General features: G+C 41.0%; 3 protein-coding genes and 1 long non-coding RNA gene across 13 annotated transcripts in view; 3 read left to right on the top strand and 1 right to left on the bottom strand.

The window, feature by feature from the left end:
• PROX1 (prospero homeobox 1) overlaps positions 1-9,004 on the top strand; it is a 49,908-nt gene extending 40,904 nt beyond the window's left edge. For 6 of the 7 annotated variants that reach the window (XM_030035172.2, XM_030035171.2, XM_030035175.1 and 3 more), the window contains one exon: positions 3,321-9,004. In XM_030035172.2, coding sequence (XP_029891032.1) covers positions 3,321-3,509 — 189 coding nt within the window. In that variant the 3' untranslated portion in view covers positions 3,510-9,004. The remainder of the gene's footprint in view (positions 1-3,320) is intronic. The other variant, XM_030035178.2, reaches the window with a different exon arrangement.
• Positions 9,005-78,941: 69,937 nt separating this feature from the next.
• On the top strand, positions 78,942-81,931 carry LOC115350375. Its single transcript, XR_003926411.2, has 3 exons — positions 78,942-79,294; positions 81,190-81,358; positions 81,456-81,931. It is a non-coding gene; the product is annotated as an uncharacterized LOC115350375 (long non-coding RNA).
• Positions 81,932-97,534: 15,603 nt separating this feature from the next.
• On the top strand, positions 97,535-128,129 carry SMYD2 (SET and MYND domain containing 2). 3 transcript variants are annotated; one of them, XM_030034930.2, is made up of 12 exons: positions 97,535-97,913; positions 101,157-101,220; positions 108,710-108,820; positions 110,454-110,514; positions 112,970-113,094; positions 116,670-116,737; positions 118,640-118,742; positions 121,094-121,204; positions 122,964-123,084; positions 123,908-124,082; positions 125,509-125,617; positions 127,700-128,129. In XM_030034930.2, exons 1-12 carry the CDS (start codon positions 97,732-97,734, stop codon positions 127,778-127,780), a joined length of 1,311 nt encoding a protein of 436 aa, XP_029890790.1. In that variant the 5' UTR covers positions 97,535-97,731; the 3' UTR covers positions 127,781-128,129. The 3 variants fall into 3 exon arrangements, with proteins under 3 accessions (XP_029890790.1, XP_029890792.1, XP_029890791.1); XM_030034931.1 differs by lacking the exon at positions 97,535-97,913 and adding an exon at positions 99,374-99,392; XM_030034932.1 differs by lacking the exon at positions 101,157-101,220 and having other exon boundaries at positions 97,808-97,913.
• Positions 128,130-129,380: 1,251 nt separating this feature from the next.
• PTPN14 (protein tyrosine phosphatase non-receptor type 14) lies at positions 129,381-253,495 on the bottom strand. Of its 2 annotated transcripts, none has more exons than XM_030034928.2 (19): positions 253,192-253,495; positions 208,339-208,664; positions 200,346-200,515; positions 173,772-173,869; positions 171,463-171,530; positions 168,534-168,604; positions 166,682-166,769; positions 164,143-164,231; positions 162,414-162,501; positions 161,587-161,669; positions 159,230-159,287; positions 155,761-155,839; positions 152,616-154,105; positions 149,883-150,026; positions 148,633-148,851; positions 144,774-144,902; positions 143,589-143,823; positions 141,227-141,390; positions 129,381-136,350 (listed from the first exon to the last, which is right to left on the bottom strand). In XM_030034928.2, the coding sequence occupies exons 2-19, from the start codon at positions 208,510-208,512 to the stop codon at positions 136,222-136,224; spliced, it is 3,576 nt and encodes a 1,191-aa protein (XP_029890788.1). In that variant the 5' UTR covers positions 208,513-208,664; positions 253,192-253,495; the 3' UTR covers positions 129,381-136,221. The 2 variants fall into 2 exon arrangements, with proteins under 2 accessions (XP_029890788.1, XP_029890789.1); XM_030034929.2 differs by lacking the exon at positions 253,192-253,495 and adding an exon at positions 217,365-217,387.
• Between the last annotated feature and the right edge of the window lie 10,824 nt (positions 253,496-264,319).

Raw genomic sequence — 264,319 nt, 5'->3', positions numbered from 1 at the left:
TGTTGGACTGTGTTACGAGGTACAGGACCAATGCATACCAGGTGTAAATCAGCCTAACTGCACTGAGGCTGGTAGAGCCCTGCTGATTTACACTAGCCCAAAGTTTGGCCTGTGACTTTTTCCTTGGCAGTGAAGCTAAGTTACATTGACAAAGCATGAGGCAAAGTGTGATTTCTTTCTAAATCAGTCTGATGTGGAGGCTTCAGCCTGAAACCCACCTAGCCTCCCCCTGAGCAGACCTCATTGTCTTTCCTCCTGGTGAATGTACAGTGTGATTCTTTGATTGACTGCTGCCACCTGATGCTAAGAAAATGCCCTGGGTTCATACTAGGGATTGTTGGTTCTATTAAAAGCAACGTAGATGGAGTTTATTTGTCACTGAAGCATTTTCTGCAGATGTTCCTACTTCAGAGATGTTCAGTCAGTTAGGTGTAAAGATGTGCGGAATAGGTCGCCATCACTTAGGGTCAGGGAAATGCCACCCCCAGACACATAATTAACATGGCTGACTGATTAATTGCCCACTGAAAAATATAACTACCCATCCATTTAAATATTTATTTTCAGCTCTGGACTTCACTAGTATTTTCTTTATTAAAAAAAAAACCCAAAACCAACCAAACAAAAAACACTGCAGTTACTCCTTCTAGAAAGGAAAGATGTTGGCCAATGTACTATCCTGTGGGGATTAATCACAGTGCTATTCACATTACAACATGCAAAGTAATGTGTGTAATCCAGTCTGACATGAAAAATTGCTAATAACATCCCAAAAGGAAAGAGCTATGAACGGCTCTAATGCCTGAGGAGTAGAGGAGATCTTTGGGAACTCAGCATTACAAGGTGGAGCATCCAAAAGAAGCTGAAATTTTGGGGCTTTTCAAAGCCCTTGCAGGGTTTCGTTCACTATTATGTTTGTGGGCTGCTCTCTGCAGCGTGTTGTACTGGGTTCAAAGGGGCCCAGCCCTGCAGATGTGAGTCAGGTACAATGAAGTCGGACCTTAAAAGCTAACTTCTAGTCTAAAAGAAGAGCCTGTGTGTCTTTATGGGGGTGGGAGGCCTGGAAGCTAGTGGCTTAGGGGTTTCACACTGCCTACTCCATGGAAAAGCAGCATCCCCTACCTGGAAAACTTTCATATGCACAGGTAGAAATTGAATGGCAAAGGCTCAACTTAAACCCCAGGTTGTCACTTCCATGCTTAAAGTTGTCATGGGTGTAACCATGTAGGGAGAGGTAGGACTTTTTGCATTTGGACTTTGTGCTTCTCATGTAAGTGTGCTTGTAATTGCCTCTCTCCCATCTCCAGCAACTTGGAAGGGAAGAAAGGCTTCTATCTAATGTTGGTCCTCTGGAGTGGACACCAAAATTGAAAGGTGTGAACTCTTTTTCCCAAGCACAAAGGCAAAATCCAACAGTTTTGCCCTCATGAGCTAACATCAGTGTGTACACCAAAAGGTTGGTTATCTACTACATTGCTTGCTTTCTAGTATCATGTAGTCAACAACTCTCTCCCCTTCGTTAGTGCCCAGCAATACCAGGGGTGATGAACAGCACATGAGCAGTTGTTTGAACTGCATGAACAGAAAAGTATCATTTTTTACAGCAATGCAAGAATGAGGCAAGTATGGTATCTTTTGTACACATATTACCAAGTGGCCAAACAGCAGAGTGGTTACGTGAAGTTTTAAGTTACTTCTTTGAGCTGGAATAAGTGAAACATAATAGTTATTTTCTTCCCTCACAATTATTGCTGGAATAGAACATCTGTAAAAATGTTTCTTTCTGTGCGGCCCTTTGAATGAAAAATTTCCATAGAAGGCAGCCTGTCTTTGGGAGCAGAGAAAAACGTGGGGGGGCCGGATTTCACTGTCAGAGGTAGACAGAGGACTTCTGCGGGCTGCGGAGCTTCTGGAAGCAGAGTTTGTCAGCTGGTGTCAGGGGGAGCTGATCTCATGTTTATCTGATGGCAAAACGTGCCTAGCAAACTGCTAGTGTTTCCCCAGCGGTGATAGGTGAGTGAGGCTCCAGAGCTCTAGCATATCAGGTTAAAAATGCACATTTCCAGACAAGTTTTCTGAAAGTGGTTTCTAAATGGAGAAGAACAAAAGCCTGAAGTAGAGGATAAGGTGCTGGCCCTGATCTGGCAATGTGACATGCATTCAGTAAATGAGTGAGATCTGCCCGGGTGTCTGTTGGCCACAGGAATAGTTGAAGTGGCCCCTACTGCAGGTCGGAGAACTCCTCATGCCGGAGTGGGCAAAGAATAGCAGTGAGGGAATACTTGCTATTATAAGCATGCTGGCTACTGGCCGGCCGTGTATTAGCAGTTCTAGAGCTGTGAAGCCATATTTCCGTAATAAAAATGGAAAATAATACCTTTATGGAGATGACCTCAACCTTGCAACTGACCTATGGTTCATTATAGTGATTGCTTTTGAATCATTTAAGGCAGAGGGTAAGAAGGTGGTGCTGGTGCCTGTTACAACTATTTAGGATTAATTACCAAAGTTTGGAAGTAACTGTGTTTCTTAACATTCACCCATTATTCAGGGGCATCTGAGAGTGGCATGCTCCTGCTATCTGGCTGTTTGGCTCACCTGTGAAGTGACAGTGACATTTAGAAAACTTGGATGAGTTTAACACATCCCAGCTCAGTAGTCACTTGGAGGACAATGCACTCAGTGAAGAGGTTGGGTTTTTATTTGTAAGCTTCTGAAAAAGGAGGGAAGACCATAATGTCTCCCGAGAAGGCCATCTTATGGGGGTCTTGTGCACAGCAGCCACAGAAGCAAGCCATCACTTGCTTGCTTGCTTTTAAGCTACAAACAACATTCAGAGATACGCTATTTCTTTGATAGCTTTCCGCACTGGTTGTGACCAAAGTTAAGCGCAGCGGTACAGAGGGCTTTCTTTGTGTTCATAACTTTCGTATTAGTCCCACACGGAGAGGAGAACGTAGCTGTAAATGCACGGGTAAAATACCAAGCAGAGATTTGTCTCCTTAAAGACAATTGTGTTTGTTTCCCCTCCTGCTAATTATATCCTATAAATCCCCCACTTTCCAAACTCAGACAGTAACATTTTGTTACCTACATTCTGTCAGTAGACTTTACAAAGATCTCTAACACATGTTATAAAAGTTATTGCTATAGTACTATATATAACAGCTTTGCATAAGAGAATAGAAGGCTGCCACATTTAGAAAATGCAGGTGCTATGTAAGCCCCTTTCTGAAAGAAAGAACTTAGCTCAGTTTCCTTTGAAGAACCAGAGACTTGAAATTGAAAACTGTATTAATGCCATTGTCTCCTTGTATCAGCAGGTTCCAGAGAGATTCCTGGAAGTGGCTCAGATCACGTTACGGGAGTTTTTCAATGCCATTATCGCAGGCAAAGATGTTGATCCTTCCTGGAAGAAGGCCATATACAAGGTCATCTGTAAGCTGGACAGTGAGGTCCCTGAGATTTTCAAATCCCCAAACTGCCTACAAGAGCTTCTTCATGAGTAGAGAGTTCAGCAGCTATTTATGAATGTATGAAAGTAGCAGTCCCCTTCTGATGCCCAAGTCATGTGTGTCTCTATTTTAATTTCATATATATGTGTATTGCATACATATATATGTATATGAAATTAGACTGTGATCCCTCCTGGATTTAAGTTTTCGTTCAGTTCCAAGGGGATGGTTATTTTACTTCAGCCTTCAGTTTACTTTTGCCCGAGACCCTTAACATTTGGAGAATCAACGGGGTTAATTTTCAGGGAGAAGAGTTTGGAAGTGTGTAAAAGCCTGTCTTAGCAAGTTAGGGCATTATGTTTAAAAATGCTTTGTCAGATTTATTGCTTGCTGCAAAGTGGCATTTTGTCTTAGTGAGACTAATGTCATGGCACAATACTACAGACAATGAAGTTTATATTATGTTTATACTGCTAAAGGTCTGAACTCTGTGGAGTCACTTCATAAGCTTCGAGCTTTTTTTTTTATTTTATATACTTTTTAACCAGTAACTAGATTTTGTTTCATACTTCAGAAACCTACAACACTGATTTTAGGTACTCACTCCAAGAAGTGATACCCAAAAAAGCAAACCCTATTCTTCATGCTTTCCTTACAGAAATGATAAATACCCTGCACCAGTAATCAACATGCCAGGTTGTTTCTCTAAATTGCAGCAAGGGACATTTGCACAAATCAACTACCGTTCTTGCAGGGTGAGGCCAGTAATTCATGCACAATATTGTATCAACCACACTAATTTTGGAATATGGTCAGCTTTATTAAAGCGGAAGCATTTCACTCTCCATAGAGTAAAAATGAAACCTTCAGCATCCTATATTGCCGTGTCTCGATCTTACTTTAAGTGGCACTAGTCCCTAAATTTATTCTTTTCTTAGTCCATTCTGCCCCCAAAATCACCTTTCCAGTATACAAAGTTTTCTGTCTGTATTCAACATCTGTCCTGAAAAGCACTTTTTGAATTATCTTAGATATAGTAGAAGAAAATGTCTTCACCTCACAGTGCTGAGGCAAAGGAAAAAAAAAAGACTTGTTTGTAGCTGTAAAATATAATTAGTGTTTTCCTAATCAGAAGAATAAAAATTACATTTTCATAAAAATCTAATTAAGCATATACAAAAATCGCAGTGTCCTCCTGGCTATGCAGGGTTCAGATAGCCAAATTGGATTTTTAAAATTACAGTAAGTGCAGCTTTAAAAAAAAAATCTATTTGAGTAATGCACTGCACTTGTCTTCTGAAGCTGGAGCTAGTCTTGACCAAAATCTGAGCTACAGTTTAAAGTCCATGATGGATCTGGGTTCACTTGAATGCTATACCATGATATGTCAGCAGACAGAAAGAAAGCTAGCTGCTAGTTCTCGTGCTTTCTTCAGTGGCTCTCCTTTTCTCATGTTTTCAGAAAGGTATTGTCTCCACAAGTTTGGGGGAAGGTTGAATATGCTATGGCACTCTGTATTTGTCATTTTCTCTGTCGTCTTTTGTACGGATGCAGTAAGAATTTATTGTTATCATCAATAGTATTTTCCCCTTCATAATTCAGTCTGAATCTAGAGGAAGTTCCTAATTAGCTGTGAATTATATTTAGACCATCAAGGATATTGGTATCTTATTTCTTTATTTTAAAATTACATTTTGACTTTGGAGAGTGAAAGTTTACCCATGTGACTAAAGAGCTGACCTGATCATTGCAATTTCACTTCATTTACAAATACTGCTGATAGACAGAAATGTATGAAAGCAATTATTGTTAGCAGAAAGCCTTAAAAACCTGCTGACTTCAAATTAAACAGCACAATCCTACGATTCCCTGTCATTCTTTTCAAGCAGTGGCAGTATCTTTGGAGTATAGGCAATGCAGACAATAGCATGGGATGAAGTGCCAACATTTTCACTATGCATTAAAAGCAAAACAAATCTTCTTGATCTTAGGCTCCCTGAGAGTACCTAATACTGTACGTATCCTTACAGTAGACAGGATGTGTCCTTTCCTTTCCTTTCTTTTCTTTTTTTCTTTTTTCTTTTTTCTGTGCATGATTTGGTAAACATTACACTTCATAAAGATGTAACTCCAATGAATTCCGAGTAAGAAAGGATGAAAATTGTGTTCATGCACTTTTTTGATTTATGGGAAGAAGTGGCATAAAATGCTCAAGTTTTAATACACTAAGTTCATAATTGGCATACCATCAGATACAAAATATAACACTGCATTGTCACCTTGGACATAAGAAAGCAAAGCCATACTTTAGTCATACTATGTGGACATACTACTAGCTACCATCTCAATCTGTGATTTTACCGTTGCTTTTATTATGTTTATTATTATTATTATTAATATTATTATTATTATTATTATTATTTGGCTGCAATGTGATTCACATAATCTAAATAAGTGAAATTGTGTACTCAACACTTGATGTTGTTGCATTTATTTATTTATTTATAAGTAGCATAATCTCAATAGTAAATGAGGCATAGGAATTAAGAGTAGAAATTTCATCTTAAAAGCAAAATAAAAAACTCCTTGGTCTGAAAAAGGAATAAAGGATAATTTGATCATTTCAGTTATGTGATTTTTTTCTGCATTTTATAGCCATATTGCCTTTGTGCCTCCCAATACACCTAAAATTATAAATACACAGCATAGCTCCTACTAAATTATAAGTGGAAAGCAGTTTCTTTCAAATGCTCTCAATATTATTTCACTAAAAATGGCTAAAAGGCAGGAGGCTACTTTTATTGTAATGAAAAGTTTACATAGGGAAAGAGTTTCAAAATCCATGTAGAAACCCCATGTTGCCACTCATTTACTGCTAATTCAGATTTATTTCTGCATATAAACTTGAGGTTATAGTCTGTGCCTAGACCTTAAATGCACCAGCGGAAGGATAAAAAAAATCCTTCAAAATACCAGTTTTTCCCCCACAAGTACAATTGTTCTTGTGCCTTCTGTGGCTTACAATTTTCATCTTTTAAACTTTATTTTTCAATTACTACAGCTGCAATAAACACTGATTTTTTTTTTTTTCCGGCTGTTTGACATAATGTTGATAGCTATGCATATTTTGTGTCTTTTTAAAAATTAAAAAAAAAAACAAAGCAGGAGAATACGTTTTTGAAGAAGAGAATTTTTAGAACAGTTTGATAACGCAAATTATTTTTTCTCAATTGTTTGAGCAGCATTCAAGTTTTGAAAATTCTTGTAGAAGCCAATTTTTTGTAACTGTGGTGCAAATCTTGTGTTTTCTTAGCCTGATGAAAAGTAGTATAGAAGCAATATTTCATACGTGACATGTGCATATACATATACATATGTAGTCACACACACAGAGACAAAATGTGTGGGTGTATGTATGTTTATATACACAGAAACACACACACATACAAAATATGCGTATGAAGTGAAAAGCTTACCTTTTTCCTATCTAGATTAAGAACCTATTTTAGACATTTGTTATGTTTTGTGAAAAGAATGTTCTATTTGAAACTACAAAACATTTAATTCTTACTGTATCTCTGGTTGTTTAATGGGAACGTTTCACATTTAATGGTAAACACGTGGAAGATGTTAGAATGTAGTAATTATTTAATGAAGTGTTCACCCATGTATTCCTGAGGTTTGCTTTGTGCCTCTGAGTATTATTTAATTAAAGTGTTTTAAGTTTGCAGAATCTTTGTTACTGTACCAGGTATGTGGGTGAACATTGAAAATCGAGGGGAACTTTTATAAAGCAATGTAAATATTCAACCTTACGGCTGTTCTTGCATAAAGACATAAGATTTTAATAACTACATTCTGAAAACATCTGTTGAATTTATAAGAAACACCACAGTAACTGTATAGATAGTTGAAAGCATTCTTGAAAATCCAGCTCTCTACTTTTAAAAGTTAAGTCTCTTTCATCAGATATCAAGGGAATGGGTAATACAGTTTCTGTAAAATTGCAGAATTTTTTTCTATGTATATGAAGTCAGTTAATAGAATAATGTTTTTTTCCACAGGTTAATATTAATTAAGAAATAAAGGTGAAGATTTTGTGGCTTTAAAGATAGGATTTTCACCAGCAGCATTGAAAGATTATACATATATATATATACAGAAATATATATATATATTAAAAATGGAAAGTGGTTTACAAAACCCCCAAAATGAGCACTGTACATGAGAAGTGAAAGCAAAAACTATATTTGCCATGTGTATTATATAGCAATCATTGGTGTTAATAGTGCAAATGTTTCCTTCTGGTACCAACTATGTGTTTGAAAATTCCAATACGCATTGTTTTCAAAAAGCTCCCCTTAAGGAATGTAACTGGTTTATATGAGTAAGCAGTTACTGTATTGCACTTAAATGTTCTGTTGAAGGAAATGCAATTTTGTTTTCTGTAGAACTGTTGGTTGTAAACCATCTATAAACTGAAGCTAAAAATGCTCATATTTAGAGCTGGGATGAAAACTGGTATTTAACCTTTGTATCTTCTTAGGAATATCCTTTTTAGTGTATGAAAGGTGGTGGCACTATGACTTTATTTAGACTTTTCATCTGAGCCACAGTCACCTCTCTCCCAAAGCAGCCACCTTCCGAATGCACAAATATACTGGGATATGTAGAAACAAATCTAGAAGAAACAGTGAGCTTACATTTTTCTCTAAAATTCATCCTTTCTGCATTAATTGTACCACTCAAGTGAGATATTAGACAAACACAATAACCATCTCATTACCATATAACGTGAAAGAGTCAGAAACTAAAAAAGAAGGAAAAAAAAAAGCCTCTTTAGGTTGGTTTTAATGCTGCCCAGAAGAGTCAAAGGTTAAGGTTTAAACTGATATTGTCCCAGCCATTACTCATATGTATATAGTTACAAAAGTGACAAAACACTGCCTTTATATTATTTAGCAATATGTTGTAAATAGCATTATTAAGCTCTTTTTTTGTAATAAAGACCCTTTAATTTGAAGATAGTACAATAACTGAACTGATAAAGTCAATTTTTGATTTTTTTTTTATTTTATTTTTTAGCTAGAGGCAATTTCAACTGTGGATTTTTTTTTGTTGTTGTCTATTGTTCTGAAGACTTTGCATAATTTATTGGTTTAATTTATCCTAATTTATTTGATGAAGGTGTACAATTTTGTATTACCAAGGATGTACTGTAATATTAATTGATGACAAGATAAAACAATAAGACTCCCCTGTCCGTTTGGAAAAAAAGGTGCAGTAGACAATTGATTGAAAAAAGTTACAATTCTAGCTTGGCAGCTACTAAATTTAAGATAAACACAGGAAAAATGTTTGGGGGGGGTGGATTTTATTTTGTGTGTTTAAAGCTTTTGTATACTCTCCAGACTTTTACCTTTTTGCTTTGTACCACTTAAAGGATACAGTAGTTCAATTGCCTTGTGTGCCTTCCATCTTCTCTAAACTGAATGTATGTGCAGTATATATGCAAGCTTGTGCAAAATAAAATATAAATTACAAGCTCATTGCCATTGTTTATATTTATTTCCAAAAGTTTATGTTGCCCCATGTCAAGAGGTGAACCACTAAACCTCTCTGCTGCATCCAGGCTGTGCCTAACAGTGTAGTCCTCTGAAGGTTTTCTTTTCCCCTTAGTTCGAATTATTTATTAATGAAACTGCCAGCCCTCTTGCAAAATGGATATAATGATTTATCTAATCCGGTGTCCTACCTCCAGTGCCGGTTAAGATAATGAATGTTATTTTGCAATAGTCTATCAGACAAGGAATAACTCCCTGCAATAGACATGTTATGTCTGAGGCATAGACAGCCCTTTAATTTAAATGTAGCCAACATGAGCTAGAAAGTACTTTTTTTTATGATGTTTGATCATTTCCTGGATATACCTGCCATGCTGGTGTCCTGCAACAGGGAGTTCCACAAGTCAGGTGAATGTAGAAAAATGCTTGTTTTGATGTGGTTCACATTTGTTCCTGTTATCAATTTGCCCTTGTCAATGGTAGTGTCCAGATACCATTCTGTATTTTTTTTATTACAATCTATCACTCTTTCTTGGATCACTTCCTTTTCAAGCTGTATAATCATTAGCATTATATATAACTAATCTGTTCTTACACATTTCCTCAAAATGCAAGTCTCATTTGTTCATAGTTTTTCTCTAGTTCTTTGCTATTTCTGCTGTTTCATGTGTATCTTAGAATTTTGAGGTTGAGTGAACCTTTGATTTACATTATTGTCTGAATTTCAGATATGAATGGTCTCTTTTTTGGCTTGGAATTGGTGCACATGGCTGTAAGATGCTAGCTTGCTTGGATCACAAAATCATGCAAGAATTTTCTGGTTTTGAAGAAGGAGCATGTTAAAAATAGGTTTTCATCTGAGGTCATTTATTTTCAGAATCTTCCCTAATTCACCCTCAAGACACTGTAGAGCTGAGCTGCAGCCTGAATCCAGCTTTAGCTACACAGTAACAACCAAATAAATACTTCGTATCTGCAACAGCAATTAAAACTCCATGTCTTTTTATACAACTGGAGTTGCATTTGCTGGGCCACACCAATGCCAGGTGTAAAGGCAGTCTGTGGAAGGTCATGAAGTTGCATCTACGTAACTAATAGTCATTTAGGTGTAAGATAGTCTCTGTTTTTACTGCAAACAAATTGCCTCTCCTAGTTCATGCTATCGACATTACCAAACCAACATACTAGAAGCATTTTCAGGTCAAAATACCTGACATTCAGGTCCTTTCTTAAGAAACTGGCTGCCCCACAGCACTTACTAATTGTCCATGTATTCAGGAGGTTGCTAAGACCATGGCATGGTGAGCAGGGCAGACTGCAGTGTCTGAAATGAGGAGCACGTCAAGGTCCCTGGCTCATCCGCTCCAGAAAGCCTCCAGCCTTGAGGAGGTCCTCTGCCAACCTTGGTTCAGAGCAAGCACAGGCATCCCAGGAGGGAGCTGCTGGGAAACCATGAAAACACTTTCCTTGTCAGAGGGAAGCCAAAGAAAGGGCGAGCAGGCTAAAACCAGGCAGCTGGTTAAGCACATCCTAGCAAAGGCTTACAGAGGCAGCTACAGATTATATTGGAGGGCTCATTTTTGTGTTAGCTATCAAGACTTAACCAGATGAAGGAAAGGGAGATCACACTTAGGTGCCCAGTTAATGGACCAAAGGATACGAGCTGCATGGGTAATTGCTAGCTCACTCTGTCCCCTGATCAGTTTTTCTCTCAAATATACTAGTTCTATGAAATACAAGGCACTATTTGCCATTTTACCCTGCAGTGGAAAGCACACAGATATCTAAATAAGAAGTCTGAGCTATTGGCATCTCAGAATACTGCAGGAGTTCAGAGCTAGACTGGAACTTGGCAAAGTAGTCCCTGTCATTGCAAAGGGCCAAATCAACTTTCCCAGGCTTCAAGCACCCTGAAATGATCCAAATTCTGCATATCTGGCCATCTGTGCTTAGAAATCCTCAGTTCCCCTAATACCTGGAAATTTTACAATAAGGAAGATATTACGTTCTAGCTTAGAAATGATAAGGAAGACAGGAATCATCCCTGACTAAGGCAAATAAAGCCATTTTATGTCACTGAGACCACCACTAGGAACTGGGGTCTGTTACACGTCGCATTACTGAGAAGCCGAATGTGGAAGACTGCATTTTGTGCTTTGAGAGCCTTAAAGAGTTAATCGCTCTCATTTTCTTGGTCTGTACCCTTATTTATGCCCAGTCGAGGTTGTGCCAACACAATTTCTATGGAGATGATCCCTTCTGATCCAGTCTTCCCTCTTTGTTAGGAGGGAAAGGGAACTGATGGGTGAGTTGCAGTATACGACTGACTGCATTTAGGAAATAAGGGCAAACAAGTCCGTCACTCTTTGCAATGGGTTACAGTGTTTCTCCAAACAGACTAATCTGATTCAGTTTTAAAATATGGCATGACATTTATTTTAAGAACACAATACAGAAAATAAATTAAAACTTTGCTAAAGCTTATTGTTGAATGGGGGGGATGGAGGGTTCCCGTGGTGGTGGCAGAACTGCTAGATAAAAAGGGGTGGGGGGTGGGAGGCTTGTTTCCCTGCATGGTCCAAGTCTCTGACCCTCCGGGTGCATTGCAAGGCCTGCCTGTTTTCCCAGCTTTTCAGCAGGCAGGGGCATTTGGACAGGCTGCCTATTAAAACCTGATCAATTGGTGGGTGCAGAAAATCCATCATGTGCTACAATGCTCATTTTTGTGTACAGCTTATTAGTATCACTAACATACTTGTACCTCAAAGAGGGGAAAGTGGTATTTTATTTACATATTAAATTTTTTTTAGACACTCAAATGAATTTATGTTGGCTTAGGTTAGCCTGGGTCTTTCCAAAGCTGCAGAGCAGAGTGAGACACCGACTCTCATGCAGAGAAAGGACCCCCCCACCTCACTCTGCCCAGAGTCTGGGAGGATGTGCTTGCATTTGCATGAATAAATCCTAGGCGAGTGAATAGTTGTACTTTCCCGTTTATTTGGGAATCAGTGTGAAAAAACAAACAAACAAACAAGCTATTTGCTTCACAACAAAACACATGAAAATGAACTGCTGTTAGCGCTCAAAGGCAGTTAATTGCATGCACAGTTTAATTTTATTCTTTAAAATTAGACTTAAGGTTGAGTCTCTAGCTAGGCAAAGGAAAGAAAAACAAAAAGAGAAAGATGGCATAGATAGCTAAAGAAATACTACCAGCTCCAATGTAAATATGTTTGCAGTTTGCAAGAGACCTGCCAGTCAAGCAGCTGTGGGAGGTAACAGGGGAGAACGCATGAGAGGAAAAAGTCTTGTGGCAACAGTGGCCAGTTTCATTATGGCCACTGCCAGACTGTGAAACAACTCTGGGGGCTTGAAATCCTATTGCCTATTAAAACTGGGCATGACAGCTCTTTTTTATGCTTCACCAACCAGAGATGGAACTGTGTCCTAGGGGAAATAAGGAAAAATATTTATTACAAGTGTTTAACACCTTTTAGTACAAAACAACCCTAATATGCAGCACTCAAGGATAATTCATGCCAGCACATGTAAAACCAAGGGGAATCGCTTATCAGCTCAATAATTTGGTCAGAGCTTTTAAAGGAAGAGATGATGCTCCAGTCAAAACCGTGAGCCCAGATTTCTCTGAAGTGGAGGCACTTTAGATTTTTTTTTTATATTATTTTTACAATTTCTCAGTAATCGACATGAGGCTCAGACAACACACCCATCCCGGGGACTGCATGGCTGCCTGACTTGGGCTGAAGATCAGCCGTTCAGACTGGAGACCTACCTCCCCTCACGCACAGCAATAGTTGTTGGCGTATTTAAGAAAGCTGCAGAACAGTTAGGGGTGGATCTTGAATAGCCGATAAGGCTGAGGTTTAAACTACTTTAAAGGCTTATTTGAAAAGCATGTCCCCTGAGGTCACCTTAGATTGCAAAAAGCCTGAAAGTATAAGGATGCTTGGGTCAAGACATGTATTTCAAATCTTTCCTAATAAAATGTGTGTGTTTAGAAGCAGCAAAATATAAAATGAAATTCACCGCTTTCTTACATGAACCTACGCATTACAACTTCCCAGCTTTTGGTGAAACCTAGAGCTCAGGCAGAGAGCTCCACCGCACATTGGATGCCAGAGGGAAAAACCTTGAGCACTTTCAAAAGGCTGAGCTTAAAGCTTTTCACACCACCGGCTGCATGTCCCCATTTTATATACAGTGAAACAGAGACGCGGATGGCGGCACCTCCTCCCCAGGACCCCCCACCTGCCCACTGCAGAGCCAGGAACAGTGCCTGGTCCTCCAGCCCCCGCCTGGGCGCCAGGCTGCTGCTAGCCCTCTGCGTTACTCATTAACACTCACCGTTACTCGTTAACAGCCCGAGCAAGGGCTTCCTGCGCAGCTCTCGCAAAGCCCCCCCGTTTATATTGCACAACTGACACACTGCTGCCGTTCCCGTTTTATTTTCCAGCCGAAACCTTGCTTTCTGGCATCCTTTCGCATCCTTGTGAGCGACCGGAGCCGATATTTTAAAATATTGTTTACCCAGCCATTTACTTTCGCAGAACCTGGGGGGAGCCACAGAGAAATTGGAAAAGCCCAACCGTGGTGAGGATTTCCCCTGCCCGCGAGCCAGCTTGCTCTCTCCTCAGTGCTGGTGCACACCATTGGGAAGGGCCTGCTGCTTAAAGGGTGTTTCTGCCCTTCCAGAAATTTCCAGAGTACTCAGCAGACCTTCACTGGGGCCATGGCTGGCTGCAGCACAGGGAGGTGCAGGGCAGCCATCCCAGCTGCTGGCAGGGGCCGCGCTGGGAAAAGAGCAGGTCGAGGGGTGCCGCGGTGGGGCAAGGGGGGAAACCTTGCGCAAACCCCGTGCAAAGGGCTGGGAGGATGGGCACTGCCCGAGGCCACGTAAGCTGCTCCTTACTCTGGGCAAAGGTACTGGGGTCCGCAGCCCGTGGGCCAAGCCGGGCCTTGGGGGGTGCTGGAGGACGGCAGTGGCGGCAAGGGTTTGGACCCCTCACCGCAGCCAGAAACTTTGTCAGCAGTGGGGTGAAGCCAGTGCCCAGCAGCAGGCACCCCTGTCCTTCACGCAGCTCCCTCCCGGTATTTCCAAATTTCAGCACCATTCTCATGTCTCCTCGGAGGAGGGAAGTGGAAGGGGGGTGACTGTGGTTTTTGACGTAAACATGGCAGCAGCCCCAGCAAATAGGCACGTATGTCATCCTCAGCGAAAGACCTGTACAACTGCCCTGTGATTCTGGATATAGTCTTATATCACTTGCAAAATCCAGGGTTTGTTCAAAATGTGGTACTCTTCTTTTTTTTTTAGAGGTAGTATCAGTAATATATAATAATTATTATTGTTATTATTCACCTTAAGGAACTTTGTTCTTCTGTAAATATAAATGAAGTGTATTTATCCTTAATCTGATTTCAAATGACCTGAAAATAGAATCAAAAAAGTGCAAGATAGCTATACAACAGGGGAGAAAAGGGCAGGAGGGTGGGGGGCAGTGAGGGTGTTGACTGCAAAAGAAAGAAAATTATCCCAATTCTAGCACTGCTGGAAAAACGTGAAAGTTATTGCCGCACAAAGAACCTCTTGAACTGCTCTGCCTTCCAAAATTTCTACTGCACTCTCTGCAGTTACTTGTGTATGGCAGAAGCAGCATCTTTGTATTATATGAACAGTCTGCTTCATAATCAAATACCATCTGTCGCTACATCTGAACTTGTTTTCAACATCTGTGCGTTCTGGTCTTAACAAAGCTTTAAAAACTAATTCAAAAACTTTCACAGATCACTGACTAAATATGTACATTTACCATCTTTCATATTGGTTTAAAATATTTCTTCTATAGCTGCATCCCCTTGGCTGGGAATAGTTAAGATGTATACACTGAGTTGCTTTATTAAGCTTATTTTCTAATGGCCTTGGGTAGCCAAGTGCAAAAGAGGGACACTTGCTCAGGCACCGAGAGGACCCATCATATTCTTTCTTGGTGCCAATACAGTCCCTTTCTGCCAATGAGAAACCTGAAAGTTGATCAGCTACCATACCCCAATTACTCAAAATGACACTACAGATAAAACTGCAACCAAGGGGAGAATCAACTGTATGGCTTATATGCTGCTAAAGTGTGTCTGAACAAATGGTGAAGTAAAATCATGAGAGCCCTCAGGAGGATAAGTACGTTGTTACTTTGCACATGCTTCAGAAATGTGAAGTACATCTTTACAGAACTTTTGGCCAACCCCCTGGCAGATGTTGACCAGTTTTGCTTATGTATACATCAGTTGCAGAACACTAAAACAGAGATTGGAAATTTTAATTTAGTCAAGGCAGTTGGGCTAAAATGATGGCTTTTGTTGAAACCATTAAATAGAGCTGCCTAATGAAGTACAGTACAGCACTGGCAAACCGAGCCCTGATGAGATGCAGCAGCTTCCAAACTGCAGCCCTGCAAAGGGGAAGAAGGAAGCTTGCAAGTCTTTAACTAAAGTGGAATGGCGACAGCCCTTGTAAAGCTGCATTTGATTTTGTGTTTGAGGGCAGACGCACTTGTACATTATCGCCCTGACATTTTAACCATTAGTTGGAAATGTGCCGTTGCAGTTCCTGCCATATATTTCTCAATCCTATTTGTTAGAAAGTGAGCTAATAGACATTGTGATGAAGTGATCATAAATTCACTTTCAAAGGGCATTTGGGTTCAGAGCCTAAAGATTGAATATGGCAAATTCTTAGGCACAGGGAAGAAGGTGGGGGCCAGGAGGGTCATTCTCACTGATGGGTTCAGTGATTGATTCCACTACAGAACTATATTTGCCCTTTACTTGGCTGTTTAACACAGAATAGCTATAATAGGTTCCCGATCCATTATTCCTCTTCCTCCTAGGGTCACTATGAAGTTGAAAGAAAATATAACCTTGGCTGTGATAAAATAAACTTTAACATTATCAGGTGTTTGGAAATTGGAAGGTGTCTGATTGCTTTATATAGGATACACACAAACACACACACACACACACACACACACACACACACACAGGGTTATAATATAATCCTCCGTGCCGCCTCTGACAAATGGTTATTACTATTCAGTATTGGTTTTTTGCTCATGCAATAATATGGTGTCATGCAAGTCCACACAGCCTTGAAATTCTTCTTATTACACATAACCTTCCAAAAATCACATGCAGTATGCTGCTTTTTTGATGGTGATTAGCAGCGTTTTTTTAAAGATAGGTGGCTTAGAACAGAATTTGCTTTGAAAGAGCAAAAAATTATCTGAAATGCAAGATGAAAATGAGTGGTTTAGCACAAGGCGGCCCCAAAATATTTTCAATAATTAGAAAAGACTTATGTTCCATTTCACTGTTTTATGTGTTATATAGTATAGAGCAAGTGCCACTGTAGTTAAGTGTTTGTCAGCATTTCCCTTGTAAATCCTGGTTTTCCAGAGGGTTGCTATAACTTGCCAATTTCAAATCACACTGGGCTAACACTCACTATACACATTGTCAGCCCAGATGCAAATTTCTGTTGTTGTTATTACCAAAAATGAAATGAAGTGAAGCTGCTGGTTTTTAGTTCACGGCAAAAGATAATGGTTTGGAGGTGGGAGGGGGTGTGCTTTTTTTTTTTCCTGTTGCTCCTAGTTGGGGTTTTGTTGTTGCAATGGTCTGATTCAAATGGGTTTGTTCTGAAAGGGATGTGAAAGGAAGTTAGGGTATGGATATTTTTATACACGCCAAAATATAAGCAACACATAGAGGGCTCAGGGAGAGAAGAGGGCAGCGTTCTGATCCGGTACAACTTACTCATGGTCAGGAACATGGTATTTGGGGGTACACCTACTGACCTCCATCCTAAGCTTTGGTTCTACATTGTAAAGACGCTAATAAAGGTCCATTCAGTAGTGGAACTCTGCAAGAAAACACAAAATTGGTTGACTCAGCTGGAGTAACCCCTGCAAGCACAGAAGGAAACCCGAGCCTCCTCCCTCCAGCCTTTGGAACCAACCTTTTGGGTTCCTGCAGAACCCCAGAGACTCCACTGGCTGAACCATGAAAAAGGAGCCAAACCTCCCCCTTCAACATCCCCAAAACCTGCACCATCCCACAACGGGCACAGGAGAGCACAGGACTTTGGGGCTGCAGTCCCAAACATCCTCTGCTTGACAACAGAAGGAGGGGTGTCTCCTCCTGCCAGTCCATGCTGGCCCCAGCAGGACTCAGGCCCAGGGCCGAAGCAGGACAAGGAGGAGGAGGAGAGGGAGGTTCAGCAAGCACCACAGACTGGGGCAGAGAGCTCAGCAGGCTGAGCACAAAGAGCTGCTCTCCTCCATGGATAGAGAGATGGGGCCACACAGGTGAGGAATGCTCACTAAATTGACAGGACTTTCTCTATTTGTTTTTCCCTTCACTTCTAATTAACTAAAATTCTTTTCAAACTTAAAAAAACAATGCTGAAGCATTGCTCTCCCCTTATTGATTGAGTCTTTTACTATTTAACAGCCACTTGGTTTTGTTAACTGCAGAAGGCTGTATTGAGATGCTCTCGGCTGCTTTGCTCTGAGGATGTAGCCCTCCATCCCTGCGAGGCACAGGCATGTAAAACCAGACTAAAAGCAGAGTCACACTGGTGTAGTGCAGCAGTATATTGTAAGAGTAAGTGGAGAAATAGGCCTAAGGTTGAAGGATTGCATCAAGGAGCAGTGCACTTCTAGATGTTTACAAATCTAGTGGGTTTTCTGCAAGTAAAAAAATGGGGAGTCCCTGGGTATACAGTTTTTACCAACTCTGTAGAGGATAAAAAGTGGTGATACCACACTCCGGCTGCCTGGAGAAAGACAAATTAGAGAATATGTCCATATCACTTAGCAGATATCCACAAGCCTTGTAGTACTTTTAAATTAGACCTTCAGTGGATGCGACTTGTAGTGCTGTCAGTTGTGGGGTTTATCTTGCTACTGTTGGAGGTGTTGGGGTATGGCTTGTGATATTTTTGGTGCTCTGGACTGAGAGACTAAGGTCAGCAGAAGAGACTATGACATTAGTAGTGTTACATCAATTTATATCAAGTGAGGTTTCAGTCTGCTTGTAGTAGTAGCAGGTTAATTTTATAAGCCATTGCTCATATACCTGCCTCCAAGATCTGCAGCAGAGCTACCCCATACACCACTTTAGCATCGAAAACAAGGTCCATATTAGTCACACACTGTTCTTCCCACCTGGAAAAATACTTAAGAAGATTCCACTTAAAGGGCAATTCCCTGCCTACTTAGAGTTAAGCTAGAATACCACTTTTTTTCTATATCTGAGCCCCAAATTTCTGTATATTGATGCATTCCAACACAAAATTCAAGCTTCGAGATCAGAGGACCCCAGCTAAATGTCAAGATTTTTCCACACAAAAGAGAAACTGGATTTGCCCTCTACGTAAGACATACAGCAGATAAAACCAATAATACCTTATCTCCTCCCATGACTTCCTGGCCATGGCCAGGAGCAGCAGCAATATATATTAAGATATCAATTGACTGTTTATAGAATTAAGTATGGAATAGCTGAAATCAGTCCCTGCTTTTATTTGAGTTTAATTCATCCAGTCATAGATCTGTGTGGTAACCACCCATAATAAAGTAATAATAACAATAATAATAGATCTTTGTACTTTTACAGCATCTTCCATCGAAAGCTATCTCAGTGTGCTTCATAAACATTACTCTTGCATCCATTCCTTCAATTCCTTCACTTTCTTCTCATCTTTATCTGTAGAATTTGCAGTAATATGATAGCATGGATAGCCTTACAAATAAACTAAGGCAAGATGTTATTTCAATGAACTACAGAAAGAGTGAGGTAAAGTTATTTGAAAAATATGAGAGAAATTCAGTAGGTTGGGGGTGGTATATGTTAATTTTGCTAACGTATTATGTGTTCAGGTAAGGATAAGAGAAAATCCATATATTCTGCTAGGTTGGCTGATATTTCTTGTATTAAAGGAGCATAAATCAATGTATACCACTCAGCATGTCTTGTTTCCGAGACAAAAAATGAAGAAGAAAAAAAATGTCAGTGAAGAAAGTTTGGAAAGATATGGGATTCATTTCTTTATAACAGACAATATTTTCTAAAATCTCAGTCTTATGATCACACATTTCTCACGTAAGTCAGTCACAGCATTGAAAGGTGACAGGAGACGTAGGTATGGGGTTCCAATTTGAGACTCCCTAGAAATGCAACGCGCTCTATCTATGGTTATATGGCAGCTAGCTCACTAAACACAGTTATGAGACAAGTAAGAAATGCTAACAAATACTGCCACAGGTATTGTCTTCAATGTCCTGAACCGACTTCAGAACAAGGAAAGAAGAGGCTGTTTGCTCCAGGAAATTCAACCCTGGAAGCTTAGCCTGTCTCCAGTAGAAAACTTCCTAGGGTGAAATTCCCTCCATGTGGATAGCCAGCACAGAGCCCATATACCACTATGCTTGTGGTAATGACTCCTTCCATCTCAGTGCTTTAACTTAAAGTGAAAGGGAAACAAAATTTAAAAGACAAGGAAAACACCTGAGAATGCACAAAATTCAGGCAAGCAGGCAGATTTGGCAGAAAAATGCACAGTAAAGAGGTATTTTCTAAACAGAAAGTGCTGCTAAGCAGGAAAATCTTCCACCAGCATCAGAGGCCTTACTCCTCTTGCATTGTGTTAGGTTTGAATATTTTCTCCACAAAGAAGCCAGTCCCTCTATGACTAAGTGGCCATTTCCTTTGCTGGGCACTGCAACACCAACAATAACTCGAATTCAGGCTTGAATCAAGCCCAAGTGAAATGCTGGGAGAGGCATGGATAGCGGAGGGAAAGGGGGACAGGCAGTGAGCTCCAGTGGAGGATCAGGAGCAATAAGAGACCTGTTGTCTGTGCCTCAACTTCTCCATCCATAAAATACAAGCAATAGTAAGTATCTTCCTGCACTAAGTATATTGAGACAGGCTGGCTATGTAAACATTAAGACTACTACCAGCTATTACCCCTTCAGTAATTTCATTCTGCCCTCCCCCTTTTCTCATTATGACGGTGACTGTAGCACTAGCCCAGTAATTGGATATTCTCATGCCTCAAATTCCCTGGTATTTAATTTTTCTATCATTCTCAGAACCTATCACATATTTGTTTTGATTTATTCAATATTGATCCTTTCTCTGACTTTCGAGCAGCTATCACCTTCCCCGCCTGTTCCCACCGAATCTGCCAAGCCAGCAGTTTGTGATTTTGTCATAATACATGTGTTTCATTCTCCGAGTGGCTGTCACAAGCTTCTGGATCTCACAAATGTTACATCCCCTCTTCTTATTCACACATTCTGTATATTAAATGTTCCCAGAGATGGGCTTTTCTTGTGTGGAGAAGCAAGGCTTTTTGTGTTAGTTTGCAGGGTACAAATCTAAACCTGTTTTAGTAAGAAAGAGGAGCTTGATTTTTGCTGGATTTGAATAAATACTCTTATACTGCTTTCTAAAATACACCATGCACACAAGAGGAGAAAAAAGAAAGCTGACTGAGGCGAACCTGGGGCAACATTTTCTGAACTGTCTAGGTGACTTGGGCACATTTCACTGTTAGCAAATACTCACATTTTGCTTGCTCACGGTGCAACTTACCCAAGCACCTCCCTCACTTCAGAAAATCAGGTTGCAATATTCTAAACTGCCTTCCCCAAATCTGTTCTTTGTTAGTTCTGTGTCTCACAGCTGGTGGTCTTCTCCAGTGTGGCCATGACAAGAAGGCCACATATAACCAGTCAAAGCATTGTCCAGTTAGGAGCTACCCCCTTCCAAAGGAGAGTAAAGCAAAGCCCGTACCACACTATGTTAAGAGCACAATGAGTAGACCAAGGGAAGTTTTCATCCCCCTCTATTCAGCTCCATCTGGAATATCACCTCTGGTTTTGAAACCCTGGAAGTCAAAGAGGATATGGAGAGGTCCCAGCAGAAGGCTACCAAGATCTTTAGGGCTAAAGCACGTGAATGTTGAGGAAAGATTGAAGCAACTGGGCTTATTTAAGAAGGCGAAGAGGCAGCTGGGAAGGGAGTCGGTATTTGAAGGGAAGTCACAAAGACAACCAAGCTGCTGTTCTTGGTAGTGGCAGACAGTAAAACAAGGAGCAATAACCATGAGCTGTGGCTCAGGAGGTTCAGAATAGGCATTAGGGAAAACGTACTAGAGGAGTAGTGCAGGAACGGGTTACCTGAGAGCTGATATCTCTGTCTGTGGAGGCTTTCAAGACTTATTGAGAAAAAAACCAGAGCTGACATTATCTGGCCAGTTAGTAATAGCTGTGCACTGAGCAGGAGGCTGAACTAGATGACCTCCAGAGGTCTCTTACAATTCATACTTCTATTGTCAAAAAGTGTTATGGAAGTTCAAAGGAACTTTTCCAAGGAGCCCTCTGAGAGCATACACATATACACACTAACAGAGTGAGAAATCAAACAGGGCTTCCAATACAAACAACTTCTCAGGATATTCTGCCATCAAAGTTAAGCTCCTGTGATCTCCACAGGCATTTGAGAGATGGAGTAGGGTAGAATATAGCAGTCTGAAAAAAAATAGTCCCCGTGTTGTTTACATTCAAATTTTTAGTCTTATCTCCCCATAAAATTCTTGTACCATTCAGGAAACGCCCAGCTTTCTGCAGAAGCAACTGCCACCTCCCTCCTAGTTCTCCCCCAAACTCTTTTTCTACCCAAACTGTTTTCCCTGCTTGTGAGAGTTTTCTTTCTTTCTAATTCCACATCCTGACATTATTTGGGTTTTGCCTCTTTTCTCTCAGGAACACGCCATCTTGTGTAAACCCAAGTTCTGGCTCTGGCTCCTTATCTCCTGCAATTTCCACTCACAGCAGCCTCAGAAATAATTGGTTAATTAGAGGCATATGCTTGGGTGCTGTGTCCATTTTGGCAGTTTATGCTGTAGCACTCAGGGGAAGCAATGGTGGAAGAATCTATCCTTTTCTATGGAGAGAGATCTTTCGTTTGTTTGTTGTACAACCCCAGGCAGCTTACAAAGTAAAAGATGGGTTTGCACAGGAAAATTCAGAGATGGAGCAGACTTTTGCATGGATTCTTTTCAATAAACATTTTGCTGCATTACCATTTCTGCTATTGCGTCCAGTGTCACCAGGGAACAGTACAGCATAAACACCTCCTGAGGAACTGTTCCAGAGCCTAATGCCAACCTGAGACAGCTGCTGATGCTGAACAACATCATCAAGGACCCACTGTCCCTTCCTGCCACTCCTCCTCCTTCACTACCAGTGAAAGAACTATGAAAAGACCAAGAGCTGGTGTACAGCCAACAAGAACTAAAGATCTTGCAGCTGGTTGTACCACCTGTGCCTTGTGAAATTCCAGCCAAAACAACGTCCCCTCCCTCCCCTCAGATAACCCCTTTATTAAAGAGAAGGGCATAACATTTGATAACTTTATAAGCGGGAATGACACGTGCACAGCAACAGATATGGAAGGCAATTGCTCCTGTTATCGCTAGTGGCTGTGGACAACTGACCGTCTTTTGTGTGTGTGCAGGGCCACTCTGGGTGAGCTGCCTAGTACGTTCAAATCCACACGCAGTGTGTAAGCCACATTGTGCCAGATATACATAGCTGTTCAATGCCACCCTGCTGAGCCAGTGCCAGGACAAATCACATGGTGCTTGCTTTATTTGGGCTGGTTTGAGGGAGATGTACAGAATCCATGAGTGAAAGCGCTGATACATGCTACTCTGACACAAAAGGAAGAATCCTTCACTTAGGGCCATAGAGCAAATCCAATGTTCTGGATTGCCCCGTTAATATCAAAGGGCATTATACGTACGTAGTCAGAGCACATTGTCTCAGGCCAAGTTCCACCACACAGCTCTGAGAGGGGAATTTTGCTTGAAGAATGCTAGAAATGGGTCTACAGCCATTAACTGAGAACATTCTTCAAGCGGCAAAATATTAGACCTATTAGTTTTGATCTTTTACTAGCAATTAATGTTTTGATTAATAATTTTTATTTTAACTGGACTAGAAATGGGAGGGGAGTACAGTTAAGATGCAAATTATGCATTTTCACTCCATCTCATTCATGTATGTGCTTCAATTTCTGTTTTCACATGTAGCATGAGCTTACACTTTTGTCCCGCTTGTGTCCATGTCATTATTTAGATTCAATATTGATGGGTGCTAGAGACAAAAGGACTCTAAACAGACCTGTCTGCGTACAACCAGGAAATTAGTTGTTGTGATTACAGTGCACACCCTGGCAACAGTAACGAGAGAGGTGAGACCTTACTTTTCATAGATACTTGGTCTAAAGAGAGTCTCCTGATGCTGGCGGCAGCAGCCCTGCCTTCAAACACATAACTGACCAGCTTTGCTCCTATTCAGTGAAGGGCAACTGCATTCATATACAGTGGCTTATTAGAAAATATCAGCATTACAGCTTTTTAATCCAATTAAAAACATCTGGCACTAGGGTGATCCAGCTGGCAGCCCATGGATCCATACCGAAGTTGTGGAATGGCTGCGCCCATCCCACCATGGTTACCTCAGCAGAGACCAAGAGCAGCTGCTAGAGTGGTGCTGAAAGCTGAGCACCTCTGCTGCACCTCTGCCCAGCCACGGGTTTCTAGACATCACCTGGAGGCAGGATTCCTGCCCAGGTGTCCTGGTTTCGGCTGGGATAGAGTTAATTGTCTTCCTAGCAGCTGGTATAGTGCTATGTTTTCAGTTCAGTATCAGAAGAATGTTGATAACACACTGATGTTTTCAGTTGTTGCTAAGTTGTGTTTAGACTAAGTCAAGGACTTTTCAGCTTCTCATGCCCAGCCAGCAAGAAGGCTGGAGGGGCACAAGAAGTTGGGAGGGGACACAGCCAGGGCAGCTGACCCAAACTGGCCAAAGGGGTATTCCATACCATGTGACGTCATACCCAGTGTATAAACTGGGGGGAAATCACTGCTTGGGAACTAACTGGGTGTCGGTCGGTGGGTGGTGAGCAAGTGTGTTGTGCATCACTTGTATATTCCAATCCTTTTATTATTATTATTGTCATTTTAATATTGTTATTATTATCATCATTAGTTTCTTGCTTTCTGTTCTATTAAACTGTTCTTATCTCAGCCCACGAGTTTTACTTTTTTTTTTTCCCGATTCTCTCCCCCATCCCACTGGGTGTGGGGGGAGTGAGTGAGCGGCTGCGTGGTGTTTAGTTGCTGGCTGGGGTTAAACCATGACACTGGGGCACAGCTGGAAGCTGGGAGGGTGGGCATCTCCTCCACCTGGCCCGCAGCAGGGAAAGGTGGGCTAGGGGCAGGAGCACCAGCTCCTCCACCCGAGAAGTTTTGTTTTGCCGTGTATGAAGTAGCTGGAAATCTGTTGTCTATTAGAAGCTGATCTCCTATTGAGGGTCACCCAACATTGTACTGAAAGCACTGGGAACATTGTTAAATGATCCTTCAGGACAGGAACTACTTGGCAGGAGGATTTCATCTTGCACACTTGGTTCTCTCCAGCAATTTCTGCCACAGAACACGTACTCTTCCTTACTGACTCCACAGGGTGGTACTGAGAGGAAATACACCATGACCTTCATCAAAATAAGAAGTACCATTAATACAAGTCCTATTCTTTCTCTGCTTTCCTCACAGAGTTAAGCGAGGTGCAGGAATCATCAAATTAAATGGCTGGGTCAGCTTAATGTAATAAATCTATTAGTTCATATCATCATATATTTGATTTATACTACCCCAGACAATTACTAGCATGTCATTTCTTTGTTTAGGGATTTTTAATTTGAAAGTGTTCTAATCCTTAGTGTCAGCTGTTCCTGGTGGGTGATGACATATCTACTGTGAGTGAAACATTCTGATGACATATAGAGTGTAGGAATCAAATGTCATAAGCATAAATATTTAAGCAATAAGACATGACAGGTAGAGCATTTCTTGGCGATTATCACACACCTCGGGTGGTGTTATGACGAGGCATTTGTCCAAAGGCCAACTGACTTTAACACACTAAAAGTAGCATGATTGCCTGGAAATGTGCTGCTTGAAGTGTCTTATTGACATTTTTCCTTCTCTTGATGATTTCTTCATTTTCCAATGGGAGCCCCAAGGAATTCTCATTCCCTTCCTCTGAGACAAGGAAAGCTTACACCTAGAAAGATCTGAGCACCCGGGGCTACCTGGAAAGGGGGTCTGAATGAAGATGGACCTAAGCCTTAATAAAAGACATGCACTGCCCACATTCACGGTCCGAATGTGGTATTGAAACAGCAGGTCTGGCATTTCCTACCGCAATAAGTGCTTTCTGAATCAAGCAGATATAGTCAGCATGGCAATGAGGAGCTGTGCAATTTCTTTAGCAACATTCAAGCTACAGACAGCGTTTGAGGAGAAAATACCATATCTTCTTCACTTAGAAGTTGCTTTCTACAGTTAATTGCTCTGGTTTAATAGCATTACCTTTTCTATGAACGATATGAGGGTATGCTGTGAAATATAGAGGGGTTGGTCTTGACTGAAAGTAGCATATAAAATATATACTTGATTTCAGAAGTTACGGCTTTAGTTCAATCCATCCATTACTGCCAAAAGCCAAACTGAGATAAACCAGCCTAGCTCCACTACAAGCAATTAGGCCAGTCATACCTCTGGAGCTCTAATCTCTTGGGCTGCAGGACTAGGTTCACTTCTGTCTGAACTGGATTATGTTAAGAAGAACATTATACACAAAAATAAATGTTGCAAACCTTCAATGCCTATAGTATTTTTTCCTATTTGCTTGCTGTGTAGGAGAGGAAACATACGGAGGAGTTTCCTAATTTGGCCAGGTCTATACTACCCATGGTGATTTCTGCTGTGATCACAATACCTCAGCTTTTTGCATAAGTACTCGGCTGGGCTTCATACAAGTAGGTGGAAGAATATATATACACATCTAGTGCACCTCACTGAGGAAAATTATGGGCCACATTCATGGTACAAGATTAGAGTTGCAAAGCCAATTTTAGGCATAACTGACTCCCTCAGCAACTCAGTTCCTTGGCAATGTGCAAGCAGAGCATGGTTTTAATTTAACAGATTTCAAAATCGTGCTTAAATTTTGGTTTTGAATTGAAAGGAAAATCCCACATCCTTTTCTTTTACCCCCACCAACCAGAGAGCTCACTGAAATAATACAGAGTAGTGGCAGTAGCCATGGTAGCATTTGCCTGCTCCAGCTGAGACACTGATGTTTCTATGGATGACTTTCAGGCTAGTGGTAAGGTAAGCCCCTTTTTTTGTGAAGAAAAATCCATTCTCTCTGGTCTGGCTGCAAATCTCCTACTCCCCTTTCCTCGGTTGTAGCTCCACAGCAGCTTCAGCACCAAAGCGCGAGTTTGTTCCCCAGCATGCTGAAAACATTAGTAGCACTCAGCCTTAGCAGCCTTTAACATTCAAATCACAGGAAGGCCAACAGGACCATCTCATGCAACAAAGTAATAGAAAAATGCAGAGATGGAAAAGACACCAGCAAAGTTTTCTTTCTGATCATTGTTTAACACTGTAAGTAATTAAATATTAATGAAAGTATGCTACTTTCATTTTGTGAGCAATTTAATTCAATTAAAAATAAATGGATCTCCTTGGCTCAGTGGATATACTGATATTCAGCACTGCCCTTAACTTAGTTTCAACAGCATTTAACACCAGCACAGCACAATGTACAGCGACTGAAACATAGCCCCCAGCTAACATCGTTAACTCTTTAAGTCCCAGCGGCACGATTCTGTCACCCTGCTGTACCAACACGGCCTCTCCCAGGGAGTATTGGCTATGCCGTTTAACTTGCAGGAGCAGTAATTTATACCCAGTGTGCTAGCGAAGATATCTTGCACTGGGGCACTGTTTTCTTGAAAGGAAGTAATTTCAGAATGACTTAGCAGGCCTGCATGGGTCTGAATCTACTAGCATGCCGTGATCTGGTTAAGTAATATATCTGGGAACTTCATGTCACATAATGTAGAACTATTCTTTTATTGCAGTGAAAGAGCTGTTTTAGATTCCCTCTGAGCCCATAGGCCATGTCTTTCTGATAATAAGAGTGTTATCAATGCTTTAATATTGAACTCAAATCTCTGCGTGAGAGAGCATCTAAGAGCTATTACTCAGTGCTAAAAGCAAAACCCAACTGTTCTGAATGGGGAGGAAAATACCAATCTGTTGACAAAAAGTTAAACAGAGGTGAAATCTAAACTCTGGCCAACATTTTACAGCCTTAATGCATTGTTAACTTTTCATCTTATCTGTCAGGAATAGGAAACTAATGTTTAAAAACAATGTACTGCTTTTACGGGCAAGGTCAGCATTTGTTAGATTTCAGGGTTATGCCGAGCATAGTCAGCCAGGGCTACACAGAAAGAATTGCTCCAGCACCCATGGGCTGAGGTCTTCCAAAAGTTAAAATGTACAAACCAACTTCATTCCCATTTTTTCCAGGCTCTGACAGGAGCTCTGCTCTGCCTTTTTTGTTTGGCCTCTGTTTTCACATGTGATAGCGCTAGCAGTGGCTGGAGGTTAACATCTTTCTAAAGGCGCTGTTGAACAAACCCTAGGTCAAAGAAGTGGTTGCTGCATTTTGCTTTTGGGGGAGCTCAGGTTCAGGGTCACTCTGCTCTCTTCCAGGGGCGAGGACCGATTGTGCGCCTGCCCCTTCGACAATGCTGGGCTTTGTTTGAGCAGCAAAGCATCCTTGCTCAGCCATGCAGTTCCCAAGGAGCTGTGTAGGTAAGATAATACATGGGAAGTGGAACAGAGAGTCATTCTCTGAGAGAGAGAGACAGAGATCTTGTTCAGAAAACATGGCTCAGGGATGTTTTCCCTATATGCTTTTATATTAAATAATCCCACCTCGTACACTCAGAAAGCATTTGATCCACAGGGCAACTGTATGGACTAGCAGATCATGATATCATTAGAAACAATCCGTGTGCAATGTCCACTGCACAGCAAACACGTCAATAAGAGAAAAAGAAATGAGTTTCATGCAAAACAAAAGAGCTTCCAAAACATGTGCTGTGTGTGCTGCCACATTAATGAATTTGCTTTCCTGACAGATGCAGCCCCTCTCTTTCCTTAGCAGCAAACATTCAGGTGGGCAAGACTTGTAAGCCTTTTCTCGCAAGTGGTAAAAAACACCATAAATGCCAGTGTAGGTGAATTTTTGTGGAAATCCTAGTAACAGAGAGGCATTTTTTATCATTCACACTGAAACAAAATGAATTTGTCATATCATTAAGAATTTTCGTGGGCTATATGCAGCTAAGCAAAAGACCTTTCAGTGAAAAAAAAGGCAACACAGTATGACTTAGGTGATCAATCACATAGAAGAGCTTATAAATTGCAAATACTCAAAAATGACCAACTTCGAACAACTTGTAGACCCAACTTTGTTTACAAAAAATAATACTTAAATACAATCATAAAAGCCAAACAACAACAAAAAAGCACAAAAGGTCTCATTACATCAGCTAAAGGTTTTGGGATGAATTATTTGACCAGCTCTAGGTGAGGCATGTTTTGTGCGTTCTGTCCCACGTGCTTGGAGACTTCCCAGCTTGTTTTAATCTCTCTAAGCAAATGAGAGCCCTCAAGGCTCATTAGGGCTATTTACACAGTTCTTAAGTGGAAAAAATTAGATCTACAAAAATGAATAAATAAACTGATGTGAGGTATGAATGGGAAGTCATGTTTAAAATCGATTTCCAAGTCTACTACCGTCATGGACCTCCCTGGGGCTACTTCAAAGAAATAGCCATGGGGAGAAAAAGAAAGGAAAAGTAAAAAAGAAAGAAGAAAAAATATGGTGAAAAAATGATAAGAGTTGAGATTAGGGGTCACAACAAATTAGAGATACCAGAGTCTGTAACAAAAAATAAATACAGCTCAGAGAAGAAGGGAATCTCATGACTAAAGGACGTGCAATTCAGTCTTGGCTCTCCAAGGGTGGCTATTTTTCTGATCTTCTGCTCATTATTTGTAAAACAAAGGTAATGGCACCTTCTTTTTCCTTCAAGTTATTGGGTTTGTTTCTCTAAGTGATATCTCTTATTGTGGATGTGCACTCCCGTGGTTATTAAGAGAGAGAGACAGGGACTCTTGTTAGATGGGACTAGAGGAGCATTTACAATCATATTGATCTCCCAGACATGCAGGTGCAACTACTCATGGCCAGCCAGTTCCTGCCATCCATATACACATGTTCCTTTGAATGGCAGCTTGTACCTACCCACCCACCCCAAAATAACATCTATCTGATTAGCATAGCACCTGGACCATCCACATTTTCCAGTGCTGAACCACTTCTTGGAAAGCAGGCCCTGGCCTCTAGAAAGGAGAGGGGGAAAATGGATATTGCGATAGAGGCTATAAATTACCAAGTGGCCAATTCAACTGATGCACGTGAAAGGAAGAGTATCTTCCCGTCACCCTTCTTCTCAGACACTGCAATTCCATCAGCAGAAAAATTGTTCATTCTTACCCCAAAACAGGTTTCAATCTGTTCTGTTGCACATCTCCTTCTAAAAACATTAGCTCTGTCTGTACCCCTGCTCTCTGCAGACCTTTAACACTGTCAAAGTTTGACTCTCTGCATTGCCTCAGTACTGACACTTTCCCAGATTCACCAGCATAGGCATCAGACATTAGGCATCACCCAGTACTCTAATAGAACAGTTTTATTTTTCCAGCACTCCTTTGCTTCAGCGATAGGATTGCCCATTTCTTCTGCTTACCTTAGCAAGGCTTACATGGCATATCCATTGGTCAACTACCTATTTCTAATCTTCTTTATTGCCACAATAGGAAGAACAGCCTTCAAGGCATTATCAGCCCAGCAAGAACAAGTTGCTCCAAAAGCAGAAGTTTAAACTGATCCCTTTACACCTCAGATGGCAGAACTGAAGACTGACCAAGAAGGAAGCATTTTGTGGTCAACAGCACCACAGCTAAGGTTCTCAGCTGTGGCGGTCTCAGATGCACAATCACCTTCAGCTGAATCAAGACGAATCATGCATGCAAACCTAAATGAAAAGTCAGTCTTGCATCCATAGTGTGCACTCCACATTGCATCCAAGATACATATTTCTGAGCAAGATAAAAGTTACAGCAGACTTTCAAATGATAATCCCATCAAGTAGAGTTGAATAACTGAAGAACATTTGCTTGGGGCATTCAATAATTCAGCTTTATACCCAAATATTCTCCAGAGCTGCAAAATGTAGGGTAAGCATCAGAAGCTCTTTCTTGAGACTTCATCCCATCTTCAACAGTGTATTAAAAAAAAAATCACAAATTTCCAATAGCATTTGAATAATAGGATACAAATAACATAACATTGTTCAGCATTAACTATTAAACATGGCCTGCAGCTGTACCACCAGGGGCTCTGATCTTGACAGCTCTCACAAGTTACAGAAGACTTGACTCCAGCCAGAACTTGGACAAAAAGCCTCTAAGGAAAATATAAATGCTACAGAAGAGATTTTTGCAATTCAGTGGGAGAAAATGACATAAGGAGTTTCTAGTGGTTGCAGAGTGTTGCAACTGATGGCTTTTGTAGGCTCTTTCACTTCTTGGGGCAAGGGTGTTACCTGCCACATTCCTCCTCAGTTATGAAATTACTTCCCGCTTCTCTAAATTCCCCTCTATGATTTCCACATAGCACTGAAATGTCCAATGCTAAATTATCAGGTACTGTGGCTGTATGATCGCAAGCAGTCGCTGCTTTTCACTCCAAAGGTAACTGTGTTTCCACAGGGAGTAAATCACTTCCTACAGATGTAAAGTCTATGGTAAATTGCTTGGGATCCTTTGAGATGACATATGCATGAAATACTACTGTTAATATACTGCTAGAGCTCAGATAATAATTATGTGAAGTAAAGACAGCAAAAAGAAAAATCTCTGCTTTTTTGTCATCTTTTTTTCTGTTCCACTCACCCCTTCCCAGAAAAACCATAACTTGAACACATCTGCAGAGTTAGATACAGGGCTTCACCCTGATATAATCTGACAACTGGAAGTGTTTTTCACTCCAAACAGCCCCTTCAAAAGCTTTTGAGCTTCAGGTCTGTTCCCTCAAAGAGTTTTCAGTGGGAGAAACGACGCTCAAACCCTTTCCCTCATTGACAGCAATTACATTCTTTCCCGTGCTTCTCTTCCCTTACCTGGGCTTGTGCTGAAAACTCACAGCGACTGCTCTAAGGAAATTCTGTTACGTGCTGACATTTACTAGGTGACAACAAGGTCAGGTCAGGTGTTTGATACCCAGGTCTTCGCATGTAATTATCAGGTAGTATTACAGGTAGCTGAGGCTCAGCACATTTCAAGGGGTTATGACAAAGCAGCTCTCTTACTTGTCTAAGCTTTTTCCCAGTAAGATTCTACAGGCAGGTGGAATTTTATTCCTAATCCTACGCTTCTCATGGTCAAACTCAGGGTTACTTTTTTTGCAGCTAAAAAAATGTGAATAAGCAATGAGTGGGTTTGTGAGCCCAGAAAGGTGATAGTCACTAATATCTCTGAGTGGTAAAATATTCTATGAGATTTTGGTATTTGCCACCAGATTTCTCCTCTGATGTTAGCAGATCAATCCCCGTTCTCCAAATCTTCTTAAAACCTCAAACGAGTGCTGCTTTCAACTCTTGAAAGAAAAAGCTATCCACTTTCTGTTTTTTCTTCTATGTCCAGAAAACAGTCCAACAGAAGCTTCTTAAATCAACGAGAAGCGTCACTTGGGATTAGAGTATCAGCCTGTGGATCTGACCAGGCCGGAGTTAAATTACATTTCAAACCAACATTTTAAATACTACAATCACCATTTCTGAGTCTGTTCGCATGGATTTCGGTCTGTTTGGTTTTCTTTTAAGCTTGCCGTCACTGCAAAGTTGCCGTCTTGAGTGTAAATCTAATCTAAATATTTTCCAATAGAGGGAAGAAGAAGAAAAAAAAAAAAACTTTCTAAATCACGCTGGAAGCTTTGAAAGCGATCCCGCGGGCAGGCTTTGCCGCCGTGCTTTGCGTTTCCCGGCCGGGTGCCGGGCACGGAAACCAGAGGCTCACTGACACCCAGCGGCTGCCGCGGAGAGCGCACCGCCCGCCACCGGCTCCGCGTCCGACCCGCACCCGCTCCGGCTCCGGCTCCGGCTCCGGCTCCGGCTCCGGCCCCGGCCCCGGCCCCGGCCCCGCTCCCGCCGCCCGGGGAAGGGGCACAGCGGCTCGCCAGCAGGCTGAGGTTTTACGCCGCCCGACTCACGGGCTTTCCCAAAGGCTGAAGCGTAACCCCCCGTCTGCGGGCAGGACGGCCGAAGGGCTGCCGGCCGGGCAGGAGCCCGGGAGGAGGCCGATCGCTGCGGGCAACGGCGGGGGAGAGAAGAGGGATGCCCTGCGATTTAAGAAGGGGGTTTTTGCTCGATCTCGGGGACCTCTGCTATTCGCTTATTGCCCTCTATGCTACTGCAATATGATCGGTTCTCGAAAGGCACTGAGCACCCATCACTCCCTCTCTAGGCAATGTACCAGGTACTTTTCAAAAACAGCTTCTCACACAGAGTCCAACAGCAAAAACCAGTCAGCCTTTCACACTCAGCAAGAAAAAATAAACACACACACAAAGCACATTCCAATATTTTCCTTCCTGGTCTTTACTTTGAAGGGGTTTGCTGCCCCAGAGAGAAGTAGCCGTTTTAATACAAACACATCACTTAACACCAGTTATCCACAAAGCAGAGGGATATACTCCGTAGAGACATTGTGCTTCTAATCACCTGGGTGTGCATGCTATGAGGGCTCAGGTATTTGGGGGAAGCAGCTACTGACCATCTGAGAAAAAAATAATCGTAGGAATTGAAAGAAGGGGTAAGAAAAACACAGGAGGCAGAGGCCAAGAGGAGAAAAAATATTTAAGAGTAAAACAAATATGCAACCTCCATCTCTTTGATTACTGTAAAAATGAGGCAAAATAGTTGCATGTAGAAGATATAGATGAAGTAGCCACAGAAGCTGAGTATCCAGTGCCTTAAAAGAAGCCCATAAAAACTGGCCTTAGCTTTTAGTGTCAAACACCTGAGCTGCCCTGCTGAACTTCTTTAACTTTGAGGATGTCCTGATTAAAAGATTGTGTAGGTCTCAGCACTAGTAAAACAAAAAAAGGCAACAGAGTCCTGGAGCTGCCAGACTGGATGCCCAACCAGGCACACATTGGTACATCTCCAGCAAAGACAAAAGGTGGCTCCAATGTGAAGATGGGTGTAACTGTGCTTGTGTCCAAGATTAAGAGCCCATCTTTACACAGTGCGTATAGCTCATAGCAGCAGTATGTGAGAGCTTTGCTTCTTTTGATACCAGCATTCTTGCTGTGCTCAGCACCACGGTTTCTGAATGCTTTATAGACATTACAGGAATAGTGAAAAATTAGTATCATCTCCACACAAACTCTTAGTTCTGTCCTCCAAATTTTGCAATCTGTATTTTTTTACTGGAGCAGTACAAAGAGGAATTTTCTATCTTATTTTCGACTTGGGAGTGTTGGGTAGTAAAGATGCAGTTTTCATTTTGTGTGCAGTTTGTAAGTACAAGACAAACACTAGCAGTTTGTTGAAAACCAGTCCTATGACCCTGACTTGCAACAGGTCCGTGGCCATTTACGTCTCTTCAGTTGTCCACATGCTGGGCACCCTGCAGCTGCTGGGCACTTCACAGAGCACACTGGAGTGTCCTTAGAGTACACAGAGATTCCCTGTTAGCAGCTGGAGGTGCAAGGTGTCTGAGACAAGGGCTGGGCTGGTCGAACACAGCTCCAAAGACAGCAGAAACATGCACTGCTCACAGTGTGCATTTGATTTCCTTGCATGGGTTTTTGGCTTACCTTCAGGTGTTACTGTCAACTTTTGCAATCGTAAAGGCAGGAGGTTTGTTCCTCCCACAAGATCTGGAGTGACAGCCCCATGTGTGACACTAACCTTTTGACAGAAAATTGCTTCAGTCTCTCTTCAAGTGAGTGTCCCAGGAGCACAAGAGGATCTGGAGACAGCACAACTCAGAACTTTTGACAGACAAATCATCTAAAAAATGTGGGATGTGGCCCTAAGTAAAAAAGAATGAATTATTTTGTCTATTTTTTGTGGGGAAAATAATTCCTTTGTTCTCTTCTTTAGCAGTTTGCATTCAAATAGGTGGATCTGTTCTTTACATTACTTTTGAGAGCCTGCATTTCCCAAATTCCTATTACACCACTGGGCTTTCAAGGACAGGAGGGAAGCCAAAACATTTCCATCTAATGCAAACATGGATTACTGGAAGGATGTTCTCATTTTTTAAAAATGCACTGGGAGCAAGAGCCAGGTTTGCTAGCACCTTCTCTGCAAGGCATTGCTACCTTGGCTTTCTGCATGTAGAGAAAGAAAACCTCACCAAAAGGAAAGGGCAGAAGTTCCTGGAATGCCACTGCCTGCAAAAAGAGCTGATGAAAGTGATATTGGGCAGGCAAGCACAGCCACAGCAGCTGCAAGGAGGGTTAGCACACTGTCTCGCAGTGAAATCAAGCACACTGATGGCTGGAGGCCCTTTCCCATCAGTCTCCAGTTAGTCAGCACCCTGTCTATATCTGTGGAAGACCATCTCCAAGATAAAAGATCCAGTGCAAGGAGGGAAGATTTTTAACACCTCATATGTTAGCAAAGCTGAGATTTCAGCTGTGACTACCCCCAGGCAAATCCAAGTTTCCAAATGTTCTATGTGTGGTTCCAGGAGGTATCTTCGGTTCCAGGAGGTATCTTCAGTTCCAGGAGGCATCTTCAGTTCCAGGAAGCAGATCTCTGTGTTAGCAAAACCAATGTCCAAAGGGCTTCTTCCTTAGAGTCTGGATGGAAACTTCATGTCAACCCGAACTGTTCTTCCAGCCAATGGACACAACAAAGTCCTGAGAAGTACTGATGAGCTGAACATCATCGTTGTGTGTCTGTGTATACATATATGTATGTATAATATATATATACATATATACAAATAAAAAGATATTGCCTGCACTTGTCCCTCCCTCTGCTCCCAAAAGTTTGGGGAATCTGGGGAGCTAGTCAAACACAAAGTGAGAAATCTCAGAGCATGCCGCTGATGCTCCATCCCTGCAGAACTCATTACGTGTCAGTTGCTGTACTTAGGGTAGATTGGGAGGAGGATCTATTAGAGAGAAAAAGTATAGAGTAGAGTTAAGAAGCGGTTTTTTTCCTTCTAACTGCTGTCCTTTTATCTGCTCTCCTTCTCATGTTTCTGGGCTTTTTTTTTTCTTCTTCCTTCTCCTTCATCCTATGGAAGTGGCACTGAATGCTGATGAGATAATAAACGGTCCAACCCCAGGCAATCATTTTGGGGTAATTAGTTCAGCTACTGAACTTCTAAGAGTCATTTTTTTTTCACCTGCCCAGCCAGAAAACTTGGGTGGTTAGTTACCCCATCACTGCTGAGCAGTCTTTGGGGAAGGGGCACTCAGAAGTACAAGTACTTGAGCTCCTGGATAGACTATGCAATCTCTAATTAAGCCTAGCCCTGGCCTAGATATTTAGTATTTTATTTACTTTTTACAAAATTCCTAACTTGTGCCAAAAGCAAAATGTCACATCCCAGTAGGACCAAATCTGGGATTTGTTGTAAGCTTCTGTGCACAATTGCACCCAAGATCACAGATCGGTTCAAAACAATTGGAATAGCACTACTTTAGGGAACTTGGGGGGGTGCCCTTTTTCTGTTTCAGAATAAACATTTCAAAATTTCCCTTGGAATGGAAGTTTGGAGAGGGAAATCATGGCATTAGGTTTAATGAACCTGACAGGAGAGCTTCCAGGTTTCTGCTTTCCCGGGATTCTCAGCCTCTTCAGGCCCCGTCAAAGCCCAGGGTGCCAGGGCGCGTGGGGTTCCCGGCCACAGAGCCTGGAGCTGGGCTTTTGTGAGCACTGGGCTTTCACAGCTCCCAGTCCCACGACGAGCAGCCTGTAAGCCCTAGGGTTGTTGATCCTGGAGCAGGCTGCCTTGGAGCTGTGGGCCCTGAGGGCTCCAACTCCAAAGCGGTCCAAGTGATGGAGAAGCCCTGGATCTGCGGACCCTGGAAGCCCACTGGGTGAAGCGAGCGAAAGCCTTCCTGGCAGGCAGGCAGGCTTCCAGGGGAACCTTTGCCTGCATTTTGCTGGCGGGTCCCCAAACCTGCCTAGTTCCAAGAAACGCTCTGGTTCCAACAATTTGGCATTTTCTGACAAAGATCTCTTCCATCTGAGAATTCCCACTCGGCTCTGGTGTACCCTCAGAGCTTCAGGGGTGACCTCTGATAAACTGAGGGGAGATTTGGGCTTTTGGATGTATAATTAGCTTCTCTGTGGCAGAGCATGAGATAACCAGGTCTGAGGACGGGGAGAGGAAGTTCTGCGTAGGCAAATTATGGGAGCTTTGTGCTCTCCCCTCTGGCACTGGTCAGCACCAATGTAGAACACTGGATTAAATAAACCAACCATTTGTCTGCTTTGATATTGGCAATTCATACTTGATACTCATTAGATTAAAAAATAAAGTCAAGCATCCTAGAAACACACAGAATTTATCAGGCACCTCTGTACTTCACAAAGCAGCGAAGGAAGGACGCAGCCACATTTCTTCCTCCACACAGATCATCTTCAGAAAATTTTGTTTAAAATCTTCATTTTATAGTCCCACTCTTTTTTTTTTTTTTTTTTTTCCTTTTTCTCCTCTTAAAGTCACCTTGGGTGACAGATGTCACCGGGCCTCAAAAGAGCCACTTCGATAAATCGGTAAATAATATTCATGAAATAGTACGTGCTAGCATATCCCGCTTTTCTTTTTATCCGTTCTAACAATACCAAATTCCTCATCCCTGAGACTCACATAAAGCCCACGACAGAGGGTTCACATTCAAACTCCAATCAGCAATTCACAAACTAACACAGAATGATCTAGCTGATTTCACTAGGGACCTCCATATGGTGATGAAATTTATTCTGAGACATGTTTAGGTTTTGTAGTTGTGGGCACCATACAGAAACCCTGAGAGAAACTGAGATTTTTAAGGCTGAGCTAGGAATTTACTAATAAGGCTCCTACTGAAATAAATGGATGCTGTTTGCCCTCTAAATCTCAGTCATCCTGGAAGCTGGACAGAGTCCTGTATCCTGCATGTTTATTTCTTAACCAAAATAAGGATAATCTCTTTCAGCCTTTCGAGTCTACAACGATTTCCCAAGGCGTAATTTTTAGACAGTACTTTTGCTTTTATATCCTGGAGGTGGACATGACTTCTCCATTTGTAATATTTTTAACCTATAAATTGTTCAGTTGGATTCAATTTTCAAAAAGCTATAATAGGGAATTCATATTCCCCAACTCTTTGAAGCATGTAGCAAATACACATTTTTATAGTATGGTATAGGTGTGAAGTTTGTGTGGCTTGTCTTCAAAAGAAAATAACACTCCAGATATATTCTATTTTTTCTCCCTACAGTTTAAAAAATGGATTGATTTTTTTCTTTCATTTTTGCCTGTTTAAGTAAAGGACTGGAGTTGTTGTTTTCTGTATTTTTCCCTTCAGACAGCATATTTTCCTGATGGAACTCCCCTCCCCCCAATACACAATGTGCTTTTCTGATTTACCAGCTCTAGCATTTTCTCAACAATCATGTGAGCAAGAGCAAGGACTGAATATTTTTAGACACTAGAACTAAGCAGATGGTGAAGGATGTAAAAGATCAATAACTCGAGTTTTTGTAAAGTTTACAGCTCTGCTTATTTCAGTGTATTTCAAAATGCAACAAGAAGAATATAAAACTTCATAGAATGGAAGAGGACAAAACCGCACTGACCTGGGTGCCTTGTACAAGAACATTTTTCAAGCCATTCTTTGAAAGCAAGCCATGCACTTGCTCCAGCTTTAATTGTGAACTCTCCCTTTGTTAATTTAATTGTACTCATGTTGCTGTTTGGTAAAAGGTCTTGGACAGATGTGTGCTCATCTGACATTCTTCCAAGCATGTCTGTGTGGTCAAACTTGAAAGGTTTTTGGGAGCTGAAAGTCATCCCATCAGGAACCAGAAACAACACCATCTGCTTTAGGTGACTAAGCACACATCAAGAATAGCCATCTCCCTCCTTCTGGGCTCAAGCCTCCACATTCCCTTGGCCTTTTCCTGTGGAGCAGCTGCCCTTCAGAGGTGCAGAGGACGGGGAAACCATAAAAAAACTTCTGGCCACAACACAGTTTTCACTACCACTTCAGGAGCCTGAGGGCTTAACTGAAAACAAGGTGGCATCAGGAAGTTGCTCAAAAGCTGGTGGCACAGTGCTGGAAATGCGTTGTCCTGGCCCAAAGTAGGGGCACTTAACAGGAGAAGCCAGTGTCTTGTTTTGTGACCTTGATTAAGTCCCTCCATCTTTCTGTGCCTTCACTTCGCTGCAGAACAGGGCAGCACAACCTCATTTCTGTATGTCCTTTCTGTTACAAACAGCAAGGCTCACAGTGTGGGCACTGGGTCTATGACCTTGCAACATGTGGGAAGGTGTGTTGTTACTAGGCCACAAGCATTAAGTAGAATCAGGAAAGCCAGTCACCAGACCAGCAGTTGACAGAGGTTGGAAGAGACAAACAAAATTCCCCCAAAGTCATTAAGACAGAGTTCACATTAGCAAGCGTGTTCCCGGACACTACCTGGCAGGGCTGTGGGGCTACAGATCAGGCACATCTCACCCTTCAGCAGTGCTGCTGTAAGCATGGTGTGAGCAGCTAAATGCCAGAGACAAAACGGCTGTTAGGCAAGCAGATCCTGCTGTAGCTTTTCATCCATGGCTGCTGATCCTTCCAGCCCCGTGGCTTCTGTTCATTAATGGGAATGCCCACACCATGCTGTCAAGGAGGAACCAACTGGGACCCCTTCACACATCTCCCTGAACCTGGAATGCAGCAGTCCCTAAAATGGAGGAATGAAGACATGGCCAAAGAAGACCAAAACACATTTTGATGCTTTGTTTTCAACAGACATAAGGCAGCTGTGGTTTACATGGTACTTTTAGGGCTTGTGACATCCTCAGGTCTTTGCACTTGGTACTGGCAAGGCGAGCATCACACAGCTGCCATCTTGTATTCAGCAAGGGGCAGGGGACTGGAGGGGCTGGGACCAGCGAGGCTCCTCACCTGCACGGGAAGTCAGGAGGAGACATGTGGGGCAGCTGGTGATGCTCTTCTCACACCCACTTTAAAGAGTTGCTGTGGGGCTTCCAACTTCCAGCCAGATCCTCACCACCCAAAAGAGGGCCCCGCTAAGTGTCTCGGTGCCGTCTCTAGCAGCTGTCCCTTCTACCCGAGCAGTGTCAGCCTTGGAGTTGGGCCAGCATCTACGTGTGGAAGCTGTTCCCTCCTCCAACCTTCTGGACCTTAGGCAAAAGAGCTACTAAATGAGCCATACTGACACCAATACTGCAATCAATTTGTTAATAAGCATCAGAGACAGACTCTGCTGCTGGGAGGAGGAGGAGAGGGGAAAGGAGATCATTATTTTTAATTTAAATAAATCAATATGTTAATAGGGGAAAGGATGCACCCTGTACAGGATGGTGGAAGGGGGAAGGCAAAGGAGTACAGCGCAGCTCCTTTTTTTTTTTTTTTTTTGGCAGGGGGGGCATGTAATTTGTCATTAGCCTGGGTTTAAAAAAGAGAAAATTATTTAATATAAAAAGAGCAGGAGTAGACAACTTCAAAAGTCTGGTAATAGCAAACAACTAATTATACCCGTCTGAGACTTAGAAGGATGCCTGGCTCTTTTCTTTCTTTAAAACAAATTAAAGAAAAAGGAAAGCTTGATTCCCAGGAGGGCTTATCTAAGGCCTCTCATCTCTAATACACATCTAAAGGGACAGGGAAAATATCTTTTATCACTTAAATCTCCCTGAAATTTAAGACCAGCTGGGAATTTTTTTATGTGGATATGATTCATTAAATTCACATCATTCCAAAGAAACCTTCCTGCCGGTTTATCTTTGCCACTGCAGTCATCTCTCCAGAAAAGCACAGTTTCCTGAATGTTGTCAACCTGGACAGCTCAGTTTTTGGCTGAAGGTTGGATTTAATTCGGAAACTATGGAACTGGCCCCACATTTTTCTTTTCAGGGAATTGCTATGTGCAAATCATTCTCGAAGTCAACTTTTTCCCCTCTGCTGAGACAATAGGAAAATCCTGCACCACCGTACCGCTTCCAGCCATTAGGCTTCTCAGTCTTGAGAGGTGGGGTGGTTTTATTTTCGCAATACGTTTCAATATTTATGCATTGTACTTGGGGGTTTAGCGTCTTTGATCAAATATAGGTACAAGAGCTCTGAAGGCTCGGCTCTGAGAGCTAGCTCGGATAGCAGCCTCATCCAGCTTCCGCTGGGATCAAATGCAGTAATTTTGTATTTCAGCAATCTTTAGAGCCGCTCTACGGTGGAGTGATGTACGAGCTGATAAATAGAGGGTTGCGGTGGAGTTAATATCCCGGTATAACGTGCACCCGCTGAAACGCTCTGAGCAACACTCCGCAGAGTTTTAGCAGGGAGGAAAATGTATGTTTTACATAATGAGCTCCTTCACATATAGTGCCACAAAAGTTACTAGGGAGACGGTCCGTCTTAAGCGCAAAGAAAAACAAAGGGAAGTTCACGTGGCAAGATTGCTCCTCGCTGGCTCTGTCTCGCAGCCTATGCGGAGGGTGGGGAGGCACTTCCAAGGGCGATAGTTTGAAAAGCAGAGCTGAGCCAGGGCACCCGGGCGCCGGGGAGTGAGAGGCTTTGGGAAGAGGTCAGGCAGAGGGCAGGGTGGATCGAGTTCAGGGGCGGCTGTGGAAGAAAGGACGTGCGGCCCCGACAGATGCTAGTCGCGTTGTTCGGCGCGCTGTTGGAGGGCACGTGAGTGCCATGGTGATGGGTGCGCTCTGACATCCCGCATAAAGGAGCCCTAAGAAAGGGGGGTCCGGCGAGGGGGAAAGGGGACATATCCCAGCCTACGGGAACACTTCAAATCAGACCGCACCTAGCGCTTGTGAAATTAAAAATAACTGCCAGCGATTGCGTAGAAGTAAGCAACCTGGAACTTCCTGAATTTATCCCAGGGTAGAAGAGCAAACAGTTTTCACCAGGGGATTTTTCTTTTCTCTCATCTGTTAAGCAGACCCAGCTCTGCCTTTTGAACAGCTCCGCAGGACATGGCTGAGAGTGGGAAACTGCCCCCGGACTCCCCGTTTTGAATGCTCTTCCCCAAGCAGGTACCTGGGCACGTCCAGCTTTCGTGTTTCCCTGGGTGAAAGTATCTTTTTTTCCTTTTTCCTGTTTTGCCCTGGAGGAGCTCACAACTTCCCTGCATTTTAGTTCTACTTATTACTCAAAGATTTACAGTTACATTTCTAATGTTCAGAAAATTCAACTCATGCAAACACTCTCTGTTAGTAAAGCCTATATTATCTGGTTTAGATATAGACGCAGTCCTTAGATTCAAATTAGGGCTTTTACCACATTTCCAAAATCCTCACAGACCTCTGCTACCTTGAACACAGTGAACGTGATTAAAAGTATCAGCTCCTCTTGCCAGATTCCTGTGGGAGTATCAGATCTAAACTAGATTATTAGACTAAACCCCTGCTTTTCAATTCAACCCAAGTTAGCAGTTGGGATCCTCTGGTTACGATTTGAAGCTATCATCAGCATTTAGGGGCCAGACTCATACAGGAATCACTAGCGAGATCTCATGCCACAGATTTACTTTGGCTTTGCAGCTCCTAAACGCGATACAGCTCTCTGCCGATCTCCAAATGCAGCCAGTAACATAAGCTAGCAACCTGCACTAAATATTCATAAATTATTAGTTTTTAAAAACCTAGCAAAACAAGAAAAATTCTCCTGGTAGAATAGTTCTCAAATTTAAAAATCTCTTTACTTATTCAATAATGGCTTTTGCTTTAGGACCTCATGCCATCATCACAAGAACAGTTTTACCAGTGGGCAATATTTTGCTGCTGCCTTCAGACCAGCAATTAGAACAACAGATAGTTCAGACAATAGCCAATTTATCTGCAGAAAGAGAATTTGCATTTCTCTTCATATACCTTATGTTAAAGATATACAGTATCATACAATAATTATCACTGTATAAACAAATTATAATTCAAAGGTCTTTAGAGCAGTGACCTTCCATTTTTATAGTGCACCTACACAAAAGCTTTTAAGCTCTTTAAAATGTTTTGAGCCTCTTGTTCATAGCTTTTTACTACTCCTATGATATAATTATCAAACGGTTACATATATATAATATACAATGTATAATTAATATATACACTAATAATATATACTGAAAATACATATGCACTAAAATATATTTACTAAACATTATATATTATTGCATATGACACTTCATACATTACATCATATATCTTAAATGATGTCATATATTGTATATCGCATAATGTTTTTTAAAAAAATAATATATATATATATAAAGCCAGCATTTCACATGTCTTCACACATGATCAGACATGTACATATACTCACCTGTGTGTATTGTGCATACATAGGTCAGCAGCATGCTATTAATGCATAACAATATTTGGGACTGCTGGTTTTTAAGCATACGGTTTAAAGAAATTTCCTTAAGACATATTCAGTAATTACATAAATAAAATAGATTATGAAAGTCTACATTGGTATCAGGTGCTTTCTGTTAAGAAAAGTACTATGAAAAAAGTATTAGTAGCTGAACCTAATTACTGGTGATGAAAGTCATTTCATTTCAAACATCCTATTAACTAAAATCCATATATAGAAATTATTGGCTGCTTGCACCAATCCCCATTATAAAAACCGGTGAAATCCCTTTGCAAAAAAAGGGAAGACTACAGCTTAAACCTTAAGTACTTCGATAAAAATATAAGATCAGTTTCATCCCAAAGTACAAATCCCAATCTCCATCTAAAACTGCCTGACCCTAAAATATATTCAGAGCTTGTTCTAATCACAGGAGATGTATTCTGAATAGGACAGCCCTCTATCATCTGCTAAGTCTCTTTAAGTCATCGTTTTCACTGTATCTGAAAAATTAATTCCTTTTCAGAAATATTCTCATCTTCTACTAAAAGAAAAAAAAAGCTTTTTTGATGTAGACTGACAGGATTATGAAGTGACCCTTCAGGTCAGAAGGAGACTTTTCCTTTTCTCATCAAGGAAATCAATTTCTAAGTCCAAGTCTCTTAAAATAATATATTCTTGTGGCACGCATACAGCTTTTTTTGATCTGCTATGAAAAGAATAAGAGGTAAAGAGGATCAGGGGTGGCGATGGAATATTATAATCTGCCACACTCACACATCAGCCTTCCACTAAGTAATTCCAGATAAATTGAGGATTTACATATTTAAGATTAAATGGGGAAAGAGTAGCGATGCATAAATAGAAGAATACAAAGATACAATTTAGGGAAGTTAACTCTTAAAAACTTAATGTTACTTGATGTTTGATACCCTTCCCCTGTCCCACCCCATCTTTTTTAAAGCACATAATGTTTATTAGGAAATAACCAGGATAATCTCTTTTAGATCAACTGAGCACAAACACAGATGCCTTAGGGTTTCTCTCCTCCACCCCTCCCACCTTCACTACTGAAAAAATACCAATTACCATGACAAGAAACAGTTAAATGCCTCCAAAGACACATACACACAGCAGATGGAAAACAGGAGGAAACCAGCTGGAAGTGTGTTTCCCTTAGAACTGTTTTTAACAGCCTGTGCACAAATAATGTCTCACTAATACGCAGATAAAAATAAAACATAAATATTTAAAAGGTGACTGGTCAAAGCAACAAGATGGCATTCGATATGGGAACTTTCCCTTTTCTATTCCCTTCTGTGTCCATACTCCAGGTAATGGTTCAGAGACATCCTAAACTAGGCCTCTGATTCAGGGAAGGTAACTTTAACATGAAAGCTCTGGTAATGGCCACAACCTTTTGGTACTGCTATTTGCAAGGCACATGAGCTTGCCTTGTTTTTTATTACTCACCTGTTCAGCCTTTGCTTTTATGTTGAGCTTCCTGTGTGGAGGGCTTCCCAACGCTGCCCCCGGTGCCACCTGCCCCAGCTGAGCTCCAGGAGCAGTCATTCACACCAGCACAAGACAAGGAGGCAAACCCTCTACAAAATTCCTTCTGTACTTGGGTGCTCAATCAGAAAGATGCATTTTAAAGGGAATCTTTTTCCAGAGAATACTACGCACATCCTGATAATCAGGATATATTTAAGATGTCTGACATAGTAATCTGAGATCCCCGTAATCCATGTTCACCACCAGACATCTTGGCCTGACCCCCACAGAGTCCACACAGCGTCCATGCTCCCCTGCACTCCTGTGGTTTTGCCATTAGGGAGAGCAAAATCAGTGGAGACGAGGAGAGCTGGAAATCCTCATGGTCCTTTCTAGCTGAAGTAATGCAAGAGAGGGCAGGAGAAAGCACAAGCATTGCTTGTAAGAAGTAAGAGGGACTTCCAGCACTATAACCAGGGCAAAGGCAGCTGCAAGGGACAGTGGAGATGGGAAGCCTACAGTTCTTCCCTAGGATTTCCCAAGTCAGAAGCATTTGTGATATATTCTGCTTGTCCTGTCTTTGATCTTAACAACTGTATTATCAGCTAGAACAATTTTAAGCAGACTAGATGGGTTGGCCGTCACTTATTTAGATCCCTTCCTTTACAGTCCCTTTCTCCACTGAGTCTCATTACGCAGCCCTCTCGCACTCACCAGGAATTCAGCAAAGCAGATCCTTAGCTGGTGTTAATTGGTCTAAGTCCATTTACTTCAAAGAAGCTGCTCTAACTTACAGTGCCCAGAAATTTGACCCAGTTTAACTTCTGCGCATAATGTGGTCTCTTGATGGAGGAACAGATGCATTCCTTCTGCTCTGGGTCTGAAGCTTTAAGTCACTGCACACATTTCTGAGAATCCAAGAAATCTGTATTTTTTGGAGCAAATAAATCCTGAACACGATGACTTACTCCAATGAAAGAAGTTGGAAGTTCCAGAACATAATGCAAAAAAGTAACAGTATATCATGCTGGTCTACCCAAAGCCAGAAAGAACTAGAAAATCCTCTCATGAGGCATCCAGATGACAGGGGAAGGCAGGTGAACACATAAGCACCTGGAAGAATCTTGGCCTGAATGACATGAAGCCATCAAACACGCTCTCTAGACAACTGGTTAAACAAGTAATCAAGAGTGATTTGGCCCAAATAAGGCTTTACTGATTTGGACCAATAAAAGATGGTTGCATGTAGTCTGATGATTCAAGGTAAAATATAAGGATGTTATTTTATTTAATTTTTTTTGTTAATTATTTTTTACAGCTTTTTTTCATATGCCTTCAGAACCAAGAGATGTGAGCGAGCCCTGGCCAACACCACTCTCTGTTTAGGTACAGCCCTAGCCTGGTTGCAGAGGACAGCTGTAGCACAGGCAGTAGCAGCGAAGGCAGTGGGAGGTAAGGAAGGAGGACAAGTAATTGCTGGTCTGTGAGGCAAAGATGGGGAGAGAATGGTCTTAATCAGGTGGCATCACAAGGGTCAGCAGCTAAGGATGAGCACTTCTCAGAAGCTTTTCCTGTTAAAATTCTGGCAGCACATCACTTGGCTTTGCCAGAATATTAAAAATAATTTTAAAGTTGCAGTTTTTTAGTGCTCAATTTCCTTGTTAAAAGTCTACAGAAAAAGAAAGATCTGTTTCCTCTGATGTTTCTTTCTCTCCATGAATGAACTATACTTTTGTCTGTTTTTATTTTTGCACTGCCACATTTCTACCTAACACCTTCAAACACATATTATTTTAGAGATCTGATACCATCTAGTGTTATTGCTGGCTTTTCACATCTTACACTTATCAAGTAACCACAGTCAGCAACATGTCAGAGTTCATCACTGCATCACGTCAGTAGTAAAATAAAACCTGCTTCCCACCCAATATCTGTATTTACACACCCCACAGGTGGGTGGTGAAATTTACAGTTCATCTAGGAAATTTACTCTCCTTTAATCTCTGGAAATTAGTTTATCTGTATGTATACATATCATTATCATCTAGTGCCTTGCCACTGATTTATTTCAGCCTCTGTAGCAAATAGGCTGGGATTATTAATAACAAACACATGTATTTATAAACAGCCTATATACAATCTCAGGCATGCTAATGTAAAGGGTACATTTACTTCAAAGCAGCCAATGTTTCACTCTGCTTTTCAGTGAATTAGATGAGATTTCAATTTACAAATAGTAGTGACTGGTGCAAAGTCTTCCTAAATATTCATAGTTACTAAAAGCTGATGCTGTCCAGGAGGGAGATGCTTATATGATTTCATACTAAAAGAGGACAAGATCAACAGGAAGAGCCAATCTCTGCTGGACAACATAGTGTGTTCATCTGTTTGGGCACAGTGAGCTTTAAAACACGAAGTGTTGCTGAACTGAAAATATGCAGAAATACAGTATATTCATAAAGGTAAAAAAGAAAGAAAAGAACAGTGTGGTTAGTATTATAAAAGATGGTGGATTAGTATCCATGGAGACTCCTTTCTTTTCTTTATTCACCCAATATGTACAGGACGATTGGTGATTTCTCTACAACATCCCAACACTGCCTTAATCTGGACAGACAGCAAACACCTCTGTAGCTAAAAGGGTAATTTGGACTCCATGTCCCTTAGCTCAAGGCCTCTCTTGTCTTCTTGTGTAATTGGGATGGATGTCAGTTATGATAGTAATTTCTGCAGCAGGGCCACTTGCCTACTTCAGAAGTAGACTGGTGGCCATCAATACTTTTAAGTCATTCAGCAACCTAGAAACAGTGATCTACAGGAGGTTCATATTTATTGCTACCCCTTGCAAACAATTTACTAGCCCCAAAGGAAATTATTCTTTAATGATTAAGTGCTTCATTGGAAACAGGGGGAGGGGAGTTTATTATTTTGTAGCTTTGTGAAACATAAAATTAGGATATTTTTCAGTGTTGTGTTTCACTTGCTTACTTATGACTGCTGGCAGTGGGTACTAAATGCTTTTACACGCTAAAGGTGTAGTTTTCTGTGATGTTTACACATGCTAAATGCCTGGGGCTAAGAAACAGATACCTGTCTTTTAGGAACACTCTTCCAGCCAGCCCTTTTTATTATAAAGATGAATGAGATCAACTTAGAGGGAAATGCCCTTTTGTGCCTCTAGTAAGAAGGTGAAGAACCAGGAAAAGAGGGAGAAAGCCTACCTAGACACAACTGCCTCCAAAAAATGACGTGTTGGCATATGAACGTTAATAAATTTTGATATTGGAGAAACAATTCAGCAGGTAGGAAGAGTTGCATTCAGCAGGTAGACAAGAGAAATTGTCTATTTCTTTCAAGTTGTATGATTAATTTATAAAACAACCCCTAAAAGTTAGCACATTTCATATGTGACTGTCCACACTTAGAACAAAACTGTGTTGAACACTGAGTTAGCTGAAGCATGCCAGCTACACTGCATCTCCCCGAAGTAGACCTGGCCATATCCTCCAGATATTGTTGCACAGTCAATCGACAGCTTAACCAAAACAGTAGAGTTGTCAGCACACACTACAACCCACTCAGATGTGGCCATGCCAGTTGTGAGAGCAGGCATGATGGAGAACTTCAACTAAAATAACATGCTACTAGCTTTAGGGACTTCAGCTCCCAGGAGCTCCAAAGAGGCTGGATCCAGCAGACAGCCTGTCCCAAGGCAGGGGGAAAGACACTTTTGGATACAACTGTGTCTATCATAAAGCCTGCAGCCCACCTTGGACATCCCATCCAGAGGCACACAAATATGCAGTGGTACTACTTACTTCAGGGATCTTTAAGGGTTTACTCAAGCCAATTATACTACAGTAACACAGAGGTTACAAAGACAAGAAAATGTCGATAACAGAGAGGGACAGTCACAGCCTCAGGGCCAACTGCTAATGAGAATTAGCAATGCATGTCCCCATGCCTATTATCTAGGAACTGAATAACACTAGTACATATGATATGACCCCAAATGTATTTAGTCTTCCACTCCTCAGCTTCATTTCCCTTCTAGTTTCCCCTCTGTTGCTCCAGTTACACCTTTTTAGTCTCTATGTCGTGCATATCTCTATGGCTATTCTCATTCTCTTTCTGCCAGTGCATGGTGCAACAGTTCTGTTGGAAAGTTTGCAAGAGGTGGGCTATGAAAATAATGTGTTTTTTTTTCTATAGTAACATTTTTCAAGGGCTAAGAACTGGCTTGGATATGAACTTTTTTCATTTCTCATGAAAAAAATGTTGACAACTCTTATTTTGAAACACTGTCTTATCAAAGCAGCTGTTTCACACTCTTTGAAGCAAAACTGAGTAAAATATCTCATATTTTTTGTTCTACTTAAATGTTCTATTTTCATTTATATGACAAGAGGACTTGGAGCAACCTCTCTCCTTTGACCTGACATTAGATATTTTTTTTTGAGTGATATCTGTTCTGGCTGAAGTCCTGAGGAATTCCAAACCATGAAGTTCTGTCATGTGAACACAGGACTTCAATGTCACCAGCACGTACAGCAACAAGCACATGTACAAGAGTTTTTTGACAACAGTGGTTCAGTCTACCTCAACAACAACATATGTACATTTCCTCACTCTTGGAGCACACGTGGGCTTTTCAGCCACAACTACTTTCTATGTTTAAATTAAACATATGATACACCTATATACTGAAATGCTTTCCTTGTGAAATGTTCCTTGATAGACTGCAATAATTATTTGCTTGTACATAGTTTCAGAAGGTATGTAAAAGCCCCTCTCCATTTGACACTGATACAACTTGGGTACCTTCTATTTTTAACAAAGAAAGCTCTTAAAGTATCCTTATTTTTACTGCTGTTACTATATTAGCAGCTGAAATGTGATTATCCCTTTGAGATCCATCATGTCACCTATAGTTATCTGAAATGCTGTTCTCAACTCATTATACACAGAAATAAAGATACAAATCCAGTCCTACAATCTCATTTTATATGACAGCTCTCAGCCATGTGGGAGATGTGTAACACCAAACTATATTTATTATAAATCTATATTAAAAGCCTGTCCCATATGAGCATGTGGATTAGAAAACGTGTTTCCTGAACATGTCTACAAACGCACAATCGAATCCACATTCCTTGCCCTAATACAGATCTAATAAAAATGTTCACAAAATTCTTAAGGGTTTGCTGCCTTTCAATTTCTCCCCCTCAGGTGCTTCCTTCTCAGGGGACTGGTTGTTTTAAAAACAAATCTAACTATGACTCTTGTTTTTCCTAGAAAATCTCCAGATAAGCACAAGTTGAAATAGCTTTTTTTTTTTCATCAAAGCTATTTCTTTATATCTTTGACATTGTTTTTGTTCTTTTAAATTAAAGGGGGAATCTGTAAATCTCTGAAACTGCAAAGGACTGAATTGCAGCTCTGTCTGGGAAAGGCCATGGTTTAAGGCAAAGCTTATAACTCTGGAGTTGAACACGGGGGCTCCCAGCTCACACCACATGTAAAGGGCTTTCCAACCTATTGCATTAACGGCTCATTTCTCTGTGCATAGGTGTGGCCACCCTAACTCTGGAACAGTCCAGTAATGTTAAGTCATATGTTGTGTGGACAGGATCAAGGGAGGAAAAGGGAAAATGTGCCATTTTCCGTCACTTCCCACCACTTCCAAATTTAGAAGTGAGGCAAGGCCTATGGAAAAAAGGCAATACCTCCCACAACATACCTGGACTCTCTTCTATCATTAGACCATCATGGCTACTAGTAATATGACTGTTACAGGCTTAGAAGCGACAAGAGTTTAATTACCCAGATATTCAGCAAGGGAATCTTCTGGGTTGTTGCAGTGCATTCAGAAAGACCTGCTTTAAATTAATTTGAGTGATACGCAGCATTCCCTGCGAGAGGCACACTGCTTTGTTGAACTAATGCAGACCCCTTCTCTCTAAGCTAAGAAGCACATTTGCACGTGCTGACAGAACCCACGTGAAAGCCCAGAGTTGCTCAGGGCTTTCTTGACATGTTTGCATAATTGTGGTTTTTCAGACCAAAAGCGGAAGGTAAACTTCATTCATGCCTGACCTGCTGGCCTTCACAGCTGGAACATGTTGGGAATCACTTCTGGCACCGAAAAGGTTAATTGTCTCCTGCTGTGAGGTAGAAGTCTAGAAAAGGATACCACATTTGGTGGGAATTATAGTAAATGAGGTTTTCTTTATAGCACTGCTCATTCTCAACATGTTGAAAGGGCATTAGTTCACAGTCACTTTCTCTGGAATTATCAAATCTGCTCAGGAAGCCTTCATTAGGATATTAAACAAGACTTAATAAGTGAAAGTGATTTGCATTGCTGATAATCGTGCGCATTAATCAAGCAAGCTTCTGTCTCTCCCTCTGCAATATGTTTCATGTTCCATTGTAAAGCCTCTTTAATTCTGTAGGGCTTCTTAAAAGGGAAATGTTACATTTAGAAAGCCATTTTTAAAATGATTTACTTAGCAAAGATCACTATAAATAATGTTCAACTCACTCCTCAGCTTTAACCATCAATATAATTAATACTGAGGGGTTTGTATCAGGGATATGGACCAGATGTGTTCCCATTTATCAGATATAGATTGCACTTACTCTAATAAATGTGTTTTCATTCTGAGTAACTTTTGAAACCAAATAACTGCATGTGGCACTTTAATCTGAAGTCACAATTTTAGGCTAAGGCATTTATTTCTCGTGCCATGGGGGACCATGCAAGCTTTCACTACATCATCCCACATGCCAGAGTCACACCCGCAGTTCTTAATGAAATTGTGTGGGAAATATCTCCTGCTGTTCGGTAATTCCAAGGTAACTTTGCATGATCTACCCTTAGGGGGTGATACCACTACTATAGAGCACAGCCAGCTAGCACAGTGTAATTAATACCTTACACTTCTCCAGCATCTTCCTTCCCAGGATCCCACAATGTGTGTAAATAGGTTTAATTTTCACAACACCCCACAAGACAAGCCTTTTGCACACAGGCAAACTGACACTTGGAATAAGTGTTTTTGCCTACACCAGCAAATCCTTGAGAAAACAGAATGAGACCCTTAAAAAGTCTTACTCTGCTGCTCTTGCCACTAGCCTGCACTATGCCAGTGTTGGCCGCCCCCTCTAACACGACCCCACAAGCACCAGGAGGGCTCTGCATGCTCCCAAGGGCCACCTGGGTACTCCACAGCCATGGGAATATTTTTAACAAGAAAAACAATATCAGTATTACTGTTCCTCACCAAATGTCTCACCAAGGATAGCCTTAAGGAAAATATTGTCACAAGAATCAGAAGCCATTGTGAAAAATGTGGCAAAATGAAAGCCTAATTATTGTTGACGGTGCATCAGGAAGGACTGTGGCTATGGTCTGTAAATATACAAAAGTGACCAACACTGTAGTCTAAGTAAGGAATAATATTGGTGTCAAGACGAAGAAAAGCAGCACAGCATCTAAACAAGCTCACCCATGGGGGTGACCTCTTATCCACCAAAATGAGCTAGAACAAGGATGTGCTCATGCTTTTATTTAGGTGTCCAAATTAGAGCCTGAGCAACTACAATCGTGTTAGGCTACTTGTGATGCATCTATGCTTCTGTTTCTGAAGAAGAGAGGTGGAAATTACTGGTGGGAGTGCAAGGTCCATTTTTTCTGCTGGTCTGCTTATTTAGTCCAGTCCCTGGGAGGAGCAGCCATTGTTTCTCATTACTTGCTACATGGACTTTTTGCAGTTGTCCTTACTGCATTTCATGCCATTTACATTCTTCCAAGACCTGAAAGCATCATTTAAGAAAGCATCACTAAAATTAAGACCGTGAGAGTATTTAATGCTTTTAAGAAAATGCTGTTTGCTGGAGATCTTTGCATTCACTCAGGCTGAGCACATAGCTTAAATGGAGCTAAAGAGATGATGTTTCTATAAAGTTGTGGAGACTCAATTCATTCTAATGGCCTGAAACATGAATTATGTGCCCTGCTTCACTACCTTCATGGTTCAGTAAGCTGCTATAGCTCAGATGGAATCATTTATCTGAAGAGAGAAAGGTGTTATTCCCTGCTTACTGCTGATTTCCTTTTATTTGTGTCTATATATGTGTTTATGTGTGGTGTTTTCCAGATATCAGGTGTCTTCATAGGTCTATCTGAACAATTTTTTTTTGTTTTCTAGAGTATATCTGGGAAGATCAACATCCAGTAATTATTTTCTGTTTTCAGTATCCAGTTTTATGGTTGGACCATTTACATGTGTGAGAAACTGCCTCTAAGCTTTGAAATCAGTTATGTGGATTCACTCCGACGATAACCAAATGGGAAAAATATTTCAGTGTCCACTAGTAAGAGCACAAATGCAACCATATTTTTTCCTAACTGCTGTACAAAAGTTTTAAATTTTCAAAACAGGAGCATAAAGTTTAAGCTCCCAAATCAATGCTTAGATATTTAAATGGATTTGGGCATTTATTTTTCAAGTATGTTGGGAGTTGCACTGGAGGTCAGCGCAGCAGGCTTGCCTGAACACAGTCCATCACCCTCTGCAGCAGCAGCAAACATGGAACAAAGGGACCCCTTCATTATCACACACAAGGAAAACTCTGGCAGAGGCTGAAAGAAGGTAATGAATATATCTACAGTGAACAAATACAGTGCCGTATGAAGATACCCAAACTAGCTCTAATTGACAAAACACAGCTTCTCTACATGGTATTGCACTGTGCCATGTAAACAGAGCCTAAACCTGTGTTTATGGTGGTCCATTCCCAGGAGTTCTGGGTAAAGTTAGCTTTAGGGCCAAGACCCCCTCCACCTAGCTCTGACAACTGGAAGATTGGACAGAACACTGATGATATCCCTCTATTCTGAATTATTGTTGCCAATTGTATCAGTCTTAAAGCCCCTACTCCTGGGATCATATGATTTGCTGAGAATCTCTACTCTCATTTAATAATAAAAAGGTAATTTCCATCAATGATGCAGAGGAAAGCTTGGAAGCCTGACCAGAATATGTCCTAAAACCTCTCCTCTCCTGCCAAAAAATCCCTCTGAGGTAATAAAAGGAGCCTAAAAGGTATTATTTTTAATCTTCCAATATTTAAGCCAATGACATAATTCTCTGTGCTGCAGCATCTTATGATTTTTGAGCACTCAGAAGTATTAATAATGCAGCCTAAACTAGATATTCGTGAAAAGACAGCACTAAGTAGCATAGGGGAGAGGCACATGAAGCCTTCAAAATAGCATAGCAGGGCTGGGAAGGGAGGGAGGGGGAACGGACACACACTTTGTGTCAGTACAACTAAATAAAACAGGCCCTGGATGTTTCTCTGTTCAGAGGGCAAGGGGAACAAAATGGCTGGTGCCCATCTACATCAATTTGCTTTTGCCCAAAATAGGGTGGCTGCGTTAAAACTGCCTACTAGGACTAGTCCCTGGCTAATGCTGGGGAATTATGGCACTGTCCGGGAGAGCGCTAGTGGCTGTCAGCTAAAACCACACCAAGAAGCCTGTTGACAGTTGAACAATACAGATAGTCACATACGAGTGCTCAAGCCTGTGCCCAGCCCTGTTTTATTTAATACTATAAGCTCCTGGTATAATAAGAAGGGAAAGTTGCAGAGCTGCAGACTCAGGTAGCTGGGGAATTGGGTACATGCAGAAGCTCTGAGCCAGTGGCAGGCATGAGGGGGCTGCAGGATGATGGAAAGGGGTAAGAGAAGCACAAAGTGAGTGAGTGTCTGGCAGGTGGGAAAAGGAAAGCATAACTGCCCTTTTTGCTATAAAACATTACTACACAGCTCCAGTTTCCCACCACCTCTCTATCTTAGCACTTGTAGAAGTTTCCTGATAAATATAAGCCTTACTAAGCCAGGCTGGTGTATAACCCTGAAAGAATTCTGTACCAAGTTTTAATTTAATCTTTATATGCCACACTGAAAAATCAGGCAAGATGATATCAACCAACCACTTTCAGGGGAAAAAAAAAAAAAAACCCAAACCAAAAAAAACCCCAAATACAAGAACTCATCTATAATCATAGAATCACAGAATCATAGACTCATTTAGGTTGGAAAAGACCTTCAAGATCATCGAGTCCAACCATCAACCATGCCCACTAAACCATGTCCTGAATAATGAAATTGTTGATTTAGGCTTAATTGGAGCAAATGCTGTTATAAAGGGCATGTGTATATGATTTCTCAGACTGCTAAAATTCATGAGTAATATTGGTGTCAAATACAGCTCTGTATGATTATAAAATGGAGGAATATGTCCAAATACCTCCATTGCCTCTGACTTAGGTTTTCACTCCCTGAGAAAAAGATTACACATTAGAGACAAATACTTACTACAATTTGGAGGAAAATTTGGATGTGAAATTTTTGGGCAGGCTCATCTCACAGCCTGAGGCCAAGTCTAGGAAATTTTTTTCTAACCATAGGGCACAAACACAGAGGGATCTAGTCACAAACGTTTTATTTAATGGAAAAAAGTAAAGCAGAAAGCTCTGGCCTTTGAGACACTGGAGAAAGCAAGGAAGTTGATTGAGCTAACATAATCAAAGCACCCAGACTCTGCCAGAAGCCTTGGACATCACCTGTTTTTAACTGTGAGCGCCAGAAGGTCAGATATAAACTGCAATAATTGCTTTCAGAAATTATGAAAAGCATTCAGCAGTACTTCTCATAGAACATGAGTCTCATTTTGGTGATCATGATATAGAAATAGTAAGAGAAAATCCTTTCAAGGTTTTGTGCTAGCATTGCCGTGGATTCTCCCAGCCACCAGCTTTCTCACTGTTACGCATTAATTGATTGCTAATCTCCATTTGGTGGCCCAGTTGCAGTGGGACAAACTGACAAACTGCAGTTGCACAAACTGACTCCTCTCAGCACAAACCCCACCCCTCTCCCCAGAGGCACCTTCTGAAACCTACAGTAGACAATAGCTCACTGGTAATTTCTATAATGATGTGCCAGTGGTAGTAAGATACTTGCCTTCTTGCTGGAAGCACTTGGATAACCTGTCAGTGTCTGTTATGTTACCATGTCATATCATATTTTATGTGACACTGCCTACAGGGCTGCATATATGGAGTTTCATGAGCCCCTTTCCAGTGGTCATGGGGGGTGTTTGGAGCAATAGTATTTTTTACAACTTCTGGAGTAATACAAAATATTTTTGGATTTAAAATAATAAAACTGACCTCAAACAGAGACTTTGCTGTTGGCCTGATGTATGGTGCATCATAAAAAGGACAAGAAATGTGCCTGCTGTCCCTCACGGTAAACTATCACAAGGATCCAGCGGCCACATAAAACTGGATTCTGGCAGAGTGATCAACTCATTTTTACTCATATTTCCTGTTATTTGCCTTGTGATCTGCTTAGCATGTCCTCTTGGTGAACCTGACATTACATCCTAAATCTACAGGTCTTTGTTTTTTGCAGCAGTATTACCACTCTCACATGCTGCAAACTGAGTGCTGGTGCTGAAAAGTACTCAAGTAAGAGAAAAACACAGATTAATCAATCAACATAAAATAGCACACAATCAAAGTAACTTAATTAATAGCAGTGAGACTTCATCATAAAGGCAGTAAATTGAAGAAGAATCATTGTAATCAATTCTTCAAAGTAGGATTTACAGTATCCTAGTACAATAGCAACTGCATCTTTCTTCCTGTTGGAGATGGACTATGTACAGAAAGGAAGAGAGAGGATAAGAGAGGAAGGAAGGAAGAACAACTGATGTTGCTGGCTTTCTATTTTGATATATCTGGGTGATACATCTTGTTCAAGGAAAACTGAAATACCAGTAAAGACTAGACAGGAATTACCAAGATTGTGGGAGGCCAGAGTTTGAACTGCTTTCACACCTAACAAAAAAAAAATCTTAAGACCTTTTATAGATTGGTATTATTTTAGCTACATTTATAAGAAAGTTAATGACTGTTATACCTTAAGAGGTGAGGATAACCTAGAGTACATTCAGGCTGCAAAATGCCTGTGAGGGTGACAGAGCCATGGATGAAACCAAGGGGCTATAAATCCCAAATCCTTGCTCTAACAAATAGTTAACACCTTCCCCTCAAATGTGAAGAAGGATGATTTTTCTGGCTTGTATTACCCTTTGGGCCTACATAACCTCTTATTGGCCAAGAAATTAGTAGTTCAAGCTCGAAGCGAATTAACAGGTTGCAGGATGGCACACTGCAGTGAAAAGTGGAGATCCCATATTCATTTGCCTGTGATAGCCTCCACCTCTGAAGAAAAATGCTCATTTCAAATATGATTATATTACAAAAGCAACAGAAAAGACTCTTTTCTTAAATGAAGTTATAAAATGATTTTTACCACATCCTTCCGCATCTCCTTTTTCTGCGGATCAGAATGACAGGAACCAGATGCTAAGCCAGAAAGGACATTGTTCCACCTGCAACATCTGGCTCTTTGGCAAGCCATACGGGAAGCTTCAAAGTTGCATCTCTGCCTCTCACATGGTAAGGCTGCTGGTCAATTGCTTTATCTTCCTGGATGTAATTTTCCTTTGATTCACCTATAATTCTGAGGAACTGATGCATTTGTATCCATTTTGAATAAGGTTCTGTACAAATACCACATTTGATCTCTAGGCAGATCCTTTTATTTCCTTTTATATGTTCTTTACTTTAATTCATGCACTAGCTTTACTGCTGCTCAGCTTCATCATGGCTGATACTTGCACACACGCCACAGCCTTTTTTCCCTACATGAAGTTAAATATCCAGGCTCTCAGCCATGCAAAACCAAGCAGAAATTAAAATACTTTTCTTAGTGGTTCTCCTTGCTGCAGTGAGGCGTTTTTAGAGGAGAGGCAGCCTCCTGTTACTTGCTAACATTCCTGAATCATTCCTTTCCTCAATTCCTCAGTCCTTTTCTACCAGATTTTTTCCAACTCTCATTTCTTGTGAGCATTAAATCAAGTAAGTTAAACATTAAAGTAACTTTCAGATGAACCAGAAAAAGCAAGATGACTGTAAGTTAAAACTGGGCACCACTCTCCTCAGAACCAGCTGGTCTAGTGAGGTAACAACTAATTTCAGCTGTTTCCGAGCACTTTGATGTCTGAGTATCAAAAAGCCCTTGTCCCTACAAAATAGTGAGATAATCGAGACAGCAGAGAACCACACAAACCATGTATAGCACAACAGTGTTCTGGGTGGGCTCTCTAGAGGGTGCTGTGAAACACTCTGTTAATTAATAGGAAAGGAGTAATAATTCATTAGCATTCATTCACTTAGGATTTAAATCCTGATTAGAAATGTATCCTGCCCTACAGCTATCAGTATCTTTTTTCTCTGTGCTGGAATCTGTAAAAGGGAACCTGGTTCCCACCTTCACTCTGCTATTCCCTTCCTCCACCTGCATCAGCTGTCAGACTGAAATCTATTTTCCTAATTACTGTATCCCTCCTCTGAGGTAGGTAACATGCAGCCCATCTTAATGTGGGATAAGGTGAAGCCTAAGAAAATTGGTTTTTTTCTTAGAGCCATTTTTTTTCAGGTTCTCTACCTGGGGCCCCCAAAACCCAGCAGCTACTTCAAAAAAACATAACCCGTGACAGCAGGGCAAGTCATTAATCCACAGAAAGCAATGAGTACTTTCCAGGATGTGGCCCAGAAATACTTGCCTCATCTGTTTGCTTTAAACACACTGGGTCAGGCTGTGTCTCATGGTGGATCGACACAGACCTACTTCTTAGCAAGTAAATCCCAAGGGAGAGGGAACTGCAGCTTTGCCTATGTCTAAGTACCAAGCTCAAGGATAAATGCCTTGCAACCTACAGACAAAGTCACAAAATTAGTGGAGGTGAAATGAATGAGGATTGCACCAGTGTAATTGGCAGAAACATGACCTACTGCATTCCAGCTTCATGAAAATCAGGAGTAGTAAAGGAAGCCTACATTTTTCTGAATTGGAGTTTATTTGAAAATATGGGCAGAAAAGTACCCAAAACTTGTTTTGCGTTTCTGAGTTTTAATGATAATTCCACCCTGAGTCAGAAAAGCTGTATTTTCTCCAACCTTTAGAAATTTGTTGGCATGAAAGTTTCTAGTCATGGCTATTTCATTCAGTAACGCAGGAAGCTGCAAGTGGGGTTAAGTCCCAGTTCTTCTACACACTGTACAAACTCAAGGTAAGAGATGGTCTCTCATGCAAAGGACTAGCAATAAAAATAAAAAAGACATGTGGAAAGTGGCAATTGAAAGAGAAGCATAGAGGTGAAGTGACTTAATAAGGTTACATAGCAGAGCTAAGAGTAGAATACAACCCGACTCGTGCCTTCTTAATTACCCACTAGAAGAGGCCATAGACATCCTTCAGTGTTTCTGGGCAGACCCCCAGTATTTGTTACCCTCAACTGGATACCTTCACTTGGTCTTTCTGAAGAAAAAAAAAAAAAAAAAGTCCTTGGACTGTACTTCACAGTGTTGCCACAGTAGTTTACAATTATAAACACCTACAAGTGAGTTTGAGCTCATTTATTATTTTTATTTTACCCATTTTGCACATTTATGTAGTTGGTTGTATAGGAATGTAAGTATATGTGGGGTTTGTCTCATTTCTCCTGCAATCTGAACAGACCACCTTTTGCAGTCTGACAATACGGCACCCATGGTTGATAATCTCCGTTTTGAGGCAGCCACAGTTTGCGGAGAAACCACTTTGTCAGTATTGTTTGCTTGACTTAGAAAGTAAGGACCAAATATGATTTGCGAGTGATAGCTTCCATGGAAGTCTACACATCCTTTTCTCTCTTAACAGTGGATAAGCCAATCAGAGGTGCAACACCTTGAGCCGCCTCAGACTGACAGTAAAGAAGAACTTAACTCCACCCACTTCATGCAACAGTGTACAGTGAAAGGGAAGGCATGGGTGTCTCTGGTTGTCAAAACCTCATGGAAGAGCTAAAGTCATGCTGATTGCAAGCCTAGGAGTGAACAAATAAATGCTATTGATATGTATGTATTAACATGTACTTTTGAGAAGTGGAGAGGAAGCACTCGTAGCTCCAGTGGATACCAACAATCACAGATTCACTGGGTAGGTATTGACTGGTGTCAGGTAATGCCCAGTCCTCACCAGCCCAGCTGCAGCAACTGCCTGTCTCCCAGCCCTCCCACTTTTCTTTCTGTCCAAGGAAACCAAACGACTGCTTTGTCCACTCCAGAGGTACCAGTCACTCTTTTCTCTCAAATTGCCCAACTGACCAGCGTAGTTAAGTCCAACTGAGAGAGACTGTTCCCAGCCTTTACTTAGCTTGCTGATACTTCTGCTCCAGACTGGAAAGAAGTTTTGTGTACCAAAAACCACACCTGATTTTCTAGCCTGACCTAGAAGCAGATACTCTTATTCCAAACCTTGCTTCTCTCCCACTGGGCTCTGCACACTTCTGTCTGCTGCAGAAACTCTGCCTTGCAGAAGGATATCACCAGGGAAATGGAGTGGCCATGGAGAAGAATCACTGTGTGCAGGAGATCCCCTTTGCTGCTATGATTGTTATCCGAGATATTCATTAACTGTCAATAATGCCACCTACCACACAGTGCTCTCCGATATCTTGAGGAAAGGTCACAAAGAACAACCTAGGAGCTGGGAACCTAACTGGCAGCAGTAAGATTAGATGAGATAGAAGACATGGTCAACAGAGATGAGAGAGACGTGGAAATCAGACATGTGAAAGAGGTGGGTGCAGACTTCCTCCAGAGTCAAAAGTCTGAAGTGCTACTGGAGCCTTTGCTTCTGAGTCCTTCCCTAATGCTGGCGGACTACACAGAAATACAGATTTTTGGTCAGACCTACACTGCATTACCAGCTTTACAGATGCACCTTTCCTCTTCTGCGTTTTTAAGCTTTGCAGCTACCAAGATAATTCTACAATGTTGAGCTTAATCTTCTGAATAAAAGACCTCGTCTTGTGTCCAAAAAGATTTAGTGTTTCTCTCCATATATATGATTTTATGATTTGTCCCTCCTCATGTACAGTAACATTGTAGTTCATTAATGGTCAGAAACCTAGGGCCTGATTTTCAAGTGTCAAGGACCATGAAAAAAATAATTCCCTGTGAAGTGAACAAGATCTGTGTGTGTGCTCAGCACCTTTGAAAATCAGGCTCTCTTGTGCTTAGCTATCAAAATGATTGGCACTGGGCATATCCCTAGACAGTGTGATCTATATAAAAGTATTCCTCCTTCAAAATCTTGTCACTAATTCCAAATCACATTCCTTCAAAACCCTGTCAAAAATATATTAAATTTCTACATAATCCAGTCCAGCTTCTCTGCAGAAGAACAGTTTAATTCACCCTGTTCAACCTGGTTAGGCTATTCATATTCTCCATTCAATTAGGCCAGCTCTATTTTTGATCCCATCAGCACCAGAACAAACATCATTTCCCAGATATGGTCTCAGGACATTCACCTTTTAATGTCTCCACTCAAATTCTGCCGTTTTGATGCTTTTTCTTCTGTTCCCAAGCCCTCTTCCTATATTTCCTATCATTTTCAAAGGATTTCTTTCTATGGTGCCCTGTGAGACTTTCCTCCACTGTCTCATGGAGTGCCTCAAAAGTGAATGGCGATTTGCCTTCTCTTCGGTCATTATCCTTTATGTGTACATTTGCGAAATCAACAGCATTCTCTTTATGAAGCAAGTGACACTGTTCTTTCATAAACCACTATTAATATTTCTTTTGTGTCTGTGGTCTTTCCCAGGAAAAATGGGATGACAGAAGGTGTCTCAACAATGGTTAGGGAATTCATCCTATTTTAGTTGAGTGTGCTTACACCAGGCAGGTTTGCATGTGCACACCCACCCACAAGCATATGTATTTTTATACCAAATTCAGTCCATCTAGTAGATGGAAATCAAAAAGGCTACACTGCCCTGTGACACATCTACCAAACACCCAGGAGAAAAACTTGGCATTAACCTTCAATAAATGAATGGATTATATCGCAAATAATAAGATGGCTAAATATAGGCACAGTCTATGAATTAAACATTGCCTAACTTTGCATGATGCTAATTTATTTCGGCATATCTTGATGATTGTGCTGTGGCTGTGTCCTTCTGAATGCTTTTTAACTGTCCAGTGGTTGTCCTTTATAATCCAGCTGCTTGGCTACTGTAATCCATGTCAACACTTAGATACACAACTGCACACACACATTGTATACTGGACATGGATTACGCTTTGTGTAGTACAGGCAGACAGACAGGCATACATGTACACAAGGCCTCATTAATTTCAACAAAAATAAAGCAAAATTCAGTCTATTGAACTGATTAGAAATACCGTCAGTAGAGTAACTGTTTCTGTATGATATGACTGTAGACTAAAGTTTTATGTGCATTTCCAAACAACAAAGCATTAGCATTCCCCGTACAGAGAAATGTGATCTTACTCTAGGAGTAAATCTCTGTATTTGGCCTTCTGTAAAAACTAGAGGCCTCTGCCAAGATAAAAGCAACCTTTATTGGGTGCTATACAACAACAGAAGAAGAATGAGCCACTGCTCCAAAGGCAGTCTAATGTACAAAAGAGATGACAACAGGTAGAAAGCAAACACGCAGAAAGGGGACTTCCCCAAAGTCCCAGGTGCATGGCAGGTATTCAGCTCCTGTAAGCTTCTGCTTGAAAGCAGGATGAGACTAACACCAGACAAGAGATGGGACAGCCGTTGGTGGGAAGGCAGCTATAGGAATAATTACCGATGAGAGAGGCTGGCTGAAGAGAGAGAATTCAAAGAGCAATAAAGAGCTGAAACGCCCCGTTGCAGGTTGCAGAAGGCCCCGTGCCAAGACAGGAGGATGTGCTGAACCTGTCCCTTACTAGGGTGCCATGAAAGGGCACTCATCCCATGGCAGATATCCCTATGTATACGCATAGGGCTCGCATTCACCTAAATTACACTTAGCTTTATGAGGACCTTGGTATGTACACAGCACAATCACTTATAGCACAGCCAGTACTATATGGCATATGACTTTGTCCTCACATGTTAATTTCAAATGCAGGTGCACTGTAAGCGCCATGCTCCTTTTAGCCAGAAAGGCTGTTTGATCCATAAACACGCTTTTTACTCTTTTGCTCCTCTTAGAAGCCCACCTGTGCCTCAGAACTAATTCTTGAGTGGGACTTTCAAATGCTCCAAGGGTGCTTATTCCCCTCTCCACTCCCAGAGCTCAGCCATATCTGTTCTTCTCCAAGTCAGAAAATGCACCTAAGGAAAATGTGCCAATGCTTTCACACAAGACATCGTGCATATTACTGATGTGAGGCTGCCTGTTCTGCTAAGACACATAAATTCAGCCTCTATCACCTTCCCTGTGTTCTAAATGGACAGTCACCTGTAAGGAAGCTGCAAAATCAAGGAAAGAAAATATATTTACTGTTGGTCACTGTTAGAGGACACGCAGCATGCAAGCCATTACAGCCTGTAATGGACCAAACCAGGCACAATGTACCCTTGTTTACTGTCCTTCTTCCTAAATTCATTTATGCAAATTCTGCTCAAGTTTCTCAGGTACCAATATCAATGGTTTGATTCATGTAAATGAGGGCTGGAGAGGGCTTTGGCCCTTTAAAATTTGTCTTTGGCACTATCATTTTTACCAGGTTTTTCCTGTTATTTTCTTTCCAATTCAAAATATGGAATATTGTGTCACTTTAAATCTGCAGGTAAGAAGATTAGCCAGCTTTGGAACATAGAAATGTGCTTCTAAGCAAGTGGAAAACACCACCTCAAACATGCAGCCCTGAAAGATGTGCTCAGTAAACTAGTACAATTTTATTTTTTTTTAATAAAGAGAAGATCTCCTCATTGCTCTCTCTCGTGTAAAGCTCATTATGGAAGTCAGTTTCACCAGTTCTCCCCCATGTTTACCAAAACTGTATACTGAGAGCTCAGAGAAATAAAAGAAAATGCAGAAGTATATAAAATAATAAATACTAAAAATTATATGTTTCCAGAGATTACTTGTACAAGTAGCCTGCAATGTCCTTAAAAATATTCTTTAACTGAGGAAAAGTTTTCTGACCTTTGGAGGAAATGCTTGCTTCTAGCTATGACTAAAAAGAGATTTCCTTCTTTCTCTGTTGTGTTAAGAATCTTTTCTTCTTATAAAGAAGGCACCACAGTGGTTTATAACTGTCATAAAAGCCTGCAATCCTTTTGAGGTTAAGCTACTCAGCTATTCAACTTTTACTACAGAAACTTTGAAATTCAAAAAGAAAAAATAATGTAAGTTTTTGAAGGACATGTGTTGCTGTAGGTGATCCTGTTAATTAAAAGTGATTGCCTGCTAGGAAATCATACTTTAAAAAGTTTCATGAATTTATTAGAACCCTGAAGGTATCTTTGTATGCACAGGGCTTTACATGCCATTTATGCAATTTTGTTTCAGATCTGTTTAAAGCTTCACTGACGCTCCCTGAGCAGGGAACAGCACTGCCAGCATTTGTATGTATTTTGGCTAATTGAATTATGTGAAAATACATACTAATGAAGCTTTACCAGTGATGTTTGCTGAGGATAGTTTAAGTCTCATTTTCTTCTATATTAGCAGTATCTTTCTGTTGCAGATTTACCTTTTTGAAAAGCACAGATTCCTATAGGTTTTTGTGCAGAAACTAAGTCCCATTTTTTTGCTGTGTTATTCAGAAAGTAGCTGTGTGAATGTATGTCAATGGACATACAGCTTTTAATAGAGATGAAAAGAAGACAAACAGTAAACTATGATTTGAGATTAAAACATACTAGTTCATTATTAGGAGTGAACAATTTTAAATGCAAAACTAATGAACATCTATTGTAACAACTTATTTTTCCTATTCAGGAAATTCCTATTTAAATAACAATATATTTAGATGTACAGACTGCATTTTAATTGGTCATTACTTAATTATCCATTTCTGCACAAATCCATCTGGCAATATTCTTATATAGACTTTTCCTCAGCAGTGCTTTGCTACCCCTTGACAATGGTGTTTGAAGAATAAATGATTGAGACAGAACAGTTATTTATTGTGTGTGGGTTTTTTAACCTGAACCATGGAAAATATCAAAACTGAGGTATATGAATCTATTGCACTTGAGATGGGTGGGGATCCAAATCCCTATGTTCACTAACTGACTGCAGGTATCTCAAATTTGTCACTACTTCACAAAAGCAATCAGCTAATTGCCTAATAAAAATTGCGATCGGGTATTTGCTGCTCACATTTTCTTTTTCAGGTCACAGACATTAGAAAACTCTTTTTTTCTTTTCTGTCATGTCATTTTTGTACTTTATAGTGTATTGCATAAACTAACCCAATATGTAGGCAGCACCCTGCCTTGGTGTAATATCAAATACTGAAATGTTAAAAGGAAAAAAAATCCTCTGTGACTCTTACCAGCCAAGAAAAAAAGAGCTGAGGAAAAGTAACAAGAGATTTATGAAAGTTCACCATACACTTTGATGAATGTGTGGGCAGGTAGTTTGCACATGCTTTGGAATATGTTGTCTGTTACAGAGAAATTTATGCATCCCAGGATTGAGTTGGAATGATCAGTGTTGGGGAGCTGTTGAGACCTGACTGGACACTTGGTAACGTTAGCGTTCATCTGGAGCCGCTGCATTCTCTTTTGCTGAGCTTTTCCAGATTGACACCATTTTAAATAATATCCCAGTGTAGCTATGGACAATGTGCATGATTTCAGAAAAAAGCATATTAGTACCAAGCAGGGGAAACTGTCATTTGGTGTAATTCAATCCTCTTTTTTAACTCTAGAGTTCTTTTAAATTATTGTTCTTTGTTTCATAAAGACTAGAATTTACTTTTTTCAAGCTTGGCTTCCCAGGCTATTTATGAAATTTACTGGCAGCACCTTTAGAAACTTAAATATTTAGGGTTTGCATGTGGGTGTGCATGTGCATGCACTTCAGAGTCAACATTACAGGCTTGAGAGTTCTGTCTATATTTTACCTTTTTAAAGTCAGAATCTGCATTTATCTGATATATCTACCAGGGGCAGCATGGACAGTTTGTTATGTAATGCATGAGTGAGAGAGGGATGCATTTGTGAATAACAAAGCCAAGAGTTAATACTTTAGAGGGGAATATAAAGTACACTAAGAAAAGCAAATATGCAATTTTTATCAGTCTCCCACTAATATTGGTAGTGTAGATCTAGACTATTATGTCTTTGAGGATTAAATAAATGTGTCAGTTCACCTGAATGACTGAGTGAATAATGTATTAATGTGCATTTGATGTGCACACTTACAAATATGTATCTGCCAAGCCCAGTAAAAAAATCTCTTCTACAGAGACTCTCCTTTTTTCAGAAATTATACCTCTTGAGGCATTAGAAACAAACAGGGCTTTTCCCTCAAGCTCTTATAGTCCCTCTTCACCCTCCAAAGTAATCAGATAAACATTATTGACATGTAGGCAAATTCATCATTAAATAATCTCTAACTTCCATCACTGTAATAGTAAGGTGTTTCAGAAAACTTAAATGAAAGAAGCCTGCAGGTTAAGAGGAAGACTTCGTTCAGTCATGCAAGACAAGTACATAATGTGGAAGAAAGCATCTGAAAAGACCCTGAGCCTTTTGAAAAATCTGTAACTTCTGACCAACAGAAAAGAAGCATATTTTGCATTTTGTCTTATTTATCTGTCATGCCTCTCTGCTCAGTGCTAGTATCTTGTAACTGCTTCTGCAGCAGGAGTCATGGCCAGTTCTACCGCAAGTTCTCTGCCACCGGTACACACTCAAATACTCACCAGCTGTTTTGCTCTGAAAAGAAAAAAAAAGACAACCTGGTGTTGTTACTAAATGCCAAGACCCTAGTTGAGATGCAGACAATGTCTCTAGGCTCCCATTATGTTGCTTCAGTCCTGAGCTCTGAAGAGTATCGATAAGGGGCACAAAATAAAACAGGGAAATCAAGAGACGCTGAGTAATAGACCTTTGAATCTTTGTTATTGTTAGATTTACAAATAACACAAACTGGTTTGGGTAGGGAAGGGAAATCAGTTTGCAGTTCAGCATTGGCCTTGATACAATATCCTTTCTCCTATGTGGAAAAAAGCATATTTGAACACTGAGAATCATCCTGGTACAATGAAAGCGAATAAATCATGGCTGCTGTATTAAAGGGTCAGCCTCTCCATACCCATGTAAAAGGGTTAGCAATGTTCATGCTAACATAAAGCTTATCCACCTGAATACAGTGTATTACATGTGCATTGAAAGAGAATAGTTTTGTGTCCTGAGTATTTTCCGTCTTGCAAGATCCTCTTTCCTTTGCATCAGGTGTTTTTCATCTCTCTTTATATTTTGCCTCCAGCCAGTAAAATCTTATGCTTTTGAACCCAAACGAAGATTTACATAGAAATTCTGGTTTTTGAACGAAAAGAAACTCCAGAAGCTGAAAGCCTGTTCTGTGTGGATGTCAGCTTGTGAGCGTTTGCATGCAGCATTTGTTCAGCCTTCTAGAAAGAATGTATAGTTACTTGCTCTTAAAAATGTCACCAAACCCAAAACATTTTAAGCAAAGCATATTATGCTTTACTAAAAACCAAAAAGATTTCACCCTAAATGCTCATAATTGAAACCCCTTCCTGGAAAAGATGCCTGGCACTCATCCAGCACAGGGCTTGCCAATCTTTCTCCCTCGGTTCTGTCTGAGGGATGTCTGGGACTGCTGCACCTTTTCCTAAGTCCTTGCTACATCACTGCCCTTTATCCATTCCAACAAAACTGTGGTGGCATGGTAGTCCCACCTCCCTGTCCCACTGGTGCTAGCTGCTGTCTTCCCCAGAGCAACAGGCTTCAAAATGCAAAATAACTGGAATAATCACAAAGTCAGTTTAGGGCAATTGTTTTAGATAGGTTGTAGACTCAGATGGACAGAATTGTGTTGCTTAGTTCAGATCAATTTTTCAGCATCTCTGTACAAAAATGAAAGCTAAAAATAATGTATTCACGGAAAAACTGTGGGTTTGCCATCTTTGCATGTCTCTGTAAATACATGGGCTTATTGTGCCACTACTGAACCTGGAACTCAGTCTTCCAAACACATCCTTGGCTTCAGGTAGGGTTGTTATCTGCTTGCTTTCCAATCACACTGCCCAGTTTGGCCCACACATAGACTGATCTGTGCCTGCACAGCAGCCCTTTGTCTGAAGTGACTTGGGTTTTGTATTTCCAAGGTAGCAACCCTAGACGGAACAATAAATACTCTTTTTTGGCAAGGTTTTTCTCCTTAAGATGGCAGCTTGCATCCCATTATTTTTAAGGTAGTCCACTGAAGCAGGCTATTGCTCTGAAGCAAAACCACAAGGAAACTAGCTCTGTATGTGGTTCCTGGGTAAAACACACCATGATTTCCCACCAGACTGGTATTACTGTAGAGATTTAATCCTTTCCCAAAAAATCCATCTTTCTTGAGCCTCAGTTCCAACGAGTAAAGTAAAGGATGGGTCATCCAGAATTTAAAAAAAAAAAAAAACAGACATTGCTCTTTGCAGCTTGCAGTCCTGATATAACAGCTTCCACAGCCTCTGGGGGATCAGGTAACAATGGGGTTTGATAATACTGCCGGAGTTTATTTGAGGGATGTTGACAAGCCTAATTGCTTGGCAGCTCGGAGCAGCTGTAGGGCCCCTGGCTGGTCTGAGGGGGGGCATTAACTCTTGGCTTGCCTGTGGGGTTCCTCATCACAGCTGAAACACTGCCTGAGAGAGGGTTACTGTGACACTGAGCTGTGAGAAACACTCCTCAAAAGCATTTGAGTCCAAAATATGGGAAGTGACTAAGAAAGATACTGAGAGGATGTAACAGTACAAAAAGAATGAATAATGGATTTTAAATAGATAGCAGGTCTAGAAGTGGGCTTTCTGCATGAGTTCTCTGCACATTTAAAGTAATGTGCAACAGTGTCAGTTCTTGCCATAGAAGCTTTTTCCTGTGTTATCCAGATAGCTAGTTGCCTGAAAAGAAAGACCAATCAAGGCAAAAAAGCCATGACAAATCATTTCTCTAACAGAGACAATGAGTCAACTTCCCTCAGCAGTCTCTCCACCATTTATTTTTACTTTTCACTGAACTTTGATTTTTAAAGCAAATGGGAAGAATATTATTTAATATTCTACTGAGAAACAGAAGTGAATGGGGAAACACAACCCAACACCACCATTGCTGACTGGGATATAAAACACTGCAGATGTTAGAATCTGCATCATTTCCACTTTGTGTTCTACCCTAGTGGAAAAGGGTCATTTGCAAGTCTAGCAGCAGGTATATAGCTGTAACATGGCAGGGTAAAGTTGCTGTGGGAGTTTCAACTGTGTATTTCCGGATTATTTTAGTGTAAGTGAAGTCTCCATTTTGCATTACAGTGGCAATTCTGCAAACAATGTAGTTATCTGATGTGTAAAATAAAACACACAATTGTACTATTGTTTTAGAACACAATAAAACTGCAATTCTCATTATGCAGTGACCGTTTAATGCAGAAATCCCTGAATTATGTCTTAAAATTTTGGATCAGTACTTGGCATTTCACCATTTTGTGTTATGTGCTAGCAGAAGTCTGAATAGCCAGAATTTTAGCAGAAACCAAGAAACCCGCAACTCTTCACCACCACTGCCAAAAGGTTTGCACGGTGCTAGCCACAATGTCTTGTTTTTCTCAATTCTGTGTCAGTTGGGAAACAATCCTTAAAATCTGGTATGCAAGGGCAGCTCTAAGTCAGCCCACTTGGCACAACTATCCCAGGCCCAAAGGATTTCCAGGATTACTATCTTTCAGAGAAACCCCAGCTGTGGCATACAGCGTTACGACTTCTCCCTGCCGCATACATGTGCTGTCCACTTTTCTACCTGGCCCAAAACATGCGTGTCATCTCCCAGTAAGTGTCAAAAGGAAACATATTCCTTTCCTTAACTATTAATCTCCTCTTCTTGATTTTATCCTTATTTAAGCATTTAGGATAGTGTTTTGAACACATTCCTGCAACATTTCTTCATGAAATCTGGAGTTCCAAGTCTGTATCATCTGTATGTTCTGTATATAAGAAAGATTTTGTTTTAATTCTTTTTACTGATACTGGGCCTTCAGTGCAAGGTTTTCTAATATATGAGCTATAAACCCTAGGGGATCTGTGAGCTATTTCTAAGGAATGCCTAAGGAAAGCAAGTATATTGCAAATAGTTTATTTTCTTTGCAAGCATCTAAATGTTCACTTAAAAAATTTTCAAGGGTTACAGATCAGAAAAGGTTGAGAGCTACTGCCTTAGTGTATTCTTTCTGGGAATGTAATTCAGATATGCTTGCCGAAAAGATGACTCCCTGAGCTCTGAGAACACTGAAAGCTTCCTTTGCACAACTCATGTGATTTCTTTGTGTTTGTCATTTGGCTTGGATCAGTGAATCCCACACAGTGCATCATTCCTGATAGGAATAGCCAGAAGTGCTTATATATCAATCCACACTGTCTGCTATTCAGGGAATATTTTGGCCACACCTCTCTTTGGTGCAGACCTTTGGATTTTTCCTTTTGTGATTTGCAATGCTGACTTCTATTTTCTTGGCAATGGATAAACTCTGAAGATGACAAGAGCTATTTTTAGCTGGATATCAACACATTAAAAACAGAGAAATCATTTCCAGTACCCATATACAAGCTAATGTATAGGAGGAGACAAGATTTTAGATAGCTAGTAAACTCAAGTTGCTTCTTCAGGCTCTCACGGCTTATAAGCTAATTTCTTGTTTTGCACTGAGTAAAGTAAAAAATACCTTCCTATCTGTTTTAAACAGTCTCTCCTTTCATCAATTCTATCAGAGAAGAATACTTTGTTTATTAGGTGTCTTGTCCTCTTAAAGTGCTGAGAGGATTGATAAAAGCTAATCAGTTCCAGCATTTAAGATACAGTAAATGACACAATTACCATCTGTGTATTAATGTACATCAAGGTGATTAATTTTATTTTCTTCCAGCTCAGTGGAAAAGAGCACAGTAAGGTAAAAGCAGCACCTGATTCCCAATAAGTAGTTTCTCCTGCATGAATGTTTTTCTTTTACCTGGGACAGTTTTGCTTCTGATTAATTTTTTTGAATGCAGCTCTTAATTCGTGGCAACCCTACAACATGAGCCACCCAAAATGGCATTTATGCCAAGATAGAGGGGGGCCACAAAACGCAATCTGCCAGCAGTGTCCATGTGATTTCTAGTGCATAGTAAAAGCATACAGTGCTACGTGGTGCTCTGAGGACTCAGACACACAGTGCACATTAAGTGCCTGCTTACTTTTATTGCCTTTGACCATAAACAGTTTTGTTCCTAAGTGGCATGTTAAGGACAAATAACTGCTTGAAACATTTCCAGGTAAATACTTTGAGGCAGCACTAATTTAAAACACCAGAGATCTGCTCAAAAATAACCTGAACACCTGTGTAGACATCCTACACCTGGCCCTTTCTCCTTATGTGGCTCAGACTTATTTGCAATTCTTTGTATCAGTCGACCCATCCAGAAGATGGGGACAGCTATAGCAACTCCTGCAACAGCCAGGTATTACTCTAGCCTTCATTTGTTGGTGCTTATGAAGTACATTAAAAGCACAAGGCTGAAAAAGAACTGGAATTTTATTCTGTCATTAACTCACCCTTTGGCCTTGAGCATATTATTTACATTCCTTATATCTTCAGTGAATCGGTCAGGCAAAGGGCTTCTGAGGGATGTACCGGCCACAGTCACCATGTGAGAGCATGGACTTCTTCCAAAGCAGGGCAGTCCATTACAGTTCCCCTCTGAAAACCTGGGGGAAGAGAGAGTGTAAGCGGACACAGCGTGGTCAGGCAAGCCCCACAATCTGCCGGCAATCCCCCCAGTTTCCTGGCTCTCCCAAGGCAGCGTGAAAAGCTGCTTACATGCTTCAGCAAAAGGAGCTTGCTCCAAACTATACAGCGCTGGCCCACGCTGGGCTGACGTTCCCTCGGCATCCCCACAAGCACCAGCACCTGCTCTGACTAAATACACTGGGGCCTGCATGTACCACTGAAAGAAGGGACCTTCCATTAAAAAAAAACCAAACAAACCCCCCAAAAAACCGGGGACTATCACAAAAGAAGGGCGCTGGGCCCCCTTCTTCGCTGGCACACCCGACCGTGCCGCCCCTGAGGAGAGGTCTGCAACAGCCCGTTCGTCGCCGGGCCTGGTTCCTCAGGGCGGCTGCCGCTGGCTCTGCCCGGGGAAGGCCTCCCCAGGCCAGGCCGGCTCCTTGTCCCTGCTTGGCGGCCCTCCGAAATAATTCGTGCCGTAGCCAGCAGATGTCAGCAAGCGATAATAAAACGCAGGCCGAGCCTCGCAGGAGAGTGTGAATTTGGGGTTGCCCGCACCTGGCGCGCTTACATTAGTACGCCCGGAGGAAGGCACCCCGCGCCCCAGCAGCCTCCCCGCCGTGCCCCGGCGCTGCTCGGAGGGCCCGGGCCGCCCCGGGCCTCAGGGCTGCCGGGCGGGACACGCCGCCTCTGAGGGGAGCGCGCAGCGGGCTGCGCGCCCACCGGTGGCACGGCAATCCAGAGGAGGAGCCGTGCCCACCTGCAGTCACCGCCCGGCTGCTTTCTGTTTGCTTGATCCCCTCCTAAAAACTGCCCGCCGTCCCTGAAATGAGGGGAGCTGCTGCTGGGAAGGGGGGTGCTGCCCAACAGGACACAAAAGCATCAGGTGAGCCTGGCCCGGTGAAGACAACGTGGCTGCTACGTCTCCACTAATAAGTGGAATGTGCCCAAAGCGCCAGTGCTTGGGAGCGTTCGCTGGCACCGCTTGTTTTGCAGTGTACGAACAGCCCATACGTCTCTGGACCTGCTGGCGAACCACTGTTAAGAAGAACAAACAAAAAACCCCCAAACCATAAGGCTCTATGCCAAAACTCTTACTGCACAGATTTAAGAATCACCTCAAGCGGCAAAATAGCATGGCAGTAATCCCCATATAACGGTGCTTATATCACTGTAGCGTACTTTTACATAGGTTTAGATTTTAATATAGTCACAGTCAGAAGTGGAAATGGGAATGCATTCAACTGAATAACATACCAGTCCTCTGCAAAACATCAAATGTATATGCCAACACTTTTCAGAAACACTACTTAACATAAACAGCAAGTTTCATATCAGGACTTTATATCAGCTGCTGGGTATAAGAGTAGTTTAGTTCTCACTGTGGTTTTAGTGCCCCAAGTAGTAAATGTGAGCAGGATCCCAGACCGACACCCTGCAAGTTATTTGCTGACTGCTAACTCTATTCTGGCCTCACCAGCAGAAATAAGGGGGAGGTGGCAAATTTTAATTCTTTTTGCACTTCTGGATGAACAACTCATCCCCTCATCAAGGAAACTGAAGCCATGTGAGCGTTGACAAGGCATGTGGAAAATTGCTGTACATTTGCTAGGATTTTGAAGTAAAGCCTCACAACTAAGCTTGGAGTAATCTGTGTTTGCACTGAGTTCTGCAGGCCTTCAGGAAAGCAGAATAAAATCCAATGTCCTGGAGCTTGCAGCTGAAGTTTCTAGTGAACCACTGAACCCTGGAGGCAGACAAGTCAGCACACACCAAGAGACAGTGGTGGGTTTAAGTCTTCTTTGTGCCTCTCTGGAAAAAATAGCTACTTTTCTCACTTGGGCCCACACATAATGTTGTTACTTGGATTTCCAACCTTTACAGAAGGACTGGAAAGCATCTGATTAAAGCAATCAGATTACAGAAGCATTTGATTAAAAAGCAACAAAGGAAATTTTTTATTAGAAATAAAAAGCATTCAAGTGGCATTATATGAGGGTCTGCCTTGCACCTTTAAAATTGCCTAACTTGTTTTCTTCATATTGGGCTTTCTTTTCAAGTCTCAACTACGCACAAAGAAATCTTTCTCACATAGCTCAACCCTCTGATTTCACTGAGCCTTTGTGTGTGTGTGAGCTGGATAACTTACATTTTTTGGCCCTGGTTTGAAAGGTCCTCATTTCAGGTGGTTTGGAATTATCTGAGCCTGAAAATGGATTGGAACTTATGCAGAAAAATGGTATTTTTCATATGAGTATGCCAAAGGCTTTGCCAGTTCTACCCCAGCTGTCCGAATTGTCACCAAGCACAGAAAATACCAGTGCCAAAGGAATTGCTCCTTGATATTTATGGGCTGCTAAAGTGAGGTAAGACCAAACCCTTCTGCCCTGGTCCTTTCAGGGAGTTGTCCAGGCAGGGAGCACTTCATCTATGCTTAAACCAATGAAAAAGGTGAACGTGGATGAGAATAAGAATGCTGAAATTCGTCAGTGCAAATTCTAGATGATGTCAGGAAGTTATAGGAAATTCCCTCCTGTAAACCTATGTATGGAAGGAATACAGGGAAAATGGGCGATGTGGCTGAAAGGGCTGGAGATCATCTAGCAATACCTGGTGCACTGGATTTAAGTCCATTCAGACAGACAAGAAAGTCTAAAACACAGGCCGGGTTAAAGAAGCTCCAGAAAGATCTATAATTTCAGGAGTAAAAGACATAAAAACATTGCTGAATAAAATTTATAAAATCAAAGTTGGAAATCAATAAAATTAGGTTTAAAGACCAACTCATGGTATTTTACATCTTATTATTAATTGGGGTAGCTAATTCTTCAGGCTCCCACGTGCCCATGGTGCACTAATAAAAAGTAACCCAAAGTCAGAAGATATCACTAACATTAATATTTACCTCAATAAAACAAGGCAGAGCAGTTTCCCACGGAGGCTGTTACATAACTTGGTATTTTCTTTTATGCTAAATTGCTATTGCTACAGTAACCCCAAGAAAACATGAAACCAAGGATGTTTGCACAGGTGCAGCTGTGTTTGTTATCGTAGGGTTTCTCCCCAGGGCTGCAGCACGGAGGAGTGGATACAGGTGCTGGGGGCCAGCAAGGCCCGACAGCCGCAACACAGCTCCCTGTCATCTGTCCCCCTCACCCCCTGCCCCTTATCTTCCTCTGAAAATACCTCTCTGATGTTGGACTATTTATCACAAAACGTAGCAAGGGGAGCTGTAATTTTAGGGGCTTACTGGTGCCGGTGTGTTTTTTCCACAGGGTTTCCATAGGGTTCAGACCCAGTTCTTAGGTCCTTATTTGCCCATCCAGCTTATTCGCTGTAAACTTAAATGTGTACTTGCAGGATTAAAGCAGGTGTTTCGATTGCATGGCTGAACAGAGAGGCATTTAAATGCATGCTTAAATGATTTGTGGAACTGAGGCCTGGAACCCTCCCAGTTTCTCCTCAGTGTGAAGGAAGAATCAACAACTGACTTGAGAAGTTAGTCATGGAGTTCAGAGAATTACCTTCCCCTCCCTGAAAGGAAATTCAGAGAAGAGGAAAGTAAAAAAGGAAAAAGAAAAACAAACTGAAAACTCTCCTCCAGCACTTCATTTTTACAGAGAATGTCCCCGGTTTCCAGAAGAGTTTAATCTCTTTTCCAGTATCCACCAGAATAACAACCTTTCTAAAAAACACCAGCACAGATGCAATGTCAGATGCGATGTTCTGACAGAGCAGGAAACAACCTTTGGAGTCCAGCAGGAAGAAGGTCAGATCCTCTTGCCCCTCTTTCTGCTCAGAAAACCCAACACTGCTATAAGAACTCTGCTTGGATGTTAAAATTTTCCTTGTCCCATGGCTGCTCTTCTCTCAGCATGTGGAGATGGACCTACCTCAACCAGCAAAGCTCTGAGCCCAATGAATGCCTGGCATGATACTGCAGAATGTCCATTATATTCTTTCCATACGTGTCATCCTTAGCAATCTCCCTGTCTTCTGGCTTAAATGTCATGTTCTTCCTCCTTTAATTACAGATATAACCCCAATCTATGAGTTATTTCTCTAGTCCAGAATGTATCAGAAATATTAATTTTTCTTAGTGGGATGTTTGACACCAGGAAGAAGAGCAGCATGGTTCTCCAAAGGCACCATTCAGCATTTTACAGTTCTTTCTAACTTACTGTTCTCTATTCACACTGTTTAGGTCTTTCACTGTTCCTTTCTTTGTGTTGTCAGATTTCTCTTTTGATGACTGAATTGACTCTAATGGAAAGTTCTTTCAGCTGTTTTGATCACTCCTGCTTTATTTTTTTTTTCCAGACAAAACAAGGGTACATCTCAGCTGCTGATGCACACTTCCCAACAGCCCGTTATGTCCAGGAACGCAGGCATTTTGGCAAGGCCCCTTCACCCATGGAAACGGAGTCACCCATGGGTTTCTTCAAATTTTTCCAAGGATTCCCAGAAGTCCATTATCACTTCTATCCTTCTCATCTCCCTCTGACCACACTGGAGTCATCCTGAGCCCAAACCCCAGTTCAGGAAGGGTGAGCACAGGAATCCCAATGCACTGTTTGAGTGCTGATGGCAAATACCTCAATGTGCCATAAGGCATGAAATATTTTGACTGAAAGCAAATTTTAGTGGGAATCCTCCCGAAACATGAACGGCAAGGGGCTACCTCAGATGCAGTCCTGTCTTCCATCAGGCGCTATATGTTGCTACCAAATGGATGGAGGTATTGGAGTTGCTGTTTTGATCTCAATACTGTGCACTCCTCAGATTTTGCTTGTGCTAAGCACCAGTCCAAATATCTTTTTGGTTATATTTTGGGAGGTAGTACAGGTTCAACATATGCTTTCGTGTCTAAAACAGTAAGAAAAATTATTCTTTGCAAGACCTGGGATCTCACTGCTTAGGAATGCTGGAGGAATCCTCATATTTAACAGGAGGGTGAGATTTCTAAAGAACTGGCAATGTGGCCAGACTGAAGCAGGATCAAAGAGGAAAGACATCAACACTCTTTGAAATTTATATCATAAGCCTGAGATAAACTGGAATTTACCTAAAGGTCTGAAGAAAAAACCAAAAAACTTAGACCAAAGCTGTCTGTACTCTCTCTTCATCCCATGTTAAGCCTAGTGAGTTCTGTGATTCCTGAACAGCTATTTTACCTGCATTTTTTAAAAAATTATTCTTTATAATGTTTATATAACAAATTAACATTTAAAATTTTGAAGAAAATACAACTTTTCTATGATTGTATTGTTTGTACAATCTCAGACAGCTTTAAAATTATCAAAGTTGTAGGGAAATATAAGTAGCTACATCAGGCCATTATCATGCAGCTGTGTAAAGATTACAAATGAAGGTAGAACATATCCATAAAAATAGAAAAATATGGATTACGGACTCGTAGAGGACACTCTCAGCTTCTACAAATTTCATTAAGGGCTAGATTGTGATACTCTTACCCTTGTCAAGTGATGTCTTAATACTTCATTCCAATGGGATAACTCAAAGAATTAGGTATTATTCAACTTGAGAAAGGTATCACAATCTAACCTTAAAAGCTGAGTGCTCTTAATGCACAATAGCACCAGGCTCATTGCAGAGAAAATTAATGTTAGACTTTTGAAGTGAATAATATTCATTGTTTTCCATAATTGGTATTTTCTACCAAAAATCATCCAAGAAATTGCTTTCCTTATATGCTAAATTCTCAGGGGGGAGGGGAAAGTAGCTCCAGTTTCACTGCCTAAGTGTCTGTTCCATTTAAAGGATATTAGCTAGCCAAATGAAAAATGCATGAATCAATCAGCAACAAGGACCTTGATCTCCGAATGAGACAATGCTGAGCTTTGAGATTTATGGTCTTGCTTCCAGAATTCCATTATTTGGAGGAACAACAACAATAACAATGGGAGATGACATCAGAATAGCGAGTGTTCTTCTTTTCCTTTCTTTTCCTGTTGATCACAAGATGCTGACTTCTGTGTCATTCACCCCTGTCAAATGAGTAAATGTTCAGTGCTTTAAAACATTACCACATGCATGCTCAGTTCGAAATAAGATGAGAATGTCTTGAATGGAAGGGTATTATTGCTGCTTGCATTTTGCACTGCTAATTAGTTTATCCACAGAGCAATTAGCTATTGCTTACTTTTCTCCTGTATTTCTTCTGCAGACAGAATTCCTTTTGATTTTTACACATAGAAAACCTGTTGTTGGGAGTCATCCTGCACTGACATAGAGCAGACAAGGATTTCATTCTAACCACTCGTGATTCTTGCTTTCCATTTCCCTGGACAACTGCAGAAAACACAATAGAGTTGCCCCTTAACTTTATGATATCTCTAGTTGGTGAAGTTCCTTCAGACATTGTCTGCCTGACAAGAACTGCCTAACAGGCTTAAACTCTTCTGCCATAGTGCCGAAAGTGAGAGAAGGTAACGAGGGGATAGATTCACTGGAGGAGGCAAGAGGGACACACATTAACACTGGCTAGACATGGGGACACTCTCATAATGTGATATGCTTGTGACTGTACAGCTGTGGGGTGTCCTTCCCCATTCAGGTTGGAGTTGTGCATCTTACTAGTGACAAGTAAATCCTGTTTCAACCTGATCGCACAAAGTATGTGGAGAACCAGCAAAGCATAGACGGGGCCTTTTCTAGAGTCCAGGTTCAGACCAACCTCTGGATTAAAAAAAAACCCAAAGCTCTTATGCCACCTTGAACATCACCAAACACTCTGCTTACATGTATATAGAGAGATGGGTAGAGATAGATAAAGACTGGATGGAAATACTAAGAGGATAATATGTTCAACATATAGATTGTTAGTAGCCATTTATAACACTAGTTCTGATATTCCTTTTAGCATGCAGCCATATATATATACTTTCTGGTAGGAGAAACAGGCAAAAGTAGTTTATTGTGAAAATATGCATACATTTGAAAATGGCAGCAAAGATCAGATGCAAATCCAGCCCTAAACTCTCTCCAGACTAGAGGATATTTGGATTTAGGCTTTGTTTGGTGCCTTATCTTGCATGAATGACTCCTCTCTGGTGCTGTATCCCTTCTGCAAACATCACGGCATAGCTCAGCCAGTGAGGCAGGAAGGAAGGGTAAAGAATGTATCAGAGGTAGGGATGCCCTTGCTCCCTTACTTCAGTAAGTACAGGTTATCCAAACCCTTGATAAAATCTTAAGACGCGTCAAGATAACCAACTAAACCTCTCTCCCTGATGACATGGTCCTCATTTGGGATGACAGTGAGTTTAATACAGAATATATCAAGTTAGGGAGGTAAAGCAAGAATTACGTCACTTGAAACCTCCTCACATTTCAGGAGTGACTCAGTAACTGGTTATCTGCAATGAAAATGGCATCCAGAGTGAAGCCACGGCTCTGTATACGAATGTGTGTATAGAAAAAATAAATTCCAGTGTTAAACTGCAAAAGCAACAAATTCATTGGCATAGAATCTCTTTTCAGCAGCTTTGTACAACCTTTTGCAAATAAATCTGCACAGAACATAACCTACTTAGTCTACTAGCATAGAGAAAACACCTCCAGAGAAGTTGGTATATATGCTTGCTAACAGATAACAATGCATTGGGTGCCATATCCAGTAACAGGAGCAAAAAAATACACATAAATGTCAGACCCAAGACAAATGCAGTAATAGACCTGTTGATAAATCCATTAACTTCTACACTACTAGTTGACATGTTGTTGTGAAAAAAGTGAAAGCGCTGATTACTAAACTGCAGCAGTGGTGGTGTTTGTAGCCATGAATGTACTGTGCTATCTACTCAGTATTCTTCACAGAACAATCCAGTGTGCCACAGACAGACCATCATTCAGTTCTCAGTAAGAAATTCACATCTCCTAGCAGGAACATAATTTAAACCAAGACTGATTTCTTCCACAGATTACTTAAACATGTATTTTAATGCCCTTTTGAGCCTGAATATTTATAACATATTACATTTGAATTTGCTTTCCTGGAAAAACTTTTGCTTACCGTGTCAGGATACATCTTACAGAACTTATGATGAAGACTATGAGGAGAAGGCAACTTCAATACTTCTGACCTGATGCAAAAGCCACTGGAGTCAATATAGGAATTCCTCACTGTTTTTGGTGAGTTTAGGATTAGACCATTTAAAATACAATATGTGTTTTAAATGGTCTAATGGAAAATGGACATGGGAAAATTCTGAAAATACGACAGCTAAGAAACCATCTTGCTTGGAAAAATATTAGATTTAATAATAATAAAAAAGTCAGATGTTATCTTTTTTGTATACTTTGAATAAGTTATTATTATTTATTAGCATTACTGGGGGTGCTTGCTTAACAAGAAATTCTTATGTTTTCAGAGTTCACTTGCTCCTGCTGTTTATAGGAGCAGTTTGCTGAGACTAGCAGTCCTCCAGCTTTTCAGGTCATTTATTTCAGACAAACCAACCTTTCCCCGTCTGGCTACCACTGCTGTCCTGAGTGATGTGGCCATATAGGAGACACTTCAATGTAGGACATCATGGCATTGTCTGGTGGTAGTTAGTTGATGACTCAGTGCCATTTCTAGGAAAAGCAAGTGACAGACATACCCACCTGTGTATCTCATACATACCCAGGTGAATCATGTTTTGGAGAGAGAGTTAGGGATAGGGGAATGGACGGCACGTGAGTTCAAAATGAATATGTAACCTTAAAGAAAAAGATCCCCATGCTTTATGGCCTTGAAGAACTATAAGGTTTGTACAGCTTCAGGAAGAAAAACACAACTCAGTGCGAGGGGAAACAGTAAAGGTAAGCAGGAACTACGGTTTCCATTTTGTGGGAAATTCTACCTTTTTGAAAGTGTTTACCCTATTCTGAAACAGAATAAAATTTCTTCCCAAATTTTTCTTGAAGTAAAATGCTAACAGAAAAAAAGTATTTAAGATTTACCCAAATGCTTTGCTTTGACTTTGAAATTTTTAAAACATTTGAATTAAAATACATTTTGGAATGAAAATACAAATGTAACATCTTTATTTTGATCAGGTATTTTTTTAGTTTTTTTTTTTTTAATCAGCTTCCAAGGAGTTATCATTTTCTGTGTACAGTTTTCTGTTTATTTCTGAAAATTTCCAGACAGGCAGGGAAAATAACTGGGAACTATTACCACAGAGCTTTTAAAATATACCCCACGGCAGCAGGTAGCTACACATACAATAAGCCTTTGCCAGTGCCGTTCTAACCTGGTCTCAGTACAAAGTTTCTTTACCTGTCTTCATTGCTCCAAATGTTCTTCCAGACACGTGATCTGAAGAAAGGGTCCATATGGTCCTGTTGATGACACTCTTTTATTTATCAATAGATTTCTACTGCAAAAAAAATTTATAATGTGACTTCAGTGGCCCCCTGTGGATGGAGAAATCTGGAGATATAAAGTTAGGTTTCCCATTTTAGCAACATATTGTACTATCTTATGATAGCTTTTCTTTTAGCTAAGAGCATCACCCAATTTCCAGCATGGTTACAGCTGCAGGAAAGACTGGCAGCTAACATAGTAATGAGTCAGTATCTATTGAGATTGACTCATTACTATTAATTTCCCTGTTGCTTCCAACTGATTCAGGAACTACTTATGGAAATTCTTCTTCTGTCTTACTGAAATCCAGCACTGTTGCCGTCAAACCTGCCAACAGGCGCAGCAATGCTACTGTGATAAAATAAGTCCAATTCTATCCCAATCTTGCTTTCCTAGGGAAGAACAGAACTCATTAAATAATTATCAACTGTGACAAGAAAGTAGCTGGCCAAACACTTGCTGCTAATCTAGGCATGACAGCAGGACTATACCTTTCAAAGCAGTAATTAGCTAGATGAACAACAACATAAGTACCAGACAATGACATGGAAAGGACTGTCCCTAAAGGACAGATTCATTATACGTAGGGTTTAGTGTTTGTGTGACTTATGAATGTTATTTTGCAGTATACAATTACAGTTCTCTTCTGCTGCCTTTCTCTTTGTTTTCTGCACAGTTTATGGAAGGGGACAGAGAGAAAATCTGGAGCTGAAGCCATGAAAGAACAGGTGATGGAAACTCTGCAAGACCTCCTTTACGTTCAGGAAACAAGGGTGGCTGCATAGATCTCATGGTAGGACACCACCATCAGTCTGCACCCCCATCTTGTGGGAATAAGAAATCTGGTACTTGCACCCTGCCCTCATTTTATGCTTGGACTGATACTCACCTAGTGTTTGTAGATTAGGTCTAGTAATCCTTATGGCTTTTCTTTCTCAACAGGGCAGATTCTCGGTTGGTGTAAATCGGTGTAATGCTGTTGAAGCCAGTGGAATAATACATATTTATCCACAGCATACACCAAACCAGAAGTCAGCACCAGTGCTAGAGGTGTTGTCCTATCAGCTAAAAGAAATCACAAGCCCAAACTGCATCCATTGAACGTAAAAGGAAGGACTACGATCGCACCTAGAGCCGATGCTGGAATTACATCCAGCCAAACTTATTTTCAACTGGACTGTTCAAGTGCTTAAAGTTAAGCATACACATAAGTGTTTGCAGGATTAAAGCCTCCGTTTGGAATGACAGAGTAAATCCAAATGGAGATGGATTAGCTGGCAGGGGGCAGGTGAGGTGGTCAAAGGCACATGCAGTTTATCATATGGCTCTGTAATTTACTACATGATTATCACAACTACATATTTGGTGTGGGGATATAGATATACATGCACACATGTATACACGGAGCCAAACTTTTTTGGCACGGGGGCCACACAGTCATTTCAAATTGAGACTCTGGGCTGCACTTGTTCCAGGACTGCTTGTCTGTTGCCAACACACTGAAGCGCCTCAGGCTTCAGTCTGATTCTTTGTTTGCTTGCCCATTAAAGTTCTTATCCCATACTCCCTTTTGGCAGAAAATTTTGTTATTTCTGCTTTATGCTGGCCTAGGCCCTTCTCTTGCCTCTGTTGCTATTAACCTATAGCAGTGACAGCCAGGAGCAAACTGAAGCAGCTGGTTGGAGACGCTACTATCAGACTGCGAAACAGCTGTTGTGCAGAGGGGCCACCCTGAAAAACTTCTATTACAGCACTGCTGGGCCGAATTTTGGCCACTGCAGACAGGGAATTGGGGAAAGAGAGCACTTTCATTTGCAGATATTTAATTGCTGAAAAATGTAGGGGTGTGTGCAGCATCTTTATTGGATGTCACACAGAAGTAATGCTTTCCAGGTATTTTTTTGGCACTTTGCATCATTATTCTCTTACTGCCAGCATGCAGTGGCCCCATGTTGCAACTCAGTGTGAAACTGATTTCCAATTTTTCTGTTTAAATTAATATTTACCAGTTGGTTATTTTTGGCAGACTTTTATTGATAGCATTGATTCAAGACGAATAGCCAAATTCAGTTCTTGGTTACAGCAGTATGACATCTGGAGTTAACTCCACTTTTACCAATGTCACCAAGAGCAGACCTGGTCCTTTTTCTGTCTTTTTATAGTGTGACATTTGCTCTGTCCTCACCTATAGATAAGAGTTGGGCTGCGGTTTTAACTTTGGAAAAGTTGGGATACAGCACTGAGTATAGCCCTGAAATTTATTGATTTGGCACTTCTCTAAGATACTTAATAGTACCTGCATCTTAACCTTCAGGAACCAGCCACTTCAGAATACCATTATGTATGTGCAGAAATAGCTCTTATGAAAGCAGTATAAATTAGACCTTCGCTATCAGCCAAAAAAAAAAATTATTTGAGTACTTTTGTATCCATCATCAATCAGGTAGATTAATCACTTCAGAGTTATTTTAGCTATTTCTAAACTAAAGATGTAGTAGAATCATTGACCAGGGCATAGGACCTACACTGTAATTTGAATGGACTCGTAGCAAGTGAGGTACTTGCTGCAGCTGCACAGAATTTTCTGCATGTCCTGTTCCGTGGTGGGGGCGTATTGCCTCCACATCTCTGTAATGTACGACAGTCCACGTTGCCTAGAATAGAATCCACTCCGTTGGATACTGATACAAGTAAATACCTCAGCTATGTCTATAGAAAAGCTGTAAAATTGCATGACAATGCCTATGTAATTGGCATGTGAGCCTAAGCACTGTTGGGTTCGACTCACGTTTAAGAGCTGTACTTCGAACCACATTCCTCTTTGTCATCTTAAGGGTGGGAAATCGTTAAAAGAACAAAGTCAGCCACCAAGGCTGCCAAGCTAAGTTTGCTGTGACATTGATAAATATTCAAGCCAATGTCTTTCAAATGTTATTGTGAATCACCTTTCCCTCCTTCCTTCCCCTGCTTCAGTCATCTTGCTGGCTCAGAATATTCACCTTTGTCTCAGACCTCAGCTGCCTTCACTTTATTGCATATGATTGCTATTGTCTTTGTCTCTTTTATCCGCTTCGCTGTGTCTCATTTTCCTAACATACCTGGCACCCACTTTTCCATAACACTGTTCCTTTGTTTCAGGAAAACATAATTTCAGGAGGCAGCAGAAATGCAGTTCCAAAGGCCACAAGGTGACATCCTCTCTCACCTGATCTTTATTCATATCGGGGTTTAATGGCAATTTTTTTTCCATTTCTCAAGCACCCTGCAACTCCCTTCCTCCCTGACAGGAAGGCACATTTTATTTCTCATAAAAATGCTTTCCTACCAATCTTCTGTTCTTCAGAAGTTTCAGAGGCCCTTCTGTTAAACATTGGTTTTCTCATGTGGATGGACCTGTTGACCTGGTTGTGGTTTATTACTGTTTTGACATTTTTTCTCCATCCTAAATTTGGAGGAACTTAGACCCTTTTGTCATTTGTAATCTCTGTTGTATTGGCTTCAGCAGCAATCCTCCCAAACTCTGTTTTTAATTTTGTGGTAGGAACAATTGAGAACTTTCAATATCTGAACTGGTTGGCTTTCTAAAAGTAGTATTTTTAATGTGCAGCTAATCTTGTGTTTGTGGTTCATTCATAATCTATCTGCCTCAGATATCACCAACAAAAAAAATAGTTTCTCTCATTTCTACCAAGTCAGGAAAGGATGCTGTTATGCAGTCCTTTATGTACACTTTCTTAGCTCCCTGATGCACTAAAAAAGGGCCCTCAGTCCATTGAACTAATACAAAACCTCGGTTGCTGATGGAAGTGGTATGTGATTTTCTGTGTACATTTTACACCAAAAGGTGCAGTGCCTATTGTACATCACCCATTTGAAACTCAAACACAATGGCTCATGCAGCTGGATGGTGACCTGCCAATGAAGTTTAAGACAGCATAGACTTCCACATGAATCTGCAGATTAATGAGACAGAGAACTATCTTCTTTTTTACCCACAAAAGGCTACTCACGCATTCAGAATGTGCTGCAGACTAAAACCAAAGTTCAGCTCACCACAGGAGTAGAGAAGAAACACGCACAGGATACTGCATGTATCACCCTCAGAAACAGCCCAGCCCTTATGGAAAACTCCTGTGGAATTTAGCACAAAATGATAAGCTTTCTGCAGCTTTTTTTTTTTTTTTTGTACTGTCCTATAGCTCAGATACCTCTGCCATTAAATTCTATACAATGGCTCAAAAAAGTTTATATAAAAGATGTAATGCTCCATAGGTTTTAGAGTAATTTCTGCAGTGTTCTGTTACATTTCTATAGGACCCCCTTGTTTCTATTCCAATTATGTTATCTAGAACTTTTCATAAAAGACCTATCTTGTAACAGGCCCTTTCCCTCTCTCTCCATTTTTCTTTAAGTATAACAAAATGTGTACAGAGATACATAACAACATGTACTTCTCACAACTCTATGATTTTAGGTGTACTACCACATGTGGCAAAGGCATTATTTGTCTTTTGGCTAGTAAGCTAAGTAAACTAGTAAGCAAAATGTCAAAGCCAGACAAATATATGAAGCAACTGCCTTCTCATCTTGATTAGGCCAATGAAATAACACTCGTGTGGAAGCGGGGGAAAAATGAGCTTTCAACCTTTTTTAATTATAATTTCGAAGCAAAGCCCAATGGTAAACACTTACAGAAACCTTTATTTGTGAATGTCCTCTCGGGACATTATGTTGCAAGATGAAGTAAGTTGTGCAAGGGTTAATTTAGCTCCTCAGATAAAAAAGTCTTCAGGAAGTGTTCAGCACATCATAGTCCTACAATTCTGATGTAATTCTTACATATCTCTCCTTCTGGAATACAGTGGCAGTTGTCTTAGGTGTTGATTCAAGCAGTTCCATGAAAATGGGCTGCTTAATATTTTTCAGCGGACACAAAGACAGCAGATACTTCAAGGCTGACTAATCAGCGTTTAAGGTGTTTTTGTTGTCTTTTTTTTCCTCTCGTATCAGTCAAAATTTTCACAATTTTCTCTTACCCACCTCTTACCCTCTTATGACTGCACCCAATGAGCTCCATTAGAGTCACTGTTTCTGTGTTCCCACCCCGTTATCTCCTGAACAGACTCTGGATCCACCTAGAGAGGAGCAGATTGTGGTGGGAATTTGGACACTGGAGACACAGACAAGCTGCTTACACTCTACCAAGACCCAGTGGCAGTGCCAGTGGGATGGTGATGCTGTCAGGCGGGTGGCTGTAACAGCCTGATCACAAGTGACCCAAACTCAGAGCAAGTTAGGTTAAAAAGGAACATCTAATTTATCTCAACAGAGGCTCAGAGAGCAGAACTCTGCACAACCCTTCATCTGCCTCTTCCTCGTCCTAGGGCTTGACGGGGGAGATGAAACAGCAGATTAATTTGATCCGATACCTTTATAACCAGAAGGTGGTAGTCCACCATGGAAAGAGAGTTCAGACTATTGTTTGAGCTGATAATTAGAGGCCAAATTAATTTAAAATGGACTGGAAAAATGGCAGTAATTTAAATAGAATTTTTCATTTTAAAGGTCACCTAGTTAACTATGTTATAACAACGTTGGATTCACTGGTCCCTGTTTATCATGGTCATGGCTTCAAACATGAAATTGTCTTCACATATGTCTCAGAGGGACGGGGGCTGCAAGAAATTCCATATGACCTTATGATGAGCAATACAAATTACAGTGACTAAAAAGAGGCCAAGAAATAGCTTTCATTACTCAGTTTTTGCATTTACAGAGGTAGTGATCAAAATAAGTAATTTGACATCTATGAAGCAAATGCTGGGTGTGATAAGAAATATATAGAAGACTAAAAATTAAAGTAATTGAACCAGTGAAGGTCCCATGGTCTATTATTTTTTTCTCTTCTATGAATTTCATAGAGTAACCATGTTTTAATCCTAAAGAGGCAGGAGATGGAAGCATAAAGCAAAGTGGCAGGCTTTAGCTTACCAATTTGAGACAAATATTTTTAGTCACTTTTAGTCTTTAGATTCTTGACACAAGGATTACCCATGCCAGCTTTTGTGGCTCGAAGAGAAGGGGTCCCAGAAAGGTTTGTTGAAGTCAAAATGTCTTTTAAAATGACTCACAGAAAAAACACAAGTTACAGCAGTCCTCCTTGAGATAACTAACTTGATTTGTTAAGCAACTATTTTGTGTCAGTTTTGACTCATCAAGAGCTTATTTAGCTCATGAGGACGCCTTTGAGGGTGTAAAAAGATCTCTGAATACATGAATCACAATTCAATACCATCTAAAGCATCATCAGATGTCATATAAAGGGATAAGTTCAAACTCCTGAAGTGTTTATGTGGATAATGTATCCACTTAGTTTTATTATCAAATCTTTATTTCATTCCTGAGACTACAATATCTTGTCTTACTGCTTTCATGATTTTTTCAATTCATCTAGTTTCTGCATATCTTTGAGTATTTACTTTTCATTTTTTATGTATCTCCCTTGAGAAGCAGCTTTGGATTGACTCATTTTCTTTCTTTCCTTTCTTTAAGAAAGTTTTGTCTCTGTGGATTTTCTCTGAAGATGTTTGGAATTGATGAGCTGTGATTTCAACACTGTTTCCCAGGCTGACTTCAGCATTAGAGTCTCATTCATGTCATGAGTGTGTTTGCTGAAGTTGGCACTATGGGTCCAGCTGAACACAGTTTTCAACTGTTAATACTGTAATCAATCCTAATGCATCTTCTGCTCTCTGTCTTTCCGTTGATCATTTAAAATATTTCTTGAAGTATAGACAAGCCCTACTCCTCTTCAAGCACTGCAGGAAAAGTACCATATTAATCTTTGGGGATGCTGATTTCTGTTTCTTGTTTTCTAGTGTTTGGAGAGATCCTGACTTTCTGTTAACACAGTCATTATCTGGGACAGAGCTTATGGTTGATATATTTGTCCATGCACTCCTGGTTTTAATTTTATTATTTTAATGAAACAGATCAAGAGAAATCAAAACAATATATTTTTACTTTCATTTCGTATTTTCACCAAACCCTTGGGTGGATCTAAACCCAGCTATAATACCCAGATCTGTTGCTGAATAGCCTCATTTTCTCTCTTATATATTGGGATTTTCCAAATTGTTGTCTTAAAGAACATTTGCTTTTCCATCTGGTCGATCATGTCTGCTGTACTGGTCCCTCTACAAGCCTGGGCCCTACAGTCCATTTACCCTCTGCAGTCCAGGTGCCCCAACCACATGTATGGAGTCTGACAATTCCCAGTCCCACGTAGCCTTCCTTTCTCACCACATTCACAGACTTCTCAGTGACATAAACCTGCAGAACATTCATACTTGAAGGTAAAAGCTCCCCTAGTTTTATCACTATTATTATTATTGCCATTGCCATTCTCTTAACTCTGAAGGCTAATAAGCACTGAAAACTGACAAGGAAGAGGCAAGTATTTATCCAAAATGTACTTGTTCTGAATCTAAAATACTTTCATAATATAAATCTCCATAGTGCTAAATACCTGAAATCCCTGCTCAGTTCACATGGATAGCTTATTCTCTGGCTCTGTTCTGGACCGCTCCAAGTACCTCCCCAAAACAGTGCCCTGGCAGTTTGGCAGATGGTTTCCTCCAGAAAGCATTCCCAAAGGCAGCACGGACAAGACTTCATCATGTTATCTCCCTTCCCCATCCCCATTATGTTCAAGCCCTCCAGGTATTCCCCTGTCCCGTATCCCTGGGCTCACAGGAGTCTGCTCAGTGGAACTAGCACCAAAGAGGCTGCAACCTAGAGGCCATGTTATTTCATATACATTGAACAAACACCACAAATTAAGAGTGCTCTCCTCAGGCCGAAGGCTCACCACCCCAGGCCCAAAGGTGAGTCCCCATGAAGCAATGGCCCAGGGGACACAGCCAGCCTGCTGGGAAAAGCGTTAAGTGCGGGCAGCATGGACAGGAGCCGGACAGAGCCCCTTAGCCCCGGGGCCAGGGCTGCACCCCAGGTCCTCTCCTAGTAGCAGTGTGGACTCAGCCAACAGCTAACAGCATAGCTCCCAAACACACGGGTGAGGTGCAACTCCTTTTTAAATAACTATTTTGCTAAGTGTAAATGTAACATGCTAGTACCTGGCCTGACAGCTATCTTCCTATTAACCTGAAAGAGGCACAAGCCTACTTTCATTCAAAGCAAAACTCCCAGGTTTTGACTACATTTTTTTTTCTCCCCCGCTAAGCAAAAAGGATCCCAAACAAGCAAAACCACCACCAAAAAAAATCTTGCAAGGGGTGAGAATTCCCCAAGTTACTGACTGTAATAAAAATACTCTACATTTGGCTTCATTTTCAAATGCACTCTGTACCCGCAGGTCTCGCTGGTACCAAATGCAAAGCTGGAAGAGCACTGCATTTCTGTATAAACACATCTGGAGGCCTTCTAGCTGCTGCTGGTGTGATGCCTCTCAGCATGGGGTCGCTTACAAATATTTAGTACGCTGCTGGACCAGATTTCATCTTTCAAGAAATAAAAGTGCCTGTCATCTGATGATGGATGGGGGCTCTTCTCTCAGTAAAAGTCTGTGTATTCTCAGCTTCCGTCCATGTAGAAAAGCAGTCAGAGAAGGAAAAGCGGAAGAGGTGGTTGACAGAGAAACCACCAACTACATGGACGTGAATTAGCTTGCTGAAAGATGGGCCCCTTGGTGAACAGGGAACACCAGAAAAGGGAATAAGAGGGAGCTGGTATCACTCCTACTCCTTCTACCTGGAGCATACTTAACAAAGGCTCTTTGATTTCCAGAATCCATCCGCTCAAGGCTTTTTAGAGCACCGGGTGAAGCCTAATCATTCATGAAGTTAAAATGGACAGTAAGGTAAGAAGGTAAGAATGATATTAGTTATAATTAGAGACCCTGAAGATAGCAGAAGAGTGAACTCTTTCCTTCCCCTTCTCAGTCCTTCGAGCTATCACTTCTTTTTGTAGGAGGCAGAGATTAGAAGGAGGAATAGTGGCCTGCAGCAAAAGGAAGAAAAAGGGGAATTATGATGGGCAGAAAACTGAAGCTTAAGATATCTGCATATCCAGCAAGGAAAAAAAAAAGGACAAAAAATAAAACATAATTTGAAGTACATTGTACACAGAAGAAATCCCAGCAATGGAATTAGCCAGTTACCAGATGAAGGCAGTAAAATCATTAATAATGAAGAAAGCCATATTCAATAAAAATGTCTTTCCTTGATTTGGAAAAAGTAGGATGACAGCAGTATCATATTGGGCAGCCAAAGCCTTTTTCAGTCCATTAGTAACCAAATAGGATGTTAAACATCTACTTGTGATAAAAACTTGTAATTTATCAGGCCCAGATAACTTGCACCTGAGGAGTCTCAAACAGTTGGTGGAGGAGATCCTTCCTTCCACACGTTAATTTTTAATGGGTCTTGAAATAATATAGAAATTCCAGAAGACTGGAAGAAGACTGATGTTTTGCCAGTATTCAGCAAGGACGAACATCATGACCTTGGTAAATATAAGCCAGCTAACCTAACATCGAACTAGAGAGGCAGTGAGGGGGGAGCAAAATAATAGAATATGGGATTCAACTGATAAAGAATGAAAGGACAGGAAGTAATTAATGCCAGTCAGCATGGTTTTATGGAAAATAGGTCTTGTCAGAAAAACCTGATTAGATTACAAATTTGGCTGAAAAGGTAACTGCTTCAGTGCTGAGACATTTGTAAGGCATTTGATTCAATTTTGCAAAACATTCTGATTAAAAATAATATTGTGCAGTCTCAGTGAAATACCCACTAGCAGAACAGTGGTCTTATTAAGTGGCAAATCTCAAAAATGAGTTATCACTGGGAAGTCATCACTGAATAAAGGTATTTTTAGCAAGGCTGGAAAGGGGTCAGTCTTAGGCCTGGCACTTGAGCATTTTTGTTGCCGAGTTAAATATAAATTACTGTTGATTGTACTGTTAATGCAATCTTTGCACATATAAATAGAAAAGCAACCAATATGTATACAGCTGTGATGTTACATCTTTATACAGCAGTGGTGTGGCTACTGAAATGCTGCACAGTTCCAGTGATCATATGTTTAATGAAGCTGAAAAAAATCAGAGGTTTAGAAAATAGCTGCAAAAATCATTGTTAGAACTGAAGATAATGCCTTACCATTAGAACTTTAGAGAATATGGAGAGATTGCTTGATTACAGTGTGTAAATACCTCCACCAGTAGAAAAGCAGCTCACCCACTTAGCTTTTCCAGCACCTGCAGTGAGCTGGGACAAAAGACGTACGCAGTCTTAGGGCCCAGGTCACCCTGGAGGGTTTCTGTTTCCAGATCAGTAGCAGGATAGGTTAAGCATGGCCCGGTGGCAATGGGATGTCCCTCATGTCGGGAGGGGTGCCTGACCTACTACACACAGCAGCACTCATGTAGGTCGTCTGCATCTGTGAAGGCTCCAAGACTTTTCTCTTGCCTGTAATCCCTCTCCAAGTAAAAGGGCAGATAAAATGACCCTGGATAACTCAGGAAATGTCCTGGCCAATTATCTTAGGGAGCCTCAAGGAGTTATCAGAGGATCAAAGACCCTTCACTAGTCTTCAACACAGAAAAGTTGCAGCTAGACGACAAAAGGAGAGGCAGGGGAAGAATGTGACAACTTAATGATGCTACAGTAGCACCGGGTAAGATCCTCAGCTTGAGTGAGCAGGTGCCGTTCCTTCAAAGTCAGTGGAGGAGAGATGCTGATTTACACCAGTGGAGAATCTGACATATTATATTTTTTTATTTGCTTGAGTCCTGCCGTGGCTCCATAAGCAAAGGTTAATGCAGGTCTGCCAGGGGCAGTCTGGAGTTAACACAGAATGGCAGTTGTGAGGTTGCTGATTCTGATAAAAGCAAATTGTGAACTGCAAGCATCTGAGTGTTGAGTGTCACATTCACACCTAACAGCTGCCCTTGCCTGTTCCCCACAGTCATCCAGTTCTGTCATCATGATATGTTCCTGAAACCACATTTGTGCTGCTGTCACTTTTTGTCTTTGGAAATTTGTGTACAGGCTTTCTGTAATGACATACTAAAAACGCTTGTAAACTTCAAATGAGTGGATTAAAATATATTTAACCCAGGCAAATCACTTCCATATATTAGGCAGAAACTTGGGTCTTTACTTCTAGGTCTGCACTCTCCCCTGTAAAGACTTGCAGTAGGGATGTTAGTATTTATAAAGTTATAAAGGACGTATCTGGTGGGTGAGGGTGGTGAAGAAGAGTTTGTGCCTTTCGTGAAAAAAAGGAGGAACCTCTTTCTAGATCTCTGGGTCTTTCACTATCACAAATGTCTCTAAGGAGAAGAGACAGACATCTCTATGGGGTTGCCCGGCTTCTCCATTTCCACCAGTCCTTTTTGGTTGGGGACAGCCTGACTATCAACAGAGCCAGGGCTTCTCTAGAGCATTTTTGTCTGTGTATCAGTACTGGGCAATGTCAATACTGTGAACGTGTCAACAATCTGTGGCACAGATGTGGAAGATAACATGAGGACAGATTTTGAATGTCAGGCTCAGGCCCCTCTGGGGCTGGGAGCTGGGAGCACACCAGCCTGAGAGACGCACCAGTGACACACCGTGCTTGCAGCCCCTGCTGAATTCTGAACTCATTGTCATCTCTGAACTCCCACCTCATAGGTTATTTCCTAAAAGTGATTAACTGCACTTTTCCTCTTTGAAAGGCACCATCTCCCAGCTCCTGCTGAGTTTTTACCTTCACACTTAATCTCTGGTTTGCAAAAAATAATATAGACTTGCACTCACCTGCTGAAAAGGTGCAAATCTCTGAACCCAAACTACCCATAAATTGCCAAGATACCAGAAGCAGCTGCCTAGCTACAGCAGGATAGAGTTTAGGGTGAGCTGCGAAATCTGCCCACAAAGCCTATTAAACCAGCTTACGCTGAGTTTTTTGTTACTTGGACAGCAGCGTGGGACGTGCTTCCAGCTGCCCCAGCTATCCTGTTGTCAGTACCTGCACTGGCCAGCTGAAAGCAGCTGATGGTACCAATAGTTTGGGGTAAAAAAAAAGAAAAAGAAAAAAAAGACAAGGTTAGTAAACCAGATCTCTCTGGAAATAATTGCATTAAATATAGGAAAGGTTATATACGGTTTCCTTTGTCCTTTCTCTCCCCATAGGCTGCTGGCCTATCATTGCTCCTTGTACCTACCCTGCAGCTGATTTTATTGTTTATTCCTAGCTCACCCTCCATTTTGCTCAGGGCCCTGTGTCTTAGCGAGTGACTCCCTGCTCCCTTTCCAAGTTCAGAACCTTTCTGGCTAAAGTCTGCGGTGACACGTAACACAAAAAGACAGCTTTGGGCACACGGCATGCAGCCGTTCCTGGAGAATACACTCTGCAGTTCGGCGGTACCGTTTCTGGAAGATTAAGTGATTAAGCCTAACTAAAAGTGACTAACAGGGATGGATCTTTTCCTGTCAAATGTGCATGGTTTTCCGTAGAGCGGCTCCAAGGTTGTGAGTGAAGGTGAACAGCTCTGCTTCTAAAGACTCCTTAATTTTAAGAAATTCAAAGAGCAGGCATGACACTTTGTTCTGTGACTTTCTTAAACGTATACCCTACTTCACATCCTTTCATGAGCCATCATCTTTCATATTTAAAACAGATGTAACGGAAGTTAAAAAAAAGACAGAGGAGATGAGAAGTACAAGTCTCTGCAGATATAAGGTATAATTTAGCAAAGTATCATTTTATCACCCAATCCTGCCAGGTCCTCAACACATCCTGCGGGGTACAGACTCCTCCGCTCGTCTCGTGAGCAGTGGGGAGTGAGAGCGCTCCAGTCTTTTTCTGGTTGCTTGAAACTCCCTGGTGTTGGCTATTTATTCAGCAGTTGCATGCATATTTATATGGCTTAAGCCCTGAGAATCTTCATAAATTGATTAACAAGTCTGTGTTTTGCAATAAACAATATTTATTTAGGCATTCAAACTGATCCATAAAAATCCATGTTCAGATTATCTGATGAACATAGTATGAAAACACAGATGAAATGGGGAGATCTGAGAGAGTATGTTCTATTTACTGGTTTTGTATAAATATAGAAAAAGGGGGACAGGATAAATATACTAACAAAGTAGTTACAAAACTGTTTTCATTAATAACTTATCAAACCAGTTTTATTTCTTGAAAACATCCAAAGTAAGCTAAACACTATGCAGGCAGCTGGTTGAATTTCTCCTGGAGGGTTTGAATGGGGCTGCAGGCCGGTGCTGAATTTCACTCTTGTGAATAAATTCATGCATTATCTCTTGGAAAGCAACGTTTTTCAGGGTGGAATAAAGCCTATTTAGTAAATTATTATTTTTGTTTTTAAAACTAAATGACTGTTTATTAAAAAAGAGAGCTACTGAAATTCAAATTTTTCCTCATTACCTGAGGCATAATCAAATTGTCAGCTGTTCAACAAGGGTGATAATGTGGAACAGGAGTGTGATAATGTTTGCCATCATCCCAGCTGGTTCCCCCAAAAAGAAACCTCCTCACAAGCTTCTCATCAGTGAACCTACACAATCTCAGAGAAGCCTGTGACCCAGCACAAGGTATCATTTAGAAGTGAGCTGATAACGTATATGAGTTGTGAGACCTCTTTTATTTGGACACAACGTTACTTGAAATAGAAATTAAATCCTGACTTCATTAAAGAATGTAGGAATTTGTCATTGACTGCAGTGTGACCAGGATTTCACTACTGGAGTACATAATGCTACGTTTTCAGATTTCAGAAGCAAATGCTGAATCATTTCATTTAACCAATGTGTACAAGCACTAATGTAGAGAGAAGAAAGCTGAGTTTATGTTATAACAAGATCCAGTAGCTGAAAAGACAACTGGGCATATTAAGGGTAGAAGTAAAGCATATGTGTTTAGCAGGTTTTTGGTAAAACCACTTATTAAGAACATTTTAAAATCAAGACTGGCTGTTTCCTAGAAGTTTTGCTCTACTTTGAGCAGGAATTAGCTCAAGGAATTCGATAGTTTGTGCAGTATAAGAAGTCAGAGTAGATGGTTTTAGGAGCTGTGACTCTATTTGTCTATCTATAATTGACCCATCAATTAATCAAACTGGATTGAACATAAGGGCAGTTTCCCAGTGAATGCTAAAGTGAATACATTATCAATTACTATTTTTAAATATACTTAGTTGTAGAAATGCCTATAATTAAGAGTCCAGACCTTTGAGCTAGACATCCACGATCTACACTGAACTGGGATACAGAGTAAATGGCAGTCCTTGTGCGCAAGATGCAGTACTTGGTTAGTCAATTAGATACAGCTTTTATTATTCTAACTGGATACACTAACTCCATCCCTGCTGCCCATAGATCTACAGTGGGTCATGATGAACATTTAGCTCAGTGGTAGAGGGTGATAGCATATTTTTCAATGACTGAATCTATTTTCATTGCTCACTTTTTCCTTGTAAAAAAGTGGTTTTAACTAATTCAAATAATGCCATCCAGAAAGATACATTATTTTTGCAGTGGCTCCAATAGTTTCATCATGTCACAATGGATGAGAACATCAAAGATGTTAAAGATATGCAACTGGATATAAAATACGTTAGTTATATGGAATAGTTTATTAGAGCCCTGAGGGCATGAATAGGCCTTAATTTCCCTGGCCAGCCTCCCTGGGGACCCCCACCCACAACCTCCTGCTGCCCCAGGCAGGGCCCCTGGACCTAGTTCACCCCCTGGCCATGCCTGGGGCTGTCCATGGACCTGCTTCTAGCACGTGGCTTTCTTTGTCCAGCTCAGCCCCTGCGGGAACATGCCTCGGTGGGTGAGGGATCCAGCTTGAAAACAAGGCACGGTTGGGGTTTAAGAGGTTGCACCATTTCCCTTACACTAAAGTACTTCCGATTTGTTTCTTGGGGTGGCCCCACAAATAGTTAAGCTTACGCAGCTGGGGAGGTGCTTCACAGCTGAAAATGTGATGGTGTTAGGGCAGATGCAGAGATGCTGCAGCTCAGGTGGCGTGCTGAGTTAGCTCTGATGTGGCTCCTTTGGGTGCCCACAGCAGAGAAGGACCAGTAGCACCCAGCTTAACGGGCATCGGTGATGCTGGGGAAAGTGCTTTGCACCTCAGTGTTGCTTTTCACCCCCATGGTGGCTGTCACCCCATGTCTGCAATGAGGCAGTATGGGATGCGTTACATTTTTTGCAAACTGAATTTTGCATGCTTATTTTCTCTACTGTTACTTCAGTGTTTCTATTTCTACTTAGTTGAAATTATCCAGAGAAACAGACTGGGTTGGAATATTAATATTGAATAGCTACAGACTGCTGCTGCTGTTTTAATTTAGGACTAGATTCTCGGCTCAGTGACACAAGAGTAGCTTTAGCAAAATGAATAGCTCTGTTGCATGCTGCACAGTTAATAAGATTAAAATCTAGTCCTTTCATCTTGATCCGACTGGATCAATTTTTATTTTATTTTTATGTAGCGACATTCTCAAAGCACTTTTGCAAGCTAATTTCTTATTTCAAGTTTGCTTCTTCAATGTACTTCTTTTCTTTCCAATTTACTCATTTACTTCTCACGGAAATTTTGAGCCTCCAGTTTCAACCCGTGTGTTTAGTCAAAAAGGAACTTCCAATCATTTACTGCACAAATAATTTAACACAAAACTAAATACACAGATACTAATAGCAGAGATTACAGCCTTTGGATGCTTACATCAGTCTACGCTGCTCATGAACTACAAGTGACAGCAAAAATATTTTCATTCCCTTCAATGCTTTACTCGTATTTCTGAAAGGAATGTTCTCTTAGTGCTGTATCAGGGTGTTGTACAACCGATAGTTCTACGCAAAATACTTGGGCACAAAGCTGTAGCACTTTTCTTAGTACAGACAGCTTTATTGGTTTCCCTTGGGTTGCATTTGGATTTCAGTGATAGATTTATTCTTAATAATTCTAAGATAGGAATTCTTACTTTGCATAAATTCAGTATTTTCTTGCTGTTGGAGGTTTTGTTGTATTTACAACATGGCTGTCGCTGTCATATTCAGACTTCTTGTTGTGTGTTTCGTTGCTGATTGACTGATTTATTATAAAGAGAAGCCCATCCCTTATGACAATTTTTCATTAATTCCATAGGATTTTTTGGGGTCAGACTACAGGATACTGTCCTAAAATACTAGGAGAGGATGGCCAGCTTTCCAGCCTCTGAGCCGTAACCTAAATCTGGCATCCACAAGCCGTGCACAACAGTGCTAGGCTGGGCAAGGCCCTGGCCCGACCCTTGAGCTGGCCGAGCTGCAGCAGGGATGGGCTGGCCACCTCCGGAGGCCCCTTCCCCTCAGGTTTTGTGATCTCCTGCCCACCCCACCACCTTCTGTGGCCTTGCTTCCTTGCACCGCTGGAGAAAGGGGTCACGCGGCGGTCCCTCTGCCGTCACAACCCGACAGCGGGTGGTGCAAACCAGGACGGGCGGTGGGGAAACCTGCATGGCACCTGACTTGCATGAGCTGAGTCCTGCCCTCCTTATCAAGCAGGCCGTGACACCTGAAGCCCCCTGTGACCCCAACAGCAGAACTGCTCGTGACTGACGTGCTTTGTCTTGGGAGGCCTTGCTGTGACTCTGGATAGGGGCTGCGAGGCTGGTGGGGCGAGCCCCTTCCCTGGGACACTCGCTGGAGACCTGGGTCGAGGCCAGGCCTCGGGGACGCTTCCACCGTGTCTGCGAGCGGAGGTATGTGTGGGCAGCCCTCTCCCTGATGCCAACCCACGGCGGGTGGGCTGAGGGGGCCGTGGGCCCGGCGGCTCTCCCAGCGCGCCCGCCGGTCAGGGTTTCGGGGTCCTGCGGGCCGACGCTGCCTCGGCCCCTTCCAGCCAGTCCCAGCGGGGCCGCGCCCGCAGCGGGAAAAACGCTTCCCGGGCGCGCAGCCGCCGGGCGCCCTCCCCGGTCACGGCCGGCTAATCCCCCGCCGCCCGGAGGAGGCGCTCCCCGCGCCGCCCGGCGAGCAGGGGCAGGCGGCAGCGGCCCTCCGGCGCCCCGCAGCGCGTTAGGACCCGGCGGGCCCCGGCCGCGGCCTCGCCGGGCGCCCGCTGCCGGCGTACGCGGGCCGGGAGGGGAGCCCGGCGGAGGCCTGCCCCGGCGCCCCCTTCTTCCCTTCCCCGCGCCGGGATGCGCTCGGAGGCGGCGCCGCAGCCGGGCGGCCTGGAGAGGTTCGTCAGCGCCGGCAAGGGCCGGGGGTTGCGGGCGCGGCGGCGCTACGCCGTGGGGGAGCTGCTCTTCAGCTGCCCGGCCTACACCGCCGTCCTGACCGTCAGCGAGCGCGGCAGCCACTGCGACGGCTGCTTCGCCAGGTAGGGCCGGGGGAGGCCCGGGGCGGGCCCGGCGGGGTGGTGGGGGGCGGCGGCGGCTCGACGGGCGGCGGCGGGGCCGGCTTCTCGCGGTTCGGCCGGCGGCGGCCCGCCCCAAGCCAGAGGCGGGTCGGCCCGCCCGCGTCCCCCGGCCGTGGCCGTGTCAGTCAGCGGCGTGCGGGCCGCTGCTCGGCGAGCGGGCCCTCTCCTCGGCCCCGCGAGTGCTGGTCGTGGCAGCGGTGCCCCGCAGAGGGTTTGCCGGGGGAGCCCGCGGGCCTTTCTCTGCAAAACGCGCCTGCTCCTCGGCTCGTGGTTCTCTGGTGGCAGCGCCGTGACGAAACTGAGAGCTCAAAACTGGTTTTCCTTGCTTAACAGTTGAGGAGAAAGAAGGAAAGAAGGGGGGGGAAAAAAAAAAAAAAGTTTTGCTCTTCACGTGCTCTGGCAGTTACGTAGGCACGTGCGTAACCTTGCTCTCATGGGAAGTTTCATCAGTCCATCTAGTTACGTGGTAACGTAGTAATACTCGCCGATTTTAATGAAGTTTTGACAAGGGAGGAAGGGTCTGCAATTGCCTCACTCATGCTTTGCATTTCCGTGGTGTGAATGGAATATATATGAATAGAACATATATGTATCTGTAATGAAATATACAGAGATACATCTGTATATTTCTGCTTCTCTATCCAAAACCTTAGCCTTCTGGCAAACTACTTTTACTAGGGCACAGCACAGGCAGCGCGAGAGGTTTGTTATTGTGTGGCTGTGAGCATTTAAACTCGAGTGCCGCCTGCGCTGATGGCAGGCCTGCTGCTGCTGCGCCTTGCGTGGCTCCCGGCTCTGGCAGGCTGCGAGGTGCACAAGTTTTCTGGGGGCTCAGCAGCTGCTCTTCTTGCCTGTGTGAAGGGGTGGTTTGACCTGCTGCGGGTATTCCAGTGGTTGCCGTAAACCTCTCAATGTCAGCTGCTGTAGCGCAAAAAAAAAAAAAAAAAAAAAAAAAAAAAAAAAAAAAAAGCTGTTTAGGGTTATCGTTAGAAAATTAGGCATGGATGTGACACCACGGCATGTCACACCACGTTTTTAAAAGGTATAGTACTTTCCTGATTTCTGGCAGCTTACTGAAGAATTGCAGTGCTTACCTGGTTAGGAGCAAATGTTAGCATTTGCCTCGGTAAAGGAAAACAACTGTTGTACTCTTGCTATTTTTATCAGTACATAAGTATTGCTTGCATATGTAGGCTGAGAGGCAGAGTGAAGAATATAATTATTACACTCTAGTAGGTCTTTTCATCTCTTGTCCTGTCATCTTAACTCACTTATGCTTTTCATTTTCTTTTCTTTTCTCTTGACCTTGTCCTTTTTCTTTCCTCATTACATTATCTTACTCACTTTATTCACCCCTCTCTTTGCATATGAGCACCTAATATAGTTCCTAATGAAGTCAGTGAAGCGAGTCTCATTAATTTGAAGAACTGTAGAACTGAGGTAATCTTCCTCTCCTCCTTCACACCAGTGGCTTTTCCTAGCCCCTGAGTTTTGGGGTTTTGTTTGGTTTTTTTTGTTTGTTTTCTCTTGTGCCTCGCCACAAATTCCCTTGTGCCAAAGAAACTGGCTGGTTTTGTTTATCACATCCAGAAGATTTCTCTCTGTAAAAGGACCAAGGAATACTTTCCATGCTCCATTGATATGAAGTAATATTGTAGAGATAATAATTATCTCGTGGAATAGCTTTTAAAGATCATCTCCAGGAGCAGCCTATGTAAATACTGCTTGTTCTCCTTGCAAGCTTCTCCCATGGAGCTCTGGAGGAGCACAGTGATCAAGGAGCACAGTGATCAAGGAATATACTGAATGCAGTACCATAGCAGTTACAGTGGGGTAGTCTGAAACCTATTTCACACCAGGGTGATGAGGTTCCACTAAGAGGAAAGATATCTCAGTGATGTAGCTTAATCTGCCAGTGCTCAGAAATGTGTTTTGTGTCTGTGGCCCGTTGCATTAGTGCTGAACTAGCACATACTAGATTCTGAACTGTGCTTGTTGAACTTCCAAAGAGTGTTAGGAGGAAGGTTGTGGGCTCAGCACTAGTCTTAGGAAGAGAAACTTTGCTAAGTGGTCATAAAACTGTTACAGTAAAATGGGCAAAATGAGACTAGAACATTGTATTTGCATCTGATAGTATTCGTTACTTTAAATACACAGCTGTGCTTGAGGTACATGATGTCAGCAAGCAGTCATGATGTTAGCCTGACTCATGTTGCACCTTCTACTTTGCAAGAACTGTCAGAGGATGTCAGGACTTGCTACACTTCATGGACTCCAAATGCCAGTGACCTCTGAAGCGTTGCACGCTATCATATTGTACCAGGACATTCAGCCTTGTTTTACTCCAATGAACTTACCTCAGTTTCGGGCAATTTTGTTGGTACTTATGCTGGGGAGGGTGTGTAGACATTTTAAAGAATTCAATACTGCTGAGAGGTCCCTATTGCTGTAACACCAAAATGTCACATGTGGGGTAACACATGCTCTGTTTTTGATGGGATCTGCTGCAACACATGCACCTTGAAGCAGAAAAGGACCTTCCTTTCGGCAGTTGCCTGTGCTGGGATATATACAAATATAAAAAACAGGAGAGCACGAGCCTTAGGTCACCTTAGAATACACAGATATTGGAGCAGAAGTTAGCGGGACAGTAAGAGGCTATGTGGTAACAGGAGGTCAAACAGTGTATTTTAGTAATGCAGCATGTTTTCTTGGTGTTGGGAGGCGGTTACTCGCAGAACAACGGTCGTGCTTTCTGTAACCAGACAGAGAAGCAATGGAACTGGCAGAGCAGAAGCATTAAGCATAGAAGGGCTAATATTGGTGAACCAGTATACAGAGCAACTGGGAAGTTTGGAAAACAAGGAAAAGTTAGCTATCAGTATGTGTCATACATATAGTGGCAAAAAATGATGCTGTATATCAAACAGCATAGGATAACATGTGTCCAAACTCAGCAATTTATCAGGACAGCAGAGTGCTTTTGCATAATAGCAGTTGTTAGGAAAAACTTGCTTTTGAAACTTTAAACAAATAAAAATAGTGTCTGCTATCAGAAGATGGGGTTCAAGTGGTAGTTGTAGTGTTCTGAAAAAAATACAGTTTTCATTGTGAAATGCAAAATACTGTGCAAACAGTGATACAGGATACATTCATATTTCATTTAGATTTATAGAATAGAATAACTTCTGTTTTCTTTTTAAGGAAAGAAGGATTGTCCAAGTGTGGAAGATGTAAACAGGCCTTTTACTGCAATGTGGAATGTCAGGTATGGTAATGCAGTTTCTGAGGATGAGGGGGGAAGGAGGGCAGGGGTTGCTGAACTCCGTTTTTTTGTTTGTGTGGCATTGGTAGTCTCTAATTGTAGCTATGGTTAATAGCAGTCCAGTCAGTTTCAGCATCCCACAGATGCTGACCATGGAGTTGTGCATTGGACAATTACAGGATTTGGACATGGTCTGCATGAGTCTTTCAAGATCAGTAGCTCCAGGGCTTGGTACCACTGAGGCTTTGATTAGAGCTGCCTGTCAGCCCACTAATTATGTCTGTATTACTTCTTTCTTTAAGCACAAACCAGATAATTTAACATTAGCTTGCTAAACTGGTAAGAGAGCCTGTGTCAATTGGAAAAATCAAATCCCTAAATAGCTATCTTAAGGGGTTTTTGTTGGTTTTTTTTTGTAGAATCTTTGCAAATATTTTGGGTCGGCACAGCTGACAGTAGTCATAACCATTTGAAACCTACCATGCTTTCTCCCTAACTCACTCATTCTGGCAACTCTTATTCTTTTTGTATACTTTGGTTTTTAAAAGCCCCTGAAAATAGAATATAAGTGTACACTAAAGTAGAGCAGTATAAAGACATCCGAAACATTTGCATGCAGTTTTAATTCCATTTTTACTTCAAACTAGAATAAGCGCCTTTCAAAAAAAAAAAACTTTTTTGCCAGAACTAGTATCTAGCCTTTGTGGGCTGTCAACTTGATATGGAAGAATAATCCAGTTTACATGTGAAAAACTCAACTGGATTACTAGCTAAACAATGTAAGCTAGGTAAGGTCTGTCGTGCTGGGCACAGAGTATGGAACAGTGCTCATGAAGGATTTGAGTCACCAAAGGTCTGGCCTGCGACTATGTGTTAGCTATAAATAATCCAGACCTTCTCCTACATGGTAGTGCACTGTTGAATGTGTGGGTTGCATGCAAAGTATTCTCCATTGCATTATCTGGATGGAGATGTTGTGGTTTGTGCTGTTCAGTTCCCAAGCACTTTGGATATGACTACTGCTTTTATTTCAAGGATGTATCTTATTCTCCTATTGTGCAAGTTGCAAAGCAAGCCTGGCCTCCCCTTAGTTTTCCTTCTATTGCCTCCTCTGATTCCTGCTTTCCCACAGTGTCTTAGTGAATTGTGGGTTAATCAAATGGCCTTTTGGTTTTGAAGCACCAGGAGGACTCAAAATGCTTAAAAGAAATAAGTTATTTACAAACTTTGCAATAGTTCACAGAATATTGAAAGACTGACAGCCAGCAGTTGCTGGGAAGAAAGAGAACGCTTACTGTATGAGCATCCTTAAGGCTCTTGAGAGAAATCTGAATGAGTTTTAAAGACAGTGTGGAGAAAACCCATGATTCATTCATGAGAAATGCTTATTTGTAAGAAACGTTTCCATATGACGTTATTTCTTAGGAAACTTTTAACTAGACGAGGGAAGGAAATACTTCAACAAAGCAATTTACTGGCTGTTTAATGCTTTTTGTCTGAGATTGTGAGTTTTTTTCTTCCCATACAAAATTCACAATGGTTTATGAAGCAGGTAAGCAAGATTTACTGAAGTAGGAGAGCTCAGTGATTTGTGCCAGCAAAAAATAGCAGTAGGTATCATGGTGGAAGTAGTAGAAATTTCTGCTGATCCACAGTCCTTTGCTTTTACCTCCAAGTCCCTTTTTCAGTCCATCCGTCAGTGTCCTGTCTTCTAGCCTTGACAAAGTTTATACTTTTATATTTAAGAACGAAGAGGGTTTTTTTTCTCTCTTTCCCCTCAGTAAAGTTTTGTAGATGTATTGCTTTCTTAATTTTATTTTTTTCCTTAAAATTTTTTTTTTTCGTGGTGGTGGTCAGAATACTCTTTCTCTAGTGGGCCATATTCCAAGAATAAAATACTGAACTGCTCTGAGTGTCTTTAAGACTGTGGAGATGATGCTTAGCAAATGCCTGTCTGTCTGATAAGTTAATGAATTAAAATGTTTTCCACCTGTTGGTGTGTAGGATGATGCTTTACATATAAAGGCATTTTTTAGATGTCGTGATGTCTAGACAATAGTATAAGCACTGGTACTAGCACTCGCTCTTACTGGTGATATGCGTATGGTTTTTGACTCCCTAGTTGATACAACATGACCTTCCATGTTTTGGGCCCTTCTGAGTCAGTCTGATGAAATTTATGGATGTTGCTGAGATTGAATTCTTTGACATTCTTTCAAAGTTACCTTCAAGCATAATATTCTCTAGAAACTAGTCTCCACTGACTGTACGTGCTGCACAGACAATCTGCACTGCATCTTCATCCCTGTCTTGTTCAAAGGCACTTTTCAGCAGCTCAGCAATTCTTTGTCAAAGCCAAAAAGGACATCTGTGCCTTGATACTGAACTTGTAACACTGGGATGTACAGTAAATGTGTCCCTTTTGCCTCCATGGATGTGAGACTTCTTCATGCAATGCTGATAAAAGGGCAGGGCTGTACTTGACAATTGTGATGGCATTGTTCATTTGATTTTTATTTTTTTAAGTTAATTTTCTTTGTAAATCCATGTTTTCTTTGCTCAGTTCAGCTAAAAATGACATGTACCCAACAAGGACGTGGTATGATTTCATATGTTGGTTAGTACCTTGTTACTTAATATAATTCAGTTTGACAGCTGTTTATCACATGAAGTATACTGTGAAAACCAAATTTTTTGAGCTTACTCTTTTCTTACTTAAAGACCTGCTATACCACAGTTCACAGGAATTCTTTCTAGGGGTAGAGAGAGATGGATCAGAAGGAGACAAGAGAAAGGTGCCAATGCGTGCAGCAGGAAACACATTTTTTTGATGTCTTTTTTAGAATATGGATTTTATAACTGCAGACATCTTCCTCTCTCTAGTGCATTTCTGTTGAGATTTTTTTTTTTTTTCTCTTTCAGAATAACGTCGTTACTGAATGTAAAGTTAGTGACACTGCATGTATTTCCTGCTCTGTTGAGCCATGTAGTATCCTTGTTTTGAGGTTCTTGAAATACTTTCCAAGCATTTAATGAATGAAGCCCGGCAGCAGCCTTTGTGGCATTTCTGTTTTTGCAAATGGGTTATAGGTACACAAAGCTACATTGACTTGCTGAAGATCCCCCAAGTGGTAAAAGAGTGTATCTCCTGCCATATGGCCAGTGTTTGATGCATTGACCAAGTCCTGCTTTGCAGTATAATTCCTTTGCCCTGGTTTCTGGGAAAGGATGTCACACTGTAGTGAGGGACTGAACCCAGGGGAAGACAAAGTCTTGCAGTGATATAGTGGTTGATTTGTTTAGGGCTCTCTATACACACACATATGCATGCACGCTGGCCCTGGCATAGTTCCCTTAGTGCTAATGTGTCTTTTGCCTGTTTCGGTCTATTATTTTGCTTTTACAATAGATAACCTTAAGTTTGACCTATATTAAGCTGGATGTTTGCACAGGCGTAGATTCAGTCTCAGATGCGGGGCATGTGAGAGCGGAAGTTGTCTTCACTGCCTGTCCTTGCTGCCTTGAATGTTTTGTGGGTTGGTAGGATCTAGCCTGGGTTTGCTGCATCTTTCTTTTTCCAGCCCCTAAGCTAGTTCTCCTTTTAAAAGGGTTTGTGATTTCCAGCTGATTCATACTGTTCTGCTCTCCACTATTGGCTCCTCTAAGCACAGGCCTGTTATTGTATAGTGGCTTTCAGACCCCATCTGCAGCTGTTCGGGTCTTGACTTCTTAAATTATAATAATTTTAGTCAAACAGCAGGAGACCTGTGCTCATTTTTTCTTCTCAGAAATTAGCTGCTGAAACACTCCAAAGAGAAATGTTTTAAGAGGGTTATGTGGTTGCAATTGTGGAACTGGTGAACTTGAACCAGCTACTGGAGCTCTTCTTTCTGTTACTACACATAGCTATTATTTATCCCAGACAGAGCGGAGATCAGCTAGCCAAAGTGCAGAAAGATGTTTTTGTCCTGACTTTCCATATTTGAAATACATTTTGAACAAAATATTTAAGGGTTTTTCTTAACATGTCATGTTAAAGAGTGCTGTAGTTGGTATTTCTGGAGTAAGGGAAACATGTATTTTTAACCAGCTAGTAAGCATCAAAATGTAGTTGTAGACCTGGAATTAGCATCAAGCAGATGTGTTTTAAATGGGACCTTGTAGAAATTGCCCACTCCTTCTTGGTGAGCTGTAGAAAAAATATGAAATTCTTGCTGTAATGATGCCGCACAAGAGGAATCTGACACTGCATGATCCTGCTTAAGATTGCCTTGGGGAAGTGTCTGTCCCCCTATCCAAAAACTTTCTCCATGTAGTTTTCTTTGATAAATGTCTCCTGTGAACCCTTCAACCATTAACCCACAGAAGTCAAATACCATTTGTGGCCCAGCATTCGGTAAACGATGGTAGGGAAGGATGACTGTGAAGACATGTGAAACTTACCTTCACTGCTTGGTGAGGGACTGTATCAGAGAACTTTACTGGATAACATCAGACATCGGAAGTTGCCTCACTGAAATTCAATTAAAGAGTTGGATGCCATTTGAGCATACTTGGGCCTTAAGCTTTTGAAGGAGTGGGCTTTATCCCTACACTGGCTTGCCCAGCATTTCTGTCTGGTCTTTGTGTGTGTTTGTTTTTGATCAAGTGAAAAACAGAAATTTTACATCCTATTGAAAAAGTCCTTGTGAGGAAGGAGGTACGAGGACATTTGTTTGGTCTTGAGTCTTATTTTTTTTGAGTATCAAGTTCTGTTGTTTGGTTTGGTTTTGTTTTGTTTTTCTGAGCTATATGACAGTGTTCTGGGAAGTGATCCAGTAGTCTTGGATGGTGGAATCATTTTGAAGAACTTGGTGGAGAAGATTGTTTCCATGCTTTGATGTGAAAAGCATAAACTTTAAAGAACTTCCCTTCCAAAAATGTTGTCACTTACTCCTAAATGAAGGGAAAAATACTGCGGATGTAATGAAAATAGGAAGAAAATATCATTAATGTAGCATTAGGGATTCAACTAGAACAATGCTACCTGTTATAATTCAAGCTACCTAGAGAAAAACGTGGAAAAGAATGCAAAATACAGTCCTGCTGTGATTGCAGGGAAATCTGCTGTCACAGTGTTTCCATCCCAGGCATTACTCAGTCATCAGTACTTTCTTTTCTTGTGGTGTTTCAGGCTTTTATCTCATTTCACACAATTCAGCCATATCTTGTCCCTTTAACCTCCCTACTAGTTCATATAACTCAGTATGATTCTGCCTGGGGAAAGATTTTAATTAACAATGTGTAAAGAATAAAGGGAACAAACGGATTTTTAAAAATTTTAAAAACAATGCTTTGAGACAGGCACGTGATTTTGCATTTTGATTTTTTTCTTTTATTGGGTAGTCTCCTGTTTATTTAAGTGGTGCGTATGGATGCAGGTCCTACAAAACTTCAGGTTCTGTGCCTTTGCATCTTGCACACCCATCAATCATGCTGAAGGTGGTGGGTGTGCAAGAAGGGGTGAGAGATGAGGTCTCCCTCTGTCTCTCTTCTTAGCCTTTAGCCCGTGGATTCCTAAGAGAAGGCTATCAGGGAATTTTCCAGAAAAAGGTCTTGGGGCATATATGAGAAACAGGCCTCTCTGGGGATGCATTTTGTAGTGTGACAGCTGTAGGAGAGTTGAGAGTGTAATTTCACATGACGTGATTAGAGTGTAATATACTATTTTGGTTCTCCTGGTCTGTGTTGCCACATCCTCCTAGAACGTTTACACTGGAGCTTATTTCAAGCAGCCTGTATGTAGGTTTTTTTGGAAGTACCATACTGAGATATCAAGGACAATGAAGTTGACATTGTGAGGGGTTGAATACCCTTGCAGTGTTGCACTGCTTCAAATCTTACATGAGGCTGGGGTGGGTGTTCACCTTTCTTTTCCTAATCAAAGAAATTCCTAAAGCTGTGCATGCTCAGGGCAATTAAAATGGCCATTTTCAATGGAAGAATTTTTGGTGTACTAACTGAAATTAGTGATCTCAGCTTTTGTTTTGATCTGCAAAACCTGTAAATAAGTGGACCAGCCAAGGCAGGAGACACTGGGGGTCCTGATTCAGCTGGCTGTTTGAGGTGCCTTGGGTTGTCCTATCTGGCCTCCAGCTATAGGTCCTACAAAGAATGCATCTCCCAGTAGACCTGTATCATATCTATTGGTCCTACGTGGATGTTTTAGATAGCCTCGGGTGTCTCAAATGGCTCTTGCCATCAGTGGTTAGGCAGCTGAGGGAAACTATTTATTCTGTTCCTGCCACTCAGTCACTCTGATGGGCTATATTTTTTTTTTTTTTTTTAATAATTTTAGATTGATTTTTTTTTTTTTTTTTTTTTTTTGAGTAGGCTAACACAAGGTCTGTGATACTGGGTGCATCACACTAAGGGGAATTAAGAACTTTCTGGAGGCTGCAAAAAGTTTTTCAAGTTTTCACTTTCAATCTATTTATAAATTAGTGGGATTTGTTGTGATTTCTTTCCTCTGCTACCATTTTCCACCAGTTTAAATCTGGTCTGAAAACAAAACTTGATGCTCCCTATATAGGCAGAACACTATAGGTCTGTTCTAACACAGTGCTATAAATGTGTGTCTGGGATGTGATATAGAAATAAATAACTGCGCATTGCTTGAATATAGAAATAAGAATATTTCCATGTTTGAATAAATAAATATAATGAAATTTGATGCAGTCTGAGGACAGCCCATGCCAGGTTCTGTGTGCCAGTGCAGAGTGTTAATCTGCAATTCTGTGCTCATCTTTGAAAGATTCTGTTGCTTTGGAGGAAATCTGTAGAGTGCCAAAAGCCAGTGGCTTGTGCCATCGCTCCAAGTGTTATTGTATGTTGAGCTAGGAATATGTTATACATTCTTAACTAAAATGTGTTTGTCTTTATTAGTGTGTTTTCATTACGTAGCTGTACTCTTATTCTACAAGGCTCAAGGAAAAAATCTGATTATTCTATTCAGTGGGTCTGGTTTTGACCTTACATATACTGATTCTTACAGTGATTGTGAATCCATTGACTTCAGACACATTACTCCTGATTACACCAGGGTCGTCTCATAATGAGGGGCCAAGATATTAAATGGAAATGAACCCAGTAAAGCCATCAAGCTCAGACCTACTCTGTCCTCACATGCTTGATCTGAACAATAAGAACTGGTGATTTATAAATCATGTTGTCTGTTTGCTTCTTCGTCATTTAATTCTTTTTTTCCGTTGAATAAATGAAGATGTTCTGACCTTAACTAATCCCTTGTGAATTTGTTTGAAAAAAGCAGGATAGCTGTACCCCTTAAATGTGACTCAAGCTTTTGTTCAGATTTAGTGAGTGTCATCTTACTTTTTTAAAGGAAACACGTTTCACTTGACCTCTAGGATCTGGCAGGACTTGCTGCATCCTCTTTTTCATCACTTTATCTTCGTGGCTTTTTTTTTTTTTAAATGTTTTTCTACATTTTCAGAAGGAAGACTGGCCAATGCACAAGCTAGAGTGTTCTGCCATGTGTGCTTTTGGGCAGAACTGGAATCCCTCGGAGACTGTGAGGCTAACGGCGAGGATCCTTGCCAAACAGGTGAGCAGGAGGCTAGACTTGGGAGGTATGTTGCTACTCTGGGTGCCAGGGAAGGCAGGAAAACGAAAATTGACCGACAGTAACTGTCCCTGCAAAGCACATACATACTAGCTTCCTGTGTACAGATGGGTGTAATACAGAGCATGAGCAGCTGAATGAACTGACCATCAGACCACTGCAGCAGCATCAGGGCCACCATAGTCCAGCTGGAGACTCTTGGGAGAAGATGGCAAAAGGCTAGTGAGGTTTTAAGCTGTATAGCTATAACTTATGGCCAAGGTGCTGTTGAACAGAGTCTGGAAAAGTTTAACTGATAGTTTTGAAATGTGTGTAGTGTTTCAGGCACCATTCTGCTAGATTTGAGCTCTTGGTTACCTGTGTGAGCTCGTACCAAGGCCACATTGGTGAATAGAAAGAAGAACGAGACTTGGTGTATGTGGTTAAATTCTGAGGAATGCTCCTAGTGTTTTCTGTCTGCAGGCACTGACGTCTTTATGAAGCAGTTGCCTGTTGTACTATTTTTCAGCTATATCTGTGTAGCATTGTGTAGTATATAACTCCCAGGACATTTGTGAGTCAAGAACACTTCTGAGGTATTCACGTGTAGATGTTTACAATTACTGGAGTTAACTGGTGAAAAACAGATTGAGAGAGAAATCTCAGGCCCTTGGTCTGTGGAGAAAAAGAATGTTATTAGTAAGGAAATAAGATCACAATGTTGACCTCCATTTTGGTGCTCCCTAACTATGTGGATACTGAGGATAACACAAGTGCTTACAGGGAGGGGACGGAATTCATGAATTTCAAGGTTATTATGCTGTGTATCTTTGTAGAGCTCTAAACTCTCTCCACAAAAACAAATCCTCTTTGAAGCATATTTGTGTGATTGAGGTCTGCTTATGTGACAAGGGCAACCTGGATACTGTATGTAGTGAGGATTTTGGTAGCCTGCTGGGAAGGTAGCTGCATACTAGCTGTGTGAGTAGATGTGTGTGTGTGAATGTATGTGTGTGTGACTTAATTAAAGTGTGGTTTAGTGGTCTACAAACAAAATCGAATGTTTAATGACAAAAAGTCATTGGAATAAATTTGTGCTTTTATCGCTTACAGGGAGGGGGGAGAACCCTACATGTCATATAAAAGCTAAATATGCAAACCATAGTCCCTGAACCTCAGCTGCTGGGCCACCTGCAAAGCCATATTTAATGGCCAAGATTACAAAGAAGTGGCCTTAGGCCAACAATGGAGCATTGCTTTTGAACTCTGTCAACAGTCAGTTTATTCACTTTCCTCAAAGCGAAGCCTGTCTCCTGCCTGCTTGCTATTGTTAGCAGCTTTCTGGATGTCTAGAACAAAGCAAACAACATGTTTAAAATACTGTTCAGTTTATGTATATAAATTTGATAGGAGTTAATCTTTGGCCGCCTAATTTGGTGTGGAGAGAATATTTCTATGGCTTTACTAATGGCAATTGATTTAACTCGTTGCTGTTCATCAACTTCCTTAAATTGCATACATTGTGGATTTGGGTTTGTTTTACAGGTAGGAGTTCCCAGCTTATGAATGAGTAGACAAAACTGCCAACTTAAAACATTAAAGTATTTTCTTGTTGTTTTTTTCCCCTTATTGCTAGAGAACTCACCCTGAAAGAACACAGTCGGAGAAGCTGCTTGCTGTAAAAGAGTTTGAATCACGTAAGTAAAAAAGGCTTGCAGGTAAACAGAGGCAGTTATCTATATTCATGATTTGCTTCCCCCTGGCCCCCCCTTCATCAAAACCTTTCAGAGCATCCCACTCCTGTTGGAGGAAGGGAGTAAACAAAGAGAATTTTTCCTCGTTTTTTGTAAGTGCAATGCTCTTATTTCTTTCTTTTTTTTTCTTGGTCACTTCTGGGGGCTGTGAAACAAGGGTAAAAACCTAGACAGAATTAATTATGTAGCATACATCCATCTCATGGCTTTTCTGGTACTCTAGTGTCTTTTGAGAATTGTAATGTTGTAAAATGAAAATAGCTGGTATTTGTTACCAGGAGGCATAAAATCAGAGACAGCACAGTTGCTTGATGGTGACAGTGACTAAGGGGCTAATTGCAGAACCCTCTGGACTGTGCTTCAGTATCTGTCACTGCCAGTCAAATCTGACATGTTATATATGATTGTGTTGAAATTCCATGTCCTAAATGCTCCAAAATGATCCAAGGAAGGAGATGAGGCAATGGCTTGCTTTTAACTGGAAGGCTACTGTTTATGTCCAGTGAGGCAGAGTTAGAAATTGAGCAACTAGGGGACTAGTAACCATCCTGGCATAGTTTTCACTCATCTGTTGTTTCTCTTTCTTGGTGCTGGGGGTAATGTACAAGGAGACAATAGGTTTGTATATTCACATTTCTCACTCTGATGGCTTCCGAAACCCTTTATAAGATGCTGAATAAATGCAATCATTGCTAGGACTTGAGGTAGCAGAGTAACCAAGTACAGCAAGATTACAGTCTTATTTGCTTCCTGAACAAAAGCTCATGTCACAGCTGTTGGGACAGCTGGGGGAATAAGGGGGAAAAATGCCAACATTTGCCTTTGGCTAAGGCAAGGATAATTTTTACAGGTAGGTTAGGATTGAGGCTGAGGAGGATGGGTAAGTGCTGAAGTAATTTGTGTATATTCTTCAGCATTGCAGCTTGTCTTCAATAATTTATTAATTTGGGAGCTAAGAGGCTGAAATGTTGGTTTTGGGATTTTTTTCTGTTGCAATGTCCCCCTTGTCCTCTAGGAGCCCTTGTTTTGTTTCTGGTTTTGTTAGTAAGAACCCCTGTTCCTTCTGCCTTGTTGACTGTCCTCATCTCTTAGCACACCTTTGCCATGTTCAGCACTTGCTTTGCAACACCCTGCACAGGAGAGGAAAAGGCACCTGGCTGTCAGTTGGAAGCTCAAAATTTCTTATTTGTCCTAATTCTCATCAAATTGTCCCATTTCATTTTCCTCAGTATTTTTTTGTGACTCTCCTGTCGTTCACATCTGCTCTTACAAATAATTTCCCTCTTCTTCCACTGTTGTGTAGCCTTTTCTTTTCCTGCAAGTCTTTCTCTCCACTACTATTTTGGGTTGGAGAGGGGAAACTGATGAGTTGCTGGCTCTCTTAGAGCAGGAGTAGGCTGGTGACCCTGCCACTGTGAGAGAGAGGATGAGCTAAAAACTCTCCAACACTCTGCTCTTGAGGAGAGAGAAGGGACCAGGAGTATATCGTCAATCATCTGGCTTGCTCTGTGTGGACCAGGCAGGAAAAGGTTCAGTGGCCACAGCTTTGGCTAGAACCTGTCATAGTCCTGAGGGTAAATCTGAACAAACCCATAAGGGAATACATGCAGCAGGTGTGCCAGGACTTTTCCACTAATGTTCCTGCTGTCTCCTATTATCCTCAGGTATCTGCAGGTTAAACACATCTCTGTTGATTGTCACCGCCCAGGTAGATCACACTCCTGGGCACCTTCTTGCTGCAAAGGGAACCCCTGGTGACTAGCCTCAGTGGTGTTGTCAAGCTTTGTTAGGTCCCTATCACACGTTGCCAGAAATAGTTAGGACCTCTGTGCTGGGAAAGACCATGTCTTTTAAAAGCAGGGATAAGCAGCATTCCTTAGCAGGAGTCTGGGCTGGCTTCTACTGATAAAGATTAGGTCTGTATGAGGAAGTTTCACTATGTAAAGCATGTTTTAAGAAGTGTGATGTTGAGTGTGACTTCATACCACAGTCAATGGGACCAGGTAGCTCATAAGGTCATGTTAAGACAGCTGAGGATAGCTACCCACAGTTGATAGGCTTCTAGAGGGCCAGGGCTGACTGGTCTGTTTGCTAGTGTTAACAAATGTGCTTTAAACACTAACCCTTCTCCCAGGAAAAGGAAATTTGTGTCCAGTTACCTGCTAACATAAAGATGTTAGAAAATGCTTTTTAATCCTGCATGTTCTTGTAGTGCACGTATGGCTTTGGCAGAAGCAGCATTATGTTTATGGAAGAACAGACACTTCTTGCAGTACTTCCAAGTAGCTGTTCCTTGAGGGGTTTCTGTTTAATTCTGGGCCTGTTCTAACCTAAGTCTAGCTGCAGTTCATGGGGTAGTGTTCCTGTTACTGAAATGGAATGTATTCTTTGTCCACAGACCTTGACAAACTAGACAATGAAAAGAGAGAGCTGATTCAGAACGACATTGCTGCTCTTCATCACTTTTACTCAAAGCACTTGGAGTACCCTGACAATGCTGCCCTTGTAGTTCTCTTTGCACAAGTAAGTTGGCTAGAACGCAGCCTGCTTAGGTGGATGGTGCTGTAGGATTTTAGCCTTTGTGAAAGAGGAAAAATGTTAATGACAATGGAAATAGTAGCTCTTTGCTTATCTTAGGGACAGCTGAGGGTGCTTGATGGAGAAGATTCACTTCAGCAGAAGTGGCTGGACATGCCCCATTTCAGTAGTGAGGGGAGAGACTCTTGTCTGCACACTTTCTATGAGGTGTTTCTCAAAGACTGAAGAAAAGGGGAAACAGCCTGTATTAGATCCTGTCAGAATTAGGCTTCTTGTGGACCAAGCATAGTGCAGCTGTTGTTGGACTTACACGGAAGGCTGCTGGTCTGAGACCCTGCAGAGGCAAAATCCTTCATTCAGGCTTCAAACTTGTGGAAATCCTTGCTGGTCAGGTCATCATTGTGTTTGACCTTCACAGGGAGTAAACTTCAGAGAAGTAGAAAGACCAGTCTGAAACTTTTATCTGGTGTGGCTTTTAAATGCAGTCAGGTAGTTTGGTGATCTGAAGAGATGAAGGAAAGGTGGGATGTCTTGTCAGATAACTTCTGAAATGTGTCCCCTCTTTTTTCTCACCTGCTTTTCATATGCATCTAAACTGAACGTATTGTAGTGGATGGAATAACACACCAGTGGAATACTGAAAGATCCATTTTCTTCTTTTTCCTCCTGTACTTCAAGATAAGCTAGTTTTAAACTTAAACATCTGAATAAAAGGTTGAATTTTTTTGAGAGGGAGGCAAATGTTGACTGCTGTGATGAAAGCTGAGATGGCAATACCCTGGTTGGTAGAGCTGGGCATCTACCAACAAGGAGGCATAGTTACTATTTCCTTAATACAGAGATACTGTTATTCTGTAGCGGAATGATTCTTTTGCATGTTTAACGTCTGCTCGTCATCCATTGTGTTGTTTCTAATTATACATTTCCCTTCAGTGAAAAGTTTTTTTCTGTTTTGAAGACTTTACAATTTATATTTGTCAGAGGGATACTTTGAAGACATCAGTATATCCAGTTTCTTCTGCCATTTCTGAATATTTTTGTTAGAATGTAGCCGGAATCCCCAAAGATTACATTATTTTGGCTATAATGACTTTTACTTCATGTCCTGTCCTGGACCAGCTCCATTGATCATGGTACTTTAACTGACTTCTGTGAACTGCTGACTCCCAGATCTGATACTCCATCTGATCTTCTCTGTAGCTGTCTGATGTCATCCTTAGGTGTCACCTTAAGCTCATCCAGATCATCAGGCAACTATCTGCCACTGTGGACATAGCAATTTTTTGAACTAAAATCTCCAAAGGTCATCTGGATGCTCCTCAGAAGTGTTTTACTGGACACAGCCTTTTGAGGTTTTAGCCCCAGCATAAATCTTTCTAGAAGAAGGGGAGGCGTGTCTTTACTTGATACATACAAACATGTTTCCTAATAATTAGTTAACTTCCCCTAAAACCGATAGTATGGATATGCTGCTGCTCCTTTGTTTTGCTTCAACACTTTCTCTGGCCTTATGTTGTCTACTTTGTTCCTCCATTTGGCATTCTTACTCCCTGTGGCTCAGGGCAGTCGTTTGGGACTTGGATACCTCTGATTCCTTGCTCACTGCTTTTTGTGGGCTTTGTCTGATGTAGTTTCTCATTCAACACGGCTAAGGTGTAGTTGGTCCTTTTGAGTAGAGCAAAGATTTTTGTTCAAACCATCCTTGCCTTTCACCACTCTCTTCCCCAGCTGTTACTATCATTCTACTCTCTTTTGTCCCTGTGGAACATAGCTCTCGAGACTGGTGCTCTTCCTCCTCAGTCTCACCTTGTCATACTCTTCAAACAGTTTCTCTCTTGTCTCAAGTTCCAGTGTCTCATCCTTTCCTTGAAGACCTTGCATAATTTTGTGCCTCCCTTTGCATGTTCTCTTTTCCACCATTGGGAACAACCTCAAGCTGTAGTTTTTTTGCTGTTTTCTCTTTACTCCCTCCACATTGCCTTTTTTAGTCATGAATTCATCTGGTGAAACCAGTGGTATCTCATCCCTTCTAATTCTTCCTCTTCTGTCACTTCTGGTATGATGCATTCAAGAAGTGGGTTGTCTCTGGCTTAGTGGAGGGGAGTTGATGATAACTTACTACATATTTTTAAATATTTCCCTGTGATTCAGAGCCATCGAGCTGTTCTTCATGTCAGCATTTCTAGCCTTATGTTTTTACTTGCTGTTGATATAATCTTTCCCTTCTACTGTTTTTGTATTCAGCAGTTACATTTTGGTTTTGGTTCAGGTATACTCATACATTGGCTAGTGCAGTAGCATGCTCGTCTTGAGAGACAGGGAGCATTTGGATGCCACCTTGCTAAAAATAGCAGGATAAAGATCAAGCAAATATACTGATGAGTGAATCAGAGAAATAGGACACTTTTCCTTAATCGTGAACTCATCCTCAACAGTTCATACCTGAGGAGTGGCTTTGGGAAGTATTTGTGTATTTCTAAAATCCAATCCAAGCTGCATTCCAGCTTGGGGGCATATCATTGTTGGTAGCATTTGTCATCAACCCTTACCCTTCCAGAACAAATACTTGCACTGTACTTGATTGACTGTTACTGTGCCCATTGTAGCTTCAGCTGGACTTGGCCATATGGTAGTAGTTGTTTTAGTGCTTTACTGGCACTTCTGTGAACATTTTGATGATTGCAGGGAGGTATTAGTGAATGTGGAGAGGGTTTTCTTCGTGTTGGCATGTATGTGACTCTTAGTGAAACTGGAATAAAGTATTTGGTTGAGGTGCATTTTGGTCACTTAAACCACACAAACCACAGGGAACAAAGCTGAACCTCCTGTAAAATTCCCTTGAGTTTAGTGAGAATAAAAGTGGGAGAAGGTTTTAAAACCTGCTTGAATCTCTATTCTATAAGAAAGATTTGTGAATAAGCTCTCTTGATCCTCTGTCTGTTTAAATTAGGAATACATTTCTTCTCATACTCTGTCCTTTTTCTGTCCCCTCCTATTCTGTGTATTTATTAGGTTCAGATCTTACTCACTGCCTTTGTTGTTCTTTATATGTGCTTTAGCTTAGCTGACATGCAGTCCTTGATGACAGATGTCATTGTGGCAGGTCTCAGTAACATATTCTCCATCAAAGCTCTGTACTGCCCCAGCCTGGCTGAGTTTGCTGCTGTTCATCCTCATGTTGCTCCTGTCTCTTTGCCCTGTCAGTGTCAGGCTTTGTTTCATGTTTGCAATGGTCTTGCTTTGACACTTTTTAGCACTCTTTTCAAGCCCCATTTCTCTTGGTTGGCCTTCCAAGGAGCAATCCGCTAGATATTGTGTCCTGAGCAGGTGCAAGTGTTGGACTGTCAGTTCTTTAGTGTCCTGCACATTCCTTTGGATAGGGACTTTGCCCTCACTTCACCGTTTGAGATGTCACGTAGCTCCCTGTGAGTACTGCTGAGGTGGAAAGAAAATTGTAAGCAAATTACTGCAATTGACTTTGAAGTATGAGAATGTGACATGTGAGTGTGGAGTACTTAGCTGACCAGAAGCTGATCTAGTCTCTTTCTCTTTTTCCTTAGGTTAACTGTAATGGCTTCACAATTGAAGATGAAGAACTCTCTCATTTGGGATCAGCCATATTTCCTGAGTAGGTTGATTTTAATACTTTTAAGAATAAAATTAACTTATTTAAAAACAAATAAAAGTTCTTGCACATGTATGGAAGTAGATCTCAACACCTAGTTTGTCTTGTTTTAAATATCTTTAGCTAATAAAATGTGGCCAATGATTTGCAGCAGTTTTTCTTAAAAATCTGGTAATTTTGGTAAAATTGCACTTGTAATTTGTTTTGAAGCTTGGATTGTGAGCTATATGCAGGTTGATAGGAAACAATTACTTACTTTGCTAGCAGGTTCTGGACAGGGACATCATGTAATGATCAAAGAAAAATAAAAAGGATTGCAGGTGACTTGCTCTATTCACAACTTTCTGTTCTGGCTGGGTGTAATCCTTCACCTGGTGTTCTCTGAACAACATCCCTTCTACCTTTGTTCCTTGGCAAACAGTAAATCCCTTTCATAACTTCTTTCAGCCTCCTCAGATGTTTTAAAAACTGCAATGCTTTGTGTTGCTATGATAGTGGAAAAAATATGTACAAGCTTCCTAGCTTTACAAATATATTGCAGATGTTAAGTGTTAACTGCAGTTTGTGGACAGGGGAGCACAGCTCTCTCTAAGACTGAGAACATTTCTTCCATTGAAGTCTGTCCTTCCCACTTAATGTTGTAGCAAAGGAGGATGTTTTCTGCCCCTGTTCTTTGCAAACCCCGTACTGAAAGTATTATCACTGTCTGCTTAGGTTGACTTCCCTGTGAAGCGTAGATTACTAGTAGCTTATCTATGTCAAAGTAATCTGAAACTTAAGATGCCCAATTAAAGCAGGACGTGATTTTGCTAAGTGCTGCATACACAGTGTAGTAGATGGTCCTTGCTTCACAGACTCTCCTTCTTCAGGCAGGTCTGTCTGAAGTCCATATCCCTGATCTACAGATTGGAGATTAAGGCCTTGAAATGCCCAGGATCAGAGTCATGGTGGAGAGATGAGAGTATTAAACCAGGATGTTCTGGAAACATGTCCAACACTATCCTTTCTTTGTGAATGCTCAGCATACAAGAGCCAGATCTTTCCTACTTAACAGTTATGCCTGTGAGCTAGAAAGACTGAAGAGACAATTACTATTTTGCTAGATTAGAAGAAAGAGAATTAAAATTACACATTTTATCTCAAATAAGCAGCAAATTGCACTTTCTCCAAGCTTGGTAGTAAGGGGGAGTACTTTTCTCTAGCAGTCCAAGTTTTTGTCTAAGTTGTGTGCATGTATAACAAGACAGAGGTCTCTTCCCTCCTGCTTCAAATGTGGAGGCTGTTCACGTTTGCACAGAAGCCAGATAAAATTTTAATGCCTATCTTAAGTTGTGATGCAGCAAATGACTTTTGTTTTCCTGTATTTGCTTGTTTCCTTTAGGTTAAATATGTTTCTATTTCTTTCTCCTCTGAGGAAAATAGTCTGTCTGTCATAGGTACCTAAATAGGATGTTGATAGTTAAGCTATATGAACACCCCTGTCAGCTGTCCTGTAGCACTATAAGAATGGGAAAATAATAACTTGCCTAGTCCTGCAATAACAGGATTTGTTGAGTCACCATCCCTGAAGGTATTTAAAAGACGTGTAGATGTGGTGCTTAGGGACGTGGTTTAGTGATGGACTTGGCAGTGCTCGGTTAGCGTTGGACTTGATGATCTTAAAGGTCTTCTCCAACCTAAATGATTCTATGATTAGCACAGCCATTCTCCATATCATTAGAATAAATAATAGTACAACACATTTTCCCAAGGTTACCTTCATGTTAAGCCTCAGAATAAAAACAGCTTACAAAGAGAGACTGACTCAGTCTTTCAGACTTACTTGTTTTGTGAAGTGGTGCTTAACTTTTTGCCTGTTGCTTTTGGTGGTGGGGGGGAAAGCCTTTTACTTTTCTACTTTTACAGTGTTGCATTGATGAACCATAGCTGTTGCCCAAATGTGATTGTAACTTACAAGGGGACCTTGGCTGAAGTCAGAGCTGTTAAAGAGATCGAGCCTGGAGAAGAGGTAAATGCACTGTGTTTGAATGTACTCTATGCATGCATCCTAAAAGTAGGATCCATTCTGCTTTTCAGGATTCACTTCAATTAGATGACAATTGAATAATAGGGAGGAAGGATCTCTTGTTTCTCAGAGAAGTGTAAGATGTTGCTTTGGAAAAGTTGGGGTGGCTCTGGAGGACTGAAGTGATTTTTGGAAGCAGTATCCTATTTCGTGCTAAAACAAGCGAAGGGCACCTGCAGCAGTTGCTGCATATCTGCCAGCCTCTGTCTCAGTTTACCCATCTGTAAAATGAGGCTGAGTTTACTGATGTTTGGCTGGTGCTTTGAAATTCCAAGATCAAAGCAAATTATTACTGCTATAATAGTAATGTATTGAAATTGAAGCCAGAATAAACAAGGTAAACGGGTACAGATAAGTCCTCTGACTTCTGTTTGGACAGAGCATCCACAAAACATGGGACTCAGTCATATCACCTCAGTGGCGCTTGCTGGGAAGTCACAGAAGAACAAGAGTGAGGTTTTTAGGTGAAGTGAAGCTGAACAGTGATGGATAAAATTCTGTGAAATTGAGGAAGGCTCTGGGTTTATCTTGAAACTTTCTCAATAAAATAATGAACTTGGCAGGGAGCCTTCAGCAGCAGAGCTGCTTTGTGCTTTAAAAAAATAAGAAAAAAGATGTTAAAGTTGAGGAAGATGTCCAAATATCTGCAGGGGATGAAGGTACGGACATTCTCTCTGGGCATGGAGTTTGCATAGAGTTCTAGTGGCTCATTTGTTAATGTTGGTTTAGCAGGGAAGGTTAATGCTGATCAAAATAAGTCCAGATTTGATTTTGATAACTCCTACCACTTTCTGAAGCATGTGATACCAGTTTTGAAGAAGGGGAGAGGTTATTTTTGTGGATTATAGCTGTTCACCATTGTGAACAAAGTAAGTTTAGTTGCTGGAGCCAAGGGTGAATGACTCAGGTGAGCAACTTCTTTTTATGCCATTTACAAACGATGATTTGTCTGTGATGTTAGCGGTCACTGCAAATGCATTGTGGTAATGGACAAGGACTCATCCTGGGTTTGGAATTTTACTGCGGGATCCTGGACGTTTTCAGCATTTTTGGGGAGGGCTTACTGTGAGAGGTAGAGATGTGGAGTATTTACCTTGCTTGGCATCTTCTCTTTTGATTGTGTTGTGTCTTAGAAGCTGCATCGGTTCTCCATGACCTTATGGCTTTTGTGCATTTGCCTTTCTGATGCTTAAGAATTTTATAAAGGTGAGCCCATGGTTTTGCTTGGGCTCTGTGTGGTTTTATGGCCTGTGTCTCCATCTTCAGGTTCAATGTAGCCATTGCATCGCAACATTTTTAAAGGTTTTGCTCTAAATGCGGTTGTGGCATTTTGCATGCTTTGAAAATATGGAAGGGAGGAGAGGAGTGTGAGGGAAAGTGTGAGATCACACAGAGTAAGAAGAACATGTACTGTATGAGGTTATATGTACCTTTTACTTTAAAGAAGAAAGAAACCTTAATTATAAAGACTGAGCAAAACATTTCAAATAACTATAAATGAGGAAATGGAACTAAAGCTGTTCCTTGTTCTCCAAAATTGTCAGCTGCGCTGTGTATATGACATGTTTCTTAGGCGAGATGTCAGTTTAAAAACAGAGCATTAAAGCTAGTTGCAGGGGTTCTTTTCTGAAGACCATTGAAGTAGAGGAAAACTTAAGAATAGTGTATGTGAAGGGCCTTTAAAATGTTCAAAAGCAGGTTTTCTTTGCTTTAAAATATTGCTGCTGAAGTAAATCTGATATTCATTCTCCTAGAACTGGAGCACTGGGCCTCTTTTCTTCTCAGAGATCTAAAGGTCTTGTTCTAAGTAAAGCTACTAGTGACTGCTGTTGCCCCAATTTTTGTAGGTTTTCAGAAAGAAAAATCTGAGATTCCAGCCTCCAAAAAACCAGGCCACTGTAATTTATCCTAGGCTGGATATGTGAAATCGTTATTTTACTTCTGAAAAGTAGGCATCTCTTTGTACTCTGACAGGAGCCTGAGATTTATGCTGTAATAGTTTCCTTATCCACACCTGAATCTTGCTGTCCTGGGTTTAAGCCAGTCTAATATTTGAGGGAAATTCCATAACGAATAGGAAAGGAAACACTCCTCTGTCAGATTGCTTTCACAAATGGCAACTCCTGATGCTGCCGAGAGGCTTGGAATGTGAAGGAACAGGCAGGTGATGTGGCTGCAGGGATCCACAAGCTGCATGAATATGTAGTCGTCATACTACATATACCAGAACTATTAGTGATAAATATGTATAGTTACACTGTTTTTCACGGACTGCTGTGTTTTTAACCATGTAGGTTTTTACCAGCTATATTGACCTGTTGTATCCCACGGAAGACAGAAATGACCGGTTAAGAGACTCATATTTCTTCAATTGTGATTGCAGGGAGTGCATTACAAAAGAAAAGGTAATAAAATTGGTGTGAAATATGCTCCTGACTGTCAAGGCACTTATGTCCTTAATTGTAATTAAACCAGATAGAATATTACATTTTGGAAAGTAAGATAATTTGTTTTTCTGCCTAAAAGACTTTCTGATACTCATTCTTTCCACTGTAATCATGACACATCAGGAAATTTCCTGGTAGAGGCCTATTTAAAGTTGAGCTACAAAACAAAGATGAAAACTTTGTTAAAAGTAGGTAATTATACTGTGTCTATGCTACCTGGCCAAAAGAATTCAGCTCAGAACTTTTTTTTGTAACTGCATGTTTTCTACGAACTCCCAGTGAGTGAATCTTGCTTGGGGCATTTCTGGGGTCCTATTCTGGGATAAGAATCCTGCTGCAGTTCCCAGTTGGGACATCTTGGTCAATTCTATGTAGTGTTGTATGATGTTGCTGGATGGTTTGGAGACCCAGCAGAATCTGCAAAATGGGCTTTCCTGCAATGGCATCGTATGAGTCTTCTCACGGACAGGGTGGTCCTGGGTCACAGCCTCTTGTGATGTGCAGGCCAGATTTGTGTTCATTAGACATCGCCTGGTGCCCTTCAAAGGACAGAGGCAGACATCCAGACAGTGTTCCTTAAAGCAAGGTGTTAGTCATTTTGAAGAAAAGCACTTAAGGATGGGGGGGCGGGAAAGAGGTACCCAAACCCAACAGATACTGAAACAACTGTGCCTGTGCAACCATTTGGACCTCCTTCACTGGAGGTCCTAGGAGGATTGAGCTTTGTGTGGCTCATCTGTCATTCCAGCCAAGATCAGTCTGGCTGGCATAATCTGATCCTTAAGTTCCAGATCATTTTCCCTCCATTTTTACAAAGGTGTCCTTTTAAGAGCTGCTTCCCAAACTGACCAGACAACCATCTTCTCCCTCTAAATGGTGTCATCTTTTGTAACTTTTTTTCCCAAATAGTACCCAGTATTCTTGATTGAGGCCATTCTGTTGATACCATAGTTGTGTTTTTCCCCACAGTTACCTTGATAAGTTTGCCACTGAGTTTAACGAAGCCAGGATTTCATGTGTGATTTCCAACAACATGCTACCTGTCACTCAGCCTCCTTCAGCTCTGGAAGCCCTCTCAGACCCCATATAGCCCTCTCAGCTGGCAGATGAAATAATAAAGGAAAAAGAAATCTAACAACAATGGGAGGCTTAAACAGCAAAAGATTGTCTCCAGATTGCAGCTGACTCTTCATGAAGTAGTAAGTTAGATAGAAAGATAAGAGTAAGTGGAGCTGTCCAGCAGAAATAACAAAATATGTGGAAATGTGGTTTTGTCTGTAGATATGAAGGATCCTTTTCTGTATTTAATATCATCTTGTTTTCCACTGAGCTATCACTTGGTGTTAGGCCCAAGGTATTTGGGCTTTTCTAGCCTTAAAACTAAATAGTTTAATCCCTAATCTCTCGGAAGCAGTGAAATTTCCTATGTAAAACTGCTTTCATCACAAAATTGAAAAGCTTTTGGATCTTTCAAAAGAAAGGGACTTCATGGAAGTAGAGAATGGCAGATGAACTGGAAGACGCAGAGGATTCTAGGATTCCCAGCCAAGGCTTTGAAGAAAAATTGCAGGTGCACATTCTACCTTTGTTTTTACATTCTTTGAAGAGCTTAAGTTCCCATCTGTGTCTTTTTATTAGAGTAATTTTGTGTAGCAGGTGCACCTTTATTTGCAGGCCTTGGAACCTGCATTTATAATGTCCATTGTGTTTCCTTCAGGATAAAGAGAAACTGGAAATTCGCAAGCTGAGTGATCCTCCATCAGCAGAGACGGTACGGGACATGATCAAATACGCCAGGAACGTGATTGAGGAATTCAGGCGAGCCAAACACTACAAATATATCCTTTGTCTCACCCTGACTCTACCGGCTTGGTGTGTGACCTAAAAATCTTACCTGCTGGATTGCTTCAGAAGTACCTGCAGGAGAAATACTATGACCATTAGAAGTTAAACTTATCTCTGTGCTCTTTTTGTCTGAAGAGTTGTCCCTGGAGACAAGGGGCAGTTTAACATTGCAGGTGGTGTGGGATTGTGAGATCCTGTGTTTGTTCCTTCCTGTGTGGTTCTCAGTTCCTAAGAGTGCAGCATATGGCTGTCTCCACACAAGCCAGAGACTACAGTGAGCATAGGTGTGTGCTTGAGTTAGTGTACTGTAATATTGCCCCGTTTTGAGAGACTGCATGTGAGGCTGCAGGCATTGCTGATGGTCAGAAGCCTACCTGTTGTAACAGTAGTGCGATGCAGACAAAAATACAAGATTCATTGGGCCAGAAGCAGACCAGGCTATCTCATGCCTGATTCAGTACCCCTTGTGTGGGGAATTTTACTCCCCCGTCTTCTGACACATTGCTGGTATGGTGGTGATTCAGGAAAGCTGCTTTTTTTTTTTGTTGGTTTTTTAGATCTGAAGATTTAGAGATTTAGTTTTGTAGGATATCTGAGTAGGAGGGGGAATAATCTCATAAGCAGAATACCTCTGAGTATAGAATACCTATCAGAGTAGCTGTGGGGTGGTAGCATAGATGCTTTGATGCCATTTGAGAGAAAGGAGGACTTCTGAGAACCATTCTGAACAAGCTAAAGTCAATTCTTCTTTAGCATTACCAGGTAGTTGTCTAATGAGGGGCCATCTATTTATTCGGTTCCTTGACTTCTTCATACCTCCTAGTGAATTACTGGAGATCTGTGAACTCAGCCTGGACAAGATGGGTGCAGTGTTTGAAGACAGTAATGTTTATATGTTACATATGATGTACCAGGCCATGGGTGTCTGTCTTTATGTGCAGGACTGGGAAGGTGCGCTACGTTATGGGCAAAAAATTATCAGACCATACAGGTAAATATGACACACTCTTTTTTCTTTCTTTTTTTTTTTTAAGTGCTCTAATTCAGTAATTGGAATAATTACAACAAGTTTGGGCAGAGATCACTTCTCTCAGTACATATTGTATAAACACACTACCCATGACATCATTACTCAAAAAGGAATGTTTAAAGGCTGGGACAGATTTTGTTACTGTCAAAATGTGGTTTGCAATATATAACAGAAGGTGACTCTGAAATCCTTGCTTTGACTTCTCAAAATAAGTTTGTACCATCTTGGGTACTGTGCTAGTTCTGCTTAGCTAGATAAATACTGGTCTTTTTAATAGCCTAATACTTTACTAAAGCAGAGCTTCAAATTGCATCTGCAGTCAATATTTTGTATAAGGTAATGGAGGCAAAGCCTGCTGTTGCTGTCAACCTCCTGCCCTCTCCCAGTCCTTTCTCTCTGCAGTAGCACAGTGGTCACGGGTGCAGGAGAGCAGGGCCTTGTCCCAGGGTTGGGGCTGAGCAGCAGAGGGAGCTGGAGCCGAGCTCAGCTCCTGCGCTTGGAGCCTGTGGGTGCCCTGATGTCCCTGATCTCCACTGCCCTAGAGCTGGAGGCGTGGGAGAATGGGCAGGCTGAAACCCCGTGTGGGGCAAGGCGGCACGCAGCCTCTGCAGGAAGAGATCAATACTCTCCCCGATAAATTTTTCTGTGTTTTTACAGTAGTGATCTTGTTTGTTAGAGCCAGCCAGTTACGTGCTGTATCTGATCCTGCCATGATCCCAAGCAGATTCTCATCTTGAGACATGACTTTCTTGCCAGCTGGGGGGAGCGCAAGTAAAGCTCTCCCTTTGGAGCAGATGCCAACGTAAAGTCACAGATCACTTGGCAGAGAGCAGCGATACAAAGAAGGAGCCAACATTCCCCCCCTGGAGGCTCAGTACTATTTATCTTCCCTGGGACTTGCCCAGCTCCTCTGGCTCCGAGCCTGGCATTCCAGGTCAGCTCTGCTGAACCAGACTCTGCTAGCTCAGTGTGAGCAAGTACAGAATGGCATGTGTGCTGTACGTGCTGCTGAGGGCCCCTCGCTTTCCATTAAAGACCAACTGTTGTGGAATAGGCAGAGTTACTTCTGCGGGTGTAGGGTGGCTCCAAAAACTCATAACAATGCAGTCTCTTTCTGTAGCTGGCTAGATTAAAACTAGTGGCAGAAAGTCATTGCCATCTGACAGCTGTTCAGAGGCATATGGTAGTTTCAGTTCAATTCCCAATTGACAGGCGTCCCCATCCCAGACACAATTGGCACTGACTCTTGGCAGTCATGGCAGAGGGGATGAGCGGTGAATGGGCAGGGGCAATGAGAGGCAGCTTCTTGCCCCCTGAGAGGGGGATAGGGGCTGGGAAAATGCTATGAAACTGCCAGGTGTGATAAAGCTGAATTTCTCTCTTGCAGTAAACATTATCCCTCCTACTCGCTGAATGTTGCCTCCATGTGGCTGAAATTAGGGAGACTGTATATGGCGCTGGAGAACAGAACGGCTGGAGTTAAAGCCCTGAAGAGGGTATTTATTTCCTGGTTTCTTCATTAATAATACCAGTTCAGACATGGGATCATTGAAACACTATGTGCTTCTCTGTCAGTAAGCCTGGCTTGGTAGGAAATGCACCATGTGTTAATATATTTTGTTACTGGATTTTTGGCTCAGGATTTTTCCAAAGACGCAGTATAGGTCTGTTGTCACATACAAAAGGTCTTACCTTTTCACGGTGGACTTCTGCAGCAGCTGGAATGAGCATTATGCTTAAACATTTGCTGTACATTCTTCACTGAGCTAGAGCTGTACTAGCCTAAATGAAGCAGAACTCTAGCTTCTCCTCACTTGCTAGGTAAGGACAGAAAAAACGCTTGGCTCTTATAAACGGCACATAGTGTTTCATTGAAGTCTGTGATTTCTATATCCAAGTTAAACTAGGCATGCTTTTGGTGGTTATTTGTTCTGGAGCCAGTTGATTTTTAAATAGCTGAAGGGAATTCAATGCATCTGGTAATGCTGAAATTGGCAAATACAGCATTTGGTTTTACATTTTTCTTCACCCCTTTTTATTAGTCTGTTCCTTTAGCTTTTTTATTCTTCTATTTTTTTTATTAGTCTGTACCATGTTTCTTGACTTTCTTCCCCTATTGTTGTTGGACAAAAGTTTATTTTAGTTTCTTAAGCATCGGTGACTACTGTAGCATATAATGACTTGGTGTGGAATGTGTTGTTTTTTTTTTTTTTTTTTTTTTTTTGGTCTTCCTTTTTAGATGCTGGCACGTTTTTAGCCAGCAATAATAAAAGAGCCATCTAGCCATGGTGAAAGATACTGCAAGAATATATGCTTTAAAATTTAACTGTTACCTGGTTTAAAATTAGCATAGGTTTTCCTTCGCTGTCATGTTAGAGCTTTGACTAAAACTGGGATCTGTGCCAGTAGGAACATGGGATGGGGGGTTGGAAACTGTAGGTAGATTTGTTGGCATAGTTAGCTTCCTAACACAAACATTTTCTAATGACTCACTTCCAAAAGCTGCCTACAGGAACTGCCCAAAGTTATCCCAGCCCCTGATGTTTAGGATTTAGTGGAAAAACAAAACCATTGTTCTCTGTCAGTTTGCAAGCAGGTTGTCCAGAAGGCCCTCCTTTCTTCTTTTGGGCAGAAGGGGGAACAGAGTCATTTCTCACTGCTGCTGAGGTGGAACCAGAGGCTCTTGTTGTACTAACTTAACAAATGTAAGAGCATAATTCCATAAAAGTTTCCTAAGGAGAAAATGGCTAAGTGCTCTGATGGCTAGGATGCTGCAATTCCTTGCTGTATCTTAGCACTGTGGTCTTTAAGTATTCTTGGACTTATTCCAAACTTGCTTCTTTCGGTCCTGTCTACTGCTGCCTTTTATTACATCTGTTTGGGGCCATTGCTGTCCTTTTCTCAAATGGAAATCTTGCCTCTACCCCCACTTTGCAATGCAGTGGGGATAGGGGCAGGAAAGTGCAAGTCGGTGGGTTTGGCTGCCTCAAATGTTCACTCTTGGGACCAGAGCAGGCTGCAGGTGAAACGGCAGGGAGTCAGGCACAGCAGTGTCTGTCTGAATCTGACAAGATCTCGCTTTTGCTTCAGTGGTTGCCTAAGCAATTGCTTCCTTTGTAAAGCATTGTTAGCCCCTGGAACTGGTGGAGGGTTTACAGAATCAAGCCTGAAATGCCTTAATGTAACTTCTGCAATAGGCCTGCTCATCAGTCTGACAGCTGAAGGATAAATTGGTAAGAACAGAGCTCTGCCTGATACTGGTTAAGAAGTCCTCTGCCAGAATATTACCCACCCCACTTGCAGTTTTCTGTCCTGGAGCTGGTTGCATTCAAAGTAGTTTTGTCAGGAATATCATTTTGAAAGGTGCTTTGGGATCCTTTAAGATGAAAGATGTATTCTCTGAATGTAAAACCTTTATTACTTAGTTTTGAATTTCATTTTATTTCCTACTGGGTTTATGACTACAAGGGGACAAAAAGTAGCTAGAGATGTCAGACTGTTTCAAACCTCTAAAGAGAGTATTTATAGCCTGGTGTTACATATGAATCAATTGTGTGAATATTTTTTTCTTTTCATAGGCAATTGCTATCATGGAAGTAGCACACGGGAAGGATCATCCATACATTTCAGAGATCAAAAAGGAATTAGAGGACCACTGAGCCTTTGAATCTATGCAATCCTTCAAACCTTTATTTAAAAAGCCTTGCTATGGAAACCTTCAGGAGTGCTTTGAAAAGTGGTAGAGTACGAACACAGTTCTGTCCTATAATTGGAATGACAAACACACTTAGGCCTTGCAAAGTGTTCCTAGCTTCCACACATCTACACTTGCCTTTTTTCTCTCTCTCTCTTTTTTTTTTTTTTTTTTTTTTTTTTTAAGGAAGCATCAGTAGTTTCTTAAAGGTTATGGCTTTTGACAGCTCATGTGCAAAAATCATCATTTTTTTCTTTATGGATTTTCCTGTGTATTTGTGTAAAGTAAATAAAGTGGTCTTGACCCCCTCTTGATTCCGCTTGTACACTTACATGGATGCAATAGTTCTGTGACATCTACTTTTGCCTAAGTTGTTTCATTTAATCTGACAAATTAATTAGCAAAAGATGTACTTTTTTGTTGTGATTTAATATCCAATTCCTCTTTTCACAAATCATTTTTGCTTGCAGTGGTTAGCTGAGAGAAAGGGGAAATAGGGGTGATGAATTTTGTGGATTGTGCAGGAAAGCCAGCACAGGTCCCTCAGCCAGTTAACCTGCTGGCCCATCACTGCTCCTGGCAGGTGGGGACTCATGATGGTAAGGGACCTAGACCTCAGCATGTCTTGTACAGAGAACACTGCCACCTACCTCAGAGCTTGAAGGCTTGCACAAGACATGAACAGTACAACTTCTGGCTTTTTAATCCCTTTTACAAGTTAAGGGGAATTTATTGCAGAGGGGAGCTCATACTTCCTTATAGCCATACCGTTGCCTCTAGTGGATTAAAACTATTCTATTAATATGTTAGCAATTACTTTTAATAGAGGAACAAGAACATTTTCTGAGAAAAAAATCAAGGACTTTTAGCTTTCTTGGAGGGTTTTTTTCCTCCATTTAGATCAATGGTAGGAGGTTACTTGAAGGATGGGGAAGGAAAAGGAGGGAGAGCGTGGCTGTGCGCTTCCAGCACCAAAGTTGAAATATATTGCACAGTAAAACTGCATGACCGTGCCTTACTGGTTTCACAGCTTATAAAGTATGATGAGAGAGAGAACACATCACCATTAAGAACTTCATCATATTTTCTTTCTTGTAAGCACTGCTCTGAAAACTGCTAGAGAACAAGGGTTTGTCAGCTCATTTTGCTGAAAGCTTTCATTGCTCTCTAGCCAGCAGTTGTTGCTGGAGTACATAAAACTGCACCAGACCTTATGATTCCAGAAAGCCCAAGCCTAGGAAGAGGGCACCAGCTGACTATTTTTATCCTAACTTTAGCTTGTCAAGTAAAGTAAACCAAACCCTTGGCCAGGGACATAGCACCTTTATTTCAGAAAGTATGTCCAGAGCCCAGACTATACTTCAGCACTAAAAATCAGATTAGCCTAGCATGAGCACCAGTAGGAGCCTTGCCCCTGTGAAACTTGGATAACTGTTTACAGAAGGTTCCTCAAAGCTCACTGTGGCTCTGGCTGTGCCTATCAGTTTAACATGGGAAACTAAAACAAGCGCAGTAGGTGCAAATACAAAAACCTTAAGTTGGTACAGGAAAGAACACAAGCATAGTTTTCCTTGAAAAAAAATGGTTTATTGTATAGTGCGAATATGAAGGACAGCCTTACCAAAAAACCTTAGTGACTGAAGACATTCTCATATTTGCAAAAGCATATAAGAAACTATTTACACAAAGGCAGTGAAAGGGGTAAAAAATTATTGCTGTCAATTAATGCTGAATAGAACTTTTTATAAAGAGAAAGAAAAGAAACAGTGCAAAAATACTGTCAAAAGTAATCAGTTCTATACACAAGATAAAACTGACAAGCATAAGCTTATGTACTGATATGAATAATACATTAGAATATAAAATAGCATGCATAGATTTTTTTTTAAAGGCTTTCAATAGCATAGAATAGTTCTGCCATTCAGCCCTAACAGGAGGGAGTGAGGGGCGGGAAGGGCATATAACTGATGTCTCATTTCTCTACAAAATGTGTACATACAATGAGGTTGTGAGATTCAGATCACTGTTCTGTGCTAAACTGTCATGTACAGAATTACAGAGCAAATAAAACAGGAAGCATCAAAATACTGAAGTAAAACAGGACAGTAAAATCCAGTGACATAAAACTTACTTAAACATGTTATTTCATTTAACACCTGTCCCACACAATTATATATGGGAATATTACAGTCATCTGCATGTGTAAACTTTTTTCCTTTGTAAAATAGCCAAAGAAAGGTACTTTACTAATGAGAAAAACATATTTTCCATATGGAGCAATCTCAACAGGATAAACATCTTATTAACAGTGTTTCTGGCACTGAAGAATTGTTTTCTTTTAAAGACCAACTAGCAGCAAGAAAATACTTTTATTTAACATACACAAAAAGGAAGTTCTTATAGATGTAATGTATAATTAAGTTGTGGAACTCAGCAACACTGGACATTGCAAAGGCCAGAGGAATAAATGGGTTCTAAAGAAAAGATAATGCGATTCATGGAAGATGGATCCATCAGTAGTTATTAAGCACAGTGAGCAGGATAGAACTTTTGCCTCAGGAAGGCTCTAAAGGACTGGGTGCCAGGTGCGCTAGAGGGGCTGAGCACCCTCTTCTAGATGCATTCATACTTCTTCCTTGAGTGTCAACTACCAGCCCCTGTCCAAGACAGGGTGTGACCTCCAACCTGCCATGGAACTAATTTGTGGGAAGTCTTCCTCTTCTGCTCCTGCCTGCCTCATCAGGGAAACACTGCCCCTGCAATATCTGGAGCTGCGTGTCCAAAACACTGAGTGATTTAGAAGAGTAAACATATTAAGCACTATATTCATTTCGGGGATCAGCTGAAGTATTAGTCTTTCCCTTGCTGTTAAATAGCACCGGGATTCTTCAGTGAAAGCTGCTATTTTACCGCTGACTTCCAGTTCACCCTCCAAAGGCAAAGTCCTGCTGTTGTAGTGTGTGGGAAGCTCTCGGTGAGGGTGCACATAAAGCACAGGCAACAAAACTTCAAAGAAACACCAACCAAAAAATGGCTGAGAGGAACCAACAGAAGTGTAGTCTAAGATACTCTAAAAACACTCACAAAATTTATTTACTTTAAATATTTATATGAACACCGCTATTTTTGACCTGTGCACTAAAGGTTTTGTTTCGCAATCTAACAATAGTTTATCTATGCTTAAGACCCCCATCTTCTGTTGTTTGTCCAACAACCCAAGCAGCCAGCTGCTCCCTGCCTCACATCACAGCCCCTACATGCCAAGGCTGCGTGCAGCTGCATGTATAACGTCATCCTCCTCTGTGAAGACTCAGATGGCATCTGTAGTTCCCATAGCACCAGATTCTACAAGAAAACCTCTCTAGAAGGCTAAGAACAAGCTGGAGAAAATTGCCTTTGGGATTTTGGACTTGCAGCCTTTCTCTTGTTGGCATTAAAACCCATCTCCCAACTCCATGTGACTTGGACTATACATCAGCAGATTTATATCCATTTTTGTAGAGAGGTGGCCAAATGATGTTTTCATGCAGTGCTTCCCTTTCAAGGTTAGTTCTGGTATTTGCTCCCTCAATATGATGCATCCTTTAGTTCATGCAGTGGGTGCCACCCTAGCTCTCTGGCTGTAAAGCATTCTTTTCCACAAAGACAAGCAACAAAATTTAACTCTGACCTCTGTCAGTGATGCACGAGAGCTGCTACAGGAGGAGGTATCAGCCATACCGATGCTTCCACTTTCTGAGCACACAGCTGACAAACTGTTAGCGAGACTGACAACAGCTAATTCAGTTGTCATCTCCTCCCAGGAGACCGGTGGGAAGTCAGCTGTTGAGAATGCAGCACAGTCAGTAGCTGCTGAATTTTCCCCATAGGTCTGTGTGCTATAGCCAAGTATGAGATTGCTCATCAGCATCTATTTTAGAGTTGCTTGTGGGCTACACAGACACAGCAGGTATTGGATCAAAAAATAAAGTATTTGCTTAAAATGACCATCTCTATTGAAGCACTGAGACTTACTGATTCTTTTCCAACCTATGTTTTGCCACTTGCATTTCTGCCTGTTTAAAAGAAAGTATTTTTAAAAAAAAAGCTCTTGAAATCATGTAAATATTTAATAATATTTGTAGCTGAGGCAACTGATTTAAATAACTGGAACAGAAATGTCCTTCAATATACTTTTTATAAAGGACTGCATTAGCAGTAGGTTGAATAAGCTCCCACAGATGTGTCTCCTGCCAGCTGAAACTAGTTAGGGAAAAGGTATTTCCAGTAAGGCTGAGCTTTAGGGTCCCTATATACCTATACAGGAGAAAGTTTGTGGGAACAAGCTTCATCTTTCCTCAGGTAATCAGAGACAAGAGGTGCCAAAGCAGGCCTGTGGAAGAGCTGAAACAAGTAGGACCTGAGCAGCTGATGTCCACCATCTTCCAAGTGCAGCCCGTGGAAGACAGAAAAGGATGCCCACAGCACTGAACAGTGTCAGAACTCAGCTGTCATCTCTCCCATCCCTGATTGGACAATGTTAGGCATGAAATGCTCAGACCGTAACTTTAATCAAAAATTTGATGCCAGCAACCTCAATACTATCATTGAGGTAAGAGTTTAAAGGGAAAAAAAAAAAAAAAAAAAAAAGGCGTTGAATACAGATGAAGAGTGCACAAAAAGGAAAACCTACACAATGGATTCCCAAGTCAGGCTTACTCATCCACTCCAAGCTCTGTCTTTGAAAGAGTCAGGGAGCATAGGCTAAATGTGCCAGACTGCAACGCGGGCGCCTTGGCAGAAGACTGCTTGTGTCAAACTTTTTAAGGTGCAGCTCCATTCATTGACCGTTGATGCATCTTTGTGAGATTTTCCATCCAGACTTCACTCCAAAAGGATGAAACTTGTCTCGTAGAACTTACCCACTGTCATGCTTTGATGTTAAAAAAACCCCATGCAACACAACATACAGCAACTCCAAACTGTTCTCCTTTTCTACTTATGGACTCTGCTGTAAAGTCTGCGGGACAGAAACTAAACAGTACTGTTGCTTTAAGTCTCATGCGTTCGTTTCTGCTATGACTAATAAAATTGGATGCAAAATGCATTTTCCTGTCACTCCCTAAAGGTTAGGAAATACTGCCCAAGCAATTTTGGTCTGATAAAACTACAACAGGTTCCAAGTCAGAAGGTTCAGTTTTTCCCCTACGAAACTGTATCACATTTCAATCATAAAACATCGGCATGCTGAGGTTTGGTTGCAAGCTGGGGTGGAAAGGAACCTCTGAAGACATGCACCAGCCCACTTCACTTATGATATTAGCAGATCTAGTCAAGATAAAATCTAGCAGGAAAAAATACATTGAAGTCAGATGAAAGGAAAAAGTTTAAAATTACCATTCTTTGACAATGAAAGGGGAAAAAGTGAGTCACATTGGCCTCTACCTACCGTACCAGCCACATTAGGAGTTAATTGGAAATGCCTGTTTACTACATGGCCACTTATTTGGCTCATTAATAGGCACTGACTTAATTTGGAAAGGATTTTTGGTGCCATTTTGTAATTAATATTTTTCTAAGACACCTATGATGCATCGTTGCATAAAGAACATTTGCTTAATTCTCTTCCTTCCAAACACAGCTCTTTATGTCCTCTTATGCAATAACTTTCCTGTGCTCACTGTAGAAACAGAAGTATACATTTCGGCCAAGAAAAGCTGAATAATAAGACATAGGAAGAGATTCTTTTCCCTCCTGAGCTTCTACTTCTCACATCCAAGTGGAGCAATGGGACTTGACAGCTCTGAGTTCAAACTTAATTCATCATTAGGAAATTATTCAAAAAGTTATAACAAGATAACTAATTTAATACAATTTGCTTCAAGGTTTATTCCTTGGCTTGTTTCCCAGATATAAAGCATCTCTGTGCAATTATCATGCAGATGCTGCTGAAAAGACTTTAAATGGTTGCTGCTAATTTAACAAGAGATATGTTGGCATTGGCAGAAGAAATTAGAGGAAAGCTGAAGTTGACTGAAAACTCAACTGATCCCTAAAAGGAACATAGTCAAGATATCACAGCTAAATAACTCACCATTTATTGGTAGCTAGAAGTCTCCACCAGAATCCTCGTCGCCTTGTTAGGCCTGTATTGCTAATTACCAAAGCAACACAGCGCAGTTTTAAATACATTTAAGAAACATTCCAGTACAGAGCCTTAGCTTAAGCTCCCACTGATTTTAGGGAAAGGTAGGTGTGTAGGTCCCTTTAATGCAGAAGTTGAGAGTGCTTGTAGGCTTCGGCCTTTGTACACTGACCAGGGGTTCGGAAGTGGAGATGCAACGGAAAAGGAATGGTGGGACTAAAAGATTAAATTTATCTGGGAAAGGGATACCAAGAAAGATAATTTCACCACGACAGAGTAACTGTGTTGCATCACGTGCCCCAAGAGGCTGCGAAATCTCCACCCTTGGAGATTTCTGAAACTGGATGTGACCGTGGAGTGAGCAGGGCTGGGACCAGAGACCTCCAAGGCTCCTCTCCAGCCTGATCCATTCTCTAGCGATCCGACAGGACTGCCGAGTGGAAGCAGCGTGGGACTGCCCGCAGGAGGGTGGCAGTGTGCAGAAACAGGAAAGAGGAGTCAGCGTGAGGACGGGAGCAACCTCAGTGCAGGAACTTTCCATCTCTTACACCAGAAATAACAGTGCAGGAGTCACACCACAACTTGCTAAAGCTTTTTTTTTTTTTTTTTAATTTTTTTAAAAGAGCAGTTACTATCACTTCTAAATAACTAAGTAAATGCTGCAGTGTGTGCACAGTAAGGTAATTCATAATGCGATTCACTCCAGTGAAATAAACAGTTTGGAGAACGGGATATGCACAAAGTTGTGCAAAACAGCTAGCCAATGCTGAGGGACAGAGGATGAGGAAGAGAGAGGAGGACAGGTCTAACTGCTGAGATACTTAGAGGACATGTGGATTTTTTTCTTAGCTCTGTCATAGATTTCATTGCTGGCCTAGGGTGAGCCAGCTAAGAATCTGTGCCCTAATTCCCTAGTTATGCAGTGGAGGAGGTTTGTTTCCCTTTTCTGTTTTGATTGTAAACTTCAAGCAAGGACTATTTCTCCTTTATGTATTTATACAACATCCTCCCGATCCTAACTGGAATCCCCGAACACTACCAGGATAAAATAGTAATAATAAATAGGAGGCAAAATCAGAAGTGACCAGACAGAGAAGAGGGATGATCTGTGCAATTTAATACAAAAAACACCCTAACAAAGTAAGGTTTGCCGATACCAAAAGGAAGACTGCTCCATATGTTCGTAAACCATAAGACAGTGATGGGGGAAGAATCAAGGCAGACTCTGAGCTACAGCTCTCAAGGGCCACTATTTGAAGATCTCAGAAATGGAGGAAAGACCATATTGATCATTCTGACAAAGTTCAAAGGAGTAGAAATAAAATGATTACGGTGCTGAAGACAATAGTTCACATGTGAAACTAAGGCAACCGGAGATGCCTAACTTAAATGAGATTCCTTTTCTACAGGAGGTGAGCCTCAAGGCAATAAAACTTTCAGTGTAATCCATGAGAAGGTGCTTGATTTAAGTTTTTTTCAGCTGCATTTAGTTGAAATTCCTCTGCTGTTCAACCCACCCCAGTTACCGGAAAGACCCATTCACTGACTTCGGCCTGCTCTGGGTCACTGCACTTCACCCTGCGCTCCTTCAACTCTTATGAATCCCTTCAAGGATGGCAGACAGTAGCAAAGGCCTCATTTAAAAGATCCAATATTGCCTTTTTCAAGGACTAATCTAAAGCTGTAATTCTTGTGGAATTTGAACCGTTTAGCACCCAAAACTCTCCGCCCTCACAACGTCCTGTGTTTGAGCCCTCTGTAACGTGCCCTGCTGCAGGTGCAGAGGCTCAGGTCTCCCTGCTCCAGGACTGTGTTCCCTCAGCTCCTGCTCGTACAGAGCTGTAGCTGACATCTAGCAGGTCTTGTTTTTACCATGGAAACCACATGTCTGGGTCCAAAATGTTCTTATGTGAGAAAAAGCCCACTGCCAACTTCAGAAGCTGTGTAGCAAAATAAAAGCCAGTAAACTACCTTTACAAAGGATTGCTTTCCTTATGGACACGTTACAATGCAGACCAGTCATGTCAAATGTGGTTCAATTTGAAGGTCACTATAAGTTTTACAAGTTATTAAAGTAATTCACAAGTTATTCCAAGAAAAAATAAATTATATCTTGTATAAAATAATCCATGGGAAACTCTAGTAAAGAACAATCATTCCTTACTTTCAAGACAACTGTAAAAAGTGCAATATATGCACACAGTGTTGTCAAGGCAGTTCCCCTTGTTCATCTGTAAGGTTCGGCCAGATCCACAAAGCTGAGTCTGGGATGTTTGAAAAGGTTAAATAAGTCTGGAGTTTTGCAGGAACTGGATGAGCACTTGGTAGACAAACTTGTACTGGGCTATGGTCTGGATCATGAACATTCTCTGCTCCCGCAGGTGTCTCAGCATCACAGGAACATCCACTTTCTGTAAAGTAAAGGAAAAAAAAAAGCATAAGGATGTAGGTTCATTAAATTGAACAATCATTGTCTCAAATATCAGTTATCTGACACAGGGAACTATTGTAGTTATATAATGTAATGAATTATAACCAACTGTAGTGAAACACAACAATTTTTTCTCCACCCACTTTCATTTCAAGGAGTACTACAGTAGTATATACAGGTTACTGTGCATCCAATGCTTTCCCCACTAAAGCTTACAGGAATTTCTGGATGGATGTAAATGGGCAGATGACCGAAACTTGTCTTTCAGTTGTGTACCACTGATTACCTCTCAGCAGATCATCAGCTGAACACGTAATAAAGGACTTCTTCTCTTTGGAGTTTTTTCTGCTTCAACATACATATTTTTTATCTTAGTAAAATAAACCCAATATATCATATTATTTCAGGTTAAAGGCTAGATTATAGCAGGAAGGTCTAGTACAAAACTTAAACAGCCAAGATTATATAGCTCAGTTCAGACTGTACCACTGAGTGCATCAACAGGCCCTGTGGCCACTTGCATACTGAGCTCTGATCCGTGGTCAAACTTATTCACAGAGGGAGGATCTGAGAGATTTTTCAAATGGCAAGCAGGCATCAGGATCATAAGAACAAAGGTTCCTTGGACAAAATTAAAAGTGCAGGCAAATATACTGATCCTTCCACTGAAAGAGAAGGCAACTCCTGTCACCAAAAGATCCAGAAACTCTGACACCTGACCTCCCACAGCCAAGTCTACACTAGTAAATAATGCTCCAGAAGAAATACATCTGTAAAGTGAAACGAGGACCCAGTATCCACAGTACATGTTTTGCAGACTTCAGGCCAGCATTGGTCTGTTGCCATCTAATGAGCATCCACTAGCAGCTGGGACACATTAGGTGTGCTCCAAGCAGGCATCTTCCAGCTTAGTTTCAAACAAAAGAAATTCACTCCCGTGCCCTGAAAATGCTCTGCAACAGGAACTAAAGCACAGTAAGTGGGGACGGATCAGGAGATTCACTGTGAAAGTACATCCCTCACCCCATCGAGCACACTGGGGCACAGGCACCCTATAATGGTCCGAATTAAAAACCAAATGAGTTGCGTGAAACACAGGCCCATGAGGTAAAGCGTTAGAAATCACTGCAAATTTCATTAGGTGTTACCATCATATCTCCAGCATTTAGGGAGCAAAAAACCTATGATGTTATTGTGTTTTATCTGTTACAACAGGTACATAAGGAGCTATTCAGAAGTCATTGAGCCATAAAGCTCAGCCTGCCAGGCTGAAATTCAAAGAGCGTGTAATATGACCCAAGATGAGGGATACAAATTTTCTATGGCAGCAGTAAATGCAAGCACTAAGATACATGCTTTTTTTGAGGAAGCCCTTATGCAGTTCAAGATATAAAACTGAAAACCAGTTACTCTATCAGGCAACACAAACTGCATTTTGCAATGCCAGTTTGCCACTCCAAGAACACAAAAAGGAACTTAGCAAGTCTTTTGGCTGAGATGAGAAATGTTACAAGCATTTGTCCATTCCTGGACAAACGGACAGAGAAACAAATTAAGATCGCTGCTAACCCTTGGAGGTGCAACTGAGCATGGAGTGTGCTTCCATGCACACTGGAAGTTTTCTGGAAAGTTTAAAATAAAAATCATGCTGCATATCCATTTCTGTCCATATATATCAAACTTTGAATCTCCATTGCATGTAAACAAGCCCTAACTCATAGGCTATCACTTTCTGAAGACAAGGCTAAATATTCTGCCACATACCCCAACAAGCTGTTATAAAAGGACATCTCTAGAGAGTCAACAAGCATAAAGATTTGTGATAAGTAACGTCATATTATTTTCAAACGGGTGCAAAGGAAAATGTAAGCTCTTTCCAGTGAACTCAGCTAACTCGGAGAAAGCCTCTCCATAGACTCAGATGCTTACAAAAGCCACGCGGTCCTTGCTGAGCGGAGTCATGCGCAACCTGATCTCACCTGAGTGACTGCAACAAAAATGCAGGCCAGCTTCGACCTGCACACTACGTTCCTCTCTCAGCAGTTCAGTGCTTGACAGTGCGTTGATTTTTACTGGGCATACAGTGAGCTGTGCACCTCCTCAAAATGGATTAGGCTTTCACTTATCTCAGAAATGAAAGAAAAACTCATTCTGCCTATTCAACCTTGTTATCTGCAGTCTACTTAGCATTTTACTCCAGGTAAGCAGAATCTTCAAACTCACCTTCATCACAACGTACGTGTCAAAAAGAGACACATAATCCTTTGCTAATGTGGCATTTTCAAAAACAACAAACAAAAACGTTACTCATTTCTGACTCCCAAACTAAAAGATCCCCCCTATGAAAATGCACTGCAGCTGCAATCGTGAGTTAACGTCCCAGTGCCAAGTCTGAACTAGAAGTTGGTAGAGCAGGATCTCAATTACTTTCTTGTTCTATGTGTCTACAGCAGTAAGGATGTAATGATGTGACATATTACTTACTATACAGCAAGGTACTGAAACTATATCCCTGCAATAAGAAGACAGCTTTAGACTCAACCAGCAATCGCCTAGAAGTCACAGTGACTGAAGCTGTACAGAATTTGATTAAACATGGCTTTTTACCTAAACCTGAAACCTCAGACTCAAGAGTTCTGGTTTTAGTTCCAGCACTGCTGCACACTTTCCAAGATGGTCTGTATGAGGATTTTCAACCTCCCTCCCTTTTTTTCCTTCACTGCTACAATGTTAACATTAATACATTTACTTACTAGGACACTTCTGAGGAAATAACCAATTCATAAGACTAAAGCATTTTAAGTAGCAAGTCATTTTATTTCAGAAAAAACCCCAATTAATCCTACTTCAAAATAAACCAGCAGAACTGCTGCATGAAAAGGAACCCTCTCTGTGCTGAATGCAGTATCTGTCACAAACTGAAAACATACTGTCAAGATTTTTAATCTTTTTTTTTTAATTAGGTTTTAACAAACCAAAAAATATTAACTTAGTACAATCTAGAGCAATGAAGCCCTTAAGGAAAATTGTCTTTAATATTAATGATGATTTTCACCATTAATCAAGACAAAAGAATGCTTTAATTAAGGGACATCAGAGAAATCACTTATTCTTGAGCACTACCATCAGCTCCTAGTGAAGCTGATGAGAATTCTTCTGAATGTCAAGGCTCACCCCCATGCTCAGATGTTAGGTACTGCCTTTATCGTCACTTGTTACTCAGCTACTCTTTGCCAAACAGGTGACTTCTTTAAACCGCAGACAAACTGAGGTGGCCAGAACATGTTGCACAACTGTTAGTGTTTGTTTCGGGCACACTATTAGCATACAGAGGTTACTATAAAGCAGACACAGCTACACTGATGCTCGCAAGCCATTCAGGTATGGCTCTTGTAACTACCCAGATTTCCTTCTGGCGTGCAGAAATTTCACGGCTGCTGTGTGAACACCAGCAGCAGTCACTTCCAGATGCCATTGCATAAGGAAAAAAGTCAAGCAGGCTCAAGAGTCAGAGCTGCTGCCCCACACAGGAGTGGTTCCTGAACAGCAGTCAGGACAGGAAGGCTGCGGGATTCCCAAAGCACATACTGTGGGTCCTTTCTGTCTGGGCCAGCTCCTTCTTGCCCTTCCTCCCCCACCTACCCCACCCCCAAATAAAAAGGAAAGGAAAAAAAAGCGTAAATTATGACACAGATCTACAGGACAGCTTCACCTCTAGTGAAGCCCAACCAGAGCTGAAGGAGGTTCATCTCAGATGAACTGAGCCCAGGATTTCTAGGTGATCTTGTAACCACAGAATGATGAGCTGCTGGAGGGGGATAACACAGTAGCGAACAAAAAAATTACTTCTTGCATCAACTTTTTTAAAAATAGTGATGAAGAGGAAAGTGCACTGGTACCTGCCCGCTTTAGAATTCACATTTTTTAATAAGCCAGAAAGCTGCACTTTGCATTGTGCCTTGCACAGAAAGGCTCCAATCTATAACTCCTCTATGGTAACATAGAAAGTAGGTGAGCATTTCAGGTGCGTACATCCAGTCTTCCCAGAATTTCAAGCAACTCATCCAGTGGATGATTAATGGGAGGGGCAGATGATATATGTCTACTTGTCACTCTTGCTGCATTCTTATCTCTACAAAAGGTTTTGGTCTTTGAGCAGTTTCTTTGGCAACAGAAATCCCCAGTTTCAATAGCTGTCCTATTGAAACTGTGTGGCCCATTGTTATTCAAGATGTGATGTTCTTCCCGGACAGTTCCCCAGTGACACAGGACACAGATGAAAAGCAAGTTGCTACACATGGTTACTCTGCTGGTGCTCTTATTCTTAACTCCGGACTGTATTACTAGTCTTGTAATATTGGCTGCAGTTCCTAAAGCCCTATTCCCCAACATACACACACCTTTTTCTTAAGACAAAATTTTGTTCCAGATGAGATTAGAGACAATACAAGAGAGAGGAGGGAGTCCAATGAGTGAATTTGAGAGCAGAAAACTTTAGTTCAAAGAGCAAGGAAGGTGACATTATTTTCTAGCCTCTCTCAGATAGTCCTTGTGAACATGCTGTCTCGAGACTGTTAATTAAATACAGGTATGAATTAGACTAAATTCTTAACAGAGAGAGAACCCTAATTTGGAACGTATTAAAATAATACCAATAAAAAATGCATAATATCAACTCAACAGAAAACTACAAGTAACCTGCCATGGAAAATCTCTGCCTGTTGCACTTAAGGCCCTTGTCTCACAAAGGTAATAGAAAGAAAGCACTTAAATGCCTTTTAATTTTAACCTCAGAAATGTAGCTAGTTAGTCAAGGAACGAGCTCAGGGTTTGTCTTGAGAAAGAAGGCAACTTACTTCATTATGCTCCAAGCACCCAATCATCAGTTCTGTTAGGATAACCACTCCAGTCCTTCCTACCCCTGCGCTGCAGTGAACCACGATAGGAGGGTTGCAGTTGTTGCTGCTGTCCAACACACTGTTGGTATGGCGACGCACTGACTGTATCTCCTCCAAGTAAGCTGCAAGATAAAATGCAGGCAAGGTTGCAAACATCTATATGTCTAAATGTAAAAACTGGGAAAAAAAGAATATGGAAAAGTCATTCTTTGTAAAAGTGTCAATAATTTACATTTTTTACATCATACTAATTATTTTGGCCAGGGTGCAGCGAACAGCACTGAATCCAGCAAGTACCAGCTGAGCGTCAATTACTACTTGGGAGTCTGCTCCTTTAAATTAAATAGGTATTTTAAAAAATTAAACTCTGGTTTCCCCTCTGCAAATCTCCAGGTACCCTAAGCAGATAATTCTAGACATTACTTAGAGCAACTCCTGCTATTAACAGGCTGGGATCAAAACAACAGCTAAGTCCATTGAAACTACTGCCTGTCAAAGCCAATATTGGATGGGAAGCAAGCATCCATCTGCCCTGTTTCACCCTCCCTCCCTTCTAGAGTGAGACAGATTCTCACCCACCTCTCCGCTCAGGGTTTGTTTCTTAATAGCTATGAGCCCTTCTGGGAGGTCACTGTCTTTGTTTTCCCTGAAGCCACTTCTAGAAAGTACACGACTCAAGAACAGTTGTCTTGAGTGGCTGTTCAATGGGTTCCTAGTTTTGTTCAATGCATTCCACTGTCAAACCGCACAGAGAACCTTACATACTGGAAGCTCACCTGGTTAGATAAACACACCATAAACTACAAGTCCGATTCTGACCTCTAAACATTGTTCCAGCATAGTCTAGGTGCGTGATGAAGATGATGGACCTCATCCAGAAAGATATATGCAGATGCATAACTCTTAGACACTTAGCTTCCGACCAGTCGGAGTGGGAAGTGAGATCTGAGCCAAACTCTCCTGCCCTGACTCTTGGTGTCATGGCACTGCAGCCTGAGAAGTCATTTCGAGACAGGCAGGCTGTGGCTGGAGGCCTACCAACATCAGAAAAGCTGCATTTTAATGCACACAGTGAAATGGGACTGTACGTGGTGGCAAACAATGGGAGGACAGAGGAAATGGGGACAATCAGGTTCCAATTACTGCCATGCCCAACCGCAGCTACAGGCGTTGGTAGGAGAAACAAAGCATGAGACAAACTAGGAATTGGGCAATAGCTTCGCCTGAAAGACAGATCCCATGGCACTCCTTCGCCAAAGCTGAAATGTCATTTTTATTTTCTGCCCTGATGACAGAACTGGGAAAAGGAGGACATGTTATTTACATCAAGCTTATACCATGCAAAGGAGAGCGGACCACTAAAGGACTGTAGCTGTGTCAAGACTGAAGTGGAACTAATGGACCTTGCTGAGAGAGGACAACTTAGCTGCAACAGAGCTATGCTGCTGCAGCCGCAAAGCTTTCAGGAGCTAAGAGGGCAGGCATCTCCAATGCATCAGTACACTACGTACAGACTCCTTCAGTGGTAACTTAAAGATCTCTGCACCACGCTCTACTGTAGTGCCAGAGATGTGGCTTTATTTAAATAATGGTTGAATTCCTATTACTTAATATGGTAGTGTTTATTACATGGTAAGAAGTAGGAAGTGTTATTAACTCATTAAAGGTGAATATAATGGTTGTATTTTCAGAAATGCAGGAACCAGGACCCTATTTAATTGGGAAGGCCCTTAGCATTGCCTGGGTACATGTGGTTAGAAGAGTGGCAGTGAGTTCAAACTTACTGCATATGTGACGGAACCTTCTGCTCTTTTGCAACAAGTCCAATGCCTCTGGACTACTAAATGCTGGGTGTCAGCAATAAGGGCCTCCTATGAAACTGGAGGAGTTGTGCCATATTTCACGAACATCTGAACCTCTCTCACCCAGACCTTTCTAATCACATCTGTGTGCAGCCTAGTATCTCCTACACTCATTAGGTAGCTGGGAATTGGCAATAACTTATACTGACAGATCAGTCAGCAGAGGTATCCTATTATTTGAAATTTCTTAAGCCTTTAGCACTGCTGCTGCCTCTCATATTTCCTCCTGTTATGTCAGGTCTTTCAGGACCAAAATCCTCAATCACCTTATCTCCTACCTCTTGAGTTCCACTTTTTTCTCCGAATTGCAGCAAAGTACAGCCTAGTTGAGGCCTTTGTATGCCACAACAACAACCATCTAACATCAATCCCAGCTGTAACTAGGTGCAGTGAACTGAAACCAGTGCGAGCAACCTTTGCCTTGATGTATTTTATCATGCAAGTTAAAGAAATCTTACATAAAAAGCCTTGGACTTCTTCTGGACACCCATGGTCTGGCCAGTCAGTATACTGCAAATGCCACACTGTCCTCTCGTGTCCAGAGAGAAGATGCTTGACCTTCAGACCAGTAGTCGCATAGCAGCCAGAGTCTGTGCGGAACTTAGTTGTCACCTTGAACTTCCCGTAAGTGGCTGAGCTGTGCTTAGAGCCCAGTTTAGGCCAATAACGATGACTTTTACTTCTTCCTCCCTCCTTAAAAGCAAACAAACAAACAAACAAAAGAATAGCCATTAGTTCCTGCAATTATAATTCTTTACAGAGGGCATAAAACTCTGCAGATAAGCCAAGTATTCTTATTTCAAATTACTGGAAGAGTAAGGAGCATCCCATAGAGTAATGAAGATTAAAACTTAAAACTCTTAGCCATATAATATTTCTAAGTGTAAAAATGCCTGAAGAACTAACTCTTGTCTTGTGGTGAAAGCCAGCTACTGCCTACAACACCTCAGTAAATATTCTCCTCCTGGGGAAGCCTTTCATTTAAATGGAAGGAGATTCTCTTCAGCAACTTCTAAATATCTCTTGTTGGTCAGCCTTGGGAACTGGACAGTGACTTCATGTGCTGTGGCACTCCCTGTGTTTGCTAAAAGCAACCAGCCATAAAGCTGAATGCAGCGTTAGTTAGCAACGTGTGCCAGTTTTTATAACATAGCACATAGTTCTTGGATTACAATAGAAATAACTGTTTCACTTGGCATAAGAATAAAAAGGTTGGTTTTGTTTGGGATTTTTTGTTACATGGACACTTCTGCGGAAACAACAGCTTCTGGTCTCTCTTCAGCTGATAAGAGTGACAGTATGCAGAACTGGCCCTGGACGGGGTGGAAGTCTGTGTCATTTTAACCAGGAGCAGTTCAGCGCTCTCACATTCCAATGGAAACATCTTTCTTTGGTTTGGCCAAACTGAAGTGAAGCAGGGGGAAGGGGGAGAGGGAAGGGGGGGTTCTGCTTGTTTCGCTTTAGTACTTGCCAGAGTATCAGAAAGTTACATCGTATAGTATTACAGCAGTACAGCCATATGTTCAAACAGAGTAAGAGGAAAAAGGGTTGTTGATAGAGAAAACAGGTTACTGGAGTGGAAAGTGATGATAAGAGGAGATGTGCTCGCATCAGAAAGAACTGTATTCTGTGTTTTGACGTACCTCTTCAGCTGTGACCATGGCTATAACATTCACCCCCTGTTCCCACACCATCTGCCAGAAGTCATGGCATGTGTGTGGCAGAGGCCCTTGGGTAGCAATGTAGTGCCACTCCTCTCCACCTACAGTAACCTGGGAGTAAGAAGGAAAAAAAAAAAAAATACAGTCATGCCCAAATTCTCAGCAGCGTCTGTGCCAGAACTGCCCTTTAAACAAAAGAGATCATAATGAAACCTTTACTTCTTTGTTCTTCCACTTTTGTTCAAAATTGTGCACAAGAATCATCCTTTTGATAAGAGCAAATCTGACAAAACACAATCTTTGGTGCTTCCAAGTCCTTTCTTGATGCCCATAAACATAAAGCTTTGACTGAAATGTCACCTATTTTTCTTGCCATTGCATCTGGATCATACAGATGAAAAAAATTTTTTTTTTTTTTTTTAGGCCCTGTTTCTGATATGGCTTAAGTACAAATAAGCAGCTGACTGACTTCCCTGGGTTTGGTGACAGACCCATGATGAAAGAAAAAACTGAGCACCAGAGGGGGTGTTTACATGCATTAAGAAGGCATTGCATTGCTGCAAATCAACACACAGTCGTGTAGAAAGCCTGAATGTAAGAATGCAAATGACATTTTGCACGACGAAAGCTAAAGGCCTCTGCTGTTTAGGACCTCTGTCAACTATTTTCCACTCAGGCAAAAACTAAGGTCTTAAACAGGCTCTTACTACACTGATCACTGTTGAAGATGTGGCCAAGCTGTCCCCAGAGGATGCAGCTATGCCCACACACTGTACATAACGCGGAGCTCAGATAGGCCTGTTGCCAGCTAGTGATGAGATCAAGACAGGCTTCATTTCAAGTTACTCTTCCTCACTTATGTTGTGTTTTTCAGTTCAGAAGCTGCAAACTAGTATAAAGTAAATCTAGCACATTAAATGGCTTTCAAATGCCATATGAAATTTAAAATTATCTAAAGCTGTAGTCATGTAAATCTATTTCCCAATATATAACTGGATTACCAACCTCATCTTAGAGAAATATTTGTATATTTGCATGACAACACATAATGAAATTATTTTTAAAGCACTAACACACAGATTTACACACTATAAATTATGTAGTGCCCTGAACAGACCCAGCATTACCTTGATGCTAACCAGTGTAAAACACTGCTTCATTTACCTGACTGAGGCAGATCTTCACACTTAGGCAGTTATTAAAAAAAACCAAAAACCAAACCCCACCCCAAACAATAACCCAACCAAAAACCAAACAACCAACCAAAAAAACCCCCACTTGTGTATAAAAAAAAAAATTATTTTATGGCAGATTATTTGCTATACATCAGGAAAGGTTTATAAAAAAAAATATTTTTTTTTCAACATTTTAGGTAAAAAGCCAAACCACTTTTAGAGCTACTAGATAACATTTGAAAATATGCTTACCAGAGAAAAGGAAAACCAGATGAACTATTTTGGAAAGTTAAAATATTTTTCCTTCTCAGGCTAAGACCTCCTAATTCTATGTATTAGCCCAGAGCCACTTCTCACAACAAAGTTACAAATCCCAGAGAAGATGATTTACAACAGGAATACTGACACATCCGTAAATATCAAGGTGCTGGCGGACAACACTACAAGGAGCAATCAGTAACTCTGACAGGTTTAACCACATACTACGTTTGAGGTACGGGTCTTTGAATACGTTTTCAGCAATAGAATCAATTTATTTGTTATTCAAACAGCTGTTCATTAAGCTGAGATGCTTGGGTTTTTACACCTGTAACTAGCATAGCATTTGTACGATAACAAATTTTTCAGTGCATTGAAAACTGTTTTCAACCCTGTACGTCAGCTCATTTTCTTGTTTCATACTATGCAGCGTTCTCCTCTTTGATGATTAAAATCTGCAAGACCAATGCAGGCAGAGTCCTCAAGTCCTTGTACGAGGTGGGGATGAATGTAAACTGCACAGCACTAACCGGCATCTTGCACTTGGACTGATCTTCTACTTGCATGCTTGTCTGCAGTCGTGAGTGCCGGTATAGTATTACGGAGCTTTTTAAGTTAATACTGACCTGACCCAAACAGTCAGATGAAGCAGTCTTAAGAACTTTTTTGCTTAATCTATAAATTTAATTACAATTTTTGTCTCTGGTGTAGAAGACAATCTTTGTACCTTAACAGTGAAGGTCAATGGTAAATAAGCAGAGAAATACTGTAAAACTGTGGGGCTCACAGACCGAGCAGTGGGAGCTGGAATCCTCCAGGCATGGATCTTATCAGGATGATATAGGAGTTTTCTTTGCCTACTGACTTCTCTTCCAAATATCCAGCCTCCTGGCACATGATATGAAAGGACCATAAATAGTCTGGAGGGAATGCAATGCCTGGAATGTTTATGGCATTCTAATGCCCTAACTGCAGGATATTAAAAATTGAATATTGGGCTGCAAACACACACACACACACTGTGCTACTGAGGTAAATTTCACAGATGCGATTTCACCTTCTAAGCAAAAGCACATCTGCTTGGCTTCCGTATGCGCCACTATGAGTGTGAGAGTCAAATACTGGCAAGGGCCACTGTCATGCGCTAAAACATTTGTGCGTGTTCCTGTGTGCTCTATGAAGGCAAGATGTGTGCGTTTCCAACGCTGACACACAAAATAAAATGTGGACTCAAAAACTAGCCAGGGAAAATTCTTTTCTGGCTAGTACTGTACTGCTTCGTGGGCATAATTTATGCTAGGAATGTCCTTTTTTTGGCCTCCTACAAAGTAGATGAAAAATTTTGGGCTCAGAAATCCATCATCATAGCAACGTCTGATTATGCAAAAGCTCAGTATCTGCTACCTACCAGGCTATGTAGAAAAGTGATAAACTGCCAGGATCCTGGTTCAGAAATTGTTTTGAATCAACAGGATTTAACACTGTAAATCACAACCAAAGAGGCCAGCAAGTCTTCTGAAACTTTTAAAAGGCTTTTACTCCAGGAATATCTTAATTTAATAGGATGTTTTATTTATTATTTTTGAATTATTTCTTTTTAATTTGGATTTTGACAATGAGAAAAAGCAGACAGCCCTTTCTGACAACAAGAGAATCTGTCATCTGAGGGAGAGGAGTGCTGTTACTTCTCTCAGGGTAGAGTAAAAGCCAACAAAGGACTTTGCAAATAGTACTGGAAGCTTAAAGAAAAACAAGCATCTGCAGCCACTGCAGGGTAGTTCACTGTTAAAACTGGCCACATTTCTAAGTAACAGTCAGATCATATCATATTTCTACATTGAATTAACAACAAATCTGAAGTTTCTTGATAAAAGTTATTTTGATACATGTAAGTTCAATGCAGTACCCAATCAGAGACACAGGGATCTCATTAGTAAGGTGTTCTTTTTATCAACGCATACTTGCTGTAGTCCCCCAGTGGCCTGCAAGGCTATTGGGACTCATAAATCAGAACACGTACTGACTGCTCATTCTTTCAGGTACAGGGTCATGACAACTGTATTACATTGCAGGTATTGGGGCTGATCTAACACATTTTCATGAGGTTTAAGAACCATGGCATCTCTTCCTACATTAACCAATACAGACATTCCACAACCAGCTGGCAGAGGTGGGCATAAAAAAGTAAGGATGCCTCTTTGAAATGACCTCCCAGTCTCTAGCAATTAAATCAACTCATGCATGTTAGTTGATAGAGATGCCCATGCTGACACAAAGGTACAATGATGCATTCCAAGTTACCTTTTCAGAAGCTTCAGAGGTACAGAAAATGCTGCTGTGCATCCAGAAACGCAAACAAAGCTTTAACATACCTTCATTTACAAAGCAAAGTCCAAGAAAGCTTTTACCTTTATGTGTGAAGCATTGATGTAGCCTGTATTATTTTCTTTGGTCGGCACCAGCTCTACTCGATTCTCCTCATACGGAACTACCTCCCTGATGCGGTTGCGCTCAGTGTTTTCAGGCAAGGCAGCAGTGGTGAAGATCCCATCTGCCTTTTTCTTTGGAATCTGCTCGTATTCTGTAAACACCATCCCCTCTTCCAACTTCCTCTTCAAGATTTTGCACTAAGATTTAACAGAAAGGAACACCAGTCCATTAATTCTTCCTGGAAGAATGTTTACCACTAGACCCATCCATCTGTTCTCTGAATTTCAATATATAGCCATAGCATTCTCTCACTCGCTTCTTTTTTCAATTGCAGTTATCTGAGGAAACACGACACACTCTTATTTCTACTGAATGAAACCACAAGCAAATTTTACATTTTTACATTCCACCTCCACATTTTTTAAGACTGATACCATAAAAAGCAAAACCATGCTAAATACACTCCTGGTTCAGTACGAATTTGTATGTGATTTCACCGCAACAGATACCTGTCAAAATATTTTAAATTTATCTTTTTAGGAAGAAGATCATACTGCGAGAAGTGTGATGTGGTCCACATTTCAAAATACTCCCTAACTTGCCAGTATGAAATTTCTGTGGTCGAACACAACCCCACATACGTACAGGCAGAGGTTAAGTTCTGTCGTCTGCGTACCAGACAACACAAGGCTGCAAATTTCCACCCAGAGAGCCAGAAAGATTCTTTGCAAATATGTGTCTCAAATCTTAATGGCAGCAACTGGTTTTAATTTCCGAAATTCCATATACATGCACACACCCGCATGCACAAATACCAGGAGGCAAAACTTTTTTTTTTAAATTTAATCCCATTAGAGATGTTAACTGAACTCCTTAGGTGTATCAGAACATGAAAGACTGTATCTATGGATGATCACTGTACACTGCCTGATCAAGTGAAAAATGTGCAAAATGTTAGATTTACAGCTTGATCGTGTACGACATCGTACGGTCACGTGAAACAGTGAACAGTCTCCATTTTCACTGACTTCAGTAAATGTTCAAGACACTTAACACTTTGCCAGTATCCAAAGACACACCAGTGTTAACCACAGACCTTTTCCATTAATGGCTCTGAAAATTTTTAAGAGAAATTTTTTCACATTGTAAATCAAATTTTAATATTTTAGAAACTTCATGCTGTTGGGAACAAAGGGAATGAGCAACATTTCATGAGCCTCCATCTTACCCTCTCATCCATTGGCACCTTGGCGACTTCATCCTGGCTGTCCTCTGGCACTGGAACCCTAGCAACTGAGAGTCCGTTCAGTGCTGCCAACATCAAGGGCCTCTTCTGGGCCTCCAGGCCTGCCATCTTCTGCTTTTCTAGATTCTTTTGGCAAGAAAAGGCACGTTTTCATCTCTGTGTGATTATTTATAATGCCAGTAAAATGCTGGAATGTTTTTTTAATCTCCAAAATCTGCAACTCTCTGGCCAAGGAATGCAGATGATCACCATTAGCATCATAAATTCAAATACAACCTCTATTCTTCCTGTTATTCCTCAAAGGCCTGCTCCTACATGAGCACAGAATTTTAATTTCAAAGAAGTAATCCCAGCTTATAATACAGTATACATGCCATCAAAAGATGTACAAATACAATCTCAAGCATTTTTCTGCAAACGTTATTCTGAATGTAGGACACTCAAAGCATCACCCTGTTACATGAAAGTAGCACTACTGTAGCCAAGATACCTGGGGCATCTTTTAAAAAGCAATAATTTCAATCTATTGCAACAAACAGTAAAACACATGCCCATTGTTTCTCTTCTGTGATGGTAGTACTTAAAATGAGAAGTCTTCTGATGCACTCGGCTATTATGGCGATTCAGTTAGCACCCATGATATATTTTGCACTAAAAACTGAGCTCACATATCCCAGAAACTGAATGTAACAGCAGCCAGGGAGGGATATCATTTATTGTATTCATGCATCATATTATGCTATGACATGGAGAATCAGAGTACGAATTTTAAAGGGAAGCCTGGTTCTCAGCATGCATTTGGAAGCTGTGGTCACCACACAGGCCAAGCTCAGCTCCTAGAAACACACCACTGAACCTGAATGCCCTCAGACATATGTAACAGCTTGATTTTTCAAAAGCCTGTGAGCTTTTTCCTCACCACTGTGTTTTTTTTACTTAGTGCTCTGGAGAAACAAACAAAAAAGCCAAACAAAAATCCAAACCCACTCTGCTTTCTTTTCATGCTTTCAGAAAGCAGGAAGATGCAAGTATTTTTTCTTTGTTGGGGATTTTATCATTGTCACTACTTGCAAGGTCAAATAGAAAAGTCTGTGTTTAAAAGATCAAGGTCATCAAATTACCATTAATATAACATGTGATTCTTATGACAAAAGGAAGGTCTGCATGTGTTAAGACTGCTGATCTAGGCTGAAACCACCTTAAAAGCTTAATGCTAAGACCACCCCTTTACTTTCAAAACAACAATAAAAAACCACCTTTTGACCAAAGGCTGATCTGAATGATTATGCAGAGGAAGTGTACTCAAATAACATCTCTAAGCTCTCTTCTCACCTTCCTTTCCATCCTAAAATCCTTTGGGTTCCTGCTTCTCAATATGTTTTCTTTCCTCAGAAGATCAAAAGAGCATATATATATGCTTGTTGTTACACCAATGTCTACAGTATTCATTCATGAAAGGTTATGTTTCATAGTCAAGTATTTATTTTATGTTTAAAGTTTAAGATTCTGCAAGGATTAAATTCAGTCTCCATGATACAACTTAGTGATTCCTAACCATTACATCAGTGTAAGGATCCCCAGTGAACAAGGAGCACTATACCTACGTTTAGAAAATTTCTTTTAATATACCGTAGTATTTAAATCTAAGTAGTTACTCATCTAGTAGAACATTACAAACTCTTTTCCTGCTCTGGACTGTTTAGATGTTTCATTAATTTGTTTCAGGAATTGCTTTTTGTTTCAGACCTCAATTCTGAGAAGAAAAAAAAACAAACAAAAAAACTACGGCACAGACGACTTTGCTTTCTGTGAGTACGGTTGCACTCCCAGGTGTTACATCAAGCACATACGTAAGTCACTAAATGGTAAGCACCCCTCCTATTTCTGCCATTGCTTGCAGTGGCACTGCAGCCTTCAAATACTTTTTACTCTGAATTCATTGCAAGTTTAAAAGGACCCTATTTCTCATACTCGAGTACATTTTTTAAAGAAATAAACAATCCAGGTCCTCAACCACATAGCCTCTACGTGTGCTGCTTCTGTAATTAGATATCTGATCGCTCATTTAGTTATTGGCAAAACTGGCAATCCCTATTCTACAGCTACCAGCGTTTTATTCAGATAAGTACGTTACATAAAGTGGCAGGAAAGACAGTCAGATCATTTGAAAAGCTCAGGAGCTTCCATTATGTTATGTATCGTGCGATACTTAACTCGACATCCCTACAAAGAGCCGAAACGCAATCTCCCGCCCATCTCGGCAAACGCGTTTCAGACTCGCCCTGCTCTCAGATCGGTGGGGGCCCGAGCACCGTGCGGGCAGAAGGGGAGCGGGCACGGAGGGGGGCTTTGCAGCCTGCCTCCTCCTCGCCCGGCTGCGTGCTCTGCCACCCGCCCCGGGCTGGCACTGCTGCCAGGGTGGTGGCACCGTCAGCCGGATCAGACGCAGGTCTGGCCAGCAGCCGAGCGACCGCCGCGGAGGAAGCAGGCAAGCCCAGTAGCAGTGCACGGGACCAGCCCCTTTGGTGGCCAGACCGACCCGCGAAACCAAACCGTATGTGGCACTTAATATCAGACTGCCTAACCTCAAGCAAATCAACATCTTCCGCTCATGCGTTCCCCGCAGTTTACCGATCCAACGGTTTTCTGGTATGGAAACTGGCCTGTACGATTACTAATTTCCAAGAAGCCACTGCAACAGAGGAAGGCACTTACCCTGATCATGATTTCTCTTTCTATAATGCTGTCCTCAATAGAAAACATTTCAGACACAGGCCTTTCCTTGACAGGTTCTTTCTTGACCCGCTCCTTCACACTCGTGAGGTCAGGCTCTGAGATAGAGGGCCCAAGCGAAGACCCGTTTATTGCCATTTGATCAGTTCGAGAGACACTAATGGCTTTGGAGGGCCCCGGCCTCGTGGCCTTGGCCCTGGCTACAGCCACAGAAATACTAACATGGTCCTGCCTCAGGGCTCCATTGCTGACACTTTTCCGAGGCCCAGGATACTCTGGAGGAGGTTTATTTGGTATTCTAGCCAAGGCAGCCTGCAGCTGAGCACTGTACTCCATGTTCTCGTGGAGAGCTGTTATCCGTGACACAGATTCTGGGGTTTCCTCTTCCTCTTCGCTTTCGCTGCTGTGTATCAGCATCGTGGCATCGGAGAACGTCTTTTTGTGATGATAATGAGGAACTTGCTGAACTTCATGCCCCATCTGAACTGACTCTTCTGGCTGCACTTGCTCCCGCAAAGTGTTCCTGCGCGGCAGAGGGGCGTTTAGAGTTTTTAATGCCATGGCTTCTATACCACGGACCATATTACTGATGACCTCCAAACTATGGCGCTTGTTCACGGCTGGGTGATGCTTCACTGCCATGAGGGGCTCACTGACCTCCTGCAGCGACTGACGGACGACCGGCGAGCTGTCCTCCTGGAAGGTCTTTACTGACAGCTGGACTTTGCGAGTGACCAGGTCAGGACTGCTCCCACTGACATACTTGTGCCGGTGGCTCGCCAGGTCCGGCGTGCTAGTGGCAGGACGTGGGCGCGGGTACGGAGGCGGGGGTCTGAAGAGATAGTTCTTTAACATGTGAGCCGTGTTGTAACTCTGGCTGCTCTGCAGCTGCATGTTAGCCAGTTCTGGTGTGCTGACAGTGTGGGATATGGCACTGGCTGCTGTCTTACTTTGCGCAGCATTATTAGGGTTCATTTGGTCAGATGGAGTGACAGGCTTGTTGTAGCCACTACCCTGGGGCCCGTATGCAATCGTATAAGGATGTCTCTCTCGAATCTCAGGCTGACTGTAAACTAGGTCTTCCGTCTGGTTATAAGCATGTGTGTTTCCAATATTGAGATTCCTCAAAGACTGACTTTGGCTATCCATCTGGATCACCCCTCTCTTCATTTGCCTCATGACAGTTTCATAGTCTGGAGTTGGCCGGTAAGATGGTACTATGATTGCGCTATGTCTGTGGCTGGGGATATAATCTGCTCGCATGATGTCACTTCCAGGGATGCTCAGATTTGAGGACATTGGAGATGCCTGGATGAAGTTCTGTGAGCGATTGAGGGAGTTCATGCTGTGGGCACTGCATACACTCCCATTGGGTCCATTACCATTCAAGTAGCTAAAGTCCACTGGACACCTATCCAAACTGGTCTGAGACCTACAGTAGAAAGTTTCTTCATTTCCATGGAAAATACTATCTGTGTAGAGCAGAGATAAAGACATTGATAATTTTAACATACAAGGACTTGTTCAACGTTAACAAAACTTCAACTGCAGTCTGCACCAACGAATACAGAGACAGCTTAGTGTACAACTGCAGGGAACATTTGGTCTTGAGAGCATCCTTGAGTCACTGAAAAAGAACTAAAACAAAGCTAGTCATGTAAACACTCCAACAGTTAGCAAAACACGGTCATTCAGATCCTTGTGGGAGACATGAAAGGGGAGAGAGAGGAAATGTTTTTGCCTGGGGTGGCAATGAAGAATAAAGGGGCATCTCCTCCCTCAGCATCCTGGAAGGATTCACCGCTGCTGCCACCTTAAAAATCCAGTGCTGCTAGCCTATGGTAATCCTAAAAGTTCTCTTGTCTTTTCTGTTGATGCACCGTTGTCTGTGATTTGAAGTAGCAGAGGACTGTGAAATTGGAAATCCTACTTCAGACCAATCAACAGTTTTGAGGATCTGAAGTATAACACAGCAGGGTGATCAGGACTTGGTAGGGGGGGGATCAGGGGGAGGAAAAAAAAAAACCAGAAAACCACTCTACAGATGCACTAAAGAGTATTAAATACTTCAGCAAAGGATATTTGAGAGGGAATCAAGATGGTAAAGATGATGTCCTGGATTACAACTTTACTGCAACTGTTTGTTGTTGAAAATCTCATAAGAAAAGAGTAGCAGCTCCCAAAACTCTGAAATCAGCTAGTTCTTCAACAATATAGAGAAGTCTGTGGTAAAACTAAGGGAACTTTACAATTCTCCTAAAATTGAGAACATCCCCCTTCAGATCCTCAGCTTCAAAGTAAAATAGTAGTAGCCACTAAGTCAAATCTTCTACTGTATGCAAGGAACTATACCGAATGGCTCCTTTCAAAACTTATCAAATTCTGCCTTAAAATTAGTCAGACCACCACAACATTATCAGGTATGACTAAGAGCTCCTCTGCCAGTGAGAGCACTTCAACTGTACCTCTCATGAACTGCAAAGAACGTAGCCTAACAGACCTGGCTATGTGTATTCCAAAAGGTGGTGTGGTTAAGGGTGTGAGACTCAAGGTGTTTAGGGGCCGGGCTCCATTCCCAGACTTGATCAAAGTAACCTGGTACAACCTCTTAGAGAATTTATTTGTCAAATGCAGGGGTAAAAACAGTTAACCCTCCTTACATCTGTAAGGCTAACAAAGCAGACAGATGTTGGTGAAAAAATCAGCAGAAAAGACTATCTAAATACACGGTTTTGTGACAAGGACGCTGTGATTTCTCCTACAGTAAAAGATATTTGCTGTCTCCTTTTCCCTCACTCCATTTCTCTCCCTGGCCCCAGCTGGCACTGCCTTTGAGTACAGCCATTACACTTCCTTTAGAAATTATTTTTTCAGCTCACTGAACTGGAATACCAAGTTTAACGTCCATATAATCATGCACAGATATTTTAGAGAAATCTGAAAACTGAAGTTGGACTTTAAACAGAAAACTTACTGCAACATTAACTATAAAACTGCTAGCTCTCCTCCAGCAGCAGCTCGCATTTGACTATGACGGCATTAGAAATCTAGGCATAAGGGTTACGAGCTTCTTTGCATACACATAAAATTGAAGTCCATTAAAGGAAAAAATATATGCTCTAAGTACCTTGTGAATTATGTGTTTCAGTGTAGTGTTCTCCACACTGGACATGCATAGGAGGCAGTATAAATGGATGTTGTCTTGGCTGAAATAAAAGCACAAGGAAAAAAAAGCATTAGGCACTTCATTTGCTACAATTTTTGCAGCTGAAACAGGAAAAACGGTTCTATGCCCTTTCCACTGAATACTGCTCTTTCTTACCCAGCCAAAGACACATGGCTTGGCATTTCTTTATAGAACAGAGAATAACACTTTGTAAATTGTTTGCTAAATTTTGTTACAGAGCCCAAAGCTGACCAGTTAAAGACTCTTTTAAGCTCAACCACTTCAGAAAACAATATCCAGACTCCCAGCTCACTTAGAACTTTTCAAAAGTTTATTAAAAGCCCTTGCCCTTGAAGAATTAAAGCAAAACAAAACAAACACTTAATCAGGAGAGAAGCAGAAGATGAAACAAATTCAAGGACCTAGAACACTGTTATACAAGCAACAGCAGCACATATGGACTTAAAATAACTCTGCAAATTATACGAATACCGGATTCCCTAGATAACGAATTGGAGCCTTCCTCCAACAATCTGCACTGCAACAAGCTTTTTAACACAAGTATCACAGGGACAATTCAGCATTAAACCAGCAGGATCCTTTGCAGTGAAATAAATCACAGTTGATGCCGTATTCACCAGCTTTGTCCATTGGTAAACCAATGTGTTTTGCAATCACATTTTACCACCTGCACTGTAATGTCCTGTCTGGTGTCACTGAGCAAAGCTTATAAAAACATACTTTGATATATGAAGTAAGCAGAAAGAGAAGGAAGACACTCTTGTCTCGTGAATATGTCTTCCTTTACAGCAGAATAAGGGCTTTTCATGTAGGCTGATTCAAGTAGTTCAAGCTATTAAGGAATACTGTGGAAGCCCAAGGCAAAAAACAAATACCAAATAATTTACCTTTGCATGCACATGCACAAACTGAGCACCACGCAAGTTAGCTACTGAAGAGGGGGTGGGGAAGGGGTTAAATTTACATTTTCTATGGAAATGGGGAGAAGGAATGAGAATCAAAGAAACTGAGCGCACATATGAATTCTTGCATACAAAATTGCTGTGTTAAGCCAGAGCTGGAAGATGACAGGAAATATTTCTGCTACAACAATTACTTCCAAGGATATAAAACCTGACTCTCACTGAACAATCTGGGTGAAGGAGCCTGCTGCTGACAACCCAAGTAGAGGAGCTTGGTCTGGAACAAACCAAAATTTTGGAAAGCCTAACAAATGGAGGCAGAGGAAAAGTGCAAGGCAAAAGAAGTGACTTCTACTGGGAATGTATAGAACTGGAGCACCCAGTTTTCTTTGTGATATATGTTGTGGAAAGTATCTGCAAGAAATAATTAGGAATTACTCTTTTTTTTTTTTTTTTTTTTTTTTTAAGGCCTATCTGCCTCTTCTGACAGAACAGGAGAAGCTTGAGGTCTGCAGAACATCAATATCTAAGTTAAGGATCACTTAGAATTTTTTTTTTTCTTTTAAATCAGCTAATTAAACATATCATCATATTAAGATCTCCCACACTGAGAAGGTTTTGCTGGAAAACCAGCATCATTGGGTGGCCTGACAGGAAAAAGAAACAGAATAAAATGGCTTTAAAAGTAATGGTTAATAATACAGGTTCACCATGATGCCAAAACCAATATAAAGGGTCTTAACCTGAAAGTAATGAACATGATCCTCAGCGAAGTGGTAGAGCCTCACCCCAAAGATTCCACTTCACTTCCCATTTATACCTACTGATTTATTACCGTACAAGACAAATGAATAGGTAGGTGTATAAAGGTATGTACAGTGCAGACAACAGTCAGGAGGGCTTTTTTTTTTTTCCCCTCCCCAAAGAGAACTGTTCCAACAAGTTAACAAAACAATTATGAAAAAAACAGTTAAAAGTTCAACATGAACGGTTAGCAGCCCAGTTCACTTTTTAATTGATGAGCACACATTCCTCCTCTTGTCTTCCCAAGACTTTGGTTTTTTTTGTTGGGTTTTTTTTTTTTAAACTTGCTGCATGCTTATGTTCAAAACATAAAGAGGCAGCAGGATTTGTTTTTCCTTTGAAAAAGTAGATTTCCATTTTTCATATCTAATATAGAAGGCAGCTCTCTTTTTCCCCTTGTGATATGTCTAAGGCCATAGCGTAAGAATGCAAAGCACATTTCATTTCTTCACCTTCAGTTTTTCATAGTCATCTCCAGGGACCAAACTAGCAGATACTAAAAATACTATAAATATGCCTCAGAGAACATGATACACAGCCTGCATATTGTATCATGACACCTTAGAAACATGCTAAGAATGAAAGGACAAAGAAATCCAGAGTCAGCTACAACAGCTTTTCTGCCAATGGCTGGGAAACACAGAGTGCAACTTTTAGATCTAATGGACCATATATATGAACACAGGAAAATAGCCTGTGCTGAAATCTGCAAAGATAAAGCTATCCTAATATCAGTACCTGCTTAACCTTAATTTTGGAACATTTTCACAAGCTGTAACCACACCACGGGGAAATGTCAAGAAAACACTGCTGCCCACATTAGCTTTCTGCCATGCAGCAATAGGCTAATGGAGTTATCACTCTAGGAAGGTCTACAAAGCAGGTATGACCTATATCACACATGAAAACTGGCAACCTGCATACAGATAATATTGCCCTCTGTCTAAGGAATCCGCAGTGTTGTTGCTACTCTTATTTAACAGATTCTGAATTACTGTAAGAAATATTGACATACTACATGTTAAAATTGGATCCAAAAAAGCATCCTTAGAACTGACTGGGAAAAAAAGACATCCACAGACTTTTTTTTTTTTTTTAAGATTTCAGGAAAAAGTTACCCAGTTTTGTCAGATTTATAGTATTTATGGAGGTTAGTTAAAGGGAAACAAATACAGCTTAAGAAAAACTCTGAGTCACAACCCTGTACTGATTATAATATTTTTACTTAAAATCACAGTACTTTCCCACAGAAAACAGGCTCTTAACCCAAAAAGCTGGTAAATTGTAAGTAGACTTCATACAAAACCATGGGGAATGAAGAAACGTGAAATGAGAAGCTGTAAAATTATGTAACAACTAGGTTTTGATGTATACAGCACAAGACACTTCAAATTCTTTCTAGGGGATTATTTTCTCTACATATTGAAATAACCTCAATCCAGTAGAAAGGATGCTCAGTTTCTGCAGGGCAAATAAAAATAAAATGCCTTGAAGACTGTAATTTTTAATACTCAGTGGTGATATTATCCAGTTAAATTAATCAACCTGGGCAGCCACACCCTTGAAACTCATTCCAATCATATTGCCTACAAGAAATGAGTTAATGTGCTTATTTAAAATTTAGAAAGTATTCCATCTTATACAATGCCCCATACTATTAGAAATGGTATAGACATTCTTAAAGACCCCACTGTGGCACATACCAAGGATGACCTACTCCAAGTGGGCCGTCGTCGGATAGGGGGAGGAGAACTTGATTGTCTGTGGAAGAAAAAGTAAAGAGAAATACTAGAAACTACAATATTTCAATTCTGATTCAAGAATGAATGGGAAAAACAAGAGATGAAGGATCTGTAAGTATTGTTCATTAATGAGATTTTAAAAATATGAACAAATGAAAATAATTCAGGTTCTTCTCCAAATACAGGAAGTATTCCAGTTCAAAAATATATATGCCTTCTGTTCATGATCCTATTTGGCTTACTTGGAAACACAAGAAAGAAAAACCCTGGTTTAAAAATGAATCAAACAAGTCTCTTAAGCAGTAAAAACTGAACATGGCGCACACAGGCACAGTCTCAGGTTATTTAAGGTAAACATTAAAACAATGACAATTTTATGAAATTTATAGCAATCACTCCAAAGCAATGCACACAGAACGGGAGGGGAAAAAAAAAAGCACGACTGATCAAATTATACTAGCAGAGCCACATACAATGTTAGAGTAGCCAGGCGCAGTGGAAGGAATAAGGAGTGTAGGAGGAAAAAAAATGAGGAAGGGAAAAACAAGTTGAAGGAGGCAGAAATATAGTGCTTACGTGAAGAGAGAAAGGTGGAATTTGTCCTCTTACAGTTTCTGATCTGGTGAATGATGTTATGTGCAATTAGAGGAAACGCACGCAGGAAAACAAACAATTATCATTTTAACACAGAGGACAGGAAAATTATTTGGCTAGAAAACACACATTGGCATATGCTGTCATCAATACCTGTGGCTCTAACACAGAAGCAGATACCACATGAGACTGTGGTTAAGGAGAGCAGTTCTAATGGCAAAAACATTTTTAAACTCCAGTTATTTCACTCAGTGACCTCATGACATACTCTATCTTTATTAGTCCAAATATCTGTAAGTTGTATATGAAGCTGTTACATACACCCAGTTCATGGTACCCACATACTTATGGCTCAGTGTTTAGAAATCAACACAATCAAAAGCTATTGCTTCTGCAGTCTGAATATGAATGGTAACAGAACAGTCCTCTCTGTTGACCCCAATATACAGCTTCAACTGGGAAATATTCCAAGATGGGAGACTATGGTATTTTGTTTTCTTTCTTGACTGTCACAGGGGAGACAACCAGGAGCTTCCTTTGAACTCAATTCCTCTGAAACCATTAAAATTAAATTTAGTATTGGACTACTGAAATGCATTATATGCTGCGAAGAAACGTCTTTTCTGGTCTTCCACTCACCTCCCAAGAACTGTAAGCGCCATCTGAAATCTAATCAACATCTCTTTTCTGTAAGTGAAAAAGATCATTCTAGGCAGTTCACCTCATTGGTCTCTCCAATAATCTAACTCACTGTATGTTAATATAATGTGTGCATATATAATATTAGAAAGCTACACCTTCCAATCTTCCCTTCATCGTTTTGGCTTTATTTTCCAACAGATGGCATTACCCAGCCGAACAGATGGGATGTCCAGCTCTAACTAGAGCTGTTGGTAGAGATGAGACTTCTTCATATCTTTCCAGCTAACCAACCTGGTAAGTTTTGCAAGGAATTCATGTTCTCATTGCTATACAAACCCAGCACGTCACGAAAATTTCTCAAAACTCTAAACTTCTGAAAGCTAAATTTACCTCAAACTAAAATTGTTGTATGCTGGTATAAAGGAAACATCCTCAGCTAACAGACTTTTGACTTATAACTAAAGCCTCATGAATTCCTCCTTCAGTTAGGATGAATCCACCTGTATGAGAGGACTAGCTCAAGGCCAGTAAGTGCTCAAAGCAGAGCCTAAAGGGGCCTTCAGGTTCAGATTTAGTGTCTCTGCTGCGTTGTGCTAGTAGGGCTATGCAACTTAACTTTCCCAGCTGTCCTTCCTCGTTTGGCGCACATAAGCAGCAGACAAATTATACCACCCAAATTAGAAGATGACAACCTGTGCTTTCCACCAACCTTAGCTGCTAGATGGGTAGTGCATCTTCAAAATGCTACTGCAGTTCACATTTTGACATGTTAACATATGTCACCCCTCACTCCAGTTTATACTAATACTCTGGGTTATGAATGGCAGAGACCAAGGGCTTCAATTGAAGACTGTCAGATTTGGCTGCTTGGGGAGCATCAAGCCTCACAAGACTCAGAATGAAATTTCATTCTCAATTGTCTGTTCTTGCTGGTGGTTAAAACAAAACAAGAAAAAAAGGAAAAGGGGAAAAGAATAACTGTCACAAGTAACTAGAAAAAACAAATAAAACCAGACATGCCAAAACTCAGATCAATTCCAAAGCAGGGTGTCAGAAAACAACTCTGAAGAAAGAGTACTCACTCTGTGCAGATTTTGTTCTGTTTGTAAAACTTGTGTCTTGCTGCAAACAGCCATGAAATATATTTGGCATTTTCAAGATCATCCTTTAAACACAAGGAAAAAAAATAGGAAAAAATAATATATATATAATCATTCATTTTGTTATTCTTACCAAGGAGTAACAAAGAAGAGTTTTAAAAATCCAATTGCAATAACGCTTGGTAAGGTCCATCATGTACAGAATCTGGCTGCCAAGAACATGTCTAGTGCCCTCAAGAGCATTCAAGGCATTGAATTACTGAAATACAGTGGCATGCCTTTACATGCTGCCACTTCACTGCTAAGTCACAGTAGGAGGGGAGGAGGGACAACAACAACAACAAAATGGCTAAAGCTTGCTGGTCCAATTTCTATACTGGTCTTGGTTCAGGGAGATGTGGAGTGATTTTAAATAGCACAGAACAGCACTGCAGCCCTCTGAGTTCCAGTATGTGCATGCATGGTAGCTTATGCCCAGTTTCTACAACTGCTTATGCTGCTATATTTATGCCAACGTGAAAGATAGTGTGGCACTGTGGATGTTTCATCCAACAAGCACTTCAGTTTTTTGCAGACTTCCCAGCATGGTATAATTTGGGATGCTTGGAAGAGAATACAAATATTGGTAGCTAAATGAAATTAATTTCACTCTCTGCATAAAGTCAAATGCAAACTTGGCGGGGGGCTGGAAGGGTGGGGTGGGGTGTGTGTCTTATGGTGAGTGACCCCCTTTGAGAAGGTGGAATTTTAAAGGTTTATTTTTTATATAAGCAGCTTTCTTGATGACACTGATTAGATCTTTTTCTTACTGTGTGAAAGAGCACGTTCTCTTCTTTGTTGATCAACTCTAGAACAATCGAAGACTTGTTATGTGCTATATTCCCAATGTCATTCCACCTGTAGAGTGAAAAAATGCAGTAGAGTTTGCCAACACATACATTCAAACATTTCACAAACACATTAAGAATCCCTTAGTCAACATTAGTCTCATTTTATGTGAAAGCTTTTCAGTAGCTGTTTGATGAAGAAACATCGTCAGGAAAATAAGGAAGTCATGCTCTGATTAAAGGAGAAACAGATATTCAGCTCTTATCCCAAAGTAGGAGACTTAAAAGCTCTCTTTCAAAACACCAATTTGAAGACTCAGAAGATACAGTGAAAATACATTAATGATAAACATTTTACTGAACTGTGGCATTTTGAACTGATTGATTTTAGCCACATGTAATGGAAATTTTTAATTTTTTTTTTTTTAATAGTGCCCTTCCTCTCCGAATGCCATTTCCAACTTTCCTCCAGTGCCAATTCTTCCTAAAGAAGGTTAAGTTGACAGCATGGTTATGTAGGCTATGCATACCATGTTAATACTCTGGTTTTATTATGCTTGCAATCTTTTTTTTCAAGTAATTGTCAGGTTACCCAAGATCAGAGTTATAATCTTCTTACAAATAGCTGACAGACATTTGCGTACATTGCATGCAATCCACGGGGATGGAAAGGACTTGTTTGTTCTGTTTGCAGCATGCATTCCTCTTCATGTCATGGCAGGATGCTTGAAGAACGTATTTCCAAAGAATAAGGATCCCAGAACCAACTATCATTTCTACATGTAAAGAAACTTCTTGCTTTTGTCACCTGGCACAGTTAAAGGATTATCTAATTTATTCTCAAAACTAAATATGCAAAACATCAGCTATGTGGAAAAGGGAGCCCTAACATTTTTCAAGATGACCACTGAAAGCCCTTTTAAGGCAAAAAACCCCAACATTCCAGCTCAAGTCTGATACAAGCCTTAGCTACCAACTAAAAATTAGTGCACCTCATAAAACACAATGTTTTGGCTGCACAAATGTTCATATTCTACTAACAGGGACTAGTAAAAATTTACTTCAAGTTAACACCAACAGTAATGGAAATACCCACCAGAACAGTAGCAAAGAAGAATGAGTGAAACCCTGGCCTCCCTGGAATCATGGAGATTTCTAGCAACATCTTCATACAGAACAAACTTTTATAAGAAGTAACAAAACTCACAAAAGAAAGTTAACGGAAAAGTTTAAGTGATTCTTAACAACCAGAATAAACAGCAGAAAAAACAAACATGTGACACAGCCAGGATTTTCAAAATTACAGAATGAGAAAGGTCAGCTTTTTTTTTTTTAGTGAGGCACCTAAATATGGCAACCAGATTTTCAGAAATGTTGGCTGACAACCGTGAGGTTTCACAGATTTGCATTCAGAAGCATCGAAGAAGCAGACACAAAGGCAAGAAAAGAAAAAGGATCAAAGCCTTGTAAGTAGAACAAGATACATGACAGACAACTATGTCTTTCTTGCCATCAAACCCATTCAGACATCAGAAATTATTCTTTATCGCATCTCTTATGGCCAAGAGACCAATCCTGGAAACAGCGAGGTGACTAGTCCTTAGCTAGAGGACTGGCACTACTGAAGTCACATATATAAGTAAGGAAAAAAACCCACACATGGAGCTCTGAATAGAAGCTCGCTTTAGATACAGAAGACCCTAGTTTTTACCTATAAATCACAGTTGTCCTTCCAATTCTGTTTTTTATGAAGATTCCCATAAAGAAAATACCGAGGTGTATGTCATTTCCATGATTATCCTGCAGAGAAAGGATAATATATTTAGTTTAATAAAGAAACTGGCCAATACATGCATATGAATGCATGCTGAACTACCAAACAGAAGCCCTTCTTCAGGATGAATGCAGGACTAACTCTTGACTAACCTACATTGTACTGCTCATCAGACTCTTGATTTTCATTATTTCAACGCAGTTAGCACTTAATTAGATTCATTCTGTTGATTAGTGAAAACAGATGAAGTCTAAAGGAGCCCAAGGTTCTCCTCTATCAAACAACACGCACACCACGTTCCCTGTCATTGTGATTTTATCTGTCTAGAGTCCGTATGACTACCAAAAGCAATAGGCCTCTTTCACATTCACAGTATTTCTCCAGTCACCTGTTAAAACGTGTAGAGATTTCAGAAAACCACACCTGGAGATGGAATCCCTCTCAAAAGCTATACCCTTCACACGTCGTCCTTCAAGTACTCCGTGTAGAAGTTCACAGCACGTCACCTTAAAAAGTACTTGTATCTCTGTACAGATACATCCTCCATTGTTTTTCAATTATTGGGTTAAATATTAATCTGCATGCAACACAGCATCCACTATTCTTGCATTGTTTTTCAGAAGTTCTGTCGCTTTTGTGCCTACCTATGTCTCCTTGCAGGCTCCTGTTTGAAAACCATGTGCTCCTGTTCCATTTTGCAATCAGCTGTTTTCTTAAAAATGCTTTTTCTTTTTTGCTACAAAAGCTTATGCTGTCGACAAAGAGGTTTTTCTACATTTATCAACAAAAACAACTCCTCCTCAGCTGCATATATAGCAATTGATTCACACTTTAAAGTGGTAAATAAAAATCATGCTAACACAAAGAGTGTGGTTAAAAAGAATTGCTAGAAGAAAGGATATGAGAGAAGTTAATGCACTATGCATGAGCAAATTCTAGAAACCATCAGGTGCTCCTGCATTTTAATAGATCAGATTAGAGCTGTTCTCCTGGCCTTGCTGTACTTGATCCCCTAAGGCAACAATGGAGTATCTGCACCTGTTTCTAACTAAGTGTTAGGCCTTTTGCAAACAAGTGATGGATGCCAATTTTCAAGCCCCAGCCTATGCACTGATTTTCAATGCCACATATGCCAGCATTCTTCCACGTATACTACAAGTCAGCAGAGGTCCTATGGCTGACAGTCTTCAGTTTAGTCTGATTAGAGGCCTACATGTTCCTCTGCCTTGTCCCAGAGGCAGCTTTAGAAGGCAAAGAGATTAGGAAAATGTTGGGGAAAACCTATGTATTTGTACACTTATACATGTGTGCATGTGTATACACACAAATATCTATATAGAAAGAAAGAGAAACGTATTTCTAACAGGGTTTTCTGACAGGAACAAAAGAGAAATCTTTGATTTTCCCCTTTGAATGCAGTTCTATTCGTCTACAAGGCCAGCACACTGCTCTTTGATACCAGGGTAACACCTTCCTGCAATTTTGCAGGGCACCCAGTCCACTCTTCATACTTATCTTAATGACATGCAATATCTAATGACAATTCCAACACAGAAATCCTTTGCAGCAGCATGCAGCATTAATCTGAATTAATTCAAAGAAAACATTGATTTCATTCATTGTCAATAAACGTTCCATAATTTTTGTTGTTAGGTAGTTTTTTTGCCATTCAGCTCCTCCCCTCCAGGCCAGTTTTGAGACTGGCCAAAGGATCAATTTTGACTTCAGCAGAAAGGGTTTTTTTGTTTGGTGTGTGGTTTTCTTTGTTTGGTTTGGTTTTAAACTCCAAGTCATCTTTAACTAGCAGAAAAATTGCTAGCAGTACACCACTTACGGTGGCTGGGTTGGTCAGCAAAGAGAAATGGGTCATGTCGGTAACAGTAGTTTTCAGTTTCTCAGCACAACTTTATCATGGTGGCATGTGCTCCGTAAGGCCAGGCAGACCATTCAGGGCAGAAAGGGGCTTCCAGCAAAGGGAAAGCGACTACAAATGCAAAATAAACCTTGAAACCTCTCCTCAGTTTTAAATGTGTGGAGGACCTGTGTGCACATGTGAGAAACTAAGGAAAAGTAAAGTTAATGCTTGGTAAATAGCAACTGAGAAAGAAATGAAAAGGTCTTATCTTCCTATCCTGTTAAAGACGACCAGAGCTGAGGTTCATTTGCCCCAGCAACTCTCCCTCGACAGCACTCAAAGAAAAGTAAGGAGCAACTCTGCTTCCCAAGCAAGCAGGCCCTAGCACACAGCAACCTCTTCTGTGAAAAGATTTTTGGTGGATGAGAAGTAACACTACAGGCCTAAGATACCCTCATGCTGCAATGTCCATTCAAACTACCAGCAGTCATTTCACCCTCCAGAACAGTGAAACAAGTCCTGTCTCTTTTGGACAAACACAGCTTGCATGCATTCCAAAGGTCGCTGTAGACTTCTGCATCATTTGATTCAGAGATTCCTTTATAATATACACTAACATACCTTCACAGGGAAAATTTCCTGTCCAAACCCATCAAGGCGTTCCACTTCATTGATGTACATTAGCTCAGCCTCTGCTGCTGTAATGCCACTGCAATTAGAGTAACAAAAGGCAGCTAATGGTTCAATATTCTATGCACACAAGAAAGACTAGTGAAAAGATAGGAGATTCACAAACCGCTGTAGAAGACACTCTGGAGACACTGCCTAGAAATGCACAACACAGAACTAACTTTCAACATTAGGATCATAATGAGCAAGGGGAGGAATTTTACTAAATGTTGCTAAGGTAAGGTACAAAGCACACTAAATTACAGGAGGAACAAACTGAACTGATTGTATTACTCAGTTTCTTCTGTACACATCAAATGTTTTCCAGGCTTTATTAAATCATCAGGCCATTGCATCAGGTTGTGCCTAGTTTGGGATGGCCAATTTGAACCATACGGGTCCTAATTTGGAAAAATAGTATACAAATCCACTGAAGTTTCTTAAAATTACTTAAAAGGGAAGACCTACATTTTCAAGTTGGCTGTTCAACAACACGGGCGCTAAATCCAAATGTTGAGCAGATTCTCTTTCATAATAGAGAACAAACCAGCTGAAAACTTTTACACACGTGTCTACACATGCTCCTGTCACAGCTCAGGAATTCAGACAGATTTCAGTTCTCAAAAGCAGGTCAGAATAGATTGCAGGTTGCTCCAAAAGAAGGCCACTATTAATGTTTCTCCTCTTTGCTCCTCCTTACCACAGCTTACAAACAGAAATACAGGAACCAGACAAATACTTGGGAGAAAGAGGGAGAGAAAGGACGTGGAATGCGATATACCTGCTGAAGTGAGGATAAGTATTTGTTCTTTGTGTTGCAGAAATAGCACTCGAGCACAGCAGGGGAGGGAAATCTTTCCTTTCAAGTCTGTGAGTTAACCAAGATCACACAAGCAGCCCATGGGGGAGAGAGAACAACAGAACCAGGCCTGTTCATGGCCAGCTTGGAAGCTAACCCTTTGGTTGCATCAAAGGCCCAAGCTTTCATTGAACCTCAGACTGAGAATGGCCTTAGACTCAGAGACTGGTATTTACCCCTTTACAACTATTTTCTGTCATATAATGGGGAGTGCTGCACCCTTCATATAATATTCCTATTGCATTTCATGTAATAAAGCTTTAGATGCAAATTCATAATATAACACAAAAGATATTTCCAATGACGTATAGGCACTGCCATTTTCCTAAGAACAGCACTCTACAGGTTTGAATACTTCCACCACCAAAACACCTAGATGACACGTAAGGAGGCTTCTTTCAAAGAAGGTATTTGTACTGAAGCACTCATACATACACTACTAGCTCATTACCTAGTAACACCGTATTGTATCTTTTCCACCACAAGACTTAAAACCCAACTCCTGGTATTTTCATTTCCATTACATTGAAAGCATGTGTTTCCCCCTCTCTCTTGAAAGGGGGAAAACCCTTGGACAGACCTTTGGACCACCCCCGATCAAGTCACAGGGTCTTTCACCATCAGGATTTAAATGAAACCAAGAAGAGAAAGAAGTCTACTACAGAGTGCAAGTAGTGTTACACATGTTCATTAAACCTTATGGTGCAAATGCTCATTTATTTGGGATTAAGTTCCTCGGCCATTTTGTGTTCACAAGAGGCAGGTAATCTTTTGTAATAGGCTAATTAAAAATCCCGCGAGACATAGCATAATAGTAACATGAAGATAGGCTAGTTTACCCCTGCCAGAAAAGCATGGGGAGGAAGGGAAGTAGTAGGAGGATGATGACAATAAAAAAAATTAAAAAAAAAAAAAAAAATCCCAACCTTAACATGTCAAGCTCACCTGTGAGTTCGGTGTTCCTGAGCAACCTTTTGAGTCAGCTCCTCCAAGACAGCTTCATCCTGGGTCCATTCCTGTAAGAATATGAAGTAGAATCGAAAACTAGTCATCCAAAGAGAGATACAACAAAATGCAAGACAGGAATTATGACGGCAGATGTTTCAGGATTGTTTCCTGTTTACGCTCTTCCAGGTAGTTACAGAGAGAGAACCTACCACCACCTGCACTGAAAATTCAGAGCACCGGATGCTGAAAACATGCGAGGAGAACATGAGTGTCTGATTTTTTTTATATCTTTTTGGGGGAGGGTAAAAAGATACTGTTAAAAATAGGGCTAAGGTGCTTATTATTCTAAAATAGAGAACAAAGTATAGAGCACGGATAAGGGATCTTTTCCTCAATAAGGACCAAACAAGTCTTTAAAAACACTTGGAAGTCTACAAATGAATATACACCTTTTAAAACAGCCCCAAATAATGCACAGACCATGGAAAATGAAGTCATGGGTATTTTCTGTCCTGCAACCTACAGGTACTCCCTTCCCTATGTTAAAAGGGATTCAAAGTTTTGCTACCTCTTCAAATATGTAATAAAATGTACTTTATGCTTGCAACACATTTCTGGGCAGACATTTTTGTCTTCTGCAAATTTAATAATGTGTGGTAGAAACAATTCTGAAATAATTGGGAGCAAGTTAATAAAGGAAGTCTGCTCATAAATTCAAGGCAAAAAAAGGAAGCTGAAAAACTTTCTTGCAAAACCTCAAAGTTCTTATTTTAAAAAGCCTTAAGGCTGCATGTAATGTACTTAAATACACTGCCTGTTTCTTGCTCAATGGGGCCCTCCCTCTGATACTTGCTTCTGCCACAAAAAAATGTGAAAGTGGTAACGTGCTAATGAAAAATGGCATGGTACATGCCTATGCACAGCTACACACCTGTGGGGTGTACTGTGTACACAACTTTGTTCTTTTCACTGCTGAAGAAATGCCATTTGACACACATTGTAGCCTCACAAGATCAAACAGTACAAACATAGCTGCCCCTCCCTCATCCACCAGCTCACTTCACTAATGAATTTATAGCAATGTTCTCGTTGGAGGCTCTTTCTATGCCCAAGATTCACCCAAATCCTCCCACTTGCTTCAGGACTAGTTTATATCTGCAGCACTTAGCAACTGTCACTGAACTTGCAGTGAAATATTTACTATTATGTTATCCACTCCTCCCCAGAAGAGCAAAGACAAGTAGTTAAAGAAATGTCTAGAGAAACAGTTGATTTAAGAGTAGGCTTCTGAAGACTGTAGGAAGCAGACACTTTGCTGATCTTGTTAAATTTAGCAATAGTAGCATGGACCAAAGGCAAGATACCACAAAGTGAGCACATGGAAAACAGAAGAGAGCTGACCACAACACGATGTAGGCAGCTGACTCAAAAATGGAGGTTCTAGGAGATGGGCCCAAAGAGTAAAATGCTGAACTACATAGAAATTAACCACCTTAAAGCTCATCTAGAGGCCTAAACCCTCCCCTATTTTTTTTCTGAATAGAAAAATAGTATCAATATATTGAAAGAAGTTTGCAGAAGTTCAGTAATATACAAAGTGCCAGCTTGACAACACATTTCTCTGTTCATATTTGCAGCCATCTTCTTTCCCACTTAGGCTATCTTACACAACTTCAAAAGCCATCAACTATGCACACAATCATCAATTACTTATTAATAGGTGAAAGCAGCCTACCAAAGAAATCCTGCTCCACTAGTCAGGCTAACAGAAGTTTCTTAGTGAAAGGTCAATACTGAAGCCACATTCTAGCTATACAAGGCATATTCAGATCTCTATACATTAATTCCCCTTCTTCCTGCTGACTCTCTTTTTCAGGCGGTATTGAACTCTGTCTACCAGCTCAAAATTGCACCTTCACCTCAAGACACTGTGCAGCTGTCACCTTTTTGGACTTGAGAATGGACTATCCACTGCAGTTTCTGTACAAAGAGCACCAGTAAATGGGATGAAATGCTTCTGGAAGTGCATTTCCCAAGCCTTCAGATTACAGCGAGATGAATCATTCTCCCTCTCTACCGCTCCACTAATTGCAGAGGGAAACCAGATGCTTTAACTTCTAGGCAGCTACACTCAGGGCATTGGAACCCCACCCCACTTCCAATTTTTTTTTCCAGTTAGAAAGAATTCCATGATCTTTCACATTTTATGAAGCTTACACTCAAGATTTGTGCTGATGGACTTGTTCATCCAAGATAAAGCCAGACTTAACCTCAGCAGGCTTTTTTTTTCCCCCTCCTCTAAGCCATCCTCTCAGAAAGCCTCAGTGTCATGGACTGCACGAGCTTGGCATTTGTCACCAGAGTTTCTAACATCGTTAGTGACCTAAAACACTTCCCTCAGCATTCAAGTTATTCGCTAGTTTCCAACATAAATTTAAAACAAATTTACAGCACAGTCCCTGGAGAACATTTTGAGATGACCTGATTCACGCTTCACTTCAGTCTAATAGTCAGTTGATGTAAATTCATGTTCTCTTGCGGAAAGGCTGCATGATTTGTCCTGTGACATCACATTTACTACATCAGCAGCCCTCATATCCCCTTGTTATGCCATGCTACTAATACTGCAGTACTGCTAATATACACCTTTTTAAAAGCTGCAGATTCTTTTTTGATTCGAAGTACATTTCTTTTGTTGACACCTATTCCTACTGGGGGCTTAATAGGAACTGAAAAAGGGTGGAATTTCCACAGCATATATTCATTCAGATACAATCAAGTATATTGCAAGTTTTGTGGAGCAAAGTTTATTTCCACTATTAGTAGTTCAGCATTAGTGCTTTTACTCTGTTATCAACAAGGCCATCACTGAGGCATGGAGAAATTATTCATAAGAGACCACAAAAGAGGGGGAGAAGGAACTCACCATAGGAAACAAGACATATTCTCGGAGGAAGTCATGAGATTCAAATTGATTATAGTCTCCAAAATCCGCTGGAAAAAACAACACAATTACTCATTTTAGCACTTTCCACACATGTTAAGACCACACTCGACCTTTGCACAGATGCTTAATTTCAAGTGGGTGAGTCCTCTCTGAAGCCACAACCCAGCACAAAGATTTCTGCTTGTACTTTAGCTTTTAACATGGAGGTCTGAAAATAAGCGTTATTACCACAGATCAAATAACAGCCAACAAGTAATTTCTCTCTTTTGATCCCTAATATTATGACCATTTGCAATGCTTAATCATCAGGAGTGCAAGAGTTTCTTTTTCTGTAGCCTTCATGAACTAATACCACCATCTAACAAGGCTGGGATTGCTCAGCCTCTTTAAAAATGGTGCACACTTTTGCTTCTCCAATGCTTCCAGACCAGGCAAAAAAAAAGAAAAATTTAACCTCTCTCTGCTACAATTCTACACAACTGTACAAGAGATGCTTAATTTTACAGCCTGGGAGGTTAAAATCCATGAGACAATTCTATTAAAGATTGTCAACAACCAGCATGGTTTGGGGTGGGGAGGGAAGGTCTTATCCTTCTGCAGCCAATATTAACAGTACAGGCACTGTGTCAGTTTAACTGACTGGCCCACACCTTTCTACTTGCTTTTCTACTTCTTCTACATCTCTTTAAGAGGTACTCATCTCCATGCTCATATTCACTCATATATTGGGCTGAGGATTCTTGTCTAAATGTCCTTGAAACTGTGGAGTTTTGAAAATGCTTCCTAAAGGCTAAACTACGTTAAAAAATACAAAACAAAGCCTATATTTATCTATCTGTTAAATACACAACAGCTTATATCAAAAGAATATCTTGCTAGGAGGATTTTATTTTATATTAATTGAACTGGATGAAACGCCATCTACAAGATTCTCATATTATAGAAGTTGGAAATCCCCACCATAAATCATATTATCTAAACATTCTTTCAAAGCTTCTAGACAATTTCACATATTGCAGGATGCCAAAAATGCAGTTTCATTTTGTTTTCACCTCAGAGTTATGTTTTAACATAAACAGAAAGAAATCAAAATGGACATGAAACAGAGTCTGTAAGTTTAAAAGAAATTAGTATTTCAAATATCTTTCGCTGCATCACATGCAAAGGACAAAGGGAGTAATACAAGGTCAGGAAAAAAGCAAACAAGATTAGGTGCAGCATTTTGATGCAATGGTCTTTGAAATGTAATAGAATACGTAGAAAAGTCAGAATAAAAGTGATTACTTCAAACTGATTACAAAGAGTGACTCACTCTCAAAACTAGGCGAAAGCTTGAAAACACTGGACCAGTGACATATTCAGCATCTATTTAGCCCTAACTTACACGCTAGAAAAACTTCATTTACTTAAATTGCAAGATTCAGTATGGAATTTTATACATATATTTTCCTTCATTAATAAAACATTTCAAGATTTGACAGGAAACATTTTTTCTTCAATCTTTAACAAGAAATATGATACCAAACCAGAATTTCTACTGCCCTAAGAAAGATCATAATAGCATTATTCTCCACTGAACCTTTAATTTTCGAGAATCGGATCTTCATGTTTGCTATTTATGTATATGCTTCCCCCTTCCATCTCATGAGGGGACATGCCCAGAGCATGACTGCTGAAACTCTACCTTAGGTTCTCAAAGTCAGTCATGGATAGACTGAAACATACTTTCTCCAAATACAGGGCTTCTTCCTCTGTCCATATACATTATATGATCCCACTTTTACTGATGTCCTTAGGAGGCTCAGAATAAAAATCACAGTGTAAGAAGTAGTTTATTATTAATTTATAACTCACATAACAATTATGGTCATGTGTTCTTTCATACTTCAGATAGCACTATACAGCAAAACGAGTTTTTAATTAAAGGCAAAATTAAAGCTGCTGCTACGCTCTTTGATGTAATTGCATTTCAAACCAGAGAACGTGAAGCAAATTCATTACTGCAAAGTACTCCGTGGTTGGGGTTGGAAGAACTGGAGTTTTGTTCAGACTCACTTACGTGGATTTTAGAAATAGGAAAGTTGAACACTGTGATGTGGTCCATCACTCCCACCCTGAGGGTGTGAGTGTTTCATCAACAGCAATCTACCTATGCGCTTTCAAATCAATAGAAAACCCAGCTGTTGTGAGTAGGAGTCATATGAGGCCTTAGTTAGTGCCCAGACAACATATAGAACAAACCAAAGAAGCCAAGGTTGGAAAAGGGCTATGAGGTCACATCATCTTACCTTGCACTGCCAAACCAGCTAGTCGAATTCCCTGCTCCAATGAAGAAAGTAATCGGCCATCAAGAACATCCTTTTTCACTTGTAGGTAATACTGATACCTAGAAACAGAAAAAGAGCACAAGTTAGAACATCCATACATTGTACCTTTTCTGCAGAACAAAAAGACTGCTGAAAGCAAGAAAAACTCACCACAAACAGGTCAGGCTGTTAAACAGCAATCTGTACCTGGCTTCAGAAGTTCCACATTACCAAAACAAATCAATATGATCCCTACATGTGCAATGCTTCCAGGTGTATGAAAAGGAAAATAAAAAGTTCTAATCTGTGTTCCCTAGACCACACAGAAGAAGGACATCTGCTGGGATTACTTCCTCCACAGATTTTGTAGAGGTTACTGAAGACCTTGCAATCACCAATACAAAAAGAGGCTGTTCCTTATTTCTTCTATTGTTTTTGCTCCAGTGTCACCATTTTGATAGAAGAAACAGAATTTTAGCAATATACTTTGGCCTACTGACATAACTTTAACTATGGCCCACATAAAAATTTTTTAAATTGGCATCTCTCATCTGTAAGGATGATTTAGACACACAAATCAAGCAAAACCAGCTTCTAATATCATGCACTTCCTGATCTGCAGTAACTAATCACAAGACAAACTATGTTGGTTTTAACCACAGCAACAGAACTCACACATTTCACCTTACATTTGCAATAGAGTAGATTAAGACAAACAAGAAGCTTTCCACAGAAAGCTTAACAAGTTACTGTCCCCATTTGTGCATCCCTCTCATCTGCAGAACTGGACCAGACCCACAGCAGAGTTGGTCAAAGCAGCAGGGATATATACCAGTCCCTCCACCATTACCAGGTTAAAGTCCAGTGGAGACAGCTTTTTTACACAGTTGAGTTACAGCGGTAAAATGATCTCACGTCCATCAGCTTAAACTTTTGGTGCAGACATATGTAACCCGTCCCAACTGAGATGAAACACAATTCCTTCTCAGCCGACATGCAACTCCTCATCAGGTCTGAGCCCAAAGGTAGAGGTAGTATACCAGTGTAGCCACAGTCCATATGTGCCTCAATGCACCCAACCCCCAGACCTGCTGATAGTAACCGATGCGCCTGGGTGACCAAAGTTAGGAAACCCTCAGAACCAGCAAAAAGGTTTCTCAGGCTGTGACCAGATATGGCAAGCTGAACCAGGTTATGAGGTTACTGCTCCCTTCAGCTGTATGCCTGCTCACCCCCTAACACAAAGGGCATCCGCTTAAAATGGCATAGATTTAAAAAATAATTGCTTGAGATAAACTGGGTTAGAAAGAAATGGTACACAAGCATGCCAGCCAGTCTCTGAGACCGCAACCTCTGCAAGGCAGACAGCAAAAAACGGTCAGAAAGACTCGGGGCAGTAAACTCCTAACTGGATTCAGCTGCAACCAGCACACCCCATCTGACCTTACCTTCGAACCTTTGGGAATAGCAAAGAAACTGTTCTGGTCTCAGTTAGAGTGTAAGTCACCTTCCCAGTCCCAACAGGAAAGGACAACCACTGTAACATTACCCACGTTACGGGGACTGCACTGCCTTAACTATACTCACAAACGTTACTGTTGGATTCTCTGTGGAGGCATTAGAAAATACCTACGTGCTTCAAAACCAGCATAACCCAAGACATGCTTTGAGGGCTATTAATCAAATGCAGCATTTTACGTTTTTCTTAACTTCCATCAGCAACGTGAGATGCAATAACTTGCCACTAGACAGCACCAACGCTCTGACCAGACCCACACTCTAAAGGCAGCAAGGTGTTGAGAGGCTAAAAGCACCGCAGGGCAGAGAAATCCTCTCAGGGAAGGAAGGCCTCTGCACGTATTCTTCACGCCTGAGAAGTTCCCTTCGGAGTTCACAGTTTTTATGTGTGCTTAAAAGGTAATTGTTGGGTTACTGGTTTTAGTAGTAAAAACTTCCTCTTCCCCTTTCTCCCCTACAAAAGGCAGAAGAACATTTTCAAACAGGAAAAATATAATCTCATTTAAAATGCTTACATTTGGCTTTCACACAGCCTGATGAAGGTTAAAACTTCAGGGGATTTTGAAATTTGACTGAGAGAGGCAGTGTAAAAAGCATACAGCTTCTCAGCCTAAGCCCTGTTCTTCAGCCCCAGGTTTCATACTTGCTCAGTCCAAGAGACAAATCAGCTTGTTTCTACTTCTTTGCAATGACTAAATCCCAATTCTGAAAATACACACGCTTTCATACAAGCTTGACATAAGCTGCTTTATCAATTATGCAGGTGACCAGTTGCTGAATCTGGTCTTCGAGACTTGTAAACCCAAAAGCAGGCTATTTATGTCAATGCTACATATACATGCATGAGTTACATATTCTAGTTTAACAGAACAAATGTAAAATCCACATCTGCCATAAAGTTAGAGCTATTGTTAAACACAAAGTTAAGGACGATGTGAAAGTCAAAACAATGTAAAATCTTATAGTGACATCCTAGCTCTATAGAAGTCAAGCATGTCACCAGCTTTAGTGGAGCCATGATTTCAACCACAGTGCCCACAAAACTATATATAAACCATAGAAAGAATTATTTAGGTAAGCATCATCAAAAATACGACGTCAATGCAGTTACTGTAGTATCAAATGTTACGACCAAGACTTTCAAAAGGAACAGTGATGTGGGGTTTTAGTTGCAATTTTAGTTGCCAATACTTTCAGAAAAATTGTTTTAAGCCAGCAGTCAGCACCCGCTTTATGAGAAAGATGCCTATTTACAGGTGTTTCACCCTGGTTGTCAAACAGGTCACGTTTAAAAATCTTAATTGGAATATTCTACAATATTATGGTACGGCATTGCATTTACTAACACTAGCAGAATAAAAGTTTAGGATTTATTATATATTGTAGATTGACATGCAGTAAGAGTTCAAAAGACGTATATAACTAGCTCTCTAACATTAACTAGTGTACCCATCAGGAAAAACCTCACGGAGAAAGTTGTCGCTTCTCACAGGCAAACACACTGAAAAGCAATCACCTGCTATGGCTCTGACACCTTTTTCAATAGAAGTGCTAAAATAAACTGAAGAAGATTGAGACAGAAACCCCTGCCTCATCTTTACCCATCTTTACCAAACCAGCTTCATCTTTACCCCTGGACTGACAGTGACAAGGGTCACCCACCTAAGGTGTCCCCTAACATCTCCTCTCATTGCAGCCACATAAGGCACGAACTGGGACATCTCCTTTCACAAGGCACCAACCAACTGGAGCGGCAAATTCCACTGTCAAGGATGAGGAGGAGCATACCCTGGAGGAAGCTCTGCTGGAAGGCTCTAATAGCTCTACCAGCCACAGATTCATGGCTCAGCCGTGCTGTAAAACTGTGGTCAGGCTCCCTGCCCAGCCAACGGAGAGGAGAAATTGGCCTGTATTCTGTCAAGGATTTGAGGCTCCTCCATCTGAAATTACGTTAAATGCTGTTATTATGTCACTATGCTAGCTGAGACTGCTCTTTGTTCGCTTGGATTGCAAAAGTAGATCTATAATTTGAGGGAAATCAAACATTTTAAAAATGATTCAGCTATAGATTCACTGAGGAAAGCTGTTCCAGAAGAGCAGATAAAAACATGCATTTCATAAGCCTCCTATTAGGTGGTTTAGTTGGGAAAGCATATGGAAACTGAACAAAAGAGAAGTTAGCAATCTGCACCCCCAAATAATAAAAGGCAAGAAATTCAAAATTAAGAATTACAAAGCTTTAATCACAGAGCCATTCTGGCATACTAGGGGAGTGCAGGGCAGAAGAGACACCACCACAGCCAAGCTGAAATCTCTCACCTTCGTTGCTCATTTTGGGTTAAACATTTTTAGCAAAGCTGTTGTGTATTCAATACAATAAAGGCTACTACAGTTTGCCAGCCTGTAACTAATTCCAAGGGGAATGGGAGTGGACAACAAGTCTGAACAAAGCCATAATTATAAGGATATCATTTCCCACAACTCTATTTAGCCAACACAGAAAACATTAAAAGTGTATTTGCATGTATTGCATCAAAAAGCACACTTTTTATAAAGTAAATAAGCTGCAACTGGACAACTATGAGACATCTGAACTCCAGAATCAACATCTGCATTTTAGCAATCCATACTACATCAGAGGAAAAAAACCACAAATAGTATTAGTAAGCAGCAGATAAGGTTACTGGTTTAAAATTTAATTGTAACACCAAGATTCAGACTTGGCTACAGCTGCGTAAATGTAGAGAAACTCCATTTGCCCATACAATTCTGCATAGACCTCCCAAGATCAGGATTCATGTTTGTTTCTCCTGTCACTTCAAAAAAGAACGTGGGTGTTTGTACAGTGTCACTGAATTCATTGTACCCTTCCATCAGCACTGTTTATCTGATGTATAACATCTGTTGCTGTTTTATATATGCAGAAAGCAAAGCTAATTTTACTGATCTCCATTCTCTTCAACGACCAATGTTTCAGATATCACAAGCTACGCAGAACCTGACAGATCAATAATGGAAGCAAGATCTGTGTACAGAAATTAAAGGATGGTTTACAAAACTAAGAATATGGGTTAGTTTTGCAGAGTAATTGCACTGGTGCACTGCATCTTCACAATTTTCCTACTAGTGACTTCCACAAAGAACCACAGGGCAGATACTTCATCAATAATTACTTAATATTATTGGACCCGGTAGCCTTGAGTAATCAACCAGCATCCAACTCTGCTAGGAAATGTACAAGAACAAAACAAAAAATGCTTATTGCCCCAGGGATTTACAAACTAAATATATATTTCATACACATACATAGATCTGTATGTTCATACAAAAAGGTGACAGGATCAAGATAATAAGGTTTAATACTGTTTGAATGCTGTACTGTGATTGGTCTGGATTTTTGTTATTTTTCCCTGGTTTTACTTTCCTTCTCTGTACATCAGGGACAGGAAGGGTTTGGAATATATGCATTGTATCTAGTGCAGCAGGAAACACTTTTTTAAAAAAAATTTTTTTTTTTTTTAATCAGTGTGTTTTTCTGGAAATTTCAAGCTGGTATGAATACATACATTACAGTTTCAATACCAACAAATATATACCTTGAATGTATCTGAAAATACACAAACCACTACAAAACATGTATTAGTTACCAAAGAGGTACAATGCCTTTAAAATAATTTCTAATGATGCAATTACTGGCATGACTAACTTCTTTATAACTCATTAGGTACCTTTTTGGCATTAAGCCTATCTATTGGATAACTGCATAGCTATGTAGTTCAACTTCTTCTCTGGAGGAAGAGAGAACTGCTTTACTGTTTCATTCTCCAAAATAATAAGTCTTTAAGACTCAAAGGAAAAACAGATTGGCACACAAGTGGTTTAGCTCAAGACTTTCAGCTCTTTTCCAACTTCAAAACTAATTGCAATTTGAGTACAATATGAACTTCTAAAATTAGGAACACAATAAAAGTCTCATTGAATCACAACAACAGTCCGACTCAGCTCATTTGGGTTTATCTTAGTATGGTAATATACTTCTGAACAGAGACACTGCAATGTACACTTATGCAATAATCTGCCCACAGGGGAAGCAGTTTCTCCAGAACAGAGGCCTTTTATCGTTTACTAAAATTATTTTAAGCATTAGCTTTGATATTGATGTGTCTACTGTTCACCTCGCACCTTAAAATCTGCCATGATTTTGGCTTTGATACTATTTAGCAACAGGACTCCACAGATACCTATATACTATGTTTTAAAGAGAAACCCATTTTTTGTTTTAAACACAGGGTGTTTCATGTTTTCTCAGCCTTTGAGTTAGATGAGCCAATGACTCATCTATTCAATGGGCAATCAAAGGAACTAATTGATGATGACCAAAAGGTTATTTTTATTCATTTATCACATATTTGAGACAATCATAATAATACTTAACTCTTACTGGTTGCTTTTCTGGGAAAAACACTCTTTAAATAGTACTAATGATCATTAGCCTTATTGTATAGGTAGAGTATCTGAGGCACATGGCTGGTGAAGTTACTCATGTAAACTTGGGCAGGAAACCAAGACAGATTTGGGAGATCTAGGTTTTGTTCCCAAGTCTCAACCCAGAGCACTACTTACTAGATGCTGCTTATTTCATGTGGGTCACTCAATACACTACAACAAAACTGACTGCAAACTTGGACTGGATTTTATATGGCAAGAAAGGCAGGCAGGTAGACAAGACTGGTCTTTTCAGATACAACGTTCAGTATATTGGCAAAGACGGTGTTACGATTTCTGGGCTTGAGCATGCTGAAACACATTTTAGATGCAAGGATTCAATCAGCACATCTTAATCTAAAGGCACTTTAAAAAAAGAGGTACATACATTGATGATGTCATTGTCAGTAACGCAGTGCTAAGGCCTTGTCTTTGCCATTGTAAAAAAACTTAGATGATGTTGATAAACAGAATATCTCCAGCTTGCTCCTCTGGAATTTCATCAACTTCTCTCCCAGTGAAAGTCTGATGTTTCACAGTACTAGACAATAGCCATTTATCTGGGATTTGTGGTAGAATATAAAAAGCAACGGCTGTACTTCCACTACTAAAGGGTAATATTTTTGGAAGGGTATTATTGAGAACAAGTCTACCACACCCTGTCACAGACCTTCAGAAAGATCAGCAGACTTGCCAGGAAAAAAAAGGGAAGGAGACGAAAGAGCCTTTGTCACACATGCAGGAGGAAATTCCTTCAGAAGCTCAAACTGTCAATGCTAATAGTAAAAACACAGTCATACCAGTTTCTAGGGTAGGAACTCCTTGATCATAATAACCTTATAAGGTAGGTCAAGGTTAGCTTCAGGTAACTGAGAAATGAGGCTGTTCAAAAGCAGCATCCAACTGTCTACATCCTTGTTTCCTCCAGCAGCTGGATGGAAAACATGACTGAAACTATAAAAATAAAATAAATGAAATACATGGAAAGATTTGTGTCATTCCTTTTCCCCTTCCTAATGAGACAGAACAATGCTGGGTTAGCATCATTTTCACATGTAGGACCGAAAACAGAGGACAGATCAAAATACAGTTCATATCACCTACTTCCACATCGCTCAATCTCTCTCTTCAAAAGTAACAGTTCATAGCTGAAGGGGAGAAAAGGGGATTTCGCTAAAACAGGCTAATTTCACAACGATGGTCACTTTCCATTTGTTTTGATACACAACTTGTGAGCATAACGACAAATAATAGATAGCCTCAATGGCTGGCTTGCTCTATGAGCTGCAATGAGGCACACAATGCAAGGTAAGCTACCGCATCTGAGCAGTTGTCGTGGTTTAACCCCAGCCAGCAACTAAGCACCATGCAGCCGCTCACTCACTCCCCCCCACCCAGTGGGATGGGGAAGAAAACCAGGAAGAGAAGTAAAACTCGTGGGTTGAGATAGGAACGGTTTAATAGAACAGAAAAGAAGAAACTACTAATGATAATGATAACACTAACAAAATGACAACAGTAATAATAAAAGGATTGGAATGTACAAATGATGCACAGTGCAATTGCTCACCACCTGCCGATCGACACCCAGTTAGTCCCTGAGCAGCGATTCCCTCCACTCCCACTCCCCCCAGTTTATAGATTGGGCATGACGTCACATGGTATGGAATACCCCGTCGGCCAGTTTGGGTCAGCTGCCCTGGCTGTGTCCTGTGCCAACTTCTTGTGCCCCTCCAGCTTTCTCGCTGGCTGGGCTTGAGAAGCTGAAAAATCCTTGACTTTAGACTAAACACTACTGAGCAACAACTGAAAACATCAGTGTTATCAACATTCTTCTCATACTGAACTCAGAACATAGCACTGTACCAGCTACTGGGAAGACAATTAACTCTATCCCAGCTGAAACCAGGACACCAGTGAAGTTCCTACAAAAGGCCAATGTCTTCCAAAGGTTAAGGTCCAGCTACACAGTCAACTCCTGGCTAAGGATACTAGAACAGGAAAACCTTTGAGCACCTAAAACCAGCCTGATCAGAATTTTGCACTGCTTAGTTGTTGTTTACCACTGCTATTTCATCAGTTTACTACTAAAAAGTTGTTCATTTGCATGCATTCCCTGAAAGACAGTCTATTAAAATTTCAGATCTCCACCTCCACCAACTCTTTACACAGCTGGCAGGAGATTTCAAATATAAATGCAAAGTATGAGCACTTTAGGAACAATAAGCTTTTTTCCTGGCATGAATCAGTCAATGAGGTCAAATTTCTGTAGGAAAATTGAGCATTCAAAAAAGAAAAGAATATACGTATTGCAAACGGACATGGGACCGTTTAGGAAGGTAACACACGCTTTATAACCTCTCACATATAAACAGCTGCTTCCATATAGCCTGGTATCAAAGTGTTGTGGCTCTTTGGTGTCCAGTGTTAAATGGACGGTGAGTGAAACCCTCAGCAGTTAGACAGGAGATAACAGCATCACACTCGGCATTCTCGTTGGCAGCAAAAGACTGAACTTGGATTGTAAAGGAGTGCTCTGCGAGTGTTTTTCTTTTCCTGCCATTTCTGATGGGCCACAAGCACGGACATGCACCCAGGCCTTGTTGCAGCCCGCAGACATGACACAAGCCTTCCAAAACACGCACTCCTTCCGCGAGAGGCTTAGCCAGCAGATGCAGCTTTACAGTATCCACCAATCTCTCTATATTTAAAAAGGAACCCCCAACCACAACAGGTCCATCCTCTGTACTTGTACTTTTTGTTAAGAGTGTATTATACTTTTTGGATACTTCAAGTTCAAATAAACCCGCAAACACAAAGTTAAACCTTAAATAAAAAGGCCAGTAATGGCATGCTTTAGCAAGAAAGGAAGGCATGCCACAACCTGATCCTGATTTTCTGCCCTTGAACTCTTGAATTAATTACAACAAATTACAGGGAGCCCCACTACAATTTATAAGCACAATAAACTCCCTTACAACCACCTATAATTTTATCAGAGTTAATCCAAATACCTGAAGAATTTTACAGTACAAAACTCCAACATGCCTTTAGAGTAAAAAAAAAAAAAAAAAAAAAAAAAAAATGGGGGAAGCCATATGTTCTTGTCTTCCGAGCCCTCTCTCTCAGCAAAGGCTACATTTGGTCTCTGCAAGCTGGAGTCCAGCAAAGCCAGGCCCTGGTGACACCATCATAGCATTCATCCTTATAAAGGCTGGTGGGATTGCAAAAGTAAAGCAAAGCAGTCAAAATCATATAATGAGAAGAAATCTGTATTTTAGCGTTTTCAGCTGAAAAACAACATCCAGTACAAGCATAAATATTACATGGAAACACTAAATAAAACATTTGGGAGCAAAGAGTTTGTTAGTCACATACCTTTGAAAAAAGCCACGTATCCATCTGGTTTGGGTTTTAAGCACATGCTAAGTGTTATTGTTCAACATTGCAGTCCTATTGACTTCACACTACTCACATAGTTAAGCTTAAATACATGCTCAACTCATGTCTCCTGAGCTGAGCAGAACACTTGCATTTGGCTACAGAGATCCAAAGGTTACAATACAAAAGACTTTATTTTTTCTTATTAGCTTCGCTTGCTTTTTTGACCATTAAAAAAAAAAAAAAAAGGAGAACTGAGTCAGGTAGGTGAATTGCAGCAATGCCGCATACTACTTTTTATACATAGATATTAAATGCTGTAGAGGAAGATCAGTATTCTCATTCTCCCACTCTACTGGGGGGGAGAGGCGCGGGGGAATTACAGTGAGAAAACAGGGGCCTGAGGAAGAATGCAACTTCCCATAATGGTGGTAACACTGGAACTAATCCCAGATCGCCTCTTCATCAGTAGGGTCCACAGGTCAAATGGATATCAAAGCCTATGAGAAAAATCCCTCCTGTTAAGCTTCCTTCAGCTTTTTTGTGCAGTCTGCAAGAAAAGAAGTATCAGTACTCAGCAGGGGCTTTTTTTGAGTGCAAACCCACAAGGTCTCACACAACTGCTGCCTCTACCTTCACCTTCCTACTAACATGGTCTCCTCCATTCCCATACAGGGTCCCAGGGCTCTTTCTCTGGCACATACAGCCCAGGATGCAGAGGCAGCTATTGCTCTGGTGTAGGACTGTGAGTTGCCAGGGCTTTTGTGTGCAAAGCCACCTTCTGGCTCAACAGCAAAATCAGTGGGACAACACTGCACAGTACCACGCTGTATTACTTTGCAGAGCAGTTCTACTAGCCATCACCCCTCCTCTTTGCTGCATGACACAAAACACGGGCTCCAACCACGAATAGCAGCTCCAACCACATATAGGCTCCACCTATATACAGGTGCTCAATAATATGACATGGCATGCAGCCTACGTGTCGTTTCTCACTTAAGTAGTCGCATCCTCAAAACATCAGGTCCTATGCACAGAGAACAACTCATGCCCCCAAATCCTTAGATGGCATAAAAGTAATGGCAGCTGTGAAGATCTATCCTCACAAAGATGCAAAAATGAAAAGATGAGCCATGGCTATGTATGCTGAAGGCTACCAAACCTCACGGGGAAGAGGAGCACAAAAACCCCTGTGGGTCTTTCGTGATTTGGAACCGGGAAAGATTTCAGCAAAAATGAGATTAGACACCCCCCCCCCCCCAAAGTTAATAATGGCTTAGATTTACTTCCTTTACTCATATGTGTTGACTCAGTTCAAAATATGCTGTTCCCTGCCCTGAAAACACAGCTAACCTTCAAGCTGTCTCCACTGTGGGAAAAGGTGGTTTAAGTTACATATGGAAGCAATATGAGTCAACAGTTTGAAAATTCTCCTGGTAGCCAGCCAGGTTAATGGCCAAGCAGGTTAGAATATCATGCTAAAAAAATGCAGTGAGTTAACTAGAACATATGTATACTCTAGCTCATACTCTGCAACACTGAAAATAAATATATAACTCTCTTCAACAATTGGGCAAAGTACAGGCATAACTCTAAGCTATTCTTTGGACACAAAACAAACAGGAAGACTTCTGATTGGCCCAGGCTCCCCCCCCTCCATTATGCCAGCTGGAATAATAAAACACATTGTATACACCCCATAAACCCTGTCCCATTTTTGAATATATATTTTAAATATTCTCCTCCACTAGGGCTCTAAACTCTGGAATGACATAAGTCCACCAGCCTTTTCTGGTTAAATGTACCGCTGTGCACTGATGCAAAAGTTGAACAGAGTGAACAACCGGTATGCATATGTAAGCATCCAGAAGCACATCACAAAATGACTGGTTTATGGGTGCAGAGCAGCATGCAAGTGTATTCAGGTGTTACTTTATTCAGAGAGCAAGTGAACACGTTCAAACTACAGAATGTGTGCTTAACCTGAACTTTAGGAAAAAATAAATGCTCTGGTAGCCTGCAGTGAAACCTTGTTCACAAATTTATGGAACTCATAAAAAAAAAATCCTATCAGCAAAACCTTTAGGTATTATCCCGACCTCACATAATCAATGTCTGAGAAAGTCCTATTGATTTAGTGGAATTTTACCTTGTAGGGAGCTAAAATCCGGTCCGTTCACTACTGCCTTTTACAGAAATCTGCCCTGGTAATAAGAAAACACTGCTTGAAATGTGACACAATGAAATTGCCACCTATCTATAAGGCCATCAGTACAATAGCTCATATTGCTGTGAAGAGACTGTTGAAGCACCTACATTAACGCTCACTGCCAGCAGACAACAGGAAAACTCAAGTTGTTTCCACCTCCCAAAGAGCTTGGTGACCCTAGTGTTTTCACAGGAATCGTTGAAAACAGTCACCCCACGCATCACTAAATCATGCAATAAAACCATGGCCCAGGAAGTTCTAAGGTCTCAGTGAACGCAACCCTGCAAAAGTGAACACAGCTCTGATAACAACGGGATGTTGCCAAAGAAATATGTGAATCAGTGCCCTGTTGGGTGGGTAAAGTAGATCCATTTCATGAAATGAATAATTATTCTTTGTAAAAGCTTCAAAAACAGCTGAAGATATCAAGTGCAAAAGCAGCTGCCAAAGATAAAACAGCGAACCAGTAAACATCTCACTGCACAGGAATCTGCCATCTTCCGACACTGAGATTTCTGCCAAATTCTTGTTGAGATTTTCAGCTGCATGAGAGCCTCCACACAAATGCTTCTTTTAAACACATTCAGAGACTTCAGGATTGTACTGACATCCAATTGCAGCTCCTTTAGCTTTATACCCTGCCAGCAAGGCAAAAAATATTAAAGGTATTCAGGTCCCTGAAAAAGAGTATGTTTAGAACTAGTTTTTGTGGTTTGTGTCTCAGCTATAAGAGAAGGGAAGAAGTTTGCTCCAGCCTGCAGTACAACCATCAAAATTCAATAAATTTTATTGAAGACTGGCAGTGCTACTGTAACCAAGATTTTCAGTGCCTATTGAATTCTCAAAATTTAAAAAGCAGTTAGAAACCCTAATCAAAAAGCACAGGCCTGTCTGCTTACAGGTTGCTGCTACCGGCTTGACCCTCTTTCTGACACTGTAGCCAAATTTCAGACATCTATCTGGGACTTCTAAATAGAAGACCAGTGAGCTGCAGTTCCCTTTTCAAAACATGCAGTAGAAAAGAGAGAATGAATCACCTGCAGAAAGTGATGCACAACAGAGGAATCCTGAATCATGCTGTGGAAATGCCCGTTTCTTCTCACTGATTACACACGAAGTCTAGAGCCACCTTCATTCTTGAGGCTTCAGCAGGAGAAACTACATGACTGAAGTAGGATTGGTCTGTGTCATGAAGACTTTAAGTAGTATATCCCATTGCAGTCTGCACTTCCCTAAGGAGAAACTGCTAGTCACTGCTACTGCATCCCATTGGAAGATAAACAGGAGAATACTAGCCCCAATCTAGGCAACTTATTCATCTGTCAAAAACAGTGCCTTAAACTACACTGGGAGACAAGTCAGCAGCGGCATAGCAATCTATGAGGTACACCATAATATTCACTGTATACACAGTGCTCCTTAATGAATGGGCAACCTCATTCTGCAATGATATACATTGCTACTACACCTTAAGGGGAAAAAAAGGCAATCAAGCACTTTGCCATAGTCTAAATGACAAAGGCAGCGAGCGGCACAGTTCACAGATAGAAGAGGAATGATCTTTTTCATCTTCATTTGAGGAGATCCATAAAGCCTGATGGGCACTTCTGTGACTCAAGCAGCTAGGGATGACAAGTGTTTTCCATTTTTCCACTTTTCTTATCCTTTCTCCTGTAAACCAAAAAATTGAGGAGAACATCTTTTTTTCTAAGGAAAGCAAAATCACTCCATGACAGTAACTATCTCTATAGCTATTATACTAAAATTTCACAGAGGAGGAAGAGAACAGACATTACATATTCAGTAATTTTCAGCATAACTCTCAGACTCCTCACTGTTAGCCACAAGTGAGAAATTAGAAATAGGTATTTGCTGAAATAACTCAGCAGATAGATTGATTTGACAGATAGATTCATGAACATGCACAATTCCTTCTCCCCAAAAAGCTTTGCTTAATAAGACCCTAATGTAACAGGTCAGAACCAAGCTCTGAAAAGTTGGGCAGGGCCTTGGTAGGGCAATCACATTTGCAATCAATAAGCTGTTCCTCTTTCATAAGTAACCAAGCATCATTTGGCCTTTACTTTGAAAATGTCTCATTTTATGCAAATGTTCTTTCTAGTTTATGGGCAACAAGAGTTTATTTTCTTTTTCTCTTTCTTCTCCTCAATTAAGGAAGCAAACGGAAACAGTTCTAGTACCAGCATGTCACTTGTTTGATACTAGAACTCCATAGGCTTGTTTATTTTCATAAAAGTGTATTAAAATATGGGCTATTTTTAGGCTAGCAAATTATTTCTTGCACCTTCCATGCTGCTACAAACCAAGTCCTCTGCTCTGTGCAACCTACCAGTTCAAAGGGATGCCTGTGTATACAACATTTATACTGATGTAATGTAACAACACATCCACAAAACTGAACTGCATCCACTAGCACACTTACTAAGTGCTTCCAGACCCTAAATATTCTTACCTGTGGCCAATCCCAATGGGAGACATGACTAACACCACCTAGCAGCTCAGAATCAAGCCCTTTGATGCAGTTTGAGACCACTGGAAACACTGAAAAGACAACGCAGCAGATGCCCTGAAATGCGGCCAGTTTTCCAGCACACAGTAGCATTGCCATTTGAAAACAATATTCTCCTTTTAATTTTTTTAAGTGTTGTAACTGCTGCATAGCAAAGCCAAGAACTACATTCCTCCTGCCTCTGCTGCTGTTTCATTTTTTGAGGTACAGGAAAACCTCATCAACTACTGTAATCTTTTCTCAGTGCTCTTCTGGATTCCAGTAGTAAATGAAATAGAGATTTTTAAAAAGGTATCTCAGCTTTAAAGAAGTTTACTCTTAGCATATGTGCACCAAAAAATAAAGAGCTACTTCACCCCCAAATTTAATGACAGTTAATTTAGTTCAAATTATCTTTTCTCTTCATGTAATGCAGAATGTCATGAAGTCTAAATGAAAGGAGCAATTCTGCCTTACAGGAAAGGAAAAAATCCCTCTACTTGCTTTTAGTTGTGTCTGTCTGGTTTAAGAAGATGACAATACACTAACAATCTTCAGGGAACAAAATCCATCAAAACTGATCCTATTGAGAATCATTCCAGCAGCCAGCACAGCAGAAGCTTGCTCACTAAGTTTAGAGAAACCTCCCAACAGAAGCTCAGTGTTTGCTTCAGAGAGAAGGCAACGAAGGCAGCGGGGAACCCCCTGTCCATCGTGGTGACAGCAGCATGCTCCCATCCATCAGGAAACATTAGACTTGGATTTGAAGTCTACAGAGTATTATTTCTCTTTAGAAATGAAACTATAATAAAACAAAGTCCATTTTTTGTCTGTCATTTTGTATCTCTACATCCTATCTTAAGCCTGACAATCCTTGAGAGTAAATACGTAGCTGAAGGTTTCTTGTAGAGTCTTCAAGCGTGAGTAGACCTAGCTGGGCCATGTTGTTAAATACAACTTCTTCTGACAAATCCTCCAGCTGTGTAAGCAGAAGCTTACTATACATACGCTCATCCTCTCACCTTAAGACAGCCTGCAGTTCAAAGAAAGCAGGATGCAACTTTCCACTTCATTCCAAAAAGTAAGTTGCAGTTTTCATGAGGTTATTCTACTGCCAATTTTACAGCAAGATTTAAAACCACTTTTCAGCACTATTTAAGATAGCCTGCTACAAACACAAAACAAGAACAGGGGGACACGTTCAGATCATACAAGCAGACTTTCAACTGGTTTTCCATAAACACACACACACAAAATGGGTACTGTTAACAATACAGCTAAGAATATGCAACCATATGTGTGTGTGGCACTGGGAAATCTAACAGGGGAAAGCCAAGGGCCAAGAAGGACAGGATTATCCCAATGATCCACATAACACAAGTGTTTCTCACCAACAGCAGTGAGGACAGCTTCCTCACAGGCCAAGAAACAAAAAGCGGTAGGTGTGACTCATCCAAAACACGCAGCTTCATACACAAAGCGAGCTCTTCACTGATAAAAACAGAAGACTAGATTTCTAGCCTCAGCACCATTTCAACTGTCAGATATCACAGAATAAACATATAGGCTGCTTAAAATGTTTCCTTGCAGGAAGGCAGAAGACTCTCTCGCCTGCATCAGAAGTTGGTTAGACCTCTCGCCTGCATCAGAAGTTGGTTAGACCTCCAAAGCAAGTTTCAAAATGCTTCATTTATTTCATTCACTTTAAGGATTGTAAAATGTCCCAAGTACCAGGTTCAAACAGTCTCATGGACCTTCAGCTCTTCTTTCTGGAATTAGGGTTCAATCCTGACTGTCCTATGCAATTCAAGACACATTTTTAACGTGGTGGTCTGCAGCTGTGTCCTAATCATAAAGAGTCACTTCCTCTGGTGCCCAGGAATAGGACACGAGGAAATGGAATGAAGCTGCGTCAGGGGAAGTACTTAAAGGGGGCTTATAAGAAAGATGGGGACAAACTTTTTAGCAGGGCCTGCTGCAATAGGACAAGTGGTAATGGTTTTAAACTAAAAGAGGGTAGGTTTAGACTAGATATGAGGAAGGAATTTTTTACAATGAGGGTGGTGAAACACTGGAACAGGTTGCCCAGAGAGGTGGTAGATGGCCCATCCCTGCAAACATCCAAGGTCAGGTTGGACGGGGCTCTGAGCAACCTGCCCTAGTTGAAGATGTCCTTGCTCGCTGCAGGGGGGTTGGACTAGGTGACCTTCAAAGGTCCATTCCAACCCAAACTATTCTATGATTCGAAGTTCAGATTGGACATTAGGAAAAGATTCTTCACTGAGAGGGAGGTCGGTCACTGGAACAGACTCCCAAGGGAAGTGGTCACAGCACCAAGCTTGTCAGAGTTCAAGGAGTGTCTGGACGATGCTCTTAGTCATATGATTCACTTTTAGGTAGTCCTGCGTGGAGCAGGGAGTTGGACTCAATGATCCTTATGGGTCCCTTCCAACTTGAGATATTCTATGATTCCTCCTCTGTCCTGCTACACATACCTTAATTTTCTATCCATCTGGCTCCCTCTGCACTTCTGAAAGGGATGCACAATTAAGGTATTGTCATCTCTGAAGTTTCACATGCCATGAATCAATCCCCTCAAAGCCATGCTATTACTGAAGACTGATACTTCTTTATCTCGTAAGACTAGGTACTCTTTTTCCTTCTGTTTTTTGGAAGCTATAGAGTACTTGGAGTCATACCTCTCATGTCTTCATTTCCTTGCTGTGTTACCAATCTAGTTTGAGGTTTGTTTTGAACATCTAAAAAAATTCCAGACTGAAATCCATATCATTACCTCATTTCAAGAACTGCAAAGTTTAAGGGAATTCCTAACATACTCAATAAAAATCACAAGCATAGACAATAAAATTGTTACATCATTCTACCCAGGTGCAGAATTTTTCCAAAAAACCTGAATCATTTCTGGTTCCTAACTATGGTAAAAGCCACCCACATTCCTCACCCCCCAGCAGGAGTCAGCAAGAGCTGCTCAGCATTCAATGCAAGCTCAGGCCACCCAACAAATATACAGGTTCAGCAAGTGTCTCCACGAGCACACGTGCCCAGGTGGACAGGAAAGGAAGATACGAAGTGCCTTTTCCCAAGTGCAAATGCCTCTACCAGCATGACTGGCATGGAAGGATTCAAGCTGGTCTACCTAACACCAGAGAGGAGGCGCTGGTGCTGTGTGTAAATGGTGTATCTTTACCGTATGAGAAGAGTAGAAACTCAAAATGTAACCTTTGTTGCCATTTAAAAGGGCCCAGTAAAAAGTCTAGAGTACTCCAAAGTATCTGTTCTACTAAAATTGAACATACAAATAATTCCCATCAGGAGAGTGATATGTAAGAACACATGACTAAACCCCAGAACATAAAATAAGTATTATTTCCTTGTGATCAGATGTGAATGTGATACTGCCTAACGCCAAGACATTTCTGTTACAACATTTCTAACCATCACAGTCACCGCCTTCAAAACACACTAAAGCAAGAATGCAGGCTGAAGTATCCAACACTGTATTTATAGTTATGCAACACTATTTTTTAGAACTGCTACATAAGTACTGCCCAACCACACACATGAAAACACATTCACTTTCTGGTCTAAAAGCACAGTATAATGTAATAGATCAGATCTAAGCGTCAACAGTTTCTTAAAATATCTGGCACAAAGAGCTCAGCTTTCAATAACCAACACACAGAGAACAAGCTCCCCATTCACTGAAGAAAGTCAGCTGGGAGAAGGGTTTGCCCTCCTCAGCAAATTATTTTATAAACAGGGAATTAATGTTGAATCTTAGGTCTGCCTTGAAGGAGTTCTCATTTTTAAGTCAAAGTTGAAACATCCACTAAAATAAACATCCAAAAAGAACCAGCTCAAGAATATTACTGAAAAGCAAAACAACACATACACTGCAATAATATGAACACAAGAAGACCCAAGCAAATACTGCACATTATTTGTTGTTGCTGTCCTCTAAAAACATTAAAGCTAATTAAGTATCAGCTTGTTTACAAGGCAGACTACAAGCCTAATGTGTGGTTTTTATGCTGCAGTAGCCACTAATATTAAAAAAGTCTAATAATTAAAACAAAACAATAAAACCATCAAAGGAGCACCAAAATGCAAATACCCCAGACTGTCTAAGCCTGGGTGGCCACCCAGGGCTCTTAAGACTCATCCAGCTTGCAAGCAGTTCCAGAGCTGCTCCCCTGCCTGGGCTATGTGAGCTACTAGACAGTAGCTGAGGTGGCTGAGAGTATTGCTGTTTAGTCCCAAATTCCTGCAGCTGGAAGGAAAAAAAAAGGAAAAAAAAAAAAAAAAGTCGACATTACCAAGTTACTTCAGGACCCATTCACAGTCTTGTCCAACAGAAGAGCACTGGGATCCCTGGGGACTCAGGACTCCCTGGGGGTTCACGACTACCTCCACCTAGCAATGAATCCCAGAGCTTGCCTTTCTCCCAGCCTTGGGACATGCAGTGCAGTTCCAGTCATGAGACGATCAGCACCCGGACCATGATCAGGGTTGGGACCTGTAGGGTCAGGCAGGCCGGCAACCGCAGTCTAAACCAAAACAGGATTCTGTTCCAGCAGAAATTTCTTTGCCTGCTGCAACTTATAGAATTTCAGCTCCAGAGCTCCTGCTATTTCCTATGGGACACCCCACCACGATGTCTCGTGAATATTCTCATGAACAAGACATTTATGTTGGTACTTGTCTGAAGTCTTCTTTTACTGTGTTTCATGACACAGCACCTACCTACAGCAGTGTATGTTAGTTCTTCAGTTAAAAAAAGAAAGAATTAGTACCGCCACATATAGGTCAGTTGGCACACCAAGCCACTTTAGTTCCCCACCATTCCCCTGTAAAAATTATCCAGTAATTTGACTCTCCAAATCATTTAGCTGAGAACAAAAGGTTTGACAGGATTTGTGGAATGAACTTATCTTCCATTTCTAAGGTCTGCCATTCTGACAGAACATCCTGTCCTTTTCTGTTCATTTGTTATGACTTCCAGGTGTAGCAGTGATTGTGTTAATTCATGTGAATCATTTAAAATTACAGCCCATCGACCTATTGCTTTCTATAAAGCAGAAATATGATATATATATAAAGTATATATAAAGTTGGGAATATCCTGTTAGAAGAAAGTAGCTACACGGGTTTATGCTATGCAAGGATCCAGCCCAGTATAAGAAACAAAGAGAACCGACAGAGACTTTTTAACTGGAAATAGTTAAAAACATGGGACTATTCTGATCATTAATATCATATGTGTGTTGAAGAGAACAGTCTTGCTTCTTAGTGAAGAGGTGCATCATCTCTCCAGTTGGGCAAGCCACATAGCCCTTTCTAGTGCCAAGAGAGGGCTATGTGTCATGGCCTTTCCTGCATGGTGTGAGCAGAGCTGCTCCGTAAGCATAGCACAGCTGATCGGCATATGCACCGTAGTTACGACATTTCCCAGAAAAGAGGGCAATGAGAAACTGGTTGCATTCATTTCTCTGGAAGCTACGTAGCCTGCTCCTGGACACCACCCTTCCAAGAGAGCAGGCATGCTCTTAAAACATGTGCTGGGAAGTACACCATAAACATGAAATGACAACAGTTCTTGGGAAGAGACAAATTTGGATAAGGCAGTAAGGCTTCCGCTGCCTGAAAACCAAACTTTTTTCTGCTCGATTACACCAGTAATACTGAATGGTTAAATCCTGACTTAAATCTCCAGGTGTGAGAGACCAAACTCTGACCTTTTGTTTTCTAAATACTCCACCTTCCCACTGGCCATATATCACTTAGTTCTCATTCATTTGCTCACCCATCCAACTTAACTACACATCTCTCTTCTCCTCCCATCCTGCATGATACTTCTCTGTACTTTCATTAAAAAAAAAAAAAAAAAAAATTAAGTGTTGCTCAATTTTTAGAACCATTGGCATTAAAAAAAAAAATCCTATGGGTCTACCAGAGGTGTATTAACAAGCATGGCCACACAACCTGTCAGAGTCCATCACTTCAGGCAAGCAGTCAAGGCTGTCCTGAACAAATCAGATGGCACACGTTGTGCTGGTTTTTTTCTGACACACTGTGATATACAAAATAATCATTTTGGACAAAGAAGTCACCACAGTGCCCAAATCAACTACCATGAACTCAAAGGTACACACAGAGACTTCTCAGACAGCCACAAGCTGCAGGTGTGACCGAGCATGAAAAGCAAAGCAGCCTCATGTACCTTACAACCTTAACAGCCAAAAGAGTTCCACATCACCAAGCTTGCCACAAAACCAGGCTGGCATAGGAGGATATGTGATATCCAGCCTTAACACAGCAATTAAAAGCACCGTGTAAAGACAGCAGTGACTGGTACAAAACTCCAGCTGATTGTAGTTGTATTAAAAGCTAGCAACAGAGGAGGATGTGAAACTTCAGCTTGTTCAAAAAAAGTAAAGCAAAGCAGACTAAAAGCAAAGATAAGCTCAAGAAGGTGAGGCATTTAAGGAGGACTTGTTTGAGGGCCAGGAAAAAAGTCCAGAGTTTATTTAAAAAAAAAAAAAAAAGTAGATTTGCCAAAACATTTTTCCCTGTAAATACAAAGCAGTCAAACACTAATTTTTTCCCCTCTAGTTTATCCTCACGTGATTTAAAAATTCGTACAGTCCTAAGAGTCTGTAGCTCTGTATGTTTTAGAAGAATGTCTGTTTAAAAATTCTTCACCTAACTCTTGAAGAAAAAGAAAGGGAAAGGCAGGGAATTGTGAAGAAGAAATACTTCCTTAGAAGACAAACAGAAAAAAATAGCTACAAGAAATGGTGAAGAAAAGGGTATAGCGGCAAAACATTGGAGGAAATAAATGTTCACTTAGTTAAAGGACAGTAAGTTTGAGGCCGATTTTACACAGGCCCTCCAGAAAAGAGGCCTGGCAGCCACAGGCTCTAATTTTCCACCTGCAAACACATTCATTCCCACACTTTGCAGGTGCAGCCATCCCATTCCAAACACTCTGCGTCTTCTTTCACAGGAAAGCTGTACAGCACGTTCTTCAGGGAAAATGCAGAGCTGACAGCTGAACTTGGGGCAAAAGCCCAAAGCAGCACAGTGCAGATGCTGGAATATGTCCCTCCCTACACAGTCGTGCATACCAGACCTACCATGCACAGCACCACGGGGACCCAGCCCCACTGGCGGCACCCAGACTAGGAACCGCTCTCCTTTTGCAAGATTATGCCCCAACATGAAACAGCACAAACACCATCGGATATTACTGAGTACAGAGCACACAGTAAAATACATAAAGCTTCTTCCAAGAAAGAAAAGAAGAAAAACCAGACCAAAGCACACCTTCATTCCTTCACAGGAGGCACAGTAGTATCGTGTGCGATGGTAGATACTGTGGGGAGCAAAACGTAACTTCAGTTTTCCCTTAGAACTGGGGCGGGGGGAAGGCCGTGGATTGTCTGATACTTGTGCAGAAAGCAGCATCGCACCCACATTTTCAGAAAGCCACAAGAGTGTGTGGGTTCTCTGTTTTTGGAACAAGAGCACAGTGAAAGCAAGCTTGTTTACTTTAGACACTGTACAAAGACTTATTTTTTTAAAATAATGGTTGAAAGGATGCCTCCCCTCTGAGGAGTTAGCAGAAAATAAAAGGCAGATTTATATTTCTAATCTATGCAAATATCTACTCTACAGGGCATCACAAAGACTGCTTTATATCAGACAGTATGCAGATCCCAGGTGCTTTAAGTATGCCAAAAGCATACACAGCATCTCCACCTGCAATGGCTGCTCACTCTGAGAACAGCTGGATGACTAAAAAGAGGTTGTCTAAGTAGCCTTCCATGAAAAATGCCTTTTGCTAACATGCCAACCCCCATACTCCCACCCAAATGGCTCCTGCTGTAGCTGCCATCAAGCCTGGAGAGGGTTTTTTTGTTTGGTTAGTTTTTTGGGGGGGTTTAATTTGGTTTACTGCAAATTCTTCTAGGAATTTTCAAATTATAGCAATTACAACCTGGTGAAACTCCTACTGATGCCTTAAGAAATTATCATGGGGCTTTAATTCATAATCTCCCTGGAAGACCTCTGTTGGACTACGTGCAGGTAGAATGGCAGGACTAGAGGTGGGAGAGATGCTGGAGTCACTGAGATCTTCGAGGAGACAGGATTAAGATCAGGGGATACGTACAGATGGGAGCCTCAACCCAAGACAAAAGGAACAGAGTAGAAAGAGTAGGGAAATATGAGAACCAGAGGATAGGAAATAGCTCTCCTAGGAGAAGGCCCAATGCCAAGAATACAATGCTATTACATTGAAAGGAAGGCATAGCAATAACATTTATTTCATTGCCATTACCAGAAAGGAGGGACAGGTACTCTACAATTGGTGGCTGCTTTCTGTACGTTTCCCTAGGACATCCGCAGGAAGCTTCTGTCACAGGTCAGGAAACATAGCTGTCCCGAGAAGCCTCACCTCTCGCACTCAAAATCACTAACCGAACAAGACTGACGATGTCCTGCTGGTGCTTCTTACCCTGCCCCAAGGCTCCACTTAACTTTGTCTGAGGAGAAAAAAACAAAAACCCACGCCACTAATGTTTGCATCTTTAAGCAAGTGTCAATTTTGTAAAAAAGAAGTGAAGAACTGCAAGCCACAGAGTCAGATGTGACCTACTTAAACAACTAATGTGTCCCCCAGAGTATTCTTTGCCTCGTTTTTTCTCGCAGGCCTCAGAGGCTGACTTCAAAGAGGTGTTAGCTGAATAAACCGCTCTGGCAGTCTTGTCTTTTCATTTCCTTTCTCAAGGATCCCACATGCCCTTCTTTCTCATATTATCAGAAATACCTCTTACAAATTAACTACAGGCTTCCCACATTAAGTCATGGCTGTGCTTGTGTTTATATGACAGGTGCCTGCAGCTCAACAGGTCCCCAAGACCCAGCTACGTGGCCAACCCAGGTAACCCATTTACCCACTCAGTCACCCAATACCCATCCACACCTTTGAAATCATGAGGCAAGTTGGGCTCAAACTGAAATACAAGAAATTCCTTCTAAACATAAAATCCCTTTCTTTATTGCAAGGGTGATTGAACACTGGAACAGGTTTCCCAGAGAAGGTGTGGAGTCCTTCCATCTATGGAGACATTCAAAACCCAGTGGGACACAGTCCTAGAGCAATCTCTTCTACTTGACCCTGTTCTGAGCAGACAATCTCCAGAGGTACCTTCCAACCTCAGCCATTCTGTAACTCTGTGATGAGCACTGCTACTTGCGTTTAGCTTCAGCAAGTCAACTGACACTCCCATATCGTACCTCTGAAGGACAGCACTGGCTTCTTACTAGCTTACTATTCCACTCCTCTCCCAGCATGTCACATATAGACAGGTTTCCGTAGGGTCTGTTCACCACTGGGCGGACATGGCGCTTGCAGCAGTGTTACTCACCTTACTTCCGCATCCACGTTTGGTTTGTGCAATACAGGACGTTACCAGCAAAACCATGAAGAGTTCCTGACCACTACCAACACCTGCAGGCAGCTAAAATCCAGGAGCCTGCAGGGATAATTAGCATTTTTGACTTCCAACAGTAAGGATAAAAGGTAGAGAAGTTATAATTTTATAAATAAATTATTATGGCTTCACCTAAATATGAATTAACTTATTCGTACAAGGATTCCTCCTGTTGGTCCCAATCGCCAAACAATAGCAGAACACAAAATGGTCCACAGATTGTTTTGAAGAGTCACGTGGTCTTTCAAATAAAAATTATTAAGAAACACTGCCTCAGAGCCACTGACCAACCCCACAAGTAATGCTCCTCTCAAACAACAAAACCTAAAAGGCTTGGATCATTTTCTCTCTTCGCAATGACAGCACATGAGGTGCAGGGGGGCTGCAGTCGCTGGAAGCAGGGAAGAACATTCAATTCGGGACAAGTCTCTCAAACTCAGCTATCAAGCCAAAGTCTGTAATCCTACAGATCAGAGGCACAGTAAACCATCTCAGTAAACCAATTCCTTGGGTTTTGAACACTTGTGGATTATGTGTTTGCTGAAGTATTCTTAGAAGACTTTTCATCATCTTCAAGCAATATTAATCAACCCTGGAAATTCTGGAGTCTACAGTGAACTAAAGCCTAGACTGAGATGGGTTTCACCTCAAATTCCAAACATGGCCAGGCAAGCTCAGGGCTGGAGGTGTTTCCACCAAGAGGAGGTTACAAAAGTTAACAAGTTCACTGCTAACAGTGCTGTCACTAACTTTGCAGCTTCAGCCTTTGGTGATGGTTTTGGTTTGGGGTTGCGTTTGGTTTTTTGTGGTGCTTTTGCAGCTTCCCAGGAGATGAAGTGTCTGATCACGAGTTTTGCATTTAAGACAGAGTTGTCATTTGTACGTGAATGTAAGTCAAATACATAGGCACTGAGTGGGCAAGTTGAGTGCCTACCTCACCATCACAGGTAATCGTCGCATGATGCAGCCTAACCCTAAAAGCAGCCAGTCTCGATTTCAAAACAAATGTTTAATCAGTTTACCAAGAGCAAACGAAGCCAAAAAACTCTACAAAAAGAAAACCCCATCTGTCCATCTAATCACACTTCAGAACAAGCCTTTCTCCATTTGTTTCAGAAGAGTCCTCCGTGTCCCTACCACCCACTGCTTCAAACAGGAGATTTACCACATCTGCCTCGAATTGCACAGTTGAAGGTCTGCTGCCATTACCTCATCTACACTGAAGCAATTCCACTTCAGGAAACAAAAAAAACCCCATACAAACAAACAAACAAACAAAATCTTAACAGGCTATTCTGTATCTGAGATCCATTTGTAAGCTGCTGGTTTGCTACAGACATTCAGAGAAAATAAGAGGCACTTACGAGACTCTGCAGCTTATGTTATCAATCACTTCAGAAAGAAAAACAATTCAGCAGCCCCTCCAATTGAGAGTGCTGTGAAGTTCAATTGTCACTGAAATGTTTTGTCATTACCAACCTGGGCAGAATGAGCAAATACACCTCTGCAGGTGAGCTATGAATGAGCAATCAGCACTGCAGGCTGCAGCTTGAAGAGATAATAGCATCCAAGAAGCTACAATGCTTCCTTGCACACAGCCAGGCCAGGATTGGGCTGACAAAAGCGAGCAATGAACACTTCAGACATTCTGACTGCACGTTAAATAATTATGAAGGAAAAGGTATGAGGCTTCCCTCTCCCAACTCGTACAAAGGAGGAACACACAGATACAGACAAGCACCAGTATTCAGTCTATTCCCAGGGAAATTTAAGTTTTGTGATGCTTTCAGCCCACTGTTCGGCAAGAATTCTGCATATACAGTAGTCAAGGGACTGCTTGACAGCTGTCATTTTAAGAATCAAATCTTTCGCATCCTACCAAAGTCAATTCTCCAGTTCAGTGTTAAGAAAAAAATCCTTTAAAATACACAATCTGCAATATAAAAACCGCTTCATATCTTGCACACCTTCAAGAATTAAACCCACTCTTTGTCCACTATTTATACATCTTTTTTAGACATGATGACCACGTGGTGAATTTCAGGTTTGCAGCAACAGAACATTTTCTTTCCAGTGTGGAGGCTTCTGCCAACCCTGTAGCCCTCACCTACTTATTCCCGGCTTTACCTCTAGTTGTGCTGATGCAACTTTGCTCTAGATTAGATAAATGAAATAATTTTGGTTAAAAAGAAAACAAGCCCACCCTTTTTTGGGTGAGGTGGGCTTTGTTTTCCTTTTTTTTTTTTTTTTTTTTTAAATTTAAATACAGCACAGATGTGCAAAACCCACACAGTGATGTGGTTTACAGAAATAGACCCCCAAAACAGTTGCATTGTTACAACTGCAGCACAGGGCTCTGAATAAAAGAGTAATTCCCACTGAAGTTGTTTGCAAAGGTGCACCCTGATGATAATTAAAGGACTAACACCCTCTAACAATTTTAATCCTTTTGTGAAGTGTAAGGGGAAAAATCAGGAGTGGGATGGGCAAAACCCAGAAAAGATGCCAAAGTTCACTTTCAGCAAAGCACAGGTAGACATAAGAATAATGAACTAAAACTGTATATAGATGTCCTTTGCCTACGGCTTCCTTTTAACCGATAGGTTACAGAAGAAGAGCATGGTCACCGTGGTCCCTTTTAAAATTTATGTCAGGTTTCTAAACATATATCTATTATTCCCTTTTTGTTTCTGCAGCTGGTCGCGTATAATCATTCACCAATATTGCATTTCGCATTTCTCCCCCCCCCCCCCCCCCCCCCCCCCCGAACAGATACAATCAAGTGGTGACTTTTCTCACTTTTTTCCATTTGGGCAATCATCAGGAAAGGAAAGAACCAGATGATACCTGAGCAAATACTGAATGCAAGAAACAGAGCAGCTGTCCATTTCCTCCCAGCTATATCACAATAGTGTGAACAGAGGGAAACCACATACCTTGTTACCTCCTGCTGCAGTCGGGAAACGCTGGGCACATAGAACATTACCCCAAAGAAAAGCAAAGGTTCATTGGCAAATTTGTCCAGCTGCTTCTTCAGAGGCTTTTCCAGTTCAACCCAGCGGGCTTGCTGGCTCTTGCTGAGAAACCAAAGGCCAAAGTAGTGTGTCTAGATAAAGAAACAAAACAGCATCAGTTTACCTTCTTCAGCTAGATCACACACACAATCAATAACACAAATGCAAATAAGAACAGATGGCATTGTGTAAATTTTTCCATATGCAAAATCAGAGTAATTTCTTTTTTACTGTCCTTTTTTATTTTTAGGATTATTTTGAAGACAATGACAAATTAATATTGCAATATAATATGCTTCATGGAGTACTATCTGCCCCTTACCATCTCTCCAAAATGCGTAATAAAGAGCTCTATCTGACATTACGGCACAGGTGACAAACGATTTACAGAAAGTGTCCAAGTCTTTGTTTTCTTTTATACTTGTGCCTTGCGAACAGACAGCAAACACCAAGTCTGAATCAAAGCACAAAGGCTTCATTAGACTTTGGATCAGGCTTGCTGCCGGCAAAGGACAAGAACTCTTCCAACTATAAAAAAAGAATGTGAACTCACACGCATATGTCAAAATATATCTACCAATACCAGAACCATTTACCCAACACAGAACTTGTTTACTTTCTTTTAATGCACTCACAAGGTTTTATGATGGACGAGTATTACACTTAAAACATGTGTCACACAAACCAGTTGTTTGCTCTACACTCTTACAGAAATACCAGGTTGAAAGCCTCAGCTATTTCCTATCCTGTGTAAATCTCAATGGCTGTAGTACCTCCTGTGTAAGCCACATGGGACTGTTGCCGGTGGAGAGTAATTAACAAGAAACAGTGTTCAGAACTAGAGCTTCAATTACTACAAACTGGTAATAAGCAGCTGAAGGAATAGCCAATCCATCATGAGGGATTCTATCGAAAAAACCCTTAAACCACTGTATTAAACACACTGATCTACTACTGCAGGCAAATACATACTATAATTAACGGCAAGTACTACAACTACAGAGCTGAAGAAAAGTTGCAAAAAAGTGTTCATGTTTAGCGAAGGAACTAATCCATCAGTTGCTTGGAAATCTGACTGTAGCCCTAACTGCGAAGTTCGTATCAACATCTTTTTCTTCATTATTACAGCTGAGAGCATCTGGAGATTTCCAACAATGCCTTCAATATAAAATATTACTGCACTCACACTGGAAGGAATAAAACAGAAACTGAGAGAGGAACTTTTGTGGGCACCAAGCAGATTTAGGATCTCAAAGTGGGATCGTTACTCTTTCTGCAAATTTATCTCATTTTATTTCAGTAAACTTTCTTGGTGTTTAATACAGCTGACTCCCTATTCAATGAAGACTTTCCAGTAGTTTCCATTAGATTAGATTAACCCTAAAACAAATAAAATACTTATTTTGTTGTTATAGCTTAACTTACCTGGACAACAATACTTCACAGGCAGTCACAATCCTTTATACATAGCACCACATTTTAAATAAAGATACTTGAGACAAAGAACAGAAAAAACCCTGTTTGCTGTTTCATAAAGCTTTCATTTGAAATTACTTTCAATACAATCAAATAGTTTGGCTTATAAATCAACCACCAAGATTTCACTAACTGGATTTCCCAGATGTTCACGCTTTTAAATAAAAAGTCTTCACAAGTAGCAGACAAATTGCAACCAATACACTTTGCAAAAGCCACCATCAACAGCCTGTTTCGCTTTGGTAAGGATACTCCTCTAAAAACCACTGCATGTACCATGACTTAGCATACAACATAAGGGCAACTAAGGCAATACTGAAAAATTAAAATGCTTAGAAATGACAACAAGCCAGCAGGGGCAACACTGCTCCAACTATTTTATAGCTGAGGGCATGCAAGAGAATCATATGCAAAACCTCTGAATTGGAGCGCAGATGTATTTACTTTAGGGTCTCATTATGTACAACTTTGGAGAACATCCAGGCTAGCATTTAACTAAGGTGATAACTAATTCAACTTGATTCCTCAATTAAGCCTGACAAACCTGCAGTATAGCTTGAACACTGCTCAGTCCCTTCTCTTTAAGCTTAGTTTGGTACAGTGAAGCAAGCTAGTTCTTTTTTTTGAAGAGAATCAAGGTAGTATTTCCTTCTAGAATTTAAAGGTATCTTCAACAAATCAACTGATCCAGGGCACAAATAAATCAAGAAGTCAGGATCTCCCATAGGATAAACTTGAAACAAAACTAACCAATTCACTGATAAATGTCTACTCTCCCTCTGTAGTCATCGCTGGGTAAAAAGTTCTTTCTGATGAGCTCACCATTATAGTAATTCGATTAAAATGAATGTAGAAGGGACAGTGGAGACAGCAAAGGAAGGGAATTCGAGTAAAGGCAGAAAAAAGCACAGTTATTTTACCACCTCAAAAGGGAAATCCTTTAATGCACAAACTCTTGAAAATCACTGCAGGGCAGCTCATCCTCAGCAAGAAACAGTGCAGGGCGGTGAAAACAGATCTTCCATACTACTTTAAAAAGCAAACACTCACATCACCTAGGACCTGAATTTGCAGTGTCAAGTACCTGTAAAACATCTAGCAACTAAGATGATTTGGAGTCTTAAGTCTAAAAAAGTTATTCAAGGAATTAAGGGTATTGCAATTAAACAGCTCAAATGAGCACAGTCCCTCCCCTTGGAGGAGGGGCAGGAGGGACAACAAAAATTTAGACTTGCTACAGTAGAAAGGCTCTTCAAGTACCAAATCCAGAATTCTGACTCACTTCCAAGGAATAAGCAGCAAAGGGAATGCAGTGTTTAAGCTTCTAGACTACAGCAGATACAGTGGACCGACTATGGCAGCACGCATTTCACACAACTAAAAGACAACTGTTTTCCTGGGAAGCAGCCTGGAGGGTATCGAGCAGTTGCAGATGAAGAACACGGACTGCAGAGCAGAGTTCAAGTCACAAATGCATGCACTTTGGAGAGACAACCAACACAGTTATCTGAATATCAGCTCCCTGTTGCCAGGATCTTTACTTCTTGAAAACATTTGCATTTTTTAACAACCTACAGTGGGGAAGGACTTCTGTAGCCACCATTGCAAATGCCTGAACAGACTGTCTCCCCTAGGAACATTAGTAATTCCCAAACAGGAACAGAGGAACGTGGGACTGGAAATGGCTGGACCATCAAGTTCAGTATGCTGTGACCAGGCATATGACTACCCAGAAGGTGTTACAGAATCCAAGTCATGCATTGCCATACACTCCAGCCCACAAAACATTTTTACAGTACAGACACCCCACAAATTGGTGTGGGGATGATGAGGGCATGAGGGAATGATGGGGATATAAAAGTGGGATCTTTTTCTCTATAAACAGCTGATTGAAAACTAGGTTGATTCCAAAAGCTGGTCTGTTTGTCCATCTGTACAAAGTGAACCACTGACTTCACTCCAGTTTTCATGGAATAAATATCTACACCTACACCTGGCAGGCTCTGAAGTAACATGGGCTGCTCTAGCAGGTACATCAGCAAAGTGGCAAAGAAAGTGAACGATGCTTTCCCTTCTGGAAAAAAAAAACAAACCCAAAACCAAGAACAAAACAAAACAACAACAACAAAACAAAAAAAAAAACCCCGAAAACCTTCTTCCAGCCACAGCTGACAGACCGGTGATACACACTGAAGGAAAGCTTTTTATAACGCTACATGTATGCACACACATCCATTCTGCAGACAAAGAGCTTCAGTTGCTATTGCTTTTGGTCTGCCTAATCAGCAAATACACAAAGAGCTCTGTTAGAAAAGAGTTTACATTAATTTTCTCTCAAGGTTTTAAAATTTGTCTTACCCACCACACACTACTTCATACACGGTACAAGGAAACTGGCTCACACTCCTCCAGGAACTGTGGTCCTCTGCTAAAGCAGCAGACAAGAACCAGAGCACCTGCATGCCCCAACGACACTACGTGAAAAGGCGATCCTCGAAATATGGTGAGTCAGAAAACTGGATTCACAAAACCTGTGCTGAGAAGTCTTAAAAAAGACGACATTATAGCTGCCAGTTCAGGAGGCAACGTATTTGTTTTGGACTTAGCCATACTCCCAAGTCCAGAACTACCCCTGCCTTTATGTCGGGCAAAAAGAGTAGAACTGTCAACAACAGAAGATGACAGACACTTAGTAAACCAGCAAATCTCATTCAAAAGGATCCAACGAGACAGGCTTGGTGTTTATTAAAGCATCTGGTTAAGCAGCCAACTAAATATTTATCCGTGAGGAAAAGGCAGAGTTCCAGCTCCCCTGGGCAAAAAGCATTAAACCCTGCTATCCCAGGGCGTTCACACAGAGGGGAAGGCACCATTTACGGCAGCCAACTCTTCCTAGAAGATCTCTTGTCCAAGCGCTGCCTGAACCCCATCCCAGCTTTGCTGGCAAGACGAGTCAAACGAAGCCAAACTTTGAGGCAACCTGGAACCTCGCTGTCGAACACAGGTTTTCAGTTGTGCCCTACGAGGAGGGGACAGCTTCTAGGGCAGGGGGAAAAAAAAAAAAAAAAAAAAAAAAAAAATCAGAATGGCAGCAAACGGCCACCGCTGCACAGCGGTCAGCATCCACCTGCAGTGCTCGGCCCACCACCCTCCTGCTTTGGTTTGGGTTTTGCGGCTTCGTAGTGCTGGAGGTATCACTGTGAAATTCAGCTTGGAAGAATAATTTCACTTGGAAAGGACCTTTTTGCCACTCCCCCACCTTACAATACGTCAGAAATTCCATCTTTAAACTTTTTATCATTTTATAAAGTGAATTCAGGAGATCAAAAAGGAGAAAGAAACATGAAGTCTCACAATAGATTTGTACAGATTACCCTATTTCAAGCAGATTCACTTAGTCTCAGTTGAAGAGAAAAATGCCATTATATTGGGGAAAAAAAATCCTTTTTATAACCCGTGCACATACATACAAGATTATAAAATGACATTTCTGACCTTGTCTTTCCTCTCTTTCCCTTCCTCCCCTCTTCTCGTCTTTACTTTTTACATAATGCTGGCATAAGAGCTCATTTTATTGGAACCGGTAACTGTTCAACTAGAAGACCTGATGCTTTGTCAAGAGCTTTGCTGAAAAGGATAAAACCAGATTTTACAGTAGTTACATGGCTACACTTTCTACTGACCTATTCCTGAACCCTGACTCAGTCAGGGAGAGAGTTGCATTCTCCAGAGATCAAATAGAAATATGCATAATCCATTAGATACTGTTTTTCAGTCATGTGTGGTATAATGATCGACAGTCCTTCACAACACATACAGTAACCTCAAACAGTTTTGCTTTTTAGTGGGGGGGGGGGGGGTGGGTTGGACAGGTTTTTGTTTATTTCTAAAAAATCGGCTTGAGTGAAACCTGCATGTATTCCTAACACAAAGGTAAAAGTTGGGGTACACCTGGGATTTATTTAAACATAAGACCAAACTAAAGTATCAAACAAGAATTGATCTTTACTTTTAAGAGAACACATATTCTTACCTGAGACTGCATGGAGGAGACAAACAGGATTTTAGTACTGTTTTGTGAGCATGGGATTTAATGAAGTTTAGTTTCTTCCTTACATCATAGTTTGTTGATCAGGATTTCTAGGAAAAGGCATATTCCAGCTGAAGTTTTTGCAGCATTTGGGGAATTTAAAAAGCCTCTCTCCAATACGGACACTTGCAAGGATTTTCTCCTCGGTACACTTAATGGGCTCCTCTGCTCTACTCAGCTATCCAGTTGCACAAATCTTGTAGAAATTTGAGCTCTGTCAAAGTATTTTTGACCCTTCTGTAGAATTTGAATGGCCGAGTTCAAAAATGATGGTAAGCCTAGAGAGGGAAGGGGACAGTCACCAGATGAGTGCATCAGCCTTGTTTCCCCACAAACCATGGCAGGAAGACTAGAGGGGCAGAAGAAAAATTGAATTTGGGGTCTGAGGGAAAGGACAGCACCCAGCACCAGGCACCTCCAAGCTTGCTAGCTCCAATTATTCCTCATGAGAGGAGCAGAAGAGGATACAGGGAGACCATCTCAGAGTTGAAAGAGGTCAGTAATTCTCTTCTCTCCTAAATATTTAAAGCAGCAATGGATGCTACCAGAATCAATCAGAAACAGAGATTAAAAAAAACAAAACAAAATACCCCAACTTCTGTCAAAAAATGCTGTACTGTTGAAATCTGAACTTTACAAAATTGGTTCAACGTTGCCAAAACTTTGTTTAGAAATAAAGTGGGGAGGGTGATGAAAGAAGGGGAAAGTGTTCCAACAACTTCAAAGCATTCTCTTCTGTGTTGTTAAAATATTTTTTATCTTGAAACACAAACTTTTTGAGCTGACATATTTCTTTTTGCATGACAGAAATAATTTTGAAAATGTAAAAACCAAAGTAATAGAAAACCCCTGTGAAGTTGAGCACTGACCAAAACAACTTCCTTTGCTACTCTACTGTCCAGTCTCTTTTCCCTGGAAAATTTTGAAACTTCAGGCTTTGTTCCAAAGTGGAACAAAACACATTCTGAAATCACAAAACGCTTTGTGGAAAAGAATGCTAACCCGCTGACAGAGCTATTGTTCGCAAACGCAGGTGGACCTCCAGAGAGAATCACTAGACCCCAGACTGTACCAACTAGATAAACCCACAAGGAATATGAGGAGAATGACTTCATTCATTTCACTCCTTTCTGCACTGGAAGGAACGGGAAAGACCTAACTTCTCAGTAAGGACATTCTAAAGCATCACCAACAAAAAGAAAAAAAAAAAAGGAGAAAAAAAAAAAGTAACTACTGGGAAATCGTCATCTGTAGAAGGGGAGGGGGGAGGGGATTCTACTAAAATCCACATTAAAAAAACCAAACCCCAAGTATGAAAAATCACTGCACAATATTCTGACTCTCTGCCTGTTCCTGCCTGTACATTCTCCTGTCTCTTCTGCACACACACACACATACAGAGTGAGATTCTGCTCTCATTCTTTATCATTACTGATATACAAAAAGGAGGTTTTGTTTAGTTTTTGTCTGCACTAGTTATTTGTGTGCTACTTTCCAGCTGTCACCATTACAAAGGGCCGTGGACCAACAAATGTAAGACACTGCAAGATTATTAGATTTCCCAGCTGTGCTTACAGAAAGCATCAGCCAGGACAGTCAGATGATAACACAGCCATTTCCAGGCAATGGTTTTCAATTTGTGATTTGCAAAAGCCTAGAAGCATGCAGGATACATGTAAGGAGTCCACAGACATTAAGACAGACAGTTCATTTGTGCCATGCATGTTGGAGAGATATTTCTAAAAAGGCCTCAACACTTAAAATAAACACTGAACTCTATAGCAAGGAGTAGAAAATAAAGGATTTCAGTCTTTATTAAAGTAAGACTGGGTGTCTTCAGCCTTTTCAGAAGCACTGGGCATGTAGAAGTAGCCTTTCAGAGTTTCAGATGTGAAATATTTCAGTTAAACAAAAGGAAGGAAAAAACCACTGTCCTCAAACTGTTACTAGTTGCTCCTGCTAGTAACACAACAGTGGTCTCCTTCCCACTGGCATAATTCAACCAGCAGTGTTGGTAAAACCAGGGTGACATTCAGATAAAAGTTACTGTAACTTGGCTCTTGGCATCCCAGTTCAGAAAGTAACACCCATCGCTTTCTAAGAAAAGAAGAAACCACATCTTCGTATTACAAAGAGCTCTCAAAGCTATGATGAATGAGCAACAGCACAAAACCCTGAGTGCCGTTCTGCCCTCAGTCTTCCTGCAACCAGAATACGCTTGTCCAAGCTCCAGCTGCTGATCCTATCTGGCCAGCTCTGAGAATAACATGATTCAAACGAACAGACTGCCTGAGCTAAAAATGTGTCAAATTATACAGTGACAGATGGTGTTTCCCCGGTTCCTCTTACCTCCCGTAATTCCAGCCTCTGAGCGACAGCTTCCAAGCACTCCTGCCCCGTGCTCTCCACGGAGAGGGTGCACTCGATCACATTGCTGTTCAACAGACGGATCCTTGTCACAAAGCAGTTCTTGCTCAAGACGTTGTAGCGTCTGGTCCGCCGCAGTTTCAGCCCGAAAGGCATGGCTGTTGGCCTGGAAGGTCACCCCTTCCCGGTACTCTTCCAAGAGTTATCAGCACACTTGTCGACTTGCGTTGAAGGCTTCTCCAACTGGCACTACTCTCCTCCAGAAATGGAGGTAGCTGTCCATTCCCAGGGCGAGCTGCAAGGGATTCCTGCAAAATACATACAAATAAGTAGAGCTAAGTGTGAAATAAGACGTTCCTAAAGATCAGTGGAAAAGAAAAAAGCTTAAAGGAAAAGAGTCACATTTAAAACCATAAAATAAACACCTCCCCACACAGGATTGCCAGGCACTTACTACATCTCCCAGAAGAATACCTTATACAACAAATCTTTCAAAATTCTATTTTGGCACTGAATTTAAAGCACAGATTTAATTGCAAAGCCGTTCTTTGAGAAGCTCAGTACAAACAGCAACTCTACAGGGCACGCATCCAGAGGTGCTAACTCTCCCACCATTACCCCCACCACAGGGGTCTATAACATAATCTTCAAGTTAAGTTTTGGTGCCCTCAGGCCAGCTTTGAAAGCTAGCTTAAAAAGCTAAGGAATAGAGGCATTTAAAAGAGGTGCGATTTTGAAAGAAGAAAGGCTGGCTGCAGTCAGCAGGAAATGCAGGCGCTCAGCACCTCTGAAAAAATCAAACCTAAAGTATGCATGTGAAAGGCAAGAAGCATCCCAGCCATTTCGGAGAAGGCTCCTCTGATGCAATCCCTGACATTTCGCTTGCTTCCAGCACCAAAGCAATTCCGCATTTCACCCTTTCAGGTGGAATGAGTAACTTCAGGAACACAGCTGTCAGAGACCAGGATAACACTGAGTAGGAGGAAGAGAACACATGTTGTAGATATTGTTAATTACTACTCCTAAAATTTACCAGGGACACATGCAACTGTTAAGCCAAAATACAAAGTAGACAGAAGAACTAGAGATACAGAAGTAATGACATTTAAGAAGCTATGATCCTCATCTGCAAGATCCACTTCTTTTTTGGGGGGGGGGGGGGGGGGGGGGGGAAGTTTAGTTAGGAGCAGGTTCAAGGTAAACCAAAACAAAGCACTTGCACTGGCATAACCAGCTTTAAAACGTCACTTTCCATGTGCAGAGAGGAATGAAATAAAAAGCAAATTACTTGCTACCAAGCCTTCCTGGTTTTGTTTGAATATTCTGATGAAAGAGATGGAGGGACACTAACACTAGCATTTAAAAGTCCATTTCTCTTAACAAATAGTACTGCAAACAACAGCTAGTTCCCATTTCCTTGCTTCTTAAGAGAAGCAATGGAAAGCATTGCCAGCAGAGTATGCATCATTTAGCCGAATGTAACATTTCAAACAGACAGTACATTGCTCACATGTATCATTTGGCATAGAACTGCATGAATCAGTTACTTTCACTTTTTACTGAATGTAGTTGCTATGGAGATTATTAAGGGCAGCCCGATTGACTACAGTGATTATCATTACACTAGAAATATAACTATCAAATATTTGATTAAGTGTATTTTCCAAAGCCAGTATATCTTGGCATTTATTAGGGGGTTAAAGCAACACAAAACAAAAAAACCCACACAAACAGAAAACCACAAGCAACCTCTCACTGGTTAGGTGTCTGACTACCCTGGTAGTCTACTAGCTTCACCAGAGAAAAGCCTAGAGACTTTGAGAAAGGGCATGCGCTATTTGACTGAAGTGCAAACGAACCTATTAAATTAGCTGCTGTAGTTTAATCTGCCATTTCTAACTTTCACGGGTACAGACATAATGTATTATTTTCACGTGATTGCATGAGAGAGCTGTTACACCTTGCATTGCTGTAACATCAGAAGCCATCAAAGACACATGAATACATCTTCACAACAATCTGATGAAGCAGGGATGTGTTACCCGTGACTCACAGAAGAGGAATTGAAACAAACATTAGCCAGCTTGTCCAACATCACTCAAAAGAATGGCAGCAGATCTATGTACTAAATCACACAGGCCAGGCTACTGCTTTAACCCCTAGCCAACTACTTGGCAATTACCTTACTGACCAACCTATCTAAAACTACAGCATGAAGTTGAAAAGTGGGAAGAATGGAAGGAAATTACAGAAAAGGCAGGGTGTGGAGGACTACGTCTTATCAAGAACAGCATTTTTCTTCAGTCTCTGGCTTTGCAGATTATTCTACATCAGACACATGGTGAGTTTTAGCTAGCCAATTCAATTTAAAAAAAAACAACAAACCCTTATCTTTCATTACTGTTAGCTGCACACATTTCCTTGCAGAACATAAGCCATCTGTACAGTAATTGTATAGTTAGTAGTAGCCTAAAGATTAAATCAATGTTGTTTAAAAAAAAAAAAAAAAAAAGTGATTGGCCTTGCTGACCAGGCACACTGAACACTACAGCTATCGCAGGATAAGCCATCCCAGGAGACGGGTGTGCAAACATGCTATTCTGGAATAAACCCACCAATTCCTGTATAACGGAAATGTCAACATGGAGACATGGATTGCAAATGAATTGCTCTAAGTTATATCATATGCTCGGGTAAACAAGGCCAATATTCCCCAACATTTCAAAAAGCAGTACAGTAACAGGCGTTTTCCATCAATTCTGCTGAGAGCGATCAGCCGGCACCATTTTCTAAGGAAGCAGACATACAAATACAAATGGGTTAACAGATGTACTTTGTGTAATACGGTTTGGGTTACTATTTCATTTCACTTTAATATACATGCATGCCCAGTGACAGCTTTTTCACATGAAATGTCACACTTAAATTAGTTTCCAGTTAAAGAATGAATTGGGATGGCAAGGCTGGTACAGCTTAAACCAGCTCCGATTGGCCAAGCCTGTAACAATTAATTCTCAGTTCAATGCACACGTCTAACTTTTCTGTTTACACGTCTTCTGGATGTTTGACTAACTTTCCACTTGGGTTTTCTGTTAAGCTGTCACCTGGAAAGCTTCTCATAAGCTTTCTAAATAAGATCTCAAAGGCCCTGGTCACTTACAGGTTCCTAAAGCAAACAAGGTTCTTTATGTTTGTATAGAATCATAGAATCATTCAGGTTGGAAAAGACCTTCAAGATCATCGAGTCCAACCATCAACCATGCCCACTAAACCGTGTCCTGAAGTGCCTTGTCTACACGTTTTTTGAACACCTCCAGGGATGGTGACTCAACCACTTCCCTGGGCAGCCTGTTCCAATGCCTGACAACCCTTTCAGTAAAGAAATCTTTCCTAATATCCAATCTAAACCTCCCCTGCCTCAACTTGAGGCCATTTCCTCTCGTCCTATCTCCGGCCACCTGACAGAAGAGACCAGCACCCACCTCACTACAACCCCCCTTCAGGTAGCTGTAGAGACGGATAAGGTCTCCCCTCAGCCTTCTCTTCTCCAGACTAAACAGCCCCAGATCCCTCAGCCACTCCTCATAAGACTTGTGCTCCAGGCCCCTCACCAACTTGGTTGCCCTTCTCTGGACACGGTCCAGCAACTCAATGTCTTTCCCGTAGTGAGGGGCCCAAAACTGAACACAGGACTCAAGGTGCGGCCTCACCAGTGCTGAGTACAGGGGAACAATCACCTCCCCGCTCCTGCTGGCCAAATCATCTTAAATAATCTTAAAAGCATCAGGAGCATCCATTTTTACTCACAGTTATTTTGTAGACAACTGAAAAAAGAAGATGATGACAAGAGACAGAAGGGTTTTGGTCTTCCTAATGAAGGATTATTCCATTACAGGATCTCCTTTTGTGGTTAAAGGGTTGCCAAGGAGCAGCAATGTCCCTAACCAAGTTAACCCAACTACACAAGCATTCACAACACTCCCCTCCTCAAACGCACAGTTTCACTTAAAACCAAACCAACCCAGTGAAACTAAAGCAAGCCCATAAACAGCTCATCAGATAAGCATGAACTTGTTGTAATATTCTTAAAAGAAATCCTTTTTTAAAATTTCAGGTGTGAAAGAGACAGACATGACAACTGTTAAACTGACATCTTCTGTTTAAGGATTTATTTTTCAGAAAAGAAACTAGGCTGAGCTCTTTACAAACTTTGGGTATTTTTCCTTTTTTCTTTTTGTTCCGTCTTTTGATTATTTTGGATTTTTTTCTCCCCCCCTCCCTCCCCAAATGTATCAGTTGCTCTCTGTGAATTAAGCTTACTTTAACAAGCATGCCGAATTAAACAAGGTTTTTAGTGAGAGCATAAGCTTGGGAATTTAAACATTCTGCTAAATGGAAATTCCCTTTGCTTGAAGTACATACTTTGTAGGCATATAAAACAAAAAACCCTAATGTCCCTCAACCACTTCCCAGAAAACAAAGCTACCAAAAAAAGGACAATTTGCCTGCCCGTCTAACCACTCATCTATAAGCGAGCCATCACTAATATCCGATATGAATATAAATTCAAAAATGAAACCTCAAAATCAGGAGTTGAAATAGGGACCCCGTGAAAGACAAAACATGGCACTAAAACTCTCAAGAATCTCAGAAAGTAATAGTCTGGGAGACTAAGCACGCTTAAGACAGGACTGTGCTGATGGCCGTGCTGTACAAAAGCACAGGCACTGCCAGGGAACAGCAGGAGCAGGGCTGCCCCGCCGGGGGGACAGGCTGGGGGCCAAGGGTGACCCCAGCGGGACAGTGTCCTCGCCCACCACAGCACAGTCCCGCAGGGGATGAGCCGGGTGCTGCAAACGAGTCCATCGGCAGCCCCAGGGACGGCCCACGTCGAACCAGGTCCAGAAGCCGCCCAGGGAGCCCTGGCTGGGGGCTCCAGCGGCAGGGGACGGGGCTGGAGACCACCAGCCACGCAGCGGCTCAGGCAGAGACTGACGGCCCCCAGCTGACCTGAAGTGGAGGTCCCACACCCGTGGGCAGAAGCCCCAGGTGAGGCTGGTCGGGGCCACTAAGGCATCCAGGCGCACTCGGGGCCAGAAAAGGCAACAGGATTTCCAGGTGCAGGGGCAGGCCCGCGGAGTACTCTGCATTTTAAACCTTTAACTCCTTTCAGTGCACGCTCGTCTGCGATGTAAGCTCCATTCCGCAAAATACTCCTTCTGAAAGAGTCTGATGACAAACACTGTGAACAAAATGTAAAATCAAAGCAGCTTTTTGAAAAAGCACCTATCCTAAATGCAGTTTCATAAGTACGAAGATGAAGAGATACCATATCTTAGTGGATTCTTGGTAAAGTTTAATATTCCCCTGTTTCAGCAGGCCAAGAAAAAACTGAACAATGAGCCAGACCCTTTGCTATCACAGACTTTGGAATCCTACTTCTTACGTTATTTCCTTGAAAAAGCCATACAGATAAAGTCCATGGCTGTGGAATGGGGAAGACCAAAGGTGGCAAAAGACAATAAAGAATGAAAACAGATTTGACACAGAACAAAATTAAACCTTTAACCCACGATCTCATTCCAAGCACAACTTAAGTTCTTTTAACAGCCTTCACTAGAAAGCAGCTTAGAGATGGAGCCTGATAATAACCCATCTATGTCTCAGCTCAAGCCATGCTTACGTCTCTCTCTCTAACTCACACAGAAGCCTTATGAGCATACTGCCCGTGCAAAGGCAGCAGATATGGATGTACGATCCTTCCAATGGTATTTGATTCCCCCACAACATGGCTGCATCTTGCAAGGGGAGAGAGGAGAAATCACTGAGCATTCTTGCAAGAAAGCCTTCCTTGTACAAAAGAGGTTTCAAGAGGTACCGCTCCCCCATCATTCAGCAACAGAATACCGTTACTCACATACACAGAGGTAGGAAAAAAACACATCTCTCTCATAACCAAGAGTATCTTCCAAGCACAATGCTGGGCACCAAACTGAAGCACCTTCAAGCTGCAGATGACATAGCTGTAATGGTTTAGGGAGGAAAAGGCTAATCGTGACCTGGAGCAGTAACCCTACCCAGTAGCAACCAGCCTTCTTCACTGGCCAGTTCTGCATGAAGAACTAGGTCAGATTCACACTGTGATATGTAATGCAGAATTGCTTCTGATTTAAAAAAAAAACTTGGTTAGTTTCTGTATAAAATGTGCCTATGGGCTTAAATTACCTGATGCAGATAAAAATTTGTGCCTTTCCAAAACAGTGATTTTTTTTTTTTCTTTATGAGACATTACAGCTAAACCAGGTCAAACCACTAGTACACAAAAAGCAAATAAATGAATATTTTAAACCTTTTCCAGACCTAAAATCAAAAGAAGCCAGCAATATGAAAAATTCTTCCTTCTCTCTCCCAAAGTCAGCTGGGGCTGGCCAGATTTTTTTGTTAGTAGTTTTGAAAGACAGACTGAAGGGAGCAAGGGAAGCTGCTAGGCGTTTCATGAGGAAGAGGCCATACAGCAGAAGCTGCTTTGTGTGGTGAAGGGCAGCGCTCGCTCCAGTCACAGAACATTCTCCTGCTTCCTTAAATTTATTTTAAGGCCAGGAGAGAAGAAAGGCTTATAAATAATTAAGGCCACGATAACTCTCAGGACATTTCCAAGTACGTGACTTGCTCCTCTATTACAGACTTGATATATTTAACTGTACCACATTCAAAGGAGTGTAAAAAAATAAATAGCATCTGATACGAAATGCATTTAAAGCAGAATGCTTTCTCTCGTATCATTTGCTTTTGTATGTAATTTCTGAAACTCCAGGAAGAAAGCAATTACTGTCAAACTGCAGCCTGTATTTACCAACAGCTCGTGGCACCCCTCCAGCATTCCTAGCGCTGCAGGAGCAGCAGCACACCTAACAGAAGTATGTAACCCTGGGCTGGGCGTGAGACCGCAGCATTTGATGTAAGCTGCAAGTGGTGTGCTAGCCTACAGTTTCAGGGAGGAATAAAAATAATAGTGTATGGGAGACAGGACATCTGGCACAATCTATCTCCATCGAGCTCAGTTGTGTCTAGAGGAGGAAATGGCTCCTTGTGAAATAGCTTTCTCTCCCTTGATTACTCTCATGTAAGAGTTTCATGCAGGTAGAGCATGGCAAGGAGTATTTCTGTGCCTAACAAGGTGTCTGTATCCCACCCAGTTATGGGTGGAATTCCCATAAAGCCTGCTAAACTCTCAAGAGACAAATTCATCTCTGGACAGATGAAAGGGGTTTTTAACCCTTACATAGTAGAAGCTGCCTGCTGCAAGGCCACTGTTTTCAACTACTTGTTTATACAGTCCTTGGCAAGATATGGACCTCATCCTCAGGCATTTAAATCTTTAAAAATTCTTGGGGGGATTTAAGTATTGCCCTAATCCAAACAGTAATAAAACCAATAACATTCTCACCTCCACATTCTGGAAAAAGAGTCAAATTAGACTTTCATTTCATTTTTATAAGTATTACAACATCCTATGCAGAACTTTTAAAGCCTCTAAGCATCTAGAGACCCCGTACCTGTGTGCATGAACAGATGCCAAGGACTCTCTAGGACATTCAAAGTAGAAGACAACTGCTACTGTTACTACTACTGTGTGTCATTAGACACCAATACATGGTGGCCAAAGATCAAAAATCATCTCAGTTAGCATTTCTACTTTCCCAACTCCATCACAGGTTTCCCTTCCTGGGAAAATTTCCATTTTTCACCAGAACCATCTTTGCTGTAACAGATTTTATTTTTTTTTTTAATCGAAGTTGTCATGTGTTTTCATTATATTCCACTTGGGTCAGATTCTGCTTTCAGTAGTCCAAATAAAACATCCAGAGAGGTTGAAATAAAATCAAAAGAATCACTCCAATTCAGCCCAGAGAAAATTTTACCCTTTCTTTCTTCTCTTTTGTTGCAGTACCTGCAAGAGTATGTACTCACGGACTCTGAAGTGCATAAATGTTAGTAGGTGCACCCTTTGTTATTCCCTCCTCACCTGCTAAAGCATCCCACTTGCGTGTAAAAACACTTTTCTTGTGCATCCACAGAACTATGGAGTTTTGTGGATACAAATCTGTCAGGCAGACACCTGATTGCTCTTCTGCATCAAGGTGCACAAGTACCAAGTATTTTTGTGGATCTCACTAAGCCAGTGTCTGACAAACAGTCTCTATCACAGAAAAGACATGAACTTCCCAAACCGCAAATTAGCACGTTACCCGTTACTTACTTACTCATTGCTCTAGAATACCCTCAACAATCCAACAGGTCTTTCTCATGCAACTACTGATGAAGGACTCTTTTTGAGTTAGTGTAAGCATTCAAGTTAGGAGTAACATCTGCATGAAGTAACATATCTAAATGATATTTGGGTTGCCATTGTGATCAGTTTTAATCCACAAGGGTATCAGTAATGAAGCTGGAGTTTTTACCACTCACCTGTACACCTTGTAGAGCTTTGTGTTCTAAAGTTAAAAACAAACAAACAAAACCCCCCAAAAAACCAAAATGCCAGACTCCAGTAGTTTTCCTTCCCGAGTAGGAAATGCTGCCTGTCTGTCCATGCCAGGTGTCTGCAACAGCTCCACCTCTCTGCCATGGCACAGTTTAGGTCCACAGGGTACAGGAGTTAGCCACTTACAACCTTCTCACAGCTTGGCTATGTTGCTGCAAGACCTCAAATTAGACACAGCCAAGAGTGATCGGTGCCTCGATGGCACCTGTCCAAGAATGCAGTTTTGTACCTGAGGCAGCCTCATCTAAGCTCACTACTGCCAGGAACAGCAGGAAGGTCCTGCTCCCCGCCCCCCTTAATTCCAGAGCACATCACCACAGCTTGTCTTACGCCAGCTCTGGAAATCTGCTGGGACCTCCTCCTGGTTGAGCCACTTCACCTCCCTAACTTAGTAAAAGGATCCTTTTCAGCTTGGTTAGTGAGTTTAAATAGCCCACGGTGAAGCCCAGCATGAGTAGCTCACCTGGCACAGGGAAGAGAGCAGAACCACACAGCTCAGAGAAGGAAGAAGAAGAGCGATTCTGCCTTAACTGACAGCAGTCGGTCAGGTCAGCTGAGCGGTTTGTGAAATCACAGCCCAAGAAAGGCTCCTGGTCTCAGCAGGCAAGGGAACTCCCCAGAACACATTCCCATTCTTCCTGTACGGCAAAGCTACGTTAGAATAAAAGTTACATTCTCTGAAATAGTCAGTTGATTCAAATTGCGCTAATTTTTTTTTTCTTCAAAATAAAGCAATTTATTCTGTAATTGAATGTCCATAAGAGTTAATATTGCAAAATCTAGATGGGTTATGTTTTCTACATGGACAAACCATTCAGAAGAAGAGAAGCGAGACCAGCATTTTGGTATTTTGGCACATCCTTCTTTCAGACCTGGTACTACACCTGTTCTCTAAGTGCCGCTCTTCAGAAAAGGCACCGAAGGCACAACGTCCTGCATCCTAAATTTTCACTAAGCATTTCCTAGCAATCAAAGATCAGAAAAGCCTAACCATTTTTTTAAGGGTCAACTATTTAAAATAAATTATATTCAAGTGACTTAAAACCTCTCAGATTTGACAGGATTCTTCACTTTTTGTCCCTATTTTACCCCACTGGCTACAATTAGTAGCAACATAGTATCGGCACCATTTACTTTTCCTTTCAGTTAGTCACCTTTGTGAAAGGTTTTCAACTCCTTCAGACTTGCTGGAACTATAGTGATTTCAAGATATTATATTTCCTGCTAAATGTGATCGACAGGCATGCAAAACTATTATAAAAACAGTGAACGATATGCTTAGTAAAAACCACAGAAAAAACTTCTTACAGCATGTTTTCATTATTTTCTCACGTTACAAAGACATGACTAAAACTAAACTAAAAGTTCTAAACACAGAATAACATGAAGAGCAGAAGCAACAGCTCTAACAGAGACAAGTATCAGATACAGAGTAAAATTATACACCCCAGTGCATTCACACTAGTTAAACATCCACTAGCACGAACTGGTGCCAGTTGTTCTATAATTTCAAATGATGCAACAAAAGGTTTGTTAAAATTAAAGACAAAAAAGTTCAAACATCACCTACCTTGCTTTAATGAAAATATACCTATTCTCATGAACTGGCTGCGGTTTTGCTTCTGTATTGGGATTTTGCAACAGGACAGTGACATGACAGCACTTGGAGATTAAGAAGCGAATAGCCACAACGCTTGTGAGACTGCAAGATCTGCCTGCAGCTCATTACACGGATGTCAGATGAAGACTGGAAGCTGCCTACCTGCATGCATGCAATGATGCTCTCAGCCGAGACCCTGCCGGGAAGGCATGCTACCCCGGCAAAATATGGTCCTATGCACTTAATAAAGGTGGGATATTTCTGCTCCTGCCTTTCTTCTGATTTTAGTACGGTTTATACAACTGAGTTTCTACAATTTCTAGTCAAACGGTGGTCATGCTTGTGTACCTCCCATTCACTTCCTTTAATATATATATTTGGAAGAGCAGAAACTGGGAAAACTTGGGTTATAACTACAGATTTCCAAAATGCATCACACTACCTCTAACTCTAAAGTCTGCAAAAGTAAAAAAGTTACCCATTTAATGTAAGGAGGTTGCAACATATTGGGATTCCTTGGCCCACTAGGAAAGAAAAAGTTTTCTTTAAAAATCTGTCTCGTAAAACCTGAAGAATCACATGTACAATTGGGGGAGAGGGGAAAGATCAGCAGGAAGCACTCAACTCGCAACAAATAAAATGTAAACAGTGTGGTGGCCCCTCTAAACTGCAAATCCACCCTTTTTCTTATGGGAATGAGATCCAGCACTGGTCTCACTTATGTCAGTAACCAGACTGGCACCAAGTGAAGCAAGACCCATACCTGCAGGATTACACTAAGAATAAAACTTTGTCCAGTTTCTTGAAGTTCGGAGCAATGGTCTACTTCCCAAGAGGCTCAATGAATCCCACTCAGGTATTACATAATGAATCGGGATAATGCACTGGAGGAAGTGTGGCTGCAGATAAGCAATGAGAGCCAAGTGTGATGGGGTGGAAGAGAAAGTGAGGAGAGGGGGGGAGAGAGAGGGGGAGAGAGAGAGAGAGGAAAAAACCCCCAAAATTTAAAAAGCATGCACACGGTACATCCTAACCCACAACCGGGCACATTTAGTTACTTAAGTAGATATTTCATACAAGATCATAACATGAACTTTTGAACTTGCATGGAAAAAAGCCTCTCCACTACTCAATGCATTAAACATCAATGCTACAAAATGCTGAAAAAATTCCTTCAAGTTCTATCAAAGGAGGATTATATTGTGGGCACATGCATGAAGAAAGTAAATCTGTTATCTTTACTGAATATAGGCCTTGATGTAAATCACACAGCCACAGTCCATGAATAACTGCATTTGTTTCGACAGCAAAACACCTCATCTGAAATACAGAATAGCTGCCGGAAATGAGCTAATGGTACTTTTCTTTCTGTATTAAAGGATTATTTTCCAGTGCCCACTGTGTGGGCTTAAACACTAGCCTGAAACAGTCAAAATACTTAGAAGTAAGATTTATGGCTAAAGGGGGGGGCAGAGGGGGGCCTTCTTTGAAGCAACTGACTTCTTTGACCGGTGTCTTAGAATTACAAGGCTACAAAAGGACCCCTCTCTGTGAGCAGCCCTCTGCATTCTTCCTTCATCTCTGTTGCAGATCATATTGATAAACAAGATTTGAAAACAATTACCTGGGTATCACGGAGTTGGACAGCACATAGGAACTGAGATATTATTAACAACAGATGCCACTTCTTTTCCTAATAATTTTTAACAGGGAAACTCTTACACCTCAAATACCACTCAAGCCATCAAAATGAATTCTTCAGCACCAGTACATTTTTCAAAAGCTTTCAAAGGAGCTTGGGAATCAAATTATGAATTTACTTCCCCAGCATTCCAATAAGTTCTGCTAATTGCATTGACAGAGGAAGGAATTGTACAAACTGTAACCCCATATTGTTTCATTGCACAAAAGTGTAATTTTTCTTAGTTGTAACAGTACTGTAATAGATAAGTTTAGATTGGCTACTGATTTCCTCTAACATATTATTTGTCATTAATTCTACTGAAGAGAACAGCTTTGCACTGAAGACTAGTAAAACTGTATTAGTTTTGGAGTGTAAAATACAAGTTGCAGCTTTAAAAACAAAACCACTGTAATAAATACTAAAAACTGTGGCATAACATTCTTTGCCCAGCTTTCATAATAGTGCTTCAATAAATGCTTTATTACCTTTCCCCGTAAGTCTGGAAAAAATACTCACCCTTTACATATCAAGATAGCTTTATTTGGAATCATACTTGAGGTTATCAGCTTTTAATAAGATTACAGCTTAATTCTTGTTAACTGACCCTATTAGAGACGGTAGTTGCTTTGTAACACTTCAGAGGGAAAAAATGCTTTGCAGAAAATTTTACTCGGTCATGAGCTGAAAAGAAATTCTTCTTTAAAATAAAACAGCTTTATTCCTTGCTCAGATTAATCCATTTTTATGTTAATGTTCTAGCATACAACTGGAGCAACAAAGGCCAAAACTGACTTGTAAGCTTGTGACCCTCCCTAGCTCATAAAATAAGACTTTGTATATTAAAATGGAAAGACACAAACATTAACATCTAACATTAACATTTTCTTGTTTTGCTGTTCTTTACAAGCAATTCAGATTTAAAACACAGAAGTTAGTCCGACTTTTAGTTCTCATATGAAAAACAGTAAGGTTACTCCAAATTTAAATTGCACAATTTATTAAAGAAACCTAGATCTAAACACAACTTGCACAAAATCAAAACATTTTCTGTATGACCACAGGTAGGGCTATTTATTGTACATGCATATCAAAGTGGGACAAATAGGCCTTTGATCCACTGTAGTAGCCATTGAAGTGCTACTGAATGCAGGCAAAGAAAAATATTATATATCGATTACATAAGTTTATTTTCTTATAGGTAAGTACAAAACCTAAACGCCAGAACAGAAGAAGGTGGAATAAAATAAAAAATGGTTAAACAATCTCTCTATATGTATCCTGTTCTCTTGTTTGGTATCACATAATTGGACTTGCAGAAGAAGTCTAAGGAGACGAGGTATCCCTAACATTTACACTCAGCATTAACTGCAACACAGGGAGAAGCAAGAGAAAAAACAAGGAACAAAAGTAAAACGAGTGGAGAAAGCCCATGTGGTACAGCCCTTCCTGTAATTCTGCCTCTGGTTAGCAAGTTGGAAGCATTTCATTTCTTTAACTCGAAGCCTGATATTCACATTCCTCTGCAGCTGAATGTGGACCTGGACAACAGATCACACTCATGTCTTAAAGGAGCTAAATGATTTAGCACAGTAAGCCCACAAGCTACAAGATGGATAGCAAGAAACCTTATGTTTACATCCACTTTGAAGAAAAAGGAAATTAAATTGCATAATCCCCAGTTCTACTGCAGAAGCAGGCAATGCCATATGGATTTACTGGTCGCATTAAACAGAAGAAAGTAAAATCTGTCCTTGGCAGTTGTGAAGACACTCATGCCTACTGAAGTGCTGTTAAGTGTGGCCACCACTCCTGTGAAATCAATTAACCTGTACCTACACACCATGGGAGTGAGACATGTCTCCAACTACAGCCTTTCTAGAACCAGTGCAGAATGACAACAGGTTAAACAGAAATCAAACTGCAGACCAACGATTTAACACAAAGACAAGTCTGCGATAACACAAATTCTGATTATCATGGAATAGTAAGTTGCTGTATGTGATGAAAAAAATGGAGCAGACAAAACCACGCATGATGCTGTCTTACAGCAACACCTACCACATACGAGGCAACAGTGTCAGTGGAAGGGAAAAAAGAAGCGCTCCCCACCAAGCAGCCAGTGCGCTGCAATTCCACCCGAGCTGTTTATTACAGCTAAAGTTCATCATTTCCATTTGCAGAGACAAGGCTCCGAGACAAACTTGCCAAGAATTAACCAGTCTGCCTTTTTTATAAAATGATTAGCTGTGCTTTTGAAAGAGTTACTAAGGACCAAAGGGTGATGGGGTAATTATTTACAGAACTAATGCCAGGGATGAAGTGACAGATAAAGCCATTACAAAGACCATGCAGAGTAAGGAATGAAAAACTCTTGCAATTTGTTGACAATGGCTGTGAACTGCGATTCAGCTCAGAGATACCACCAGCTCTGCTCTTCCCTCTTGATACTGATAGACTATAACGAAAATACAAAATTTGACGCGTTCTGCATTTCCAAGTTCACACTGGATCTACTTAAGAAGAAAAAAAAAAAAAAAAAAGAAGAAATCAAGCCCACCACACAGTAGACATTATGAAGACATGACGTTGCCTTGCTTTGGTTTGGAAAGGTATCCAGCTCAATTAAAAGAATTAGAAGTATTCCCTTTCAGCTAAATAAAAGCTACATTTGCAGTACAAACCACTGTCCTGCACCTCAGCGTAAGGAGGGTTTATAACCTGCTCTTGTGAGAGGGAGACTGGAGGCAGCAGTGTTCAGCATTGACTCTCTAAGAGAGAGCAACATCGCTGGAAAAAGAGTTTTAAGTATCCTCGTGAAAGAAGGCACAGCTCATATCTTCCCCAGCCACTCCCCCCCCCCCCCCCCCCCCCCCCGCAGAATACAGGACACTCAGTGCAAAAGTATTTTCAGTTCCTAAATATAACGCAGGCATTCACATAGCATAAATAGGAGAATCCTTCTGAAGGGCTATCTTCAAAACAACCTCAATTTCTAAGTTAGACTAAAGTTCAAAGTCATATACTGGCATGTCAAATTCAGGATATCCTTGTAAGAATAATGAATTCATTGTTATTATACCTGGCTATTTTTATAAAGTTTCTGGAAGCAAGAAACATGAAATGTGCTTAAATGACTACTCATATACCTTCGTGTTTCTCTTCAGTCACAAGCCTAGAAGAGTTGATGGAATACGGTCATATTCTCATGGGATTTCATAACATCAGTTTTCATTGGCAACCATTGATTACATATCCCAAAATCAAGTTGCTACATTTTTTCAGTCTTTTTTCTAAACTTTGATATATAAACTTGTCAGAGTAAAACATAGCTGACCCTTAATACTACAGTTTATGCCAAAGAAAATATGAAACTATTAGAATCACAAAGCCTAGAATTCAATTGGAAAATGAATACTGCAAAATATCCAAGCATAAACATTACAATTACATCAAGAAACAGTAAGGGAAAAAAAAGTGGAGTTTTGAAGAAAAGCTACTAAGTAAAAAAACAAACAAAACCCCAAACCAAACCAAACAACAAACCCTCACAGGTAGAGGACTGACAGGGAATCCCAAAAGGTCACAGAAAGAAAATCTAAAAGACAGTCCAAGAACCCGTTTCTTGTTGTGATCCTCCTACTCTATCAGGTGTTCTGGTAGAGGAAATCAATCGCCATTAATTTCCAAATAAAGTGTCACTGGGGACCATTAAACACCATGCTATGAAAGGATTGTTCCTCTTTCTAACCACATTATCTCACCTGAACGATCAGCTCCTGCAGGACACAGCGTTAGCTGTTCGTGGCTATTGAGAGCAGTAACACAGCTGCGCTGTAAATAACCTGCAGTGAATTAAACTCTTGAAAGTGACAGGTATCTTCAGTTCTTACCGGGGCAAGTGTGCACCAGCTTGGGAGATGTAGCACCCTGACACCAGCTACTCATGACAGACAAATTTCTAAATCCTTCGTTACTATCTCTAAACACTCAAGTAAACCATTCACTTTAACTGGCAGTAGGATGTAAGCACTGGCAGACACACGTCTTCTGACAGTGACACGGGCAGCACAAAATCTTCTATCATGTTTTCACAATGGAAATTAAATAAATTATTAGAAATACAAGATGAAGTTCATATTGGAGGATCCTTCTTCAGATCACTGGCCTAAACAATGTTTTGGCTGCTAGTAAGACTCAAACAGCACCCTCGCCTTACCATGATGTTGGGGGTTTTTGTTTAAGTTAGAGCAAGTACTTATTTGCAGAGGGGAAAAAAACATCACTTTTTCTGGCATAAAGTGGGGAGAGAGAATGGGGAGAAAAAGAAAAAAGGTTGGCAAAGACAAGCAGAGAACATAAAACATATCTTCAGTGCAGCTGATTTGTGCAAGTTTCAAAAGTGTTCTGAAGTAGTAAAACAGCAGGTGGCATGAATCCCATGTAACATACGTAATGTAGAAGACCAGACTCTTCTCCTGAACTCCTTTGCCTATGTGGGCTGCACTTTTTTCCCACTGCAGCCAAAGCTCATCTACTTTTTTTTGTAGAGAGCTAGTAAAAAGCAACTCTAACTCATCTAACTTGTGTTCTAAACAAAAAAATGCACTGATCAAAAACAAAGCTAGAAACCACCTCAATCTTAATATATCTTTTAGCTCCTTCAGTACAGAGGTCCAACATAACTACTTATTACCCGTTTTCAAGTCAGGCTAATCCATTTATGTGGGTTGCTATTCAGAGAGCAGGAGAGAGCAATTATACCACTCCGTGACAGTAAGTTCACATTAGCGCACTGCTATCATCTAGTACCTCACAGATGTGAGAATGATGTATTTGTGTACAGATGAGAAAAATATTACAGCAGTTTCAAAAAGTTAACACGACGAAGTAGCCCATTCTGGAATCAAGACTGCCTGCCACCCTAGATGTCAAAGAGCCTCCTGATTTCTCACTTTGCCTTTCCTTGGAACAGTCTTTATGCATCTTAAGGGGTTCTAGAAAACAAAATTAACTACTTTTATAGCCAAGAAAAGTAATAACGTACTACATAATTTCCTACCACTACTACAGCTACCTGTGGAGTCTTAAGAAAGCACAAACAAGACAAGACTGTCTGGGATCCTGAGAAATGAAGGGAGATGTTCAGGCAAGAAGACCTACATTAAAGAATGGTTCACACAGTTGCGGAGGTTGAACATCTTCTTTCAGCTGGAGAAACAAGACAGGAATGACATAAAAACTCTCCAGTGGTATTAAAATTATGTGCCTTAGCTGTATCCCATATATAGTTAGCTTCCCTTCATAGGGTGGTACCCTGAATACTGCAAAATGAAAACAGAGGAAGAGTCTGGCTATAGACATTAGTATAAACTTGCTTTTATAAGTATTGTTTTCCTTCTACAGAACAAAGAGTGAAATACTCCATGTAACATTTTCTTCTCCTGCAAATTAAGGATACAGCATGCAGACTTCCTGTAGTGGAACGTACTTTTCTTTTCCATACGCAATTTAAACTGCCAAGTTTAAACAGAGAAAAATATTATATGTATCCATGGATATCTAATTTTAGAAAGACAAACAGTTCTCCTCCTCCAGCAGCAGGGAAAAAGATGGTAAGAAACAAATCGTTATGACAAGTCATACGGAAAGGAACTATGACAGTACATGATGTGCGCAGAAGGTCGCAAGGACTGAGTTGGGCAAGCACCCACGAGGGAAACAAGGCTTCTGTGGGCTCTGCATCTGAAGTGGACTGACTACCGTCAAAGCCATCACATCTTATTGCCAGCTTGATAACCTAATTTTTCTAAAATGGAAAAGCTTTGAGAAGGATAATGCCTTTAGAGCCTTTGCAGCCATTTTTAAGCCTTACGTCATGTTAGTAAGCACCGAGATTGGCACTATTATGACTCCATGAAAGGAACTGTAATGTCTGCATGTAATTTATACGCATTTTTCCCCAAAGTCATTGTGGTTTTGGCTTACAGAATTTGGCCAGAAGTCTTCAGAAACTTAACTGGGAGATTTTCATATCTAGAATCTTAAGCAGAGTGCTAGATAGTTTTATTGCACGCAAGCACACCTTCATCACATATTGTAGTTCTTACAACTAAAAAGGAGTAAAATCCAGCATGTGAAATGTACTATGAACATCCCAAAGGGAATATGGACTGAAAAACAATACAAAAAAGCCAAGAGACAGTTGAAATTTGTTTTGCTTTGGTTTTTTCCCTAAGAAAAAAGAAAGTCACAGTTCCCAAAACGAATACCTGGATATAAATGTAGATGGTCTGGAACACTATAAGCAGCCAACAGACCTGCCTGAGCAAGCAATCTAGCCAGGAAACACAGGACACTACTAGTAAAGAGTTTTCTGAAATGAAAAAAATAGTTGGTTTTTTTTTTTTTTTTTTAAATAAAAACTGGCAACACAAAAGCTTCTGTGGAGAATGCATCTTCTGTTGACACAAAGCTACAGAAGACCTTTGAAGATGCACTGCACTGTTTTAAAATATTTTGGATGCTAAGTATAAATTCTTTCCCAGTCTAACTGCAAAAACAAATCATGCATGCTTGAATTTTAAAGTTTATTTTCTACCTTAGTTTTAGGCAAGATCATAAAAATATTGAAACATTTAAAATAAAATATTTACGTTCACTAGAGCACACACTGCTTCTGTATGAAGAGGTCCCAGTAAACAACAAAGGCAAGCATCTAAAAAGAGAAAATGGATAAAACCCATGTATGTTACAGGTTCTGGAGCAAAAGGCCAGACTCTCCTTACAAATGGAGTATCAGTGCTGGAAAATTGATGCCAAAACCAAGATATGAAAAGGCCCTTAACCAATTGGTAAAGGTAGCATCACTCTCCTTAGTAAAAGTCACTAATCTCTACTACCAGCAAGATTTATTCCTGTCCACAGAATATGGTTCCTCAGAATTACAAACTGTCTAATCAGTAGCTCAGTTAGCTAGCTAGTTTCAATTATGAACAAGCTTTATAATTCAGATATACCATCAGGTTGTATTATGCAATTTATAAAACACTCTCATTCTTTAAATATACTGTTAACTAGATCCATGAAACCAAGAACTGCTATTTCACCTTCAGAATTGAAACCTGCCTTGCATTTCTGATCTCTTGTTCAGAGTCAGCAGACAAAGTTTGCCAGTCCTCAAGGCATGCTGAATCCTATTTAAACTTTCCAAGTCAGCTGGGCTTGAAAATTATGTTTATTTTGCTTCCAGCTCTTGCTCATAGAAACTCCTTACAGGATAGTGCCAATCACAAATATCATAAGAAATCAAATTAGCAATCTTGGGATGATCTTAAATGCTTGTTTTTATTTGTTGACAGTATCATTAACAGAAGGCAAAAGAATCTTATCCAGAAGGACAGAGAAAGGAAACATATTTGGATGATCATGATGTCAAAAGTATGACAGGACACAAAAATCTCACTGTCCAAACCGAGAAGTTGCTAATGTCAAATCCCAAGAGATATAGCTCCCTGGCGTTAAGATTGGTAAAATATTGGTCAGAAATGCACCTCCTGTTCAAGCTGATTTGCAGTTTAATTATCTTGGTTAATAAAAACATTAAAGTATACACAACTAAAATTAACTTCATTGCTCATTAATACTGCTAAAATTTAAACAGATTGACTGAGGACAAAGTAACCACCCAAGCCCAGCAAAAAACAAAAGGTCTGTAGAAAGTCCAACTGAAAAACAAAATAACAAAGCATTTTTTAAAGGGCAGTTTTGAAATTTACTATAAAGTCTAGAAATAGCCACTGAACAATTACAATTATGAACTTAGCTTGCCAAATTACAACTGCATTGCATAATTTCAGCAAGTTATGCTGGATCCCATGCAGAGCACTAACACCCCCATCTCAAAGTCCTACCAAGACCTTATAAATTACAGACCAGCTGATCTCCCTCCTCGAGCTCTCTCTGTGGTTCTTTGTTAGTGCCTGGCTCAATTTTCTGTTTCCTTATTTTTTAACGCACAAGAACATTGGGATATTTTGACTACTTACAGTGTTCAAAATGTTTTTGAATGAAAATAGCAAAAAGAATCCAAATAAAATTAATCAAGGGAAAATAACAATACATGACACTCATTCCCCTCTGGTAAAACCTTGCTTTTTAACCCAAATTTTATCTGCTAAAAGTTTACCAGCCAGATTTCCTCCCCCTGCTCCAGCCACTCAGGCACTGCAAAGTGGCTGAATCTCTCCCCCAGCAGCCAGCCAAGAATTCCCTAATTTCCGACCCGTGCAGTGACCCAGGCTGGAGCGCTGGGCCAGAGGTGCCCTGACAATCAGGTAGTCCTTGTTTTCCACTGGCTGTGCTGAGCAAACCTCGACACCAATTCTTCTTTTCAAACAACGCGACTTTAAAACAAACCAAACAAAGGCTCCTAAAAATCCCCGTTACAGGGAGCTGAAACATGTCCATGAACACACACAAAAAAGTTAAACCAGATATAACATTGCTTAGGAAGCCCGAGCCCCAGTCATGAGCACGTGTTCAAGACCCAACAGCCAGAGTGGTCTGAAACACGATACAGTCTCTTTGATACAGATCACTAGTTTAAAAGTGGAGGGGCCGTATCCTATTAAAAATAACAGGAAATTGACCACAGCAATAAATCTAAAGCTTTGGCTGCTGCAACTTCTTATCTTCCATGAGCAGTTGTTGGTGTGCAAAAACCATGCAACTTTTTCTTTTTAAAAAAGAAAACAAACAAACAATTAAAAAAATCACTCCAAAACCGGAGCTTCCACTCGGTAATAGCTTACATCAGCCAGTCACAGCCTTGGGAGACCTAGATCCCTGAGATCTTCTCCCTGTCATGCCAGGATATCCTGTTATATTTTGATGGTTTACTGCTGCCTCCAGGCAAAACCATGTCACTGAGAAAGTTAAGTCGGTGCACTAAGACTGAGAAGTCCCAAGGAATCTCATCAGAGGCTTTGGCACTTCTGACAGGACTTGCATTACTCTTTTCACGCAATTTCTGCACCCAAGTGATCTCTCTATCTCCTCTGATAGCATTTTTCTCTTTATCTACTGAAACAAATTAAGATCTGAGATGACGGCAGCTTCTTCTAATGGCTTACCAATGCTTAAAAGGGACTGCACCGGCAGTGTTATCTCTGCAAATCCCACTAGTGGAGATGCAGTTTCTGCTGGGCTGGAGAAAAAGGGATGGGGGGCAGGGAAGGGGTAGCCAGGGCTCTTCCTTGAATGGAATAAAATACATACGCCAAAGGGTTTCATTCAACTGGCAGAGACTACACTGAGCTTTTTGCCAGTGTAAATGTGTCTGTTGTGGGTATGACTTGTTTTCCCACTCCTAAAAGGCAGAGCTTTGCCAACAAAACTTTAAAGACTAAGACCAACAGTGTGGGTGTGGGGTTCAGTTTGTTTTCAGTACACGCGAGTGAAGTTAACCATGGGCCAGTTTCCTGCCAACCTAATCCACACATCATGTAACACCAGTATTTTCTTTGTTTCTTGTTCTGATTAGGTCCTACAAGCATTTCTGGAGCAGACTTTTCAGGCAGGCAATCCTCCTCTGAAGCCATTTTATTTATTTATTTATTTATTTAAATCCCAGTGTAAGATCCCAAAGGTTGGAAAAGTATCTGGGACAAGTGGTTCAATACAAAGGGCAGATATCTACTTGAAGAGCTAAAAGCACTTCTAAAACATAATATATTTTGCCTACATTTAGACAACCAGGACATGCTAGTTGTATGAGATATTTACAATGGAAAGATCAAACCGCTGCACCTACTAAAAAAAACCACAAACAACAACAAAAAAAACACTCTTCCAGCCCTAGAGACTTAAAAACCAGAAGCTGAACCTCCTTGCACTAGGACTAATTATAGCAGAGTAGTTACAACATGTTTGGAGATCACCTCACCTACAAGTATGTGCCAAAACCAGGGCTCAGTTCTCTCCTGCTACCCTGGAGGAAGGTGGGAGGGAAGTAGGTTCCATTTTGGATCCTGCAGGACCCCAAGAACTATCTCCCTTTGGAAACACATGTAGGAAACTGAGTTGAAAGATCTTCTTCTCCCTTGCATAGATTATTTTTGTAAATCTGCTTCCTTGACTGTAAAAGCTATGCTAGAGCTGGGACTGCTATGTGCATTTTCTCATGTCAGTCGCCCGGTTTTGAATCTCAACCAGTTCCTGACCCCAAGCATGAGGAAGACTCCACATACTTCTGAGAAGATCTGCCTTTGAGCGCAAAAGCTTGTTAGCAAAGAAGTTCCATTTCTTGACTTTGCTCCTGGATAGTCTCTTCTCTAGCATCGAAAGGCCCAGTACAGAAGTCCACAAAGTGCATGGTGATCCCACTGGCAGGAAAACTGTTATGTTGGCAAAGGAAACATCATCAGGCCACCAAAATGGCTTTCCACTAGCATAATAGAAGGGAGAGTTAGAGCTATGGAATTTCTTCATGCTTGAGGGCTAACTCTCACCAACACCAGCCCATCTGTCATACATTGTTTTATGTCTGCTTTGATTTCTTTTTGCTGCAAAAAAAGGGGAATGCACATCAGAAATGTTACGGACCACCAGATTTGTTTCATATATTATCAAAGCTAAACATTCAAGCATTTTATGGAGATTAAGAGATTAGAGTCCAAGAGTTTTTATTCTTCTGTGTGCAAGGCGCTCTCTTTCAATCAAATTAAAAAGTGAAGTTCAAGGTATGTTGTTAATTCCTGAGGGGAAATGATACATAACCCACATGCACAAAAAAGTTGGCTTGCATGCGGTTGTTTTTACAGCATGGAATCTGTTTCAATCTATGTTTGTTTAACAAGATGCAAGTCTAACAATGGTAATTTACTAAAAGCTTGTGCACTAACTGTGTACAATACCAGAAACAATGGTCATAACTCCTTCCAAAGATACAAAAGCATCTACAAAACTACCAAAACATAAGCACTGCCTTGGATTAGTTGTTTCAAAACCCCACATTCCAAACAGCTTCATCATTTCAGTAACCCATCTATAAACACTTTAATTTTGGACTACTGTTTCACATTCCAGCAACAAGTTACTGCTAGTGAATCCAGCAGAAAAATTTCACTATTTGTATTTTCATTGATTTTTTTTTTAATCCATATCATTACTGTATCATTACTGTTTGCTCAGACATCTTTTGCAACAGTAAATCTTGGTTTAAGTATTGTACTAGAAACACCGATCGTTTAAATAGCTATTTACTATTAAGCTCCTCAATCTATATTTAAGCACTTGAATAACCAGCTGCTTGTACAACTAATGGTCAGTGACAACACAGCTGCAGGAGGCGAAGTGGCATTTTGCCTCTCCAACAGGCCTGTTTGTCAATGCCCAGGCCCAAGCTGCATCCTGCAGGATTACAACCATAATCACATTTTGAAGTGATTCATTATTTACAACAGTTGTTTGAGGCTTACTAGATGATATTCTGTTCTCTCTTAAAAGCTGATATAGCTAAATGAAACTCTGTGATGAACAACAACCTCTGCCTTTAGCTATTGCATCAGATAGTTCAAAACTTCTTCATTCCCTACTCCGTGTGTTCCCAACGCATGTGCATTACAGAACATATCTCACTGTGTTTTATGCTAATACCTTACCTGCTTAGTGTCTGTACCAGAAGACCGAACTTTTCTTTGTCTTGCTGAACATGTGGACCGAAAAAAACTGTTGGTACAACATTTGCATTTTGCTCTTACAATCAAAGTCCAGATATAGTTTTAAGTCAAGATAGCGTGGAAACTTTTAATGGGCAAGTTGCTTCATTAAAAAGGAATCAACCAGAAAACAACCAGGGGTAGCAATTCTCATCGAGGCTCATTATCATTAGAAAACAATTAACAACAACAACATTTAAAAAGTACATTAAAAACATTAGAAATACTTGCTTGGCAACAACAAACACTTATGTAATGCAGAAACCTATTCCTGAGGACAACTCGGGGAGGGGAGGGGAGGTTGCAGACAGTTACATTGTAGTAAGGTCTGTAAACTATGGGTGTTTACAGTGCACTCCTTACTACCTTCAAAAATAAAGTGTTTCACATTTCAGATGCATTTGGTCTTAATCAACTGTGGCAATCAGTTAACCATCATTCAATCACACATACTTGGAGGGTGACTCATCAGATGTCAGGTGTTTAACTTGCAAGTCCCTCAAGTAACCATCTAGCTGCTGACATTTTTTCTCCTGTCTCTAAAGCACTGTGCACAAATGATCACAGCAGTGGAAAATATGCATCAGAGGATTAATATCATTCGTTATCATGGTTAGGATTAATATCATTAAGAGAGATCTGCAATGCCATAACCACTCTGTATCTTGTAACAGCCATGAGCTAAGCTGCAAGTTGTCTCTGTAAAGAAAATAATTAAGGGAATGGAATTTCCAAGATGACTCGGAAATCCCTTTTTTTCTGATGTTCTACTGCTCTATTCTTCAGCCACTACAATGCAGGCATCATCATGATTCTATTTTTTTAAAAAATATGAATTCAATGGTGCTACCTATTTGAAGCAGATCTGTCATTTTAATTTAGCACATTTAAAAAAGTAGCAAGTCATACACCTCATTGTTTTCCCCATTACTGGCAGGTGTCAATGTATTCAGCGCTCATAGAGCACCTGGTTAGCAAGATGTGGCAGCCTTCAAGTTTGGAATTCCTTTCAGAGCTTCTCTAAAAGAGAACTGTTTTGATCCCCAAGTTGGTCCAGATGGTATCTCAGAGCTGTCGGACTCCTTCTTTGGAGATAGTTGCCACTATCGTACCGGAGGGGCAGCCAAACAGGCTGTTCAAAGCAAGCCATCACTACTGGAGATGATCTATCTAAGGAAGCTTGTAACATCTAAATTCTCTAATAAGCACTGACAGGAGAGTTTTTGTAAATGAAAACTATTTCTCCAGTGTGTCAGACTAGAGCTTTGAAGTCTCATGCAGCTGCTGGACTGGTAGCAGCAGGCAACGGATTTCCTCAGAACTCTGAGTGCTGAACCTAAAATTGCAACAGACAGCCTATATGGTTGGCTCGGACTGGAGAGCCTGATCCCGTGGCTGGCAGAATATCAGAGCTTGCATGGAAAAATCAACACACTGAAAACACTTAACAGCAATACAAAGAGGCAAGAAGAGCAATTCTCTAAAAGTAAATACTGAAGAAAAGACGATTCCCATTACTAAAGCACCTTGTGCAATGCCTCGTGCCTAGCAATCCTCTTCCTGTCCCACCAACTCAAGCCAACCTCAAAAGCCACAAAAAAAAAAAAAAAAAAGCCCAGAATCTCTCTCTGTAGCAACATTTAAATACAGAAGACACAGCAACACTGACAATCAATGCACAAAGGGAAAAACAAGGGGGAAGTCAAGCAAGTTTCTTTCATTTTAGTGGTGCCTGTTGTCTCCAGCAATGCTGCCATTAAAATACTGTGCAGGCCAAGCAAAGCCAAAGCCTTTCCTCTGCCTACTTTGCCTGAGCAATAACTTAATGCAATTCATCATGTAACAAAATAAATAAAACTCTTTTTTGATCCTTCAATAGGAAAAAGTACACGTAGATGTACGTGCAGAGAGATCCATTGATAACTGAAAGAGCTGCAGACTTAAGCCAGGCTTTACTTACCAAAAAAATTTACAAGTGAATTAGAAGTGCAAAACAAGGCCAACTTTTATGCAAACTGTATAAAAACCACTGACATTAAATGCACCAGAAGTAGTGTATTTCTGCAAAACCCAGACAATTTAATATAAACATGCACATTTTACAAATAGGTGCAATTTTTAGCAGTTTAATACAGCGAGAAAAGAAATGCCAGTACGCATCTCAGTCTCTACAATTTAATCCCTGTTACTTGCTCTGAATTTTCATCTAGTCTGGACAGCTATCAGAAATTGCATTTTGCAGCTACTAAACCAGTTTTGAAATGAAATAGGGAAGTGTTTATTTGTACCTTTTGGACTGAGGCACTTTAAGGAAAGAGTTAATGAGTGTAACTTGAGTAATACCTTACAGTATAGAGAAAAAGATACTTGGCAGTATCTTTTCTACCACAGTGATGGAGCACTTCAGGGGAGGGGGGGAATAAAAATCAGATATTATCATCATCATCATCAGTATTATTATTAACCCTTTATACAGATAAAACAACCAAGATGTATAAGAGGTGGCAATGAGGTACTCAAAGTTTCTTAATAACCCCAACCAACCAGAGAAACCAATGCTCCTCAACACTTTGGAGAATTCCTTTGTCTAATCCAAACTGAAAGTGAAATTATCCTTCTGCAAGTGCAGAAAAAAGCTGTGTAGAGAAAGTGATTCTATCAGTATGATTAAGGAAATCCTCTTCCTCCAGATTGGTTTCCCCACCACAACACTGCAAATTCAACAAACCACACTCAGTCCAAGCATTTAACAGCTATATACACACTTTAGGAGCTCTTCTAGTTAGCAAATATAACACTGTCTTTAAGCTACCAAGGAAAGAGTCATCATTCCAAGAAATGTTCCAAAAATAAATCCCAATGAATGAAAAATTAGAAGCCACCTACTCTCAAAAATTACCAGACCTGATTTGGAAAATACAGCAAGTTCCTCAAATAAGGCAAAAATATTTTAATGTATAAGAACTATCAAAACAGCTTGTTAGAGAAATGAGGTCAATTTTTGCAACTATTCATTACAGTCCTACATATCTAAATATATAAATACATTATTTCACTTGGATAAATGTTTTTCAATTAAAAAAACAGACAAAATGCCAAAAAAACATTCTCAGTTTTGTGAACACCAAATATTAACTCCATTAAAGGGATATGGAAAACATGTCCACGTACAAGGTTTTTTTATTTTTTTTTTTAATGGAAGGATTTGCTTTGCCAGTACTTTTTCATCTGCTTTGAAAGATGTGTTTTCCATTCATCCAAACACTAAAAATGTAGTTTTCCAAGCATGGCTGATAAGGCCTATATTCCAAATACTGCACATGGGTTTTTTCACTTGTGCTCTAAACCAACAGAATATATTTACCCAATGTAAATTTTTTAAATTAAATACCAAGTTAATAGTATTTCACACTAAAATCTGACAAAAGAAATTCACTCCCCTGTGAATGTCACAAATACCGCTTTATGTTATACCTCAGCATCAAAACATTTTGCTTGGAATTGCTGTGATTAACACTTTGCTGACCAGAGAAATCAAAGTGAAAATGTTTAAAAATATCTTTTCTTCAGCTTGTTAGGATGGATTATATGCAAAGTTTAGTTAATGAAAACTTGTTACCTTTTCCATCAGCCTTAGCAATTTGGAGAACACAAGAAGGATGCTAATTCTCCTTCAAGGTCTGAATCTAATAATCAACTTCCTGATAACCTCAACATGAGCATACATCACGGTTAGAGAAGGCACTTCTTCCACATACACTAAGGTCCTCTCTATCTTGCCACAAACTGATGGGAACCCTCACTTGGTTTTTCTCCTTCCTACTTGGCACTGTTGCGTCTGAGCCCAACTCTCTCTGCGTCTGCTAATAACTGTTCTGCTTCCTTACTGCCACTGCAAAATCACTCTTCCGCTAAATGTAATCCAGGAATTTCTGGAGGCAGTGGCACCGGCAAGCAAAACCACTGTACTGGAGAACCCCTTCTTTTCCTTTCCTGTCCACTGGGAGCTCTCTGAAATCACTTCTCTTTGATGTCTTTCCCACCTTCAGGACAGATGACTGGCCCCCCCCAGGTCACTGTGCCAGGGCCACTGCTTGCTCTCCCTTCTCCTCTCCTGAAACTTTGCATCACTTCTTTGACATGGCTGGTCTGGAAGGCTCCAAGAACAACACCATGTCCCTCGTTGTTTGTACGTATGTTGCTGTACCATACACGTAGCAACAACAGAAAACATTTCTGAAGTAGAAAAATAAATGACTCCGCCTCAGACAGGCTTAGAATGTGAAAGTCAATTGAAAAGAGTTCACTAGATCTTGGTTTGATGGTATCTCTTTAAAGTCTCCAATAACTAAAATTAACTTTCTCTTTTTTAAATGTAATTTTCACATTGTAAACCCCAAAAGCAGAGGTATTTGAGAAAAGTAGATTTAGAGAGAAACCTGACCTCTGGTGAAAAAGCAGCATAATTTAGCAAAGGGGCAAAGAGATTGCTCCAAAAAAAGGGGGGGGGGGGTCACTGCTCTTCTACGCAGATGTGGAAAATTCACATCCAAACGAGGTATTGCTAAACACTGAAACCAGTGCATTTCCTAAAAGCCATTTTGGAAGATACCACTGAAATCCTTCAGGAAGACAGCCCACAGCAGAATCTTCTGTCTACAACAGACTCCTCTTTCATTGACACCATCCAAATGCGTTTCCTTACACAGTGCAAACTACTGGACCTTTAACGCACATTACCATCCTCGGGGTACTGAAGCAAAATACTGATCTAGACTAATAATTTGCAACAACCCAATCATACCACTGCAGTTACACCTAACACAAACCTTGAACACTGATGCACTTTGAAGGCCCAACCCTGGCCGATGAATGCGCTCACACAACAAAATCTACAAGCAATCTGTATTGCTGTGTACACACGTGCAGCACAGACAGGGTCTTAAACTCATCGCGGTGTCTGGTTTCATAACATATGCCCTTCCTTATCAAATGTCATTTGTATTGCCATCCCTGCATCTGTCTCCACAGATGTCATCCCATGTAATGAAGCATATGGGCTTAAGCTGACATTGTTTGCAAACAGGAAGAGCTTTTGGCAAGAAGAATGGAACATAAAGTGTTCCGCGGGCTGCCTCTCTTAACCCATCTTTGGTTGGCTCCTCTGCTCAGCTGAAACTGGTCGGCTACTTTCTGAGAAGGCAGAGTGCCAACCTAACAGATGGGCAGAAGTAAAGTCATGCCAAAGAACCAGAATGTGCATCTAATTTGACAATTAGGGGCTGAATTTCCCCTTAGAAATATTGCAATGGCAGCGCACACCAAGTTTCCAAGCTTAAGGGTAAAAGAATATGCTTCAGCCTATCCAGTTGAGGGTTAATGCCGAAAATGACAAAACAACAACAACATCAAAAGTGAGCCATGGAGGAGGGAGGAGACCAACCATGGGCTCCTATCATTCAGGATTAGTGTTCTTCAAGGAGAGATGAAATAGAGAGAAGGGGCGGAAAGAAACAGTAAGATTAAGCCTTTACCCTGAAACAGCTTTCCACAAGGGACACCTGCAAATCTTGGCCAAAACAGTTCTGTGGCCTTGCTGAAAATAATTTATGCTGAACAGAGATAAAAGCAAGGAACTGATGGCCACTTTACAAAGCATTAAACACAGCTTTCCTGCCCACAAGGAATAGCCAAGCCAATAGCTAGTAAAAAGCAAAGGACAAAGAGTGTTTATGGCTCAGTGGAAATCAAACATAATAATGTATGCACGTACTTGGAACTGTTGACAATTATTGTCTTGGTTTTGATATACGGTGATAGAGAGCTATGGCATTCAAACAAAAAAGTTAACAGTAAAAGAAGGAGAAAGCTGGGGACCCAACTGAAATTCTCTTTTCATACATTTTACAAGTTTTCATGCAATAAGGCAGTAGTCCTGTAACGATTCTAAAGACTCCTGTTGAAGCAGGTTCTTCTGAGATTATTTTCCTCTTCATTTTGTGTGTTCCCTGCCCTTTCTCAAACCACTTTACTCCGCAGGATGAGTGCCAAGAGCTGTGCAAGGCACAGTTTGGAAAAAAATTTGTTCTAATTCATTCTTCTATTTCCATTCCTAAAGCAACTATTCAGATTTACAGCTTTTAAAACAAAAATATTAAGAGTAATAATTATGATGGCTTCGGTTAAGTGGGATTTACAGGCTTATATTTTGGGTAAAAAAAAAATTTTAATCCTGCCTTTTTATCATATAGCCTTGTGTTGAAATATTCCAAGAAGCTAAGAGGTCGCTTACTCTCATCTTGCCTACTTTGGGAAGATGACATTTCAAGGGGGCTTTCATGTTGTTGGTGGATGGAAATTAGCTCTCCAGCACAAGTAGTGTTCTGGGTTACATCTTCGGAGCAGAGCAGAAGGCTCAGCCACAGATTTAAAATAATTTAGAAGTCATAGCTGGTAAGTGCCTAAAATCGCATGTGCTGATTTACAGACCTCCACTGAGACATTTTCCTCTGAAGAAATTTGTCAAGGAAACGTCCTTTGTTCTACTGTCAAATTCTGGCAAGCTGCTTCCCAGTATAGCGTGACACTTAATTGGGCTTTTGTTTCATTACCATCAAGTCAATGATGCTCAAATGAAGAGCACAACATAGGCAAGTGAGTGAAAGCAATCAATTAGGATGACCCTGGAACTGTCTTTTAAGGGAAACGAAGGGGCTACTTGTTACTGTGGCCATAGCCTAAAAATGCAAAATATAAACCAGTCTCTTACTAAAATAATAAATTAAATGACAGTTAGTAACTACAAAGAAAAAGCATCATTGTGAAGCAAGCTCAAGATTTTATACCACAGTGCCGCTGCCACAGCTTAGGAAAACACAGAATCGAGTTAGTGGATTAACATGAATGCTGGTGTCAAATTGGGGCAAGCTCTCCCATTCAACTCTACCACGAGTGTCATATTTAGAAAGAGCCTAGATGATACAATAAAGGAATCAATGAACACAGAAATTTTAGGTAACAATGAGCATGCAATGAATCAAGAAACTATTCAGCATCCCAAAAAATAAAATATGAAAAAAACAAATCTAAATATTATCCTGATAACTCCCAAATTCGGTATTACATTTGAAGGCAAAAGAACACAAAAGGAGCTAATGCATACTCTATGGCAATATCACAAGAGTTGATGTGAAATCCACAAAGAAATATCAATTGGCAAGGCAGCAGCTGCATTTGTGAAGCCAAAAAGTTTAATCAGGGGGTAAGGTAAGCCCAAAGACCTTCACATTCAAGTGCTACTTCAATCATTACTTACACTAAAAGTTGTAATCTCACCAACAGCATAAGCAAACGCACACCCTGGCAAGCAAAAGACATCTATTAATTGAAAATGAGACTTAACCATAAGGGATATGCAGAAGGTCAAGCAGGGTATGCAGCAATGGCAAAACGTTCGCCCATGGTCTAAGGTGGGACTGTCCTGGAGGAGTTCCACCCCACTGTTCTGAAAGTTCAGCTCCACTTTTTGTGTTAAAACCTCATTTACCTCATTTAGATTTACCTTTTGCTTTCATAAGTAAATGAGCACATGTGAAATCCAGCATGTCAATTACTTTCAGTGCCCAGAGTTTCCATGCTTAATGGTAAGAGAATATGCTAAAACTTACATATTTCAACACTTATATATTTCAATATCTCCACCCTAGATGAGCCAAACGTGACACTGTGCATCTCAGGTACTTATTTTTTCAGCCAGAGTTCACAGTTGAAGGGTCATCTATTAAACAACAGCACTTTCCCCACAAGAGGCCAAGAAAAGTAGCATAATGGTTGGTTAGAGCAGGTAAACAACCCAGCTCACACCATTTTTATTGTCCAACCTGAGATATCACACCGGTGAGTTTACCCCTCTTCCTGACATACAGAGATCTAACAAACTGAAAGCAAGAAACCAAAATACCCACACCATGATGCCATATGTTAAGGTCCTCTTTTGACTCATGCAAACTGGAGTTGTCAGTCTCTGGCACAGTGAAGGACACTGCTCCTACAGCACATGCACCACACTTAGAAGTTCATTTAAAAGCCTGGGGTCTTCACAGAGCAAGAATAAGAAGTGATACAGCTAAACAGGTTGTTCAGCCTTTTGTACAAATAATTAAAGAGCACCAATTGCAGACAGTGGTAGTATTATGCTTTCTTAGCCTGCATGTTACTACAATAGCATCTGCCGTTTAAAAAAAAAAAATAAAATCTGAGAAAGTATCAGTTAGAAAGCTATTTTAGACAAAGTAAAGAAAATGGAGAGAAAAAAAAGAAACATCCCAACAAGAAAAAAAACCCCACCCATAATTTAAGTGAAACTTTTATTACAGAAACATGATACCAGTACCTCCTGTAAGAGACTGTAAAAATAATGGAAAAAACCCTGGTGAGACAGGAAGCTTAAACACAGCTAATCTAATGATGATTTTTGTAACACAGGAAGCAAGCACGCTACCAAAGAGATGGCAAAACCAGAGATTATTTCAGGCGTTTACTTATTCCCAGATCTAGCTAAAAAGTGCGCTAAAGGAACTCAGGTTAAGCATATCAGTCTTACCACTACAGCTTTTTGTTTCAAAATAAAACCATAACAATTGACTTTGCAAGTAGCAATCCTCCAGGTTTAATACAAGAGAACTTACTTTGCAACAAGCCGTCAAGAGTTACTGACCCCTTTCACACACTCACCTTTGGAAACGCAATTTCCTGTTACAAACGGATGCCCTGATCCTGCAAACCTCTGCTCACATGAACATTCTGGTCTGGTCAGCAGGTTCAGAGATGTAGGTTTGTTAGATCTCTTCTGCAGGTTACTCTGGCAGCGGCGGGGCTGGTCGGCATACGCCGGAGGCTTTGGGATGCGGCGCTCACCGAGTGGACCTGCTCGGAGCTTGCAGTGCCAAAGTCAATAATCACGATACCGCATTGACAGATGTGTCACAAGTGTGAGGTACTGACTAGATTTACTACAGTCTTGAATAACTGAGTTGTAATTTTCCGCTCTCCTAGCATGTAACTTAACGATGCGAGGTGTGTTACAATGCCAGTATGTACCGAACTGCAACACTTAACCTTTCATATCTTAGAATCTGTGTGGATTGTACTGGCTTCTCTTGCACAAGACTCTGAGCCCCTTTTGTCTAATTATGCTGCTCCATAACTACCTCCAGGAAGGGGTCTGAATTTAACCTAACAAAGTCTCAATTACCTACGCCTTATAGTCTGCCTGGTCAGAGGACGTAAGACACAGTTATCATCATGATCCTAGCAGGACAAAGATAGAGTAAGCAGTGCTCAGTCTCACCAGACATGGCAAACAGGCATTCTTTTGTTTTTAATTTCCTCTGACCTCGCAGATTGTCCTTGCAAAGTTCTCGCTGTTCATGAGTGAATGCATCCGTGTTTGAACAAACTCAGTACACAAACTGCTTCCACACACTCGATAACGTCTTTTGCTTACACTTCCACCAGATCACCAGAACCACCATTCATTGCCATATTCTTAAATCAAGATGAGACAAAAGTATACAAATCACTCAAAATATACAAAAGATTCGACACACAGTCTTTAAAGGCACATACAGACAAACACCGCAATAAAATACTGTAATTGATTCCAGTATTTCAAAGTCTCTTAAATAGAAAGGGAACTTTTCATTGTATGACACATTTCTAACTCCCGAGACATGCAAACTGCAGAGGTGAAGCTTACGGCCATGTCTAGACATCACTTTTCCAATGCCAAATGCCACAACGGTTGTGGTGATAGGCCACACAAGATGCAATCATACATAGCCTATAATAAAGCACATCACATTTGGGAGACTGCAGATTAATGGTTTTTATCTGTTGACAGAACTACTCTTAAGCCATATACCTTTGATATTTTATAAACTTCATTTGCCTTTCCTATATTTCTTTACCATTATGGGGATGAGATACACATTATGTCTTAAAAAAACCCAAAACAAAACAACAAACCCCATTTCAAGCTTTCCTCAATCTCTTTTCCTAACAGGTGGAGGACTCACTGCAAAAAGACTTAGTAAAGCACCCCACACTGACAACATCATCCCGAACAGATTCTGCACTGTTTGGTGCAGTCCCTTCTGCTGCAGTCAGCACTTGATACCCAGCACTCTCAGCCTGCTACACTGATCAAATTCTTCCAGGTTTGACCCCTGTACACAAAGATCGCCACACATGCCAGTGAAATAACGTCACCGAGACAGCAGTGGAGGAAATCTACACTTAAGTCATCACACAAGCAGTTCCTATCCACACTGGTTCTCCATCAGATGAATTTAGCACCTTGCTTAAAGCGTGCTGTGGAGACCAGGTCTAACGATGTCTGATGAAACCTGGTGTACGAAAACTGGCGTACAAAGCACCCAGCATAGCTAGCGTGAAACTAGCTTGAACATCGCACCTCAAGACAGCTATAGCCTGGGCAGGAATATACGTGGATGAATGAATATATGGCCTGTCAAATGCCTCAGGATAAAGCAAATGAAGCGCATATCAAAGTATAGGTACAAAGGTATGAAAAACTGCAAATGAGATCACTTTGCTCCTGAAGGCCCCAAAACACTCTACTGCGCAAACTATTTACTTAAAGATCTCCGGATTGGTTTTATACTACTGTTTTACCGGATTCTATGCTAAAAAATGCACATTAAATGCCGAAGCAAAAAAAAAAAAAAAAGAAAAAAACCACTGACTTTTTCCCAAGTTCAGTAACCCAGCTCATCATCCTTAATAGAGCTGTGGAAAAGTAACAATTACTGGAACTAATATCACATGTTTTTAACTTAAAAAATATGTTATTATTTCAAGCCACAATGAAGAAATAGACCTATCTGATTACAAAGCCAGAACCTTGTCCATTTTTCTGACAGAGACTTAGACCCTTCACTGAATGCTCTAGTGGACTGTCAAGTATTATCTTAACATGGACCCCACAACAGAGCTACTATTTCTGAGAGATTAATACAATAAATCACAGAGCTCATTATCAGGAAGTTTTTCCTGATAAACAAACTAGATTCTGCCTTAATCTTATAAAATTATTTTATTCACTGTATTACCAAAGGGTCTTTTTCAATATGTAAGTTTTAAATGTTATTTTATATTAATTCCTGTATTTTAACTTTAGTAAAAGGCACTCAACAAAACTAACATGTTCTGCTTTCCAAACTGCAGCCACAGCTCTCTCAGGCTCTGGCAAAAAGCCTTTTTAAGATAAACATGCACAAGTCTGTTTTTTCATCCTAAGAAAATATCGGAATAATTGAGGATATCCTTCCCTGTCATTGTCATATCCTCTGTTGCTCTGCTTGATTGCAACACACAACACGAAGAGACTGAGAAATGCATTTGCTCTGATTCCATCCCAAGTAAAAAATAAATTACATTATAAATCCGCACTACTAAGCAGAACAGAGAAAGCAAAATTACGTGGTATTTAACAGCAGACAGTGGTTTCTGAAGTTAGCCGAATACCCCACTCATTTAACAGATTTACTTGCATGGAAGTTACTGTATTATTGCAAGCTTACAGTCCTGCCACTCATGACTATTTCAGTGTACTGCTCTGGGCGGGGGGGGAAGGAAGTGCAAAATTTCACAGCTGTATGCAGAGAGTCAGTGGTACTTGTCAAGGACACTGAACACATAAAGCTAACACAAAAGTTAAGCTATATGTTAACAAACTTCTATTGTAATGCAAGCTGAAAATACAAAAGTAGGAAAAAAACCCTTATATAATATCAACAGAAGTTGACATTACTGACTAACAGAACAAAATTAATAATTGTCTCCCATGTGTACCCACCCCTTGTCAGATGTTTTGGCAGATTAATTAGTGCATGGGTGACAATCTTCATACCTAAGTCAGGTTCTAGGAAAACTTTAAGAATGTATCAGTGTCTCTGGATAAACCCATTTGTACAGCAGAAGAAACAACCAGGCCATCATTAGGCAAGGTTTAATGTTTTTTGGAAGCACATCCTACCCACATTAATCATTTTACTCTTTCAGCAGTGAAGAGTTACATCCAAATGTATATATACTACGAAAGCTCAGAGCTGTTCTGTGAGCAGCTGTTTTAGGTTACTACGCCAGCAACAAAGAACAAGAACAGCTAGAGCAAAACTAACATATAGCAAGTAGACAAGATCTAATAATCTAAATTGCTGTATTCTCCTTGAATGTGCCTCCCTCCATTCCACCTCCAGGGAAATGCTCATCGCTTCATCAGGTCAGATCCTGAGGTAGTATCAGTAATTCCCTTCTGAAACAACTGTCTCTTAATTACTGAACTGTAAAGTTGCAGGAAATGTGTCTTCCTGCATTTGCATATGTCCTGGTTTCAGGTGGGATAGGGTTAATTTTCTTTTTAGTAGCTGGTATAGTGTTATGTCTTGGATTCAGTATGAGAAGAATGTTGATAACACACTGATGTTTTCAGTTGTTGCTAAGTAATGTTTAGACTAAGTTAAGGATTTTTCAGCTTCTCATGCCCAGCCAGCAAGAAGGCTGGAGGGGCACAAGAAGTTGGGAGGGGACACAGCCAGGACAGCTGACCCAAACTGGCCAAATGGGTATTCCATACCATGTGACGTCATGCCCAGTATATAAACTGGGGGGAGTTGGCTGGGGGAGGGGAGGAGATCACTGCTCAGGAACTAACTGAGACTAAGAGGCTGTATGGTGCTTAGCTGCTGGCTGGGGTTAAACCACGACAGCATATTTAAACGCACGTGTTTATGACAATTTACCAATTAAATACAGACACCAGAAAACTTGTGAGAAATGAACCAGTGACAGAGGAGGGCAGGCAATGACCAAAGAAACCAAAATCCTCAGATACATGCCAGCTCTCCCCAGCACACCATTTGCCTATTGCTCTAAACCATTTCTTCTCCTCTTCCTTAGACTGTAATTCAAGACACATATTATGTCTTTTGCTATTTGTAAAGCTCCCAGCACATTCTACAACACAAAGGAATCTAAAAACATTAATTATTAAATGAAATCTAACTCTCCATATACAGCATTGTATTTATTTAAACACTTTTTGCTACATAACATTAAGTAGTATGAAACATTAAACTGCATACCAAAAGCCATAAAATATGTAATGAGCAAAAATAACTTTCATCTTTAAATGACAGCTTTTATTTCCTGCTTGTCAGAAAGAAAGTTAATAAAAAAAAAACCTGGAAGTGAAATTACTAGCAACAAACATACTTAGTATTTGGCCGTTAAATGCTAACCCACCTCAATAATGCTCTTCTGCAACATTTTAGTTCTGTTTTATGAACAAGATTTCCAACTAGAAACACATGCATTTTGGGGCACCAAGCTACCAAGAGGAACATGGACACATGGAAGAAAATGTGCAAGAAAACCCTGTCATTGCCTTTCTCTGTTCTTGGAAAGAACCACAACAAAGTGGGAAGCAGCAGCACATAAGTATCAATACTGTGATTTAGCTTCCTCTGCTCTCACAGATTCCCACAACACAGTCCTGGCAAAGGTGCAAGGAATCACAGGACCTTTACTCAAATATGTCTACATGAGTAGTTCTATTCACAAGCAGAAACATGCCCTGTCCACCCTCCGGTTCTGAACCTACCAGAGCTCTGAATCTCTGTCAATATTTCTGCCTACCAGCAAAAGACTGCATCAGCCATCCCCTTAACTTAACAGCCAACTTCTTTATTTGGTAAGCTGACCAAAGCATTTTCCTAAACAGACTGAATCTTCACCACACTGTGAAGAATGTAAATAGACACCAATCCTACTCAGTAGCTCTTAAAGTATGCCAACCAAGAAAAAAAAAAAAGAAAAATTACAATCATTTCAGATGCCTGTTTTCCAGGATCTTTGAAATAAATTTCCATCACCCCCAAAGCTCATCAGGGTTCTTCCTCCTAAGGCAGGTCTGTCCACATTGAGCATTTCAGAAAGCTTTTAAGGGAAAAGTCAGATTTTCTCAGAAATCTCTCTTTTCTGTATTTGGGGTAGGACTTTCAAGGCCTGCTCCCATTGAAAGCATCAGAAGTTTTACTCCTCCTCAGCACAAGGTGGATTAGGCCACTCTCCTCTCCCTCTGTCCTGGTAAACAACAGGCACAAACTTTTGCGTAGAAATTCCGTCACGCTTTGTCTTGCTTTTAAAGCACCTGAGATAAGCACTGCATATCACATACTCAGAAAATGCAGGGTTTACACTACCAACAGGATACAGTTTTGCATTGAAAGAACAAATGAAAGTGCTGGAAGAAGGGGTTGAAATGAAAATGGTATGTAGCGGTAGACATCAAAAATGGGATCTGGCTTCTATTAGTTGAATCTCTGATTGGCAAAGTTGCCTGATTTTGCCCAGGCTTGTCCAAAAACCTAGCTTAATTATCATCATCAATAAAAAGCTAAAGGCATTTATCTACAAGGTAGGGAATGCCTCCTCTCAAAAGAGGGAGTTCCATGATAAGAGCTAATCTAAAAAACCTGAGGAATGCAAACTATTTTCTCAGTTGTAAAAACAAGAAAGAATTGCACAAACACAAGTTAAAACAACTACTGGTAACCTCGCACTTCTCCTACACAGACAACTTCTGGGTTAAGGCCCTACCCAGTGTCCTTTGGGTAGCTATGCTTTGAACGAGCCCAATATTCAAAGGATGGAGTCCCAAAAGAGGGCATTACTTTTATGCATCTTCACAAATGCAGGCCTTCCCATTAACCTCATTTTTTGAGTTCAGAAAAGCAGTGCAAGGCTACCTTCAAAATAGCTTCAGCCTTTTCAACAGGGAAGTCAGAAAATCAGTCCACATTTTATTTTGTGGATAGCTGCCTGGCAGCCTGTAAGACAGCTCATTCTGGTTGGTCAGAGCACCTCGAAGTTACAAAAGACTTTGCTTTTTATATTTTGGGTTATAGTATAGTTTTCTGAAACTTCTACACACAAAGCTTAACTGTGTTATACCCTACATACACCAGTCTGTTAGCATGAGGTGGTGATTATTCACAGTGCCTGCTACTAAATAAAATTTTTTCCCCTTTTTCTCTTCTGCAACAGCTTAACATTTACAGTCTATAGATGTGCAAGAATTCCATAGTGTTGGTACACTATTGCTTTGTCAATATTTTCTTTGAAAGACCCTCTAAGTTACAGAAGATCTAGCTACCTCCAGAAACTGGGCCACATATTTGTCAGTCAGAGACACCACTATAATTCTGTTACAGAATTCAAAAATTCATTGTATTAACTATGCAAATTACAAAATATTCCTTGTCCGTTAAAACTCATACTAGAAATCATTGATCATCATAACCAAATCAATTAATAATAGTTACCAATGCTAACAGCCTTCTAAATGAAGCCTAACTATAATTTCTTTTCTTCTCTACACCAGCCCAGGCCACAGCAGAGCATGCCTCAATAAATTAAAACATCAAAATTTATTGTGTTAAAGAGTTAAAGTCCAACATACACTTTCTATGAAGCTTGAACATACGTAAATAAATAAATCTTTCAATTCCACCTGCATTAAGATTCAATTAAAGCCACCATCATTCACAGTACAATGCAGAAATTAAATTGCTATAGTGGGTCAAATAATCAGCCCGATATCCTGTTTCTAACAGCAGCTTACCCTATGTCCTCCAGAAGAAAACATAAGAAATATCACAGCAGACACTCATCGCATGATCTGTCCTAAGGTAAATTTCTTAATCCCCATCAGATACTGTTGATTTATGCCCTAGAGCATCACAGTTAACATCCCTTCGGCTGTAGCTGTTACTGTTCCTCCCATCTCTAGGAATAGTTCACTTTTCTTTTTCATCCTACTAGGCTCTTGGTTTATATGCTTTCCTTCGGTGGTAAGTATTACAATTACTTATATTTTTTAAAAAATGGTGGTTTAGGGGTATTGTATACATTGTCTTTCAAACTACTCCCTATAACTATTCATTGTATCAAAGGGTATTGGAATTATTATTTATTAATGGCCAAACATTATTTTGCACATATATAGCCTACCTCCTCTAATTGACCTCCCTGAAACAAAGCTACACTAATATTTGCAGTTCAACTTCATATGAATATCTTCCAATCTCTCTTCTTTGATAGGAGATCACAAATTGATTATTCCAGGTGAATTTGAGCACCAGTTTAATAATGTCCTTTGTGTTATTAACACAGCATTGCACAATGACTGTGGCAATTTTTTTTTTTGCCCAACACTAAGTATTAAGGAGGTGCACAAGTTCAAATAAAACATTGTTGAAATCTTCCTCCCCACCTTAATAAATATAGTTAATTTACAATCCAGTAGCATGAACGAGTAACTTGATTATTCCCTCTAACGTGCATATTCTTGAATTTATCAACATCATCTGCTATGTTTCCCTTTTACCCAGCTTTCTTGGATTCCCTTTACAATTTCTCAGTCTTCTTCAACCTTGCCTAATCCAAATACTTTTGCATCATTAGCAAGTTTTGGCACACCATCATTCATCTAGTTTATTAGATCACCAACATACATGTTCACCACCCTCTTTTCAGAGTTGTTTCTACATCACATGGTAATTTAAGGTTTACATTGTTACTAACAAAAAAAAAAGTATTCTTAGTCATAAGAAAAAGTACACTCTTTGCGAACTAGAAAGGAGAGTTGCAGTTTCCAAAAGACTTGCTTGGTTCTAAGCAAAGCTCGGTATCTGAACTCTTCACGTGAGCCGAACACAAGACTGTCACAACGTGTACAGGACATCAGGCTGTAGGTCGGTGTTCTCTTCTTCCCATGCCATCACCCATCCAACATGTCACATACCTGACTCCCTCCTGAAAAATCCTTTGGTTAGAAATCCTTCTTAATGCTACCTAAATTTATGCTTAATCAGTGCTAAGTTTATAGTCCCTTAGGTATTTTCAGAAGTTGCTCACGTATAGTTGACTATAATATGTACAACTACTTATTAGTGCAGCAATGATAAGGGAGAAGTATATTTTAAAACAAATACGCACATTCCTTTTACATGCTTTATGCTGCATCACAGTCTTGTGTCCTTAATTCCAGATGGCACTTTTAGCATTCATTTGCTGACCTTGAGAAACACTTTAAAGAGCAATCTTAAAGCCTTCTTTACTTTCCTCTGCATCTAAAGCCAAAAATAACAATCAACATCGTTCAGATGGCAAGGCATTGCATTTGCATAGTTACATTACCTTTATTTGACCACAAACTAATCTTGCCAATTCACTAAAATTGGGCCAAATTTCATTATATTACGCATGGACATTGGAAGTTGAAGACAATGAAATTAAAATGCTCCTAATCCTTCAAACCTTCACATTAAGTCATCCTTGACTTCAGAGTTTGCTTTAAAAATGCATTCCATTATACATTAACAAGTAAAAAACAACAACAGATTTAGCTAGTGAAAATCATTCTCATTAATTCAAAAGAAAAATAGCTCAGCTGTGCTATCTTAAAGAAATCAGTAAAACCAATACTAAGATTTCTTGCCTACCAGAGCACCAACTGTGAATAAACAGATTAAAATTACCTAAAGGTTTATTTAAACAGAAGAGATGCAAGCAGAAGAAAAGGATAGTATGTACACATTTAACAAGGAAAGCCAAATCTGATTTTCATCTAAAAAATAACATCAATAGCAATTTTGATTCCTCATATATTTAAGATAAGCTGTACCTTGTTATATCTTTTAGCTTAAAAATTTTCAGCAGGATCCAATATCCAGACGTTTCAATCATAAGCTCCATTTTGTCAGGTAGCTTTACAGTAAAAAAAAAAAAAAAACCAACAAAACTAAACTATCCCCAAAGACCAGATAGTCAAGCCAAATACTATCAAGAGACAGAAAAAAAGAAAATAACCATCCCAACCATGCACACAACCCAAAAATACAGATGCAGCGTTACTGCCTCAAAATCACACTATTGGACAAAAGAGATGAAGACCAAGTCAACAAAAGCCCCATAACCTGATAAAGCACCTAAATGTCAGCTTTTGGACACTTGGACAATTCAGACTCCTTGATGCTTTCACACTCCAGAGTTCTCCTCACTCCCTGCTACAGCCCAGAGGAAAGAGGAAAGGGGAAGAGTCATGGACCGCAGTTCCCACTCCTGGGGCTATTCCCGCATTTGTGAGGAGCCCTCTTCCTTCAGAGCGTGTGAGACGTCTCCTCATAGATCACCTCTTCAGCTCCAAGTGCACAGCAAACCAGGCGGCCTTAAGCAGAAGAAGGGCACCTGGTAGGACAGGCTACACTCAGTCTGGACACGGATCGGATCCAACACAATCAGAGGAAGCTGCGAGGGCCCACTGCGTTTTGAGGTCTCCTGCACTAGGCACAGCAGGATGGGGTTAGACAGCGGAACCAAAATCATACTTTTATCATGATCTTGGACTTCAGCTCAGGTCTACCTCAGTTCCTTTAGGATCTAGTCTTTGTTTAAAAAAAATACATATATTAAAGAATAAAAATTAATCTAAGAGGTGGCATCAGCAGCTTTCGCAGAGTCTCCGAGTAGAGAACCAGTAGATTTAAAAAATGGAACCAGACCTTTTCACATAAAATTTCAGAGAATCTTGTGCACAGGCATACTCCTCACAGGAGGAACACCTACAGGGTAATGGTTTGTTTTCACAGATCGGGAGCTGTTCCAGTGGAACTCCACAAAGTACAATAGGCCAAGGCACGCTGCACTTCACGATGGACTTGGACATAAAAACACTTTTATGGCATCTGCTCAGCATAAAAATTAAGCCTTTATTGAAATCTTCTTGTAATTGAGCTGGATACACACGCACAAATATATTACATACTAAGTATTATAGCCGGGCTCCTGCAAAGACTTGTATACATGTTTATTATTATGTATATAAAAGAAATTCCATGGTTTCAAAAGCCCTATTCATGAACGTGAATTTAAGCACATGGGTGGGTCTTTGCAGGACTAGGACCCATACGCTACGGAGCAGCGCTGCCTGCTGAAAACTTTTTACCTTTGGATACTATCAGCAGTTTATAAAATCCCCTCAGCTGACTAAGCCTTGCATCAGAGGAAGACTTGCTTCCAGCTGAGGAGCTGGAGTTCAAGTACACTTTTCACACTGCATATATCTATGCTAAACTTAAATCCAGATTAAAATGAGCTACTTAAGTAACATTTAATCAAACACAGCCTCACTGGATAGGAAGAGAAACAGAATGAAGAGCAGCCCCTTTGGCTGTAGCGGTATAAAACAAACATAGAAAAAGGAAACTATAGAGTTACCAGAAGTATGTAGACAACTCTTTTTTTTTTTATATTAAATACTTTTTCCAAGATTGGAGGAACCATTGGCGGCCAAGACAATTCGCTAAGTGTACAAAAGCGGATGTATTTCACAGAAAGCCATTCTATACTTAAATTACGATAACTGACTCACAGGCTTCTGCGGGACAAGAATGACCAAGAGAAAAGTCAGTCATTACTATTAACATTGGTTGCTAATTAACCATCACAAACAACACCGCACCAGAGCTATTTCTGCTACTATTACAGAAACATTTAAAAGACACTTTTAAAACTGTAAGTCTAATGTACATGCAAAAGCTCAATTTGCTCAGTACAGAGATCAGTCCTCGCTCTGGCCTTGATCTGCACCACTAGATCCTCTGAGGTTGCATCGAGCCAGTCATGCTTTCAAGCTTCTCCCGCATAAATGCAGTGGCAGAACTGATAGCCACCAGCTCTGCCACAGATTTTGGGGACTATCTTTTAGCTGATGGGCCGTGCTTCAAACCGTAAGTTTGCAAAGCTCCCAACTTTTGTATCGTGACCCATTAGGTACACAAAAGTGCCCTCTGCCTGTAAGCAGCTCTGGCACAGCCTCCTAAAGAAACCAAAAAAAGTTCAAGAAAGTACTGCCAATAACAGGACAGGGCCTAAAGCTTATTTGCATTACTATAATATCAACACAGCTTTACTTTACACCATGTAACAAGTACTAGATGTCAGCTACAGACCCCCCAGAGGGCAAGAGCAAAAGCTGTATAATCTGTATTTTGTCACTCATATTTGATAGGACATTCTCAGCTGGATAACCAGAGAGCAGTCCCTGCTGGGACTGCCTCCCCTCACACCTCTCCCCCAAAAGACCTGACTACCTTCTCACATAATATGGAGGTTGGCAGGTGGTGACTTGTGATTTGGGGGGAGCCATTTTATATGTATATTCTTCCAAACTCAAAGAGCTTCAGCATGTAACAGGGCTTTCAGAAGAAACAAACCCAGTAGTGATTATCTGCATAGAGTTTAAAGAAAAAAGAACTGGCTTCTGGTAGAAGTCTTTCTTTCAGCTCTGGTTGCAGGCTACGTGCCAAAAATCCCAGAAAACTTTTTAAGCAACAACATATTGAACACAAGCCTTCACCGGTCACTGTTTGCTCCCACCTTGTTAAAGTTACAAACAGCTGAAGAGCTGCTTATAATGGAAACCTACGATTATTTTATGCAAATCAGAGATAAAACGTTCTCGATAGGAAAGCTCCAGCACACACTATATCCACATACCACACATACATTATGTAACGCTTGTCCCAAATAGACTCCAATAAAGAGAGCTAGTTTGAGATCTTAAAAATTCATTGACTTTGCCACATCACAAATGAGAGCAGATGTCATTCTTCCCTGCCTCGCTGCGATCTTTTCTGCACAACTCGACGTTACGTATCTGCTGAGGACGAACGGCCAGTTTAGGCTTGACTGTAACTAACAAAGAACAAGGTAAACCCCTGGGCGGGGGGAGACAAACACAGGCATGCCGCCGTGTAAATACGAGCAGCCCAGCAGAGAGCCCTGCCCGTCCCTAGCTATTTACAAATAGCTCTTGATTATACAAATGCCATGTTATCTGGGCGTCTAGCAGATTAAATTCACAGGCTGGACGGACTGTCCGAGGCTTGTTTATCGCAGGTCACCGACTGGCATTTGTAACCCAAGCTCAGCTATTTTCGTGATTTACAAACAGCAGCGTACGCGCCGCTGCGCCGCAGTTGCACACTGCGGAGCATAACGAGCCTTACGCAAATATTGCCCGTCGCACACGCGGAGTAAAAGGCATAACTAACTCGGGCTGTTCAAAGTCAGCGCGGGTGGCCGACAGGCGCGGGGACGCGCCCGAGCCCAAACTTGAGCGAACTCGGCGGCGGCTCCTTACCTGCTGGCGCGGCGGCCGCCCGGGCGGCGCGGCGGCTCCGGCTTTGTGCGCTCCCGCGGGAGGCGGCTGTCCCGGCCCGCAAGGCGGCGGCGGCGGCTGCCGGCGGGACCCGGAGCGGGCGGGGAGCGCTGCGGGCCGCTCCCCGGGGGCGGTGGGGAGCGAGACCCGCTCCCGCCGCCCCGGCCCGGCCGCCGCGGGGAACTTCGGCGGGGCGGCCGGGAGCTGGGGCCGCCGGTGGCGGCGGCGGCGCGGGGGGCCGGGGCACCCTGAGCTCCTGCTGCCGCCCGCGGGGTGCGGGAAGGAGGGAGGGAGAGAGAGAGGGAGGGAGGGAGGGAGGCAGGGCGGGAGGGAGGGGACTGCTGTCCCGCGGGGGCGAGCGGGGCCGGCGGACGGGCGGGCGAGCCGGAGGCGGCGGGGCCGGGGCCGGGCTGGGGCTGGGGCCGGGGCGGCGCGGGGAGTCACGGCCCAGGAATGCCAGGAATGTGGGGCGGCCGCTGCGGCCGCGGGGCCCGGAGACGTCGGGGACGCGACTTGGGATTTCTTTTCTCTTTCTATTTTTTTTCTTTTCTTTTTTTTTTTTTTAAACTCTTTCCCCCCTCCAGTCCCCCCCCCAAGGAAGGAGGAGGGCTGAAACCCACCCCGCGGAGGAGGGAAAAGGAGGGAGGAAGAGGAGGGCGCAGGCTCCTGCCAATCCGGGCGGGTGCCGGCTGCAGCTCTCCCGAGGAGGGCAGAGCTGCCAGGCGCGGGGCGCCTTCCTCTCCTCTCCTCTCCTCTCCCGTCCCGTCCCGTCCCGTCCCGTCCCGCCGCGCGTGTGGGCGCGGGGCCGGGCCGGCCGCGACCCGCCGTTGGGTTCCGCGCACGTGTCGGGCCGGCCCGCGGCGGGAGGGGGCGGCGCCGCGCGGCGGGGAGGGAGGCGCCGCGGTAGCCCGGGGCGGGGGGAGCAGCCCCAGGAGGAGTCGGGGTGGGAAGGCAGGCTTTGCACGCGTGGGCCTTGGAGCTCCCGCCTCCCCCCTTCCAGCCCTCCTGGACGTAGGCAGGGTGCCACCCTGCTTCCCTCTTGCCCCTCTTCTGCCCTTCCACGTGCCCCGGTTCATCTCCCTCAGTCCTGCATTACAGCGTCGTTTCTTCTCCTGCCCCCCCAGGCTTCGCGTCTCCTCTTCCCATTTCAGCCCTTTCGGTCTCCTGCTCACTGTGTGACCCTCACCTCCAGAAGGGTGGTTATCCCTGCTCCTCCAGCTGCGCAGAGGGCTGCTGCAGGAGACGTGATGGAAAAACACCCGCGGAGAAAACCTGAAGTTGGTTTGAAACGTGGCGGTTGGTAACTACGTGAAATGCCCGGGACGCTTGCTGCTCGGCCGGTGTGGGAAAGCCCTTCTGATGTCTGCTGTAAGGGAGAGAAGGGGCAGAGGGCGTGCCACGCTGTAGGAAGCAATGAGTACCCTCAGGAAGGTTGGGGCTGCCAAGGGATGTCGAATTGCTCACACCGGACCAAGTAGGCTTAAGAATGGTGTGAGTATTAGAAATGTTGTGTAGATGCTCTTGCGTGTCATAGCTGATGGACAATTTGCAAAATTATTTTTGCCTGAGACTACCTTTATTTAAAATTATCCCCATTCCAAAAAGTGTATACAAATACTTCTGATACCGGTGGGCACCTGCAGAAATGTCAGAGGGAGGTGTCCCTCTAAAACTGTGACAGTCCCGGAACTTAACGACTCTTACAAACAGGGGAAATTATGAAAAATAGTGATGAATGAGAATTGGTACTATTTTTTAGTTGCTGTGCTTTTTTGCTACTTGTACACCTTTCTGAAGGAGTACGTGAGCAGGTTCGTTGAAGTCAGGATTACTCAGATTATTAATGGTAAGAGGATCAGGAGCTGAGAGAGGGAGAAATAGCACACATTCTTGACTTTGATAGATAAGTAATTGTATTTAAATACTGTATGTGGAATCACAGGCCTATGCCTTACCTCTGGCATAATAATATCATAATTACATTTTGCAAGGAAAGTCCTTTCCACCTGAGACTCAAATATTTTACAAACACCACACCTTAATGAAGTAAGTAATTATCCCCATTTTACATATGGCTATACTGAGGCACTAAGAAGTAACCATTTAAGATTTTAACTTGAATTATACTTGACCATGTCTAGATAGAGAGCTTTGAGTAACAATCTGGAAGAAACATCAGAATTAGATGATAAGATGGATCATAGAGCAGCTGTGCTCTGTATTTATACAGTTCAGCTTTATGCCAGAAAACGGCTTTCCCCTACTGAGTGGAAAGTTGCATGAGAGGGTAGCATGCATCAAAACTAGGGTTTAACTGGTTTGTTTTCTGTCAGGTTCTCTCCATACTGGGGCAGGTGTAAGGATGTTGTTTTTAAGACAATAAATACTGACTTTTGCATCTGTGCCTCAAAGTGGTGTGCTGGCTACCTTAAGTCTTCTAGTTGAATTCCTGGTTTGAAGCTGGTCACTTTCACTTTCATAGAGCTCTCTGCAATTGAAGTAAACTTATTTAATGACCTTAACTGCAAATGAAATAATGTTGCAAGAAGCATAAACATGCTGACAGATGGGAAGATTTGGAGGGGAGATTTTATGTATTGGTTATCCACAGGGTAGGGTCCCTTAGAAGAAATAAAACCAGCTAGAATAAGTAAAATCAGACTACTTGTCAGCAAGAGCTTTTACTAAAAGGTCAGCTCAACAAACTCGGCAAAGTGAAATGTATTTCAAACTTACCCAACCAAGAGAAGCTCCTGAAACTGGGAATAGGGAACATCATTACTTTTTCATGAGATTACTTAATGCAGTGATTAATGTCTGTATTAGACTCCCAGAAATTGTAGCAGTAGGTGCTTTAGTAAAACCAAGCTTCCCGGAGATTATAGCCAGTTACTGCAAAGAGTCTTCCATAAGGAAATCTCTTGTGTTGGTGCTACTACCGCTTTCTGGGACCATTGAAACCTGGAATCTTTACATAAATCTTTGTTCCCTAAGAGCTGTCACGAGTATATGACCCTGGGATTAACACCAACAGTTGCTACCTGCTACTTGGAGAGCGGTTTCATAAAATACTAAAACTAGATTACATGTTCCTCACGCTGTTGCAAAAATGGGATGTTAAAATGATACATATCATTGATTTGGTTCCAAACCTCTGTGCTGGTTCAGATTTGTCCAGAAAACTTTGATGGTTAATCTTCTATCACTCGTATGTAGGCTGGATTATGTACGATCTTTCTATGCTGCTAGGGAATTATGTTACAGCAATTTTTATTTTTTTTTTTCTGAAAAGGTGACAACTCTAAATTATATTTAGAGACTTTATTGACTTGCTGTAATGATTTATGGAATTCACCTCCAAAATATTCCCTCTGCTCTGGTATAAATTAATTTTTATACTGGTTCCTTCTACAATTTCATCAGGGTTATTATATTAAGATGCTCTACAAAACAATAGAGCAGATGGGAATTAACTTATTGACATAGGACTGTACCTCAGTTTCCTTAGCTACCAGTCTTTGGTCTGATGTTGGGCATGTAGCAGCACATCCCTGTGTCTTAATTTTCTTCTCTGAAAATTGAGATAATGATAGCGATCTTAAGAACATGCTTTTTGATTTGCAGATGAAAGCACTGCATAGGAGAGAGACTTTTTTTTTTTTTTCCAAAATTGTGAATTTGACAGGCCTGAATGTTGTCTCAAAAGCCTTATGAAGATGAAGCCCAACACCATTCAGCTTGACCAAATGGTTAACTATCAGCAGAGGAAAACTGATTTTATCTGGGTCAAAATACAGGAGACATTTATTATGTCAGTATTATCTGAAGCTATGTGCAATGAATTTTGACGTGTCTTAGCACCTTGCTAGTAAGACCTGTATTAAACATATTTTGAATATGTTTAAACCGAGGCTAAAGTAATTCTAGAGTCTTGTTATAACATGGAAAAATATCAGTCCTTGTTGGTTGGTGAAACCATGTCATAACCTGTTTCGCATAAAACTGTCTTTAAACTGTGCTTAAGCAACAGCTGGTGGTTTCTCCTGTGAACAGTAGATGATGTTTAATTAGCCTTACAGTCATCTACATTACAATCAAATCAAAGAATGCAGTTGCAACACATTCCCGATTTGTATTGTAAATGTGACCCTAACTGTGTTCCCAAAATCTCTGTCATGTGCTACAGCTGGGTACACTGACCTGATTGTAACGTAAGCAGAAACTTAGCGCACTAGCAGAAATTCCCATTCCTAAAATCATATTTGTTCTTTATAAATTGATACTTTTAATGTTTGAAGCTTACCACAAGCAAAAAGGAAGGTTTACTTCTCTAGTATTCTGTGCTCTCATTAATTATTCCATTTAATAGTGCTTCTCAAAATCATCTCTTAGAAAAGGAATTTGGATTACACAATCTTGGAAAACAAACCTGTTGCCACCAAGCATGAGCTAACATGTTATAGTACTCTATGGCTTATCACAAGTAAGCCGGCACCCAGTTTTGTAGACCAGAAAAAGTCTTGGTTGATTATCTGTTCAAATAAACTATGCTGTGTTGAATATTCTAGTTTGCTTAGAGTTGTATTCTGCCTGAGGACTTACTTAATACCTGTGCCTCTTTTCAGCTCTTCAGTGAGAGTTGTAAAATGAAAAACTTTTTAGCGTTTGTAAGTAAAGTAACGATCTTTTGATTCCACAGTTGTAAGTACTCTGAATGGAATTTAGACGACGAATATACCTTTCTATGCAACTGTTACTGCTGTCCAAGCTAGAATAGTCTAATGACAAAATGAAGTAACATTTTTACAGTTTTCATGGATTATCAATTTGGGTACTTTTAAATGTATCATTTAGCACAATCATTAGATCTTCAGATTCCTGAAAACAGTGGTCTCCTCAGCAAAAAAAAAAAAATTAGTAGCTTTTAACAGAAGCTAATTTAGCAGCATACTTAGAAGTCAGAATACACCACTGATTGGTAGGTATTTTAGTGGCTGCTCACTTCTGATAATCATAATCTTTATGCGTCTCAGCATGGATTCAAGTGTCTGACTGCAGGCACTCAGTTGAAAATATTCTGTCGCTACTTGGAGATAAATGGTTTCCTGAGAAAGCAAAGAGCTAAAGTTATAATCTAAAATGTGGGTTTGGGACTGTCACAAATTTGTGTAACTTGAATCGAACCAATAATGTTTGGTTATCTCTGTGAAACGGGTGTAAGACCATGCTTTGATATGAGAGTACTGTGAAACTCTTAAATTTAAACTTTCTGAAATTAACAGTGAAATGCACTGTAAAAGAAAAAAACCTCAGCTAGATGTACCTTAGCTTTTTGAAGTCTGTATATTGTTTCTAAAAGAGCCCTGATTTTCACTCTCACTTTTGGTCAAAATTAACAGGAAACTTCCTTTGAGTTGGAGCAATTTGGGAATGCTGAGAGGTATATATAAATATTATTTTCTGTGCTGACTATCATTTGCATGATACAGTAGATACCCTGGAAAGATTTAAAACACACACAAACGTTTTCCTGGAAAGGATTAATATAAAAATGGTATAAGAAATACCAATAAAACTGTTGGAATTTAGTCTTGGAAGAGGTGAGGAGATTAAGTGATAACAAAAGTCATTAAGATGTAGAATGCAGTTGTTTTCTCCTTGTGTATTTATTCTATTGGATCATTTCAGTTAGAGGTTCATAAAGTATGGCTGTTTGAGATGGGGTTCCCACTGCAATTAGTTGGGTGACTGAAAACTTACTCTAGAACTTGCCTGTAAAAATGGCATAAGTAATGTTGAGGTGGTTATGATGTATGTAAGATAAGGAGGCGTACTTTTGTCTTATCTGTTCAACCTTTTAACAGAGAAACACTGGAAGATTTTAGAGACAGCATTAAGATAGGTAGAGGTTAATAAGTGATTAGTTTGTCATGAATGGTGTAGGTGATGTTCTTAATTATTTCACTGACTGATAAAAGATTTGACCAGTAGGTGAACACAATAAGGAGCAAGTATAGATTCTCAGATAACACCTACATAAATGCTATAGATGTATAACTTTATATGTAAATATATATAATAAATAAATGTGTATAATAAATAAGTGTGTGTGTGTGTGTTTATATATAGGCCCTAACAGAAACAAAGTATGAGCTCAAGGCTTTAATTTAGGTAGTTCATAGGAATGGGATGTTCAAATGGAGATTAGGCACAGCAAGGGCAGCCATGATAAATGATTGAAAACTTAGAGAGGTCAACAAAGAAGCAAAACTCAGACTTTTGAAGGCAATCATGCAGATGACGGCCACATACCACTGTGAGAGTTGGCCTTTGAGGAAAAGAGAAATTAAAAAGTAGTTAAAAAAAAAAAGTTAATAAAAGAGTTAAAGGTGATAGAGGGAGGAAATTACTGAATGTAAACCAAAGGAAAAACAGATCTAGAGAGCCCTAACAGGAAAAAGGTAATATAACTTACCAGCAGGCATTTTCTACATGCCCCATTTAAAAAAAGTTGGTGGTAAAGATGGAAAGAAGCAGAGATGGCTATGAAAGGTGTATGCCTTTTAGTTTATATGTAGTGCGCTTCTTTCTTAACCACTTTTCTCTCTCGCTTGAACAGAATGATACTCAGAGTAGATGTACCTGTGTACGGTTAAAAGTACAATCCTAACAAAAATGGAGGCCAAAGGAGATGCAAGCTATGGACACATGAAAATCAGGGAGGAGTGGGCCATAAAGGAAATAGGTTCCCATTTTACCAAATGCCCTCTGAAACCTGATAACTCATTGCCCATAAGATATAGCAGTATTTGATAGTGTCATGAATGTATTTTTTGGTGTTAATATCTGTAGTGCGAAAGATTTGCTTGGTATTGCCATTTCTAGCTGGCAGCAGAACTATAAAGAGAGGGAATTTACCATTAAGAAAAAAAAAGGTCCAATCTTATTTACAGTTCAGTAACTGGTAATGTGAAGCCCTAGACAATATGGACTTGATGTGTCATATCATAGTGTAATTGCTGTAATTATTTATCATTTTCTTCACTGTACATTAGTTTTTTAAGCGTTATGCTAATGGCTGTATTCACAGTGTTTTAAAATAAAGTTTTTAGAACAGGAAGGAAAGACATAAATACCTTTTCACTACTGTAACTATTGCTGTAGCTGCAAAGCATTCAGACTTCTTCAGGTCAAGACAGTGCACTTAAATAAAAAACATTTTTGTATACTTGCTTTCTTCCTCCACCCTTCCAATACACTAACAAGTGTTAAACAACTAACAACTCCCCCTTGTTTTCAATCCTTCATATTGTCAAATAATTTTACTATTGGTTATGGTAATGAGTCTGTGTCACTGCTCAGCAGCTTTAAATTCAGAGGTTAACACTTCTGCAGAAGTTTGTACATTATTAAAAATCACAATAATGCTACACTGCATGCAAAGGTCAGAGAATATTTTCCTGTGATGAAAATAATTCAGAGTAATTGCACTTAATATGTAAGAGATTTAAATGAAAGCAGTAGATATAGTTTTATCCTCATAAAACACACAAGTTATAAAACACAGAAATACATTTACTGTGGGAAGGTTTCTTACTATAATTTATAACAGATAGGTGTTAAGGATTAGAGCATGGGGACTTAGGGTGTTGTTACATAATGCTTTAACTGATCTAGGCTGGTGTTGCCACAGTCCTGTCTGCTCTCTCCTGCATATCCCTGTTCCATCTGTTGAGCTGGGTCAGGCATTTATCTGACCCCATGGTGCAGCAGTTTGGAGTCCCAAGCTATATACAAGCTGATGTTACCAGAAAGGCCTTTGCCTAGAATAATACCCCTTACCAGTTTACCATCTCACCTGGCAGTTCAGATCAGCACTGAAGCTGTCATAAGGGAGCAGTGGCAGCATGCAGGTGAGGGACAGGAGGGAGGGTGGGAATGTGACAACATTGTCTTGACGTGTTTTAAACTGCCAGGAGCCACACCCGTAGGTTCCTGTCCAGCACCTGCATGTGATTCACTGTGTCACCTTAGACAAGCCAGGTAACCTCAGTCACCTTCTCAGTACTAGGAAACCTACCCACTGGTGTTTAGTAGGCTATACTAGACAATGTGATCATCAAACAATAGAGCAGCTATAAGTATTTTCTCCACTAATATGTTCATCTAGTTGACCCTAGCACTGGTGTCAACATGAGCACTTCAGTACCAGTTTCCATTAGTAGGTAAGAAATACTATAATACTCACTAGAGAAACACCCCATTTCCTTTGGGAACAAAATTATAGTTTATAATTTGTGATATGCTGTGGTCTCTGATTTTGTTAATGAACTGTAAAAAAGATTGTGCAGGTCACTTCAACCTTTTTTAAGAGTGTAAGACAGTTAAGAAATCTAAGGTGTAAGGTTCTCTAGGCATCCTAATGGCATCCTTCTTTACATTCATTCTGTTACACCAAACAAGTTATGGGTTCTGTGGAGAAATGCAGTTGTATGAAGGGCTGGGCTTTATTAGCTCAGCCTTAACCTTGCAACTCCAGTACTAACACCTAAACTGCCATCTTCTCAGTTACCTACCCACATTGGCAGAGATGGAGAATTTTGTTTTCCAGAGGCAAGAGGCATCACTTGGTACAGGGTGGGGTTTGGGTGAGGCTAAGGGAAATGATCTGGCTTTCTTCTCTTTCACCCCCAACCTGGCAGAGTATCTGCCTCTAGTGCCTCAACAGGAAAGCTGGGAAGCTAGAACCATGTCAGATGCAGAGCGCCTGGCCCATTTCTCTCTTTCTCTGGGTGAATGGGATTGCTCCAACTCCTCAGGTGCTCTTTGATGTGTGTGCATGTGTGTGTATGTGTATATATATACATGAAATAGGCTTTACCTGACAGATTCTGAGTCTGCAAGGAAGAATATGGGGCAAAAGCTCTCTCTGGTTTCTGCTCCTTGTAGTGTCCAACCAGGGTGGGATTTTCTCATCAGAAGCTCTTTCCCTTTCTTTCCCTTTCAGTTTTGTTCCATTGTGTGCTCTGACATAAGCTGCAGTAATATGAATTCAACCTTCAGTGGTTTTTTGTATTCTACTTACTGTTCTGGCCCTTTACCAAAAATTATAGTAAGGAATGCAGGTAAGAAAACGTAAATGGTGATTTTTAACATTTGGTAAGAACTGAATGGAATTTCAAGGACAGAGGAAAGCCACTTCACAAGGTTGAGGTAGTTTTCTCTGCTCAAAATCACAGGGTGTTCCAAAACAGGGAATTTTGAGAGCTTCTTAGAAAGACTTGAAGAATTCTAGCCAGTAGAGAGTAATACAAATAATTACAAGTGTTAGGGAAACTGATGGTTGCTATTAACACCCTTTATAACTTGTTATTTTTTCAGATTATTAGACCTTATTCTTGTATCTTGTACTTCAATCTTGCATTTACTAATATTTTTGTATCTTACATTTACTTCCGATTAACTAATACATATAATACTTATGAAGCTACTGGGCAAAATAAGGTTGATAAGGCAAAAGAAGCAAGTTTCTGTACTCTTAGGGAGTCCTTTTATCTGTCATAATAATTAGTTAATTGCTGCAATAGTGAAGGATGCCAAATACGAAATAATTGATTTGCAAATCATTATCAACAGAAACCCAGGACAAATCTGACCATTCTTGGAAATAGGCTTCAGAACAAGTGTTCTCTCCTATTTAAGTTTACAACAGTGGTCAGGTTCCTTTTTTTTTAGCCTCAACTATCCAGGTATTCATCAGACTGCATCTTAAAAGCTCTGCACACACCATGTTTTTCAGGCCTTGTAAGAACCCTGAAGGCTGTCTCTACTAATTTTTCCCCTTCTGAAAAATATGCCACCAATCTTGGAAGTTAAAGCTGTTTCACTGAAGTGCTCCCTGAAGGATTCATCATGATGTAGTAGTTTAAATGCCAGTGCTCCCTGTCCATCAGTGGTCCCACTATAATAGCATCTGCACTAACTGAAAACTCTTCAACTTCTACAATTGGTTAAGTTACAACTGATTAAGTAACATTTGTTACTGTCAAATGAGAAACGCTTAGTGAATATAACCTATAATGGGTATTTACTTCTTACAGAACATTTGCCCCGTGTCCACCAAGCAGGGGATCCCCTTCAGTTCAGACTGGTCCTCAGCTTTCACAAATTATTTGCCAATACAATGTTAGGGTTTTCCCGCTCTTCCACTAGTTCCTGCTCCTCTGTTCTGTGCTGTCCCCTCAGTAATGCCTGCACAGTCATCTCTAAGAGTGCACAAAGTTCACCATGGAATTTTCTAGCTTGTTTTTTTCTTTTAATTGTAGTTTGTTAAGAGGTATTTATGATGGATCGGTTCCATCAATTCGATGGCTTGTTTTGTTCTGGAGCTAGTTTAGAGATTTTATAACAATGTGCTAGTGAGTTTGTTGCACCGTGTTTATTTATAATCGGAGCTCTTGGAGCTGATTGGTGAGCTGTTTAACTTATCAAGGAAGATTTGTTTAACTCAATTTCCTAAATATGATTAAAAGAACAGTGCTTGAGTAAATATTCTTAGAATGATTACGAGAGGCAAGACATTTAATTAGGTGGACCGATAATCAGATCAGTAATTCCCAGATTCTGATGGAAAACATCATTGTGTTTCAAACCTGACAACCCCCTCAGAGGGGCGGTTGTGGGGGGAAACACCAGAGGAAGCGTTTGGAAACCAGTCACGGGCAGCCAGGGAAGTTCACAGCAGCTTTAGAATCCTTAAGCCTTCGCTGTTGCCATTTACATCCTATGATCCGTGTTAGAAAACTTAGCAAAACCGGTGGGTTTTTTTTTTACTTTGTGTTTCTACCCTAAGAAGGGTAGAAAATGCACAATATTGGGCTGAATTGCCTTCCCCCCTCAAAAAAACCCCAACGCCCAGGAGCAGTTTGAGCAGAACCGAGTACTAAACCACTTCGTGATCCTTCTGTAGGTCTTTCCAAGTGAATCTGTTACCATCGGGACACATTCCTTTTCTTTATCAAAACTCAGGTTCTCTGTGGGATCGGGAAAGTGATTTTGGATAAAAGGACTGACGCTGCCGTTACACCCCCGCCCCCCTCCCCGACACCTG

Source organism: Aquila chrysaetos, chromosome 13 (assembly GCF_900496995.4).
Source record: "Aquila chrysaetos chrysaetos chromosome 13, bAquChr1.4, whole genome shotgun sequence".
NCBI classification, from domain to species: domain Eukaryota; kingdom Metazoa; phylum Chordata; class Aves; order Accipitriformes; family Accipitridae; genus Aquila; species Aquila chrysaetos.
The sequence above is the reverse complement of the archived record's forward strand: the minus strand, read 5'-3'. Positions and strand labels throughout refer to the sequence as shown.

Coding starts and splice junctions, on each gene's coding strand:
- SMYD2 (XM_030034930.2), top strand. CDS start 97,732: ATGCGCTCGGAGGCGGCGCCGCAGCCGGGCGGCCTGGAGAGGTTCGTC. Junction 101,221..108,709: donor ACTGCAATGTGGAATGTCAG/GTATGGTAATGC, acceptor CTACATTTTCAG/AAGGAAGACTGGCCAATGCA. Junction 108,821..110,453: donor CGAGGATCCTTGCCAAACAG/GTGAGCAGGAGG, acceptor CCTTATTGCTAG/AGAACTCACCCTGAAAGAAC.
- PTPN14 (XM_030034928.2), bottom strand. CDS start 208,512: ATGCCTTTCGGGCTGAAACTGCGGCGGACCAGACGCTACAACGTCTTG. Junction 171,531..173,771: donor AGCTGGTTTGGCAGTGCAAG/GTAAGATGATGT, acceptor TGTTTTTTCCAG/CGGATTTTGGAGACTATAAT. Junction 143,824..144,773: donor CCATGGTCACAGCTGAAGAG/GTACGTCAAAAC, acceptor TTTGCTTTTAAG/GAGGGAGGAAGAAGTAAAAG.